This window comes from Oryctolagus cuniculus, chromosome 3 (genome assembly GCF_051225735.1).
Source record: "Oryctolagus cuniculus isolate XC-2025 breed Fujian yellow rabbit chromosome 3, ASM5122573v1, whole genome shotgun sequence".
In the NCBI taxonomy this organism is placed as follows: domain Eukaryota; kingdom Metazoa; phylum Chordata; class Mammalia; order Lagomorpha; family Leporidae; genus Oryctolagus; species Oryctolagus cuniculus.
In genome coordinates this window covers 69,057,490-69,283,494 of record NC_142869.1, presented here as the reverse complement: position 1 = coordinate 69,283,494, position 226,005 = coordinate 69,057,490, and the positions used below count along the sequence as shown (strand labels likewise).

The window sequence follows — 226,005 nt, the reverse complement described above, 5'->3', positions numbered from 1 at the left end:
GATGGCCCAAGTCCTTGGAACCCTGCATCCACGTTGGAGACGAGAAAGAAGCACCTGGCTCCTTGCTTCAGATCAGCACAGCTCTGGCCATTGTAGTCATTTGGGGAGTGAACCAGCGGAATGGAAGACCTCTCTCTCTCTCTCTCTGGCTCTACGTCTCTCTGTAACTCTTTCAAATAAATAAAATAATTCTTTTTAAAAAACCCAAAGTAAGAAGAAAAAACATAATGAAAACTACAGCAGAAATCAATTAGAGCAGAAATTACAAACAGAAAGTCAGTAGAGAATGAAAAAAAAAAGAGGACACAATCTATCAGAAATGAAACAGGAGCCATCACTTCAGATTCCATAGACATTAAAATTATAATAAAAGAATATTATGAACAACTTTATGCCCACAAAATGTAAAGCACAAAACTCTAAAATTCCTGGAAGAAAAAACCTTTGATAGGGAGATACTGGGGTACAGCAGTGACTTTTTAGATACAACACTAAAGGGATGATCCAGACATGAAATAACTGATGAGGCAGGCTTCATTAAAATTAAAAACTGCTTGTGACAATGTCAAAAAAATGAGAAGTTAAGACATAAAAAGGAAGACAAAATTTGCAAAAGAGAAATCTGATATAGGACTGTATATCCCAAATATACAAGGAAACTTAAAAACTCATTAAAACACTGTCTATCATTAGGATACTGCAAATTAAAACAATGAGATAGCACTACACATTGGTAAGAATGGCCCAAATCAAAATGCTGACACTACCCAATACCACTAGGACATGTAGCAAGAGGAACACTCATTCGTTGCTGGTACAAGTGTAAAATAGTGTACCCACTCTGCAAGATAGTCTGGCAGTCTCTTACAAAACTAAACATACTCTCACCATAGAATCTAATCACTCTGTTCCTTGGTATTTACTCAAATGAGTTGAAAAGTTATGTTCACACCAAAACCTGCACAATGTTTATTGCAGGTTTATTTGTGATTGCCAAAACTCGAAATCAACCAAGATGTCCCGACTCCACTTCCTTTTTTTTTTTTTTTTTTTTTTTTTTAACAGGCAGAGTGGACAGTGAGAGAGAGAGAGAGAGAGAGAGAAAGGTCTTTCTTTGCCGTTGGTTCACCCTCCAATGGCCGCCGCAGCCCGTGCGCTGCGGATGGCGCATCTTGCTGATCCGAAGCCAGGAGCCAGGTGCTTCTCCTGGTCTCCCATGCGGGTGCAGGGCCCAAGCACTTGGGCCATCCTCTGACTCCACTTCCAATTCCAGTCTCCCATTAATGTGTGCTCTGGGAGGCAGCAAGATGGGCTTTAAGTACTTGAGTCCCTGCCACCCATATGGGAGACCTGGATTGAGAACCTGACTCCCTTGGCTGGCGCCATGGCTCAATAGGCTAATCCTCCACCTGCGGCGCCGGCACACAGGGTTCTAGTCCCAGTCAGGGCGCCGGATTCTGTCCCGGTTGCCCCTCTTCCAGGCCAGCCCTCTGCTGTGGCCCAGGAGTGCAGTGGAGGATGGCCCAAGTGCTTGGGCCCTGCACCCCATGGGAGACTAGGAGAAGCACCTGGCTCCTGCCTTCGGATCAATGCGGTGCGCCAGCCGTGGCGGCCATTGGAGGGTGAACCAATGGCAAAGGAAGACTCACTGTCCACTCTGCCTGTCAAAAAATTAAAAGAAAAAAAGAGAGAGAGAGAGAGAACCTGGCTCCCAGTTTTCTTTCTCTCTTCTGACTTTTAAATAAATTTAAAAAAATTTTTTAAAGATCAACAAAGCTAAATTTGGATCTCTGTAAAGTCTAATAAAACTGACTAACCTCTGGTAAGAATCATTAAAATACAGTAAGAAGTCATAAATAATACTGAAAATGAAAAACATAGAATATGATATACCACAGGCATTTAAAAATAATAAAATTTAAAATTTAGATAAAATGAACAAATTTCTAGAAAACTTAAAATTTAACAAAACTGACCTCAGGAGAACTAATCAAAACCCGAAAATCTGAAAAACTGAAAGAAAAAAATGAATTAACATCCAGCATAACTGACATTCCAGAAAAAAAGAGTAAAAAGAGCAAAAAGGAAAGAAAAAAATAGATTCACACTTAGACATATACTCCAAAGACAAAGAGAAGATTTTCAAAGAGCAAGAGAAAATTTTACTTACCATCTATATGGGAACCACAATGTGACCCACAGATGACTTCTCATCAGAAAAGTGGATGCCATAAACCAGGAGAATGACATATTCAAAGTTCTGCAAGAAAAAAACTGTCAACCAAGAATTCTTTTTTTTTTTTTTTTGACAGGCAGAGTGGACAGTGAGAGAGAGAGAGAGAGAGAGACAGAGAGAAAGGTCTTCCTTTTCCATTGGTTCACCCTCCAATGGCTGCCGCAGCCAGCGCGCTGCGGCCGGCGCATCGCGCTGATCTGATGGCAGGAGCCAGGTACTTATGCTGGTCTCCCATGGGATGCAGGGCCCAAGCACTTGGGCCATCCTCCACTGCACTCCCTGGCCACAGCAGAGGGCTGGCCTGGAAGAGGGGCAACCAGGACAGAATCCAGCGCCCCGACCGGGACTAGAACCCTGTGTGCCGGCGCCGCAAGGTGGAGGATTAGCCTAGTGAGCCGCGGCGCCGGCCCCAACCAAGAATTCTATATCCAGGAAAACTACTCTTGGAAGCAGAAGGTAAATTAGTGACATCTTGGAACAAATAATCACGGTGTGTGTGTTGCTAACCAGCCCTCCTTGCAAGAATTACTAAAGAAAGTCCTTCTAGTATCTGAAAAGAAGTTAACAGTAAATGCTAACTCAAATTCATGTGAAGAAATAAACAGCACCAATAAAGGCAATTACATAAATAATATAAATTACATAAATAAATTTTGTATGCTTTATTTTCTCTTATCTTGATTGGAAACACAAGTGCAGGGAAGGGAATGCTGATTAGGACATCCACATCTCATACTGGAGTAACTAGGTACAAGCCCCCACTTCCTGCTCCAGTGCATCTTGGGAGCAGCTGATGTAGTTAGTTGGGTCCCTGCTATCCACATACAGGGGAGACCAGTTTGAATTTGGTTCCTGGTCTTCTGCCTAGCCTAGGCCTAGCCCTGGCTGCTGCAGGCATTTGGGGACTGAACACAGATGGTCAGTGGGTTTCTCCGCCTTTGAAATAAATAAATATGTGTAGGCATGTGGTGCAGATTAAGCTGCCATTTGAAATGACTGAATACCATATCACTGTGACAGTTTTGAGTCCTGGCTGTTCCACTTCCAATCCAGCTTACTGCTAATTCATCTTGGGAGGCTTCAGTTCAAGTTCTTGGGCCCCTGCCACCCATCTGGGAGAACTGGATGGAGTTCCAGGCTGTGCTGTTGCAGGCATTTGTGGAGTGAACCAGCAGAGAGTAGATCTCTCTCATTCTGCCTTTCAAGTACATAAAAAATAAATAGGGGTTGGAGTTGTGGCAAAGTGGGTTAATCTGTCTTCAATGCTGGCATCCCATATGAGCATGGGTTGGAGTCCTAACTGCTCCACTTCTTCTTCTTTTTAAAGATTTACTTATTTATTTGAAAGGCAGAGTTAAGAGAGACAGAGGCAGAGAGAGAGAGAGACAGACAGAGACAGAGACAGATAACAAGAGAGGTCTTCCATCCACTGGTTCACTCCCCAAATGGCCACAATGGCTGGAACTGAGCTGATCCAAAGCAGGAGCTTCCTCTGGGTCCCCGACGTGGGCACAGGGGCCTAATGCTTTAGGCCATCTTCCACTGCCCTCCCAGGCCACAGCAGAGAGCTGGACCAGAAGTGGAACAGCCAGGACCCAAACTGGTGCCCATAAGGGATGTCGGCACTGCAGGCAGTGGCTTTACCCACTATACCACAGTGCCGGCCCCTGCTTTACTTCTGATCCAGCTTCCTCCCTGCTAATGAGCCTGAAATAGCAGCAGCAGATGGTCCAAATATCTGGGCTCCTGCCACCCATGTGGGAGATGTGGATGGATTCCAGGCTCCTGGCTTCTGTCTGGCCCAGTCCCAGCTGTTGCAGCCAACTGGGGAGTGAACCAATGGATGAAAGATTGATATCTCTCTCTCACTAATTTTTAAAAATTATTTATTTATTTATTTGAAAGACAGAAAGAGGGAGAGGAGAGAGAGATAGAGAACAAGAGAGAGAAAACATTTCCATCTGATGGTTCACTCCCCAAATGGCCATAATGGCCAGAGCTAGGGTGATCCAAAGCCAAGAGCCAGAAGTCTCTTCTGGGTCTTCCATATGGGTGCAGGGGCCCAACGACTTGGGCATCTTCCACAGCTTTCCCAGGTGCATTAGGAGGGTGCTGGATCAGAAGTGGAGCAGCTAGTCTCAAACCAGTGTCCATATGGGATGTAGGTGCCAGGGGTGGTGGCTTTACCTGCTATACCACAGTGCTGGCCCTCATAACTCTTTAAAATAAATAAATAAATCTTTAAAACAAATAAATAATTTTAAACAATAAATATTTGAAATAAATATAATTGTAAAGAATAATACTTTTGAAACTGTACTATAAGGTTTTGGCTACAATAGCAAAAGGAAGGAAGGAAGGAAGGAAATGGACTTATTTTTACATATAAAAGTTTTTACATTTTACTGGAATATATTTTATTTGAATTAATATTAATCACAGGTATCTTATGAAAATTAAGATGTATAACTCCCACAGCAACTACTAAGAAAATAACTCCAAAACCAGTTTAAACAAAGGAATTAAAATGGTAGAAGCAGGGGTTAAGCTGCAGCCTGCAGAGCTGGCATCCCATGTTGGTGCTGATCTGAGACCCAGCTGCTCCACCTCTGATCCAGCTCCCTGTTAATACATCTGGGAAAGCAGCAGATGACCCAAAAGCTTGGGCCCCTGCAGCCATGTGGGAGTTCAGAAGCTCCTGGCTCCTGGCTTCAGCCTAGCACAATCCTGACTGTTACAGCCATCTGGGGAGTGAACCAGCATATGGAAGAGCTCTGTTTCTCTTCTCTCACTCCTCTCTCTCTAGCTCTCGCTCTCACTCTCTCTGTAACTCTACCTTTCAAATAAATAAATAAATAAATCTTTCAAAAAAATGCTAGATGACAGAACATATATTTTACAAAAAAAAAAAAAAAAAAGGCTGTAAAAGGAACCTAAGTATAAAGGAGGAAGAGATGAACAACAAGAGACAGAAAACCCAACAGTGAATTCAGCAGGGTTGCAAGACATAAAATCAATATATAAGAATCAATATCTCTATATACTAACAAAAAATGAAGTTAAAGCTATATGCTAATAAAAACATCATAAATAATGTATTTAGGAATAAATTTACTAAAGAAGTGCACATATTCACTGATAACTACAAACATGCCTGAGATTTTAAATGCTACAGCACAGAGTTTACAAGTTTGTAGATTGGAAGACTCAAGATTGTCAAGACAGCAATTCTCCCCAAGTTGATCTCAACACTTAACAAAATCCCTATCAAAAACTAGCTGGCATTTTTTAAGACACTGACAAGCTAATCCTTAAATTTATAGATATAGCCAAAACAATTGAAAAAGAACAAAGATAAAGGATTTACACTTTTCTATTTCAAAACTTAATGTAGGGGCCAGCGCTGTGGCTATCTGCTAAAGCCACAGCCTGCAGTGCAGGCATCCCATATGGGCACCGGTTAGAATCTCAGCTGCTCCAGCTCTCTGCTATGGCTTGGGAAAGCAGTAGAAGATGGCCCAAGTCCTTGGGCCCCTGCACCCACGTAGGATACCCAGAAGCTCCTGGCTCCTGGCTTCAGACCAACATAGCTCCAACCATTATAGCCAATTGCGAAATGAACCAAAAGATGGAAGACCTCTCTCTCTCTCTCTCTGCCTCTCCTTCTCTCTGCGTAACTCTGACTTTCAAGTAAATAAATAAATCTTTAAAAAGAAACTTAATGTGAAGCTATAGTAATCAAGAGAGTGTGGTACTGGCAAATGTGCAGAGGTGAGAGTCTAGAAATAAACCCTTACATGTATGCTCAATTAATTTTGATAAAAGCACCAAAGTGAAGGCTGGTGCTGTGGCATAGCAGGTAAAGCTGCCACCTGCAACACCAACACCAGCATTCCTTACAGGTGCCAGTTTGTGTCAACTGCTCCACTTCCAATCCAATCCACTCCCTGCTAATGGACCTGGGAAAGCAGCCGAAGAGGGACTTGGGCCCTCGTACCCAAGTGGGAGATCTAGATGAAGCTCCTGGCCCACTGTAGCCATCCGGGGGAGTCTTCCAGCAAATGGAAGATATCACTCTTTCTCTGCCTCTCCCTCTCTGTAACTCTGCCTTTCAGATAAATACATCTTAAAAAGAAAAAAAAAAAAGCACCACAGCAATTCACTGGAACAAAGAATAGTCTTTTCAAGAAATAGTGGGCCGGCACTGCGGCTCAATAGGCTAATCCTCCGCCTAGCGGCGCCAGCACACCAGGTTCTAGTCCCAGTCGGGGCGCCGGATTCTGTCCCGGTTGCCCCTCTTCCAGGCCAGCTCTCTGCTGTGGCCCGGGAGTGCAGTGGAGGATGGCCCAAGTGCTTGGGCCCTGCACCCTGTGGGAGACTAGGAGAAGCACCTGGCTCCTGCCTTCGGATCAGTGCGGTGTGCTGGCCGCAGTGCGCCGGCAGCAGTGACCATTGGAGGGTGAACCAATGGAAAAGGAAGACCTTTCTCTCTCTCTCTCTCTCTCTCACTGTCCACTCTGCCTGTTAAAAAAAAAAAAAAGTGGTGGGCATTTGGCTCAGTGGTCAAGATGTCAACTGGAATGCCCACATTCCATACTAGAAGACCTGGGTTCAAGTTCTGGCTCCACTTCCAATTCCAGCTTCCTGCTAATGTGTACATAGGAGGCAGCAGTGACAGCTCAGTAGCTGGGTCTCTGCCACCCAAGTAGGAGACCTGGATTGAGTTCTTGGCTCCTAGTCATTTGGGAAGTAAACCAACAGAAGGGGCAGGGGGATTTCTGAATAAATACATAACTCAAGGGGCTGGAGTGGGTTAGAGCCCTGGCCTATAGCACCAGCATCCCATAAAGGTACCAGTTTGAATCCCAGCTGCTCCACTTCCAGTCCAGCTTCCTTCTAATGTGAACTAGTGGATTGAAGACCTCTCTCTCTCTCTCTCTCTCCCTCTCTCTGTAACTCTTTCAAATAAATAAAAGAAATCTTAAATTAAAAAAAATATTGAAAGCTTTGGATATCTACATGCAAAAAATGAATTTTGCTCCTTAATACCACGTACAAAAATCAACTCAAATGGATCATAAATCTAAGAGCTAAAACAAAAACTTTTCAAGAAAATCTTCATGACCTTAATGTAATTAAAGATGATACCAAAAGCATGATGAATAAGACAAAAACTGAACTTAATAAAACTTTGAAACATTTATGCTTCTAAAGACACTATTAAGGGGCCAGCACTGTGGCACAGTCAGTTAATACTCTACCTGCAGCGCCGGCATCCCATATGGGCACTGGTTCTAGTCCTACCTGCTCTTCTTCCAATCCAGCTCTCTGCTATGGTCTGAGAACGCAGTGGAAGATGGCCCAAGTGCTGGGCCCCTGCACCTGGCTCCTGGCTTCCGATCCGTGCAGCTCTGGCCATTGTGGCCATTTGGGGAGTGAACCAATGGATGGAAGACCTCTCTCTCTTTCTCTACCCCTCACTGTCTGTAACTCTACCTCTCAAATAAATAAATAAAATCTTTTTTAAAAAGACACTATTAAGAAAACAGACTGGGAGAAAAAATTGTGAATCTGATGTAGGACCGACACCCGGCATGTATACAGAACTCTTAGAACTCAGTAGTAAGACAAGGTCCAACTAAAAAATAGGTAAAAGAACCACAAATATCTCTAAGCACGTGAAAAGATACTCGTTTTACCTACTTATACTTTTCTATAGGTTTCAAAGTTTTTAAAAGTAAATGGTGGTGGTGGGGAACAGACTCAATCATGCTCCTGCACACTAGAAATGACATTTTAAAAATGATATTTTTATGATAGCATTCAAATATATGATGTGCCTAGGAATGAATATATATACAATCTTTTTGTATAATTTTTGATAATTATGTTATTGAGACATTAAAATGACTTAAATAAATAGAGATATATCATGCTAATAGATTGGAAGTTTCACTATAGTGATATACATTCTCCTAAAATGGCTTACAAATTTATTGCAACTCTGATCAAAATTTTAGTGTGTTTGGTTTGTTTACTTTTATGGTGGAATTTAATAAGCTATTTCTAATTTGTATGTGGAATATCAAAGAATGAAGAAACTCTTGAAAAATAACAAGGTGAGGGCCGGCGCTGTGGCGTATCCGGTTAACGCCCTGGCCTGAATCGCCAGCATCCCATATGGGCGCCAGTTCTAGTCTTGGCTGCTCCTCTTCCAGTCCGGCTCTCTGCTGTGGCCTGGGATAGCAGTGGAGGATGGCCCAGGTCCTTGGGCCCCTACACCCACATGGGAGACCCGGAGGAGGCTCCTGGCTCCTAGCTCCTGATCGGCGCAGCTCCAGCCGTTGTGGCCATCTGGGGAGTGAACCAGCAGATGAAGGACCTCTCTCTCTGTCTCTACATCTCTCTGTAACTCTTTCAAATAAATGAAATAAATCTTTAAAAAACAAAAGAAAGAAAAATAACACGGTGAAAAGATTTGCTACATTATATATCAAAACATTTTTTGAAGTATAGATTATTGAAGAGAATATATATTGGCACAGGAAAAGACCAATATAACAAAATAAAGAGGCCAAAAGTAGGTCCATAAACATTACGTCAGTTAACACAACAAAGTATTCAAACCAACAGGGAAAGGAAGGTCTTTTCAATGAACAGTGCTGGCATTAATAGTCTAGCCATATAAAGAAGCAAAAACAATTACCTTGTACTATATGCCAAAGATAGATTCAAATGGGATGTAACCTAAAATATAAGAAGCAAAACTATTTTAAACATCTGACAGGAAAATGTTAATGATTTTTTTGTCCTAGGGAATAAATATTTTAAAAAATTAAGCTAACCAAAGGAGAAATACCAATGTATCTGAACAATTTTAAATGTTAATATGTCAAAAACATTGGGGAAGAGGGCATAAAATGGTAAAAGATTCTGCAACACAAAGTAGTATAGAATTCTCTGGAAAACAAATTTTTAAAATGGGCCAAGATTTTAGCACATTACTGCATTCACCAAAGATGAAACCAAAATTGTCAATAAATTATGAAAGGTTCAGTCTCATTTGATACTGTCCTGTGCTAATTAAAACCACAATGAGGGGGCCAGCACTGTGGCTCACTTGGTTAATCCTCTGCCTGTGGCCCCAGCATCCCATATGGGTGCTGGGTTCTAGTCCCAGTTCTCTTCTAGTCCAGCTCTCTGCTGTGGCCCGGCAGGGCAGTGGAGGATGGCCAAGGTCCTTGGGCGCCTGCACCCACATGGGAGACCACGAGGAAGCAAGCACCTGGCTCCTGGCTTCGGATTGGCGCAGTGCCGGCCGTAGCAGCCTTTTAGGGGGTGAACCAAAGGAAGGAAGACCTTTCTCTCTGTCTCTCTCTCTAACTCTGTTAAATTTAAAACACACACACACTCACAATGAGATATCATTACATACCTACCAGACTGATAGAAACTGAAAAGCCAACACATCCTGGGGGGATGTTAAGTCAGTGTAAGAATCTTTGTAGAACATTTTGACATGATCTAGTGAAGCTGAATATATAAATCCTTTGACTCTATGATTCCACTCTGATGCACTAACCTTTTAAAGATGCATACTCCAGAATATATGTTTAAAATATCCATAGCACTATTTGCAATATCTCCAAACTGGGAAAAAATCAAATGTTCATCAAGAATAAAATGGAAAATAAATAATATACAATAGAATCAACAAAGTATACCTACACATAATAATTGTATGGATAGATTTTACAAATAGAATGTCTAGCAAAAGAAGTTTCGAAAGTATACAATTTATTCTGATTCATATAATTTCAAAATCAGCAGCTAACTATAGTGTTTTTGGATTATAGAAATAGATATGCATTTATAGATAAATATATTTATTAAAAGTATAAAGAAAAGCAAATGAAGAGTAGGGATGGCATCAAAGTGTAGCAAGGGCATTGTGGGAAGACATATGGAAAACTTGTGGGGTGCTAAAAATGATCGAACTTGTGGGAACTGAAAATGATCTATATCTTGGCCAAGTGGCCTCACATGGATGTGTACTTTAAGATTATTTATCTAAAAATATTTGTGTGTGTGTGCCATGTGCATGTCTGTGTATACATGGAAACTTCCAAGGATTATTTCACAAAGTATGTGGAAAAATGGAATTAAAAGTTTATTTCAGGGCAAAAAATTTTGAAATTCATACATAATTTTCAAAGTATATGTTTTCTATGAGCTTTTTGAAGATTCCTTGTATATGTTTCATGTATATTCCATAATAAGAAAATGTACTAATGGCCAGTATATAAGAAATTCAACACCTCTAGTAGTTAGGAAAGGGAAAATTAAAATAATAGTGATCACCTGCCATGATTTGCCTAAAAATATAAAAGAATGATAATATCCATTTTTCCTTGGGTTGAAAAACAAATAGACATTCTCCTATGCTGACTGTAAGAAGGCAAATAAGTAAAGCATTTTTGAGGAACACTGTAGTAATAAGTATAAAAATTTAATACTCAGATCTTGTGACTTTCAATTCCAATTTTAAATACTATATCTATTCTAGTGAAACACTACTAGCACATACACTCAAAATATTCATTCAAAGATATTTACCGTCCACTACAGCACTGTTTGCAATAGTGAGAGGGAAAATGAGTAAGTGTCAAGGGAATATTAATGAAAAGTATCTTAACCCATACAATGAAATATTATGCAGCTATTAAAAAGAAGATAAATATTTATGATCCAACATGGAAAGATCCCAAAGACATATTGAGTGAACAACAGCAGTCACAGAATAACAAATACATAATATAATCATAGTTTTAAAAATATATACTCATATGTTTATATAGATTTATAAGAAAGAGACTATAAATTTATATTCTAACCTGTTAGCAGAGATAACCTCTGGGTAAGAAGTGGTAGAGGGCAAAAAAAAGAGTAAAGAGGGTATTTTCATATCTCTATACACATACATATTATATGAGCATTTTGTATTTTTAACAAGCAGTAACAGCAAACCAAGTGTATTGTTCCTTGTTCCATTCTAATGAGACCAATCTAACACACTTCGAAATAACTTGCTTTCAAGGTTAATTCCTTTGTACGTGGAGGGTCTTGAGAGAGCTTATAATTGTGGTTACAGGGCTGTCAGTCATCAGCTGATGAATGCTATGTAAGATACTAAGTGACTTGGTCCATCTCCAGGCTTGTCCCTTGAAAATATTTGCATACATTCTCATGTCCTGGCTCAATGGCAATAGCAATAATGTTTCCCCAAAGCACTTTGCTAAAGTAAATAAATTCTGATGGTACACATCAAATCACATCCATAGCAAAGTGTAGACATGGCTGTCAAGATGCATGTTTAGATCCAAATTACTAATAACACCCTTGGTGAGTGACTTTTGGAATAAGTAGTATGCATTTGGACTCTTAAGTAAGGACCTAGATCCCACTAAATAACCAGATAGCGGTTTTCTTCTCTTTCTTTTTCCTTCCCCTGACCACGCTAGCCCTTTCCCAACCAAACTGTCCATTTCTTATAAAGGTGGGAGACAGAACAAACCAAATCATGAGTTGCTTGAAACCAACAGTGAATCAGAACAAAAAACACTACCAGTATATTCACGAAGGAAAATCCAACCACATGGCATATATTTTGGTGTGCAGTTTATTTTTGTTTGGAATCATGTCCATATGAAGGAAAATTGCCAAAGTATCCTCTATTCTTTCGAAAGCTTGGCTTCTGCCTTGCAAAACTAAGCCAGTAATGCAGGAGACATCCCTATTTCCATATGCACACTGACAGGAGAGGAGCTGTCTAGGAAATGCTTTCTGACTGATGAACAGAGGAGGATCTACATACACGTTACAAATGGAAACACATCAGCACCCGCATAATCATTAGCCTGGTCCTCTGCTGTCCACTGGCATGCACGCATCATCTTTCCAAAGTATCACCTATTCAGCAGCATCAGCACTAGGTCTCGCTATGCCTTGTATCAGCAAATGCCTTCTTCTAGAATGGAAGACAAACTGGGAATTAAATACACCTGATATTGATGCTTTATTTTCATAAATCACCAATAAGAGAATGAATTTAATTTTAATACATTTATTCTCATGTGATTCTTAATAAAACACTTTCAAAACATTCTGTACATTTCAAGCCACTCAGAACTGCATTACATTTCTATAAATGTGATTTTTTGGGATGAGGTGCCAAGATGTCTCTGTACAAAGATGTACAATATGTACAGTCACTGTAAGTGCAAGCTGTGCAAAGCAGAGTCTAGAACACTAATTCATGCCAAGGCTTAGAAAAACATTCAACACATAAGACTAAAGCTTGAAACTGCGTTGTGGTTTTCTGCCCCTGGGCAATGGTTACTTTATAAACAAATATATGTATATGTCATATAGAAAGAGTAGTCTGACTGCTCAGCTCAGTCAGCACCATGCAGCTGACTGGATACATTACAGGGCTGCGCTCCTATGTCTCTCTTCAGGGCGCCATTTTGCCACACTCAATGGTCATCTCATCACTGAGCTGCCTTTGACTGAACCACAGCAACAGGAGACTTAAACTTGGGGAGATAAAGGCCAAACTTGTTTTCAATGCCAGCAAAAGTGGCTGTGGCGAGTCTGTATCCACCGATGTGATCAGGATTGGCAGGGGGAAGGTCTGCGATACGTGACTTAGGTGTTGGTTCCGAGCCAGAGGGTTTGCTGTTGACAGGAAAAAGTCAACAGTTAGTGTGCTTGAGACTGATGAGGTTGGTTTACAACTGAACGTTCTCAGTTTGACCCACGTGCCACAAAGAAGAATGTGTGTCTCAACCATTTCCATGTCATCTACACTGCATTAGGCGTGATTTATAGCTGCTCTGAAAATAACACATTCACATAATCTACTTAGATGAGAAATGGCCTCAATTTCAACGCTCCTATATCTACATAAGTAGATCCATAGAAATAATATCAGAAAAAAATATCCTTAGTATGAACAATCCTTGGGAAATCAGATTATGGATGATTTTTCTTTTATACTTTACTCTTTTCCAAACATTCTGCACTAAATATATATTGAGTTAATCATAAACATACATATTTTCAAACTTTCATATATTTTCATAAGTGTATACTTTCCTTTTAAATGTAGACTCTTATAGGTTACCACTCTAAAACTGTATAAAGAGAAATAGATTTAGCTCTTACAGAATGTAAAAGCACAGAAAAGCCTGATGCTTAACATCTCTCCACTGGAAGTGTAAGACTGATCTTACTCTCTTTGTCTAGGTCCCTTTACTCCTTGGTACAACAGCTAATTCCTTACCTGGCCTTTCAGCAGGAAAGGGGTACAAAGGTTACGAGGGAAGGGTTCTGAAATGCGATAGTTTTCTGCTTTAGCTGATAAACTTGCTTTGGGTATAACTTTCTCCACCCAGCAAAATCAACAAATAATCCCTCTTCTCCCCACCACATACTTCAAGTGCTAAGCTTCAGACAGAACAATGTTTTGGTCTATTCCCCTCTAATGGTTATCTCCATGGGACAAAACTTGTCTAAGAACCTACTGAGGTTTCCTGCAATAAGTTAGCTCTAAGAACAACTCTACCTATCTAACCATAAATTACTGTGAATAATGAAATATCAGAGTTGCAAAAGGGTTTGGGCCTTTCAAAGACAATTCACAAAAGTGTTACTAGTACACATTTACACTGCTTCTGGCAAAAAGGCTACATAATAAAATCCACATGATGAGGACCTAATTTCATGAAGCTCAGTATTTACTTACACTAAAAAAGACAATTTTTCCTGCAGTATTTTCATCCATTGCCTCTTTAAGATTTTCCCAAACAACTACTTAATACTATGTATGATTGGTCTTTGTTGAGGTCTTGTTCTCCTAATACTGAAGCTTCTTAAGCCTACTGTTTTAAATGCATTGGTCTTGAAGGGGTCTATCTTACTGGCTTTCTAAGAATTCTAAAAATGTTTTGATAGACCAAACATTTTGATGGTTTTGGTGATTTCTTTGTAGAAGAACTGAACAGCTGTACTTACAAGCCTCCAAAATCAATGTAAAACCACCGCTGGAGAAGTTCATAGGTGACCAAAGTAACACCAAACTGGGGAGAGGATCGAAACACTCGAGCTGAAAAAGAGGGGAGGGCATGGCACAGACTTAAAACCAGGGTGACCATGGCAAAGACAGGCACTGAGAAACAGGGGAGCAGGACACAAATGCTAGCCAGCCATTCCGCGTGGCCCCAGCCCCTACCTGCAGTCCCTTTCCAAAATGCCGAGGGCCCTTCTTCCCGGAGTATCTTCCTGAAACAGTCAATGACACCACTGTAGGTTGTCTGACCAGCGCGGGCAGCCACTTGCAGTCTTGTCTTGATGACATCCGCAGGGGTCACCAGAGAAGCAGCAGGCACCCCTTTCAGGAGAAAGCCACATTTAATTCATCCAAGTACTTTTAAAGGACAGAAAAACTACTAACATTGAACAACACAATCTGCAACTTTAACCACTTAAGGGGAACTCAGAGCCACTTAAACAGAAGTCTGGACACTAACAGAAAAAAAAAAAAAATCTAGAGGCCTGTTAGCTGCTTCAGATTGTTAGGGCCAAACTGCTTTAGTGTTTTTTTCTGAATTAAGACCATTACTCGTGCCGGCGCCGCGGCTCACTAGGCTAATCCTCTGCCTGCGGCACCGGCACACAGGGTTCTAGTCCTGGTCGGGGCGCCGGATTCTGTCCCGGTTGCCCCTCTTCCAGGCTAGCTCTCTGCTGTGGCCAGGGAGTGCAGTGGAGGATGGCCCAAGTGTTTTGGCCCTGTACCCCATGGGAGACCAGGAGAAGCACCTGGCTCCTGCCATCGGATCAGCGTGGTACGCCCGCTGCAGCGCACCAGCTGCGGCGGCCATTGGAGGGTGAACCAACGGCAAAGGAAGACCTTTCTCTCTCTCTCTCACTGTCCACTCTGCCTGTCAAAAAATAAAAAAATTTAAAAAAAAAGACCATTACTCTACACTGCTTGATACAAAAGACCTGTGAGAGGGAAAAAATGCAGCAATATTAATAGGACAATTTCCAAATGTTCCCTTTTGGTTTCCATTATTTTACCTCCTTTTTTGCTGTCCTAAGAAAGATTCAAGACTTTTCATGTATAATAAATAAGAGAATAATGTTAATTTAATGAGCTGCTAAATATATCTGACACCAAACTGGGTAAGTTGTACTGATTCTTGTCAGCCCTATTGTGAGAAGTGAGTATCAATACTCACAGCCATGCACCTGTTTGGAGGGCTAACTCAAGAGTGTGACTCATTTCACACACGCTTACATGACAGAAGTCATTACAACTGAAGCGAGAGGAGGCCAGGCAGCCAGGTAAGGAACTACAGGGGAGCTGCAGGATGGCCCTCCCATCTGTCCCCTTCCCATCCGTCCCAGAGCTGGAGTTCCCTGGGGTCAGGTGGAGACTGATCAGCAGTGGGACAGAGAAGATGGATTTTACAACCACACCTTTTACTTATAAGACAAAACAGGGAACTAAGGAGCACCATAACCTCCCTCGGTGGAAGAAATTCAATTTGGCTTTAATATCATTATATCATCACTAGGCAGATGGAGTTAGCGGGCCTTGTGGGGGGCTCTGTTAGATAGCAATGCAAATTCTGCACCCTCTTCAGATGAAACTAGGTAAATTGCCTGCCTTGGTAGGCAGGAGGCTGAATGTACTCAGTGCCTGCCAGCAAAGCTTTACTGGTAAAAATTAGAGAAATTCATCTCTCATTCTGAAAACTGACATCAAATGTCTGTGGGCGAGAAGTTGGTGCTGACTTGGAAAATATTTACTTGGTTCTGTCAACCAACAGCAAATGCTTGCCCATGATCAGACTGTCTTTCCTGGCTGCTCTTTGCTACTGACTGAAAAGCACAGGAGAAAGCCTATGGGGAAATGTTGGCCCCATTTAAATCCAGGAGACAGGTGAATACCAAAAAAGCAGCTGGACAAACTCATTCTCCTGGCTTTTGAACAGGCATCTGACTGAAATCACAAATGTCTGAAGACAAGGGACTTGCTGGATCCCAAGAGGGGCTCAAAGCTCCTACAGAAGTTTTTAAATCATCACAAGCCATTGCCTGTTACCACAGGCAAGAGCAACAACACGGTCCATCCCAACATTCTTGGAACCAAGGTCTTCCACCACACACCAAGCATATCACACTTTGGGACACACTCAGGCTGGCTGTTTAGCCAGGGACACCAGAAGAGAATGAGCCCAATAGTGACAGCCACACAGGTGGTCAAAGCCACACTGAGTTCTACAATGGCTTCTTGGTGGCTATATGGAGAGCAGATACACACCCTTTCCTTCTTCTATCATTTCTCTGTGTTGGTACCCCTTCTATTCCAAGTCAGCTCCTTCATCACTCAAGAGTAAGGCTACACCTGAGAGACCAGAAGGAAGCATCGTAGTACCCTCCTGCATTTGTTAGGCTCCTCTTTGAGATGGAATTCCTTTTATGCTTAATTAAGTATCTTAAAGTTTTCATCCATTCCAATGACATTTATTGAGCTCCTATTATTAGGGAAGGTGATCGTGGAAACTCCTGTCCACAAGAACCTCTCCGCTGACACACAGCACAGAACTTACACAAATAATCCTGAAGAAAAGGCAAAGTATTAAGGGTCAGAGTTCAGGGTGGTCTGTTAAGGGGTAACTGTTTTTCAGTTTAATGAAAGTGATGGCAGGAAGAACAGGAACAGCTTCATGAAGAAAACTCAATTTTGAGTCAAATCATGTAGATTCCTATATATAAAGTAAGGGCATGCTAGAGCTATGCATAGCTTGAGGTAGAACAAAACAACTGATTTGATGAAGAACTTTTTCACCTTAATGCTTAGCTTGGCTGCACCCAAGGTTTCAGGGGCACAGGAGGCTAAGAAACACATTAATGATGAAAGCCCAATTTAGATGGGCAGATCTAATTTGGCTCAGAGTTGCTAAGCTGCATTAAGCTGTTTATCCACATTATGCAAATGTAATTAACTCTCATCAGAATTATAGCACGTCCCACAAAGGAGAAAAAGCGATATTTAAATGAAGTCAGATACAAACAATAACCCTTCCAGAAATAAAAGGGAAAAGTATACAGAGATTCTGTATGGCTTAAAAAGGATGAGAAAAGGATTCTTTTGGTTCCAAACAATTCGGTAGTTACCTGCCATGGCTCCAGCTGCAAGGAGATTTAAGCCTCCCACATGTCCATTTTCATCAGCCAGAAGTAGTTTGCAATGAGCATAAACAGGGAAATAGATTGCAGAAAAGGGAATGTCTCGGAGGAAACACGCTTTGGCACCCTATCAAACAGGGAGGAAATAGTTTAAAACAGTGAGTAAACAAGGTCTGAATGCCTCCCCAGGACTGGAGGGCTATCAGTGACAAGGCTGAGGTGGCCCTCGACCAGCATTAGAAGGAATGTGGGCCGGTGCCGCGGCTCACTAGGCTAATCCTCTGCCTGCGGCACCGGCACACAGGGTTCTAGTCCTGGTCGGGGCGCCGGATTCTGTCCCGGTTGCCCCTCTTCCAGGCCAGCTCTCTGCTGTGGCCAGGGAGTGCAGTGGAGGATGGCCCAAGTCCTTGGGCCCTGCACGCCATGGGAGACCAGGATAAGTACCTGGCTCCTGCCATCGGATCAGCGTGGTGTGCCGGCTGCAGCGTGCCGGCCGCGGCGGCCATTGGAGGGTGAACCAATGGCAAAGAAAGACCTTTCTCTCTGTCTCTCTCTCATTGTCCACTCTGCCTGTTTAAAAAAAAAAAAAGGAATGTGGAAGGTAAATGGCGATGAGGGGAGTCTAGCACAGCACAGGGAACTACACATGGCTCAAAGCTGAAAAACAGGACTATTTTGATGAGTAGTAATTTTCTGGAATTTCTAGTATAGATTCAAATAAATTTATTAATTTATCTTTTCTTGTGGTAAGAACATATGTACTTAACCAATTTTTAAGTGTGTAGCATATTAACTTTAAGCACAGTGCTGCACAGCAGAGCTCCATAATTTAACACTGCATGATGAAACTTTATATCTACCGAACTATACATACATATATGTGTATATGTATTTTAAGGATAATAAAAATTCAGTTCTCAAATTTGAGGCTGACTGTTATTCATAGCTTTGGCAGCAGCTATGAATGGAAGGGTCTAGGCTTAGAATCCCAAGATTAATAGTTTAATTCTTAGGCAACTAGTAAAAATAGTTAGAAAAACTAACAAAGTGGGATGGGCATTGTGGCACAGCAAGTTAAGCTGCCACTTGGGATGTCCACATCCTGTATCCAGGGGCCTTGGATCAAACCCCGCCTCTGCTTCAATCTAGCTTCTTGATAATGTGCCTGGAAGGCAGCAGATGATGGCTCCAAGTAGTTGAGTTCCTGCTACCCACATGGGAGACTTGATTGGTGTTCCAGGCTACTGACTTCGGCCTGGCCCATCCCATTGTGGTGGAATGAACCAGTGGGTGAAAGGTCTCTCCCTCTCTGTCTCTGTCATTCTGCCCTTCAAATAAATAAATACTTAAAAAAAAAAAAACAAAAAAAAACTAACAATTTGCCAATTCATTTTACATCAGCTTATAGTCTTCACAGTGCCAGGTTAGAAGCTACTGGCAGTGCTGAAGGAAGATAACTATTATAGGGAAGAAAAAAAGAAACAGCAACTCTTTCCTCTTTATTTCCCATAACAGAGAATTGGGGGGATTCCAGACAAAACATCCTAGCAGAAGGTTTCCATGGGAGTAAAAAACACCCAAGAACAGCCTGTCCTGGTAATGAAGGTCACAACGAACACATCCCTCAGCTGTGTCAGTAACCCATGTAACTACCCAGGGCTTTACCTAGCTAGGCAAATTCTGCACCTTGGCACTTGTTTCCCTATTGGCTGTTTTGAAAAGACAATCTCAAACTTTTTTTTTTTTTTTTACTCTAAGGAGTCGCTAAAGGATAATACAGAGAGAAACAATATTCATAAATCCAGCTCTCCATGGGAATACCAAAAAGGATGGAAATTAGGGGTGGGCCAGGAAAGCAAAAGTGTGTACAAAATTCTCAGATTGTCTCAAGGTCTCCAGAGAGCCCTGTAGCTGTGTGATTCTAATCTAGAGAATTTCTAATTTCTAATTTGCAGCCACAAAAACAAATTTACACATTTCTGCATGATGGATCTATAAATAAATCAGATGCTGTGGAAACACAGTTGCCCACAGCGGCGAAATTTACCCATTCTCTCTTATACCAGGGGAAGGAATGGGAAGAAATACTCTTCCTTGTTTAAGAAAAATAATAGCTTCTGCTCCATTACATCTGATCTGTAATGATGGGAGTAAGTATACCTGCAGAGAAGAAATCTGGTGACTGGCATTTTGCTAAAGTACAGTATGCTATGTTGTTGTTGTTGTTGTTTTTAATGGAATTCATTATTGACAAATCCTACCACTTAACTTCTTAAAGACCTGAATCCTACCAAACTCTACTACTGTTTTACTGTGGTCAAATTATTAAGACAAAGAGAAGCTCCTACTGTGAAGATAACAATAGCAGAAATAACTCAGACTCAAAATAAACATAAAAGTATTTTGAAGTCCTTAACTGGTTCAAAGAGAACACCAGCGAAACTTCTCCCAAAGCCCCATCAAATGAAAGGCTGTGAGCCTGCAGCCAGCAGGTCTGCAGTGCTGGCCTCCCTGCTGGCAGCTTCATAAAAGCCTGAAGATGGCCACAGGAGAGCATCCTTGTGTATCCCACTGCCTCTAATAGAAGAGTCTCGATTTGTTCTTTTTGTTTGATTTTTCTACTCCACAAACTACCCTGCTGGACAAGATTGCTTTTCAACCTGGGGATGGGGCGTGAGGCGGGGAGGCTGATCTCTGCATTCTTTCACATTTATATTGAGTACATTACAACCCAGCTACTACCATACCTGAGGTATCTACCCACCTTATACAGACCAAAAAGTCCCAAGTCCCGGAGTACATTCAAGGCACTGACTCTGGGTCCCGTGGTGATCTCTCCGGCTACCTGCAGGCGAATCTTCACTATCTCCAGTGGGTTAGTAAAGATGACCTGAGAGCCTCCAGCCTGCAAGCAAGGGAGAAGAGACAGAGGTAATTCCCACATCCGAGATGGACTGCCCATGTAAATAAGCAAAAAGAAAAGCCTCCGCAGTTTACTACCTTTCATATTTTTAAAAGAGATTTTATTTATTTATTTGAGAGGCAGAATTATAGACAGAGGGAGAGACAGAGAGAAAGGTCTTCCATTGGCTGGTTCACTCCTAAATGGCTGCAATGGCCAGAGCTGGGCCAATTCAAAGCCAGGAGCTTCTTCTGGGTCTCCCATGTGGGTGCAGGGGCCCAAGTACTCGGGTCATCTTCCACTGCTTTCCCAGACCATTAGCAGAGAGTTGGATCAGAAGTGGAACAACTGGGATTTGAACCGGTGCCCATATGGGATGCCAACGACACAGGCAGAGGCTTAGCCTACTATGCCACAGTGCCAGCACCTAGTTTACTACCTTTTTACCTCTCTCTTTTTCTTGGGATGAGAGTGGGATGGGTTTGGCTGATGATGGGACATTCAAGGTGCTGGCCCCAAACTCTGTCTCAGGCCAGTCTACCTCTGGGTTTGTTTCTATTTGAAATGTCAAGATTGGTTATCAGACCAGTCTTTCCAGGACCACACCAGCCACGTTCAAAACAGCAAAAGTAAGAAACCCATTTGGCAAGCAAAAGTGAAGCCAGATGTGGCAGTGGGGTACTCCGCAATGAAAGGAAAGAGATGGTAACAGATTGGTATCTTTTACACACTGGAGCTCAAATTCAGATCCTCAACTATTTTTTCACTCTCTTGTTGCCTTGGATTGTAGAGCAATTAACATTACACAGACCCCATAAGGGTGCCTTACGGCAGACTCCTCAGGTTCAGATTCTGTGCAAAACTCTGAGACAGGGCCATAGCCACAATCATATAAAAGGAGAGCATTTAGAAAGACAAATTTCAGTATCATTTCAAGATAAAACCAGAAAACTCTTCAAGGCAGAGCTGAGAAATGGAACATCTAGTTACTAAGAGTATAGCACCCTTAGATCAAAGCCACTGTCTAGCGGTGAGTGACAGAGATTTAAATTTGGATAATGAGAGTGTATCTGCATCTGAAATCTGTTAACAGATTAGTAGAGGGGAAAAAAAAGAATGTTTAACAAAACCACTACCAACTCCTTTCCTTGGTTTTTGGAAGAAAGGAAAAAAAATATGTATGTAACCATGAATATAAAAATAAAGTACATAAAAATATCTTTTCCTTCCATGAAGTGAAAAAAATTCATTTGTACATCTTAATCTCTTTTGATTTTTTTTTTACTTTTTAAAAAATTTTATTTAAGTTATACAAGTTTCATGTATTTCATATATGCAGATTTAGGAACATAATGATACTTCCCACCCCATCCTCCCTCCCTACATCTTCATCTTAAACTGTAGTTGTTTACATGAACCATAACCATGTTGATATTATCATATTATAAAATAATTGCAATGCACATCACATGTGATATGAAATATGTGCCTCGTTCGAGCCTCCAACTCCTCCACATATGTAGGAGAGACTACAAGCCAGACTCAAGACAACCCGTGTGCAGCTGCAGTGCTGTTACCTTCATTCACTCACATTCCTGCTCATTTATCTAAAACCCACGGCCCCTCCAGATCCCCCTCCTGAGGGGCAGCGATACGGCTCAGCCCATTTTCCTAACTGCCCTTGGGCTGTAAACTCCCCAGCTACTCCTGTTCCAATCCTGACCCCTGACTCCTTTCAACGTCCGTCCGCACTTGCCAACACTGACACTGGATTCCTTTCCTCCTCAAGGGCAGCTTTATTGTTCTGGAGTCCCCGGGGCCCTAATCCCCTTTTTGTCCACCTAGCAGGGAGGTGCAGCAATTTGCCTTCTCTCCCTCTTGGTTTCCTATGACTCCCCAACTCGACACAATCCAGACCACTGACACACAGGTCCCCCAACGACTTACTGACCCAATTTTACATGTTGATTTGCCTGTATTTCTCTCTTTTAATCTATTGCACTGCAGGCAGAAGGAAGCATTTCAATGTTTCAATCTAAGCAAACAATACTTTCAAAAGGATTGCTGGGTGAAAAATTATGTTAAAATGATAATCCAAGTAATTGCTCCTGTAGCTAAAGACCAAACCAATTCAAAAAAGTTTACTACTTCCCTAAAATCTCTTGTTTAAATAATGATTGCAAAGACTATCTTTGAGAAAATACGCTTTATATTCTAAGCTAAAGCAGATTTAAAAAAAAAAAAAAAAGGAAGAAGAATAGCACTGCAAATTTTGATTATAATCCTCCAAACTTGCTACACCAGATACTGTCAGCCCCTGGGTGCCAAGTGTTAAATGCGGACATTACGTTTAAATAAATACAAAGTTCTTTCATGTTTTTAATCATTAGTGAATGGTAACACCCTACAGAGCAGGAATACGCCAAACTGCATACCCCTAGCATACCCCACAGTTCCCTCTTCCCCTGCCATCTCTCATGGAAATAATTGCCAGTTTATTGTGATCTGTGCTTCTTTAACATTTCTCCAATTTTCTTAATGAGTATACAAGGAACAAGTTTTCTACTATAAAGGTACAATTAAGAAAAGGAAATGACTACATTTTAAAACATCTACATACTGACTGTTATATGCTTTGAAGATTAGTTACCTAGCACACACACTAAATCCCAACAATGTATTGGACGTAAATATAAACTAAAGTGCTGTGCATTTATAAATTACATAATCTGACAAGTGAGCATGCAAATCATTAAACAATGACATTAGAGCAAGGCATACATGTATCCGTTTCACACCTACATACTCTACTGTGTTCAAGAGGGAAACTTCTAATAATTATATAGTTTGTATGTGCTTTAAAAATTAGTATATAGGGGCCGACACTGTGGCACAATGGGTTAACGCCCTGGCCTGAAGCATGGGCATCCCACATGGGCACCGGTTCGAGACCCGGCTGCTCCACTTCTGATCCAGCTCTCTGCTATAGCCTGGGAAAGCAGTGGAAGATGGCCCGGGTCCTTGGGCCCCTGCAACTGTGTGAGAGACCCAGAAGAAGTTCCTGGCTCCTGGCTTCAGATCGGCGCAGCTCTGGCCATGGCGGCCATTGCGGCCAATTGGGGAGTGAACCAGCAGATGGAAGACCTCTCTCTCTCTCTCTCTGCCTCTCATCTTTCTGTGACTTTCAAATAAATAAATGTATCTTTAAAAAAATTAGTATATAATCGTAAAACCTTATGATGGGCCTAGGAACATGTAGGCAAATACTATCCAAAAATTATTTGAAATACTATCCTTTATCTTATCTTTAGAAAAGATAAAGGTTGCTAGTTAATTTGTCTCAAACTTTGGGTGTTTATAACAGAGAAAAACACTTCATTAAATATTAAATACTAATATTAAATATTAAAATACTTTATTAAATATTGAGGTTAACCACTACCTACCCCATACACATTGGGCTGGTGTCAAGAGGAGGAGGGATACTATCTGAAATTAGTTCAGTTACACTGCTAAGAAATCTAGCAGCCTAGAAAGGAGGATTATGATGTTACCACACTCTGTGCCTGAGTGTCTCCCTTCTGAAAAACAATCACAGGGAAATGCCCAAGAAGAGAACAGTTAAGCAGCAACAATTGTATGCTTTTAATCAAGTAGTATGAGTAGGCAATAAAGTTATTCCAAAGGATATAAACAAAACATAAAATATAAATATTCATTGCATATTTAATCACAATATGTCAAAATTTACCCAAGTTTATCAAAATGGTTTAAAGATTAAAACATTGATTTTTCTCCTGTAAAGAGAAACTTGAGTAGCTGGGGAAAAGAACTTTCATAGTATACCTCAGGCACTTTTTTAAACGCACAGTCTTATCAATGTAGTACTACTCACCAACAAGAAATGAGAAGTAGAACAGGTCTAAGAAACAATGGCTTCCCTGTAGACCAGGTTCTCTCTCACACATTTTCTCCTGGGGTAAATTTGGTAATTTATAGACTTTAAACACATTTTCTAACTAGTTGGCACTAGGTTATCTGCTGATCTAAAACTTTAAAAAAGCTTAACTACCTACATATGAGGGTAGTTAATAAAGTGCATGGAAAAATAGAATCAAAAGATGTCTATTTTGGTTCCAAAAAAATCTTTTTTTTTTCATAGTTGGAGAAAACATTTTATTGTAATAAAATACATCACTGAACACTGGATATTTTAATTGCACATTTTAGTGGCATTAAATATTTTTGCATTACACAGCAACCATCATATTCCATCTACAGAATTTTTTTAATTATCCACAAGTAAAACTTTGAATGCATTAAAAGCTAATTCCATGTTTCCCTCCATTACAGACCCTGTGATCACTTCTCTACTCTCTTTCTTGAATGTATCTACTCTAGAAACTCTAAGTGGAGTCATACAATAATTGTACCTTACTACCAGTCACTTCTAGTAGTATTATATCTTCAAGTTTCATCCCTTGTTCTGGTATATGTAAAACTTATAAGATAATTCTTCAATTCCAAGTATATTTCATTGTATGTTGCTCTCATTTGAACATAACTTTGGTGTTAATCCCCCCGTGTGAGGCATTAAGGCGGGAAAATTAATCTGAGTGTGGTGTTTAGAGGTGGGACTTTTGGGATGGGATTAGGATTAGAGGAGATCATCATTATCTTTTTATGGAAAGTTGGGTTGCTTCTATCTTTGGTTATTGTGAATAATGTTGATTTGAGCGTGTGTGCACAAATATCTGTTCTTTTTAAAATCTTATTTAAGGTATACAAATTTCATGTATTTCATATACACAGATTCAGGAAAATAGTGATGCTGCCACCTTACCAAAAAAATTTTGAGATCCATGCCTATCTTCTTCATAACACACATCTTTCCTGAACTTTTGTTAAGACCTCTCATATGTGTAAACATGTTTAAAAACTAATCAAATACAGCTAGATCTGAAATAACAGATACTAAGATACATAAAACCTTAAATTAAGCCACAATGATGCACAGCTACAAACATCTAAAAAGACACTGCCTAACTTGACATCTTGTGACTTCTGCTGCTGATGCTTACATCTGATAACATGCCATTGCAGACCATACCACTGGTAAATATTTTCATTTATCAAGCCACCAAAATTAGCTTCTAACCCATCCAACTGATAAATTTCCCTATCAAATATGCTACTTATTTTTTTAAGAGAGACATAAGTACTAATATTAACACAGATAAATGCTTTTATTTCTTAGAATTAAGTTCTCATTTCTTGGTTCTAGAACTAGATTAAAAAGATACATACAAGGCAATAGATCTCAGGTTGAATGAGGGTTCCGCACACATAACAGAAATGGAAAGACATAAAAATTTCCATTTAATCTTACATAATTTATGTTTAATGAAAAACTAACCAACTAAAGCAAATGTCAGTAGAGAAAGAATGTACTACTAAGATGTCAACACACCCCCAAATGCCAGAGGCTGAGCAGTTGTATATAGGATTAGGACTGTTCAACCTTCTGCCCTCACAATCCCACCCCAAGGGCAAGGCCCAGAAAGACTTGGGGATGGGTCCTGCTTGTTGTAAGTCCATTGTTTATTTCTTTGATCTGTTTTCTCCTATAGTTTGGAACTATTTCTCTCCAGCCACAAAATGTGCAATATGAGCAACTCATTATAAAATCTTCCCTTACAGAGATTGATAAAAATCTTAACCTCAATTTGTTAAAGGCTCACCAGCAGATGTGTAAAATATGTGAATTTGAAATAACTAAACAAACTAATGAAAGTCACAGAATTATTTGTCATCAGGACTGCCTCAAAGGAGTAGGAACAATGACTCTTACACACCACCCCTCAAACACTTTTAGCTACTTTCATAAAGCAATGGGAAATGCAGTGGTTCTTTCTAAAACAGTCTAGGACAGTAATAGTTTAAAAGTAATGAACTGCACTACACTCATCATGGAGGGTAGCGATGCTATAGAACAATATATACTCCTAAACAGGGAGAGGGATGGTACTGTCTGAATGCTGATGTTCCCTCAAAATTCACAAGTTAGAACTTAATACCCAATTATGACAGTATTAAAGAGTGGTGCTTTGAGGGGAGGTGATAAGGATTCCGCTCTCTCAAATAGCATTAATGTCTTTACAAAAGAGGCTGAAGGAGCTGCCTTGTCCACATAAGGCATAGCAGCAAGACATCATGTTGGAAGCAAAGAAAAAGTCCTTACTAGATGTGAGTCTGCTAGTGCTGGCTGTTGTAATCATTCAGGGAACGAACCAGCAGATGGAAGATCTCTCTCTCTCTGTAACTTTCAAATAAATAAATAATCTTTTTAAAAATAAATTAAAAAATTGATGCAAAACAAGGAGTACTCTCTGAAAATATTATGTTAAGCTGAAGTCAGCCAGAAAAGAATGCATTTTGTATATTCTATATGAAATCTAAGAACAAACACAACTTTTGACAAAATCAGAAACATGACTGCCTAGGGGAAGGGTTAACTGTAAAAGAAGCAGGAATGACTTTTCTGGGGTGAAATGATCTTTATCTGATCTTGAGTGGTATGATAGTTGTAAAAACCCACTGAGCAGAACACCTAAAATCTGTTCCTTTCCTTAATGTTAATGATACCCACATGAAAAACCAAATACATATATATACTCATGTAATTTTGAACAGAAAAAAAGGAAGGCAAGAAGAGAGAGGAGAGAAAAGGGAGGGAAGGAGGGAGGGGGGAGAGAGAGGAAGAGAGAGAGGAAGATAGAGAGAGGGGGAGGGAGAAAGCAAAAGCATTACAGAGTGAAAAGGGATCATCCAGATTTACTGTGATGCAGGGAGAGGCCTTGACTTGATTCCTCAGAAGACAAGGAGTTAGTCCTAAAAATCATCAACTCAGGTTCACATGAAAATTCCAGCATACATTAGCTGTGTGATTTGGAGTGAACTAGCTTTTCTGAGCTTCTGTTTCTGATCTACCTTTTCCAAAGGGGGTGACTATAATGCATAATGAAGCATTCTGAAAACTCATAAAGGTGTTAATCTTTCCTACAACAGATATTATAACAAAACATTCAATTATATTTTTGTCTTATATGGACATACAACATACATGTTTATGATTTTATATATATATTTTTGAAGTTCCCTCATATATATTCAGGGGGACTGGAATTAAAATATGTTTATTTTGGTGCTAAAAACTTCTAAAAATCCATTCATGAGGAAGGTTTTTCAAAAGTTTGTGGAAACATAAATATTGAAAAAACTATACATGGATTTCAAAATTATTTTTTTAAAAGATTTTATTTTATTTATTTGAAAGACAGAGTTGCAGAGAGAGGCAGAGACAGAGAGAGAGAGGTCTTCCATCCACTGGTTCACTCCCTAGATGGCTACAACGGCCAGAGCTGCACCGATCTGAAGCCAGGAGCCAGGAGCTTCCTCTGGGTCTCCCACACAGGTGCAGGGGCCCAAGGAGTTGGGCCATCTTCCACTGCTTTCCCAGGCCATAGCAGAGAGGTGGATAGGAAGAGGAGCAGCTGGGACTAGAACTGGCGCCCACATGGGATGCCCACACTTCTGGCCAGGGCATTAACCCACTGTGCCTCAGCACCGGCCCTTCAAAATTCTTTTGCACCAAAGAAACAAAACAGCCTTTAATTCATTTTCCCATAAACTTTCATTGTTTTTCTTTTTTTAATTTGAGAGGCAGAGAGATGGACAGAATGACAGGGAGCTCCCATCCCATGGTTTATTCCTCAAATGGCTGCAAGCCAGGGCTGGGTCGAGCTAAAGTCAGGAGTCTGGAACTTAATCCAGGTTTCCCATGTGGATGGCAGGGATACCACTACTTGAACCATCACCTGCTACCTTCCAGGATCTACAATGGTAGGAAGATGGAATCAGAAGAGGAGCCAGGACTTGAACCAAGGCACTCCAATATTGGATGAGAGTATCTCAAGCAGAGGCTCAGCACCAGGCCTAATGCCCACTCCCACATTGCAGTTTTAATTCACATTTCCTTAATGACTAATGATGTTGAACACCTTTTCATGTGTTTGCAAACATGTGTATTTCTTCAAATCTTTTACCTATTTTGTAACTGGTGCTTGTCTTTTTATTATTTAGTTCTAAGTGTTCCTTACAGATGCTGGATATAAGTCCTACATCAGATTTGCGATTCTTTCTCCCAGTCTGTCTTCCTAATGGTGTCTTCTGAAGCATAAAAGTTTCAAATTTTTATTAAGTTCAATCTATCAATTTTCCTCTTGGGCATCACGCTTTTTATGTCACCTCAAAACCTCTCTGCTTACACTAAGGTCATAAAGATTTTCTCCTGCGTTTCTTGGAAAATTTTTATATTTTATATTTTAGCTCTTACATTTAGGGCTTTTTTTTAAGATTTATTTTATTTATTTGAAAGCCACAGTCCCATAGAGAGAGAGAAGAGACAGAGAGATCCTCCACCTGCTGGTTCCCTCCCCCAAATGACCACAACAGCCAGAGCTGGGCCAGGCCGAAGTCAGGAGCCAGGAGCTTCTTGTGGGTCTCCCACATGAGCAGCAGGGGCCCAAGGGTTTGGGTCATCTTCCACTGCTTTGCCAGGCACATCAGCCAGTAGCTAGATCTGAAGTGGAACAGCCGGGTCTGAAATCAATGCCTATAAAGGATGCTGACATTGTAGGTAGTTGTTTAACCTGTGCCACAATGCTGTCCCCTTACATTTAGGTTTTATGACCTACTTTGAATTAATTTTTGTATATGGTATTAAGTAAGGGGCTAAACTCACCTTTTGCATATGGCTTTTCAAAGGTTTCAGTACTATTTCTATTTTTAAATTTATTTTATTTGAGAGGGAGGGAGAGAGGAAGCCAGAATCAGGAGGCTAAACCAGAACTTGAACTCAGGCACTGCAATATGGAATGTGAGCACCCCAAGTGGCATCTTAACCTTTGAGGCAAATGCCCAGCCCCATCTTTCCATTAAAATTTTTGAAGAACTCATGTGTGTATATGTGTGTGTGTATATGAGTGTTTGTGTGCATGAGTGCATGGCTGTGCTTATATACAGAGAGAAAAGAAAGGGAAACTTTCTAATAGAAAAACAAAAATGTATGGCCTGGTAAGATTAGTTTTCATATGAAACAATGGAAAAAATTATTTGAAACCTATTATATCAACTAAAGTACAACAATCAGCATTCATAACAGACATCTACTGAGTAACTATATATACACACTTATATTCTTTTTTTTTTTTTCTTTTGACAGGCAGAGTGGACAGTGAGAGAGAGAGACAGAGAAAGGTCTTCCTTTTTCCGTTGGTTCACCCCTCACTGGCTGCTGCGGCTGGCGTGCTGCGGCCGGCGCACCACGCTGATCTGAAGCCAGGAGCCAGGTGCTTTTCCTGGTCTCCCATGCGGGTGCAGGGCCCGAGGACTTGGGCCATCCTCCACTGCCTTCCCAAGCCACAGCAGAGAGCTGGACTAGAAGAGGAGCAACTGGGACAGAATCCAGTGCCCCGACCGAGACCCAGGGTGCTGGTGCTGCAGGTGGAGGATTAGCTTATTGAGCCGCGGCACCAGCCCATATATTCTTTTTAAAAAAGATTTATTTATTTATTTGAAAGGCAGAAATAGAGAGAGAGAGAGAGAGAGGGAAGGAGAGAGAGAGATATATCTTCCATTCACTGGTGCACTCCCCAAGTGGCCGCAATGGCCAGGCCTAAACCAGGAGCCAGGACTTCCTCTGGGTCTCCCTTGTGAGTGCACAGGACCAAATACTTGGGCCATCTTCTGCTGCTTTCCCAGAAGTATTAGCAGGGGGCTAGATCAGAAGTGGAGCAGCCGGGACTCAAACCTGCACCCATATGGGATGCTGGCACTGCAGGCAGAGGGTTAACCTTTTATGCCACAATGCCGTTCCCCCAACCCCCACGCCCCACGCCCCACATATATTCTTATCCCATCTCCATCAAAAGAAGGGTCAAGCCATTAGTAACCTGAAGTTCAACTTACAATTAATACAGTAACAGTAACAATAACTTGGACTGGCACATTTGATTTACCATGAATGCTGCAGCAGTCTTTTTTGAGAAGGTTTTGATATAAACATTTTTAAAATCTTTGGTTAACATTCACAATGAAGATTTAAAATCTGAAAAGGGTGGGGAAGCATTTGGCACAGTGGTTAAGACACCGCTCGGTGTGCCCGCATCCCATTATCAGAATGCCTGGGTTCCACTCCTGGCTCTGGCTTCTGCTTCCTGCTTCCGGCTAGTGTGTATACCCTGGAAGGCATTAGGTAACAGCTCAAATAGTTGTGTTCCTGCCAGTCACATGCGGGACAGGGACTGGATTTCTGCTTTCTGGCTTCAACCTGACTCAAATTTAGGGAATGAACCAGGGAAGAGAGAGCTTTATCTGTTTGACTTTGTCTTTCTCTGACTTTCAAATAAACCAAATAAATTAAATTTTAAAAATGCACAATCTAGACCTGACATTGTAGTATAGTAGGTAAAGCTGCCACCCGCAGCAATGGCATCCCATTTGGGCGCCAAGTGAGTCTCAGTTGCTCCACTTTCCAACCAGCTCCCTGTTAATGGCTTGGGAGAAGCAGCAGCAGATGGCCCAAGTGTTTAGACTCCTGCCACCCAAGTGGGAGACCCAGATGAAGCTCTTGACCCCTGGCTTCGGCCAGGCATAGCCCTGACCATTTTGGTCACTTGGGGAGTGACCCAGTACATGGAAGATTTTCTCTCTCTCACTCACTCACTCTTGCTCTCTGTCTGTAACTCTTTCAAATAAATGAATAAATTCTTGAAAAATACATAAAAATTAACGTGTACAATCTGTTTATACTTCTATGCCCAAAGATTATATTCTAGTTCTAAGATGAGATATTCCACTGTGACTTCCTCTTTCCCTTTGAAAGTGATAATTGCTTACATTTCCAATCAGAAAGTCAGAGTCAACAAAACCCCGATGTGGTTTGAAAAACAGTGAGAGAGAGTGTTTGTATTGTATGCAAGCATAAAAGCATGTACACTTGTGCATTATATGAAAACTTTGGAAGGAAATATACCAAAATGTTAGCAATGAAAAAATAAGACTTTCATTTGGTAATATCTCTGCTCAAGGCAAAAGGCAAAAAAATAAATAAATAAGGTTCAAAATTGGCATGAACGAGAAAAGATCAAAAGCTAAGAGACAAGGCTATAAAACTCTTAAAAGAAAACAAAGGCATCAAATCTTCACATTCTTGGATTAGGCAAGGATTTCTTAGATATGATACCATAAACACAAAAAGAAAAGAAAAAAGAAACTGAACTTTATTAAATTAGATGTTCATTTCTTCAAAAGATATCAAGAAATTGCAAAATATCTGCATATATCCTGATGCACACTCAGAATATGAAAAGGATTCTTATAACTCAATAGTAAAAGAACAAACAACCCAATTTAAAAATGGGTGGATTCTGAAGATATAAATTTTTTCAAAAAAGATATATACAAACAGCTAATACATATATGCAGAGACACTCAACACTGCTAGTCATTAGCCCCCAATAAGACACCACTTCATACGCACTAGGATTGCTATCATAAAGAGATAGACAATAGCAAGTGTTACCAAAAATGTGGAGAAATCAGGACCCTCATATATTGCTAAAAGGATGTAAAAGGAAGCAGCAATTTTGGGAACCAGTGTGGCAGTTCCTCAAAATGCAGAGTTTCTACACTGACTTGCCAATTCTGCTCATTTCAAGAGAAATAAAAATGTATATCCATGTAAAACCTTATACACCAATATTCATGGCAGCATTATTTATAACAGCTAAAAGGTGGAACAACCCAAATGTTCATCAATTGATATACCCTGCATTCAGCAATGAAAAGGAATGAAGTATTGATATATGCTACAACATGCATGGAACTTGAAAACATGCTAAGCAAAAACAGCCAGGCACAAAAGAGTTTGAGGGTGAAGTGGGAAGACTGGGGAGTGATAGCTGAAGGGTACCAGGTTTCTTTCTGTAGTGATAAAATGTTCTAAAATTTATCATGGTGATGGTTGTACAACTTTGTGAATATTCTAAAAACCACTGAATTATACACATTAAATGGGGAAAATGTATGATATATGAATTATATTCTCAATAAAGCTATAATTTTTAAAGTTTATCAGACACATAGCAGTTATCCCATGAATAACAAAACAAATAAATGAAAGGATGAATGGTAACATATACCAGATATGAAAGAATTCAGTTTTAGAGATAAAGGTGGTTTGAATCTCAACTTTGCCAATTATTAAGTTCTGGATTTCACTGATGTTTTAGTTTCTTCAACTCTAGTTGGGAATAATAATGAGATAATCCCTATAAATGCCCTGCCTGGTAGGAAAAGCCCTTATTGCTCATTAGCAACCTAGAAGATTAGAATACATTAAAAGCAAAATCATGGTCAATGACAGTATATTTTAGTTAGGTTGGGTGGCAGGTACATGGATGCTCATTTTTTAATCAATATTTCTTTTTTAACAGGCAGAGTTAGACAGAGAGAGACAGAGACAGAGAGAAAGGTCTTCCTTCCATTGGTTCACCCCCCAGATGGCCACTACGGCTGATGCGCTGCGCTGACCCAAAGCCAGGAGCCAGGTGCTTCCTCCTGGTCTCTCATGCAGGTGCAGGGCCCAAGGACTTGGGCCATCCTCCACTGCACTCCCGGGCCACAGCAGAGAGCTGGACTGGAAGAGGAGCAACGGGGACAGAACCCGGCACCCCAACCGGGACTAGAACCCGGTGTGCTGGCGCCGCAGGTGGAGGATTAGCCTAATAAGCCACAGCGCCGGCCTAATCAATATTCTTTACATCTATACAATGTGTATCACTTTGCATATATCAAACATATATTTTTATACATATTATGTATGTATAAAAATAGACTATAAAATAAACAAGCAACAAAAATATGTAATGGCTGAGAACCAGAGATTTTTACTTCCTGGTCACTTCATGATATAGTCAATACACACCACCTTCCCCAAATGGCAGTAGAATTTCCATCCATTCTACAGGAACTCAAGTGCCAGCTCCTACCTAATCCTTCTGCTAGGACAAAGCCTGCAACTCAGTTTGAGCCATTTCTTCCTAATTAACCTGTGTTAGTTTACATCTTTAAAAGTGGGTAAACTTTCAAAGCACAGCAGTACTCTTCCCACTGGTGGCATTTCCAGCATGAACACCAACAAGGACCCTGCACAATGTATCATCACCACGAGCTGGGAGAGCCAGGATGGTGAGGAAGCTGAAGCTTAAGCCCACAGGCAGCCACTCCTCTCAGTTTTTCTAGTGGTTGTTTGCTGGTTATCATGCATGGAACAGAATACCCTGCATTGCACAGTGCCTGCTATTCTATAGAGAGACCCTTCATTGTTGTTAAAGACTTTATGCTCTGTTGAAATTTATAGACTTTTAGAAGTAGTGGACTACACTTCAAAGAATCATTTACATTGTAGTATGACTGAGTGCATCAGTAGAAATTCAGCAATTGCATATTTTATTTCCACCATAAATGAAGAGATTTAGAGCAAAAGGGAAAGCCGAAAATGTAAATGTTCAAGGTGAAGAACTGCAGACAACCTAATCATTCTGCCTACAGCCCAATCTATTTTTCGTGCTATCAGTTTCCAACTGGGGCTCGTGCTGTGGCGTAGAAGGTTAAGCCACCACCTGAAATGCAGGCATCCCATATGGGCACAAGTTCCACTCTCAGCTGCTCAGCTTGAGACCCAGCTCTTGGGAAATGCGGGGAAAGATGGTCCAAGTGCTTGGGCCCCTGCCACCCAGATGGGAGACCTGGATGAAACTCCTGGTCCAGGCCTGGCCATTGCAGCCATTTGGGGAGTGAACCAGAGGATGGAAGATCTCTGTATTTCCCTATCTCTCTCTGTAACTCTGTCTTTCTTTTATTTTTTTTAAAGATTTATTTATTTATTTGAAAGTCAGAGTTACACAGAGAAAGGAGAGGCAGAGAGAGAGAGAGAGAGGTCTTCCATCCACTGGTTCACTCCCCAGAAGGCCACAATGGCTGGAGCTGTGCCAATCTGAAGCTAGAAGACAGGAGCCAGGAGTTCTTCTGGGTCTTCCACATGGGTGCACGGGCCCAAGTACTTGGGCCATCTTCCACTGCTTTCCCAGGCCATAGCAGGGAGATGGATCAGAACTGGAGCAGCAGGGACTTGAACTGGTGTCCATATGGGATGCCAGCACTACAGGCGGTGGCTTTACCCACTATGCCACAGCACCAGCCCCAACTCTGCCTTTCAAATAAATAAATAATTTTTTTTTAAATTTAACTAGATAATCTATCAAAGTTTCCAAAATTAGTCATTATTTAGAAAGAGACTCAGAGTGTCAGCACAATCATCAAGGAACTCCATACTTCAATAGAAATTCTTATCATTCAAACCTGTAAACCATTCAAATGAGGTCTACACTCAGGAGGAACAAAAGAATCAAATATCTGATTATGGTTTAACCAATTAGTCACATGTTAGACATAGGGAAAGATCATTTTTGTGGCCAAAAACCTCTGGATTTGCAAATGGAAACAGGAATAACTAGCTATGTGGCACAGAAAGAGCATGACTTAGATTTTTGGCTAACGTATGTACATGATGAGTCAGGAAGTTCCTTTACCAAATGAAAACTAAAATCTCAGAAAAAGAATACGATTTGTGGGGCTGGTGCAGTGGCACAGCAGGTAAAGCCACTGCCTGCAGTGCTGGCATCCCATATGGGCGCTGGTTCAAGTCCTGGCTGTTCCACTTCCGATTCAGCTCTCTGCTATGGCCTGGGAAAACAGCAGAAGATGGCTCAAGTATTTGGGCCTTTGCACCCACGTGGGAAACCAGGAAGAAGCTCCTGGCTCCTGGCTTCAGATCAGCACGGCTCCAGCCGTTGCGATCATTTGGGGAGTGAACAAGCAGATGGAAAACCTCTCTCTGCCTCTGCTTCTCTGTAACTCTGCCTTTCAAATAAATAAAATAAATTTTAAAAAAGAATATGATTTGCAAAGTTTCTCTCTAGATAAGAAAAAACTTCAACATTAAACCAGGATAAAACAGGAGGAGAAATTATATTCTTTGTGATCCACCTAAAGGAAAGTCTCATTCTATCCATTGTTTGCCTTTTCATAAAAAAGAAAATTCAGCCAAAGAGCCTTCCTTCCTGAGAATACACTGGGATGTGCATGAAGGCATATGTGCAAATCTACATACCCATTCACACGCCCGTCCACCCTTTCCATAAGAACTTGGGTTTCAGAAAGGTGAGAACTCAGGTATGTGCCATGCTGACAAATCTCATCAAGAATCTGGTGCAGCTTCTCTCACTGGCCTCCGGGGCATATTCTCTAAATGAAAAGCTCTGAAGGTCATCGACCTCATTACCTCAGGTTCTACAAGCAACTGAGGAGGTTTGAACCAACACTGTCAGCCAGTTCAACTGGAATTTATTGATGTTTTCAGGAGCAAAAAAACCTAAATACGACTTAAATGGATCATGTGCTATCAGATGTGAGACAAATACCCACAAATAAAAGTAGCTGAGTTGCAAATTTGGATTTAAGAATTGATCTGAACGCAAGGTCATGCTTACACTTTAAAGACAGAAATCATTTGTACGTTAAGTAAATATAATCTGATTCTATAGCTTCAGAATTTTTGTCAATAACTGCAATATAGTTATAGCTGTTTGTCACACTCCCTGGCCCCTAAAAAAAGGAAATTAAAATTAAAATTAAAATTATCCCACAATGACATACCCAATCCCATACCTAAAACACAAGGGCCAAACTAATCAACTATCTCACACTTAACTTTAAAGTTTCGGTCTATATAAATGTATGGTAAGTCTACCTTCCACTATATTTTCTGTGATACTTAAGAATAAAAATTAGAATCATTTCAGGAACTTTTAAGAGTGAAAGTACTACTTCTTTTCTGTTTCAAACCAGTTTTGATCACACAATAAAATTTAAAAATCATTCTATATGAATGCTATGAAAACCTGCTTAGAATCCCTTGAGTTCAAGTGAAATGTCACATCCTACATAATGTGGGAAAAGGTTAAGGGAAAACGTAGTTGCCATAGGAAACACCTAGAATTAATACTTACACAACCTCCAGCAAGAACTTCTGCTGGAAGTGGAATGGAGCCATCTTTTCTGGTAAATTTGTCTCGCACAAAGTCGTTAACCTAATTAGGAAGATAATATCAGTTAACTCCAATCATTTCCTTCACTGGCAGACTGTTGCTTTTCCACATTAGGAAAATATTTGTTTCATGATAAATTTAAAAATTATGTTAATGTCTATATAAATTTAAAAATTTATAAATGCCTTTTAATAATGTGCCAGTTCCAGCAGAATTAATTTTAATTTTTGGCTTAATGGCAAACTAAACAAATGATATAATTTCAGTGAGAAAGAAACTTACAGTCAATTTAATGGCCTTTTCTGGAGCAACCCCTATTAGTTGTGGTATCAGGCCTAGGTAAAGGAGAAAAGTCATAAGCAATATAGATGTACTACGCATAAATACACAAGCCCAGTAAGGAAATGTTTGCTCCACATTATTTACCCATCAAACATTTTAGGGTTTACATTAAAATGGGAAAAAAATGATTATCCTAAAAATTCTCCATCTTTCTCTCCCCCCCTTTTCTATAGATAGATAGATTGATTGATTTATTTACTGGTCAAGGATAATGTCATCTTTTCTTGAAGCTATAGACTTTTTTTTTTAAGCACACTGCCTTTAAAGCCTAGTGATCCATTCCTCCCTAAAAGGAGGAGGATCTCCCCTACTCCAGGAATGGAAGCAAACTTCCGCCCTTGTTACAACCAACCACACACACACATAAACAGACATTTCAGAGAAGTTAATGCTGCATATGTGGGAAAGCTCTGAAGTGTGCTCTTACACATATCCCTGTCTTGCCACAAATGACACTACCATCATAATAGCATTCAGTGGCTTGGTTATTATAGAATGCCAACTCCCATAATTTTCTTTTCAGAGAAACCCAGAATTCAGTATTCATTTATTTAAAAGGAAGCCAAAACTGTAAAGAAAAATACAGTTTTCAGTATCATTTAATGAGTATCTTCCATAAGCAAAACACATGCCTATTGTATTCTTATTTACTAATATATATGTCAAACTCAAGACATTTAAAAAGAATCCCCTCAAAGGAAATTATTATTCTTAGAAAGTTAAATTCCCTAGGCTGGCTGTAAACTGGAAATGAAAAAATATATAAACAATTCAACATCTGCAGCTATTCATAGGGCCCAGCTTTCTAAAAGCACACAGCTTATCCAAATTGTTAGCACACATTTTTTGCATACATTTTTAAAGATGATAACAACAAACGTTTTATATTCTTTAAATCAACCAGCCAAGGGGCAGTTACATATGTGTTTGGGTACAAGCTCACTGCTGATATTAAGTCTACTTTGGGGACACTGCTGAATGATTTTCCATGAGTTGAGAGCCAACAAGTAATCATATATACAGGCTACTGTCAGTCAAACTGAATTATCAATGACAAACACAAATCCGTGTACACCTTTCATGGGTAGCAGACTGATTTAAAAGAATAAATCAGCAGATGGCAGTCTTAACTTTCTAACCCTCATGATTACCAGGCTCTATTACTTTTAATCTAACTCCCATACAGCCATGTCAGCATGTGTATTTGTTTTACAACTTGCCTCAATAAGGCTCATGGAATTTTAATAAAGTACTGATTTGTGTCATTTTATCATTGTTGCCTGCAAAGAAATTTACCTAATCTGTCAACAATTTTGTCAATCATGTGACAGAATAATGGACCAGTTCTAAGCAATATATGACAACTTCAATAATCACAGCGCTCATAAACAGGACTCCTACAGTCTTCTCCCTAATACAAAAGTCCCTCATTTCAATGATTGATTTTATCAGCTCATATCCTGAATAAAGCCAACAATGCCCTCCCCTACTGGCTATTACTGCACTCATTTAATTGATACGACATCTCTATCAAGTGAAATCTTCTGTAAACAACCACTAGGAAAGCTAAATTATGTACTATAATTATACATCTAGATTTTGTCGAATAGTGGACATTCTCTTTACAGTTTGAAAGTATACGAAGGAAAAGTGATCATTTTTCAAAAAAGATGGGAGTACCAAAGAAAAAAGAAAACCTAGTATTGTTCGATATTGTCTCCCCCATTAAACACAATCTATATATACAAGCCTTAATCAGTTTAAAATAAGCATATACATGGGCAGATCCACATTCTGGACAATGTGTATCTCTTCCCATTGTAGACAGGCTGTACAGCTAGAATGTACAGAACATAGGGCTTCGAATGTTTGAGGAAAAGTAATTGCATTTCATTCTTAGGAGCAGGGTATCTGACTCTACTTTGACCTCAGAATGATTTTCTTATCTAATTCTACATATACTGGGAAAAGCAAATATTCTCACGACCCTCTCCTTCAAATTTAAGTCTATCAGTTATATTTTTCATTTGAATACCATACATAATGCTAACCACAGGTGTTTTTTCCTCCTATCCATAAGCACCAAACTTTGTTCAGGCCCAGTCATTTTTTCCTAGGAAGAGATTCTAAGGCCAGCAGTTCAACAGGGCTCAGAATGAGCTAGGGATTAATGATCCTGTGTGTGCAAACAAACAAGTACAGTAAATTACATAAATGCCTTGGACCTGAGCATGTAGAGAGTATTTTCAAAGAATTCCAAGTGGCGCCCAGAGGGATTAAAAAATTAATCTCCCTCCAAAAGGAAGCCCGAAATTCTAATGTGAAAACACATACATGAAAGTCATTCCCTCTCCAAAGAGAACAAGTTACTACAAAGCCCACAGGGTTGGGGGGAGGAGGGGTGGGGCAGGGTAGAGAATTCTGCGGAGTTGCTGCCTCTGAGGCCAACAACACTGCTCGGTCTAGAGTTTGTGGTAACTTTTCCTGCAAGAGAAAAATCTGTCTGCTTTGACTCTGTCTCTGAGCTATGGGGAAGACAGGAAGAAAACTGAGACTTGGCGCCCAGTGGTTTTTTTTTTTCCTCCCTCCCTTCCTTCTTTTGCTTCCTTCCTTCCTTCACCCAATGACTCACTGGGAAAAACTTATAAATGGTCTCCTTAGATGAGACAAAAAATGTGACACTTCTTTCAGGTGAAACAAGTGTACAGAGGGTAAACTCACCTTTCGGTGGCAGCCTAGCTTCTATCTCACAAAGAGGTACATTTCTCCTCTCTAACTCTCTGAGAAAAGAGGCTCTGTCTTTCTTAGCTGTCACCCTGTACTTCACCTGCAGACATGTACTTTGGTTTGTAAGAGCATGGTGACCACAGACCCATATTCCGATAACAGAGGATTTGAATGCCAAGAAACATAAATTGCACAAAGAACTGAAGACCTTGTTTGCAGACTATTATTGCTGATCACCAGAAAGAACATGCGAAAGAGAAATGAGCAAAGAGAAAATAGAAACAGCCCTAGTCTGGCTGGGCATGATTTCCATAGTTAATGCGTGGAAAGTCTTCTACTGATGAGATAAAATCAGTAACCTCAGCAGCTGAGATTTCTTACTCACCCCGGTAGAGTCCAAAGAAGCCCTCGTAACGCAAGACTTTCTTAAAACAGTCAAAACTGTTTTTGTACATCAGCTCCCCCACAACAGAGCCAGTGCCACGCTGGTTTTGCATTCGGGTCTTTACCAGGTCTATCGGGTATACTGCAGTGGCTCCCACAGCTACAAGCAGAACAATTTTTAGGCTTAAAAAAGAATGTAATTAAATGGAAAGTTCATAAAGACAACAAATCTTATCGCAAAGGATGAAAAAATACATAAAACAGAGCATCAAATCTCACGAGACACTTTTTCTCTTCTAATACACAGCTGAGTCATCCAGGCTAAGTAACCACTGGGACGTATAAATACAACTGCTTCAGAAAACAACTGTTAAGAATGTTCTTTGGAGGCTGGCGCCGTGGCTCACTAGGCTAGTCCTCTGCCTTGTGGCGCCGGCACACCGGTTCTAGTCCCCGTCGGGACGCCGGATTCTGTCCCGGTTGCCCCTCTTCCAGGCCAGCTCTCTGCTGTGGCCAGGGAGTGCAGTGGAGGATGGTCCAAGTGCTTGGGCCCTGCACCCCATGGGAGACCAGGATAAGTACCTGGCTTCTGCCATCGGATAAGCGCGGTGTGCCAGCCGCAGCGTGCCGGCCGCAGCGGCCACTGGAGGGTGAACCAACGGCAAAGGAAGACCTTTCTCTCTGTCTCTCTCTCACTGTCCACTCTGCCTGTCAAAAAAAAAAAAGAATGCTCTTTGGGCCGGCGCCACGGCTCAATAGGCTAATCCTCTGCCTGCGGCGCCGGCACTAGTCCAGGTCAGGGCTCCGGATTCTGTCCCAGTTGCCCCTCTTCCAGGCCAGCTCTCTGCTGTGGCCAGGGAGTGCAGTGGAGGATGGCCCAAGTGCCTGGGCCCTGCACCCACATGGGAGACCAGGAGAAGCACCTGGCTCCTGGCTTCGGATCAGTGCAGTGCGCTGGCTGCAGCAGCCATTAGGGGGGTGAACCAACAGAAAAGGAGACCTTTCTCTCTGTCTCTCTCTCTCACACTGTCCACTCTGCCTGTCCAAAAAAAAAAAAATGTTCTTTGGTATCTTAGGTTTATAAATTAGAATGGATTATCAAGTCACAACCACCACTTGATCTTCCAAAATGACAATATTAAACTGCTATGTATTAACTTTTATGTTTTCCACTAAATGCCTAACTAAATATTATGCCAGTCACTTCTTAAAATGCCTATACAAGTAAATGTACACTAGTTTGCTGAAATCTTAAATTTTAGTTTAAAAAATCTTTTTGCTAAATTAATCTTGGTCACAACTATAACACTGGGAACAAATTTCAACATGATCCTATTCCTATGTATACAATTAGGTTAAAAAAATAAGCCCATACTTCTGGATGTCTCAGGGACTAAAAATTTTATTAGATAAGCTAACATATTATTTGACTGTTGAAAACCACAACATGCCCTGCAACTTCTAAAACTGAGACTGGAAACAATAGAAGTATCAGTCTCATCAGTTCAGGCTTGTTTTGAAAAATTGTAAGCATTATAATCACATCTGCTAGTCTTCTCAACAAAGCAACTTCAGATTTTACACATTTTTCTATGTAGAGTATTTAAGCAAAAACAATCTTTCAAATTTTGGCTGGGAACAGGCAGGGGAAGAGTCTAGCTATGCTGGACCAGTGAAAAGGGAGATGAAAAAAATCAAGTAGAAGAGCATAGGTGAATCACTCGGAGGCTGTTTTATTTCATGAGGTCCTAAGATTGGTGTCCCAAATCTTCATTTCTGTCCTTCCCCCATGCTCGACCCCGTAAACAGTCTTATTCTCCACTTTTTCATATGGGCTTTAATGGATATAATTAAGGGGAGTGCAGCACTGCATCTCAGACTTTGACATCATTGCAGAGGTTTTGTCCTGAAGACAGACTGGAGCCAGAGGGGCCACAGCCATGCTGTGACAAGTCTCTGATCACGGGTAACAATAAAGAACACCTCAGAAAACCTCGCAGTAGTGACCCGCAGGGACAATGCACTGCACCTTGGCTGATCTGTCCTGGTCTCGTGAGATAACAGCACACAGACATGTCACTCACCTCCAGCAACTGAGCCCAGAGTGAATCTGTAAGCAGACTCAGCAATCTGGAGCCAGATGGGCCTGCCTAACCCAGCAGATTGCTGCAGGGAAGAAGAAAACACGACAATCATTTTGAGAAAGCATACAGCAAAGGAAAAAGCTACAATTCGCCTATGTTCCTGGAAGGAAAGACAAAACCTAAAAGTGATATTGTTAATGAGGTATGATAGTCCTGTAGCTAAAAATGGAAGCAATATGTTTCCAAATAGATACCTCTATCGTTGGCATTCAAAAACCATATTCGGCCAAGTATGCTTCATTATCTACTACTATTTGAGAATACACTGTTATTCTACAGAAGTGAGTTTTTAGGAAAACAGACATTTCAGATATAAAACCATTTCTCCTTTGACTTAAACTTTGAAAATCTTTCTCAGCTGTCTTTATTTCCAAATCAGAGAATACTGATCATCTTTCTAGTAACCACTGTCCTAGCCATATCCATAATTCTAACATAAAATCTTTGATAAATGGTCAAATTAGACAAAAAGAAACATCCTACAGTGATTCAGAATGTTATTTCACAGGTATCCCAAACATAACAAAAGGACCCGAAATAATTTGTGTATACATGTGGGTCAGTTTTGTTCTTTGAAATTTTGATTTTGAAAATATCTCATGGGTGCCGGGTTCTAGTCCCGGTTGCTCCTCTTCCAGTCCAGCTCTCTGCTGTGGCTTGGGAGGGCAGTGGAAGATGGCCCAAGTGCTTGGGCCCCTGCACCCACATGGGAGACCAGGAAGAAACACCTGGCTCCTGGCTTCGGATTGGTGCAGTGCCAGCCGTGGCGGCTATTTGGGGAGTCAACCAACAGAAGGAAGACCTTTCTGTCTGTCTCTCTCTCTCTCTCACTGTCTATAACTCTATCTGTCAAGTTAAAAAAAAAAAAGAAGAAAAAAAATATCTCGGGACCAGCGACATGGTGTAGCAGGTAAAGCCACCGCCTGCAGTGCCAGCATCCCATATGGGTGTCAGCTGCTCCACTTCTGATTCAGCTCTCTGCTGTGGCCTGGGAAAGCAGTAGAAGATGGCCCAAGTCCTTGGGCCCCTGCACCCATGTGGAAGACCCGGAAGAAGCTCCTGTCTCCTGGCTTCAGATTGGCACAGCTCCAGCCGTTTTGGCCAACTGGGGAGTGAACTAGTAGATGGAAGACCTCTCTCTCTCTCTGCCTCTCCTCTCTCTATGTAACTCTGACTTTCAAATAAATAAAATAAATCTTAAAAAAAAAAAAAAAAGAAAATATTTGGGGACCAGCTGTGAGACATAGCTGGAAAAGCTGCTGCCTGTGATGCAGACGTCCCATATGGGCATGCATTTGAGTCCCAGCTGCTTCACTTCCTATCCAGCTCCCTGCTAATGTGCCTTTGAAAGCGGCAGAGGATGGCCCAAGTGCTTGGGTCCCTCCACCCACATGGGAAATCCAGAAGAAGCTCCAGGCTCCTGCCTTTGAAATGGCCCACTCGGGGCCGACGCCGCGGCTCACTAGGCTAATCCTCCGCCTAGCGGCGCCGGCACACAGGGTTCTAGTCCCGGTTGGGGCACCGGATTCTGTCCCGGTTGCCCCTCTTCCAGGCCAGCTCTCTGCTGTGGCCAGGGAGTGCAGTGGAGGATGGCCCAGGTGCTTGGGCCCTGCACCCCATGGGAGACCAGGAAAAGCACCTGGCTCCTGGCTCCTGCCATCGGATCAGCGCGGTGCGCCAGCCGCAGCGCGCCAGCCGCAGCGCGCCAGCCGCGGCGGCCATTGGAGGGTGAACCAACGGCAAAGGAAGACCTTTCTCTCTCTCTCTCTCACTGTCCACTCTGCCTGTCAAAAAAAATAAATAAATAAAAATAAAAAAAAATAAAAATAGAAATGGCCCACTCGGGTTATTGTGGTCACTTGAGGAGTGAACCAGCAAATAGAAGGTCTCCCTCTCCCTCTCCCTCCCTCCCTTCCTCCTTCTCTCCTATAACTATTACTTTCAAATAAAATAAATCTTTAAAAGAAAAAGAACAGGGGGCGCTGTTGCACAGCAGGTAAAGCCACAGCCTGCAGCAGCAGCATCCCACCTGGCCACAGGTTTGAGTCCTGGATGCTCCTCTTCTGATCCAGCTCTCTGGATCTGGGAGAGCAGCAGAAGATGGGACAAGTCCTTGGGCTCCAGCACCCACATGGGAGACATGGAGGAAGCTCCTGGATCCTGGCTTCGAATCAGCCCAGCTCCAGCCAATTCAGCCATCTGGGGAGTGAACCACAAGATGGAGGACCTCTCTCTTTCTTTCTCTCCCTTTCTCTCTCTCCCTTTCTCTCTCTCTGCTTCTCTGTAACTGCCTTTCAAATAAATTTTTAAAAAAAGAAAATATCTGCTAGACTACATAAGCAGTCTAAAATGAAGGAACAAAATACTTGCTTTTTAAAGGAAACTTAAAATTAGCTTTAAATAAGCTTTAAAAGAAGCATAACAGACAGCTCAGGTATTCTTTATCTACATTAACTCTATATACATAAATATAATATATTATAAAATTATACATAACACACAATTTTTTTTTTTGACAGGCAGAGTTAGACAGTGAGAGAGCGAGAGACAGAGAGAAAGGTCTTCCTTCCGTTGGTTTACCCCCTAATGGCCGCCACGGCCGGTGGCGCTGCGCCGACCCGAAGCCAGGAGCCAGGTGCTTCCTCCTGGTCTCCCATGAGAGTGCAGCGCCCACCCTCCACTGCCTTCCCGGGCCACAGCAGAGAGCTGGACTGGAAGAGGAGCAACCGGGACAGAATCCAGCGCCCCAAATGGGACTAGAACCTGGGTGCTGGCGCCGCAGGCAGAGGATTAGCCTAGTGAGCCAAGGTGCGGGCCCATAACACACATTCTAAATATATCCAAAAATGATAAAACAATGAGATAAAAAATTTTAACATAAGCTTTTTATTTAATCACTGCAAAAAATCATTTTGGTATTATACCGACTGAACATGCTTCAGTTTTTTTTTTTTTTTTTTTAAAGATTTATTTATTTGAAAGGCAGAGTTACAGTGAGGCAGAGGCAGAGAGAGAGACACAAAGATCCTCCATCTGCTGGTTCTCCCCAAATGGCCGCAACAGGAGGAGCTGGGCGGACCCAGGAGGTCAGGAGCTTCTTCCAGGTCTCCCATGCCGATGCAGGGGTCCAAGCATGTGGGCCTCCTTCTGCTTTCCCAGGCCATAGTAGAGAGCTGGATCAGAAGTGGAGCAGCCAGGTCTTGAACTGGTGCCCATGTGGGATGCCAGCACTGCAGGTGGCGGCGGCTTTACTCACTATGCCACAGCACTGGCCCCGCTTCGGTTCTTAAAATATTGAACAATCTGCTGGTACAGTGAGGCTCACCAGTTAACTCCTGTACTTTGCTTCAAAGACAACAACAGAAAACATAAACACAATCTGTTTCTTCAAGGTAATGATGATAATTAACATCATACTTTATGAATTCAACTTATGGCATTGCTATCAGCTGAACGCTGTGTCCCCTCAAAACCAGTCACCTGCTGAAACCTTTATCTGATCACCAATGTGATGGTATTAGCAGGAGGTTCTTTGGGAGATAATTAGGTCATGAGAGAAGAGCCCTCATGTTAGGATTAATGCTGTATAAAAAGACACCCAAGAAAGATGATCAGTCTATTCCTCTCTCTCCCTCTCCCTCTCTCCTACAGAGGATATAATGAGAACACTGTTATCTGCAAAACAAAAATAGCTCTTTAACAGGAACTGCATCGACTGGTGCCTTCACGTTGAACTTCTCAGCCCCAGAGCTAGGAGAAATGTGTTGTCTAAACTACCTAGTCTGGTAATTTGTTACAACAAACTTAAACAAAGACAGGCAATCGGGCTTAAATTTTAAAATCTTTTAAAATCAAGATAGCTGTTATGTTACTGATTAAACAGGTAGCATATGCTCTTAACTTCTTAAAACATGAACATTGGTTGAACTCTGTAATCAATACACAATCATTCTTAGGTGTTTAAAATTAACAGAAAAGTGATCTCTGTTAAATATAGGAGTGGGAATAAGAGAGGGAGGAGATATATGGCTCAGCACAGGCTCACTCAGACTTACCTCCAATGACAGAACTAGAAATGTGCCAGGGGATTTCAACTCAGTCTTATCAAGGAGGCATGTACCAATGCCAGCACACTTGGTAAAGTGATAAGTATAAGTACACAACCGAACAAAAAGATAGGGTAAGGGTCGAAGAGATTTTACAAATAAGACCAGTGTAAGCAAATAATGAAGGATAGAATTAAAAGGGAGAGAATGATCCTGCAGGGGAAGCAGGACACACAGCAGACTCATAGAATGGCAAACGCCCAAAACAGCACTCCAGCCTCAGAATCAACCCTTGGGGCATTCGGATCTGGCTAAAAGGCCCATGAGAGTCTCACAGGCATGGAAAGCCAAGACATGGTGGTGAAAACAATCTAAATGAAAGATCCTGGTGAACAAGACCCCAGCAGAAGGAACAGGCCATCAAGGAGGGAGGCGCCTTTCTCTGAAGGGAGGAAGGAACCTCCACTGTGATATGGCCTTGGCTAAACAAGTTCAGAGTTGGTGAACTCAAGGGGCTTCCATAGCCTAGACAGCTCATGGCAAGAGCCTCGGGTGACTGCTGATGTCATAAATAAGAGTGTCAATTGTTAAATCAACAACGGGAGTCACTGGGTACATGCTCCCCACGTAGGATCTCTGTCCATAATGTGTTTTACTATGAAACTTAAAAACAACACTACTAGTCAAACAATACCCTATACTTTGTGTAGTTGTGTGAGGGCAGCCGGTTGAAATCCTTGCTTAGTATATACCAAGTTGATCTTCAGTATATGAAGGTAATTGAAAATGAAACTTGATGAAGGGAGGGATGGGAGAGGGAGTGGGAGAGGGGAGGGCCGCGGGAGGGAGGGAGGTTGGGGGGGAAGCCACATACAAAAGTTGCACTTTGTAAATTCACATTTATTAAATAATAAAAAAAAGAACATAAAACTTTTTTCCCAAAACTGGAATTTCTCAATCACAAAATTGGATGAAAAGAAACCTCATTCTCATAGATTATGGATTATTTTCAATCACGTATTTTCTCAAAAGAATATGTTGAATTAAAACTCAGAATAAAAAGGCTTATCCCAAATAAATATCAAATAACCACTAATTCCCTTATTTATATAAAAGGTTTGTCCTTTTTTGTTCAACCACATACTTTTTTTTCTACTCTTCCTTAAATAATGTTGGTAAGTCCTACAAAATCCTATGAAAACTGAAGGATTATACTGTGCTTTAATTCTTAGCTAAAAACATGTTGAACTATAAATACCTAAAAGCCCTTTGACAGAAATGTCATCTCTACCTTTATTAAATAGTATGTATAAGAAAACGTACAATGTATATGGTTACCAAGATTACTTTAAGGCTAGTTATCATTGTATGTTATGGTTCACTTGTATTCAGGTATGCAAATTAATGTAATTAGTGCTATGGATTTCACATGATGAATATTCATAAGTGGAATGCTACTATGACTATCATCACTATTAATGACTGCAAGCTGAATATTTAGTATTTACGCTGAAAGAAACTACTCAGCACTAAGATCGCCTACCGTGAGCAAATGGGCCAGAGGAAAAGCCACTCTTTCTCTTAAGGTTATGATTATGAAAGTTGATATTTAACAAGGTTAATTAAGTGTTTCTCAAAGCAAAACATGAGTTGAGAATCTAAAATGTTTTTTAACCTGCTTCCTAAGCATATGTTTATTATAGGAAATGAATTAACACCTCATTTGAAGAGAAGTTCCTTTCGTTTTTTTTTTAAATGACCTCATCCAAAAATGAGAATTAGATAGAACAAGCTTATATCAGTAACAATTCAAGCAACCTGCCCAAACTAAGCTTCTTCGTGTAGCATACCAATCTAAAAAAGTGAACTGCCACTTTCAAATGACATACTCTTAAGAGGTAGAAAAAAAGACAAGAATAAAGTCTTTTATGTTGTGCACTGAAGGACAAAAGAGAAAAAAAAAAAAAGAAAACCACAAAGACCACATTCTGTATCAACTAAAATGTAAAAGTGGAATGGAAACTAAGGGTAAGGAAAATAAAACAAAATTCTTCTGTCTGCAAATCACACCTGTAACTTTAATACTCTCAGATTTGAATTCAATATTCTTGGCCCTACAAAGTCAGATTAAACTCACAGCTATCATAAACATAGGAGAAGGGAGAGAGGAAAAATGTTTTACTTAAACATAAACAATAAGTAGTTTTCTCTCTGTAAGAGGAAAGTTATGATATGCCAAGAACAATAAGTCTTTAAAATTTAATAACTTAAGTGAGGTAAATGACGAATGATAGCTAATATATAAACACAATTTTCTCCTTTTTGAGAACAGAGTCCCATTTTTGGTAAAAGTAACACAAGTGACATAAAAATTTTCATAAAATGAATTAGTAAATGGACTGTAATGCTTTCCTCTGTGTACTACTGAATCCAAAATCAAAAGAAGGTCCACGAGAATGCAAAATACACAAAAGAGACTAAGTTCTATGCTAAGGAATGCTATAGATGAGAGAGATATAAAAGTCATTCTAGGCCGGCACCGCGGCTCAATAGGCTAATCCTCCGCCTGCGGCGCCGGCACACTGGGTTCTGGTGCCAGGCGGGCGCCGGATTCTGTCCCGGTTGCCCCTCTTCCAGGCCAGCTCTCTGCTGTGGCCAGGGAGTGCAGTGAAGGATGGCCCAAGCGCTTGGGCCCTGCACCCGCATGGGAGACCAGGAAAAGCACCTGGCTCCTGCCTTCGGATCAGCGTGATGTGCCGGCCATAGCACACTGGCCGCAGCGGCCATTGGAGGGTGAACCAACGACAAAAGGAAGACTTTTCTCTCTGTCTCTCTCTCTCTCACTGTTCACTCTGCCTGTCAAAAAAAATAATAATAATAATAAAAAAGTCATTCTAGGGGCTGGCACTGTGGCATAGTGGGTAAAGCCATCGCCCACAGTGCTAGCATCCCATATGGGCGCCAGTTTGAGACCCAAATGCTCCACTTCTGATACAGCTTCCTGCTAATGGCCTGGGAAAAGCAATGGAAGAAGGCCCAAGTCCTTGAGTCCCTGCACCCACATGGGAGACTGGGAGGAAACTCCTGGCTCCTGGCTTCAGCCTGGCACAGTCTTGACCATTGTGGCCATTTGGGGAGTGAACCACTAAATGGAATATCTCTCTCTGTGTCTCTGCCTCTCATTCTCTGTAACTCTGCCTTTCAAATAAATAAATAAATCTTCGGAAAAAATCCTTCTAATATTTTAACAGAATATAACCTAGCTTATATTTCTAAAATTCTCTGATGAAGTGGCCTGTAGCTTTGATACAATTTTCTACAGAAACAAAACTCTGCTTTTTAAAGTACATATATTCCCCAGTAGGTCCATCATAGATCATTTACCCTCAGATAGTTAAAAAAATAATTGTGCAACATATGGTAAAGAAGGAGAGTAAGTCTGCTTACCATTCTCTTATAGCACCCAAGTTGGCCTTTCACTTGGCTTTACCCTCCAAACTGTTATGTACTCCAATATGTACACATTTTCTCCCTGCAACCCACCTCCCTTTACTTAACTCACATACTTCAAATTAAAATTTCCATTTTTCTCACTGCAGGTGGCTTCTATACTACTATAATATACTTATCAATTCTACCAGTGACAAGTATTTTACCTTGTTTCCAATTTCTTGTTATTACAAATAATGCTGCCACAAACATCCTTGTGCCTATCTTTTAGTGCACAGATGTACTCATTCTTGTTAGGGTCCACATCCAGAAGAGAATAACTAGGTATGCATCTCTAATTGTAGCTGTTACTGACAAATCATTTTCAAAGTTGTGATGCCATCAGTTTTTCTTTTTTTAAAAGATTTTTTTAATTTGAAAGGCAGAGTTACGGAAGCATAGGCACAGAGAGAGAAAGAGAGGTCTTCCATCCACTGGTTCACTCCCCAAATGGATGCAAGGGCAGGAGCTGGACTCATCCTAAGCCAGGAGCCTGGAGCTTCCTCCAGGTCTCCAATGTGGGTGCAGAGGCCCAAGGACGAGGCTTAGGTATTTTACCCATTTTTCAATTAGACTGTCTGCCTCTTGGTTCTGAATTTGTAGAACTTAATTACATATTGGACACAAATCTTGTGTCACTTACATGTATTACAAATATTCTTCTTTCCCTAGAGTGTAGTTTGTCTTTTCACCCTCTCTGGTATATTCTCATGAACAAAAATTCTAGAATTTAAGAAAGTTCACTGCATTAATCTTTCTTTGTAACAGTGTTTTTTACCCTCTTCATAAAATCTTTGTTTATCCCAGATCATAAATATCATCTCGTATCTATTTTCTTTCATAATCTTTAATATTTAGACCATCCCACTGGAATAGAATTTTGTGTATGTGTGGGGTAGGAGTTTTCTCTTAGATAAATGTCCATTATCAATTAATTTAAGAAAAAAACAAAACAATTTCAGCAGAACAAAAAAATTGAGTAAAATGTTTCAGGTAATAAATTAAAAAAAAAAATACAACAATGTAATTATCCCTCACTGTGGGGAGCAATCCGGACTAGACTAAGTTACTCGAATTAGGACTTATTCTATGCATCTGCTCTCCCACAATATGGCGCTGGGAGAGAAGTAAACAGCTTCCGCACAGCTGCCTCCAGTTCAACTAATAAACTGTAGGACTTGCTCCTGATTGGAGGAGAGCAGCATACTCGGCGTGTGGGCAGCCGAGTTGGGATTGGCGGAGGAGGACTATAAAGGAGGAGAGAGACGGCATGCATCAGGAACATCTATGGGGAACATCTAAGGGAACCCGTGCAGCCCCCGAGAAAGCCGGCCGGCGGTGTGCCGCTCCCCTGCGGAAGTGGGGAATGTGGCCAGGGGGAACTGCCCTTCCACGGAGGTGGAAGGGATAGTAGCCAACCCGGGAAGAACCAGCAGCAAACCCGGGGAGGGCCGAGCAGACGAAAGAACAGCGCAGGGTCCTGTGTCGTTCCTCCACGAAGAGGGGGAGCGACACCTCACTTCTTATCCCTTCCACTTAATGGGAGTAGATGAGAGTCATCTGGGATCATCTTGGAGTTTTCTCATATAGGATTCTCATATTCAATAATAGTAACAACCACAACAATAATAGCAGTTAACATGTATAGCACTCTTAGTAGGTAGCAAGCCTAATATATTATCTCATGTAATTCTTACACTAATCCTATCCAATGGATATTATTGTCATTATTCAACAAACGAGGAAACAGAATGGATGGATGTTACATATCAGTACCCAAGCTCTTAACTACTGCCTCCCTCATAACTTCTATTTCTGTACTCACAGATTCTGTATCATTTAACTTTTTTAAAAAAAATTATTTATTTAAAAGACAGAGTTAGAGCAAGAGAGGGGGAGAGACAGTGAGAGAGGAGAGAGATCTTCCATCCATTGGTTCACTCCTCAAATGGCTGCACTGGCTAAGGCTGGGCCAGGCTGAAGCCAGGAGACAGGAGCTTCATGCAGGTCTCTCATGTGGGTGCAAGGGCCCAGGGACTTGGGCCATCATCCTCTGCTGCTTTCCCAGGCACACTAGCAGGGAGCTGGACTGGAAGTGGAGCAGCCAGGACTTGAACCAATGCTCATATGGAATGCCGGTGCTGCAGACAGTAGCTTAATCAGCTATGTCACAGCACTGACCCTTATCATTCAACTTCTGCCAACAGAGGTGATAAGACATGTCCTTCTTCCTATTTTATATGTAAGTTTTAAGGATTCCTATAGGGAAACATTCCACACACTACATAATAATTATTTACAGTTAACCCTCTGTATTCATCAGTTCTGAATCTGCGAACACAATCAACTATAGACCAAAAACATCTGGGAGGGACCAGCATTGTGGCATGGCATGGCAAGTAAAGCTGCCACCTATGACACTGGGATTCCACAGGGGCATTGGTTCGAGTCCCAGAGGCTCCACTACCAATCCAGCTCCCTGCTAATGCATCTGGGAAAGCAGTGGAAGATGGCCCAAGTTCTTGAGTCCCTGTCACCTACGTGGGAGACCGGGAAGAAGCTTTTGTCTCCTGGTTTTGTTCTGGCCCAGCACTGGCCACTGTAACCATCTGGGGAGTGAACCAGTGGATATGAGATCTACTCCCCAACCTCCTGTAAATTCTGCCTTTCCAATAAATAAATAAACCTTAAAAAAATCTGGCAAAAAATTGTCCCCATACTGAATATGTTTACACACTTTTGTAATTTTTTTTTTTTTTTTTTTGACAGGCAGAGTGGACAGTGAGAGAGAGAGACAGAGAGAAAGATCTTCCTTTGCCTTTGGTTCACCCTCCAATGGCCGCCGCGGCTTGCGCGCTGCGGCTGGCGCACTGCACTGATCCGATGGCAGGAGCTAGGTACTTATCCTGGTCTCCCATGGGGTGCAGGGCCCAAGCACTTGGGCCATCCTCCACTGCACTCCCTGGCCACAGCAGAGAGCTGGCCTGGAAGAGGGGCAACCAGGACAGAATCCGGCACCCCGACCAGGACTAGAACCCGGGGTGCTGGCGCCTCAAGGTGGAGAATTAGCCTAGTGAGCCACGGCGCCGGCCCTGTTTACACACTTTTAACGTCATTATTACCTAAGCAATACAGTATAACAATGACTTCCACAGCATTTACTTTGTATTTGGTAGTTTAAGTAACCTAGCAATAATTTAAAGGATATGAAAGGGTGTAGGTAGGTTTTATGTAAATACTATACTATTTTATATAAAATACTGGAGTATCTATAGATTGTGGTACCCATCAAAGATCATGGAACTAATTCCCCCCAAATATCCAGGGACAACCATATTCCTAGTTTGGCAACATAGGAAAAATTACAAGAGAAATCAGGGTATCTTCTGGAAGTAACATGAGAATAGTATGGTTAGCATTACTGTAATTCTATGGAATAAAGAATTTTTTAAACTGAGTCACTAGAATTGCAGTCTACACGGCCATCCTAAAGTGCCTTACAAATTTGAAATATGTTAATTGAAGAAATCTTTTTCAAGATTGAAAAGTAAAGAAAATGTATTCTATTAGTTTGGTTGCTGTAAGTCCTAGGCTGAATTCCTTACAAACTTTCAAATGCTACAAAATAAAATTCATTGATTCATGCTATTGTACACAATGCAGGAGTCAAGAGCATTTTAGAAATATTTAGGGGAGGCTGCCCCATTCCACACACTTCAAAGGTAATTTCATGGGGTTATTTTCCTATCCAGATAGTATCTATAAAATCAGAAATGAGACCGTATTGACTCTACGGGATTCAGAGCTACTGTTTCAATCATCCTTAACATTATAATAAATAAAGACTAACATTACAGCAAAAATTAATAACAAGGTTCTCTTTCTGGTTCATTAATTACTTTTCCTTTTTTTCCTATTGTAATCTATAAGCACAATCCCAGTGAATGTCTTCTTCCATTTGAGGAATGTTTTGTATATTAAAAACTCCATAAATATCAGTTTAATGATACAAAGTAAACTTAATCTTTACATGTAACTGACAAATCACAGGAAAACAAATTCTAGAGGAAGGAGGTCAAACTCAGGTATGTTTGTTCTCTTACCTTAAACTAGAAAAGAACAATAACCAAGCTATCCCACAAAAATACTCTATGAGGAAGGAGGTAACAATAGTTCTTTCTTTTTAAATTCATTTTTAAGGAATACAAATTTCATAAGTATGACTTTAGAAATATACTTATTCTTTCTACCATACCTGCCCTCCCACCCACACTCCCACCCCTCCACTTCCTCCCTCTCCCCTTCCCAGTCACATTCTCCATTGAGATTCACTTTCAATTAACTTTGTACATAGAAGACTGAGTCTATACTAAGTAAATATTTCAACAATTTACACACACACACACACACACACACACACCAACACAAAAACTGTTTGAGAACTAGCTTTACAGTAACTCTCATAATACAACAGTAGTTCTTACAGATAATCTTTGAGCTATGTAAAGTCTTCCTCTGGGAAACAGTTTTCAGTTTTCCTAGAGTTCAGGAAGTTTAGCTGTATCATGTACGTACATTTTGGCATTTTTAAGAGTGATTATATTTATGAGACTACTCCTACCTGTCTCTGAAGTTCTGCCAGGTTGTAAGGTAAGGCCCCCTCAGCCAATGGGGCTATTCTCTCGATATCTGCCAAAGTCAAGCGCCTTCAGGCAAAAATATGGGAAAGAAAGAAGAGTTAGACACTGACAAATTCCTGACACCTGTCTTTCCTTAAAAAGGAAAACATAAACAACCAGAACTATGGTTTAAAATTATTTCCCTATTTTTCAGAAATCATTTTAGGGAGAAAAAAAATCTTTAGACCCTGTTTACATAAACAAAAAAAACCAAGAGACTCCAGAGAAACAACGTGGAGTAGACAAATTTAGTAAGATGCTAGTGATAAATATTAAAAGTGAATAACAGTAATTCTTGCTAGAAGTGAAGCATAGATGTTGATGGTACATACAGACTAAATGTATCCCCAAAGTAAATACTAGATGCCATCAAGGAAGGGCAACAGCAGGAGGGAGTCTTTTTTATACTACCTTCTTTTGAATCCTTTGAATTTTTAACCATGTGAAATGCACTACTGTTTCCCAAAAATCTGCTCACAAATTAGTGCATTCCGTGATCCTGCTAAAGGTCACTTTAAATCTATTTATAAGAAGTATTTTTGGCCGGCGCCGCAGCTCACTAGGCTAATCCTCCGCCTGCGGCACCGGTACCCGGGTTCCAGTCCCGGTTGGGGCGCCGGTTCTGCCCTGGTTGCTCCTTTTCCAATCCAGCTCTCTGCTGTGGCCCGGGAAGGCAGTGGAGGATGGCCCAAGTGCTTGGGCCCTGCATCCACATGGGAGACCAGGAGGAAGCGCCTGGCTCCTAGCTTCGGATCCGCACAGCGCACCGGCTGTAGCAGCCACTTGGGGGGTGAACCAACGGAAAAAGGAAGACCTTTCTCTCTGTCTCTCTCTCTCTCACTAACTCTGCCTGTCAGAAAAAAAAAAAAAAAGTACTTTTGTCAACCTTGTAGCAACAGCAATACTGGGACCCTGAGGCCAAGCCTGATGCCAAGAGCAGAGCTCTCTGTGTCCTAGGCCCATGGGCTTCTTTCCAACCCCTCAGTTTTCCTTTTCTGGGATAGATAAAGATACGAGCACCAGTTTAAGTCCCAGTCATTCCATTTCTGATCCAGCTCCCTACTAATGGCCTGGGAAAAGCAGTGGAGGATGGTCCAAGAGTCTGGGCCCCTGCCATCTATGTGGGAGACCCAGACAAAGCTCATGGCTCCTGGCTTCAGCCTGGCCCAGCTTTGGCTGTTGTGGCCATGTGGGTAGGAAACCAGCAGATGGAAGACACCACTTCCTCTCCCTTTAACTCTGACTTTCAAAGAAATAATAAATTTTTAAAATTAAATAAAAAATCTCCACCCATGAGCCATCACTACCACCTCTCAGGGTCTGCATCAGCAGAAAGCCAGTCAGGATTTGAACCCAATAAGGGATGTGGGCACCTCAATCAGCATCTTAACTGCTGGAATTCACACCTGCCCCTGAAATTACAAATTCAATGCCCTCCATGAGCTTTTTGATTGTTTAAACTTAGAAAATACAGTCATAAACATCTGAGCTTGTCTGTGATGATAGCTATGATGATAATGCCACAGGCATATACCAACACAATGTGGTATATACTGATCAGTAAGATGACTGTTTACAACAAACCAAAAAGATTGCAAGATATTTTTCCATGTACATCAGTCTATTTTATAAATTTAGGCAAATTTCTGTAAATCTTGAAATTTAGAAAGACAAATCAGTATTTTCCCTCCCTTTCCTTCCCTTCCCTCTCATTTTCTTCCTTTCCCCATTCTGCTTTCTCATGTCCCTCAATCTCTTTTTCTTTTTTTAAAGATTTACTTATTTATTTGAAAGTCAGAGTTACACAGAGAGAGAGAAGAAGGAGAGGCAGAGAGAGAGGTCTTCCATCCTCTGGTTCACTCCCCAGATGGTCGCAATGGCCGGAGCTGCACCAATCCAAAGCCAGGAGCCAGGAGATTCTTCCAAGTCTCCCATGCGGGTGCAGGGACACAAAGACTTAGGCCATCTTCTACTGCTTTCCCAGGCCATAGCAGAGAGCTGGATCAGAAGTGGAGCAACTGAGACTCGAATCAGCACCCATATGGGATGCTGGTGCTGAAGGCAGCGGCTTTACCCGCTACTTCATAGTGCCAGGCCCTCTCAATCTCTTATTCCTTTATTTTGCTTCTTCCTCTCTATCTGTTCCCCTTTCCTTTCCTTCTTCTCTTTTCTTCTCTCACCTCATTCTCTCTGCCTCTCTCTCTTGTTCCTTATATCTGCCTCTTAGAATTTATATTATGAATGAAATACTGCTAAAATGAACTGAAAGCATATCAGCGTTTTACATCTTAAAAGAACTGCCCTAGGGTGGCATTGTGGAGCAGAGGGTAAAATCACCACTTGGGATGCCTGCATCCCATATCAAGATTGCTGAGATCAAGTCTTGACTCTGTCTGATTCAGCTTCCTGCCAGTGTGTCTGAGAGGCAGCAGATAACGGCCCAAGTACTTGGGTTTTTGCCACTCACGTGGGAGACCTGAATGGAGTTCTTGGCTCCTGATTCAGTTTGGCCCAGCCCTGGCTGTTATGGCCATTTGGGGAGTGAACCAGTGGATGAAGATCTCTTCATGCACACACACCCCTTTTTCTCTCACCCCCATTTCCGACTCTCTTCCTATCACTCTGCCTTTTAAATAAACATTTAGGGGGGAAAAAAGGGAACTGTTTTATAAAAAATATCTTAAAGAATTACTGGAATAATTACCCTGAAGCATTATATAAGTCTGCAAGCTGATATAAGATATCAATTTCTAGTGGAGTAACTTGTCCATAGCGTATGGCACTCTGAGCAAATTCCTCTGGAAGGTAAGAAAAATATGTTAAGATATTAAAATTTTCTTAAGAGACAACAAATTTCTACTTTAACCAATTAGAATATAATCTGATGTGAGTGGAAGGGGAGAGGGAGCGGGAGATGGGAGGGTTGCAGGTGGGAGGGAAGTTATGGGGGGGAAAAGCCACTGTAATCCAAAAGCTGTACTTTGGAAATTTATATTTATTAAATAAAAGTTAAAAAAAAGAATATAATCTGAAAGATAAAGGGATGTTAGTTTTTATTTTAAAAATCTAAAAAAATTTAAATATTTAACTTCAATTATATGGTAATAACTGCATTTCTGAAAGCTGCTAAAAACATTATGATGCAACACCAAAAACAGATAAACAAACATCAAAGATAAATCAATATCTTCAGAGTCCCTTCTCTTATCTCATTTACCCTTCTGTCTCCAGAGTTACAACAAACTGGCTGCTCTTCAGTCATCCCAAACATCCTACTACAATTCACCACCAGGAGTCGACTTGCCCGTGTTTCTGTGGCAACTCCTTCCTAGCACAAACAAGCTGCTGCCACAGAGCCACTGACCTGTTTGACAGACTGGGCCAAGGTTCTTTTCAAAGCTGTCAAAGCTACTTTTCCATTCCTGACCTCAGCAGCCCATTAAATCCACCACCTGGATTTCTGGAGCCCACCTGAAACATAGCTACACATGGCAATATGCGGTCTAGATCTGGCTTTAGTGTGGTAAACTAGATCAACCTCATGTCTAGAAGAAAAGTGAAAATGCGGAGTATTTAAAAAACCTTACCCTTTGTGACTTCAACATCTTTCCTTGTACCAGCTAGAGTGCTGTATATCTTACGAACAAGCTCCATGTTGTTCAGTAAGGAGTTAAAGGCGTTGAAGTAGGAGAAGCTAACCTGGTGTGAGATACTGCCTCCAGCTGCCTGGAAAATGACAACATGAAAAGTTAAACAAAAAAAAAAAACTGCAGTTATGGAAACCGTACTTTTCTCAGAGAAAATCCAAGAGTCTTCATTATTAAAATGGTTAACAGCCAGTCGAAAAATACAAGGAAAATATCCTACTCAAACACTTAGCACATTTCATGCCCTCGGGGAAGTCTACAAAACTTTAGGTTTTAAGAAGGAAAGCAACATCTGGAAGTTGGACTTCATGGTTCATCTACCTATAAGGTCAGAAACAACAAATATAATTATAACAGATCAAAAACAATGGTTATTTAAACAGGATTTTCAAGATCCTCAACTATGGAACTCCCGTTAGTCCTGGGCAAATGAAACACGCATGTAAAATATAAGGAACATTTCTTAAAATGTGTTTCCCTCCCTTAATACACATACAAAAAAAAAAAAAAGTGATAACTTTAAATTTTAAGACTTCATTACATCAACATTTTCTAATTTTTTAAGGGCATTATTGCCATTTTTTTAGTTAAGGTATTTAACAATCTGTGCTGGACTCTAAATCTATATCATGAAAAGTACAGCTAACAGAAACTCTCCCTCCCCCAGAAACAGCACAGAACCTCTGGAGAGGATGTATTCCCATAAAGTTACGTCTCAAGGGGGAACAGTGCAAAAGAGGCTCTCTCATGCCTGGGGTTGGGGCCACATGGCCTTCATCACCTATGCTGGGAAAGGAGGTATTTTCTTCCACTCACCACTTGAACATAACTTCAAAAAAGAGTATTTTTTACAGTTATCAAAAGCTTAATTTCTAAGCCAGAAATCACAGCAACATATGACTGAAAAAGTTATCTACTAAAAATTCAAAGAAATGCTTATGGAAACACCATTGTACCAATCTTAATCCTAAAGCTCTAATATGAACAGTGTAGGTAATAATGGGCAAATACAGTCAACCCCACCATGCCTCACACACATGCCTGTAATCCAAACACAGATCATATTTTTATTAGCCTGAATTTGGATACCAGTGACCCAAAAGAAAGACTTAAGTTATTCATCTGCATTTCAGAATGGCTTTGGTAAACTGAGGCTATGATAGGTCTGCCTGACCCGGTTGGAAAAGATTAAGTGGATCCCTAAGGTTCACTGAGAGACCTCTTCCCTGTAAGATTTTCTTTCCTTCTTCCTTCTTCATTCCCCTCTTTCCCTCTTTTTCTTTCCTTTTTTTTTTTTTTTTTTTTTTTTTGTTTGGGGCATGAGGTGAGGGTAGAGGAATGGGGGATGGGTGTCAAGGAGGTGAAATGTGTAGGAGAAAGTGACATGCTCCATGTTCAAATTCACTGAAGAAAAAGAACAGAAGTTGATCTTTCTACCCCAGTCTAAATCAGGGATAATGATCCTCAGCTGAAACAACAAGCGCACTCCCTGGCTTTTCTCCATTCAAAACAAGCAGTAATCAAAAACTTACACATAAGCACAATGCATGAACAAGAAAATGGGTAAGTGAGGAAAGCTGCACCACTCTACGTGAGGAAGTGGATGACATGAGCTTGCTATTGGTCCAGGTGATTACTTTAGAGAGATCAGCAATTTGACAGAACAAAAAACTGTGTCTGGTGCATACAGACAATGCACAGGTGAAGGGGCAGAGAGAGGAGTGAGCCATAGAGGCTGATGGCCACACCTTTCCTCCATACCTTCTGCCATGGCCATGGTTATTAAAACAGTGCAGGTCCCTCCGGCAGACAGCACCCTGAAGGCAACAAAGGAAGAAGCCATCCTTATAGCAAGACCTTGAAAGCCTGGTGGGTGGAGAGAGGCCAAGATGAAGGCAGAAGTGTCAGGAGCAATACTGCCCAGTAGAAAAAGTAATTGCTCACCCTTGACTACAAACTCTCAGTTCCCTTGAACACTGTAAATGGAAAAAAACATTTTGGAAATGTATGAGAGCAAAATGGTGGCTGTGAATAAAGCTATGATCTGAATAAAAGACCACTCACCATCACCTCTATCGCTGCTATGTGCATACACCCACCCACACACACACTCACACATTTACCTTCTACCAAGCAAGAATGAAGTTTTGAATAGCTGAGATTCCCACGTGTACACAGAAGCAATCCAGGACCCAAAGTGTTTGGGGAAACAGAAAGCTAAAGAATTTGCTTTTTACTTACGGAAACTAAGTTCTCCTCCACAAAAGGAGTAAGCATGTGAGACCGAATGGTAACCATGATGTCACTGAAATCTAGACCAGTAATCATGCCACTTTTGTTTTTGTCTTTCAGTGCAAAAGCTTGTCTTGCATGTTCCAGTTGGAGCTCCTGAAGGGAAAAAGTGGAAAAAAGGCATTAAATTGGTTATAGTACATCCAAAGTATATGTTCTGGACAGTAAGGACAAACATCTTTCCCCCATATGTATTTGCCACAGAACTGAATAATATATAGCTCTGAATTACAAAAAAGTTTTTTACTTCTTTTAAGAAGACCATGTTTTCTTGAAAATGCTCCAAGTTAATCCTCAGGAAGAGGAATGAATCAGAGCATGGCAATAGAGGAAGGAGCAGGGAAGAGACAAGATTTTACTTGAAAAGTTTTCATCATTGAAAACAAAGAGTATAATGTTTTCAGTGCTTTATTTCAGCCTTGAAAACATACAGAAATTTATTCTCTCTGGTTGAAGGTTTTCTTGTCATCCAAGAATATTTCTTGAATTAAGAATGTAGATTCATTTTCACTGTTTCAATTTTAAATGTTGCAATCAAAATCTCTCCCTCTATAAATGAATTACAAATCACTTTTTCAAACAATTTTTAAAAATTAACACAGTAAGGGGAAGGTATGTAGTGCAGCAGTTAAATGACTGCTTAGGATGCCTGAATCCCACATGTGAGATGTGCCTGGGTTCCAGTCCTGGCTCTTGCTCCTTATTACAGCTTCCTAATAATGCACACCCTGGGAGGCAGCAGATCATGGCTCAAGTACTTGGGTCCCTGCCATCCATGTGGGAGACCCAGATGGAGTTCTGGTCTCCTAGCTTCAGCTTAGCCAAGTCCTGGCTGCTCCAGGCACTGGGGGAAGTGATCTAGCAGACAGAAGATCTCTGCCTTTCAAATAAAGATTTTTAAAAATGAACTCAGTGAGAAACTCTGACCAACTGGTAAGTGCAACACTTTGTAAGTCTAAATCAAAGCTATGAATAACAAACTTCAGGGGCCAGTGCTGTGGCACAGTAGGTTAATCCTCCGCCTACGGCACCAGCATCACATGTGGGTGCCAGTTCATGTCCAGCTGCTCCTCTTCTGATCCAGCTCTCTGCTAATAGTCTGGGAAAGCAGTGGAAGATGGCCCAAGTACTTGGGTCCCTGTACCCACATGGGACATCCGGAAGAAGTTTCTGGCTCCTGGCTTCGGATAGGCCCAGCTCTGGCCATTGCGCCTATTTGGGGAGTGAACTAGTGGATGAAAGACCTTTCTCATTGTATCTTCCTCTCTCTCTCTGTAATTCTACTTTTCAAATAAACAAATAAATCTTTTTTTAAAAAAACTACATAAGCAGCATTTAGCCATCATTCTGGCTTTGAGCACAGTTACTTATAAACCATAAAACAGTCCAGAATATCTCTAACATTTTAACTATTGGGTAAGCAAGCTTTGTAACATGTGATATCAATAAGAACAACAAAATGTGCCAGTTGTCCTCTGTGTGCTACAAAAAATCAAAACCAGAAAATTTCTTCTCTGGGGACTCATGACATAATCCAAATAAACCTGTTAATGCACCATAATATGGTGCTGTTGGATGTCATTTTCATACTATTTGCAACTCCAGAAATAATGGTCAATTTAAATATTTAAAAGCTTTTCAAAGATAAGATTAAATATTACACTTCTCACTACACTTATAAAAGCCTTCAAATCAACGTTGCTTTACCTTTCTGTGACATTTAAAATACCTTTTGCGTTTGGGGTGTTTGGTGTAGCCATTAAGACTCCACTTTGGCCTTGGGTTCGAGTTCCAGTTCTGCTCTCAATTCCAGCTTACTGCTAATGCATATCCTGAGAGGCAACAGGTGACAGCTTAAACGATTGAGTGAATGCCACCCACATGGGAAAACTGGATTGAATTTCAAGCTCCTGGCTTCAGCCTGTCCCAGCCCTGGCTTTTCAGGGCATTTGAGAAGCGAACAGTAGATAGAAGATGTCTGTCTGTCTCTCTTTTACTCTGCCTCTCAAACAAAAAAGAAAAACAAAATTTTAAAGAAAAAGGTGCTTTTGGTAGGAAGTTCACCCTTTTCATTTAATTTATTTTCCTTCATATTTGTGATATCTCAATGATAACTCAAAGGAATTAAAATTACCTTAGATGGAGCAGGCATTCAACCCAGGGATTAAGACATTTGCATCTTACATCAGAGTACCTGAATTCAATTCCCAGATATCACTCCTAATGCTGGCCTCCTGCTAGATCCGGGGACACAGTAGTAATGGCTCAAGCGATTAGGCAGCTGTAATCTACACAGAAGACCTGAATAGGGTTCACAGGTCCTGGCTTCTGCCTTGGCCCAATCCCAGGCATCATGGGCATTTGGGGATGAACCAATAGAAGGAATCTCTCTCTCTCTCTCTATCTCTCTCTCTCTGCTTCAGTCTCTCTCAACACTCTCTATCTCACAAATAATTTTTCAAAAATTGTAATTACCTTAGCAGGTGTTTGTTTTATACTTCATTATAACAGGCCTAACTGTTGCAGGCATCTGGGGTGTAACCCAGAGGATGGAAGATTTCTTTCTGTCTCTTTCTTGCCTTTCAAATAAAACAAAAATAAGTTTTTAAAAATTAAAATTAAAAAAATACTCAAACTGAAAAGCTTGGGAAAATTATACATTTGAGAGCTGATTCTCTAAAAAGAAAATGTCCTCCCAGGCAGTGTTTGTTTCCTCCAAAGAAGATTTTCTCTCAGTTTACCTTGCATCCACTGAAGAAAATTTATATCTATTGTACCCCAATATTTAACTGTTCTATGTAAGCTGAAAGCTTTATAAGTGAAGCTACGTTTTTGTTTCACTTCTCATTTTGAGTCCTTAAGCTAAAATTTTTAACATTTTTTTCTGAAGACTACAAATATATTTATTTTTTTAAAGATTATTTATTTATTTATTTGACAGGTAGAGTTGCAGACAGTGAAAGAGAGACAGAGTGGAAGGTCTTCCATCCGATGGTTCACCCCGCAAAATGGCCGCAAGAGCTGGAGCTGAGCCGATCCGAAGCCAGGAGCCAGGTGCCTCTTCCTGGTCTCCCATGCGGGTGCAAGGGCCCAAGCACTTGGGCCATCCTCCACCGCCCTCCTGGGCCACAGCAGAGAGCTGGACTGGAAGAGGAGCAACTGGGAGTAGAACCTGGCACGCATATGGGATGCCGGCACCAAAGGCAGAGGATTAACCTAGTGCACCACAGCGCCAGTGCCTACAAATATATTTAAATGTAGAGAAGTCCATCGGGAAGCTTCAACAATGGTCACCTGAAGGTCAATTTTGTTTTATCTATGTTCCCCAGTCTGCCACGTAAGGATCATTTAAAAGCTGAGCCCACACTCTATAATGATACTTGAGGTATGTGTCTTTGCAAGATAAAGAAAGTCCTTCAACTGTTGACATTACAGAAAACAGAAATCTGTCCTTTCCACAATACTCTTTCAATGACTGTTCTGCCTTATATTTAAAGTCCACACTTTCATCAGTAGTTAATATTTTTCATAAATTTGTAATTTATTTTCATTTTATTTGAAAGTTAGAAAGAAAAGATCACCCACCCACTGCTTCACTACCCAAACACCTTCAATAGCCATGCCTAGGCTGGACCAAAGCCAGCAGCCCAAAACTCCGCCTGGATCTTCTACATGGGTAGCAGGGATTCAAGTACTTGAGTCATCACCTGCTGCCTCCCAAGGTGCACATCAGCAGTAAGCTGGATCAGAAATGGAATAAATGGGACGTGAATGAGGCACTCCCATAGAGAAGCAGGTGTCCCATGTGGCAACTTAATTTCTGTGCCAAATGCCCAACCACTGAGTATTACTAATAAGACTAAATTGTACCCATGGTTGCCATTGGTTATTTCTGGGAGATTAGATATAAGATATATGAAATGGGGGGCCAGCGCTGTGGCATAGCGGGTAAAGCCGCTGCATGCAGCACCAGCATTCCATGTGGGCGCCAGTAAGAGTCCCGGCTGCTCCACTTCTGATCCAGCTCTCCGATATAGCCTGGGAAAGCAGTAGAAGATGGTCCAAGTCCTTGGGCCCCTGCACCCACGTGGGAAGACCCAGAGGAAGCTCTTGGCTCCCTGGCTTCAGATTGGTGAAGCTCCAGCTGTTGCAGCCAACTGGGGAGTGAACCAGTGAATGGAAGATCTGTCTCTCTCTCTCTGTGCCTCTTCTCTCTCTGTGTAACTCTCTCAAATAAATAAATCTTTAAATTTTTTTTATTTTTTATTTTTTTGACAGGCAGAGTGGACAGTGAGAGAGAGACAGAGAGAAAGGTCTTCCTTTGCCATTGGTTCACCCTCCAATGGCCGGCGCACCGCACTGATCCAATGGCAGGAGCCAGGTACTTATGCTGGTCTCCCATGGGGTGCAGGGCCCAAGCACTTGGGCCATCCTCCACTGCACTCCCTGGCCACAGCAGAGAGCTGGCCTGGAAGAGGGGCAACCGGGACAGAATCCGGCGCCCCGACCGGGACTAGAACCTAGTGTGCCGGCGCCGCAAGGCAGAGGATTAGCCTAGTGAGCCACGGCGCCGGCCTAAATTTTTTTAAAAGTACATTATGAAAGCAAAAATTTCTAATGCAATGAAAAAACTAAATAAATAGCTGTTATACTGTATTGTTTAGGGAATAAGGACAAGGAAAAAAAGTCTGCACGTGTTCAATACAAACAATTTTTTCAGCTACTTTCGATTTGCAGTTGGTTTAATCCAGATGATGAATGAATGCACAGATGCCAAACCCACAAATACAAAGGGCAATATTTATAAAACTTACTATATATAATGTTTTACAAAAATCATAATAATGCATGTGATTATTGATCTAATCAGAATCATGACATAATTATACTGGGGTGGAGAGGGCAAATAATGTCCAAGTCTGTGGTAGGGAAGGAGAGGTAAAAGAACTACTATTTAATGTTTCACAGTTAGAATTCAATCAAACATACCTAAAGAGGGGTGGGTATTGAGATATAGCAGTTAAATCACAAATTGAGGGTCTAGGTGGTGGCATATCAGGGTAAGCCACCACCTGCAGCACCAGCTTCCCATATGGTCACAGGTTCAAGTCCTGGCTGCACCATTAGCTCCCTGCTAATGTGCTTGTGAAGGCAGGGGAAGTTGATGCAAGTCCTTGGGCCCCTGCCACCCACATGGGAGGCATCGATGAAACTCCTGGCTTCAGCCTGGCCCAGCCCCAGCCATTGCAGCTATTTGTGGAGTGAACCAGTGGACAGAAGATCTCTCTCTCTCCCTCTCCATATATAACTCTGCCTTTCAGATACATAAAATAAATCATAAAAAAAATTTAAAATTTAAAATTTAAAGAAATTTAAAAAATCACAACTTAGGACATCTGCATCCTGTATCAAATTGCTTGGGTTCCAGTCCCCACTCTGTTTCTCAACCAGCTTCCTGTTGATGTGCACTTTGGGAAGCAGCAGGCAATGGTTTAAATACTTGGGTCTCTGCCACCCACAAGGGAGAACTGGACTGACTTCTGGGCTCTGACTTCTGCCTGGGCCAGCCTCAGCTATTAAGGACATCTGGGAGGTAAACCAGCATATAGAAACACTCTGTCTCTCTCCCCTGCTCTCTCTGTCACTCTGCCTTTGAAATAAATAAAACTTTAAAAAATACCTAAAGGTGGCCGGTGCCACGGTTCAATAGGCTAATCCTCCGCCTACGGCGCCAGCACCCCGGGTTCTAGTCCCGGTTGGGGCACCGGATTCTGTCCTGGTTGCTCCTCTTCCAGTCTAGCTCTCTGATGTGGCCCGGGAAGGATGGCCCAAATCCTTGGGCCCTGCACCCACATGGGAGACCAGGAGGAAGCACCTGGCTCCTGGCTTCGGATCAGTGCAACGCGCCAGCCGTAGCGGCCACTTGGGGGGTGAACCAACGGAAGGCAGACCTTTCTCTCTGTCTCTCTCTCACACTGTCTAACTCTGCCTGTCAAAAGTAAATAAATAAATAAATAATTTTAAAAAAATACCCAAAGGTGAGAAATTGAGAAGCAGACATCTCAACACAAATTTACTGTTTAAATAAATGGAGTAAACACAGAAAGAAATTGCTGTTAAGAGTTTAAAGAAGTTGCCTCTGAAGATTGGGAAGTGAAAAACAGAAATGAAATGCCATGGGACTTCTATTTTGTAATAAACTTCATAAGCCTAACAGGAGAGGCGACAAAGATAACTAGTATATATTTACACCTGTTTAAAAACTAAACTCACCTGGAGAAACTGTGTGAATTCTGTGTAGTTAAGATGCTTCTTCCGGTTATGACCAAAATGCAGTCGGATAAATTCACAGTCCCAGTTAAAAGGGATATGATGATGAATAATAGTCTGTCCAAAAATTTCCTTGACATTTTCTTAAAAGGGAAAACAAAAATAAATCAGTTATATCTGGAACAACTCGTTTAACACACTGCAATCTTCCTACAGAAAAAAAATTAAGAGAAGTTTTACATGTCAATATTATCTGCTTCTATTAACTGCAAATTTTTTGTGTACCCAGAAACCCATGCACAGGAACACAATTGATACAAAATATAATTTTACACTTAAGATTGTGAACCACTACCTATAAGGCCATGAAATTCTTAATTTCTCTTGATTTAATTTTAATTAGGAAGTGATTTATATCTTGCACTATAAATGGCTGCTACTTTACATTCTAGTATAAAATCAATAGTGTTTTCCAAGTTCCTCAAGGAGTCGAATTAAGCCCTTTATCAGAAGCATGAATACCTAAATTACAGTATAATACAATATTTGTCATACTAAGTATGGTTTGATTGAGGCTTGATTATTACATTCACACTAGCCTGAATATGTCTATTGAAGATAGGTATAAGAAATACTACCAAAAGCATATCATTAACTCAGCAGCAAGCACCTTATTAACAGCTTCTGATATTGTCAAAAATATGGTCTTGACACAAAGCTTCAAAATCCCCATAAAATCCATGATTATTAGACTAAACTATTAAAATATTTTAGGATAAGTGAAATTAGTGATTTATTTTTAAATAAAGAACCAAACCCAGTATACTAACTTTTAGATAGGCACCATCACGCTGTGTAATATACAACCAGAACCTTCTGGCAGCTTGTCATCATGCACTACCAAGGTCATCACTTCTTACACAGTTCTATGTTTACTAAAAGATGTCAATTCACAAATGACTGATACTTTAACAAGCATAGACTCTATAGACTAATTTAGAAGCTCATGCCAAAAAAAAAAAAATCATTAACAAAATTAAGAAAGCAGGAAGTCTGTTTCATTGATGTCTTAAGAATGAAATTATTCTCAAATTCAAGCCAATTTTATTAGTGAAAGGGTTTTAGAAGAATTAGTAAATATACATTTAATGTTTTATATTCTATGCTATTTTCACTTATATTTCTGCAAATTGAATGAGATATCAATCTCATATTGTAAATAGTTTAATGGATTCCCTTTAATTTTATATATACTTTTTCTTAATAAAAGCATTACTACTGGGGCAGAGGAGTCTAAGAATACAGAACTGGAAATTCTACCAGTCTGAACTCAGTGCTACAGCTCTAAACAGACTACAGCAATCAACAAAGTTAGAAGGCAGCATTGGATGTCACTGGGGAGATGGGATTCTCATCTTTTCTTTCAAAAGGAGTGCAGGATTCATTTCTTACCTAAGTAATAGCAGTATTTCAGTGTTCAAATTATGTCAAGTATTTTCACCTTACCTAAAAACAAATTAAATGCATGTTTTTTGTTTTTTGTTTTTTCTAAAAGCCAAGGATTCACTCAATAGCAGTAATACATGAGATCCTGGTTTCTAACCAATAAAAAAAGATTATCCTTAAACCTATAAGAAATTTCAAATTGTAAAATGTTAAAGTTTGTATAATAATTAAGATAGGTTGCAAAAGATCTAGGGTTAAAAATATTGTGGAAGAAAAAAAAATTTACAATCTAATTTAATTAACCAGCTGCTTCTACTCCCAAATTAATTTATTTATAATGTTTAACAGAAAAAGTGCCAGCGCCCCGGCTCACTAGGCTAATCCTCCACCTAGCGGCGCCGGCACACCGGGTTCTAGTCCCTGTCAGGGCGCCGGATTCTGTCCCGGTTGCCCCTCTTCCAGGCCAGCTCTCTGCTGTGGCCAGGGAGTGCAGTGGAGGATGGCCCAAGTCCTTGGGCCCTGCACCCCATGGGAGACCAGGATAAGTACCTGGCTCCTGCCATCGGACCAGCGTGGTGCGCTGGCCGCAGTGCACCGGCCACGGCAGCCATTGGAGGGTGAACTAACGGCAAAGGAAGACCTTTCTCTCTGTCTCTCTCTCTCACTGTCCACTCTGCCTGTCAAAAAATAAATAAAAAAATAAAAAAGAAAGAAAAAAAAAGTTGATGGAAAGCAGGAATCAGGATAATTTAAATTTCTACATGCATTTAATTAAAATTAATAATTAAAGGGACTAAGTTATTTAATAGCAACCTTTATTGTAAAGGGCACAACTCCTAAAACTCATTAGGTAAGAATTATACATATTGTTAACTAGATAATTTTTATATAATGGTGGAATGAAACTGAATCCTTTTTATAAAAACAGAAAATCTCAGAATCTCAAGTATGAAACTACATCAAATCAAGTCAAGATTCAAAGCTTTCAAATGAAGAAAATTTATAGAAACTTTTTTCTCTGAGGCCAACGCTGAGGCATAATGAGTTAAGCCATGGCTTGCAATGCCTGCATCCCATATGGCACCGGTTTTTGGTCCTGGCTACTCCTGTTCCAATCCAGCTCCCTGCTGTTGTGCCTGGGAAAGCAGCAGAAGATAGCCTAAGTCCCTGGGCCCCTGCACCTACGTGGGAGGCTCAGAAGAAACTCCTGGCTCCTGGCTTTGGCCTGGCCCAGCCCAGGCTGTTGTGGTCATTTGAGGAGTGAACCAGTAGATAGAAGATGTCTCCCTCTCTCCCTCTCTCTCTGTAACTCTCACTTTCAAAAAAAATAAAGAAATTTTTTCCTCTAATCACAAAAAGGATATTTTATAACTTAAAATGTACAATTCATACTTGGGAAAATACCTTTATAATAAAACTTTAGCTAGACATTCTATTCCTAGCATCTTTAAATGAGATTCCAGAATTTCTCTGAAACAATTAAAATCATGATTTTAATGCCTCACAGTAATCTCCCCAAATTCAGAAGTGTCATTTCCATGAGTATTTGTTTGGATATTTTCTACTTATCCCCAGTGGTCACTTGGCAGCTTTGTCCGTGATTTTATTATGATCATTATTATATACTGTGGCTTATTAACTAGCCCCCAGACACTTCTAATCATCTCAGTCATGTCATGGGATACAACTATAGCTACTGGCACTAATAAAATTTCAAATCTTCTTTGGCACCTCTGGAGATGTATCCTACTTCCCTTCTGTTATTTCCACTAGCAGCTTCCTGAGGCTAGTTCAGGAACATCACAGAAATAATTAATACAGCTATTGTTCTGAAATCCAATTCATAGCCACCACTTGTACTTTTACCAGGATAAGCTTATCCAAAAAAAAAATTATATAAAAGTTCCAGAACTGGAGAACAGACATATGTGTGAGGCAATTTCTCAAACAACTGATGTTCTTATCTTACTCAGATGTGTCAGGTCCTGCATGATATGAAAGGGAACATCATTAATGTCAGATGTATCCAATTCATCTAACTGGAACTGCACAGCAAGCCTCCCCCCGCACCTTCCCTCCCTGAGAGAATCCCGTCTTTCCAGTGGCAAACAAGGATCTTCAGCCCTAAAATAGAATTCCTGAAGAGTGCTATCTCACAGTGGCCATAATCCTGGCTTCAAAGAAAGGGATGTAATACTTAACATCTTATTGGCAGCATGATCATGATCCAGTGTTTTATACTAGGTTGGCATTTCTAAAAGAAACAGGAATCCATTCGCTTTCTGATTTGTAGAAAACAACAGGCCACTTTTTCACTTCCTGCAGAGCATGGGCTTATGAAAGGGATGGTTTATAATGCTACTGAAATGGGAATTGGGGCCAGATACAAAAGTAGCCTGTCATTATGTTCTCTTTGCTCAAAGAAGAGGAGCACACCGATTTGTCAGGAGGAAAGCTGATGGTGGAAACTGTGATTAAGTAAAAATGTTCACAGACGTATAACATTAGTCAGCTTAGCTGTATCAGTCGCTTATAATGCTTGGTCTAGATGAAACACTAATTGAAGCATATACATTCCATAAATATGTATTAACAGAGGATTTAATTTCCCCAGCAGCCCACACTATGTCTCCCCACGTCATCCACCCTCATCCCTCCCCTGGTTCTTATGGGAGCTTCCTAATTGGTCTTGTTCACCTTTCTGCAGTACAAAATTACCTCTGACCGGGGCTGGCACTCTTCTCCAAGACTGCCACCATGCCTGTTCCATGAATGAGCCTGGAAGGAGCTGCTGTACCAACGGTGTGGCCAGAGAACTCCTCCTGTAGGTATACAAGCCATCAGCCCTGTGACACAGCCCACCTACCATCAGCCCAACGACATCCTGATTCCAAGGATTCCAGCCCAGCAGGAGCCACTGCTTCCAACTTACAGGCTTGAGGCCAAATATTCTTATTGTCAAGGGGAAAAAAATCCTCAATAGCTGAGTTTCACCTGTATGGTTCTTAAAGTGAAGTCAGAGAGGCTTTTAGGACTCCCACCATCAACAGTGAATATCCTTGTTTGTAACTGAACAAAACCGATGGTGAAACTTGTGGAAGTGAAGTTTTTCAGTGAAAGAAAAATTGGAAGGAAAGAGAAGGAACAACTAGGAGGTCAAAAAAGAAAACAAACAACAACAACAACAAAAGACCAACAACAGGAACTTGTAAAAGTCCCAACCAACCTAGCATGTAGACTCAGTCCTAGACTTCTGGGTTCTATTCCCAGGAGGGTCACTGGTTTCTTGGACCTCTGTTTCTCTAGGGAAATGTATTTCTATTAGCCCTTTACCTACCTCCAGAAGGGATTACTGCACAGTCAATACAGCAATCAGGCTGCCAAACATATGTATGACAACATTCAATTTTCAGGAAAGATGAGTTCACATTTCAAGAGCATATCTACTCCTAAAGAAGGTAGATGTTCCAACAGTTTGCTATCAAATGCTATAAAAACTAATAATATTGGATCCTTTTTTTTTTTTTTTTTTGCCTGAAACTACACACTACTCCTGTATATTTTTTAAAAATGACTTTCTCTGGAAGACCTTTCTCTCTGTCTCTCTCTCTCTCACTGTCCACTCTGCCTGTCAAAAAAAAAAAAATAAATAAATAAATAAAATGACTTTCTCTGCAATGTCTGAGAGCAAAACAAAGAAAAGAATCTCATAAATTTATCCTCCTTTAATTAAGCACTCAGACAAAGCTCTATGTCTACCAAATTATAATAGGTGTTTATTACCATAGAATTTCATATTATTGCATCTCTATAGCTTTGTATCCATTGAAAAAGTACACATATATCTACATTTCTGTCTCCTGTCCCTTTAAATCAGGGGTTGGGAATGTCCAGCTGGTAGGTCATATAAGGCCTGCAAAATAATTTAGCCTAGCCCTGCCAAAGCAAATGCAACTGAAATTCAATAAGTCTATAGAAGATTAATTTTTAAGCTGATAATTTTGTATGGCCCAAATGATGTTATAAATAACCAAATGGCCCTTGGCAGGAAAAAGGCTCCCCACCCCTGCTAAATAATAGCAGTGGTTATGCCTAAACCAACCCAAGCCATTCTTTCCTTTAGGGAAGAAGAGCCTATTTTAGAGGTATAAATGAACACATTTTTATTTGCCATACAAGTTAATGGTCAAACAGAGTACTAAATCAAAAGGAATCCTTGACTTCTGAGGTTTCTACAGAGGATGAGGATGCACCCTTGCAAAAGTTCACTTTGAGTTCCCTTTCCTAGACAAACACTGGGGAACACAAGGTTTGTGAGTTTTTAAAACAGAGTTCAGAACATATAACCTGTTTTTTACTCATTTATTAGTTAAGAGATAAGGGGTTTTTTTGTTTGTTTGTTTAGAATGATTATATCTTTGTCAAAGCAACAGGCTTTTTGAAAAATTTGGGGTAAATGCATGGCAGCTATTGACAACACAAGGTAGTATAACTGCTTATCTAGGTTACCTCATCCAGTTATATCAAGCGGGGTATCCAGTACACTAGTGGACAATAGGGAAACCAAGGCAAGTTTACACTATGTATAGCACACACCAGTCATGCAATGGCCTCTACAAGGCTCATGCCACCTGGCAGTAACAGATACACAAGCCATTACGTGATTATTCACAGCATGCATTAGAAGTTTTATTAAAAGAACATCAAAAAGGAAATAATTAACTAATGGTTTAATTTACTCTTAAAAAACAAAACAAAACAAAAAAACTTCAGAACCCTTTTCTGAGCCTTCATCTTCTCCAATGGATTACCAAGGCCTCAATGTAAGTCCTCTCTCCAGAATGGAGGCATCTCTAACAACAAAAGCACCTTGTCCAGCACTCAAGTTAAATGTTCAATATTGCTGTTTATATAAAACTTGCAAAGATGCACAAGTTTAAGTTTATAATTTGATGTGTATACAAAGCATATCTAAAAAAACAAAAGCATAGATGAGAACAATATATATAAGTACAGAGATAACATTATCATTTTAGTCCATGAGAGTTACTGATGGCATCATAGGTTTGCACTGCACCTTGCATCCAATAATCTCTCCTAAGTTTTTCTCCTCAGTTATGCACAAGAGAAGACTATACTTTAAATAGCTCCAAAATAGAAAACATAAGGCCATTGACATGAAAAGGATTTAACTGTAGCTAGGATGGATCTAAAATTTCCTTCTACCTAAACATGTGTCTATAAATATATAAGCACAATTATTAAGTGGGTACAAACATAAAAACTGACCCTCATCACATATCTAAAATTCTGTGAAAATAAACAGCAAGTTAATTATTTCCTTATGCAGAAATTCTGTAGTTTTGGATACAGCCTGAAATAAGTGGGCCTTAGAAATCTTGTTAAATAGCATTTGTTGTAGGTAACAGTTTCAGTGCTTTTCCTCTTTTCTTAAAAATATAAACTATCTCTCATTTATGATTCCTTTAACTTTATTAAGAAATTTGTCTAAAAATAGATCCTCAAAACCAGGGAGGCAGGACAGAAAGAGGAAATGGTCATCGTCCTGAGCAAATAGGTTAGCACCATTGAGAAAGCCATCCAGCTGGCCAGGGATCCCAGGAACAACGTTGAAAGGGGGAAACAGGTTTTTCTTATTTCATAATAATCTTCTTGTCTGTAGATTATGAAGTGAAAGAATGAAAGCAAGATATTGCAGAGTTCATATGTTCTTCAGTTCAAACCAGGTACTATAAAAACTAAAATGGATTTGTTCTGTTTTAAATTCTATTTCATTGAAATCCTAACTCATATAATAGTTCAAGAGAAAAATAAAAGCTCTATAGAATGATAAAGCTGAGACCTAACAACTATAAACTTTCATTTGAATGAAATAAGGTACATAAAAACCAACTACTCAGCTACCTTCTACACTCATTGTCATCTACCAACCAACAATGGCATGAGTCCATATTGTTAGTCCGTAGAATGAAATGACTTGAGAGCCTTATCTTTTAAAATAGAAATTGCAAAAAGCAGTCAAATGGAGGAGACACAAAGAACCATGGTACCCAAAGTAGGTGAACAAAATAAATTAGAATTTGGTTTTGAGAAATCTAATTTTTAAACCACACATGATATAAAAACAAGTATATTGTCACTAACTCAGACATCCTTAGAAACTGTTTCACAAGCATTTCTACACCACATTTTGAAGTGAAACATGTGAGCAGATGTGATACCTATCGAAGACAGAAAATGCAGCATTATTAGTAGTACAGGGCTAATATTGAACAAAGAGACGTTATGGATTCAATGCTTTCAACTACGAATATAGGTATTTCTGAGGAAAGTCAACATTTTTCAGGAGGCAAAGTGGTGAGAGCTTGCTCTAAAGCAAGGAAAATGCCAAGATAAAAGCAGAAATCTAGAGTTCCAAATGGAAACAGTATTTATTTAGGAAAGTCCTCTCATACAGAAGACAATGGGTCAATGGGCAGAAGAAAGGAAATAGTAAGTGCCAAGCCATAAAATGTGCCCATCAAGGTTATAGCCAAAGGCACCACTCACTAATCCTTCCAATTTACTTATACTTTACCACCATTCTTATCATTACTGTGATACTTCTTACTTCAGGTTTAACTAAAGGACACCTTCTGATAACGCAAACACAACAGTGAATAAATCTTTAACACTAGGCTCAGGGAAAGCCTGATTTTCAGGATTTCTCAATAAATTTAAATGACAATTCATGCAATAAAAGGGACCCAAGTTCAGCTCTGCATGATGAAAAAGTTTTAAAGATCTGTTTCACAGCAATGTGAACAGACTTAACACTACTGTACTCTTAAAAATGATTACTGGGGAAGGCATTTGGTATAGTGGTTACGATAACATTTGGGATATCTATATCCAATATCAGAATGCCTGGGCTTGTGTCCCCGCTCCGCCCCTGATTCTAGCTTCCTGCTAAAGCTAGTGCTAATGATAATGGGAGGCAGCATGTGAGGGATGGAGCAGCTGAGCCCCTGCCATCTACTACATGGTTACAAATAAAAATCCCAGTTTCTACACTGGGAGATCTCAACAACATGTTAGAGTATACATCTGCCAAAGGATTTAAATCAATTTTCACATCCAACTCATATTCTAGCCTTGTTTCCTAAAGCCAAAATTCTAAAATACAGGCTCAGAGAATGCTAATTAATTTTGCCTAAACTCTCTTCTTCAGTCTCATTCTTGATATTAAAATGACACAGTAGCGATTTTGAAAAAATGCTACAGAGAAGCTCTGAACTTCCCATCCAAACTTCCCTTAAGGAATGAGAACATTGCTCCATGTTGTTCACAATCTACTTCATAAAAATTTTGCCTACACTGTCCCAAAACAAGAACAGTTTACACCAGCTATTTTAGGAATGAGAAAGTGTCAATGACTCAATGAACTGAATAAACAGTATTCCTATATTTCTTAATTTGTAATAGTTTAGTGCTTTTATGAAAGTCTAATGAAGAAAATAAAGCCATGTAAAAATACTTTTAGGAAATTAATACTTCATTTACTGACTAGAACAAACAAAATATATTCAGTTACCAGATTTAAATTGAAGACTGGACGAACATATTAATTTTATTTATCACTTATAATCTTATTTTCCCCTTACCAAATGTCACTTCTCCATTTCCACTCTTGTCAAACAATTGGAAAGCCACTATGAACATGGAATCTGGAGCACATAAGACAGATTCAAATGCCAAAAACTCTTGATAGGAGATCAACCTGTAATAAAATATAAAATATTGTTGACTGGAAAAGAAAAGGAAAACCTCAGGGATTAATTGACAAAATTTAGTTTCTCTTTACAAAGGTATTCCAGAGAAGGAAGAAAGAGAGGGAAAAGAAAGAGGAAGGATTAGAATATCACCCTCCTGTAAGCTCCTAATAAATTAATGGGCCTACAAACTTACTAATAGCTCCTAACATCACAAAAAGAAAGAGAATCAGACCAAAACCAGTTAAATTTGAATGTAAGGCTCCAGATGGGGGCTTCTCAGCCTCAGCACCACTGACATTTTGAGTTGGCGAATTCTTTCTTGGGAAGGGAGTCTCTTGTGCATTGTGCCATATTCAGTAGCACCTGGCCTCCACACACTAGATGCCAACAGCATCCCCCAGTTGTGACAAAATGTCTACAGACATTATCAAACGTCTCCTGGAAAGCAAAAGTACCTTCACTGAAGATCATTGATCCAAATGTAATCAATTTACAGAAAAATAGAAGGGACAAAAAAAATGTTCACCACCAGTATTGAAATGCAGACTGTGGGAAACTATAGGACAAATATTCTGTAGTTGCAAGAAAATAATTTTAAAGAAAGATAAAAAGAACTTTAAAAGACCTGAAGGATGGGGCAGGCATGTGGCAAAGCAGTTAAGTCACCACATGTCTTTGTCCACATCCCATATCTGAGTATCTTGTTTGAGTCCCAGTTACTCTGCTTCCAATTAAATGAAAAAATTAATACTCCTATTCTTCCAAAATGTGTTTACTGAAATAGAACCATGCTCATCAGCTACAACTGGCAATAGCCATCTAACAAGTGCCCTGAATCCTTCTAGATCTCCTCCAACCCATTCTTAAAATTGTAGCCAGAGGGATCTTTTTTATTTACTTATTTTAAAACAGCTTTATTGGGGCCAGCACCGTGGCTCACTTGGTTAATCCTCCGCCTGCGGCGCCAGCAGCCAGCATCCCATATGGGCACCGGGTTCTAGTCCCGGTTGCTCCTCTTCCAGTCCAGCTCTCTGCTGTGGCCCGGATCAGCGCTGGCTGTGGCGGCCATTTGGGTAGTGAACCAACAGGAGGAAGATCTTTCTCTCTCTCTCTCTCACTGTCTATATCTCTACCTGTCAAATTAAAAAAAAAAAAAAAAGAGCTTTATTGAGATGTTATTCACCCACTTAAAAAGTACAATTCTGTAATTCTAAGTATGGGCACAGAGTTGTACAATAATTACCACACTGAATTTTACAACACTATTACGACATCAAAAAGAAACAACATTAAATAAAAGTTGAAAAAAAAAAAAAAGAAAGACAGAAACTACAGAGGCTGGTGCTGTAGCGCAGTGGGTAAAGCTGCTGCCTCCACTGCCAGCATCCTATATGAGTGCCAGTTCAAGTGCCGGTTGTTTCACTTGCGATCCAGCTCTCTGCTATGGCCTGGGAAAGAAGTAGAAGATGGCCCAAGTGCTTGGGACCCTGCACCCACGTGGGAGACCCGGAGGAAGCTCCTGGCTCCTTGCTTTGGACTGGCCCAGCTCTGCCCATTGCAGCCAGTTGGGTAGTGAACCAGCGGATGGAAGACCTCTCTGTCTCTCCCTCTCTCTGTAACTCTGCCTCTCAAATAAATAATCTTTAAATAATAATAATAATTTCTAAAAATAAAAACATAAACTGCAATTATCATCACACAATTTTTCAGGAAGTAAATACAAATGAAACTACCACATACTCCTATCAGGTATCTTCATGACCTCATCAGTAAGGAGTAGTAAGTGGTGTTAAGCTCTGAACAAAACTACAGATCAATGGTATTGTGTCATTTGCAAGTGTTAAGTTTATATAATAAACACAATAGTGATGTGGGGTAGGAGGTAGACAAGCCTTTCACTTTCTACATATTTCAGAAATGTCTGAAATTTTTAGAACAACTAATAGTAGTATTCTGATTGTGAGGGTAATTTTAGGAATAAAAATAAAAATAGATTGGTTATAGATATAAATACATAGAGAAACACACATCTTATTTCTAAAATGGTCTCAGGAATTGGATATCAAAAATTTAACTGCTTGAAATATAAATCATGTAGCTTTAAAAAATATTTCATGCAGAGCAGGTGCTGTGGCATAGCAGGTAAAGTCACTACCTGCAATGCCAGCAGCTCATAGGGGCGCTGGTTCAAGTTGAGGTTGCTCCACTTCCTGTTAATGCACCTGGGAGAGCAGTAGAAGATGGCTTAAGTGCTTGGGCCCCTGCCATCTAGGTGGGAGACCCAGAAGCAGCTCCTGGCTCCTGGCTTCAGGTTGGCCCAGCTCCAACTGTTGCAGCCATTTGGGGAATGAACCAGTAAATAGAAGATTCTCTCTCTCTCTCTTTCCCTCTCTCCCTCTTTCCCTCTTTCCCTCTCTCCTTCTTTCCCTCTCTCCCTCTCCCTCTGTAACTTTGCCTTTCACATAAAATTTTAAAATCTTTTAAACAAATATTTCATAATCAACAGTAAAACTTTCTGCTATATTTTTGAGAAGAGCTCTGAGTTTTTCCTCAACTAGCAAAGGTCATAAACTGTCAGAGGACAGAATGACTTTGGCCCACAGATTCATTTTCTTTGACATGCAAAGTATAATCTCTATAGTTGTATTAGTTGCCAACATTAGGAAGTCATAAGCTTTATATAAAAATCCAGTTTCCTGATTTTTCTTGATAAATTGCCAGGTTGGGCAACACTAAATTCCTGGTTCCAACTAGCACCAGCTCCCTGAAGACAAGCAGAATTACTTTGTTTAGAGAGATCAGGGCTTAACACTTTTCTGTAGACCACTTGCTCCTATGGATTTGAGACTCTCAGTTTCAAAATAGTAGCCCTTTGTTAAAAATACAAAGTCTATGGAATTTATTAAATATCTACATTTTGTCTGTCAGCATATTAAAAAAGGCAAGTCACATATATTCCTGCATCTCTAGAGCCAGAAGGACCCTTAGAAAGTCCAAAGAAGTTATCTCCTCAAAGACATTCTATAAATCCACCCACATTTGGTGTTCTCCCATGACTGTATACTTGCTGCTCCTCACCTCAAACTGAAAAATTAGAAAGGGTACCTGGTGTCTACAGCAAGTAGACCATAATTATAAGAAGGTATCATTAGAATACACAGCAGTCCCTAAATACTGCTACACAGGGTGCTTTGTTTAAGGAAAAATCATTAAGAAAACACAGAAAAGCATTAACAACCTAAACATAAGTCACCTAAACTTAAACGAAAGAAATTCTGACACATGCTACCACATGGATGTGCCTTGAAAATATTATGACAAATTAAATACGCCAGAAAGATGCAAAAGAACAAAGATTGTATGATTCCACTTATATGAAGTACCTGAAAAAGTAAAATTTATCGAGGGACAAAGTAGAATATTAGTTGCCAGTGGCTGGCTGGAGAAGTAGAGGGGGAAAAACATAAGAAGTCATTGTTTAATTAAAGGAATGAAGTTTCAGCAAGAGACAATGAAAAAGTTCTAGAGATATAGATTGCAGACGGTTGACTGGGAACGTATTTAAGGCCACTAAACTGTATACTTAAAAACAGCTGTAATACTAAGCTTTTTGTTATGTATATTTTAAACACAAAAAAGTCCTCTGAGGTTACCTAGTTGTGTGCATTTTTCAAAAATCAGCTATGGGGGCCGGCGCCCTTGCGCACTAGGTTAATCCTCCGCCTGCGGCACCAGCATCCCATATGGGCACTGGGTTCTAGTCCTGGTTGCTCCTCAGTCCAGCTCTCTGCTGTGGCCTGGGATAACAGTGGAGGATGGCCCAAGTGCTTAGGCCCCTGCACCCACGTAGGAGACTAGGAAGAAGCACCTGGCTCCTGGCTTCAGATCGGCGCAGCTCCAGCCGTCACAGTCATTTGGAGAGTGAACCAACGGAAGGAAGACCTTTCTCTCTGTCTCTGTCTCTGTCTCTCACTGTCTGTAACTCTACCTGTCAAATAAATAAATAAAAATCTTTAAAAAAAATCAGCTATGGCTTCTTGGCCTTTTGGTTAAGATCAAGTGCAGTATCAAAAATCAGCAAATAAGGGCCGGCACTGTGGCATAGCGGGTAAAGCTGCTGCCTGCAGTGTCCACATCCCATATGGGTGCCAGTTCGAGTCCCAGCTTCTCCACTTCTGATCTAGCTCTCTGCTAAGGCCTGGAAAAGCAGTCAAAGATAGCCCCATTCCTTGGGCCCCAGCACCAGCATTGGAGACCCAAAGAAGCTCCTGGCTCCTGGTTCTTGGCTTTGGATTAGTGCAGCTCCAGCCATTGTGGCCATCTGGGGAGTGAACCAGTAGATGAAAGACCCCGCCCCTCTCTTTCTGATCTCTGTAACTCTGCTTTTCAAATAAATAATCTTTAAAAAATAAATAAAATAAAAAAAATAAAAAATCAGCAAATATAGCTTTTTTTAAGATTTATTTATTTATTTGAAAGTCAGAGTTAGAAAGAAAGAGAGGAGAGGCAGAGAGATAGAGAGGTCTTCCATCCAATGGTTCACTCCCCAATTGGCTGCAACGGCCGGAGCTGCGCTGATCCGAAGCCAGGAGCCAGGAACATCCTCTGGGTCTCCCATGCGAGTGTAGGGGCCCAAGAACTTGGGTCATCTATTGCTTTCCCAGGCCATAGCAGAGAGCTGGATCGGAAGTAGAGCAGCCAGGTCTCAAACTGGCGCCCATATGGAATGCCAGCACTTCAGGCCAGGGCATTAACCCGCTATGCCACAGCACCGGCCCCAGCAAATATACCTTTAAGTTCTGTGTTTTTCACCATCTAAAGAAAATTACTGCAAATACTGACCTCATTAATAATATGCAAGCTGAGATACTTAAGACATGTCAATGTCTGTAATTTACTTCAAAATGTATTTTTTTATTTTTTATTTATTTATTTTTTTTTTGACAGGCAGAGTGGACAGTGAGAGAGAGAGACAGAGAGAAAGGTCTTCCTTTTGCCGTTGGTTCACCCTCCAATGGCCGCCGAGGCCGGCGCGATGCGCCTGCCGCAGTGCACTGATCCGAAGGCAGGAGCCAGGTGCTTTTCTTGGTCTCCCATGTGGGTGCAGGGCCCAAGCACTTGGGCCATCCTCCACTGCACTCCCGGGCCACAGCAGAGAGCTGGCCTGGAAGAGGGGCAACCGGGACAGAATCCGGCGCCCTGACCGGGACTAGAACCGGGTGTGCCGGTGCCGCAAGGCGGAGGATTAGCCTATTGAGCCATGGCGCTGGCCTCAAAATGTATTTTTAAAAAGTAAGATGAACTAGTAGAGGGATGGAAGGATGGACAGCTATGTGAAAAAGCTAGCATAATCAAATATAAAAGTAAAATCTATGTGGTAGATACATAAGTAATCACTGTAAAATTCTTTCAACTGTCCTGAATGCTTGAAAATTTTCAAGATAAAATGCTGGGAGGAAATAGGCCACTTGAAAATTTCTCTGATACTTTCCTCATCTATTTTAAGCTCAAGGCATATGGGTGCCGGTTCAAGTCCCAGCTGTTCCACTTCTAATCCAGTTCCCTGCTAATGTGTCTGTGAAAGCAGCAGCAAGAAACAGTCTGCTTATCTGCTAACAGAGAAACATGCGGCAGAATAATTTTTAAAACTTATTGTTCTTCATCCTGCCATAGATTCTTCTATTGCTAGAAGAACCCAAACAATAGTGTAATTGAACATACGCAAACAAGCTATTAACTGCTGAATGCAGAAACCACTGATGAGTTCATACCTTAATAAACAGTTTGTTTTCTTTAATGGAGATTAAGGGGCACTTTCACTTTTTGCCATGTATATCCATGCTATCTTATTGTTTACAAAGAATATGCATTCATGTTATAACTTTGAAATAATATATTTTATGAATTTTTGGTGTGTATTTTAAAATTTTTCTACAAAGTCCCTTTTAACAAATTTTTACATTTATTTATTTTCATTTTAATTGAAAGGCATAAAGACAGAGAGACAGAGAGCTTCCATCCACTGGTTAATGTCCCAAATACCTGCAACAGACAGGGCTGGACCAGGCCAAGGCCAGGAGAATGGAACTCAATCTGAGTTTCCCACATATATGACAGATACCCAATTACATGAGCCATCATCTGCTGCCTCCCAGGGTGTGCATTAGCAGGAAGTTGGATTAGAAGCAGAGTAACTGGGACTCAAACCAGGCTTTTGGATATGGGATAGAGGTGTCCCAAGCAGCGACTCAACCACTGGAGCCATACATCTGACCCTATAAATTCCTTTTTAATTTACCGAATGGGAGCTAGTAAAATGTCAAAACATTAACAGACTAATTTTGCAATTTTTATAACAACAAAACTTCTGCATAAAAGGTTCTTCTGTATGCATATGTAACAAAAAAGAAAATACTTTCAAAAAAGTAAAAGAGAAGAAAAGCTACTTTCCTACATTATTGGGAAATAGAGCTTCAAGATGAAATTCTGACTAGGAATAAACAAACTATCGTTCTACAAGTCAGTTTCAAACAAGCGTCTAAATATTTTAGATCAGATCACATAATAATAGTGTCTGAAATCTGCATTTAATACACAAAGTCACTTTGCTTTTCATTATACAAGAACTTCAATGTTTAAACCACAGTCTCACAAACAATACTTGGCTAATGGCTTTTACTTTTAGACAAGCCATCATGCTATCTACACGATGTAATGCTGCTTTCCCATGGCTCTACACAGCATGCACATATATCAAAACACACCCAAGGGAAAGAAGATGCAGAAGGAGAAAAAAGGAACAGTATTCAGGCTAGAAAACTTGGGAACTGGGGGCACAGTACAAAAGAGCATGGAATTCACAAATCCCAAAACCACTTTTCCCACACATGTAACAAAATTATTGACATTTCTTATACTAATTCTACTCATTCAGACTTGGTGTTAGATGATTAGAAGTACTGTTAATGTGTCTCCATTTCAGGGACCGGTGCCATGGCACAATGGGTTAATCCTCCACCTGTGGCGCCGGCATCCCATATGGGCGCTAGTTCTAGTCCTAGCTGCTCCACTTCCAATCCAGCTCTCTGCTATGGCCTAGGAAAACAGTAGAAGATGGCCCAAATGCTTGGGTCCCTGCATCCCCACGGGAGACAAGGAGGAAGCTCCTGGTTCCTGGCTTCGGATCAGCACAGCTCCAGCTGTTGTGGCCATTTTGGGAGTGAACAAATGGAGGGAGGACCTTTCTCTCTGTCTCTCCCTCTCACTGTCTATATCTCTACCTCTCAAATAAAAAATTAAAAAAAAAAAATGTGTCTCCATTTCAAAGGATATTCCTCCAAGACTCATTATCAAAAAATGACCTTAGACCAAGGAACACATTTTGGAGTTGGGCAAAAATATACTAAATGAACTATTTTAAGCTTTCATCATCGCCCTAAGTAAAAGGGTGTGAAACAGATAAAAGGAAAAAAAGAGAATATAATTTTGTCAAGAAAAATGAAAGGCTAAAAATTAAGAATTAATTTTGTGTTACTGGGCATGTCAATCAACCTCTCTGAATCTTATTTTCCTCAACTGTTAAATGAGGAAGGGTTGACATCTTGAAATAAGTCAAACATTAGCAAATCCTTTATTCTGTTGAATTAAAATTATAGAAAAATCTTTTATGATGGAACTTAGCCTTTCTGAAGTCTTAGATCTTTATGAAAATCTATGCCCTCACCTTAGAAAAATGCTGACACAAATTCAAACATTCTCATTATATGATATTTAAGAATCCCTGAAGATCATCCATGAAGAGTAGCCTAAGAATCCTTGTGTTTCTAGAAAATTCTACGTCTCTCTGCTTTAGAAACAATCTATGCTTCATATACTCATTTATATTTTTGTGACCTAACCCTGTCAATCAGATTTCCTGCTTAATCCCAATCTGACTCATTTCAAAAACAAAGGGAAAAAATGCAGGTTAAGATTTTTTTAAAGATTTATTTTATTTATTTGAAAGAGTTACAGAGAGAGGTAGAGACAGAGAGAGAGAGGTCTTTCATCCGATGGTTCACTCCCCAAATGGCTGCAACGGCTGGAAGCTGCGCCAATCCGAAGCCAGGAGCCAGGAGCTTATTCCGGGTCTCCCTCGTGGGTACAGAGGCCCAAGGACTTGGGTCATCCTCTACTGCTATCCCAGGCCACAAAGAGACCTGGATCAGAAGAGGAGCAGCCGGGTCTGGAACCAGCACCCATATGGGATGCAGGTGCTACAGGCCAGGGCTTTAACCTGCTGTGCCACAGTACTGGCCCCCAAGATTTTTTTAAAAAAATTAGGCATCGGTATTGTGGCTTAAGGGTAAAGCTGCTGCCTGCAATGCCAGCATCCCATATGGGAGCTGTTTTTTTTTTTTTGACAGGCAGAGTGGACAGTGAGAGAGAGAGAGACAGAGAGAAAGGTCTTCCCCTGCCGTTGGTTCACCCTCCAATGGCCGCCACGGCCGGCGCACCACACTGATCCGATGGCAGGAGCCAGGAGCCAGGAGCCAGGTGCTTTTCCTGGTCTCCCATGGGGTGCAGGGCCCAAGCACCTGGGCCATCCTCCACTGCACTCCCTGGCCACAGCAGAGAGCTGGCCTGGAAGAGGGGCAACCGGGACAGAATCCGGCGCCCCAACCGGGACTAGAACCCAGTGTGCCGGCGCCGCCAGGCGGAGGATTAGCCTAGTGAGCCACGGCGCCGGCCATGGGAGCTGGTTTGAGTCCAACTTCGGATCCACTTCGGATCCAATTTCCTGCTAATGCACCTGAGAAAAGTAGCAAAAGACAGTCTAAGTGTTTGGGTCCCTGCAATACCATGTGGGAGACCAGGAAGACTCTCCCAGCTCTAGGCTTTGCCCTGGCCCAGCCCCCAGACTTCGTGGCTTTCTAGGGAGTGAAGCAGCAGATGCAAGATCTCTCTCTTCTCTCCCTCTCTGTAACTCTGACTTACAAATAATAAATAAATCTTTAAAAAAATAAGTTTTTTAAATTTGAAATAGAACAAACTTATCTTGTAAAAAGTAAAATAGGTATTTTTTTTTTTTTTTTGACAGGCAGAGTGGACAGTGAGAGAGAGAGACAGAGAGAGAAAGGTCTTCCTTTGCCGCTGGTTCACCCTCCAATGGCCGCCGCTGCAGCCGGCGCACCGCGCTGATCCTGGCAGGAGCCAGGAGCCAGGTGCTTTTCCTGGTCTCCCATGGGGTGCAGGGCCCAAGCACCTGGGCCATCCTCCACTGCACTCCCTGGCCATAGCAGAGAGCTGGCCTGGAAGAGGGGCAACCGGGACAGAATCCGGCGCCCCAACCGGGACTAGAACCCGGTGTGCCGGCGCCGCAAGGTGGAGGATTAGCCTATTGAGCCACGGCGCTGGCTGTAAAATAGGTATTTTAAAAATAAACACTATTAAACATTATTAGATTTTATAATACTATAGAAAACTCTTTACTGATCTACTCTACTCTGATGACCGAAACCTTGATTGCACTTGACCACATGAAAATGTCCTACTTTAATGAAACAATCCAGCTCTGAGGAGAACTACATGAAACTTCAAAGAAGATGCACTGAGATGAACTAGGGAAGAACGTCACAAAAGGAAGTATCTGGAAGGCTGGCGCTGTGGCTCAATAGGCTAATCCTCCGCCTTGCAGCGCTGGCACACCAGGTTCTAGTCCCAGTTGGGGCGCCGGATTCTGTCCCGGTTGCCCCTCTTCCAGGCCAGCTCTCTGCTATGGCCCAGGAGTGCAGTGGAGGATGGCCCAAGTGCTTGGGCCCTGCACCCCATGGGAGACCAGGAAAAGCACCTGGCTCTTGGCTTCAGATCAGCGCGATGCACCGGCCGCAGCGCGCCAGCTGTGGCGGCCTTTGGAGGGTGAACCAATGGCAAAAGGAAGACCTTTCTGTCTCTCTCTCACTGTCCACTCTGCCTGTCAAAAATAAAAAATAAAATAAAATAAAGGAAGTATCTGGAAAGATACAGATATTCTGAAGGGTCTCAGATCAAATTAATAACAACAAATACTCTGAAAATGGCTAAGAGCTAAATGTGTATTTACCTTTAATAATTTTAAAGAAAAAAATCCTGATTAAATATAATTCATTTTCATATACCTTTCTGTCTAATCACTTGAGAGACCCTATGACTGATAAGCCACTACTGATGATTTCACTTTTTTTTTTTTTTTGACAGGCAGAGTTAGACAGTGAGAGAGAGAAAGAGAGAAAGGTCTTCCTTTTTCCGTTGGTTCACGCCCCCAGATGGCCATTATGGCTGACGTGCTGTGGCGGTGCCACACCGATCCAAAGCCAGGAGTCAGGTGCTTCCTCCTGGTCGCCCATGCGGGTGCAGGGCCCAAACACTTTGGGCCATCCTCCACTGCCTTCCCAGGCCACAGCAGAGAGCTGGACTGGAAGAGGAGCAACCAGGACAGAATCCAGGGCCCCCAACTAGGACTAGAACCCGGGATGCTGGCACCACAGGCAGAGGATTAGCCTAGTGAGCCATGGCTCAGGCCCTGATTTCACATTTTTTTAGAGAGCAAACACAAAATGTCTTACAATTTCTCCAACACTTGCCATTTGTTGATTTATTTATTTATTTGAGAGAGAGAGAGAGAGAAGGGGAGAGACAGGGAAAGAGTGAGAGAAAGAGAAGGAGAGAGATAGCTTCTGTCCGCTGGTTCATGCCTCAAATGGCTGCAATGGCTGAGGCTGGGCCAGGCTGAAGCCAGGAGCCAGGAGCTTTCTCTAGGTCTCCCACAGGAGTGCAGGGGCCCAAGGACTTGGGCCATCTTCCGCTGCTTCCTGAGATGCATTAGCAGGGAAACTGACCAGAAGTGGAGGAGCTGGGACTCAAACCAGCACCCATATGAAATGCCAACCCTGCAGGTAGAGGTTTAACCTTCTAAACCACTGCACGTCCTCAACATTTGCCATTTATAGGTGATATAAAATCTTTCCAAGGTATAAAATACTCATTCAACAATCATCTGTTGAACACATAGCAAATATCAAAATGAATATAGCAGGACCAGCACTGTGGTATAGCAGGTAAAGCCACCACCTGCAGTGCCAGCATCCCATATGGGTGCTGGTTTGAGTCCCAGCTGCTCCACTTCCAATCCAGCTCTGCTATGGCCTGGGAAAGCAGTAGAAGATGGCCCAAGTTCTTGGGCCCCCACACCTAGATGGGAGACCCCAGAAGAAGCTTCTGGCTCATGGCTTTGAACTGGCTCAGTGATTGGATTGGGGAGTGAACCAGTAGATGAACAATTCTCTCTCTCTGTAACTCTTTCAATTAAATAAATAAATCTTTTTTAAAAAATGAATATAGCACTGCCGGTGCCGCGGCTCACTGGGCTAACCTCCGCCTTGTAGCACTGGCACACCGGGTTCTAGTCCCTGTCGGGGCACCAGATTCTGTCCCGGTTGCCCCTCTTCCAGGTCAGCTCACTGCTGTGGCCCGGGAGTGCAGTGGAGGATGGCCCAAGTTCTTGGGCCCCGCACCCCATGGGAGACCAGGATAAGTACCTGGCTCCTGCCTTCGGATCAGTGCAGTACGCCAGCTGCAGCGCACCGGCCGCGGTGGCCATTGGAGGGTGAACCAACGGCAAAAGGAAGACCTTTCTGTCTCTCTCTCACTATCTACTCTGCCTGTCAAAAAAATAAAAAATAATAAAAATAAAAATGAATATAGCACTAATCCTGGCCTCAAAGAATTTAGATACCAACCTTTCTATTTTAACCACTGCAATAGCCACCTAACTGGATCTCTCTACATGCCACTCTTCTCCCACTCCAATGTGGGATCAATTTTTCTAGAATTGATCACACTTGTGGTAATTTTAAAGTCTCCCGGGGTGGGCATTTGGCATAGAAGTTAAGATGCCACTTGAGTGTTCCATTCCCATGCCATAATGTCTGTGTTGGAGTCTTAGCTCCATTCTTTTCTTTTGTTTTTTTTTTTTTTTTTTTTTTTGGACAGGCAGAGTGGACAGTGAGAGAGAGAGACAGAGAGAAAGGTCTTCCTTTGCCGTTGGTTCACCCTCCATTGGCCGCCGCGGCCAGCGGCCGGTGCATCGTGCTAATCGTGCTAATCTGAAGCCAGGAGCCAGGTGCTTATCCTGGTCTCCCATATGGGTGCAGGGCCCAAGCACTTGGGCCATCCTCAACTGCACTCCCAGGCCATAGCAGAGAGCGGCCCTGGAAGGGGGCAACCGGGACAGAATCCGGCGCCCCGACCAGGACTAGAACCCGGTGTGCTGGCACCACAGGCGGAGGATTAGCCCATTGAGCCGTGCCGCCGGCCTAGCTCCATTCTTGATTCCAGCATCCTGTAATGTGCATCCTTGGAGGCAGCAGATAATAGCTCAAATAGCTAGGTTGCTGCCGCCCACATGGGAGACCTGGATTGGTTTCCCAGCTCTGGGCTTCAGCCTGGTCCAGTCCTGGCTGTTGCTGGCATTTGAGGAAAGAATCTGTGGATGAACAATCTCTGTCCCTATGTCTGTCTGCCTGTCTCTCTCCCTACCTTTCTTTTTTTCTTCCCCCCACTTTTCAATTAAATATTATTTTATTTACTTAAAGATTTACTTGTTTTTTGAGAGGCAGAGTTACAGACAGAGAGAGGGAGAGACAGAAAGAGAGGTCTTCCATCTGCTGGTTCACTCCCCAAAAGCCAGTAATAGCTGGAGCTGGACTGATCCAAAGCCAAGAGCCAGGAGCTTCTTCTAGATCTCCCACATGGATGCAGGGGCCCAAGCACTTGGGCCATCTTCCACTGCTTTCCCAGGTCATTAGCAGGGAGCTGGATCAGAAGTGGAGCAGCTGGGACTCAAACCGGCACTCATATGGGATGCTGGCACCACAGGCAGAGGCTTAACCTATTATGCCACAGGGCCTGCCCCAATAAATTTGAAATTAAAAAGAATAAAAACTTTTTACTGTCTAGTTTTCAAAGCTTTTCACTCTAGGTCTCTTCTGTTAGGAAAAAGAACCTGAGCCCAAGACGTGAGAATATAGTTGAAACCATGAGAGCAAACCAAAATTTTCTGTATATAATTCATGTATGCAAATATAGCAATTGTTCCATAGTTTAGCCAAATTTGACTTTAATAAAAATAATGGTGGCTTTTTCTCCTTGAGCTGAGTAAACTGATACTCTGAAGATACACCTTGTTATTTCTGTGACCACACATCCATACACTACCAGGCTAAAAATATCTCCAAGACTGAGAGTCACAAGCCCATAGGATGCAAGTCTAGCACCCAAAATCCCCAACTCCAGTCCAACTACATTTTTCTCAGCACCAAAGAACGATCACAGCCACCCAAAACCACTTGCAATAAAACTTTCCCACCCACCACTCCCCAAAACACACACTCATGCCCCTTGATTTTTGAAGCCTCTACTGTTCCCTTTCCTGGAATTCTCTCCTTATCTGTGCAACTACCAGCAAATTCCTTTTAGTCCTGTCAAATATCACCTCTTCAATGATGCACTTTAGACCACTCAACATAGAGCTAACCATGCTTTCCTGGGTTCCTTTTGGACTTTTCATAAATGTCTACTATAGCAGCTTACCTCACAAGAACCGTATCATTTTGTTTGTTTGGTCATCTTCTTTGCCACAGGACTATGAGTTTCTTCTCAATGTCAGAAACCTCATTCTATTTACGTTTATATTTTTAAGGTTCTACAGTACTTGGCAAATGGTTTTACAATTAATGTTTGCCAAATAAATATGTAGACTAAACTCTTCCCTGGTAACATAATATAATCTACTTTAAAAATATTTTTTTTCAGAGAGAGAGCACGCACCTTTTTTTTTTTTTTTTTTGACAGGCAGAGTGGACAGAGTGGACAGTAAGAGAGAGAGAGACAGAGAGAAAGGTCTTCCTTTACCATTGGTGCACCCTCCAATGGCCGCTGTGGCCAGCGCGCTGCAGCCGGCGCACCGCGCTGATCCGATGGCAGGAGCCAGGTACTTCTCCTGGTCTCCCATGGGGTGCAGGGCCCAAGCACTTGGGCCATCTTCCACTGCACTCCCTGGCCACAGCAGAGAGCTGGCCTGGAAGAGGGGCAACCGGGACAGAATCCGGTGCCCCGACCGGGACTAGAACCCGGTGTGCCGGCGCCGCAAGGCGGAGGATTAGCCTAGTGAGCTGCGGCGCCAGCCGCACCTATCTTTTTTTTAATCCCTAAATGATTGCAACAGCCCAGGGGCCAAAGCCAAGCATCTGGAACTCACTCCAAGTCTCCCATATGAGTGGCAGGAACTCAAATACTTGAGCCATCACCACTGCTTCCAGGGTGCGCATTAGCAGGAAGCTAGAATTAAGAGCTGGGAATCAAAAACAGCCACTGTAGTATGGGATGTGGGTGTCTTAGCTGCTAGGCCAAATACTTGCCCCTTATTTTCTTTGCTATCTTTGAGTGGTTTACTCATTGATGTATCTTAGCACAAGGAACAATGCCTGAAACATAACAGATACTCAATGTAAAATGTAGCTTTTCCCATCACAATTTTTTTAAAAAGAAATAAATTCCAGTACCCTTGCAAATGGCAGTAAATAACAGTTTCTATAAACTTTGAAGAAAGAATACATAGTTTACTAATTAAAAATTCTAGATACTCATAGGTAAACTCATAACTTTTTAATTTTTAATATTCCAGAACACTGGTTTCAGAAAAGGCATAAAAGTTCTTACCCATCCTTGGTTTGATCAGCTACTCCTGCCAAGAGCTGTACAATCTTTGGATTGCTATTTGGGTCATTATACAGTCCAAGATAGCGTTGTACAAAGTCTTCTGGGGTCATGTAATGTTCTCCATCAACCTCAGTACTGGCATACTAAAAAACAAAACAAAAAAAAAGGGATACTGGGCAATTAAAATTATTCAACACTATATTTTTTTGTGAAAAGGTACATTAAAGATTAAAATAAAAATAAGAATAATAAATGCAGAATTTTTCTCTATATAGTAAGAAATTAAACATCCAGAGTCTGATTTAAAAACACTGCAGAGTACTAATATATATATTCTAACGGAATGAACTTTGGAAACATTATGCTAAGTAAGAGAAGCTAGACACAAAAGGCCACATGTTGTTTGATCCCATTTACATGAAATGTCCTCAACAGTGAAATCCACAGAATCAGATAACTGTGGTTACCAGGAGCTGGAAGAGAGTTATGGAAGTTAACTGCTTAATGGGTAAGGAGTTTCTCTTTGGGGATGATGAAAATGTTCTGGAATTAGATAGTGGTGATGGTCACACAACATTGTACACACACACACACACACACACACACACACACCTTCTTGAATTTTATATTTTAAAATGGAGAATTTTATGTCATCTGAATTATATTTCAATTAAAAATATACTAATAGGAGCCAGCATCGTGGCATAGCAGGTTAAGCCACTGCTGCCTGTAATGCCAGCATCCCATACAGGCACTGGTTCAAGTCTCAGCTGCTTTACTTGCAATTCAGCTCCCTGCTAAAGACCTGGGAAAGCAGCTGAAAATGGCCCAAGTGCTTGTGTCCCTGTCATCCACATGGAAAACCTGCAAGAAGCTCCTTGTTCCTGGCTTCAGCCTGGCACAGCCCCGTTGTTATGACCATCTGGGAAGTGAACCAGCAGATGGGAGATCTCTCTGTCCCTCCCCCTCTCTGTAACTCTGACTTTGAAATAAATAAATAAATCTTTAAGTGTGCGTGTGTGTGTGTGTGTGTGTAAGGGAAAGGATATAAGAAAAAACAGGAAAAGTGAAAGGGTAACCAGGATCTGAAAATGTGAAAACAGCCTCTGTGGATTCCTAGAGCTTCCTGTCTTCAAGAATAAATGCAGCTGGCGCCACAGCTCACTAGGCTAATCCTCCACCTAGCGGCTCCGGCACACCGGGTTCTAGTCCCAGTCGGGGCGCCGGATTCTGTCCCGGTGGCCCCTCTTCCAGGCTGTGGCCAGGGAGTGCAGTGGAGGATGGCCCAAGTGCTTGGGCTCTGCACCCCATGGAAGACCAGGATAAGTACCTGGCTCCTGCCATCGGATCAGCGCGGTGCGCCAGCCACAGCGTGCCGGCCACGGAGGCCATTGGAGGGTGAACCAACTTCAAAGGAAGACCTTTCTCTCTGTCTCTCTCTCTCACTGTCCACTCTGCCTGTCAAAAAATAAATAAATAAATTTTAAAAAAAAGAATAAATGCAAGTTGGGGGAAAAGACATGGCATAACCTGCTGAATCTTAGAAGTGAAATGAATATCTTTTTCTCTCCTTCTCTATCTCTGCCTTTCAAATTTAAAAAAAGTGGTGGGGAGCAGCCTGTGATGTAGAAGGCTGGGTCTCTAGCCAGCAGTGCCAGTATCCCTGATGGCTGCAGGTTCAAGTCCCAGTTGTTCCACTTCCAATCTAGCTCCATGCTGGTGTACCTGGGAAGGTAGCAGAGGATGGCCCAAGTAGTTGGGCCCCTGAACCCATGTGTGAGACCTGGAAGAAGAGCCTGGCTCCTGGTTTTGGCCTGCCCAGCCCCAGCCATTGTAGGCATCTGGGTAGTAAACCAGCAGATGGAAGATCGATCTCTCTCTCTTTCTCTCTCCTCTACTTCTGCACTTCAAATAAATTCAAAGAGAGAGAGAGAAATGAAATGAGTAAAAAAGCCACAACAAATAAGATCTTCCATCATAGGTATTTGTTAAAAGTTCTAATGGCTGGAAAAATATTCTTTTATGTCGATAATGTTTTTAATAATTATAATACTGGTCTATCAGAGAAATGTATTATTTTAAGGGTTTTATTTTATATGGTATGACCAAACATGAACAAACAAAAGCCCTCCTCTTTGGAATACAGCAAATCAATTTAGTTACTCAGTCAACCAACAAAGCAGTAACATGAGAAAATTTCTCAGAACTGAAGACTGCAAGAGCTCACTAAACACTAAGCACACACACACACACACACACAAAATCCATAGCAGGCCCATCATCACAAAATTGCAGAACATAGGAACCAAACTCTGCAAAGTCTTAAGAGAGAGAAACCATGTCACATACAAAGGATCATGAACCAGGGGCATCGTGTTCCTCAACAACAACCTTGAAATCTTGAAGACAATGCAGTAGGCCTTCAATATTCTGAAAAATGACTGCAAAACTGGAACTTCACACTGAACAGAGCCAAACTTTTGATCAAATGTGAGGTCTGGTTAAAAGTACTTTGAAGGGCCGGTACTGTGGTGTAGCTGGTAAAGTTGCCTCCTGCAGTGCCGATATCCCGTATGGGCACCGGTTCGAGTCTCGGCTGCTCCACTTCTGATCCAGCTCTCTGCTATGGCCTGTGAAAGCAGTAGAAGATGAACGAAGTCCTTGAGTCCCTGCATCCGTGTGGGAGACCTGGAAGAAGCTCCTGGCTCCTGACTTTGGATTGGTAGAGCTCTGGCTGTTGCAGCCAATTGGGGAGTGAATCAGCGGATGGAAGACCCTCTCTCTCTCTGTCTCTCCTTCTCTCTCTGTGTAACTCTTACTTTCAAATAAATAAATAAATCTTTAAAAAATAAAAAGTACTTTGAAATATCACTGTTCTCAACACTTTTTTCATTCTTCATGGACTGTTTCTCAGGAAACTATAGGAGAATTTGTTTTAAAAAAGAGGGTTAACCAAGTAAAAAGAAAACGTGGGATCCAAGAAACAGGTGACCCAACCCAGGGAAGTAGCCCAGGGAAATCCCAGGACAACTGTGCTCCCCTCCTCCATAGAACCTGGTCCTGCCCAGGGCACACACAGGGCTCCAAGAAGCAAAGCCAGTAGGGAAAAGTAATGCCAGATTATCCAGGCCATCTGGCTATGTGGAAAATAACATTAAGGGGAGTTTAAGTCTTTGCTCAAATATCACCTACACATTGAGACCTATCCTTATGACAATATTTAATGTTACAACTCATACCTATATCTGTATTCTCAAACATGTCTATGCTACCCTGCTTTTTTCCTTAGCACCTATTGCCTTCTTATTTATTAGGTTTATTGTCTATTTCCCAACTACAATGTGTCACAAAGGAAAGAATCTTTGTGGAGTTTGTTTACTGATGTATTCTAAGCAATAAGAACAATGCTCGACATAAGCAAGTACTCAGTAAATATTTGTTAAGTTAATGAGTTAGTAATAGATGGATAACAGGTACACGAATAACTAAGCAAGTGAAAATTTTGGAAGATTTTATTCTGTGAAAAAGTACTTTTGCTTCCAAAAGTAGAAAATGTTATCATAATAAAGTCTTGGTTCAAGATAAATAGGACTACAATCAAAATAATTAAGGTACCAAATATTAATTTAATAAAAATTATAAATATACTGAAATAAATGGAGGGCGGTGTAAGGAAACTAAGTCCTCAGGTACTGCCATAGTAAAAAAAAAAAGTCTCAAAATAGTATTATAGAAATATGCAGGGAACTATACCACAACCTCTAACTAGGAAAGCTATAAGTGGTTGCTTTTGGGATGACAGATGGTGAAGAATAATTGTGTAAAGGACTGTTGGTTTGCTTTTGGGTTAAGTATTTCAAATGCCTGCATACATGGTTCTGACTAAACCAAGCCACCTGCCCTGTTAACAAGGTAATAATTAAATCAGAAATATTTCCTTAGTCCTATTCTGAAAAATTAGCAGAGGCTACCACTGCAATTGCTCCATCAGCCTGTGTAAGAAGTAGCTCACAGTGGATTTGTTTTCTAGTTGCTGCTACCAAAAACAGTGCTAGCTGTTGTGGGCACTCAGGGAGTGAACTAGAAGATGGGAAATATATCTATCTCAGATAAATAAAATATAAAGAAAAATAAATACTCTTTTCTTTTTGAGGAGGGGGAAGGGACAGTTGGGAGAGAGCAATGATAATAAAGAGAGAATATACAAAAGAAATGCAGTAGAAGGTGTAGCTGAGAAGGCAGTATAAGACCAGATGGAAGAAGAAAACCTTGAGTGCTACACTGAATAGTCTGAACTTTATTTTGTGAGCCTTAGGATACCATTAAATATTTTAGAGGAAGACAGTCATGAACTGACCTGGTGGCATTGTAAAAGAAAAGAGAAGTAGAGAACAGAGGAACTCTCTAGGGGTCAGGGAGACCAAGTGGTGGTGATTGACAAGGTCTGGATGAAAGAGGCTGAGGACTGAACAAGCAACACAAGTGAAAAAGGAGAAAACAAGTTACTTCACTTGTACAAAAGCATATACAGTGAAAAGTCTTCCTGCTACCTTTTTCCCCTGCTTAATTCCCCACCCCACGGGTAAACAATTTCTTACATGAGAGTATTCAAAAAGTTTGTGGAAATGGAATTAAAAGACAGCTTATTTTGGTGCAGAACGTTTCTAAAATCCATATATATGAGGGGTCTTCAAAAAGTTCATAGAAAGTGCCTATATGGTAAATTCAATTTTTTGCACCAAAATAAACTTACTTTGTATTCTGTTTTTCCCCCAGACTTTATGAAGTACCCACATTAAATGTTCTGGAGATAGCTATGCATAAACAAGCAAATTATATACAATGAGGTGCCTACTGATGACATTTCAGTCACAGCAGACCATATATACAACAGTGGTCCCGTGAGATTATATTGCCTAGTGGTATCTCCGGCATGCTAGTTTGTGTAAGTACACTTTGTTATTTTGAAATTGCCTGATGATGCACTTCTTAGAATTTATGCTCGTGGTAAAGTGATGCATGGCTATATACACATGCTAATTTCTCATCACGTTTCCTTTTATACAGACACACTGGCATACTATTTGTACTGTTCTGCACATCTTGCTTTTTTCAATTCAATCTTCTTGAAAAGCAATTTTGCTATATGAGGGCACTTCAAAACATCTGTGGAAAATGAAATTAAAAAAAAAAAAATTGGGGGCAGGTCTGTGGTCTAGCAGTTAAAATGCCCACATCTCATCCTGGAGTGCCTGGCTTCAATATTGGCTCTGCTTCTGATTCCAGTTTCCTGTTAACACAGACCCTGGGAAAAGTGATTATGACTTGACTGGGTTCCTGCCATCAATGTGGAAGACTCGGACTGAGTTCCCAGCTTTCAGCATCTGCCCCACCCCAAAGCCACTGCAGGCACTGGGGACTGATCCAACAGAGGGGAACATGGGAGCATGCATTCTCTCTCTCTCTCTCTCTCTCTTTTTTTCCCCCTCTCTGGGTCTCTCAAGTGCAGATATATATAAAAATAAGTTGGGGCACGCATTTTGCCTAGTGGTTAAGACACCAGTTAGGATGTCTGTGTCCCACACTGGAGTGCCTGGGTTAACTCCTGGTTCTAGGTCCTGATGCCAGCTCCCTGCCAACGCAGAGCATGGCAAGCAGGAATAATGCCCAAATAGTTGGGCTCCTGCCACCAATGTGGGGGACCAAGATTGAGTTTCTGACTATTGGCCTGGTCCTTGCAGGCATTTGGGGAGTGAACAAGCAGATGAGAACACTCTCTATGTCCACCTCTGCCTGTCAAATCAATAGATATAAAAGCTTTTTAAAAAAGATGTTTATCTTAGTGCAAAATGTTGAAATCTATGCAGTTTACCATAACATGCATTTTCCATGAACTTTTTGAAGACCTCTTCATGTACTGGATGTACACATATAATTGTTTATAGCAAAACATCAAAATACTCACATCCTTTGACAAGGAATCCTGAGCCTGACTCCATTGAAAAATTAAAAAAGGAAAAACTGAGGCCAGCACTGCCAGCCGCTGCCTTAGCTACATCTTCAACATGGGCTTCCCATATGGACTCTAGTTTGAGTCCCAGCGGCTCCACTTCTGATCCAGCTCCCTGCTAGTGTACCTAGGAGAGCAGCAGCAGATGGCTCGAGTGGTTGGGCACCTGCACCCACACGGGAGACCCAGAAGAAGCCTGTGGCCCCTATCTTCAGGCTGGCCCAGACCTATACTCAATGTTTACTGAATAAATGAATGCAAGACCTAGCCAATGAGGCCATTTGAGCAGTGAACCAGCAGACAGATGATCTTTTCTGTCTCCTCTCTCTCTGTAGCTCTGCCTTACAAGCACTTAAAATTTTTTGAATAGGAAAAACAAAATACAAAATGCAAATATGAAAATATTAAGGCCGGCGCCACAGCTCACTATGCTAATCCTCCGCCTTGCAGTGCCGGGACACCGGGTTCTAGTCCCGATCAGGGCTCCGGATTCTGTCCCGGTTGCCCCTCTTCCAGGTCAGCTCTCTGCTGTGGCCAGGGAGTGCAGTGAAGGATGGCCCAAGTGCTTGGGCCCTGCACCCAATGGGAGACCAGGAGAAGTACCTGACTCCTGCCATCGGATCAGCGCGGTGCGCCGGCCACGGCGGCCATTGGAGGGTGAACCAATGGCAAAAGGAAGACCTTTCTCTCTGTCTCTCTCTCTCACTGTCCACTCTGCCTGTCCAAAAAAAAAAAAAAAAAAAAAAAATTAGAGACGGAATCCTGATGATCTTATTTTTGCTTCACAATTGTTTGAGTGTTCCTTTCTGTCTTTAACTAGCAGGTGACAAAACAACAAAGAGAATATGAAAACATTTCACAGGTACCATTAACAAAGTTTGCAAGTGATCATCCATTTCTTTTTGCCAGAGGGGTTCATTCTCTAAAACCTGACTACTACTGTGTACTCAGAATAGACACAAAAATATACTATATATATGGAATCATTTGGATTTTACAACATTTGTGACTTTTAAAACTATCAGGAAACAGAGCAGCCTTCGCAGCACAAACCACCAAGGACACAGCAGCCAACAAGGAAAACAAATGCTTTTGTTGACATGTGCTGAAACAGGCTTTGCCAGTATCCGGGGTTATAAATGATGCCAGAAAACCAATTACCCTGAGGTATTTTGTCAGTGTTTTCCCCAGTTCTCTCAGTCTATTTTAACTTGATTTTAATGTAAAGATAGAGTGTATGGCTCAGAGGGATAAAGCATCAGTCTTCTCATCCACCAGGAGTCAGTACTTGACTTCTAAAGAGACAGTTAACTAATTACCTCATTAAATTAGAGACAATTACTTGGCAATGTCAGTTAGCTTGTTGCCTGAGCAGACAGAACCAAAGAGGGAATGTAGAACTGAAACTAGAATCTGCCCACAATTACTCAAAACACTAAAACAGTTTAGGTATTAAGCTGAGAGAAAAGTTAGTACCTAAAAATTGGTGACACATTTAAGCCAAAAATATTTTTTCAGGGATTGATTTATTTACTTGAAAGGCCCAGTGACAAAGAGGAACAGACATACCTTATATCTGCCAGTTCACTTATGAAATGCTAGCAATAGCCAGGGCTGGGCCAGGCCAAAACGAGGAGTCAGGAACTTCATTTGGGTCTCCCACTTGAGTGGAAAGAATCCAAGTACTTTTCCATCATCTGCTGCCTCCCAGGCACATTAACAGGATGCTGGATCAGAAGCAAAGCAGCAAGCCGGCGCCGTGGCTCAATAGGCTAATCCTCCACCTTGCGGCGCCGGCACACCGGGTTCTAGACCCGGTTGGGGCGCCGGATTCTGTCCCGGTTGCCCCTCTTCCAGGCCAGCTCTCTGCTATGGCCAGGGAGTGCTATGGCCCAGGTGCTTGGGCCCTGCACCCCATGGGAGACCAGGAAAAGCACCTGGATCCTGGCTCCTGCCATCGGATCAGCGCGGTGCGCCGGCTGCAGCGGCGGCCATTGGAGGGTGAACCAACGGCAAAGGAAGACCTTTCTCTCTCTGTCTCTCTCTCTCACTGTCCACTCTGCCTGTCAAAAAAAAAAAAAAAAAAAAAAAGAAGCAAAGCAGCTTGGACTCAAACCAGCTCTCTAAGATGGAATGCAGGCATCCCAAGCAGCAGCTTAACCCACTGAACCATAACACCTACTCCAAAACATACTTTTTAAAATAATTTTTGGGGAGTGGGCATTTAGAACAATAGTTACGATGTCTGCGTCATGGCCAGCACTGTGGTGTCCTCTAACCATGGTGTCAGCATCCCATATGGGTTCCAGTTCATGTCCCAGCTGTTCCTCTTCCAATCCAGCTCTCTGCTAATGGCCTGGGAAGGCAGTGGAAGATGGCCCAAGTGCTTGGGCCCCGGTAACCCTGTGGGAGATCCAGAAGAAGCTCCTGGCTCCTGGCTTAGGATCGGCTAGCTCCGGCTGTTGGGAGTGAACCAAGAGAGGAAGACCTCTCTCTCTCTGTCCTCTCTGTCCATAACTCTGCCTCTCAAATAAATAAATCTTAAAAAAAAAAAAAAGATATTTGCATCCCCTATCAAAGTGCCTGGGGTTCAAGTACCAAGCTCCACTTCCAATTTGAGCTTCCTGCTAATGTGGGAGATAACAGGTAATGACCTGTTAGTACCTGTCAGTACCTCAAGTACTTGGCTTCCTGCCATCTGTGTAGGAGATCCAGATTGAGTTCTGGGCTCCTGGCTTTGTTGTGGCTCAGCCCTAGCTGTTGGATGCAATTTGGGGAGCAAAACAAGGGAAGAAAAACCTCTCTTTGCCTTTCGAATAAATAAAAATAAATTTTAAATACTTGAGAATGACTCACTTAAACAACTTAATTACTTTTAGTGCTTCTTCTTTTAATTGAAGGGATAACAGATTTTTTTTTACTTTTTTTAATTTTTTTTTATTTTTTTGACAGGCAGAGTGGACAGTGAGAGAGAGAGACAGAGAGAAAGGTCTTCCTTTTGCCATTGGTTCACCCTCCAATGGCCGCCGCGGCTGGTGCGCTGCAGCTGGCGTACCGCGCTGATCCGATGGCAGGAGCCAGGTACTTCTCCTGGTCTCCCATTGGGTGCAGGGCCCAAGCACTTGGGCCATCCTTCACTGCACTCCCTGGCCACAGCAGAGAGCTGGCCTGGAAGAGGGGCAACCGGGACAGAATCCGGTGCCCCGACCAGGACTAGAACCTAGTGTGCCTGCGCCGCAAGGTGGAGGATTAGCCTAGTGAGCCGTGGTGCCAGCCGGGATAACAGATTTCTTAACAGTAAACATGGCCTAGGTAACACATAAGGCTAGATGTAAGAAAATACTAAGTGGCCTTACTGTGGTTTCTTCTTTCTGCTAATCTAAATGACTTGAGTAGTTACAGCAAAAATGATAAAAAGCAATGTAAGGCTGGCGCTGAGGCTCACTAGGCTAATCCTCTGCCTGCGGCACTGGCACCCCAGGTTCTAGTCCTGGTTGGGGCGCCGGATTCTGTCCTGGTTGCTCCTCTTCCAGTCCAGCTCTCTGCTGTGGCCCGAGAAGGCAGTGGAGGATGACCCAAGTGCTTGGGCCCTGCACCCGCATGGGAGACCAGGAGGAAGCACCTGGCTCCTGGCTTTCGGATCAGCGCAGTGTGCCGGCCGTTGCAGCCATTTGGGTGGTAAACCAACAGAAGAAAGACCTTTCTCTCTGTCTCTCTCTCTCTCACTGTCTAACTCTGCCTGTCAAAAAAAAAAAAAAAGCAATTTAAAACTAAGCTTTGAGTCTCCCAGTGATGCTAAAGATTTAATATATAAGATCACTTGACAGTTTAACATTTTCATTTTATTCCTATCATTTCAAAAGCTGACCTAAAATGACTTTAAATGAAATTAATCAAAATTTATATTCATACTCTGAATAACTTTAGAGTTAATCATTTGCCATTTCAAAGATGTCTCTCAAGCAGTTGTAAATCCTTCTTGGGCAAGAAGTCAAGGACACATGAAAGGCACTGAAAAGAAGTAGTTGACAGTATCGGAACGAAAATAAGTGATCTATTTCCTTGATTAAACTTTTTCCAAATACAACTCAACTATTTGAAAATGCAAAAGCGCATACACCTTTAATATTTCCACAATATTTAATTTACATTGAGTATAGTTCACATGTGTTTGAAAAAACCTTGGCATTCTGAAACTTGAGAAATAAAATAGACTTTGAGAGATTAGAATCCTTAAACATTTGATCAAAATCACTGTCTATAAAAGACGACAAGATTTCGTATACAGACATGAATTGTAATTACACTGAACTATCTCTAGCTCCAAACAAGATCACACCATCTAGAAATGTCTTGCGATCAAGCAGTAGATTAACATGTCAAGACCTCACTTGACTGGAATAAACTGGATAGAAGGTACTCCTTTGCAATTTGCCAAATTTAACCTGAAGTGACCTTTAAAATACATGCAACCTACATTACAGTTAACTATATTAACTATACATTACAAAGAACTTACAACTGTAAATTTCCTCTAAGGAAAAAAGTTAACGTAAAATTCAGTTATTTTAATTAGTAAAAATCCAAATAATCTACATGATACAAATGATCTCTTTAAATGGTTTAAGTTCACAAAAGCAGATATTTTGATGTTTCATAGTTCTACAAGACATTTCAGAGACTATAATAAAGGAAAATTCTGATGCAAATAAAAAACTAGTTACTTTTTACAAATCATACAGCACTATCACAACCAAGGATTTTCTTTCAAGTATATACATCAAAACTGAGGCACTATGTCTGAAAACACTGTGTTTTAAGCCAAAAATCTGCTGAAATCTACTCTTCCAGATCAGTTAGCATACATTTTAAAACTGTTCCTGGTACTAGGGGTGCAGAGATCAGTGTGACACAGTTCCTGCCATCAAGCAGCTCAGAGATGATGGCATGATAGACACTGAAACTAAGTAAGTCAGAAGACTTGGGTTCAAAACTCCTGAGCAATTAATTCATTGAGAAATTTTAGGTAAAATACTCTGCTCCTCTGAGCCACTTCTCAAAAAAAAAAACAAACCAAACAAACAAAAAAACAAAAACAAAAAAAACACAGGGGGAGGGCGTTACAAAATAGCTATCCTATTGAAAAGGGGGAAAAATAGATCCTGAAGACGGAAGTAAATGGAAATGATAAACATATATACATATGCATATTGAAACAGTTACTGTAAAACAGAAAAGCCCAAGATCCCAGTTTCTCTCCTTGCTTACTGAATTCTCCTGTTTTTGCCCTAACATGAAGCACTTATTGTTCTAATATTTCACGTCTCTCCAAACCAAAGTTTCATTAGGGTTGGCATCCAGAATTGGTCATGACTGGTCTCGGCAGCTTCGTCTCTGCCTATCCAACATGTGGCTGTAATATGAGTCCAAACAAACTGTTCCTCCATGACTTTGTTCCAACTGAGATGAACTGACATTTTTGGACCTTAATGTCTTTCAATTTCAGTAACTCAAATGATAAAGCCACATAGTTCAGTAACTACAGATATCACCAAGAACATTTCCCATACAAGAAAAATGAACTCTGTGAAAAACAGAAGAGGACAATATGTACCAAGGCAAGAGTGAGCATAAGAAGCTAATGCTTTTGCTGTCCTTCACTGTTACTGCGCTTTCTTCCAATGGAAGCCAAATTTAGTCAGGAATGCATGCCCTTTCACTACACAAGCACTCTGGACAAGGAGCAAAGACCACACAGACCCGACACACAAACCTGGGTACAGCAGCCCAGTGTGAAATTCACTTTATTTAAGAATGGTGGCACCACTGAAATCAAAGAGTATTCTATCATAAATAGCAATTTAACGACAGAAAAAAATGCTAAACACATAGGACCACATCTTTTAGTTTTAGCAACTTTACTATGCCATATTATTTTTAATAGGGATTTTAATTACCAATGTAAAAATGTTCTGATAATACTAAAACCAACTACATATGCATCATGGAAAAGCAGTTTTGTTTTGTTGTTGTTGAAACATTTATTTATTTATTTATTTGAAAGGCAGAGTTACACAGAGAGATAGAGAGAGAGAAAGAGATCTTCCACCTGCAGGTTCACTCCCCAAATGGTCCCAATGGCCACGACTGGGCCAGGTCTCTCACGTGGGTGCAGGGATTCACACACTTGGGCTGTCCTCCAGTGACTTCCCAGGCACATTAGCAGGGAGCTGGATCGGAAGCAGAGCAACCATCTCAAACTGGCACCCATAAGGGATGCTAGCGTCTCAGGTGGCAGCTTTACCCTCTACACCACAACACCAGCCCATGGAAAAGCAGTTTTACACATTTAATTTTAATTAGCACCTAAAGTTGCATACTTCTCACACTAGAAACAGAATTTGTTTGATTATGCAAAGAAAATTCTTCAGAATCCTGACTTTCTAACTCAATGACTTTCATGAAATGCTACATACTTATTTTTCTTTTGGCTTCAAACATGTATTTTCATTGCCTATTACAGTAAGTCCTACTCTCAGCTACTGAATGATCCAATTCCTAACAGAGTGAGAAGGAATAAGACTCTTACCTCTGATATCAACCAAAGCTACTGTATTTATAAGCTAGGTCTACCAAAACAACTTTCCCCTCAAAAATGGCCAAAATCCTTGGAAATAAAATAATGACCCAATGGGGCTGGCGCCGTGGCATACGAGGTTAATCCTCCAGCTGCAGCGCCGGCATCCATTATGGGCACCGGTTCTAGTCCTGGCTGCTCCTCTTCCGATCCAGCTCTCTGCTATGGCCTGGGAAAGCAGTGGAAGATGGCCCAAGTGCTTTGGGCCCCTGCACCCACGTGGGAGACCCAGAAGAAGCTCCTGGCTCCTGGCTTCGGATCAGCACAGCTCCAGCCTTTGTGGCCATTTGGGGAGTGAACCAGCGGATGGAAGACCTTCCTCTCTGTCTCTCCCTCTCACTGTCTGTAACTCTACATCTCAAATAAATAAATAAATAAAATCTTTAAAAAAAAATAATGACCCCAGAGAACCCAATAACTTGAATTAGAATCCTTCCCAGGTTAAATCAAGTTGAATAATTAATTTGGATTATTCTTCAAATACATACTTCAATCTCTTGGTCTAAGTAGCCATGGAAACATACAATGAACATAAATATTTATCAGCCTGAGCTAAATCATGTCTCTCTGACAATCAAGGTACAGCTCCCAGGGGGAGAGAAGGTCTTAATGTTTGTATTTTTGCTATAGAGAAATAAGGACTTTTATCGTGGTAGGATGCAGAAAGTATTAAGGATCCAAGAGACAGAATAATCAAATGTAATTTGAACCTAGCTTGGATTCTGTTTTTAATAAGGTTACTTTTGGGGCCAGCGCCATGGGTCACTTGGTTAATCCTCTGCCTGCAGTGCCGGCATCCCATATGGGCACCGGTTCTAGTTCCATTTGCTCCTCTTCCAGTCCAGCTCTCTGCTATGGCCTGGGAAGGCAGTGGAAGATGGCCCAAGTCTTTGGGCCCCTGCACCCAGGTGGGAGACCCGGAATAAGCTCCTGGCTCCTGGCTTCTGATTGGCTCAACTCCCATCCTTGTGGCCATTTGGGGAGTGAACCAGCAAATAAAAGACCTCTCTCTCTTTGTGTCTCTACCTCTCTCTATAACTCTTTCAAATAATTAAAAACAAATTTAAAAAAAAATAATATTAAGCCATCAGGGCAATTTCAACACTGAATAGAAATGAATGATATTAAGGAATTTTTAAAGATGTGATAATAGTATCATGGCTTGGTTGGTTTTTCAGAGTTCTTATCTATAGAGATACATACAGAAGTATGTATAGATGCACCAATATGATGTCTGGGACCTGCTTCAAAGTCAGCCAGGGCAACTGAATGAAGGTAGCACAAAGGAAACTAAAAATAAGAGTTGAAAAGCACATGATCTCTTGTGATATCAATTAAGCTCCTGATCCCAATCATAGCTAGAGCCAATATATTCAGGGCCCAAGCAAGTTTACTGAATTTCTGTCACTTAATACTGAAATAATCTTGCCTAACACATCTTCAAAATGTGTTTCTTTCATTTCTAGAAGCCCAGCATTGGCCATAGCAATGGGTTCCCTGGAAGATGCTTTCAGAAATTTCTACAATGCTAAGAGACAGATAGACAGAACAGGGAGACAGTGACTTTAAAAAATGAAAAAAAGAAAAAGCTACATGTATAAAGAATGAATCACAAGTCTATCTTTCAGGGCTCTGCCTTGGTATTTCAGAGCCTATCGTTGGACTGCTACTCCTTTTTTGTCCAGACTGAGCAACTGAAGGTTCAGGAGAAAACTGCCAATATCTTTTGCAGGCTGTCAGGTCTCCCAGCCTTGGACAATGGCTATAACTCTTTTCAGAATCTTACAGACTCCAGAGAAATTATCTCTTATGTTGCTATTTCTGAATATAGGCATTTATGAAGATCTTCAGATGCACATTTCAAAAAATGTAATTGATTTTGTAGAAGATTATAAATACATATTAACATCTTAGTCACTTTACTAGATCCAGCACAGGTATCTGAGAAAGACAAAAGGCTCAGATCCTATTCAGGAAAAAAAGTTTTAATCTCAACTCAGAAGAGAAGGAAAGGAACAGGAACGAAGCTTTATTTGTTGCTCTCTGTTTGTCAGGCATGGCGTACGTGTTATTTCATGTCATCCTTTAACATCCCTATGTACTAGATTTAGACAGATGAGGAAAAAGGCTCCAAAAGTAATGGAAACACCTGAGGCCACAAAGCAAAGGGGCCAAATGAAGGTTCAAACCCAGGCTAAACAGCAAAGTCCACGGAATCTGCAGCTGCATTCTGCTGCCTCCTAGATGAAAAGACTTTCATGCAGCTCAAGGTGTTCTAAGAATCCTACAGACAGGAAGGAAGTAGAAGAAACAGCACCTACCCAATGCATTCAGTCACCCATGAAAACACACAGAAATAGAGAAGATACAGTTCACATATCAATATGATCTATGTAAACTATAAGTTCAGTTACACCTCTTCTCAATCCAAAATCTCCATGGCCTAAACACAGGCTCTCCTCATGTGGCCCTTTTCCTTCTATCTCTCACTAGCCAATCACTCCTCTTTCAGGATGCTTCAGGCACGCTGGCCTCCTTCCTGCTTGCTGGACACACCAAAGCCTTTTCTATATCTAATTCTTTGCACAAATGAGCCCTCTGGAACTCTCTCCGCCACCTTACCCTTACTGACCTTTCAGTTCTCAACTCTGCGTCACCTCTTCAGGGGCCTTCACTGGACATCTTCTGGAATAATAATGCTTTTAAAAATGATGGCCCTTTCCATCATTAAGGTTATTTCCTTACTGAATTTATTACAATCTATACTGATCTTTTGTTGTTATTGTCATTGTTGAATTTGTGGGCTCTTAATTGTCTGTCTCATCCCTAGAATGTGAGGCTCTATCTCTGTCTTACCCCCAGTCTCTCTGCATTTTTTTTTTTTTTTTTGACAGGCAGATTTAGACAGTGAAAGAGACAGAGAGAAAGGTCTTCCTTCCATTGTTTCACTCCCCAAATGGCCGCTACGGCCAGTGCACTGCGCTAATACGGAGCCAGGAGCCAGGTGCCTCCCCCTGGTCTCCCATGTGGGTGAAGGGCCCAAGCACATGGGCCATCCTCCACTGCACTCCCGGGCCACAGCAGAGAGCTGGACTGGAAGAGGGGCAACCGGGACAGAATCTGGCGCCCCAACCAGGACTAGAACCCGGAGTGCCGGCACCACAGGCAGATGATTAGCCAAGTAAGCCGCGGCGCCGGCTGTCTGCATTTTTCTATCTTATCGCTGTAAAGATAGAACCTAGCACAGGCAATTAAAGATGTACTGAGTGACAGCAGAACATAACATGGCATTTCATAACACTAATTTTCTTATCTTTTCAATTGTTCTTCAACCCCAACCCTTCTGACTGATACAAGCCCAATATCTCATTATGGTCCTAGTTTGCCCTTAACATCTAACCTATTTTTTATGGGAATTTGTAGTTTATAGCAAATACTTTCTAAACAAAAGATCGTCTTCAATGCCTTATTCTGAAAAACTCTAATCAGCACGAATAAAAAAGCTAGAGTTCCTTTTCCATGTGTCCCATGCTGGGTTTATTCAACTCATGTTATTCTGGGAAGCTCTCTTTCAGCTTCAGGTTCTGAATTGCTAACTTCTTACTTTTAAATTATTCATTTGCTCAAAGTTTAATACATTGAGGCTTTTTTCTTTTTTCAGGAATTATATTTTATTTATTTGAAAGGCAGAGTTACAGAGAGAGGGAACAGCAGGGACTCAAACCACCACTCATATGGGATGCTTAGCTTGCTGCGCCACAATGCCAGTCCCTATGCTGCAGCGTTTAAAATTATTCCTGTTTATTCTTCCCCCAACCTAATATCTATACTTCCTTATCTACACCTCATATGTGTAAATATATATATAACATATATGAAGTGATTTTTTAAATCAACATAAAATTAATTTTACTCACATCAGATAATAGATATTATGTTAGATGGGACTTATGAAAAAAGGTTACATAAAATAGTAATAATAAAAACAGTGTAGTTAATTGTAATTAAAATCATTGTAGGCAGGGGCTGACATTGTGGCATAGTGGGTTTAAGCTACTGTCTAAAGTGCCGGAATCACATATGGGCACAATTCAAGTCCCAGCTGCTCTACTTCCCATCCAGCTCCCTGCTAATGCACCTGGGAAAGCAGTGGAAGATGTCCCAAGTTCTTCGGCCCCTGCACCTGGGGACCCAGAAGAAGCTCCTGGCTCCCAGCTTTGGCCTGACCCAGCCCTAGCCATGGCAGCCATTTAGGGAGTGAACAAGCAAATGGAAGATCTGTCTGTCTCTCCCCCTCTCTTGTAACTCTGCCTTTCAAATAAATAAATAAATCTTTAAAAATAAGTAAATATTTAAAAAAATCCTTGCTGGATTGGCACTCGGTGCAGCAGGTAAAGCTGCTGCCTGCAGTGCAGGCATCCCATATGGGCACCAGTTCGAGTCCTGGCTGCTCTACTTCCGATCCAGCTCTCTGTTATGGCCTGGGAAAGCAGCAGAAGATGACCCAAATCCTTGGGCTCCTGCACCTGCATGGGAGACCTGAAAGAAGCTGCAGGCTCTGGGCTTCAGATTGGCCCAGCTGCAGCCATTTGGGGAGTGAACCAGCAGATGGAAGACCTCTCTCTCTCTGTCTCTAACTCTGCCTTTCAAATAAATAAATAAGTCTTAAAAAATTTTTGCATGTAGCTATATTTATTAATTAAATCTAAAGTCAGAGCCACACTTTTTAAAAATGAAATGAAATGAAAGTAATCTAAAAGAAATCCATCTTTCTACAAACCAGAAACTTAATTAGAGGCTGGCACATATCAGTTTGAAGTAACTTTGGTTTATACATTAGAATCATGCTATACATACTTCTTTGCATCTTTATTTTCTCACTTAATAAATAGATGGAAGTCCCTCTAAATCAGCTGAGCTAGGTCTAACACATTCTTTTTAGTATCTGCATTCACGTGGTATGGGTTATTACATACTTTTTCCATCACTCTACTCTGACAGCATTATTCCGTGCCCCTCCCTTTTTCGAAGAAAACTGAAAAACTGCAATTAACAACCCTGAACATTAATATTCTTACCAGTCTTTTTATTTCTCTGAGATACATATCCCAAAAGTAAGATTGTTCATTCAAATGGTATTTTGTTTGTATTTTAAACTATTGCCAGATTGCTTTCTGAAGAGTCTTTCCACAAAAACAGAAGAGCACCCTTTACCCCCATACTCAGCCTCAGTGGATGTTCTCACCCTTTAAAATTCAATGATCGCTTTTAACTCTAATACTGTGGTACATATCCCTCATTTTTTAAAAATGCCACCCCGCCGGCGCCGCGGCTCACTAGGCTAATCCTCCGCCTAGCGGCACCGGCACACCGGGTTCTAGTCCCGGTCGGGGCGCCGGATTCTGTCCCGGTTGCCCCTCTTCCAGGCCAGCCCTCTGCTGTGGCCAGGGAGTGCAGTGGAGGATGGCCCAGGTGCTTGGGCCCTGCACCCCATGGGAGACCAGGAAAAGCACCTGGCTCCTGGCTCCTGCCATCGGATCAGCGCGCTGCGCCGGCCGCAGCGCGCCGGCCGCGGCGGCCATTGGAGGGTGAACCAACGGCAAAGGAAGACCTTTCTCTCTGTCTCTCTCTCTCACTGTCCACTCTGCCTGTCAAAATAAAAAAAAAAAAAATGCCACCCCAACATACATTCCAAAAAAGAGGAAGGGTCTCCTGGTAACAGGCCTGCCTAATTCCCTTCTCAGCCCAGTCACTTGTCAAAAATAAGTAAATACACAGTATATAAACAAATATTTACTAAATAAAAAGGTATTATTTTTTAATTTAAAATTAGGGGTGTACTTTTCCACAGTAGTTAAGTCTGCACTTGGAATACCTGCAGCCTATATTGGAGTCCCTAGTTTGACTTCTGGCTCCTCAGCTTCCGATCCAGCTTTCTGCTAATGCACATGCCAGGAGGTAGCAGGTGATGCCTCAAGTACTTGGCTCCCTGTCACTTATGTGGAAACCAGGTTTGACTTTAGGTCTGGCTCAGTCCTGGCTACATCTGGGGAGTGAACCAGCAAATAGAAAGGAGATCTGTGTCTGTCTCTCTGCCTTTTAAATAAAACTAAAATGATAAGCACTCATTTATTTATTTGAAAAGCAAAACTACAAAGAGAGAGGGAATGACAGAGGAAGAGATTGCCCATCCACTGATTTACTCTCCAAATGGCCACAATAGCCAGGGCAGGGCCAAGACAAAGTCAGGACCCAAGAACTCTATCCTAGTCTCCCACATGTGTGGTAGGGGCCCAAGTCCTTGGGTTGTCTTCTACTACCTTCCCAGGCACATTAGCAGGTTGCTGGATCAGAAACCAAGAAGCTGGAACTCAAATCTGCACTTCAATATGAGATGCCAGTATTGTAAGCAGCGCTATAACCCACTGTGCCACAATATCAGGAAGGAAGGAAGGAAGGAAGGAAGGAAGGAAGGAAGGAAGGGAGGGAGGGAGGGAGGGAGGGAGGGAAGAAAAACAGAAAGCAAGACAGAAAGCCAGAAAGAAGAAAAGAAAAGAAAAGAAAAGAAAAGAAAAGAAAAGAAAAGAAAAGAAAAGAAAAGAAAAGAAAAGAAAAGAAGAGAAAAGAAAAGAAGAGAAAAGAAAACTGGCTATTATAAAAACTCTAAAAGAATCATTGATTGCTTTACATTAGCAGCATCTTCTTGTACTTATTCTCTAATCTAAAATAAACGGGGCCAGTGCTGTGGCATAGTGAGTAAAACCTCTGCCTGCAGTGCTGGCATCCCACAAGGATGACAGTTTGAGTCCCAGCTGCTCTACTTCTGATCCAGCTCTCTGCTATGGCCTGAGAAGATGACTTAAGTCCTTGGGTCCCTGCACCTGTGTGGGAGACACGGAAGAAGCTCCTAGCTCCTGGCTTCAGATTGGCCCAGCTCCAGCTTTTGCGGCCACTTGGAGAATGAACCAGCCAATGGAAGACCTCTCTCTCTCTCTCTCTCTCTCTGCCTCTGCCTCTGCCTCCCTGTAACTCTGCCCTTCAAATAAATAATAAATCTTTAAAAGATAAAATAAAATAAAATAAAGGGGTGCATCTTGTGGTACAGTTGGTTAAGCCACCACTTGGAACAGTACACTCCATATCTCAGTGCCTGCGTTTAGGTTCCACCTACACTTCCAATCCAGCTTCTTGATAATGAGACTAGAAGGCAGATGATGGCCAAGTACTAGGGCTCCTGCTACCCATGTGGGATACCTGGATGGAGTTGCTGGCTCCTGGCTTCAGCCGAACTCAGCCTCAGCTATTGTTGGCATTTGGGGAGTGAAACAATAGATGGAAGATATATATCTCTCTCTCCCTTTCTCCATCCCTCCCTCTCTCTCTCTCTTTCACTCTCTTTCAAATAAGTAAAAAAATATTTTTAAAAATTAAATAAAACATTGAAAATTAAATAAAACAAGACAGAAAAAATACATTTTTGTAACTTTATATGGGACATGGTCTTATTCATTACATTGCTAATAATGAAAAAAGAACATGATAAAAATAATATTTTAGTTCTTGCATTTAAGTAATGTTTTGGACTGGCATATATCATAGCTTCCAGATGTGCTGCTTTTGCCATACATACAATATGCTGAAAATGAATGATAGAGAATCTATCAACTAAAACAAAATATTAAAAAGATCTTAAAGGGGCCAGCACTGTGGCGCAGCAGGTTAAGCCACCACCTGCAGCGCCAGCATCCTAAATGGGCACTAGTTTGTGTCCTGGTTGCTCCACTTCTGATCTAGCTTCCTGCTAATGCGTCTAAGAAAGCAGCATTAGATGGCCTAAATGTTTGGACCCCTGCTCCCACTGGATAAAGCTCCCTAGTTTCAGCCTGGCTGTTGCAGCCATTAACCAGAGGATGGAAGATCAATCAATCTCTGTCTCCCTAACTCTGTCTTTCAAATAAGTTAAAAAAAATTAAATCATTCATTTAAAAAGTTTTTATTAACCTACTTTGTCACAAAGCACAGACAAGATGGACTCCTTATTTTGAAATCTGTCGGGGCCAGCACTGTCATATAGTGGGTAAAGCCACCGCCAGCAGTGCCAGCATCCCATAGGGGCGCCATTTCAAATCCCAGCTGCTCCACTTCTGATCCAGCTCTCCGCTATGGCAGTGGAAGATGGCCCAAGTCCTTGGGCCCCTGCACAAATGTGGGAAGACCCAGAAGAAGCTCCTGGCTCCTGGCTTCAGATCAGCCCAGCTCTGGCCATTGCAGCCATCTAGGGGTTGAACCAGTAGATGGAAGACCTCTCTCTCTGCCTCTCCTCTCTCTGTGTAACTCTGACTTTCAAATAAATAAATAAATCTTAAAATTAAAAAAAAAAAGACATTTGTCAGGCTCTGACCAACGGCCTGTGACCTTCCTGTTTTCCTTACCTTACCTCCCTCTTCACATATTCTTTTTTTTTTTCTTTTTAAGATTTACTTTATTTCTTTGAAAGACAGAGTTACCAAGAGAGACAGAGGAAGAGACAGATCTCCCATCCACGGGTTCACTCCCCAAATAGTCAATGGCTAGGGCTGGGCCAGACTGAAACCAGGAGCCATGAGCTTCTTCCAAGTCTCCCACATGGGAGCAGGGGCTCAAGGACTTGGATTATCTGCTGCTGCTTTCCCAGGCTATTAGCAGGGAGCTAGATAGGAAGTGGAGCAGCCAGGACTCAAACTGGTCCCCATTGGGACACCAGGATCTCAGATGACACTTTACCCGCTATGACACAACGCCAGCCCCTCTACTGTCTCTTTTTGCTACTGTGTACTTCTGATTCAATGAAGTGGGGGTCAATGAAAATGTGTGGATGAGAGAGTTAAAAGAACAATGAGATAATTCAAGAAATGATAGTTGTACTGCTATAATGCAAAAGCTGTATCTATAAAATGTATATTTATTAAATAAAAGCTTTTCAAAAAAAGAAATGATAGTTGTAATAGTAGCAATAGTAAAATCTTAGCTTCACAACTGGTTGTAAAATTATAGTAAAGTCTGGCACATAAAAATTCATTTGTTGTGCTCTAATTTCATGAATCTGCGAAGGTAGGAAAAATAATCTCATTGAAAATGAGTTTTAAAAAACAGAAAATATAGCTCATCAAAATCTGAAAAAGCAACAAGAAACACAGTAAATAAAACTCTTCCCCTATACTCAAAATAAAAATGCTTTGCTCTTATAAGGCTCTTCTCAGGAACACTCATAATCCCACTAAGCATGGATAAACTCTACTTTCAAATAGGAATAATTTCTTCTTTTACAAACAAATGAGCCATATTGAATATTTGTGACTCTAAAAAATATTTATTAATTTATTACTTGACTAGTATAGAGACAGAGAAAGACAGAGGTCGCCCATTCATCTCCCATTCATTGTTTCACTCTCCAAATGCTGGAAATAGCTGCGCTGGTCAAGAGGGAAACCAAGATGCAGGAACTCAATTTGGGTCTCACATACAGGTGGCAGGGACCCAAGTACTTCAACTATCACCTGCTGCCTCCCAGTGTGCACATTAGCAGGAAGCTAGAATTGGGAACAGAGCTGGGACCCGAATCCAGGCACTTCATATGGAATGTGAGTTTCCCAAGTGGTGTCTTAATCACTATTGTGCCAAACATCCACCCCCATACTGATTATTTGTAAATGTAGCAGATTAATGTCACAATTCTAAATTTTATAAAGGAGAGTTTTCAAATGAGCCTGAACTCAAATGACCCCCATAGTCCAATAAAATCAAATCATACTAAAACAGCAGTAACAGAATAATCTGTATTTTACCTTTTGAATATACCCTTATGAAACTACTACATTCTCATGGGACTATTCTCCTTAGTTCCTCTCTTCTTCCTTCCTACATCAATTGAGGATACTCCTTAGAAATCAGTCTTTGATCCTCTGCTCTGTTTATTTTATATTCAATCCCCCCAAACACAAGGATTTATCTACCATCTGTATGAGCATATATCTGTCCAAACCTGACTTTAACTTAGTAGAACACATTACTTGGCAAACAAACAACCTCAACACCTTCCAAAATTCCCAAAATACATACCTTATCAATTAATACCTATTCTAAAAATACCAGGTTCACTACTCCGTCCTTTACTTCCATATTTAATACCAAACTCAACAGATTCGTCTCTTACCAAGTCCCTTCTCTGCCACTACCCTAGCCACCAACCACCCCCTGTCATTATCTCTCACATATATAATTTCAATAGCCTCTTGGCTGATCGCCTTACCTACTTCCAGTCTCTACACTTAGTATCTAACCACAAAAAGAGCTGCCAGAATTCACTTCAACTTGTCCATTCAGAAACCTATAGTGCCTTCCTACTGGTTCAAACTCCTGAGCCAACTGTTCTAGTCAGTTACAGAATGAGAACATTTTTAAATCTTATCCCTAAGTAACCAGGTTTTTTTTTCCTTTAACTTCTTAAAACATAGCTTCTATCAACTCCCACTCTGTCATTCAAAACCTCCACATTTCAAGATCTTACAAACAGGGTTAAGAATATAGGTGGGGGCTGGTGCTGTGGCACAGTGGGTTAAAGCCCCGGCCTGCAGTGCCAGCATCCCATATGGGCGCTGGTTCAAGTCCTGGCTGCTCCACTTCCCATCCCAGCTCTCTGCTATGGCCTGGGAAAGCAGTAGAAGATGGCCCAAGCCCTTGGACCCCTGCACCCCCTTGGGAGACCCAGAAGAAGCTCCTGGCTCCTGGCTCCTGGCTCCTGGCTTCGGATCAGCTCAGCTCAGCCAACTGGGGAGTGAACCAGCGGATGGAAGACCCCTCTTTATCTCTCTCTCTCTGGCTCTGGCTCTACCTCTCTTTGTGACTCTGTCTTTCAAATAAATAAAATAAAACTTTTAAAAAATATATAGGTTCTGGAATTTGACTGGAACCTGATCTCCATGAAACAGTATTAACAAAATCATTTAACCTTATCTGTATGACAGGAATACTAAGCCTACCTCATAATGTTGCTATGAAAATGAACATAATATCCTTAAAACACAAAGCCAATTTCCAGCAACTCTAAAAGATCAATAAATATTAGCCACTGTCATTATCACATAGTCACTCTGATCTAAGCAAGTCAATCTGATTGCTCTACCACTATGCTAAGAATTTGTCTACACTCTTCTTGACTACTTCAGCCACAGACTTTCACAGCTGAAACGGGCCACAGAGAGGAGCCAGTCCTATTACATGTCCATCATAATCCAAGTCTTGTCTAACATGGAAATAAACGTAAGTGCATGGCACACAACAAAACAGTCTTTAGTAAGTACTGACACGGTAAATACATTAAGTGCTAAACATACAGTCAAAATATATTTCTTGTCTTCAATTATTATATTTAAAATATTAAGAAATCATATGCATCTGTAATAAAACTGCTTCTATATGGTATCCTATTTCTTCAAGTAACTGTAGTTTAAAGTATTCAAGCCAGGAATAAAAATTATTACTTGGTAACTCTTCTCAAGTTGATCCAACTAGCTATATTGTATCTTTCTAGCTGCTTTTTTCTTTCTTAAGTATCTATGTTCTATTTTATTTTATTAATAATGGTTGGGTCAATGCTTTAAACTTAGTGCTAAATATACAGTTACAACATCCACAAACTTTTAAATATAAACAAGAGCATCATCAAAATAATGCATAAAAAGATGACAATTTACAAACCATTAAACGAAAAACTAAGATTTAAAAGCTGTCAAAGAGCCAGGCACAGTCCCTGCCTTTCTCCTTGTCCCTCCAGCCACTACCAGAACCTCCCTCCCAGTTCCCCCCAAAAAATGAAAAACAAATCCATAAACAATATCAGATTTGTTGCCCAAATAACTTCTCAAGCTGAAAAGACCTCACTTCCATTCCCTTGCATCCCACTGAGTCTCACATGAGGATGAAACCAGGAAGACCAGATAATGAGCCTAAGGGCACAACATCCACATAGCCGCAGGGCCGGAGACTGAACAATGTTCCTGACACCTTACATCACACCACATCTCAACTGATTTCTTCTATGCCTAACTGACCTGAGAAATAAAATATTACAGAACTCCTCACAAAGCAATTGAATATAGTTATATGGCATGATTAACACTGGCATATTTTTTATTATTCTCAAGAATATTTGTGAGGAAAAAAGGTTTCAAGCCATAAATGCAGCATTTCTATTGCAATTACATCTGCTCTGGAAAAGATACTTTCCTCCTTGGATTTTATAAAATTTAATTCTTTTTCATGAACTATACATATGTATATGTTCACCTGTGCAGCTTCCTCCTCAACAATAACTTAAACAAACCACATGTCTCAGATAAAATGTAATGTATTCTGGCTCATCAGCATATTTTAGAATCTGTTCCTAATATAGAACCATAGACTTTTGAAATTGAAAGGAACCTTGGAGGTCATCTCTCATTTTACAGAGGAAAATAATACCCTGCAGGGACCTGCCCAAGGTCAAACTATCTACATAAGAACTCAAGTTTGGAAGAGAAAGTTCTCAAAAAAAGATTTCTGAGAAAAACACAATATTTAGTGAAAGATCTCTGCTTCTATCCTTTTACATCTACTTCTTGAGTACAACTTTCTTTACAGAGAAGTCCTGAAATGTAAGAAAAGAAAGTAATACAAAAACTAAAACTTTTTTCTAAGCCAAGTACCTTACTCTAAAAGCTTAGCCAAAGGTAGATTCTTGAAGAATCTGAGACTAACATGTTTGTATCATTATTCCGGGAGCAAAAACAAGCAGAGAAGGAAAAGACACAAAATAGTAACATTATAATATTATTATCTCTTTAAATAATTACATGAAGGATTGTTCATAAGCATGAAAACTTCATAAACATTCAACCTTTGAGGAAGAAACAATTTTAGCCATCAGACCTATAAATTGTACCAGAATGCCAATAAATTTTGAAATTTTATCTTAGCTTCAGTGCTTCAGCTGTAAATTCTTTTACTTAAGTCACATAAAAAAATCAGTAATTTATCAGTCTTCAATAAAAATTTTTTCATCAAATCTCAATAAGAGAATTATAAGCTACACTGTCTAGCCAAGTTTTTAAGAATCCATGAAAATAGCACATTCCTCAAAGTTAAAGACTGAAAAGGATAAAAGCCTTCTTCAGTTTTTTTCAATGAAAAGTACACTCTAGAAGCCAATTTACCTGTAGGAATATGTTTCTTAACTCCTGAGGGTCACCTCGCTTGGTTGTCTGCACCTGTAAGGAAAAAAAAAAAAAAGCCAGTTAATGCTTCACTAGAGACTACACGACCTCTTCAGATTAGAGTTCACATCACTAACAATCAATGCTCTTATCTTTTATAAAGGCATTTAGTTTAAAACAAACCAAAAGCCCTAATTGCTGATAAGAACTGTCAAACTGGAGATCTGTGACCAGATGGTGAAAAAAACAGGTGTGAACAGCCTAAGATACAACCAATTACCGACCATGCTTTCTCTGGACTGGAAAGGGAAGGCAATGAGTATCAATCTTTTACTTCACTCCACATCTACTAGCAACAGAGTAGTAACCACCCACTTTCAAATCAAGAGGCCAGAAAGAGTGGAGCAACAGGAAAGTTAAAACACCCAAATTAATCGCTTGGCCTAGCAGCCTTTCTTCCCGATGGAAGGCAATCCTAGCATATAATTATCTCCGCGCCCCTCTCCTTCCCCATTCAACCTCAAATATGAGAGCTGCCACAAATACAAATACTTTTGACATCCTGCACCTACAACGCAAGTGTCAATCATTGCCCTCGGCCCAATGGAGGCCCCTAATTACTCAATCCTCGCCCCCTCCCCCACCGCAGCACACTGATGCCCTAGGTATCCGCGGCTTTACTTGCTACTTCCTCCCCCTCCTTTTTCCATGCCCTACAACCCTGACTCCCAATCCCACGCACCTAGGGCAGGACACTACTCTTCCTTCACCGACCCATGGTCCTCCCAAGCCTCTCCAACTCACAATCCCTCCTCCTGCCCCTCCCCCAGCTGGGCATCCTCTCCCTCCGGTCCAAGACCAGCACAGCTCCCCCACCCGCGAGCTGGAGCTCCAGGACGCATTAAGAACTAGGCAAATAAGGAAATGAGAAGAGGCGAAGGGCTGCAGGCGAGGCCCTCGGAATTTCTCCTATGCAATAAAGACAGCAGCAGAGAGTTGGAGTCACCTTGACCGCCATGCTGTGCTCGGAAGCCGGGGACGAGCGAGTGAGCGAGCAGGGCCGAGCTGTCAGGGCGCGCGCGCGCCGCCTCCCCGGCCGCGCCCGCCCTCCCGCTCGCCGGCGCCGCGCGCGTCCCTATGCAAATGAGCAGGGGACGCGCGGCGAGAAGGAGAGGGCCCCGCGCCCCGGCCCGGTTCCCGGCCCGCTATGCAGCCTGGCGGAGGAGGGGGCAGCCTCCCACCGGGAAGACCAGGGCTCGAGTCTCGGGATTCCGACGCGCCGCTAGGTTGCTGCAGCTGAGTCGACGCCAGGAAAGCCCCGGGTTTCCTAGGGCCTCTTTGGGGTGTGGCTTTGGGCTCAGCGTGGTGCCGAGGTCGTCTTCCCCCAAGGCTTAAAGGAACGCTTGGGGCTCATAGTGAACGCGATCTCGAGGGATCAAAGAGAGCACGACTAATAACAGTAATGAGTTAATGACAACTAATGACAAGATTGGGAACCACTCGCTGGGAAAAACCTAAGTAAACATAACAGAAATAGGACCTAGGGGTTGGCATGGAACGAATACTCCTATTAGTAGACTTACTCCACTTCCTAATCACCCCGATCTTCTGTGCAACGAGAAGAGGTACAAATACACATGGAGAACACTTGCCCCTACGTCAAAAGAAAGTAATACTCTCTTGGATCTGCTGCCCTACCTTAGTAATGCTAGCTCTACCTTGAACCAAAACAATGTCTCTAAAACCGAGTCTTGCTATTACGACTATATTAGGCCACAAACTGATTCACTCAAAGGTTTACTGGGCATCCATTTTATGTACGATACAGTCTTGCCTGTAAAGAATGCAAAGATAAACAACACAGTGCTCCCTTGATATCTGGAGGGGACTGTTTCCAGAAACCGCTGAGAATTTTGCATGCTCCAGTCCTTTATGTCAAATAGGGGTAGTATTTGCACATAACCTATGTGCACCCTCTCATTTACCTTTAAATCATCTCTAGATCACCTATAATACCCAATGCAATGTTAATGCTATGGAAATATGTGTTACACTGTATTGTGTAGAGAAAATGACAACAAAAAGTCTGTACATGTTCAGGACAGATACGGTTTTTTTTTTCTAATATTTTTCCACTGAGGTCCATTGAATCTTTGGATGTGAAACGGAGGATATGGAGAACCAATTGTAATACCGACCCGCTAGACATTTACAGAGGGTCAGTGCTTCCCCACAGCCCTAACCACGGTGTAGTTTTGTTTGTTTTTAAACCAAGAAATCTCCTGGGGTTGGGTTGGAGGGTGGGGAGATTGATCTTAATCTCACTTAGCTCTCTAATCCTTCCCAAAGTTGAATCTCACAGGAGGCTTCCCATTTAGCCAGTCTCACTAATCATATTTGGGTTAAGCATCCAGGTTACAAGAAATGAGGAAGGAGGAGTGGCAAATTGAAATTGCTGATGAGTAATGCTTTATTATGAATGCTCCCAAGGTGAACTTTTCTTCTACCGTTGTTTTAACTACCACTACTACCTACCTCTCTTACATCCCCTTCTTTAGTCAAAGTATTTTGAATAAGGAAATAGTTTATCCTACTAGCACCTCATGTGCCTGATAACCTATGGTAAGAATGTGAGATTTATGTTACTTTATAAGAAAAGGATGCTTGTTTAGTAGCACAAAGTCTGTCAGTTTGAATAAGGGAGTGAAAGGAATTTATTTAAAATGAAGCAAGTATTTTCAAAGGAAACACTATTGAACAAATCCATATTTTTAGAGTGAAAATTTTGGGTTGAGCTGGCCATTCCTGTAAAGGAACATAACATTAAACAGAGCCTACCACAATAGTTAGGTAATAAGTACCATGCCACAGTGAAAATGTTGATTCAAAATAGCTTACTTTTTACCAATTCAAGCACTTTACTGATACTAATCTAGTTGCAATGGAGATTTAAAATAATTTAAAATTAAATAAAGCTCCCATAAGATAGAACAGCTCATTATCCTAAATAAATTTGAATTTTACTATTTTCATCTATCCAAATAACAATAAAATGTTGTACTGTTATCTAATATAAATGTCCTAACTTATTAAAAGTATGTATCATAGGAAACACAAGAAGTCCTGATAGGAATACAAAAGCATATGGAGTTTCTAAAGAAGTTAAAGAGGATGCAAATAAATGGAAAGATAGTCTATGCCCATGGATCAGAAGAATTAATACTGCCCATACTATATAAAACAATATAAAGATTATAAGCAATCCATATTAAAATCCCCAAATCATTCTTCACAGAAATACAAAAAAAATCTAAAATTCATATGGAACCATAAAAGACTCTAAAAAACCCAAGAATTTCTGAGAAGAAGACAAAAAGGGACATCACACTTTGTGATTTAAAATTATGTTACAAGGCTATGGTAATCAAAACAATATGGGCTGGCGCTGTGGCTCACTAGGCGGAGGCCTGTGGCACCGGCACCGCGGGTTCTAGTCCCAGTTGGGGCGCCATTTCTGGCCCGGTTGCTCCTCTTCCAGTCCAGCTCTCTGCTGGGCCTGGGAAGGCAGTGGAGGATGGCCCAAGTGCTTGGGCTCTGCACCTGTATGGGAGACCAGGAGGAAGCACCTGACTCCTGGCTTTGGATCGGCGCAGCACATCAGCCGTAGCGGCCATTTGTGGGGTGAACCAATGGAAGAAAGACCTTTCTCTCTGTCTCTCTCTCTCACTGTCTAACTCTGCCTGTCAAAAAAAAAAAAAGAAATATATATATATATATATATACATATATATATATGGTCCTGGCCTAAAAACATACACATAGACCAATGTCACAAAATGGAGAGCCAAGAAATAAGTTCAAACATGTGCTTGTATGGCCAACAAATTTTCAATAAGACCACCAAAAAGACAATGGGGGAAACGATGGTCTCTTCATTAAATGGTGCTGGGAAAACTGAATTTCCACATGAAAAAGAATGAAATTGGGCTCTTACACCATAAACACAAATTGACTTAAAGTGAGTCAGAAATCTAAATGTAACACCTGAAACCATAAAATTCCCAGATGATTAACACAGGGGAAAAGCCCCTTGACATTAGCCTTGGCAACAGTTTTTGACTATTGCACCAAAAGCACAGGCTACAAAAGCAAAAATAAATAAATAAGTAAATAAATAGGACTACATCAAACTAAAAAGCTTCTATATAGTAAAGGAAGTAATCAACAAAATTAAAAGCCTGTCTAGGGTAGGGAAAAATATTTGCAAACCACATATCAGATCAGGAGTTAATATCAAAGATTTATAAAGAAGTCATACAAGTCAACAGCAAAAAAATACAATAACCCAATTAAGAAATACGCAGGGGCTAATGTTGTGGCACAACAGGTTAAGCCACCAACTGCAGTGCCAGCTTCCCATATAGGATTGCCAGTTCCAGTCCTATCTGCTGCTTCTGATCCAGCTCCCTGTTAACCCACCTAGGAAGCCAGCAAAAGACAGTCAAAATACTTGGTCCCCTGCCACCTACATGGGAGACTCAGATGGAGTTCTGGGTTCCTGGCTTAGGTTTTGCCTCGCCCTTGACATCATGGCCATTTGAGGAGTTAACTAGAAGATGGAAAAATCTCTGTTTCTCTCTCTCTCTCTCTCTTTCTCTCTCTGCTTCTCAAAAAATAAATCTTTTTAAAAAATACATAATAAAAACAGGCAAAAGGCTTAAACATATTTCTCCCAAAATGCCATAGAAATGGACAACTGTAGTGTGCTCTTCAGAGGAAACACTGGGTAACACTGACTTGTGGCTTCTTCCCTGACTCTAATTCAAGCCAGTGCAAGTAGCAAGTCATGGAATAACAGATAACCATGTTTTTGCCTATATTATCCCTACCACCATTTGAAAAGCAGTCCCAGAAATAGTATTTGCTCACTCTCCTGTTACTGTGCTCTTGCGTCACCCTGAGTGGATGGGCTTGCCTGGCTGGTTCTCAGGGTGAAGACGGGGAAATAATAGGTAATCAGCAGTTATAATTTCTCCAATCATCCCCAACCATTCAATACAACTTATCTGTGACCTAGTTTTGTGTTGATGACTTGGAAAACAATTAAGCCAGAGTAATGGGGAATGTAGCTTTCTTCAGTGATAAACCCCTCACTGAGATCCATGTGGCAGTAGCAGCAGCATCATTGCATCAAAGACAGTAAGTTCAGGGTTCTACCAGACAGCAGCAGCTAAGTTAAGTAACCCGAGGCATAAACAGTGGTAATAAGGGGGGAATGGATCACAGAGAAACAGCTGCTCAATGGATGAGACAAATCCCTCTTTGCACAAATGTACTAGAAATCTTTACATGGAATGTACGGTATTTCACTTTATAGAATTGTTTATGGCTCTAAAGTTCTAACCCATCTCTGAGACATAGTTTATCTGTAAGAAGGAAATACGAAGAAAAAATAATCATCTAAATCTATTAAAGTAACAATGTATATACTAAGATGCCTAACTGAATAGTAAATTTATGCAATAGAGATTTAGACCCAAAAAATCAGTTCAAGTAGTTCGGTACACAGGCTACACGGATCAATTCACCACTTCTGGAATTTAGCATTTCTCTGTGTTACGTCCAGAGAATGTCTTACTACCATATTTTTCCTCCTGTGTTCACACCTCAGTCCTAACACTTATCTTGATGCCTGGTGTTAGCTATATTGCTATTACTTAAATGTTTCTTGATCCTTTCCTAGCTGGTTACTCTACCAGTAGCCATAAAACCCCTTGTACTTCCTAAGTGAAGACTATTAACATTGTCCTTGTCGCTTGAATCAGAAATCTGGGTCTCCGACTCTTCCTTGCCCCTCACACCCACGTGGCCACACAGTCCTGCGTTTTCCATTCCCTTCAGTGCTTTTAAAATCTCTTGATTTTAATAGTCTTCATTATGCATCCTAATTGCTCTCCTGGTCTCCAGTTTTCTTTGCCTCCTGTCACTGCCCTCAAATCTATTCTTCACAGTGCTGTCAAGTGTTTGATGTAAAACAGAAATTGAGTTCTGTCATTTCCCCATCTTTCTCTGGCTTTCTACTGACTTCAATATAAAATCCAAACTCCTTCATGTGGTAAGATGGGAGCACACTGATCTGGCTTATTATAGCTTATATCTTCCTACTTTTATACTTGCTCCTTTTTTTAAAGATTTTATTCATTTTTTATTTGAAAGTCAGAGTTACACAGAGAGAGGAGAGGCAGAGAGAGAGAGAGGTCTTCCATCCTATGGTTCACTCCCCAAATGGCTGCAATGGCTGGAGCTGCACCAATCCGAAGCCAGGAGCTTCTTTTGGGTCTCCCACATGGGTACAGGGGCCCAAGGACTTGGGCCATCTTCTACTGCTTTCCCAAGTCATAGAAGAGAGCTGGGTCAGAAATGGAGCAGCGAGGACTAGAACCGCCACCCATATGGGATGATGGCACTTCAAACCAGGGCGTTAACCTACTGTACCACAGCACTGGCCCCTGTACTTGCTCCTTTAGTGAAAAGGATTTTGAACTTTTTGCCATATCCTTTGCTGGGAACATTTTACTCTACATCTACTCCATTGTCTATTGTTTCAGAATCAACCTAAGAAGCTCCTCCTCCTGAAAACTGTCCCTGGGGTCCTTTCCCCATCTGGGGGAGGCCCCCCCTTTGAGCTCTCACTGTGCCATATGCACAGTGTATATCATACTGCATTATAATTACCTCTTTGGTTATCATCTTTAAAAAAAAAAGATTTATTTATTTATTTGAAAGGCAGAGTTACAGAGAGGCAGAGGCAGAGAGAGAGAGAGAAAGAGAGAGGGGTCTTCCATCTGCTGTTCACTCCCCAGTTGGCCACATGGCCAGAGCTGCACCAATCTGAAGCCAGGAGCCAGGAGCCTTTTCCAGGTCTCCCATGTGGGTGCAGGGGCCCATGAACCCGGGCCACTTCTATTGCTTTTCCAGGCCATAGAAGAGAGCTGTATTGGAAGTGGAGCAGCTGGGTCTCAAACCGGCGCCCATATGGGATGCTGGCACCCAGGCAGTGGCTTTACCCACTATGCCACAGCGCCTGCTCCCTGTCGTCTTTTCTACTTGTGGCTTTCAAACCTTACAGACCCAGACCTATCTGGAAAAAAAAAATTTTTTTTTACTACCACAGTACACATAGAAATCAAAATTTCACAGAGCAATACTAACTCTTACTATATACAATATAGTAAGAGTAAATACTCTGGTATTTACTATTCTGTATTATTCTATTTCTTTCTTTCTTTTTTCTTCCCTAATTCTGGTTTTAACATATTAAACTGATACCATGGCCCATTACTGGGTCATGACATATTTTAAAATACTACAATAGACTGTGAACTCATAGATTCTAGACCACAGTACATGCTCAAATACAAGAATTGGAAAAAACATTTTTTAAATAAAATAAATAAAAAAATAAAAAAACTCTGAATCTCCAGGAATTAGCACAAGGCCAGCCACATAGCAGTGGTCAGTAAAAATGTTTCACAAACAGCACATCTTCATGAATCATCCCCCCACCTCTGTCACTTCCACTTTTTTTTTTTTTTTTTTTTTTTTTTGACAGGCAGAGTGGACAGTGAGAGAGAGAGAGACAGAGAGAAAGGTCTTCCTTTTGCCGTTGGTTCACCCTCCAATGGCCGCCGCGGGCAGCGCGCTGCGGCCAGCGCACCGCGCTGATCCGATGGCAGGAGCCAGGAGCCAGGTGCTTTTCCTGGTCTCCCATGGGGTGCAGGGCCCAAGCACCTGGGCCATCCTCCACTGCACTCCCTGGCCACAGCAGAGGGCTGGCCTGGAAGAGGGGCAACCGGGACAGAATCCAGCGCCCCAACCGGGACTAGAACCCGGTGTGCCGGCGCCGCTAGGCGGAGGATTAGCCTAGTGAGCCGCGGCGCCGGCTGTCACTTCCACTTTTAAAAATAAAGATTTCTGTGTGGTGCCACGGCTCACTAGGCTAATCCTCCACCTGTGGCGCTGGCACCCCTGGTTCTAGTCCCAGTTGGGGAGCCAGTTCTATCCTGGTTGCTCCTCTTCCAGTCCAGCTCTCTGCTGTGGCCTGGGAGTGCAGTGGAGGATGGCCCAGGTCCTTGGGCCCTGAACCTGTATGGGAGACCAGGAGGAAGCACCTGGCTCCTGGCTTCCATATCGGGGGTGAACCAATGAAAGGAGGACCTTTCTCTCTGTCTCTCTCTCTCACTGTCTAACTCTGCCTGTCAAGAAAAAAAGAAAAAAGAAAAAAAAGAAAAAGAAAGAAATCATCCTTTAAATGGCCCAAATATCACATAAGCTAAGCACATTCATAAAATACTGATGAACAACCAATAATAACGAATAATTATAAAGATTTACTGTGTGACAGATACTATTTTAAGCACTTTTTATGAAGTTTTCCTCTAAATAACCCTGAGTTAGCGTTATTTAATAGTATTATCTCCATCTCAAAGATGAGAAAACTGAGACTGAGAAATTAAGCAGATTAAGCAATTTTACTAAAGTTCTACAACTAGTGAATGGTAATTAAAGGGTCAGGAAAGGATTGTAATAAAAATGTTGTGAAAAACAGCTCAGGAAGTAGTGTAATATATGAAAAAAAGGAGGAAAAATATTTAAACACAGAGAGCTAATCTAGGAATTCCGTTAACTTCTATGAGAGTTCAGGGAAATAAAAATTTAAAATTATAGGGAAAAAATAATGTAAGAGTATTTTCTTATTTAAAAGATGAATTTCAGGGCAGGTTTTTGGCACAGCAGTTAAGACACCACTTGGGATGCCTACATCCTGTATCAGGGTGCCTGGGTTCCAGTCCTGGCTCTGTTCTAATCCCAGCTTCGCACTAGTGTACACCATGAGAAGCAGCAGATGTTGTTGGCTCAACTACTTGGGTCCTTTTCACCCACTTGACAGACCCAGGTTGAGGTCATGCCTCATGGCTTCAGCCTGGCTTGACCATAGATGTAGGCATTTGGGAAGTGAACCAGCATATGGAAATCTGTCTCTCTCCCCTTAAAATTAAAAATTGTAAAAAGCTGAATTTTCAGTTTTAAAGTGTCCTCTATGAGGGGCTAAAGCTGTGACATAGTGGGTAAAGCCATCGTCTACATTGCCGGCATCCCATATGGACGCTGGTTCAAGTCTTAGCTGCTCCACTTCCAATCCAGCTCCCTGCTGACACTCCCAAGTTTTGGGGCCAGCACTGTGGCGTAGCGGGTGAAGCCCCTGCCTGCAGTACCAGCATCCCATATGGGTGCCGGTTCTAGTCCTGGCTGTTGCACTTCTGATCCAGTTCTCTACTATGGCCTGGGAAATCAGTAGAAGGTGACCCAGGTCCTTGGGCCCTTACACCCCCATGGGAGACCCGGAGGAAGCCCCTGGCTTCGGATCAGCACAGCTCCGACCATTGTGGCCATCTGGGGAGTGAACCAGCAGATGGAAGATCTCTCTCTCTCTCTCTCTCTCTCTCTCTTTGCCTCTGCCTCTCTGTAACTCTGCCTTTTAAATAAATAAATCTTAAAAAAAAAAAAAACTTCCAAGTTTTAAACCTGCTCAGGATAGAATCTGAATAACTTAAAAAAGACCAAAAACTTACAGAATGTGCCTGGAGGGAAAGGTTATCCAACACAGTATTGAGGGAGCAATGACCACAGAAAACATCTTATGGTTAGTAATCTGGTCACATGAATATGAGAACTGTACATAGTAATTATATAATGTCAAGTGAATGAATCAGAACTTGAAAATGTATGTATGTGGTAAGCACAATTGTATGAGTAATTCAAATATATTAGACTAAGTCTGGAGCAGAATTTTCTTCAAAATCACAATTTTGCACAGAGGCCAGACAATCATACATCTCACCAGACCTACTATTACACTTCTTTTTGTTATTTGTTTAAGATATAATGTAAATTTATAGCATGATTGTTTTTCACAAACCACATTTGGATGATGGTTACTTGGTTATCCGATGGATTCATGGCTATCCTCTTTGGACCTATAAATTGTAGGGTTTTTTAAGGGGGGGTTGTTTTTCAAGGATTAACACCATAGTATTTCAAAGAATCAAGCTAAACAGAGTGTGATCCCTCTGTTCCTCCCTTTTCCATTAAAAATTGAGTATTATGCTTGACTTTTCCCATTATGTGCAATCATTCCAGTTTGCAGGGAGCCCATACATATAATTGTTAATATTGGCGATATTTCAGAGAACATGTCTTTGAGCCCTCCAGTGAAGATTCCTTTGGCCCACCTGATGTGAAATCATCTACTGTAGCCTATTCTATCTGTAACTCCAATTTCTATAGCATTGTTGGTAATATTTGTATGACGACTCTAATTTATGAAGTCTTCCTCTCACACTGGAGTATTTTAAGGCACTGGAGAGTGAAGTAAGAATCTCCTGGAACTACTTGTGGTATATTTATTTCATGCCTAGAAATGCCCTCTTACCTCCAGACTGGTACTAAATAAAAAGTTTATGGTTATCATTTTTCAAAAATTTCAGCCTCATATGACTCCAATGGGAAAAAAGGGGGTCTTTGAAACATGCATGGAAAATGTATATTATCTTTTAATTCCATTTCCCACGAACATTTTGAAGTACTTTTGTATCTATGAACAAGATAGCATAAAAATAAAATGCCATCAAAGAATAACCCTTTCAAATCACAGCTATTGTTCTTATATGTCACATAATGATTTAGGTAAGTATTTGTCTACCTTTAATAAATAAAGTGTGCTAATGTAAAACAGATAATAAGGCAATTTACATTTGTGGTTCGATATAGGCTTCTATACAATTAAATCTTATAGTAGTAAATAAAATTGCCATTTGATATATAAACATAGAATCTAATTTATATCCTTTAATTGAAAGCAAAGCAAAACTTAATATAGTTAAATCATATTGATACTATTCGAATGAATTGCACATCTGTCATCTCCCTGCTGCAGTCCTTCTGTGCTTTTTACTCAAAAGAACAATGTGGACTTCAAAATATGAGAACAAAAGAACTTTAAAGTCCACTTACAAAGGAAAAAATAGCAAAAGTCTTTACCAAATGAAAGAAACATGCAATTTAGCTCAGCAGGACTTCTACATGTCCAAGGACAATGTACAAGAGCAGCCACAGTTTTTCAAGAAAATTTCTACCTGGTCTTGTGATTATGGGTTAACAAAGCTTACCTAAAACAAAGTGTTACAATGTTTTACAGGAATTATCTGTTAATTTTTTAAAAATTTATTTTTATTTATGTGAGAGGCAGAAGGACAGAAAGAGACAAAGCCAGACAGACTCAACACACACACACACACAAGAGCTCCCATCTGCTGGTCACTCCCTATATGCACACAACAGCCAGTGCTGAGTCAGGCTGAAGCAAGGAGCCCAGAACTCTTATGTAGTTCTCTCATGGAGGTGGCAGGCACTCAGCCACTTAAGCTATCACTCTCCACCTGTACCAGTGAGCAATAGCAGGAAGCTGGAATCAAGAATGAAGCCAATCGCCGGCGCCGTGGCTTACTAGGCTAATCCTGCGGCACCGGCACTCCGGGTTCTAGTACCGGTTGGGGCGCCGGTTCTGTCCCGGGTGCTTCTCTTCCAATCCAGCTCTCTGCTGTGGCCCAGGAGGGCAGTGGAGGATGGCCCAAGTGCTTGGGCCCCTGCACCCGCATAGGAAACCAAGAGGAAGCACCTGGCTCCTGGCTTCGGATCAGTGCAGCTCGCTGGCCATAGCGGCCATTTGGGGGGTGAACCAATGGAAGGAAGACTTCTCTCTCTCTCTCACTGTCTAACTCTGCCTGTCAAAAAAAAAAAAAAAAAAAAAAAAGGAAAAAAGAAAAAGAATGAAGCCAAGACTTGAACTCAGACATTCTGATATGTGGGCTTCCCAACAGGTATCTTACCTGCTAGCCAAGTGCCCACTCCTCTTTGATAATTTTTTTTAGGGGTCAACTCTGGCACATTAGGCTGAGCCTCTGCCTGCAATGCTGGCATCCCATATGGGTGCCAGTTTGAGTCCTGGCTACTCCTCTTCCAATCCAGCTCTCTGCTATGGCCTGGGAAAGCAGTGGAAGATGGTCCAAGTGCTTGGGCTCCTGCACCATGTGGGAGACCTGGAAGAAGTTCCTGGCTCCAGGCTTCGGATTGGCCCAGCTCTGGCTATTTCAGCTGTTTGGGGAATGAACCAGCAGATGGAAGACTTTTCTCTCTGTCTCTCCCTCTCTCTCTAACTGTACCTCTCAAATAAATAAATAAATAAATCTTAAAACAAAACAAGCAAAAAAGGGTAGAAAAGGTGGTGATTCACAATTATCCCCAGGTGAACAGATCAGAAAAGGGTGCAATTCTCCCCTGACCAGCCGTTCTATCTTGGTGAGTGAACACAGCAGGCCCTGGATACAACAGGCCTTGATGAAGCCTTATTTCTGGACAGAAATAAGGGAAGAATATGCAATTCTCACTTGGGGTGAAGTATGGAGCTGCTGCATGGAACATCATGGATTTATTCCTGTTTTTTGGGGGGAAAATTTAGGGAGGAAAGGAAAAATATTATATCCACAATACCTGTAAACCTCACCCTTACTCCAAAAATGTATTCCAAATATAAATCTGGCATGGGGAAATGGTAGCTGATGTTTAATATGAATGTTTGGATGGTTAATTGATTTAAGGATAGAGAAGGAGGTGGAGAGAAGGGTAAGCTCCTGATGGGGAAAGCTGGCATTCCTTAGAGCTACACTGGAAAGCTAGAACATAATTTGAGTTAAACTTGGGGGAATCTAAGATTATTCATAAATCTGGGCTTGCCTGGAAGAACACTCCCATGAAAATCTTATACATTATACCAGCATAAAATTTGTTCTGGCAAAAGAGGACCTCCTGGAAATTGTATTGCTTACACACCCTAAGCCAAAGCTATTATCTAGTGACATTCAGAGTTGAATTAGTAAGAGAAAGACCTGTCATACACATGTTGGCAGTAATGAGCTAAACATACTCAAGAATGTTTTAATGCAGAGAAACTGAGCAGTTTCTGATCTCAAGAACCAAGCGGAAAATTCTAGGTATCACAAACAAGTCATTAAGCAAACATTTAATAGGTGTCAATCATGTGCCAAACATAGTGACTCCCTGAGTATTTCATGAAGGAAATTAACCCTTTCTTCAACAAGAAAATGGAGAAATATTAGAAAAACACAGGGCCAATTTGAGAGATTTGGACCTTAGTATTAGCTCTATTAACTCAGTAATATAAAGTAAAAATGTGAGATTAAGTCAGGGACCTTCAGAGGTACACAGGAATCTACTGGGGTAGAAAGGATTAAAACTAAGTATTCAACATCTTTAGTTTAAAAATATAAAAAGTTAACAATATTACTATTTAATACATAAATTAACAGTAGTATAAATATGTATATATACTTATAAGGAGATATGACCCAAAGTTTGCTCTAGAATTCCTGATTCTAAGTGTCTGGTTTCTCTTACACTATATTTTAAAATAAAGCCATATCTCTAGTAACACTGTCTTCCTCATATACAATACATTTTATTTTGCAGAGATGAAAAAACAAGGCTTTTATACTTTAAATGCATACTAACTCTACAGACTCACCCTTCTTACCTTATGAAGCAGGTTCTCTTTGTATTATATGGTGCCAGAAGGCCTGACCCTTCTTTCCTCTTAGCTCATCAAGAGACTGGCAAAGAGATTCTCTGAAAGCCCTGGGTTGATGAGATTAATGCCATTAAACTTACCCCCAGAAAATTTTCAGAATCCTTTTACTTTACACTGTATTGAACAATGACTCGTTGGTTTATCTCAGTGACAACTTTATATATTCCCTCAGAATACTGATTCTACCATAAAACTGAATTTTATTTTATATTATGACTCTTCTAAGGAACAGGTTTATAAACTACGCACTGAACTAATATAACATTATGAAGTTTGCATAAAAACTTGTTAATTCAGGCTTCCACTTCAAGGGAGGTTAAAAGTCTTGCTGTTCATAATCATGTGTGTAAATAGGTTATAAATGAGTTGGCTAAAAAACAATCAATTAAAATGATAGATTTTTGAGGCAGGCACCGTGGCGCACTAGGTTAATCTGCCTTCGGTGCCGGCATCCTATATGGGCACCGGTTCTAGTACAGGTTGCTCCTCTTCCAGTCCAGCTCTCTGCTATGGCCTGGGAAAGCAGTAGAGGATGGCCCAGGCACTTGGGCCCCTGCACCCGCATGGGAGACCAGGAAGAAGCACCTGGCTCCTAGCTTCAGATTGGTGCAGCTCTGGCAGATGCAGCCATCTGGGGAGTGAACCAACGGAGGGAAGACCTCTCTGTTTCTCTCTCACTGTCTGTAACTCTACCTGTCAAATAAATAAATAAATAAAATCTTTAAAAAAAGATATTACAATTTTAAAAAATGATAGATTTTACAACACTGTGAATATACTTAACACAAACTGTACATATATTTTTATTTATTTGAAAGGCAGAGAGCAAGAGTGAGAGACAGCCTGTAAGAGATCTTCTAACTGCTGTTCACTCTCTAAATGCCTACACCAGTCAGGGTTGGGGCAGGTTGTGGGGAGCAATCCGGACTGGACTAAGTTACTGGAATTAAGACTTATTCTATGCATCTGCTCTCCCACAATATGGCGCTGGGAGAGAAGAAAACAGCTTCTACACAGCTGCCTCCAGTTCAACCAATAAACAGCAGGACCTGCTCCTGATTGGAGGAGAGCAGCGTACTCGGCGTGTGGGCAGCCGAGTTGGGATTGGCGGAGGAGGACTATAAAGGAGGAGAGAGACGGCATGCACCAGGAACATCTAAGGGGAACATCTAAGGGGAACACCTGTGCAGCCCCCGAGAGAGCCGGCCGGCGGTGTGCCGCTCCCCCATGGAAGTGGGGAATGTGGCAGGGGGAACCGCCCTTCCACGGAGGTGGAAGGGACAGTAGCCAACCCGGGAAGAACCAGCAGCAAACCCGGGGAGGGCCGAGCAGACGAAAGAACAGCGCAGGGTCCTGTGTCGTTCCTCCATGAAGAGGGGGAGCGACATAATGGTGCCGTGACTCGGATATGAAGCCTAGGCAGGGCTTAGTGTCGTTCCTCCACGAAGAGGGGGAGCGACATAATGGTACCGTGACTCGGATAGCAAACTTAGGAGGGAAGAAACGGGAAGAACTGGGAAAATATCGGAGAGAGAAACTAGCAAACAGCCTAGGGAAAATATCGGAGAGAGAGACTAGCAAACAGCCTAGGGAAAAGCCGGACGAAAAAGGTGCCGGAAGAAGTTATTGAAAGCCTAGGCATAGACTCAGATACGGACTACGGGGGGAAGCTGGGAGAAATCTCTAAGGTCGAAAGCGAAAGTGAAAGCTAGAACAAACAGACTCGGATGCGGACTGTGGGGAGAGGCCAGGAGAAATGAGGGAGGAGTATTGTTGGAGGAAAGCTTGGGGAAACATACCGGGTAGAGAAAAATGTTAGGGAAATTGAAGCCGCGGGGGGCAGGCCGAGGCGGAGACGAAAGCCACTTTGGGATTCTCAAGTTAGCCTGGGAATAAGGGGCGAAAAGTTGAATTCGCCAGGTTAGCCTGGGGAACTTAGATTGAATGCTAGTAGCGGAGACGTGAGCTGGGGCTGTGTGACTCGTGGAGGCTGCCGCGCGCAGACAGAGCGTGCGGGGCTCAAGTAGATAGGGAACGCTGGGCTAGTGCGAAGCCGCGCAGATGAGAGAGGCGCGGGCTGAAGCAGCTCAGAGCCGGAAAGCCGCCGAGAAGCAGCCTCGGGGCGGGCGCCGGAAAGCCGCAGGGATAAGAGAAACAGAAGTTTAGAAGTAAAATGAGAGAAATAGGAATGCTGGAAGATAGAAGTAAAATGGGAGAAATAGGAATGCCCGGAGATAGAGAAATAGAGAAATAGAAAGGCCTCCCCACAATACCGCAATTAGAAGGCTTGGATTCGGTCTGCCCGATAAGTGAGGCGATGAGCACCTGCGGGCGGCTAGCAGCTTATGCGCCGCAGGTCACCGAAGACAGGCACGAATTAACATCAGTAAGGCCTCCCCACAACACAGCAATTAGGAGGCTTGGATTCGGTCTGCCTGATTAAGGCGGTAAGCACCAGCAGGCGGCTCGACCAGAGTGTGAGCCGCAGGTCACCGAACACAGGCACGCATCAGCGCCTAAAAACCTCCTCACAACATGGCGAAGAGAGGACCCGGATTCGGTTTGCCTGATTGATAGGACTTGTAAGAACCTGTGGCAACTCTAGCAAGTAGAGCAGAGTGTGTGCCGCGGGACACCAAAGACAGGCGCGTATCAACGCCAAAAAATAAAAAGAAAGGGGGATCTGTGGGGAGCAATCCGGACTGGACTAAGTTACTGGAATTAAGACTTATTCTATGCATCTGCTCTCCCACAATATGGCGCTGGGAGAGAAGAAAACAGCTTCTACACAGCTGCCTCCAGTTCAACCAATAAACAGCAGGACCTGCTCCTGATTGGAGGAGAGCAGCGTACTCGGCGTGTGGGCAGCCGAGTTGGGATTGGCGGAGGAGGACTATAAAGGAGGAGAGAGACGGCATGCACCAGGAACATCTAAGGGGAACATCTAAGGGGAACACCTGTGCAGCCCCCGAGAGAGCCGGCCGGCGGTGTGCCGCTCCCCCATGGAAGTGGGGAATGTGGCAGGGGGAACCGCCCTTCCACGGAGGTGGAAGGGACAGTAGCCAACCCGGGAAGAACCAGCAGCAAACCCGGGGAGGGCCGAGCAGACGAAAGAACAGCGCAGGGTCCTGTGTCGTTCCTCCATGAAGAGGGGGGAGCGACACAGGTGAAAGCCAGGATCCTGGAACTCAAATTGGAGTTCTCATGTGGGTTACTACAGTTTTCTGGATGACTTTATATCTTTTTTTGTTTTCTAGCTGGATGGAGATTTCTGGATAATTGTTCTGTAACCTGAAACTCATAATTCTACCCTCATTATAACAACATTATAAGTTAAACAAATAAGTTACCTAGCTGTTATTTGTCTGTGGAGAGATATATATTTTGAAATAAAGACATACTAAATACCTGCATTTTTCTTTTAGAGCTTATTTTTCCTACATCTACGTTCTGATAACTGTATTTTTTTATAGCAGGTAAAAAAATTTTCTGGAGGGTTCAAGAGAGCATGATAATGGGGCTGGCACTGTGGCTTAGTGGGTAAAGCAGCCTCCTGCCATGCTGGCATCCCATATGGGCACTAGTTCAAGTCCCGTCTGCTCCACTTCCCATCCAGCTCTCTGCTATGGCCTGAGAAAGCAGCAGAAGATGGCCCAAGTCCTTGGGCCCCTGCACCTGAATGGAAGACCCAGAGGAAGCTCCTGGCTCCTGGCTTCGGATCTGCACAGCTCTGGCCCTTGTGGCCAACTGGGGAGTAAACAAGTGCATGGAAGACCTCTTTCTCTCTGCCTCTCTTTCTCTTTCTGTGTAACTCTTTCAATTAAACAATAAATCTTTTTTTAAAGATTTACTTATTTATTTGAAAGTCAGAGTTACAGAGAGACAGGAGAGGCAGAAAGAGAGAGAGAGAGAGAGAGGTCTTCCATCTGCTGGTTTACTCCCCAGTTTGCCTCAACAGCCGGAGCTGTACCGATCTGAAGCCAGGAGCCAGGAGCTTCCTCCAGGTCTCCCAGGTGGGTTCAGGGGCCCAAGTACTTGGGCTATCTTCTACTGCTTTCTTGGGCCATAGCAGAGAGCTGGACAGGAAGTGGAGCAGCCGGGTCTCGAACTGGCGCCCCTATGGGATGGTGGCGCTTCAGGCCAGGGCGTTAATGCACTGCCCCACAGCAACGGTCTCAAATAAATAAATCTAGAAGGAGGAGGGGGAGGGGGAGGAGAAGAAGAAGAGAGGGGTCGGCATTGTGGCGCAGCTCCGGCTGTTCTGGCTAATTTGGGGAGTGAACCAATGGATGGAAGACCTCTCTCTGTCTCTACCTCTCTCTGTAACTCTGTCCTTCAAATAAACTAAATTTTTTTTTTTTTTTAAAGAGAGAGGGTGATAAAACGTACCAGTTTAGATGTGCAAGGTGCCTGGCGCGTAACAAATCTTCCCAGGCAGATGAATCAATTAATTCACAGGCTTTTATTGGGGTTCCGCTCCTGGGCGAGGTTTCTGGATCCCAACAGAGCAACAGAGCAGGGGCCAGGGAAGTTCATGTCAGAGATTGGGAGAGCTCCTTTTATAGATTCAGGGCATGGGGGTTAAAAGGTTGAGGCGGGTCTGATCCTCACTGGTTGACCTTTAGGCACCTGCAGGGACCTTGACAAGGACTTTTCTTCCCCAAAAGTATAAGTAGGGACTTTCCATTCCCGGAAGTATAGGCCTTCCCTCCTTGCGGATCCCAAAGCTACCAAGATGCACTTAAGGCTGCACCATCCATAATGTTGCTAGGTCATTCCTCATAGTATAACATGGCCCTTTTCTCTGGTGAGAATCCCTTTACCAGACCTCTCATATGACAATAAATGTTGAAAGCAATATCGGCCGGCGCTGCGGCTCACTAGGCTAATCCTCCACCTTGCGGTGCCGGCACACCGGGTTCTAGTCCCGGTCGGGGCGCCGGATTCTATCCCGGTTGCCCCTCTTCCAGGCCAGCTCTCTGCTGTGGCCAGGGAGTGCAGTGAAGGATGGCCCAAGTGCTTGGGCCCTGCACCCCATGGGAGACCAGGAAAAGCACCTGGCTCCTGGCTCCTGCCATCGGATCAGCGCGGTGCGCCGGCCGCAGCGCGCTGGCCGCGGCGGCCATTGGAGGGTGAACCAACGGCAAAAGGAAGACCTTTCTCTCTGTCTCTCTCTCACTGTCCACTCTGCCTGTCAAAAAAAAAAACAACAAAAAAAAACCCAAAGCAATATCATCTTATTCTTACAAAAAAGTTTACAGTTTACAAAGCTATTTCATAAGTATTATTCCATCTACCCTTCACAACAACTCAGTGTTGTGAGTGGAAAGATACTATTATCCTACTTAATAGATGAAACAAGACTAAACAACTATGAAGTAGTAGAACTGTCAGGGAACTGATTTTCCACAAGACTATGTTGCCTCTTCCATATATATTGTGAAAGCAAATTCCTTTTGTAGAAATTTACAAATTACCTGGTTGTAATGGTCACTTTCTTAAATACCCTGTAGAGCAGGGTAAAATATGAGAATTAATTAAGGGGGAAAACCCTATAAAAAAAAAGGGAATGCTTTTTTTTCCTCTTTGGTAATTTTACTTGCCTTTCTGAAAGTCATTATTTTATATTTTAGGTAAACTCTACATAAACATGTTTTCTGTGACATTTAAAAATTATATGTGAATATAAAACTAACTATGCAGGTAGATGACATTAAATATCACACAATATATCAGTAGGTTTCATCATATTTCTTCCTTTTAAGTAAACAAAATGTCACAGGACTAATCTTTTTATTTGTAACAGTTAAGACATGAATTCTTGAGCTACAGATAAGGTGATATTGGAAGAAAATGAAGAGTCTTGCGTCTTGCCATTTTGAAACAAATGATTTAAAAAGATTCTTTTTTAACTTAGTGTTTTTAGTATCATCGATTTTTTTTCAGTTTTCTGTATTAACATTATAACTAATTTCTTGCATATCATTAAGGCTTCAAGAAAAAGTGGGCATTTCGAATACCTTTTTTGAGCTTTATCTTCAGGAGGGTCATCTCTACGTAGTCAAACGAATCAGTACTGGACTGAATTGCTTGGAGAACTGAGCTCTTTCATGGGGGTGTATACTAAGGTAAATGTGAGCGATTTGTCTTTTCTGGGCTTTGGGTTCCTCATCTGTAAAATGACAGTGGGCATTAGTTCCAGACAATCATCCTCAGTGTCCATTTTAGTTCTAGTATGTATCATCTAAGACCTCTTGACAAATATTTGTTGTGACAAGATATTCTGGTATATAAATACTGTGGGAATATTTGTGGATGCTTAAAACGTGACTTATCGTATCCAAGGGCTTCAACAGCTGCTAAATACTAATAGGGCCTATCACCAAAATCAAGTAGCATTTGACATTGTTCAAGTCAGCAGCACTGGAGACCTGGAAGGCTAGGTCAGGCCACAGGAGATATTATTAGGTAATGATTTCAGTGCTGAATGGTTGCCTGGTAACCTTAAGAATGAAAGCAGAGTGCCTACACATTACACTGTATAGCGTTAAAAACATGAAAGGAAAAACTGTGAAGTATTTGGGGGTGGGGGTTGGGCATTGTGGTATAGTTAAGTTTCTGCCTGTAGCACAGGCATCCCAAAAGGGCATCGGTTGGAGTCCAGCGGCTCTTCTTCCCGTCCAGCTCTCTGCAAATCTGCCTGGGAAAGCAGCGGAAGATGGCCCAAGTGGGCCCCTGCACCCACGTGGGAGACCCCAAGAAGCTTGTGGCTTCCCACAAGCCCAGCTTCAGCTCTTGCGGCCATTTTGGGAGCGAACCAGCGGAAATAATATCTTTCGGTCTCTTCCTCTCTCTCTTAACTGTTTCTCAAATGAATAAATCATTCTTTAAAAAGTATTCCCGGAAAAAGCAGAAACAAGGAAAATAGGAAGTGAAAATTCTATTTCAGAAAACTCAACCCCTACATTTCACATAGGTAAAAACTAAGCGCTACCGATGTGGCTATAAAATTTTCAGTCTCCAAAACATCACTTGTGCGGAGAGGGAAGGGTGTGGTGTCCGTATTACTGAAATCAACTCCAAAGAAACTCTCTTCCAGCTGGCATGCTTCTCAACAGAGAAGGTTCCAGCCGCGGCCTCCTCCTTCACCTCAGGCCTTCAACGCGGCTGACGGCACTGGCGGTGGCTAGGCAACAGGCCGCGCATTCTTCGGCGCGTTAGCCCCCGCCTCTTAAGGCGCTTCCGCCTCTGGGCGCCTCCACGCTCTTCCTTTCATTGGCTAGCGTCACGCTGAGGATGGGCGGGGGAAATGCGTCAGGCAGTGAGGTCACTTCCGGCCCGGGAGCGCGCGGGTTGATTCGTCCTCCCTCAGCCGCCGTTGCTCGCAGCTCGGAAATGGCGGGTAAGTTCCCGGGAAAAGTTTACCAAGGGGAGGAGGTGGACAGACTGGGGGAAGAACGCCGAGACCACGGTGACAGTGCCCGCCTGGAACTTTGGGGCTCTAGCCTGGGTTCCAGAAGGCCTGCTTTGGCCGAGAGGCGCGGAATTCTCCGCGGAGCTTGTTGTCGGCCGCGGTCCGCGCCCCCGCCCCCAACTGCTCGCGCTGCTGCGCCGTTTGCGAACGCCCTGGCGCCCGCCGAGGACCGAAGAAGCCGTGGAAAGTGCCACGGCTGTGGCTAGTAAAGTGCCGGGTGTCCCGGGGCTTGTTTCTTTTCCCTTTGCTTTTGCCCACTGCTGCCTTGCACACGTCTGGTCTTGGGCTCGCCAGCTGATTTTAGCGCTCAGCTCCTCCTCTCTCGGGCTCTGCCCATTCCCCACTGCAGCCCACTTCTGAGCTAGCGCACTGCTGCTTCTCGGGCCTTGAGTCACTTCTTCATGTCTCCTTAGTCCCTCACGCTTTAATATTCCCGGCATCGTATGTAGATGTCATTGAGAGAGGCACTGTGCCTTCATCTAAACTTCTCTTTTAGCGTAGGACTGTTAACACCGTAGTCTAATTCTCCTCTCTTGCACTTTGCTCTCCTTATGGAGTCCCCTCAGCTTATAATGTTTCATAGCTTATAACTGCCCGTTGTACGTGGATGACGGCTGTTTTGGTGTGAGTATAGTCCTTTTTTCCCAGTTACATAGCTTTTGAAGTCACGGGCGGTTTCTGTTTCATTTATCATTTTTCCCTAGTGCCCTGGTAGTTGTCTCGCTACAGGTTCATGGATATTGGTTAGACAAGATATAGTGAGAACTCTCCAGATGTTTAAGGAAGATTGGTTCCACAAGACTGTAAGATCTTAGGGCACACTGGTAGCACAGAAAAATGGGGTAATATGTACTGTATAGGGTGTACATAATTTAAGGATTACATCTAAATTTGAATCTCAGCTCCACCACTTAGTAGTTCGATGATTTCAACCAAATCTCTTTCTAAGCCTGCGATTTTGAATATGAAGCAAGGTGATACGATACCTACTTATAAAGTTGTGAAAATTAAGCTAATACATGATTTCATATGTTACATTTTGTTGCTTTGGTTATACAGAAATGTTAGTGGGTAGAGTAATTTCAGTTTTATAGATTGGGGCCATAGAAGTTAAGCAATGTGCTCTGTTTCACAGAGCTAGTAAATAATGGTGGAGTCTGGATTTGAATCCAGGAATTCTGACTCCATTAATCTGTATTGTCTTAAGTCTTTCCCATTTTTTGTGATGTGTGTTTAACCATTTTGAAAGTTCCTGGCATGTTATTGTACCCCTGTTTTGTGCTCATCACTTATATTTCCTGAATTTTCGGATGATTTTTATTTTCATTTTGTCAAAAGAGTTATTGTCATCTTTGCCTGAAAGTTTCTCTTGATAATAGTTTTTAGGCCGGCGCCGCGGCTCACTAGGCTAATCCTCCGCCTAGCGGCGCCGGCACACCGGGTTCTAGTCCCGGTTGGGGCCCCGGATTCTGTCCCGGTTGCCCCTCTTCCAGGCCAGCTCTCTGCTGTGGCCAGGGAGTGCAGTGGAGGATGGCCCAGGTGCTTGGGCCCTGCACCCCATGGGAGACCAGGAAGAAGCACCTGGCTCCTGGCTCCTGCCATCGGATCAGCGCGGTGCGCCAGCCGCAGCGCGCCGGCCATTGGAGGGTGAACCAACGGCAAAGGAAGACCTTCCTCTCCTCTCGGTCTCTCTCTCTCACTGTCCACTCTGCCTGTCAAAAAAAAAAAAAAAAAAAAAAAGATAATAGTTTTTGCCCTCTTTGTTTATTTTTGTGTGTATTGTTGGGTAACTACTTTGTAGTAAAACCATTTGGTCATTCCTGTGGCCCAGTTATGGCTATGCACACAAAGTAAAAAAAGTTTAATAAAGAAGAAGGATTTTATTTCCTTCCTTTCCTTGTCCCTATTCCTTTTCTGTTATTCCAGGGATAACCTTGGTTACCAGTAATTTGTATATCCTTCTCGAAGTAATCCATGTGTTATGCTACTTTTTTAGTAGTTGATCTGGAGCCCTGTGGGTAGAATTTTTCTAGTTATAGGTGTGAAGTACTATCTTAATTATCTTGACATTCTTACTTTGTTTCTTATATTTGATAATGAAGTAGGGATGTCCTTTAGTATTATATTTCTTTTTGAAAAGGCTACTTATTTAGATATAAAATCTAACAAGTAATTCGTATAAGTTTTTTTTTTTTTAAGATTTATTTGTTTATTATTTGAAAGACAGAGTTAGAGAGAGAGGTCTTCCATTTTTTGGTTCCCTCCCCAAATGGCCGGAGCTGCATGGATCCGAAGCCAGGAGCTTCCTCTGGATCTCCAACATGGGTGCAGGGGCCCAAGGACCTGGGCCATCCTCCAAGTGCTTTCCCAGTCCACAGCAGAGAGCTGGATTGGAAGTGGAGCAGCCGGGACTTGAACCAGCATCTAGGCGGAGGCGGCTTTACCCGTTACACCACAGTGCTTGCCCCATGTATAAGGTTGTTTTTTTTTTTTTTTTTTTTTTTGGACAGGCAGAGTTAGACAGTGAGAGAGAGAGAGAGAGAGAGAGACACAAAGGTCTTCCTTTTTCCATTGGTTCCCTCCCCCAAGTGGCTGTTACAGCCAGCGTGCTGTGCTGATCCGAAGCCAGGAGCCAGGTGCTTCTCCTGGTCTGCCATGCAGGTGCAGGGCCCAAGGACCTGGGCCATCCTCCACTGCCTTCTCAGGCCACAGCAGAGAGCTGGCCTGGAAGAGGAGCAACCGGGACAGAATCCAGTGCCCCAACCGGGACTAGAACCCAGGATGCCGCAGGCGGAGGATTAGCCAAGTGAGCCGGGGCGCTGGTCTTTTTTTTAGAGATTGATTTATTTGTTTTAAAGAGTTACACAGATAGAGAAGGAAAGGCAGAGAGAGAGTGAGAGGGAGATCTTCCATCCGCTGATTGGCTCCCCAACTGGCCTCAGTAGCTGGAGCTGCATCAATCCGAAGCCTGGAGCTGGGAGCTTCTTTGGGTCTCCCACGTAGGTGCAGGGACCCAAGGACTTGGTCCATCTTCTGCTTTCCCAGGCCATAGCAGAGAGTTGGATTGGAAGTGGAGCAGCCAGGACTGGAACCAGCGCCCATATGGGATGCCAGCACTGGAGGCAGCAGCTTTACCTGTTAAGCCACAGCACCGGCCCCTGTATAAGTATTAAGTGTTCAAAAGTGTCAGTAATATGTCATGCCAATTTTTAGGCTTATTCATGTAAAGTGTGCCTAGTTCATTAGCCTGTGTTTCCAAAGTGATTTTCTTTTTTATAATACTGGGGGGTACACTTATTGAGGAATATGTACAGAATAACCTATACTTTTGTGAGCTGTTAACATCTTATCCTTTTTCTACTTATAATAAGAACCCTATTGGTATGTTGACTATGTAAATCACTTCCAAGTACATCTTTTAAAAAAACTTTTTTTTTTTTTTAAGGATTTGGTGCTATGGAGAAATTTTTGGTAGAATACAAGAGCGCAGTGGAGAAGAAACTGGCAGAGTACAAATGTAATACCAATACAGCAATTGAACTAAAATTAGGTATGTGTGCCATTTCTAAGTGATATTATGTGCATATGTATATATAGTGTGTATGCCTTTTTAAATTTGAACTAGAGTTATGTAAGAGCAATTCATGTAAATATATGGTTTTCATTTAATGAGCACATTCACGTTTTATTCAGTCTTGGTTTATGTCATGAGTTAATGTTTGAGAGATGGCGGAGTTTTACATATACGAAGGACAATATGGCCTAAAGTAACAGATATATGTGGTCTTTTCTTTTTTTAAGATTTATTTTATTTATTTGAAAGACAGAGTTACAGAGAGAGGTAGAGACAGAGAGAGGTCTTCCATCTGCTCATTCACTCCCCAGACGGCTGCAGAGGGCCGGAGCTGCGCTGATCCGAAATTGGGAGCCAGGAGTTTCTTCTGGGTCTCTCACATGGGTGCAGGGACCCAAGGACTTGGATCATCTTCCACTGCTATACTAGACCATAGCAGAGAGCTGGATTGGAAGAGGAGCAGCCGGGACTAGAACTGGCGCCCATATGGGATGCCGGCACTTCAGGCAAGGGCTTTAACCCGCTGCGTCACAGCGCCAGTGCCATGTGGTCTTAACAACTTAATATTTGCCTATTTGGTCTATAAAAGTAATAGACAAGTATTAGTGAAGGTGTGGGGAAAAACTGTATTTTTTGGAATATTTGATGTGAATGTAAAATGATATAATTACTTTGAAATGATTTGACATTTTCTTTAAAAGTTAAATGGACTGGGGCTCTGGTACAGTAGGTTAAGCGGCTGCCTGCAGTGCTGGCATCCCATATTGGTGCTGGTTCAAGTCCTAGCTGCTCCACTTCCAATCCAGCTCTCTGCTAATGCTCCTGGGAAAGCAGCAGAGAATTTCCCACATCCTTGGACCGCTGCCACCCACATGGGAGACCCGAAAAAGCTCCTGGTTCCTGGCTTTAGCCTGGCGCAGTCCCAGCTGTTGCAGCTATTTGAGGAGTGAACCAGCAAATGGAAGATTTCTCTCTGTGTTTCCTTTTCTCTGTCTCTAACTCTGCCTTTCAAAGAAAGTAATCTTTTTTTTTTTTTTTTAAGATTTATTTTATTTGAATGACAGAGTTACAGAGAGAGATAGAGACATAGAGGTCTTCCATTAGCTGGTTCACTCCTCAGATGGCCAAAATGGCCGGAGCTGTGCCAATCTGAAGCCAGGAGCTTCTTCTGGGTCTCCCACTTGGGTGTAGGGGCCCAAGGACTTGGGCCATCTTCTTCTGCTATCCCAGGCCATAGCAGAGAGCTGGATCAGAAGAGGAGTAGCCTGGGGCTAGAACCGGTGCCCATATGGGATGCTGGTGCTTCAGGCCAGGGCTTTAACCTACTGTGCCACAGCGCCAGCCTCCAAAAAAATAAATCTTTAAAAAGTAAACATAAATTAACTCTATTACCTAGCAGTTCTGCTCCTAAGTATGTATCTACCCAAGAGGAATGAAAATATATATCCACAATAATATTCATACATGAATTTTCATACATAGGAACATTATTCACAATAGCCAAAAAATGCAAGCAACTTTATATGAACTTTTGCTGGTAAAAGGATAAACAAAATGTGGTCTATATATGATGGAATACTGTTTAACAATAATAAGGAATGAAGTTTTGATACGTGTTATAAACATCTCTCAAAAATATTATTCTAAGTGGAATAAGCCAGACAAATTCTGTTTATCCTATAAGTCTATTTGTATGAAATGTTCAGAAAAGACAAGTCCGTAGAGACAAAGCAGATTAGTAGTTGACTGGGACTGGAGGTAGGAACAGAGAGTAAGTGTAAATGTGTATCAGGTTTCTGTTTGGGGTGATGGAAATGTTTTAAATTAGATTGTAATACAACTCTAAATTTACTAAAATTGTACATGTAAAATAAGTGAAAAAAGAATATAATATAGACTCATGAATCCTGATTCCATTTCTTTCTATAGTTTCTTCATCTATAAAGTGGATTAAGGGGTGGATGTTGTAGTGTAGCAGGTTGAGCTGTAGCTTTGGGTGCCTATACTCTTTTTTTTTTTTTTTTTTTCATTTTTATTTATTTATTTATTTTTTTTTGACAGGCAGAGTGGACAGTGAGAGAGAGAGACAGAGAGAAAGGTCTTTCTTTGCTGTTGGTTCACCCTCCAATGGCCGCCGCGGCCAGCGCGCTGCGGCCGGCGCACCGCGCTGATCCGATGGCAGGAGCCAGGAGCCAGGTGCTTTTCCTGGTCTCCCATGGGGTGCAGGGCCCAAGCACCTGGGCCATCCTCCACTGCACTCCCTGGCCACAGCAGAGAGCTGGCCTGGAAGAGGGGCAACCGGGACAGGATCTGGCGCCCCAACCGGGACTAGAACCCGGTGTGCCGGCGCCGCAAGGCGGAGGATTAACCTAGTGAGCCGCGGCGCCGGCCTATTTTTATTTTTTGACAGGCAGAGTTAGACAGTGAGAGAGAGACAGAGAGAAAGGTCTTCCTTTGCCGTTGGTTCACCCTCCAATGGCCACCGTGGCCGGCGCACTGCAGCCGGCGCATTGCAGCTGGCGCATTGCAGCTGGCGCTCTGCGCTGATCTGAAGCCAGGAGCTAAATGACAAAAGAGCCTACTTAACAGGCTCCCTTGCGGGTGCAGGGCCCAAGGACTTGGGCCATCCTCCACTGCCTTCCCGGGCCACAGCAGAGAGCTGGCCTGGAAGAGGAGCAACCGGGACAGAATGCGGCGCCCCAACTGGGACTAGAACCCGGGATGCCGGCGCCACAGGTGGAGGATTAGCCTATTGAGCTGTGGTGCCGGCCTTGGGTGCCTATATTCTTTATTAGAGTGCCAATTTGAGTCCTGGCTACTCTGCTTCTTATCCAGGTTCCTACTTTTGCATCCCGGGAGGCAGCAGAAGATGACTTAAGTGCTTGGGACTCTGCCACCTATTTGGGAGATTTGGGTAGAGTTCTGGGCTCCTGAGTTTGGCCTGAATCCCAGACTCAGTTGTTTTAGGTTTTGGGGAGTCACAGGATGGAAGATATATCCATCTCTCTCCCTTTCTCCCACCCTCCCTCCCTCCCTCCCTCTCCCACCCCCTCTCCTCCCCCCCCTTCTTTTTCTCAATCTCAAGTCAATGAAAATAAACATTTAAAAAAATATGGGGCTGAGCTGTGGTGTAAACATCCGCCTGCAACACTGGCATCCTGTATATGCACTGTTTCGAATCTTGGCAGCTCCACTTCCAATCCAGCTCCCTGCTGATGGCCTGGGAAAGCTGTAGAAGATGGCACAAGTGCTTGGGCCCCTGCACCCATGTGGGAGACCCAGAAGAAGCTCCTGGCTCCTGGCTTTGGATCCACCTAGCTCTGTTGATTGTGGCCATTTGGGGAGTGAACTAGCATATGGAAGACCTGTCTCTTTCTCTGCCTCTGCAACTCTGCCTTTCCAATAAATAAATACATTTAAAAAAAAAGAAAATAGTGGGCTAGGCCTCTGCCTCCAGTGCCACCATCCCTGTGTGCCGGTTATAGTCCCAGCTCCTCCTCTTCCTTCTTCCTTCTTCCTTCTTCCTTCTTCCTTCTTCCTCCTTCCTTCCTTCCTTCCTTCCTCCCTCCCTCCCTCCCTCCCTCCCTCCCTCCCTCCCTCCTTCCTTCCTTCCTTCCTTCCTTCCTTCCTTCAAGATTTATTTACTTATTTGAAAGTCACAGTTACATAGGGAGAGGAGGAGAGGCAGAGAGAGAGAGAGGTCTTCCATCCGCTGGTTCATTCCCCAATTGGCCACAATGGCTAGGAGCTGCACTGATCCAAAGCCAGGATCCAGGATCCTCTTCTGGGTTTCCCACATGGGTGTAGGGGCCCAGGGACTTGGGCCATCTTCTACTGATTTCCCAGGCCATAGCAGAGAGCTGGATGGGAAGTGGAGCAGCCGGGACTAGAACCGGCGCCCATATGGGATGCCAGTGCTTCAGGCCAGGCCGTTAACCTGCTGTGCCACAATGCCAGCCCCCCCCCCCCTTTTTAAGATTTATTTATTTACTTGAAAATCAAAGTTACACAGAGAGAGGAGGGGCAGAGAGAGAGAGAGCGAGAGCAAGCTCTTCTATCTGCTGGTTCACTCCCTGAATGACTGCAACGGCCAGAGCTGCGCTGATCCGAAGCCAGGATCCAGGAGCTTCTTCTGGGTCTCCCATGCGGGTGCAGGGGCCCAAGGAGTTAGGCCGTCTTTTACTGATTTCCCAGGCCATAGCAGAGAGCTAGATCGGAAGTGGAGCAGCTGGGACTCGAACTGGTGCCCATATGGGATGCTGGCATTGTAGGCGGCAGTTTTACCTGCTGCGCCACAGTGCCGGCCCCTTAACTGCCTTTCAAATAAATAAAATGAATCTTAAAAAATAAAAACTTCATGGACCCTTTATATTTTAAGAAAAAATGTCTTTTGACTGTGGTGATTTTGTTGTAAAAGTTAAAAGTTTTTAACCAGATGAATTTTTTTCTAGAAGTTTTTTTTATTTATTTGAAAGTCAGAGTTACTGAGAGAGGAGGAGAGTTCTTCCATCTGCCGGTTCACTCCCCAGATGGCTGGAATAGGCTGAAGCCAGGAACTTCATCTGGTTCTTCCACATGGGTGGCAGGGCCCAAACACTTGGGCCATCTTCTGCTGCTTTTCCCAGGCCAACCAGGGAGCTGGATTGGAAGTGAGCAGCCAGGACACTGGGATGCCAGCATTGTGGTTTTACCCACTATGCTGTAGTGCTGACTCTGAGGATTTTTTTAAAATTAAAAATACATTATTTTTAGTTTGAAAGGCAGGGAAACAGAGAAAGAACTTCATCTGCTGGTTCACTTCCCAAAAGTTTGTGGTTACCCAGGACTGGGCCAGGCTGAAGCTAGGAACCCAGAACTCAATGTAGGTGGTATTGACCCAGGTACTTGAGCCATTAGCTGCTGCCTCCCAACATATGCATGAGCAGGAAACTGTAATTGAAGACAGAGCTAGAACTCAAGCCCAGGGGCTCCAATTTTGAATGTGAGCATCCCAAACACTGTGTTAACTGCTGCGGCACATGTCTGCCCACTTTTTACCCATTTAAAAATGTACAGTTAGATGACATTCATTCCCAGTGTGGAGTTGTCGCCACTATTTCCAACTTTTTTCTCATCAGCCCAAATAGAAATTCTTGTACCCATTAGTCAGTAACTTCCCATTTGTCTCACTTTCTAGCCCTTGGTTACTTCCAGGTTAGAATCAAGGCTTGTGTTTAGTTACCGTGTTTCTCTTGTGTTCTTGAGATTGGAAAGGTTAGCAGTCTGTTCTTGACTTTAATGACCTTGATACTTTTTCGGAGTTCAAGCCAGTTATTTTGTAGAATATTCCTCAATTTCAATTTGTCTGATGTTTAGTTATGGTTTATTTTAGGTTATATGACTTTGATAGGGATATCACAGATCTCATTGTACCCTAACAATTTTTCATCTACCTTCCAATTCCTTTAATTATTTATTTTATTCAATGATTTATCACCTTTTACTATCAGTTTTTGGTGCTCAAATTGTTCCTAATTTAGCCAATAGGGGACCGATTCAAGCTGGCTTCTGTTTCTATTTTTTTTTTTTTTTTTTTTACAGGCAGAGTGGACAGTGAGAGAGACAGACAGAGAGAAAGGTCTTCCTTTGCTGTTGGTTCACCCTCCAATGGCCGCTGTGGCCGGCACGCTGTGGCCGGTGCACCGCGCTGATCCGAAGGCAGGAGCCAGGTGCTTCTCCTGGTCTCCCATGGGGTGTAGGGCCCAAGCACTTGGGTCATCCTCCACTGCACTCCCTGGCCACAGCAGAGAGCTGGCCTGGAAGAGGGGCAACCGGGACAGGATCCGGTGTCCTGTTTGGGACTAGAACCAGGTGTGCCGGCACTGCTAGGTGGAGGATTAGCCTGTTGAGCCGCGGCGCCGGCCTAGTTGCATCCTTCTTTTTTTTTTTTTTTTTTTTTTGACAGGCAGAGTGGACAGTGAGAGAGAGAGACAGACAGAGAGAAAGGTCTTCCTTTTGCCGTTGGTTCACCCTCCAATGGCCGCCGCGGCCAGCGCGCTGCGGCCGGCGCACCGCGCTGATCCGATGGCAGGAGCCAGGAGCCAGGTGCTTTTCCTGGTCTCCCATGGGGTGCAGGGCCCAAGCACCTGGGCCATCCTCCACTGCACTCCCTGGCCACAGCAGAGGGCTGGCCTGGAAGAGAGGCAACCGGGACAGAATCCGGCGCCCCGACCGGGACTAGAACCCGGTGTGCCGGCCCTGCTAGGCGGAGGATTAGCCTAGTGAGCCGTGGCGCCGGCCCTACATCCTTCTAATTCTGTTATTATGGCTCAATTCCAAATATTTTCTCTATTTAAAATTATTTATTTATTTATTTGAGGGGTAGAATTACAGATAGAGGGAGAGACAGAGAGATCTTCCATCCTCTGGTTCACTCCCCAAGTGGTCACAACAGCTGGAGCTGGGCCGATCAGGAGCTTCTCCCAGTTGCAGGGGCCCAAACACTTCACCCATCTTTACTACTTTCCCAGGCCATTGCAGAGAGCTGGATTGAAAAAGGAGCAGCTGGGATACAAATTGGTGCCCATACAGGTTGCTAGATTCAGTAGCTTAGACTGCTATATCACAGTGCTGGCTCCTTCTCTTCTTTGATGTGTGCATTAAACAGAAAAATGTCGCTTACTTTCGAAATATTTGAGACGTTCCTAGCTATTTTACTACCGATTTCTAACTTAATTCCACCAAGGTCAGACAACATACTCTTGCTATATCAGTTCTTTTAAATTTATTGAGATTTGTTTTATAGTCTAGTATATATTGTTGTATAAATGCCAATTGGCTCTTTTTTTTAAAGAATTATTTATTTATTTGAAAAGCAGAGAGGCAGAGGCAGAGAGAGAAATCTTCAATCCGCTGGTTTGCACTCCAAATGGCTGCAATATCCAGAGTTGGGCCAATCTGAAGCCAGGAGCCTGGAGCCTTTTCCAGGTTTCCCATGCAGGTACAGGGCCCCAAGGACTTGGGCCATCTTCTGCTGCTTTCCCAGGCCATAGCAGAGCTAGATTACAAATGGAGAGCAGCCAGAACTCCAGCTGGCACCCAGATGGGGTACTGGCACTGCAGGCAGCAGCATTACCCACTACACCACAGTGCCAGCCCCAATTAGCTTATTATTTGTCTTTATCTTACTGATTTTCTGTCAGAACAATTGAGAGAGGACTTTTGAAAATTTCAGTTGTAACTGTGGATTTGTCTATTTAAGTCTGTTTTTTTAAAAGATTTATTTATTAATTAGAAAGGCAGAGTTAACAGCGACAGACAGCGAGATATTCCATCTGCTGGTTCACTCCCCAGATGGCCACAATGGCCAGGGCTGGGCCAGACTGAAGAAGGGAGCCAGGAGCGTCATCTGGGTCTCCCACATGGGTAGCAGTGGTCCAAGCACTTGGGCCATCTTCCAATACTTTCCCAGGTGCATTAGGAGGTAGGTGAATTTAAAGTAGGGCTCAAATTAGTGCCGTATGAGATGCCAGCACTGAGGGGTTGCTTTAGCTGCTGCACCACAGTGTCAGCCCCGTTTTATGTCTTATTTTTGCTTTATGTGTTTGCAGCCCTGATAATAGATACATGCAGACTTAGACATTTTGTGTCTTCTTGGTGAATTGACTGTTTACTCATTATGAACTTTTCATCTTTATCTCTGGTAATAAAAACAGCTCTTTATCTCCGTCCCTTCTTTACCTCGTCTTGCCTCATCTTGAAGTCTATTGTGTCAAATGTCTGTACAGCAGTTATAAGTTTTTAAACACAAGAGAAACAACAGCATGTTTATATGCTGATACCCATCATCTATCAGAGAAGGGGAGAATTATACAGGAGAGAAAAGAGAATATTTGTGTGAGTGATAACCCTAAGGATATAAGAGGGGAAATGATCTTACTCATCAGTAGAGAAATTAACCTTAGGAGCTTGGAGGATTTCTACCATGACAAGAGGAAGGGGAGAATATATGAGAATGGGTGCAGTAAAGAGGATGGAGGAGTGGCAGTCTGAGTAGGTTTTTTTTCGAATGTTCCTGTGCCCTAAGTGAGACAAGAAGCAAGATCACCTGGAGAGAGTATGATTGTAGAAGCTGTTAGAGGTTTGAAGAAATAGTCATCTGGGCGACTGGACACTGTGATTGTCAGGTAGCACTAAGGTTCCACCTCAGTTTAGTATTTATGAGTGTAAAGTGAAATCACCCACATCTAGATGCAAGGGTGCAGCAAAAAGTGGGCATATGAGCAGTTTTAACTAGGATTGGGGTTTTCCAGGCTGCTATGACAAAATTTATGGCAGAGGAGCTGAAGATGTTTATGAGGGAGTGAGACTATTGATGAGCTATTGAATCCTACGTTGAAAAGGGCAGAAAGTAAGGCTATGAATGAAGTTAGAGTGGAATGGTGAAACTGTATTCAAATCAGTTTTTTGTTAAGTCATATAAAGGGTTGAAGAATTTGTTAGAAGTGGGGTATCAGGAAGTGAATTAGGAAGTTAAGAGGTGATGCTAAGTTTGTACAGTGTTTGAAATACAGATTAAGAGGATATGGTTGCAAATAAAATCTTTTTTAAAAAGAAGGTATGGTTGTCGATAATGAGAGGGGCTTAAAGCATGTCATGGGACTAAGTGGCTAAGATAGAGTAAAGATAGCATTCTTGGAGGAGGAATCAAGGAACTGAGAGGCTGGATAGGAAGATGAACTTTCATTAATCTTGAAGTTTCCAAGATTTAAGTTAGATGTAATGTTGGGAAGAGTGACAGTGAGCCAGGAGTTGAATTCCTCACAGCAAGAGGGAGGGATATGAAACATGAACTTTAAAGCCATGCTAATTTTTCTTAGAGTTTGGAAGGATATTGGTCTGAATCTAGCAATGAGGAGTAAGGAGGATGCCTTGTACTAGCAGTATGAAAGTATGGGAGAGAAAGGAGTCTCTGCTTGAGAAGCTTTCAGAAAAATAGTGTCCTTAGGGAGAGCCAGGTATGCCAGTAAACTGTTAGAGCAAGAAGGTAGAGGACAGCATTCAGGAAAGAGGTTAGACAGGTGGAGAATTTTGATGATGATTGACTAGTAAGTTTAACGGTGATCACAGTGAATTGGTGTAGTGCTTAAAATAGCATTAGATAAGTAGCTTTATATGACTGTGTGGGAATGAGAATTCTAGTAATAAGAGATAGTTTATGAACTTGGGAGTTAATGGGAATAGAGAGTGATGGAATTAATTATGGTATCTCTAACATCTTATAATGTTACAAGCTGGTGGTGCTGATCTAAATGTTGCCAGCACACTTTGGCCACTCCTGTGTTTTAATATAATTGGAGTGCCCATTGTGGTACAGCAGGTTATGCTGCCACTTGGGACACCCATGTCATGTATCAGAGTGCAGGTTCAAGTTCTAGCTACTCTGCTTTTGATCTGGCTTCTTGCTAATAATGCATCCTGAAAGGCAGTAGATGATGGCCCAGTTGCTTGGGACACCCACCCGCATGGGAGACCTGAGTGGAGTTCCTGGCTCCTGGCTTCAGTTTGGCCCGATCCTGGCTGTTGTGGGCATTTGGGAAGTGAACTAGTGGATGGATGATCTCTCTTATCTCTCTGTCTCTGATTGACTCTCAGCTCTGCCTTTCAAGTAGCTAAAAATACATAAAAATGAAAACATTCAAAAAATTAAAATTATTTTTCAATTTAGTACGATCAAGAAAATATGTATTGGCCAAAACAAAATAAGATTTTAATTACAGTTAGCTTGAAGGATAAATGGGACCATCTGTGATTCTGAGCATTCATATTTACATTATGAGCACCTGTCACTAGGTTGTACATATGTTAAATCCTTAAGTATTAAACTTTGAAATATTGATTAATGTGCCTTGGTGATTTCTTAATTTTGCTTTTGGCTCATAAAATGTATAGACTATGTCTGCTATTATGCATTTTGTCTCTAAAATCTACAGAAATAAGAAGTGATTCTGAGAACTAGGAAGTACAGGAACTATATATAGGAGTGGAAGTAACAGGATGTAGATTCAAAAGGAAGATTGTCAGTTCTGTGTTCTGTATAGCAATAAGTTGCCATTTAGTAGTCCAGGTCCCGAGCCTGTTTTTCTCTCATGATGACAGACAGAAGTTGGACCAAATACTTGGCCCTTTCCTATTCATGTGGGAGACCAGGATGGAGTCCCTGGCTCCTGACTTCTGCCTGGCCTAGCCCTGGCTGTTGTAGTCATTTGGAGAGTAAACCAGCAGATAGAAGATCTCTTGTCTTTTCCTGTCTGTTGTTCTGCCTTTCAAATAAATAAATAAATCTTTAAAACTTAAAAAAAATAATTTAAACTAAGGTCTAATTGCAGATCACATACTACATTACTACATTCAGATGTATTTTTTTGTTTTTTTTTAAGGACTTATTTTGGGGCTGGCGCTGTGGTGTAGCAGGTAAAGCCCCCACTTGCAGTGCCAGCATCCCACATGGTGCTGGTTCGAGTCCTGGCTGCTCCACTTCTGATCCAGCTCTCTGTGGTGGCCTGGAAAAACGGTAGAAGATGGCCCATCTTCTGCACCTGTGTGGGAGACTTGGAAGAAGTCTCCTGATTTCACTTTGTCCCAGCCAAAGTCATTGTAGCCATTTGGGGAATAAACTGGCAAATGGAAAATTTCTCTTTCTGTAACTGTTTCAAATAAAGAAATATTAAAAAACAACAACAAAAAAGATTTTATTTATCCAAAAGGCAGAGTTAGAGGAGAGGGAGAGACAGAGAGAGAAATCTCATGTTTCTTTAATTAATTTTAATCCAGAACAATGCCTCTGCATATGTGTAATTTTTTCTTCTTTCCCCCAAGCCATTTATTTATTATAATTATTTGTTTGAAAGGCAGTGAAAGAAAAAGAGACAGAGATCTCTGATCTACTGGTTTACTTCCCAGTAGATCTGGACTAGGTTGGAGCCAAGAACCAGAAGCTCAGTCTGGGTTACCCACGAGGGTATCAGGGACCCAACCACTTGACTATCTCCTTCTGCTTTTCAGGGTTCACATTGTAGAAAGCTGAGTTGGAAATGGAGGTGGGACTTGAATCCAGGCATTCTGACATGGAATGTGAATGTTCCAAGTGGCATCTTAACGACTGTGCCAAATGTCCCTACTCTCACTGATTTATTTGGAAGACCAAACTTATTACACAGAATTGTTAGATAAATCAACATTGTGAGTTTGTCTGTTTCCATTTTTGGTGTTACTTAACTTGTTCCTCTGTGTTCTGTATTTCCTGTAAATTGGAAAGTAGAACATTCATTAATTTAGAGCAAGCCTTTTGATGAGGAAATGTTATAGGCGATGCCATATACTTCATATTACTTTGAATCAAGAGGCATATAATGTTGGTATATTCCACGTGTGATGTAAAGTTAGATTACTTGTCAAGGTGGTGACTGCCACATCCCTACATCTTCACTGTAGGGAAGTTAGTATTACTATGTATTAGTGTGTACTAAGTTAGTATTCTGCACTTAGTGAATAGCTTCTATGAGGACAGTATTAGAAATTTTGCATCTACAACTTACCTTTTCATTCATCAGTTACTTCAGGGTTTTTAAGTTTCTCTTCATACTATAAACTCTTTCCAGTAGCATCAGTATTCACAGCAAATATGAATAAAATTAATAGAAGGTTACCAAACTTCATCTTGGATTAGCAAGAATTAAAATTGATGATATCTTTGGGTATGGAGTATTCTTAAGAATATAGGAGGCATGGCTGGCACCATGGCTCACTTGGCTAATCCTCCACCTGCGGCACTGGCACCCCGGGTTCTAGTCCCGGTTGGGGTGCTGGATTCTGTCCTGGTTGCTCCTCTTCCAGTCTAGCTCTCTGCTGTGGCCCAGGAAGGCAGTGGAGGATGGCCCAAGTGCTTGGGCCCTGCACCCGCATGGGAGACCAGAAGGAAGCACCTGGCTCCTGGCTTCAGATTGGTGCAGTGCGCCAGCTGTAGTTGCCATTTGGGGGGTGAACCAACGGAAAAAGGAAGACCTTTCTCTCTGTCTCTCTCTCTCACTGTCTAACTCTGCCTGTCAAAAAACAAAGAAACAAAAAAAATGGATATAGGAGACAAAGGAGTTTCTGTAGCTGCTGGTGGGTATATTTTTAGAGGGTATTTAGGCAGTATTTATAAAAGTATTTTGCCACTCTTATTTCTTTATTTCCATGTGTTTCCACTATGTATATACTTATAAAGGTCCAGCTCTGTGCACACAGACACAAACACACACACATGTATGTCATTGAAACATTATTTTAAAATTTATTATTTGAGAGGCAGATAGATGGACACAGATGGACAGAGAGAAATACCATTTGCTGGTTCACTCTCCAAATGCTCACAGTGACCAGAGCTAGGCTGAGGGCAAAGCTGGGACTCAGGAATGTAACTCAGGTCTCCTGCATGGATGGCAGGGACCCAACTACTTGTGCCATCACCCCTGCCTCCAAGGGTCTGCATTAGCAAAGAACTGGAGTCAGAAGCTGGAGCCAGGAATTGAACAAGGGTATTGTAGGATAGGACATGGGCATCTTAACTACTAAGCCAAGTGCCCGCCTCAAGGAACATTATTTTTAATAGCAAAAGAACTGTTAGCAACATAAATGTCATCTAGCAGCCAAAAAGAAAGGTGCAATGTTATGGGCTTCATCAAACTGAAATTATTCTTGTTCTCAGAATGTTTCTTTTAGCATTCTGGTTTCATTTCCTAGATGTTGTGGCTTTTCTTACAATGTCTTGTTTTTATTTTTGTTTTTCTTTTTACTCTGTTATATATATAAATATATAGAAAATTAAAGATGAAATCAGGTACCTCTGTCATACCTATGCTTCTAATTCTTATTAGAGTTTAGAAACAAGCATTCAGAGTAAATATTTAAATTTTTACTAATCTCACAAGAATCAAGTATAAGTCACACAATAGAGAAGTAGCATCTTAGTAAGTAAGAAAATTTTTGGCTGTATATCAGTGATAGTAAAATTCTTAAAATGGAAAAACCTGTCACTTTTAATATCTTTGTATTTTTTATTCTTTTAAACAGTTCGTTTTCCTGAAGATCTTGAGAATGACATTAGAACTTTCTTTCCTGAATATACCCATCAGCTTTTTGGGGATGAGTAAGTAACTAAGTAAAATGTTTGCCAAATTGATATGGCCTCCTTAAAAATAACCTTTGATTTTTTTCTTTAAGATTTATAAATCAGATTTCTTTTTAAACTAGTAATTTTCATGTGGTTTATCTTAAAATGTATATTAGAATGGTATTTTTTAAAAAGATTTTATATATTTACTTGAAAGGCAAAGTGATGGGGAGGGGAAGATAGATGTCTTTCCATCCACTGATTTACTCCTCAGTTGCAATAGCCGGGACTGGGCCAGGCCAAAGCCTGGAATTTCATTTATGACTCATACATGAGTGACAGGGACCTGAGTACTTAAATCATAATCTGCTGCCTCTTGGGGTGCATTGGCAGGGATCTGGATTGGAAGTAGAGGTGTGACTCAGTCCTAGGCACTCTGATATGGGATACAGGCATCCCAAGTGGCTGCTTAACTTGCTGTGCCATAATACTCAGTATTATTAGTATTATTAGTATTTTTTTTTTACATTAAGATGCTAGTCTCTGGAAAACTCCCATTTGGTGCCATAAATGCGTTATATCATTTAATTCTTGCCATAGTATTAACAATAGTATTATTATTTGCTGCTTTGTATGTTGGTGGAATTGGGTAATTGCCGAAGGACATATGAATGACTAGAGTTTGGACAGACAATCTGACTGTAGAGCTCATACTCATAACAACTGCCTTGTTTTACACTGTTTGCTATCTTACTTTTAGTACATCATATACTCCCTTAAAATTTGAAACGAAAGTTATTATTTTGTGATTAAATAAGCTATGTCATGCTATCGCTGTGGCATAATGGGTAAAATCACGTTTTGCAGTACCAGCATCCCATATGGGTGCTGGTTTGAGTCCTGGCTGCTCCACTTCCGATCCATCTCCCTGCTAATGCACCTGGGAAAGCAACAGAAGTTGTCCCAAGTGCTTGGGCCCCTGTACCCCAAAAGAAGCTCCTGGCTCCTGGCTTTGGGTCAGCCCAGCACCAGCTGTTGCAGCCATTTAGAGGAATGAACCAGCAGATGGAAAAGATCTCTCTCTACCTCTCTGTAATCTGCATTTTAATAAATAAATAAATAAATCTTTACATATCTCTCTCATATATATATATCTTTTACATATGTATAAAATAAGCTGTGTCCTAGGAAATTGAGCATGGTTCTTTGATTTCCTGTACCTTCACTATATTGTTAGAACATTACATTCCCATTTTCTTAAGTTGTTTAATTTTCCAAAAAATGTCTTATTTTCAAAAAGTTACTTGTATAAAGAACTCTATATTCTTTGCCTGAATTTTCCAGTTAACATTTAATCACCATTGTTTTAGTCATTCTCTCTTCTATTACAAATACAATGTCAAACCATTTGAGAGTTAGATTGCGAATAGATCTTGATCCATTACTCCTAAATCCTTCATTATGTGTCTTCTAAAAACAACAGCAAAAAAATAACATGGTAGAATGATCAAACTCAAGAAATTTACTACTGGGGGTTAGTGTTATGGATTGCCACTACTGCATCCCATGTCAGAGTTCCAGTTGAGTATAGATTCATTTTGTAGAAGGCTTATTTCAGATTGGTTTGATTAGCTTCTTTGTGATTAGGTTCAGATAATACATTTTTTTTTTTTTAGTTTTTATTTTTTCAAGATTTATTATTTTATTTATTTGAAAGACAGAGTTACAGAGAGACAGAGAAAGAGAGGTATTCCATCCACTGGTTCACTCCCCAAATGGCCACAACGACTGAAGCTGAGCTGATCCGAAGCTAGTAGTCAGGAACTTCTTCTGAGTCTCTCACATGGGTGCAGGTGCTCAAGGACTTGGCCCATCCTCAGCTGCTTTCCTAGGCGCGTTAGTAAGGAGCTGGATCAGAAGTGGAACAGCTGGGACTCAAACCAGTACCCATATGGGATGCAGTGTTGCAGGCCTGGGCTTTAACCCTCTGTGCCATAGCGCTGGCCCTAGATAATGCGTATTTTTGTGATAGCACTATAGGAGTTAGCACTTCTGTGTCCTCCCTGTATCACATTAAGAAGTCCCTGTCACCAGTTTGTCACCTTGTTTATTATGTTAACTTAGATTACTTAGTTTTGAGTAGTCTTGCAGGCTTTTCTACTATAATGTTAACATTTTTCTCTTTGCAATTTATAACTAAGCTGTGGGGAGGTTCTTTGAGACTGAATGATACCATTTCCCATCAAACTTTCAGTCAGTAGTGTTAGTACCCATTATTGATTTTTGTCTGAATCAGTTTTTTTCTAAAGATAATCATAAAATGGTGATTTTCTGACTATTATACCTTCTACATTTATTAATTGGCATTCTACTTTAAGGTAGTAAGTACATCTGTTCTTCCCCTTAGAGGAGACTCAAGAATTCTATCCCTCTTTTATTTTTTTTTATGGAAAGTGAGAAGAAAAGCAAGATGTATTTTTTAATAATTTTTTTTTATTTGAAATGCATAATGACACAGAGAGATATCTCCCAGCCACTGGTTCACTCTCCAAATGGCTGCAATGGGCTGGGGCTGGGGCAGGCCAAAGCCAGGAGCCAGGAACTCCATCTGAGTCTCCCACGCGGGTGGCAATGGCCCAAGTACTTGAGCCATCTTCTGCTGTAGATAGCATGATTTTTCACCCCAAAATAATTCAGTGTAAGTTTCAGGTAAGGATTATTTGTAAAACATAACCATGCCATTATCATACCCACAAAATTATTAAGTATTTAATGTCTATAATCAAATATGTAGTCATGTTTAGATTTACATTTTCTAGTTTTTTTTTAATCCAGATAAAGTAAGGTCCTTATTGTAGTCAACATGTTTCTTAAATCTAAAAAATTTTAAATCCTTCTATAATCTTTTTCTCCCTGATCCCTGCTCCTATAGAAACCCCTAGTCTATTGTATCATTTATTTTATTTAAGGAATACAGACTTAATGCATTTCATAAGTACAACTTTAGGAATATAGTAATTCTTCCCATCATACCCACCCTCCCACCCACCAGCCCACCCCTCCTCCACCTCTCTCTCCCATTCCCAGTCCCATTCTCCACTAAGATCCATTTTGATTAACTTTATACATAGAAGACCAACTCTATACTAGCTAGAATTCAACAATTTGCATGAGAAAACCAAAAAAAAAACCCAAACAAAATAACTCTATTCCTCAACAGTCTGATACAAGAGCTGTTCAAAAGTCATTGCATCTTGAAGTTAATTTCACTTTTTTTTTTTTTTTAGAAACTTAATTAAGTTTAATGAAGCACCCAAGAATAATACATCTTTGGGAGTATTTAGACATAGTTATGCTACAACTCTTTGAGGATAGAGGTCTTACATGGGAAGTTAGTGCACTGTGACTCTTGTTTATATATATATATTTTTTTTTTTTTTGACAGGCAGAGTGTATATATATATATATTTTTTTTTTTGACAGGCAGAGTGGACAGTGAGAGAGAGACAGAGAGAAAGGTCTTCCTTTTTGCCATTGGTTCACCCTCCAATGGCCGCCGCGGCTGGCGCACTGCAGCCAGCGCATCGCGCTGATCTGAAGCCAGGAGCCAGGTGCTTCTCCTGGTCTCCCATGGGGTGCAGGGCCCAAGGGCTTGGGTCATCCTCCACTACACTCCCGGGCAATAGCAGAGAGCTGGTCTGGAAGAGGGGCAACCGGGACAGAATCTGGCGCCCCGACCAGGACTAGAACCCGGTGTGCTGGCGCCGCAGGCGAAGGATTAGCCTATTGAGCCTTGGCGCCGGCCGCTAATATTTTTTTAAAGATTTATTTATTTGGCCGGCGCCACGGCTCAATAGGCTAATCTTCTGCCTGCGGTGCTGGCACACCGGGTTCTAGTCCTGGTTGGGGTGCTGGATTCTGTCCCGGTTGCGCCTCTTCCAATCCAGCTCTCTGCAGTGGCCCAGGAGTGCAGTGGAGGATGGCCCAAGTGCTTGGGCCCTGCACCCGCATGGGAGACCAGGAGAAGCACCTGGCTCCTGGCTTCAGATCAGCGTGGTGCGCCGGCTGCAGCGGCCTTTGGGGGGTGAACCAATGGAAAAAGAAGATCTTTCTCTCTGTCTCTTTCTTTCACTGTTCACTCTGCCTGTCAAAAAAAAAAAAAAAAGATTTATTTATTTGAAAGGCAGAGGTGTACAGAGAGGCAGAGACAGAGGGAGAGGTCTTCCATCCACTGGTTCACTCCCCAGTTGACTAGAGTGGTCAGAGCTGTGCTGATCCAAAGCCAGGGGCCAGTAGCTTCCTCCAAGTCTTCCCACACAGGAAGGACTTGGGCCATCTGCTACTGCTTTCCCAGGCCATACCAGAGAGCTGGATGGGAAGTGGAGCAGCCGGGATTCGAGTTGGTGCACATATGGGATGCTGGCACTGCAGGCAACGGGTTTATCTGCTAACCAACAGCACCAGCCCCGACTCTTGTTAATTTAACAATTAACACTCTTAGTATGACATCAGTGATCATCTGTGGCTCTTAACATGAGCTGCCTAGGCTGTGGAAACCTTTTGACTTTACAAACTCTGTTATTATTTAGACAAGTCCATAAGCAAAGTGAAAGTTCTCTCCTCCCCTCAGAAAAAAAAAAAATACCTACTTTGATGACCGCTTGTTTCCACTGGGGTCTTACCCACAGAGATCCTTCATATAGGACATTTTTGCCTTAGTGTCTTGGCTTTCCTTGTCTAAAACGCTCTCATGCGCTTTTCAGCCAGACTAGAATGCCTTAAACGTTGATTCTGAGGTCAGAGTGCTATTTAAAGCGATTGTCATTCTATGAGTCTGTTAGCAGACTGCCTCCCATGTTGGAGCATTCACTCCTTTGAATTCTGTTATTACCAGATCCTTAATCCTATCCATATGATCACTTTAACACTTAAGATGGTATTTTTATCACCTAGCTTAAGAGGATTTGGGGCCCCATGGCAAGTTTTAAAACTGTACCCTTAGAAGTAATATATGCAGAATGGTATAGTTTTACAGTTACAAACTTCATATACTTCCTAATTACAACTTTAGGAACTTGATGATTCTTCCCACCATGCCCACCCCCCACCCATACTCTTAACACCTCTTCCTTCTCCCTCTCTTATTCCCACTCTTATTTTTTACTGAGATCTATTTTCAGTTGACTTTATACACATATGTTTAACTCTATACTAAGTAAAGAGTTCAACAAATTCTATGGGGAAAAAAAACTGTTCATCATTAGTCAAAGGGCTGGCTATTCAAAGTCATTTCATCTTGAAGTGTTAATTTCACTTATATAGATTACCTTTTAGGTACTCTCTTAATTATCACAGATCAAGGAGAACATACAGTATTTGTCCTTTTGAGATTGGCTTATTTCACTATGATGTTTTCCAGATTCATCCATTTTGTTGCAAATAACAGGATTTCATTCTTTTTCTAACCACTGTGTGCTATTCCATGGTGTATAGATCCCATAATTTGTTTATCCAGTCTTCAGTTGACTGGCATTTGGGTTGATTCCACATCTTAGCTATTGTGAATTGAGCTGTAGTAAACATGGGGGTACAGATAACTCTTTCATATGCTGATTTCATTTCCCTTGGGTAAATTCCCAAAATCGGATGGCTGGGTCATATGGTAGATCTATATTCAGATTTCTGAGTTATCTCCGTATTGTCTTCTGCAGTGGCTGTGCTAGTATACATGCCTACCAACAGTTGGTTAGGATGCCTTTTTCTCCACATCCTTCCCAGCTTCTGTTGTTTGTTGATTTCTATATGAAAGCCAGTCTAGCTGGCGCCGCGGCTCACTAGGCTAATCCTCCGCCCTGTGGCGCCGGCACACTGGGTTCTAGTCCCGGTCAGGGCGCCAGATTCTGTCCCGGTTGCCCCTCTTCCAGGCTGGCTCTCTGCTGTGGCCCGGGAGTGCAGTGGAGGATGGCCCAAGTGCTTGGGCCCCGCACCCCATGGGAGACCAGGAGAAGTACCTGGCTCCTGCCATCGGATCAGCAGCGCGCCGGCCGCGGCAGCCATTGGAGGGTGAACCAACGGCAAAAGGAAGACCTTTCTCTCTGTCTCTCTCTCTCACTGTCCACTCTGCCTGTCAAAAAAAAAAAAAAAAAAAAAAAAAAAGAAAGAAAGCAAGCCAGTCTAATGGGGGTTAGGTAAAACCAAATTGTGGTTTTGATTGATATTTCCCTGATGGCTAGTGATCCTGAGCATTTTTTCTATTGCCTTTTGGGTTTCCTCTTTTGAAAAATGCCTGTTTAAGTCCTTTGCCCGTTTCTTACCTGGGTTGTTTGTTTTGTTGTTGAGTTTCTTGTGCTCTTTATATATCCTAGTTGTAAATCCTTTATCAGTTGCATAGCTTGCAAATGATTTCTCCCATTCTGTCAGTTGCCTCTTCACTTTGCTGAGCCCTTCTTTTGCAGAGCAGAAGCTTCTCAATATGATATAATTCCGTTTGTCAATTTTGGGTTATATTGCCTATGCCTTTAGGGTCTTTTCCAAGAAAGAACTCTCTCCCTGTGCAATGTCTTGCAGGGCTTCCCCAATGTTGTTTAATAATTTGATGGTATTGGGTCATAGATTTAGTACTTTAATCCATTTTGAGTGGATTTTTGTGTAAGGTATAAGGTAGGGATCTTATTTCTACTGCATGTGGAGATCCAATTTTCCTCATACCATTTGTTGAAGATAGTGTCCTTGTTCCTGCTCCAGGGATTAATTTTAGCTTCTTTGTCAAATACAAGTTGATTATATATGCTTGGATTGATTTCTGGTGTTTCTATTCTGTTCCATTGGTCTGTCCATCTGTTTTGTACCAATACTAGGCTGTTTTGATTATAACTGCCCTGTAGTATGTCTTAAAATCTGGTATTGTGATGTCTTGGCCTAGTTTTTGTTGAATAAGGTTACTTTAGCTCTTTGGGGTTTCCATATGAATTTCAGCATTGTTTTTTCTGTATCTGAGAAGAATTTTCTTGGATTTTGATTGGTATGACATTGAATCTGTAAATTGCTTTTAGTAGTATGAACATTTTGATGATATAGTTTCTTCCATTTCATGAACATGGAAGATTTTTTCATTTTTTTGGTGTGTGTTTTCTTTTTCTTTTTTTAATGTTTCGTAATTCTCATCTTAGAGATCTTTGAAATCCTTGGTTAAATGTAATCCAAAGTATTTGATATTTTTTGTAGCTATTGTGAATGGGATTGATCTTAGAAGTTGTTTCTCATCTGTAGCATTGTCTATGTTTGCAAAAGGTATTGAGTTTTGTGTGTTGATTTTATATCCTGCCACTTCACTAAACTCTTCTATGAGTTCCAATAGACTCTAAATGGAGTCTTTTGGATCCCCTATATCAAGGATCATGTCATTTGTAAATAGGGTTGGTTTAACTTCCTCATTCCCAATTTGTATCCCTTTGATTTCTTTTTCTTACCTAATGGCGTTGGCTCAAACATCCAGGACTGTATTTTTTTTTTTTTTAAACAGGCAGAATTAGACAGTGAGAGAGACAAAGAGAAAGGCCTTCCTTCCGTTGGTTCATCCCCCAAATGGCCACTACGGCGGGGGCACTGTGCTGATCCAAAGCCAGGAGCCAGGTGCTTCCTCCTGTGCAGTGGGCCATCCTCCACTGCCTTCCTGGGCCACAGCAGAGAGCTGGACTGGAAAAGGAGCAGTGGGGGCGAATCCAGCACCCCAACCGGGACTAGAACCCGGAGAGCCAGTGCCGCAGGCGGAGGATTAGCCTAGTGAGCCGTGGCGCCAGCCTCCAGGACTGTATTGAACAGCACTGGTGAGAGTGGGCATCCTTGTCTTGTTCCAGATCTCAGTGGGAATGCTTCCAACTTTTCTCTGTTCAATAGGATGCTGGCTGTGGGTTTGTGATATATTGCCTTGATTGTGTTGAGACATGTTCCTTCTATACCCAATTTGCTTAAAGTTTTCATCATGAAAGGCTGTTGTATTTTATCAGATACTTTCTCTATATTGAGCTAATCGTATGGTTTTTGTTCTTCAGTTTTTAATGTGATGTGTCATGTTGATTGATTTGTGAATGTTGAATCATCCCTGCACACCAGGGAGAAATCTCACTTGGTCTGGGTGAATGATCTTTCTGATGTGTTGTTGGACTCAATTGGTTAGTATTTTGTTGAGGATTTTTACATCTGTGTTCATCAGGGAAATTGACCTGTGGTACTTTCTCTGTTACATCTTTTTCAGGCTTAGGAATTAAGGTGATTCTGGAGTCATAGAAGGAGTTTGGGAAGATTCTCTCCCTTTCAGTTACTTTGAATAGCTTGAGAAAAATTGGATTAGTTCTTTAAATGTCTGATGGAATTCAGCAGTGAAGTCATCTAGTCCTGGGCTTCTCTTTGATGGAATGGTCTTTATTACTGATTCAATTTCCTTTTTGGTTATTGGTCTGTTTAGGTTTTCAGTGTCTTCATGGCTCAATTTAGGTAGGTTGTATGTGTCCCAGAATCTATCCATTTCTTCTAGGTTTCCCTATTAGTTGGCATACAGCTCTTTGTAGTAATTTATGATGATTCTTTTCATTTTTGTGGTGTCTGTTTACATTTCCTTTTTAAATCTCTAATTTTCTTGATTTGGCTGTTCTCTCTCTTCTTTTTTTTTTTTTTTCCCCAGGTTGGTTGGGCCAGTGGTGTGTCAGTGTTGTTTATTTTTTTTAAAAACCAACTTTTTTTTTTTTTTTTTTTTTTTTTTTGACAGGCAGAGTGGACAGTGAGAGAGAGAAAGGTCTTCCTTTGCCGTTGGTTCACCCTCCAATGGTCACTGCTGCTGGCGCGCTGCAGCCGGCGCACTGCTGATCCGATGGCAGGAGCCAGGTACTTATCCTGGTCTCCTATGGGGTGCAGGGCCCAAGTACCTGGGCCATCCTCCACTGCACTCCCTGGCCACAGCAGAGAGCTGGCCTGGAAGAGGGGCAACCGGGACAGAATCTGGCGCCCTGACCGGGACTAACTAGAACCCGGTGTGCTGGCGCCTCAAGGTGGAGGATTAGCCTAGTGAGCCGCGGCGCCGGCTAAAAACCAACTTTTCATTTCACTGATCTTTTGTGTTTTATTTTTGCTTCAATTTTGTTTATTCTCTAATGTTAATTATTTCTTTTTTTAAGATATTAATTTATTTGAAAGGCAGAGTTACACAGAGAGAGGAGAGGCAGAGAGAGAGAAAAAGGGGTCTTCCATCCGCTGGTTCACTCCCCAATTGAACGCAATGGTTGGAGATGCACTGATCTGAAGCCAGGAGCCAGGAGCTTCTTCTGGGTCTCCCATGTGGGTGCAGGGCCCAAGGAGTTGGGCCATCTTCTGCTGCTTTCCCAGGCCATAGCAGAGAGCTGGATTGGAAGTAGAGCAGCCGGGTCTTGAACTGCAGTCCATATGGGATGTTGGCGTTTCAGGCCAGGGCATTAACCCACTGCGCCACAGCACTGGCCCCAAATGTTAATTGTTTCTTTTCTTCTACTAGTTTTGGGTTTGATTTCCTGTTGTTTCTCTAGGTCATTGATATGCATTGATAGCAAATTTCTTTGGTGCCTTTCCAATTTCTTGTTGCATGTACCTACTGTTATAAACTTTCCTCTTTAACACTGCTTTTGCTGTATCCCATAAAGTTTGATATGTTGTATTGTAATCTTCATTCATTTCCAGAAATATTTTGGTGTCTCTTTTGCTTTCTTTAATGATCCACTGTTCATTCAGGAGCATGTTGTTCAGTCTCCATGTTTACATGTTTTAGAGTTGTTTTTTAAGATTTATTAATTTATTTGAAAGGCAGAGCTACAGAGAGAGAGAATAGAGAGATCTTCCATCTGCTGGTTCACTCCCCAAATGGCCACATGGGCCGGAGCTGAACCTGTCTGAAACCAGGAGCCAGCAGCTTCTTCCTGTACGTGGGCCATCTTCTGCTTTCCCAGGGCATAGCCAAGAGCTGGATCGGAAGTGGAGCAGCCAGGACTGGAACCAGCGCCCATATGGGATGCTGGCACTGTAGGCAGCAGCTTTATCCAGTACACCACAGTACTGTTAGATTCTTGAGTTGTTGATTTCCAGTTTCATTCCATTGTGGTCTGAGAAGATTCATGGTGTGATTTCAACTTTTTTGAATTTGCTGAGACTTGCTTATGTCCTAGTCTGTGGTCTATCCTATGAGAAAGTTTCATGCACTGTTGAGAAAAATGTTTATTCTGTGACTGTAGGATGAAAGTTCTCTAGATTTTCATTAGGTGCATTTGGTCTATAGTGTCTGTTAACTATGTTGCTTCATTGTTAATTTTCTGTCTGCTTATCTGTCCATTGCTGAAAGTGGAATATTGAAATCCCTCATTACTATTGTATTTGAGTCTATGTCTCCCTTTAGATCCACTAACATTTCTTTTAAATAACCAGATGCCCAGCAATTAGGTGCATATACATTTATAATAGTCATATCTTCCTATTGAATTGTTCCCTTAATCATTACATAGTGCCCTTCTGTGTCTCTTTTAATATTTTTGTGTAAAGTCTATTTTGTCTGATATTAGAGTGGCTACACCAGCTCTTTTTTGGTTTCTGTTAGTGTGGAATATCTTTTTTCATCCTTTTACTTTCAGTCTGCGTGTATCTTTGTTGGTGATATGTGTTTTTTATAGGCAGCAAATAGATGGGTTTTGTTTTTCAGTCCATTCATCTATTCTGTGTCTTTTAACTGGAGAGTTGAGGCCATTTACATTCAAGGTGAGTATTGATAAGTAATGACTTGCCCTGCCATTTTCCTATAATTATTCCTATTGTTTTCTTTGGATTTCCTTTGTACTTTTTTTATTTTTATTTTTTTGACAGGCAGAGTGGACAGTGAGAGAGAGAGACAGAGAGAAAGGTCTTCCTTTTGCCATTGGTTCACCCTCCAATGGCCGCCGCGGCCGGCGCACCACGCTGATCCAATGGCAGGAGCCAGGAGCCAGGTGCTTTTCCTGGTCTCCCATGGGGTGCAGGGCCCAAGCACTTGGGCCATCCTCCACTGCACTCCACAGCAGAGAGCTGGCCTGGAAGAGGGGCAACCAGGACAGAATCCGACGCCGTGACCGGGACTAGAACCCGGTGTGCCGGCGCCTCAAGGTGGAGGATTAGCCTAGTGAGCCGCGGCGCCGGCCCCCTTTGTACTTTTACTGGGAGATTTTTTGCCTTCACTTTTTTCATAGTGATGACCACGCTTCTGTGTTTCTGTGTGTAGCATATTCTTAAGCATCTTTTGCAGGGCTGGATGGGTGGTGACAAATTTTTAATTTCTGTTTGTTTGGGGAGTTCTTTATTTCACCTTCATTCATAAATTGAGAGCTTTGCAGGATGTAATGTTCTGGGTTGACAGTTTTTTTCTCTTAAGACTTAGAATGTATCTTGCCATTCTCTCCTAGGCTATAGGGTTTCTGTTGAAAAGTTACCTGTGAGACTAATTGGAGATCCTCTGAAAGTAATCTGGTGTTTCTCTCATGCACATTTGAGAATCTTTTCTATGTTTTTCTGTGGAGAGTTTGACTACAGTGTATCATGGTGAAGATCTTTTCTTGTCATGTCTGTTAGGAATTCTATGTGCTTCCCTGTCTTTCTCCAAATTAAAGAAGTTTTCTGTAATTACTTCACTAAAAACGCCTTCTAATCCATTCTCTTTTTTCACTCCTTCAGGAATTCCTCATACATGTATGTTAAGGAGTCATTTTATAGTATCCCATAAATTTCCGACACTGTTTTTTAGTTTTCTAATTTCCTTTTTTTTTTTTCAGTTTGTAAAATTTCCAGAGATTTGTCTTCTAACTCAGATATTCTTTGTTCTGCCTCACTGAATCTGTTGTAAAATCTTTCCACCATATTTTTTTTTTTTAAGTTTTATTTATTTGAAAAGCAAAGTTACAAACAGAGGCAGAAAGAAAAAAGTCTTCCATCCAGTGATTCACTCTCCAGATGTCTACAGCAACTGGAGCTGGGCCAATCCGAAGCCGGGAGCCAAGAGCTTCTTCTAGATCTCCCACATGGGTACAAGGGTGCAAGCATTTGGGCCATCTTATGCTTTCCCAGGCCATAACAGAGAACTACATTGGAAGTAGAGCAGCCGGGATTCAAACTGGCACCCATATGGGATGTTGGTGGTGCAGGTGGCGGCTTTTCCTGCTACGACACAGCTCCAGCCCCTCCCCCATATTTTTTTATTTGTTCTATTGAATTCTTCATTTTCAATATTTTGTTTTGATATCTATAAAATCTCAATTCCGTGGGGTGAAATTTTTCATTTGTATCATATGTGCATTTCTTTAGTTTGTGAATTTACTTCTGATTACTTCTAAGTATTCCTACAACCAATTTTTTGAATTCCATTTCTGCAAACTCTGTCGTCTTTTTTTTTTTTTTTTTTTTTTTTTACAGGCAGAGTGGACAGTGAGAGAGCAAGACAGAGAGAAAGGTCTTCCTTTGCCGTTGGTTCACCCTCCAATGGTTGCCGCGGCCGGCGCAACACGCTGATCCGATGGCAGGAGCCAGGTACTTATCCTGGTCTCCCATGGGGTGCAGGGCCCAAATACTTGGGCCATCCTCCACTGCACTCCCTGGCCATAGCAGAGAGCTGGCTTGGAAGAGGGGCAACCGGGACAGAATCTGGCGCCCTGACCCGGACTAGAACCCAGTGTGCTGGTGCCACAAGGCGGAGGATTAGCCTAGTGAGCCGCGGCATTGGCCAAACTCTGTCTTCTTTCACATTCTAGTTTAAAGGGTTGTGTTGCTCTGAGAGTGTCCTGTTGTCTTCCTTATTCTTGTTTCTTGAATTGCTGCTTTTATTATTAGGCAATTGTGGTGATACTTGGTGGTTTTCTTTCCCCCCCCTGTGATTGCTTTTTGATCTTTGAATTGCCTCTCTGTTGTTTAGTGAAGTGTCCACTCTTTCAGTGAATACCCAGAAGCATGTGCTGGGTGTGGTCAGGGAGTTCTTTTCAGTGCCTCAGGGTAAGGTGACACTCAACTTGGGCATGGTAAATTTTTTTTTTTTTAATCATAAGGGTTTGTTCTGCTCTGTTGGCATATTCTCATGCTCATCTCCTCTCCTCAAAGGCACTAACTGGGCACTAGCCCCAGTGGGTAAATTTTTCATTTGCAGTGCCACAAGAATCACACAAAGGATGCATACTGTCCACCATGTGAACATGGATCCTGCGGGAATGACTCTCACCAGGAACAGGCAGCCTGAGGATGTGCAGCCACCCACAGTGGTTACCCGAAGTCTCAGTCACACCCTGTACCCTTCCACGCAGCCAGATTGTTTTCACAGTCCCAGCATACTCCCAGAGTCACCAGGTGGCGCAGCTGTTGCATATGTCTAAAATGTTGCTCACCCTCTCTGCTAGTTACAGGACGTCGATGCCTAGTGGTCAGGGAGAGAGAAACATGCCCCCCCTTTTTTCCCTCTAGGTTGGTAGGTACACTGTCCCCCACAGGGCTCCAAGCCAGACGCCCCCCAGGCTCTTCCCATAGCTTTATCACCAGTGGCTTGGGCTGCTGCAGTCTGGTCTCACCTTACTCCAAAGCTGGTGCTGAAGCTCTTGATGATGGGGTCCTGAGTTGTGCGCATCCACACCTTCCACGCAGGTCCACAGTGTCCCTCTAATTTGTGTGGAGTTTGCTGTTTTCTCCTCAACTCTTCCCTGAGACTGCACTCTATCCACTTTTTATTTAACTGTCTTCTCCTATACTAGAGCAGTAAGCTCCCTCCCTATTCCACCATCTTGACTCTCCCTGCAAGATGTATTTTATAGGCAAAGGGAAAACACACACTGAAGAAGGAGTATGATAAGGGTTTCATGAAGAATGATGCCTCAATTCTTTTTAAGATTTATTTTATTTATTTGAAAGAGTTACAGAGAGGTAGAGAGGGAGAGAAATGTCTTCCATCCACAGGTTCACTCCCCAGATGGTCCCAACGGTCGGAGCTGAGCTGATCCAAAGCCAGGAGCCAGTAGCTTCCTCCATGTCTCTCACGTGGGTGTAGGGACCCAAGCAGTTGGGACATCCTCCACTGTTTTCCAAGGCTCATTATTGGGGAGCTGAATTGGAAGCAGAGCAGCTGGGCTCGAACTGGCACCCACATGGGATACCAGTGCTGCAGGCTGGGGCTTGAAGCTGCTGCGCCACAGTGCTGACCTCTCAAAAATTCTTTACTTCATTGGGTTATGATGTTTAAGTTATTCTGGATTTGACAAGTGGCCACCTTTCATTATTCTTGTTACTTATTTGTGAAGCAGAGAGACAAATGAAGAGAGAGAGAGAGACAGAGAGATTGTCTACACCTCCCTCATTGCCTGAGAGTGGACAGGGCCTACGCTGGGAATTCAATCTATTTCTCCCACATGGCTAGAAGGAACCCAGTTGCTGGAGTGAGGAGCTAGGGATGGAAATTTAAACCAGGCACTCAAGTATGGGATGTGGATCTCGCTCTTCTTTTTTTTTTCTTTTTATTTGAATGAGTTATAAAAAGAGATCTTCCATCTCCTGGTTCACTCCCCAGATGGCTGCAACAACTAAGGCTGAACCAGGCCAAAGCCAGGGGCCTCATCCAGGTCTCTCCCAAACACTTAAGCCATCTTCCACTTCGTTTCCCAGACCACTAACCTGGAGCTGGATCGGAAGTGGAGAAGCTGGGACGTGGACCAGTGCCCATATGGGATGTTGGCATCCCACGTGGCAGCTTTACCCATTATGCCACAATGCTGTATCTTAACCAGTGTCTTAACCACTAGGCAGAATACCCTCTCTTGTCTACTTTTTGAAACACTTGAGTCCTTTTGATGTGTCCTTATCATTTTGAGGACACTTTACTTCCTGCTACACTAAGATGTTCCAAGTTTATCTTGTACTGTCATTCGTTTTTGTAAAGATGTATTTATTTATTTGAAAGGCAGAGTGATACAGGGGGGGGGGAGGGAAGAATAGAGAGAGAGAGGGAGAGAGGAGAGAGAGGGAGAGAGAGGAGAGAGAGGGCTTCTATTTGGTTTTTCCCCAAATCCCTACAAAAGCCAGAACTGGGCTAGGAGCCTGGAGCTCCATCCAAGTCTCCTGCATGGGTGGCAGGAATCCAAGTATGTGAGCCATCATCTGCTGCCTTCCTGGGTACATTAGGAGGAAGCTAGATAAGAAGCTAAGGAACCAAGATTTGAACCAGCATTCTGAATTGGGTTTTGGGCATCTCAAGCAGTGACTTAACCTGTTGTGCCATAATGCCCACACCTTGTAGTTCCAGAGTTAGTCATTTTTGCAGGGAATCCTGGTTTGTTGTAGTCTGCGAAAGTATTCAGACACAGTTGACATTTAAAATATTTGCCTTCATTTTTTTTTTCTTATGCGTTATTTTAATATCATTTTAATTTAATGTGTTTTTGAAGTTGATAAATGTCTCTTCATGGAAAAAATTCTGAGAATTTCTCATTTTTTAAAAGTTTCATTTATTTTTACTTACTTAAAAGGCAGAGAGACAGAGACAGAGTTAGAGAGCTCTTCCATCTACTGATTGATTCTCCAAATGTCCCCAACAGCCAGAACTTGGCCAGGCTGAAGTCAGGAACTCAGCCCAGGTCTCACATGTCGGTAGCAGGGACCCACATGTTTGAATCATCACCCACTGCCTCTCAGGATGTGAATTAGCAGGAAGCTGGAATCAGCAGTAGTGCTGGGACTGGAACCCAGGCACTCTGATATGTTATGTGAGTAACTCAAACAGCATCCTAACTACTGTACCAAAGAGTGGCTCTAGGGACCAGTACTGTGATGTAGCGGGTAAATCCCGCTGCCTGCAGTACCGTTATCTCATATGGGCGCCAGTTCAAGTCCTGGCTGCTCCACTTGTGATCCAGCTCTCTTCTGTGGCCTGGGAAAGCAGTAGAAGATGACCCAAATCCTTGCGCCCCTGCACCCATGTGGGAGACCTGGAAGAAGCTCCAGGCTCCTGGCTTCAGATGAGGTCAGCTCCAGCTGTTGGAGCTAATTGTGGAGTGAACCAGTGGATGGAAGACCTCCCTCCCTCATTCTCCCTGTCCCCTTTCTCTCTCTCTCTCTCTCTCTCTCTCTGCTTCTCTGTAACTCTTTCAGTTAAATAAATAAATCTTTAAAAGTTGCCGTAAATTTTTCATTCACGTATGAGGATACTTCATAAAAATTCCCAGGGACTGGGCATTCAACTTAGCAGGTAAGGTGCCTCCCTTAGAGGTGAGTGTTCAGTGCACCAACTGATGCTGCTCAGGATACCTGTATCCCACATGAGAATGCCAGGTTTCAAGTTCCACCTCTGCTTCTGTTTCCAGTTTTCCGCTTAAGCATAATAAGGAAGGCAGTAGGCTCCGGCTCAAGTGATTGTGTTCCTGCTACCCACTGGATTGACTTTATGGCTCTCAGGCATTTGGGTAGTGAACTAGTAGACGAGATAGATTCTCCTCTCTGCTGTTGCTCAAATATATAAGAAATTTCTTGGAAAAATGTAATTAAGAGTATGAACTTATTTTGCCACAAAAAGTTTTTGGTGCAAAAATTTTTATTCATGAAGTGGGAAGTCAGTGTTATGCAAAAACTATGTATGGATTTTGAAATTGTGTTAACACCAGAATAAACTCATACATTTAATTTGTTTCTCTGAATTCTAAAGTATCCTTATTACTTCATTAGGCTTTTTTTTATTTTTAAATGTTAATAGTTAAATTTTGTTCTATAGAGATTTATGCCAAAATTTCCGCCTCCCCATATATTTTTTTAAGGATTTATTTATTTGAAAGGCAGAGTTACAGAGAACCAGAGAGAGATCTTCCTTCTGCTGTTTCACTCCCCAAATGGCTGCAACTCCTGGAGCTGGGCTGATCTGAAGCCAGGAGCCAGGAGCCTCCTCTGGGTCTCCCATGCAGGTGCAGGGGCCCAAGGGTTTGGGCCACCTTCTACTGCTTTCTCAGGCCACAGTAGAGAGCTGGATCTGAAGAGGCGCAGCCGGGACCCAAACTGGTGCCCATATGAGATGAGGCACTGCAGGCAGTGGCTTTACCTGCTACACCACATCACCCACTCCAGCTTTCCATGTTTGAAACATTGTAAATGTTGTAAAAATGAAAATGTTTTTTCTTTGGAATTTTATCTAAGAGGATAGTTACCCTTCTTTTTACTACAAAAAAAAAAAAAATCTTTTTCTATGGTAATATTGTAGTGCATAAGATCTGTTTTTACAGATGCTGTGTCCAAACAGCATTTTGCACATTCACTTGTCTGTTTTGCATGATGTCATTGAGAGAGGTGTACTTGCACACCTTTTCTAAGATAGACAGGTGATGGTTGCATAATTGCCATAACCCTGTACCTTATGACCCAAGCATGAAATTGATCTTGATCCTGGTATCATTGAACACCTTTCTTTTGCATGTAATTTTCAGAGTCCTTGGAAGGGGTGTGCTTACATTTTGTCTCACAAATCTAGATGGAAATCTGGAAATGACATTGTATCTTTTAAAAGTGGAAAGATAAAAAGCAACTTTATTGAGATATAATTGAGTACCATACAACTCACTTGTTTAAAATTTATGGTTTGGGGTCAGCGCGGTGGCTCACTTGGTTAATCCTCCGCCTGTGGCACCAGTATCCCATATGGGTACTGGGTTCTAGTCCCGGTTGCTCCTCTTCCAGTCCAGCTCTCTGCTGTGGCCCAGGAAGGCAGTGGAGGATGGCCCGAGTGCTTGGGCCCCTGCACCTGCATGGGAGACCAAGAAGAAGCACCTGGCTCCTGGCTTCGGATCAGTGCAGCGCTGGCTGTTGCAGCCATTTGGGAACCAATGGAAGGAAGACCTTTCTCTCTGTCTCTCTCTTTCTCTCTCACTGTCTGTAACTTTACCTGTCAAATAAAAAATTAATAAATAAAATTTATGGTTTAGGGGCAAGCGCTGTGGCACAGTGGGTTAACACCCTGTCCTGAAGCGCCAGCATCCCATATGGGAGCTGTTTCAAGTCCCGGCTGCTCTTCTTCTGATCCATCTCTCTTGTATGGCCTGGGAAAGCAGTAGGAGATGGTTCAAGTCCTTGGGCCTTGCACCCATGTGGGAGACCTGGAGGAGCTCCTGGCTCCTGGCTTCAGATCGGCACAGCACTGGCCGTTGCTGCTAATTGGGGAGTGAACCATCAGATGGAACACCTTTTTCTCTCTCTCTCTCTCTGCCTCTCCTCTCTGTTTTATTCTTTCAAATAAATAAATCTTTAAAAAAAAAGTTTATGGTTCAGTAGTGTTTGTTATATTCCAAATTTGTGCAGTCATTTACCACAGTCAATTTTAAATTTTAGTACATGTACTTCATTCCTATTCCAAACTCCATAATTAATTAGCAGTTATTCCTCTTCCCTCTGTCTGACTCTTTCTAGTCTTAGGCAGTCACTAATTGATTTTCTGTCTCTCTAGATTGACCTGTTTTGAATATTTGGGATTCACTTTTTAGAAGATTCTTGGAGCTAGAAAAGGAAATAGCAAGACATAGATGTAATGGTAGATGGCAGGGAGCAGGATTGGAAAAAATTAGTAGGAGCTCCAGAGTTTTCTTAGTTCTTAGAGGAGTTTAACTGTAGTTAGCTAGATATTATCATTGCTTTCAGCAGCTTTGGATCTTGGTGACAGACTGGTCTGATAAGTTGGAGGGATTAGTTTAAAACTAGGTCTTCGCTGCTTCTCTGCCAAGAGCATAGTTAGTTTACTACTACATGTCTCATTTGAAATGCCTTCTAGTAACAGTAATTGTAGCAGCATCTGTAGCAGTGGTGATAATGTTTAACATTTACTGAGTATTTATACAATGTGCTAGTGGATACTGTAAGTGATTTAGGTAAATTAACTTACTCATGTAGACCAAACATTTTTTTCAATTGTTTTCAGGGTAGGTATTGTGGCACAGTGGGTTAGGCTGCCACTTTGGATTCTTGCATCCTATATTAGAGTGCCTGGTTCGAGTCCTGGCTCCTCTGCTTCCAATCCAGCTTCCTGCTAATGTATCTTAAGAAGTAGCAGATGATAGCTCAAGTATTTGTGTCCCTGCCATTCAGGAAGGAGATCCAGATGGAGTTCTGGGCTCTTGGCTTATAGGCATTTGGGATTGAATCAGCTGATGGAAGATCGATCTCTTTTCTCTCACTCTGCCTTTCAAATAAATGAAAATAAAACATTTTTATTTTTTAAATGTTTATTTAATTATTTGAAAGAGTTACAGAGAGAAAGTGAGAGTCAGAAAGAGAGAGATCTTCCATCCACTGGTTTACTTCCCAGATGGCCACAACGGCTGGGGCTGGGCCAGGCCAACTTTGAGAATCAGGAGCTTCTTCTAGGTCTCCCATGTGGGTGACAGGGACCAACCACTTGAGCTATATTCCACTGCTTTCCCAGGCCATTAGCAGGGAGCTGGATCAGAAGAGGAACAGCCAGGACATGAACCAGTAGCCATATGGGATGCCAGCATTACAGGTGGCTTAACCTGCTACACCACATACTGGGACCAAAATAAAACATTTTTTTTTAAAGATTTAGTTTATTTATTTGAAAGACAGAGTTACAGAGAGAGGTAGAGACAGGGAGAGAGGTCTTCCATCCGCTGGTTCACTCCCCAGGTGGCTGCAATGGCAGAGCTGCATTGATCCAAAGCCAGGAGCCAGGAGCTTCTTCTGGGTCTGCTGCTTGGGTGTAGAGGCCCAAGGACTTGGGCCTTCCTCCACTGCTATCCCAGGCCATAGCAGAGAGCTGGATTGGAAGAGGAGCAGCTGGGACTAGAACTGGTGCCCATATAGGATGCCAGTGCTTCAGGCCAGGGCTTTAACCCGCTGCACCACAGCCCCGGCCCCCAAAATAAAACATTTTTTAAAAATTTATTTGTTTTCATTTTATTTGAAAGGCAGAGAAAGACAGAGTCTTCCATCATTTAGTTCACTCCTCAGATGCCCTCAGGGCTGGGCAGGCTGAAGCCTGGAGTCCAGAACTCAAGCCAGGCCTCCCATGTGGGTGGCAGGGACACAAGTACTTAAGCCAACATCTACTGCCTCCCAGGGTTTGCATCAGTATGAAGCTGGATCAGAAACAGAATTGGGACTCGTACCAAGCAATCTGATAGGGGATAGAGACGTCCCAAGTGGCATCTTAGCCAATGAACCAAGTATCTGACCCTAAAACATTTAAGTTAGGCACCCTTGTTCTGTATATTTTAGTGCTTGCTTTGACAGCACATACACTTAAAGATTGGAATGATACAGAGAAGATTAGCATGGCCCCTGTGCAAGGAAGACACACAGATTTTTTTTTTTTTTTTAAGATTTTGTTTATAGTAGGAGAGACAGAGAGAAAGGTCTTTGATCTTTTGGTTCGCTTCCCAAGTGGCCACAGTGGCTGGAGCTGGACCTATCAGGAGCTTCTTCCTGGTGTCCTAAGCAGGTGCAGGGGCACACGAAGTGGCCCATCTTCCAGTGCTATCCCAGGCCATAAACAGAGAGCTGGATCAGCATACGAACCTGCACCCATATGGAATGCCGGCACCACAGGTGAAGGCTCAGCCTGCTATGCCACAGTACCAGCCCCATACAAATTCTATATTATGGATGAAAACTGAAGTCCAGTTTTCTTGCAAATTTTTTTCCTTTTTCTAAAAAAATTGTTTAAAATCTTGAAACTACTTATGAAGTTAAATCTGTTTAGATGCAGGCTAATGCTTTTTAATGACTTTGTAGAAATTCATTTTGATTATTGTTTTTGTTTGTTTCAGTGAAACTGCTTTTGGTTACAAGGGACTGAAGATCTTATTATACTATATTGCTGGTAGCCTGTCAACAATGTTCCGTGTTGAATATGCATCTAAAGTAGATGAGAACTTTGACTGTGTGGAGGTAAGGACAGAATACACTTATTTTTAATTATGTTTTCCAGTTGAGTTTAGACAGGCTTTAAAATTTAAAGGTCTGAGGGAAGACAGAATCTGATATATAGCAGTTTTTTTTTTTTTTAAATGTCACTGTTTCTTACATCCTGCATTAGGGTTAGCATGCATTTTATTTATTTATTTAATTTTTATTTTTATTTGAAAGTCAGAGTTACACAGAGAAGGAGAGGCAGTGAGAGAGAGAGAGAGAGGGAGAGAGAGCTTCCATTCCCTGGTTCACTCCCCAATTGGCTGCAACGGCCAGAGTTGAGCCAACCCGAAGCCAGGAGCCAGGAGCTTCCTCTGGGTCTTTCCATGTGGGTGTAGGAGCCCAAGAACTCGGGTCATCCTCCACTGCTTTCCCAGGCCATAGCAAAGAGCTGGATTGGAAGTGGAGCAGCCAGGACCTGAACCGGCGCCCATATGGGATGCCGGCACTGCAGGCAGAGGCTTTACCAGCTACACCACAGTGCTGGCCCCCAGTTTTTTAAAAAAACGATTTATGGTCGGCGCCGTGGCTCACTAGGCTAATCCTCTGCCTTGCGGTGCCGGCACACCGGGTTCTAGTCCCGGTCGGGGCGCCGGATTCTGTCCCGGTTGCCCCTCTTCCAGGCCAGCTCTCTGCTGTGGCCCAGGAGTGCAGTGGAGGATGGCCCAGGTGCTGGGGCCCTGCACCCCGTGGGAGACCGGGGTAGGTGCCTGGCTCCTGCCATCGGATCAGCGCGGTGTGCCGGCCGCAGCGCGGCGGCCATTGGAGGGTGGACCAGCGGCAGGGGAAGACCTTTCTCTCTGTCTCTCTTTCTCACTGTCCACTCTGCCTGTCCAAAAAAAAAAAAAAAAGATTTATTTATTTATTTGGCAAAGTTAGAGGGAGAGACAGAGAGAAGTTTTCCATCCGTTGGTTCACTCCCCAAATGGCCACAAAGTCCGGGGCTGGGCCAGGCCAAACTAGGAGCCAGGAAGCTCTCGGGGTCTACCATGTAGGTGTAGAGGCCCAAGCACTTGGGCCATCTTTTGCTGTTTTCCCAGAGCATTAGCAGGGAGCTAGATTGGAAGAGGAACAGCCAGGACTCAAACCAACGCCCATATGGATTGCTGGCATCATGGGTGGCAGCTTAACCCACTGTGCCACAGTGCTGGCCCCTGTATAGCAGGTTTTTTTTTTTTTTTTTTTTTTTTAAGATTTATTTATTTATTTAAAAGGCAAAGTTACAGAGAGGCAGAGAGAGAAAGAGGTCTTCCATTCGCTGGTTCACTCCCTAATTGGCCGCAACAGCCGGAGCTGTGCCTTTCTGAAGCCAGGAACCAGGAGCTTCTTTAGGGTCTCCCACTCAGGTGCAGGGGCCCAAGGACCTGGACCATCTTCCAGTGCCTTCCCAGGCCAGAGGAGAGAGCTGGATCGGAAGCAGAGCAGCAGGGACTCAAACCGGCGCCCGTATGGGATGCTGGCTCTGCAGGCTGTGGCTTTACCTGCTATACCACAGCGCCAGCCCCTATATAGCACTTTTAAAATCACATATTTGGAGCTGGTGTCATGGTGTAGTGGGTAAAGATGTTCCCATCCTCTGTGGGCATTGGTTCAGGTCCTGACTATTTCAGTTCCAATCCCGTTCCCTGCTAATGGCTTGGGAGGGCAATGGAAGATGGCCTGAGTGCTTAGGCCCTTGCACCGTCGTGGGAGACCCTGAAGAAGCTCCTGGATCCTGACTTCAGCCTAGCCCAGCCCTGGCTGTTGTGGTCAATGGGGAGTGAACCAGCAGATGTAAAACCTGTCTTTCTGTTTCTCTCTCTCTCTCTCTCTCTCTCTCTCTCTCTCTCTCTCTGTCTGCCTTTTAAATAAAATAAATCCTTTTAAAAAAATCATATATATTCAGGGGTTGGCTGTGTGTCATAGCAGATAAAGCCACTGCCTGCAATGCTGGCATTCCATGTGGGTGCCAGTTTATGTCTTGGCTGCTCCGTCTCCAGTCCAACTCCCTGATGGCCTGGGAGAGGCAGAGGAAGATGGCCCAAGTATTTGGGACCTGGCACCCCACCCACATGGGAGACCTGGAAGAAGCTCCTGGCTTTAGCCTGGCCTAGCCCTGGCCACTTCGGCCATCTGGGGAGTGAAACAGCAGATAGAAGATATCTCTGTCTCTCTGTGTTTCTCTTTTCCCTCTCCCTCCCTCTAGCCCCGTCTTTCTCTGTAACTCTTTCAAAAAAGAACTCACATTTAGTCTTTAGTTGTCACGGTGTTTGCCTCCCTACCATTTCAGTTAACCCTGTAATCGTGATCTTTAGTTTGTTGTTTCCCGGGTGGACCTTCTTCCTAAAAATATTCACTATTTTAAATATTTGACAAATAGGAATTTAGGGAACACCTCCCAGCTGTTTGTTCACTCCCTCAGTGCCCAGAATGCCCCTGGGCTGGGCTAGAGCCAAAACTCAGGAGCTAGAAATCAACTTAGTCTCCCAGGTGGATAGCAGGAACCCAATCACTGGAGCCATCACTGCTGCCTCCTAGGGTCCTCATTATCAGAAATCTGAAGTCAGGAGCTAGAGCCAAGTAGTGTACTCAGGCACTCCGATACAAGACATGGATGTTTTAATACTGCCTCTTAACTACTATGCCCTTCTCTATAATAGCACTTTTCTTATCAGAGTTGCATTTATCAGTTGAAAAAAAAATTCATATTTATTTATTTTTAAAGATTTGTTTTTATTTATTTGAAAGAATCACAGAGGAAAAAACACACAGAGATCTTTCATCCAATAATTCATTCCACAAATGGCCACAATAGCCAGTGCTGTGCCAGGCTGAAGCTAGGAGCACAAAGCTTCTTCTGGGACTCCCACATGGGTTGCAGGAGTCCTAGTACTTGGGTCATTTTCCACTGCTTTCACAGGTGCATTAGCAGGGAGCCAGATCAGAAGTGGAGGGGTCTGATTTTGAACTGGCACCCGTTTGGGATGCCAGCATCACAGGCTTTGGCTTAACCCTCTATGCCACAATGCCAGCCTCTATTTATTTTGTATTTTAAAAGTTTGTTATTTCAAAAGCAGAGTAACAGAGCTGGAGAGAAGTCGAAAGATTGTCCATCCACTGATTCACTCCCCAAATGTCTGTAACAGCCACAGACCCCAAGTAGAAGCTAGGAGCCAGGAACTCCATCCTGATCTCTAATATGAGTGGCGGAAGCGTAAGTATTTTGCCATTTGCTGCCTTCCTGGTCGCTTCAGCAGGAAGCTGGCTTGGAGGCGGAGAAGCAGGGACTTGAGCCAGCACTCCAAGATGCAGTGCAGGCATCGCAATCTATGGTTTAATCAGCAGCACAACGCTAGCCTCACAGGTTTTCATTTATTCTCATTTTCTATTTGAAAGTGAGTAAAAGAGACAAGATAGACATCTTCCATCTGCCAGCTTACTCCCCAAATGTACCCAGCAGCCAGGACTAGGTCAGGCTGAAGCCAGAGCCCAGAACTCCATGCAAATGTCCCACACGGGTAGCAGGGACTCAAGCACTTTAATACCATCTGCTGCCTCCCAGGACTTGCATAGCAGAAGCTGGATTGGAAGTGGAGTAGCTAGGGCTCAATTTAGGCACTCCAGTATAGGATGCAGGAGTCCCAAGCAGAGTCTCAACTGCAGATGCCATCCCCAACCGCAGCTTCTGTGGGTTTTTTACTGTGATTGTGGAAATCACTTATTTTCCCAGATGTCAAAGGTGAAGAGAAAGATCTACATTTTCTACTTTTTATTTATGTAGAGTCTATTTAAATTTCTCTTGGTGCGTTTCTGATCCCACAAACATTGTTAATATATTCATTTGTGAACATTGATAATTATGCTGTGCACATTATAAAACTAATTGAAACAATTGTTTCAAAAGGGGTTGAAGGCAGAGAGAGTGATTAAAATGTGTATCTGTGGTAGACTAAATAATGACACCACCCACCCCTCAGCATTAGGACAACTATGTCCTAATCTCTGGAGCCTGTGAATGTGACCTCATACGGCAGAAACCCACTTTGCAGATGTGATCAAGTTAAGGATCTTGAAATTATCCTGGAATATGTGGGTGGACCCTGAATGTAATCACATGTCGCCTAATGAAAGGGGTGCAGAAGGAGACAGGGTTTGATGACAGGAGAGTAGAAGGCAGTCTGACACAGGGGCAGAGTGATGTGGCCACAAGCCAAAGAATGCTTAACCGTTAGAGGCCGGATTCTCTTCTAGCATCTCCAGAGAAAGTACAGCACCTTGATTTTTGCCCAGTGATACCAATTTCAGACATTGCTTCCAGATTGTGAAAGAACAATGTCAGTTGTTTTAAGGTACCACATTTGTGGTAATTTGTTAAAACAGCCACAAGAAATTAATACAGTTGTTGTAATAGGAAGTGCATTACTGCTCTAACAAGTAACTAAGAATGTAGAAGTTACTTTTGAAATGGGTAGAGGCTGGAAGAATTTATAGGTGAATGATAGAAAAACAGAAATGTTGAATAGACTCTTGGTAGAAATAATGGAAGTTAAAGGTATTTCTGGTTAAGGCTCAGAACACAGGAACACAGTAAAGAAAACCTGTATTTTCTTAGAGAATATGTATATTGTCATAAACATAATTCTGGTAGAAAGATGAACTTGAAAGGTGCCTCTGCTGAGGGCTCAAGAAGGGAAGGAGGAACATGTGTTTGGAAACCAGAAGCAAGGAGATCCTTGCTACAGTGTGGTGCACAGCATAGTTGAACTGCATCCTTCAACTGTGTGGAAAGGAGAGCTTGTAAACAATGAGCTGTGAGCTGTTGAATATTTATTTAGCTGAGGAAATTTCTTTTTTTTTTTTTTTCTCTTTTTTCTTTTTTCTTTTTTTTTTGACAGGCACAGTGGACAGTGAGAAAGAGAGACAGAGAGAAAGGTCTTCCTTTGCCGTTGGTTCACCCTCCAATGGCCGCCGCGGCCGGCGCGCTGCGGCCGGCGCACCGCGCTGATCCGATGGCAGGAGCCAGGAGCCAGGTGCTTTTCCTGGTCTCCCATGGGGTGCAGGGCCCAAGCACCTGGGCCATCCTCCACTGCACTCCCTGGCCACAGCAGAGAGCTGGCCTGGAAGAGGGGCAACCGGGACAGAATCCGGCGCCCCGACCGGGACTAGAACCCGGTGTGCCGGCGCCGCTAGGCAGAGGATTAGCCTAGTGAGCCGTGGCGCTGGCCTTGAGGAAATTTCTAAGCACAGAACTGAAGGTGTGATCTGGATTCTGGGTGCTTGTAGTAAAATGTAAGAGGAAACAGATGAATTGAAGAAGAAACAATTAAGTAGAGAGGATCTAGGACTGGTGATTTGGGAAATTCTCAGCCTGTGTAGTTTACAGAAGGCATTAAAATTAAGACATTCTCTGTTAGGGGAGTGTGCTCTGTAGAGAAAGCTAAGGGTATAAGCAAGGTTATCTTTTGTGAGTGCTGCAGAGATTAGGCATGTGATTCATTCATCTCAGTCATCTCTGCAAAAAGCCAGGAATCAAGTTCTAACAAAGATCTCTGGAGGATCCTCTTGGTATGAACTCTCATGACCGGTGATGCATAGGTGTTTGATAATCAAAACTTCAGGGGCTGGCGCCGTGGCTCACTTGGCTAATCCTCTGCTCCCCATCTATACCTGATTTCGATCGTTTGGATGATAAGATTTGGGACTTTTCAGCTTATGAGATCTAGATGAGATTTTGGATTTGACTTGATATTGTAATGGTTGAGATCTTTGGGGGTGCTGGGATGGAGTCAATGTATTTTTTTTTTCTTTAAAGATTTATTTGTTTGAAACACAGAGTTACAGAGAGAGACACAGAGAGAGAGATCCCTTCTATCCGCTGGTTCACTCCCCAAATGGCCGTAATGGCCGGGGCTGAGCCGATCCAAAGCCAGGAGCCAGGAGCTTCTTCTGGATCTCCCATGCAGGTGTTCTTGGGCCATCTTCTGCTGCTTTTCCCAGGCCATTAGCAGAGAGCTGTATTGGAAGTGGAGCAGCCGGGTCTCAAACCAGAGCCCATATAGGATGCTGGCACTACAGGCACAGTTTTACGCACTATGCTACGGCGCCGGCCCTGAGTCAATAGATTTTACATGTGAGATAGACATGAAATTTTGAGAACCTTGAGAAAATTAAATATTTTTTTTTATGATTAATTAATTTATTTAAAGGCAGAGTTACAGAGAGGCAGAGGCAGACAGAGAGGTCTTCCACCTGCTGTTTCACTCCCCAGATGGCTGTTAACAGCCGGGGCTATGCTGATCTGAAACAAGGAGCCAGGAGCTTCTTCTGGGTCTCCCATGTGGGTGCAGCGGCCCACGTGCTTGGGCCATCTTCTGCTGCTTTCCCAGGCCATAGCAGAGAGCTGGATTGGAAGTGGAGAAGCCAGGATTTGAACCCGCGCCCATATGGGCTGCTGGCACTGCAGGCGGCAGCTTTACCCATTATGCCACAGCACCGGCCCTGAAAATTAAATGTTATAAACTCATTCTTTTTCTGGGCATTCCTTATTTAAAGGCATTGTAAATTTATCAAGAATTACTTTACAGAATTGACGTTTTCAAAAGTAAATACTATTTTGTTAGTTATACTGATAAAATAATCTCTTATTCTTTGCACTTAACAAATCCAGCAAGTTTTATTAAACCATATCTGCCATATTGTTGATAATGCTACCCACACACTAGGCAGAAAATTAAAATAGGAAAATAAGCTTCTTATTACTACATACTGGATGTCATAGCTTTTCTGTAATAGTATCAGTTTCTGGGGTCGGCATTTGGCAGTTTTTTAGTCACCACACCCCATATTGGAGGTACCTGCGTATAAGTCCCAGCTCTGTCTGATTCTAGCTTCTAGCTAATGTATACTGTGGGAGGCCACAGGTGATGCCCTGAGTACTTGAGTCTCTGCTACCCATGTGTGAGACCTGGATTGATTCCAGACTCCTGGCTTCAGCCTGGCCCAGTCTTGGCTATTGCAGACATTTGGGAAGTTAACCAGCGGATGGAAAATCAATCTCCTTTTTCTGCCCTTCAAATAAAAATGAAAATAAATAAACATATCAATCCCTAAAGCACTAATAATGAAACCAAATTTATAAAGAATTTAAACAGACTTTAATGTCTGATTTTACATCAACTCTGTGCCCCCCACCCACCTTTTTTGATTAAAAACTCTTATTCCTTGAACTGACTTACTTCATCCTTATTATTTACATTTTTATTTTGTTTTATTGTAAAGTCATACAACTAGTTAAATAAGATTGTTCGAGGAGAGGATCACTTAATGATACTATGCATAATATGTAGTGGTATCCTGATTAAAAGACATTAAAACTATTTATGGCCTGTTCTAAATGCATTTAGACTCTTGATCTTGTTACTTTTTATTTCTGGTTTTTTGAAAAAGGCATATTAAAATAAAACATTTTATGTTTTATGCTATTAGCTCCCAATTTACTGGTTGTAATTGTGAGGGGCTTTCCTCTAGCAGACAGTCCCCTTAAAGATACAAATTCCATATTGGTGAGCTTCATGGAATCGTGTATAAAACAAATTTTAGTAGAAAAGAGGTCTGAAATAGTCTGTTTACATTTTTAAAAATTAAACACATTAGTGTACACATTTATGGGCTGCAGTGTGATATGTTTTTACATGTATACAATGTTTAATGAGCATACCAAGATAATTGGTATGTCAGTCATTTCATTTATCATTAGTCTCACATACATTATTCAGTTTTAATGCTATAAATATTATGAATATTACTTGGGATATTTTGTTTACTTGTTTTGTTCCACTTCCCAGCCATATTTGACATGACCCTGCTTGCCAGATAAATATATAACTGTATTTACTATTTGTTTTACTCAATAGTTTAGGTACCTAGGAAGTTTTCTAAATTTTACCAATATGATTGTAATATTGTAGTTGTAATTTGTATTTGAAAAGATTTAAACTAGCATTGAACACATTCATTAAAATGGAGTATTTCCATATTCAAAAATTTTTTTAAACTTTTATTTAGTAAATATAAATTTCCAAAGTACAGTTTATGGATTACAATGGCTTTCCCTCCCCCATGACTTCCCTCCCACTCGCACCCCTCCCATCTCCCGCTCCCTCTCCCATTCCACTCACATCAAGATTCATTTTCAATTATCTTTATATACAGAAGATCAATTTAGTATATATTAAGTAAAGATTTTATCAGTTTGCACACAGAAACACAGAGTGTAAAATACTGTTTCAGTACTAGTTATAGCATTACTTCACATTGGACAACACATTAAGGACAGATCCCACATGAGGAGTAAGTACACAGTGATCCTGTTGTTGACTTAACAATTTGACACTCTTGTTTATGGCGTCAGTAATCTCCCTAGGCTCTAGTCATGAGTTGCCAAGGCTATGGAAGCCTTTTGAGTTCACTGACCTCAATCTTATTCAGACAGGGTCTTAGTCAAAGTGGAGGTTCTCTCCTCCCTTCAGAGAAAGGTACCTCCTTCTTTGATGGCCCCATTCTTTCCACTGGGATCTCACTTGCAGAGATCTTTCATTTAGGTCGTGCCCACCCCCACCCCCCCACCCCGAGTGTCTTGGCTTTCCATGCCTAAAATACTCTCATGGGCTCTTCAGCCACATCTGAATGCCTTAAGTGCTGATTCTGAGGCCAGAGTGCTATTTAGGATATCTGCCATTCTGTGAGTCTCCTGTGTATCCCGCTTCCCATGTTGGATTGTTCTCTCCCTTTTTGATTCTATCAGTTAGTATTAGCAGACACTAGTATTGTTTGTGTGATCCCTTTGACTCTTAGACCTATCAGTGTGATCAATTGTGAACTGAAATTATCACTTGGACTAGTGAGATGGCATTGGTACATGCCACCTTGATGGGATTGAATTGGAATCCCCTGGCACGTTTCTAACTCCACCATTTGGGGCAAGTCAGCTTGAGCATGTCCCAAATTGTACATCTCCTCCCTCTCTTATTCCCACTCTTATATTTAACAGGGATCACTTTTCAGTTAAAATTTAAATACCTAAGAATAATTGTGTGTTAATTACAGAGTTCAACCAATAGTACTAGAACAAAAAAAATACAAAAATGGATAAAGTACATTGTACATCAACAGTCAGGACAAGAGCTGATCAAGTCACTGTTTCTCATAGTGTCCATTTCACTTCAACAGGTTTCCTCTTTGGTGCTCAGTTAGTTGTCACCGATCAGGGAGAACATAAGATATTTGTCCCTTTGGGACTGGCTTAATTCACTCAGCATAATATTTTCCAGATTCCTCCATCTTGTTGCAAATGACCGGATTTCATTGTTTTTGACTGCTGTATAGTATTCTATAGAGTACATGTCCCATAATTTCTTTATCCAGTCTACTGTTGATGGGCATTTGGGTTGGTTCCAGGTCTTAGCTATTGTGAATTGAGCTGCAATAAACAAAATAATTTGTATTTGAAAAGATTTAACCTTAAACTAGCATTGAACACATTTATTAAAATGGAGTATTTCAATATTCAAATTTTTCTTACTAGTTTAATTCTCCAGAGTCAACCCAGCTAGATATTCATAATAAAAATGCAGGTGCTAGTTTTCCTTGTGTTTTAACTCACTGTTTGAGGGGCTGGTTTGTTTTTTTTTTTTTTTTTTTTTTTAAGTTGCATTTGATAGTGGTGAATTGATTTTTTTCCCAAAGAAACTATTGACTCAGTTATTGATAAATCTTTCATATACTACATGCAGTGAAAATAGCTATATATTTGCATTGACTTCTAATTCTACCAGTTTTGAGAACCAGGTTTTTCCATTTACAAATACTTTGTTTAGGAGTAAGAAATCAATATTTTATAATGTATTTGCAGGGTTACTTATTTGCTTCATGGTCAAAGATCGTTTATATTAAATGTTCAAGGAGAGATTTTTCTTCCCCTTGTAAAGAAGAATGGATAGTGGATGTGGGGTAATGTGCTGTCTTTTCTATCTTCCGGGACAGTGAAGAAACATCCTACTGGTTTCCGACTAAGGGAGGAGCAGCTAGCCATGTAATAATCTGAGGCGAAAGTTTACTAAGCAGAGGGACCAGCAAATACAAAGGCCCTGAAAATATAACAGCCTTGGCATTTATACAGTACAGAAAGAAACAGTTTTGGCAGTTTTGTAGTATATAAATATCCCTGTTGTTAAATTATTGTAGTGATGGAGTGAAGAGTAGGAGATGGTTGAAAGTGGTGGCAAAGCTAAATTGTTTAGAGTCTTTGAGGCTACAGTAGGATATTTCTAAGAGATAAGAGTATTGATAGCCTTTAAAGGTTTTAAGTAAGGAGTCATACGATGTGTTTTACATTTTTAAAAGATGATTTTGGGGGACTGTTGCTGTGACATGGTGACAGAAGCTGCTGCCTGCAGTGCCAGCATCCCAAGTGGGCGCTGGTTCGAGCCCCAGCTGCTCCACTTCCAATCCAGCTCTCTGCTATGGCCTGGGAAAGCAGTAGAGGATGGCTCAGGTCCTTGGGCCCCGGCACCCATGTTAGGGATCCAGGGGGAGGCTCCTGGCTCCTGGCTTTGGATCCGCCTGGCTCTGGCCGTTGCAGCAATTTGGAGACTGACTCAGTGGATGGAAGACTTCTCTCTCTCTCTCTCTCTGCCTGCCTCTGCCTCTCTGTAATTCTGCCTTTCAAAAACAAATAGATCTTAAAAAAAGACTTTGGCTGCTATGCAGAGAATACACTGTAGGGGGCAAGAGTAAATGAAGCAAGACTGTAACATTACAGTATTAGAGGAGACACTGCATTTAGCTGTCAGGTTATATTTTGAAGGTAGAGCCAGTAGGGATTAACATTGAATTAGATGTAATGGATGAGCAAGAGGAACACAGAGTACCCCATTGCCTAAACAGTAGTGATACTATTAACAGATACAGGGAGCACTGGAAAAGTAGGTGTAAGTGGGAAAAAATCAAGAATTTTATGTTGAATGTTTTGGGTTTGAGACTGTTATATGTCTTATTTGAGTTTTGGCAGGTCGTACTATGTATCATTATTTTTGAGTAGGAAAAATATACCACTTTAGGTGGTCAGTAGCCATAGCAAATGTGCTTAAAAATTAACTTATTAGAATTTTGCCATTACATTAATCTTTCATCACCTTTTTTCTTTTGCAAGCTGAGTTCTGCAATTATATCTAAAATTATTTAGTAACAATTAAGATGCCTGTGAAATCTCCCCACTAGCCATCATCTTTAAAGGCAAAATCATAATTCTGAGTTTTACAATACAATAAATTGTATTATTTGGACACTGATGGTTGGTTCATCTTATAGTTGTTTCTTTTTTTTATTTTTTATTATTTTTTTATTTTTTGACAGGCAGAGTGGACAGTGACAGAGAGACAGACAGAGAGAAAGGTCTTCTTTTACCGTTGGTCCACCCTCCAATGGCCACCACCGCTGGCGCGCTGTGGCCGGCGCACCATGTTGATCCGATGGCAGGAGCTGGGTGCTTCTCCTGGTCTCCCATGAGGTGCAGGGCCCAAGCATTTGGGCCATCCTCCACTGCACTCCCTGGCCACAGCAGAGAGCTGGCCTGGAAGAGGGGCAACTGGGACAGAATCCGGCGCCCCGACCGGGACTAGAACCTGGTGTGCTGGCGCCGCAAGGTGGAGGATTAGCCTATTGAGCCGCGGCGCCGGCCTTATAGTTGTTTCTGACTTTTGCTTTTATTAGTACCTCCTGTGTCCTCTTGGGGTATTTCACTGCTTTTTAGTGAAAGAGCATGTAACTAAGCTTGATCAGTCTCGCTGATTGCTAGTATTTCTGTGAAAAGTTTGATAGAGGAAGTTGAAATATATGAACAGGTTATTATCTATGCGTTTCAGTCAGGTTATCCTTTGTCCCATTGATATGGATTGAATTTGAGAGCTAATGAGAGCAGTTTTGAAATTTTTTTCTGTAGTCTTTTGTCTTATAGAAAAATCCTACATACTTATAAAAATTAATCTTTTTTGTTTTTGACAGGCAGATTTAGGCAGTGAGAGAGAGAGAGACAGAGAGAAAGGTCTTCCTTCCATTGGTTCATCCCCCAAATGGCTGCTACAGCCGGCACGCTGCACTGATCCAAAGCCAGGAGCCAGGTGCTTCCTTCTGGTCTCCCATGCAGGTGCAGGGCCCAAGCACTTGGGCCATCCTCCACTGCCTTCCCGGGCCACAGCAGAGAGCTGGACTGGAAGAGGAGCAACTGGGACAGGACTGGCGCCCCAGCCGGGACTAGAACCCGTGGTGCCGGCACCACAGGCGGAAGATTGGCCAAGTGAGCTGCGGCGCTGGCCATAAAAATAAATCTTGAGGGGTTAAGCTTTTGGTGCAGCAATTAAGACACATGCATACTATACTGGAGTGTCTGTGTTTGAGTCCCTGTTCTGTATCTATTCTAGCTTCCTGCTAATGTGCACCATGGAAGGCAGCAGGTGATGGCTCAAGTACTTACATCCCTGCCACCCACATGAGAGACCTAGATTGAGTTCCAGCCTGCTGGCTTCAGTGTAGCCCAGCCTAGCCCAGCCCAGCCCTGGCTACTGCAGGCATCTGGGGAGTGAACTGGAGGATGGATGAACAACATGAACCACCTACTTAACATGCCTTTAGTTGGAAGCTCAAAGATAACTTGCTATAGACATATGTAGACAAATGGTTCTGCTTAACATAAGACATTAGGTTATCGGGTCTTCAAATTGTATCAGTTCATATAGAAGTATGAACATAACAGATTACAAGTTATTCTCAGGCACACTGCTTTATGCAGTGATGAGGAAAACGTAGATTTCTTCCTAAGAACATCTTTATGTATAGAACATTGAATTTGAAATGATCATAGAGGATACACAGTTTAAAAACATATCATCATGACCTGCCTACCATAAGACCTAACTAGAATAGTTATTTATATTCTTGGCTTCTTTTAAATAAATTGCCAGATGTTGGGAAAATACTTACAGGGAATGTTTTTATTAATTATATACATTAAGTACATTAAGTCACATTCTGGATTCTTGGTCTATTCTGCTTAATTTATTACCCTTTTTACATTTTTACATAACTTTTTAAAGATTTATTTTACTTGAAAGTCAGAGTTACACAGAGAAGGAGAGGCAGAGAGAGAGAGGTCTTCCATCTGCTGGTTCACTTCCCAATTGGCCGCAATGGCTAGAGCTGCCGATTCGAAGCCCAGAGCCAGGAGCTTCTTCCGGGTCTCCCACGCAGGTGCAGGGACCCAGGGGCTTGGGCCATCTTAAACTACTTTCCCAGGCCATAGCAGAGAGCTAGATCAGAAGTGGAGCAGCCGGGATTTGAACTGGTACCCTCATGGGCTGCTGGCACTGCAGGCGGTGGCTTTACCCCCTACGCCACAGCGCTGGCCACAAATAATTTTAATTGAAGTTTAGAATAATGTTCTTGAAATTTTTCAGTAATCTTCAGAAATACGGTCTGAACTTACAGACCAAAACATTGGAGTTAAGAGCTTTGTTTCAGTTCATCTTTAACTCAACATTCAACTAAATATGATGGATTTTTTTTCCTCTAGTGATAATTGCCTTTTTTGACCAATATGAATGAATATTTTAAATTTAACTGAACTAAAGTACTTTAGAAAATACAAATTTCTAAGACATGGTGGTTATAGGATTTATTTTTAAAAGCAATCATTTAGTAGAGAAATAAAAGCACTTTTCCTTTAGTGAAGCAAAGTTCTGAATTCTAAAATTGAAAGAGATATTTGGTTGAAGTTGTATGTCTTGTGTAAGTTTATTAGATACACATATGAATATGTGTATATTAATAATTCTTTGCTGTATGCTTAGCCCCCTCCTGTAAAAGTTCTTAAAGGAATGTGTAAAAACATGTTTAGAATAAAATATTTGAAGATATTTATTATAATTAATAGGTATCCTTTGAAGACTGAAAATTAAACATGAACTCTCTTTAATTTTATTGAGCCCAAACTTTTGGATTGCTCCACTCTCCTCTCGAACTGCCACTTGAACTTGAAACTTAGAGTTTCTGAGAAATCTTTGAAGAAGATTTGGTGCAAGATATTTGAGTACAAGATTTTCTGATCATGCTTTGCAGTGTCTTATTTAGAAGACAGAACAGAGAGAAAGTTTTAAAATATATTCTGTGAATATATTTTAAAATAAAGTTTAAGATATATTCTGTGAATACTTGAAGTGATTTTTTAACTGATAGATTACAAACCTCTTTAGTCAAAGTAGTTTTTATTGATTTTTTAAACACCTGAACTAAAAGTGTATTATACTACTTTGCCCATCATGATTGTGGACTTCAGTTGCTACACAATTAAATTCCTTATATAGTTGTTGAAATTGTACTGGCTCTGTAAAATATGCTGAAGATTGTCTTTCAACGTTATGTAGGAAAAATATTTATTAAATACATACTTATAAAATAAGCAAAGATGGTCTATCAAATGTGGTTTATTTGATCTTTAGGGTGAGTGGATTACACATTGGTACACATTGGAAATAAACTTTCAGGCAAAATCTTGAAGAACTGTATTTTAAATAACAGCCCTTACTTTTACAGCTATCAACAAATTATATATAAATGTTGGTGGTACCAGAGCATTGAAAATAAAACTTGTTTGTGATAAACTTCATCCTTGGTTCTCTATCCCAAAATGTAACTGAATGATAATAAAGTGCTATTCATCTGCAGGTGCATTGCTTCTACTTAGTTAAAAGACGGTTGAAAGGACAGGAATTAGTAGCATGTTGTATTAGCCTTTTGTAGTGTATTTTGTCCTAAGCATCTTAATTTCCCTGTTTTGAATGCTAAGTAGCAAGGGTCTTGGTTTAGAAGTAATACCCATCATGCATGTAAACGGTATGAAAGAGCTGCTTAGTAAGTTAACACAAAGTGTTCTTGTGTCAGTCCTTGTGGAAATAGATACAATACAAACATTACAGCTGAACTCACGGCAAACTCCATTAAGTAAAAACCTGGCCTCATTGTTCAGGAAAAAGTTTGAATAGAATGCAAGCTCATTTTGTTGAATGTAATGTCAGGCTTTTAGGGACTGTATTGAGGGATAAGGTTTTGTTAAGTTGAGACCAATTCATTAAGTTTTATTGCCTGGTGAGAAGCAGTAATACTTTATTGTAAGACTTCATCAAATATTCATGGTTAAAGAGAAGTAGTAAATGTATTCAATCAAGTGGTCTTTTGGGGTTTTGAAAAGGATTATGAAGTCTGCTCAGCTGATAGTTTTAACATTCATCAAGGTTGTTTAACAAGGGTAATTTTAATCTCTGAGTTTAATTTTGTTGCCCAGTCTTTTTTTTACTGCCACAAATTCAGGTCTGTAAAAATTGTGTCAGATTATAGGGATGAGTGGATACTATATCCATTTATATAATTTGTGTATTTCCTAAATTGGTATATATTTTTAAAATTATCGTCTTAGTTGTGAATTTGGCATGAGAGTTGTGACCTACTTTTTCATTATGAGATTGCTATTCATTTGGTCAGGCTGTAGCCTTAACCTCACTGTTGTTGGTGATCTTTTCATGTCTTGGATAATATGATCTCTTTGATACATATAAAATAAGCAACCAGTTCCAGTTATGAATGGATATAGTCAGCATTTTTTCTATATGGTGTCGGAAATTTCAGTAGCATTGCCTTTGTTTTTGCCCTTGGTATTAGATTACCTGCCTCTTGTAATTTATGCTTATGTTATAATTAAGCTCATCTTAAATTTGTGTGACAGTAGTTTGTACATAGGAAACTCATTCTTTTCCAGTTCATTACATGTTTACTACTTTGTCAACTGAAGTTTTAAAATGTTTGTTGGTTTTGTCCTTTTCAAAGAAATTAAGCTAAAAGTCAAATTTGCTGTTAATTTTTTTTTGGGGGGGTCCCTTATCTTCCATTTCTTAGGCGGATGATGTTGAGGGCAAAATTAGACAAATCATTCCACCTGGATTTTGCACAAACACGAATGATTTTCTTTCTTTGCTGGAAAAAGAAGTTGATTTCAAGCCATTTGGAACCTTACTTCATACATACTCAGTTCTCAGTCCCACAGGAGGAGAAAACTTCACATTTCAGATATATAAGGTAAAGATAAAGTATTTCTGGGGTAAAGTTACTCATTTGTCTGCAACTTATATGCAGTTTTGTTATTTTTATTGGTTTTTCTAATTTCAGGAAACAAGCTTTTATCATCATTAAAAACATCTATTTTGTGTGTGTATCTGTGTGTCTGTATGTACACATTTAATCTGAGACTTCTAAACATTTTCCCACAGGATAGTTTTGTGTCTTGCAGACTTACACTTACCTCTGTGATGAGTTTCACCTGACTTTTCCTGGCTTTTTCCCTAGGCTGACATGACATGTACAGGCTTTCGAGAATATCATGAAAGGCTTCAGACCTTTTTGATGTGGTTTATTGAAACTGCTAGCTTTATTGACGTGGATGATGAAAGATGGCACTACTTTCTAGTGTAAGTACAGTTCTAAAGCAACAGTAGACCTTATTACCTCCACAAAGCCAGCTTTTTAATTGTGGCAGCCCAATTATTGGGACAGTATAATGATATTTTTCCCAGGAAAGAAAAACCATTGTTTATGAGGCTTGAGTTTTCCTTCATTATGCTTTCGGAGACCTTGAGAATAGAACTGAATTAAATGCTGTTGTCCGTTAGGGCCCTGAATGTAGGCTTAAACAGTAAAATGAGCTTTGCCTGTGTTTTCTTTTACTTGCCACCTATTCATCTTTATAATAGGCAAGTGCACTGAAGTGATGTAAAGAGGTCTGATTTATCCAAGTTGCTGCACACCAATTAAGTGAATTGTACATTCAGGACATAGCAGGTGTACCCATTGGGCCCTCACAGAGTAGCTTGCTGACACTGAAAATTCAGTCAGAGAATGGAAAAGAAAATGGACACTGCATGGGAGCGCGACTGTAATTGACCTGCTTGGCTTTCTGTTTTATCTGCAGATTTGAGAAGTATAATAAGGATGGAGCTACGCTCTTTGCGACCGTAGGCTACATGACAGTCTATAATTACTATGTGTACCCAGACAAAACCCGGCCACGTGTAAGGTAATTGGCAGTATAACACGTGCCTTGTCTTTTATTTCAGAAGAAGGAACTGCTGAAGTTTCCAATACTTGTTAAAATAGTGTTGATTTGTTTAAAAAATCACCATTATTCATTGGCTATGTACTGATTTATTTCATTGTTCCCTTTGAAACTGTGGAAAAGTAAACCTATTTTGAGTGTCTCAATAATTTTTGTGTTTCTTGAAGGTTGAATTAAAAAAATCACAGACTTTAAAGTGCTCATAATACTACAGTGATTTGCAATTTTTAAACTGGGTATGTTGTGATATTTTAATTTTAAAATAATTTCTTTACCATAGTCAGATGCTGATATTGACTCCATTTCAAGGTCAAGGCCACGGTGCTCAACTTCTTGAAACAGTTCATAGATACTACATTGCGTCTCCTTCAGTTCTTGATATTACAGGTATGTAAAACTTGTTTTGTTACTGAAAGAATGAGACTTTCTAAACAATATCTTCTTTACTGACTTTGTTTTTATCAGAAGTAACTATTCAGTTTTAAAGAGCAACATTCTCCTACAGCTCTTTAAGACCTGTCTAAAAATGACTTAAAATTACATTTTAGATCATATGCCTTTGTGAATAGATTGTTTTTGTGAAGTGTTTAATTGAACAGAATTTTTTAAAGGTTTATTTATTTATTTGAAAGGCAGAATTAGAGAGGGAGAGAGAGAAATCTTCCATCTGCTGGTTCACTCCCCAGATGGTCACAGTGGCTGATCTGAAGCCAGGAGCCAGGAGCTTCATTTGGGTCTCTCCTGTGGGTGCAGGAGCCTAAGCACTCAGGCCATCTGCTGCTGCTTTCCATGGTATATTAACAAGGAGCTGGATGGGAAGTGGAGTGGCAGCTTTACCCAATAAACCACAGTGCCAGTCTCAAGTGAACAAATGTTGGTCAGGCATAAATCCATTGCAGATATGGTATAACTTACTTTTTCAGTCTATTTTGACAGTTACATCTTCCATTATGGATTAGTTATAGAAGTAGTTTTATGAATAGAATGTTGAGAAGAAGGAAGGAGACTGCTCTTTAGAAAAAAGCGGCATCTTTTTTTTTTTTTTGGACAGGCAGAGTGGACAGTGAGAGAGAGACAGAGAGAAAGGTCTTCCTTTGCCGTTGGTTCACCCTCCAATGGCCGCCGCGGCCGGCGCACCGTGCTGATCCGATGGCAGGAGCCAGGTACTTATCCTGGTCTCCCATGGGGTACAGGGCCCAAGCACTTGGGCCATCCTCCACTGCACTCCCTGGCCACAGCAGAGAGCTGGCCTGGAAGAGGGGCAACCGGGACAGAATCCGGTGCCCCGACCGGGACTAGAACCCGGTGTGCCGGCGCCGCAAGGCGGAGGATTAGCCTAGTGAGCCGCGGCGCCGGCCCAAGCATCTTTAAGAAGTAGAATTACAGATAATATTACATGGCAACCACTGAATTACTGTATAAGTCCTCAGCCCTACTCAAAATGTTCCAAAATCTGAAACATCTTGAGGACTACTTCACACTTTAAAAGTTACAGATTTTTCAGGGGCCAGCCTTGTGGCACAGCATGTAAGGCCACTGCCTGCAGTGCCAGCATCCCATATGGGCACTGGTTCAAGTCCTGGTTGCTCTACTTCTGATCCAGCTCTCTGCTATGCTCTGGGAAAGCAGTAGAAGATAGGCCAAATCCTTGGGCCCCTGCACCCACGTGGGAGACCCGGAAGAAGCTCCTGGCTTTGGATCGACCCAGCTCTAGCCATTGCGGCCAAGTGAACCAGCAAATAGAAGACCTCTCTCTCTCTCTCTCTCTCTGCCTCTCCCTCTGCCTCTGCCTCTGCTTCTGCCTCTCTGTAACTCTGCCTTTCATATAAATAAATCTGAAAAAAAAAAAAAAAAAAAAAGTTTCAGATTTTTCAAACTAAGGATGCTTAGCTGGTAAAGCCAATGCAAATATTCCAAGATCCAAAAAACTCTGAAACCTGAAACACTTATGGTCCTAAGCATTTTGGATCAGCAATACTCAGCCTGTACAGATATTCTCATCTAAATTAGGTAGCAAAACTTGCAAATTCTTTGAGTTTGAATACATCTTTTATTTTTTAAATTGCAGTATTTAACATGTACCAAAATGCCAGCTTGTTTTAAAAAATGCTGGTTTTGAATTTTATTTAATCAGTTTGTTGTTTAAAGGCCTATACATATAACACACACAAACCAAACTCAAAATAACCAAATTCTCAACTAGCAAATATAAAAAGACTGGTGGCAGATTTTCAGTTTCCTTATTTTTCTTTCAGTATAGTGGTTTTGCTTGACCACTGTAAATAAAGTTTGTCCAAAATAGTGAACTGACCCTGTAGGATAGCTAAATAAACTAGAGGAAAGCATGCTGTTTTTAATAGTGAGCTCCACACTTACAGAATTGAATTATCTTTTTATCTGACTTTTCTACTACGTTAAATGAGCTAAAAATAAAAAAAAGCTTGAACAATATAAAGAAGTAATTATGAAACTTAGTTTATATCAGGAATTATAAATTGCTTAAATGATACCTCCACTAGCTTAGTAACTTGCAAAACTATAGAAACAATATAAACTATACCATTTTTTTAGGCTTATCTGAACATTGTTTAGTCTCCACTCACAGAGCTTGGACTTGGTGCTACACGAAGGGGCATTTTTGGGGATTTTAATCTGGAGTTCACATAAGTAGTCTTTGTCTACTCTAGTGGGTAATGTGCCAGCAGGGGTTGTTTCTCTGAAGCCTCTTAACCACTTTTCTTCTGTCTACTCCAACCAATAAAGTCCTTCATACTTAGCACCAATTAGCAGATAAAGAATTTTATTTCTTAAATCTCAGTGAAGAGTCATCAATAATGGTAGCCTTTGTTCATTGCTATTATTCATTAGAAACTGAAGTCTCTTTAAAGAAAAAAGGCTAAACATGCAAAAGGACTTCTGAATTTGACAACTAGTTTCAGCCTTTATTTTCAGCATTAACATTTCTCAGCATTATAAAATATTAAAAATGCCTTATCAGCTTTCTCATTAAGATACTTCTTTGGATTTCCATACCCAGTCTTTAAAATATAAAACCTTGCAGTTTCCCAGTCTAGTCATGTTGGTTGCCTTTGTCTCTGTTTGTTTGTTATCTTGTATACTTTTAACTTTGCACAACTTTAACAGGCTCTGGATCTCCCTTTGCAATCCAAGAAATTATGTATATTGAGATGGCCTTTTGCTTATTTGACAAATAGCCAGATAGAGTAATAATTAAACTTAACATTGGTGGCCTAAGTTGTATTTTACTTCCAATGGATAGGTGTTTGTGGTGTATTTGCCACCCATTTTTCTTTTTTTAGCACTCAATTTTAGGTAGAATACAGGAAGACAGTTCATTACATTATGTACTATCTTCTTTGTGAGGATTTCAGCCTCTTAAGATACCATATTTAAATACATCTCAGTGTGTAACTTTGTAAGTAGAATCAATGACTAGTTTGCCTCCATGTGGAAAATATCCTCACCTGTCCACTCAAGAGTTGGAATCAGACTCAGAAAGTACAGTGAAAGTGAAACTTTATTACCAGTGTTGCAAGATCAGGTATCTGTTGAGCATGCACACCTGCAATTTATATCCTAGCACTCAAGTCCCTCCCCTGGTTCCTCATTGGCTGAGTACTGTGAAGTATACAATCTTCCCAGATGTCACCTAAGTTACATAGTAAGCTTCCTCCTTCCTTCTCTGTGAGTTGGCTACTCCATAACATCCTATTTTGCTTAGTGAGTTTTGCTACAAATTTTTCATTCTGTGTTTAAAATGAACCATTTTCTTACATTCCAGAATTCTGAAATGCTGCATTTGGCAATAGAAATTAATCCTGGGCTAGCATATATGGGTGTGTAGCTAGAAAGACAGACAGACAGAATGTGTATGTGTCTATGTGTGTAGATAAAATATATATCAGTATTTACCAGTGGTATATAAACTACTCAGTATCTTTGTCTTTTAAATTTCCCTTATTCTGGAACTTGAACTGGCGCCCTTACGGGATGCCAGCATTGGAGGTAGCAGCTTAACCCATTACACCACAATGCCCAGCTCCAGGCCATATTTCTTTCTTTTTTTTTTTTTTCTTTTTTTTTTTTTTTTTTAAGATTTATTTATTCATTTGAAAGTCAGAGTTACAGAGAGAGAGGAGAGGCAGAGAGAGAGAGACATCTTCCATCTGCTGGTCAGGACTTGAAGCTGGGCATTGAACCCATATACAGGTTTCTTAGTAAACAGGTAAACACTCACTTGTTTTTTATCTTCTGTTCTGTACTCTTGCTGAGCTTGTTCATTAGTTGTAGTTTTTTGGCTAGGGTTTTCTTTGTACGGAACCATGTTGTCTACAAATAAAGATATTTTTACTTCTTCCTTTGTAGTCATATGCATTTTATTTTGTTTCCTTGCTTGATTGCATTGTTGAGGTCCTCCAATACAATGCTGACTAGAAATGGTGAGAGCATATACCGTGTCTTGCTCCCAATCTTATAGTGAAAGCAGGTAGTCTTTAACTATTTAGATTGTGTTAACTGTTGGGTTTTTTTTTGGTAGATGACCATTATCAAATTGAGAAAATTCACTTTTACTCCTTTGATGTGGTGTTGGATTTTGTTAGATGCTGTTTTCTGCATCTATTGGATGATCATGTAGTTTTTCTCATTCTTTTAATGTGCTATATTATATTAATTGGGTTTTTTGAATGTTTAATCAGCATTGCATTTCTTTTTTTTCTTTTTCTTTTTTTTTTTTTTTGAAAAATTTTTTTAACTTTTATTTAATGAATATAAATTTCCAAAGTACGACTTATGGATTACAATGGCTTCCCCCCCATACCATCCCTCCCACCCACAACCCTCCCCTTTCCCACTCCCTGTCCTCTTCCATTCACATCAAGATTCATTTTCGATTATCTTAATATACAGAAGATCAGCTTAGTATACATTAAGTAAGGATTTCAACAGTTTGCTCCCACACAGAAACATAAAGTGAAAAATAATAGATGATTTTTTTTTAAATGATGATGAAATCAGATCAGACCTATTGTCATGTTTAATCCCAGTGAGAGTCAAGTTGGGAATTGATAATTTCTTTTTTTTTTTTTTTTTACAGAAGATCAGTTTAGTATGCATTAAGTAAAGATTTCAATAGTTTGCACCCCCATAGAAACACAAAGTGAAATATATTGTTTGAGTACTCATTATAGCATTAAACTTCAATGCACAGCACATTAAGGACAGAGATCCTACATGAGGAGTAAGTGCACAGTGACTCCTGTTGTTGACTTTACCAATTGACACTCCTGTCTATGGCATCAGTAATCTCCCTATGCTCCAGTCATGAGTTTCCAAGGCTATGGAAGCCCTCTGAGTTCTCCGATTCTTATCTTGTTTAGACAAGGTCATAGTCAAAGTGGAGGTTCTCTCCTCCCTTCAGAGAAAGGTACCTCCTTCTTTGAAGACCTGTTCTTTCCACTGGGATCTCACTCACAGAGATCTTTTGCCAGAGTGTCTTGGCTTTCCATGCCTGAAATACTCTCATGGGCTTTTCAGTCAGATCCGCATGCCTTTAGGGCTGATTCTGAGGCCAGAATGCTATTTAGGACATCTGCCATTCTATGAGTCTGCTGAGTATCTCACTTCCCATGTTGGATCGCTCTCCCCTTTATTTATTCTATCGGTTAGTGTTAGCAGGTACTAGACTTGTTTATGTGCTCCCTTTGACTCTTAGTCCTTTCATTATGATCAATTGTGAACTGAAATTGATCACTTGGAATAGTGAGATGGCATTGGTACATGCCACCTTGATGGGATTGAATTGGAATCCCCTGGTATGTTTCTAACTCTACGATTTGGGGCAAGTCAGCTTGAGCATGTCCCAAATTATACATCTCTTCCCTCTCTTATTCCCACTCTTATGTTTAACAGGGATCACATTTCAGTTAATTTTCAACACTTAAGAATAACTGTGTATTAATTACAGAATTAAACCAGTAATATTAAGTAGAACAGACAAAAAAACTAAGAGGGATAATGTATTAAGTTGTTCATTAACAGTCAGGGCTATGCTGATCAAGTCACCGTTTCCCATAGTGTCCATTTCACTTCAACAGGTTTCCTTTTTGGTGTTCAGTCAGTTGTCACCGACCAGGGAGAACATATGGTATTTGTCCCTTTGGGACTGGCTTATTTCACTCAGCATGATGTGTTCCAGATTCCTCCATTTTGTTGCAAATGACTGGATTTCGTTGTTTCTTACTGCGGTATAGTATTCTAAAGAGTACATATCGCATAATTTCTTTATCCAGTCTACCGTTGATGGGCATTTAGGTTGGTTCCAGGTCTTAGCTATTGTGAATTGAGCTGCAATAAACATTAGGGTGCAGACCTCTTTTTTGTTTGTCAATTTAAATTCCTTTGGGTAAATTCCAAGGAGTGGGATGGCTGGGTCGAACGGTAGGGCTATATTCAGGTTTCTGAGGAATCTCCAGACTGACTTCCATAGTGGCTTAACCAGCTTGCATTCCCACCAACAGTGGGTTAGTGTCCCTTTTTCCCCACATCCTCGCCAGCATCTGTTGTTGGTAGATTTCTGCATGTGAGCCATTCTAACCGGGGTGAGGTGAAACCTCATTGTGGTTTTGATTTGCATTTCCCTGATTGCTAATGACCTTGAACATTTTTTCATGTGCCTATTGGCCATTTGGATTTCCTCTTTTGAAAAATGTCTATTGAGGTCCTTGGCCCATCTCTTAATTGGGTTGTTGGATTTGTTTTTGTGGAGCTTCTTGATCTCTTTGTAGATTCTGGTTATTAACCCTTTATCTGTTGCATAGTTTGCAAATATTTTTTCCCATTCTGTCGGTTGTCTCTTCACTCTCCTGACTTTCTTTTGCAGTACAGAAACTTCTCAATTTTATGCAATCCCAATAGTTGGTTTTGGCTTTGACTGCCTGTGCCTCCCGGGTCTTTTCCAGAAACTCTTTGCCTGTGCCAATATCTTGAAGGGTTTCTCCAATGTTCTCTAGTAACTTGATGGTGTCAGGTCGTAGATTTAGGTCTTTAATCCATGTTGAGTGGATTTTTGTGTAAGGTGTAAGGTAGGGGTCTTGCTTCATGCTTCTGCACGTGGAAATCCAATTTTCCCAGCACCATTTATTGAATAGACTGTCCTTGCTCCAGGAATTAGTTTTAGATCCTTGATCAAATATAAGTTGGCTGTAGATGTTTGGGTTGATTTCTGGTGTTTCAATTCTGTTCCATTGGTCTATCCATCTGTTTCTGTACCAGTACCATGCTGTTTGGATTACAACTGCCCTGTAGTATGTCCTGAAATCTGGTATTGTGATGCCTCTGGCTTTGTTTTTGTTGTACAAGATTGCTTTAGCTATTCGAGGTCTCTTGTGCCTCCATATAAATTTCAGCACCATTTTTTCCAGATCTGAGAAGAAGGTCTTCTGTATCTTGGTTGGTATTGCATTGAATGTATAAATTGCTTTTGGGAGAATGGACATTTTGATGATATTGATTCTTCTAATCCATGAGCATGGAAGATTTTTCCATTTCTTGGTATCCTCTTCTATTTCTTTCTTTAAGGTTTTGTAATTTTCATCGTAGAGATCTTTAACGTCCTTGGTTAAGTTTATTTCAAGGTATTTGATTGTTTTTGTAGCTATTGTGAATGGGATTGATCTTAGAAGTTCTTCCTCAGCCATGGCATTATCTGTGTATACAAAGGCTGTTGATTTTTGTGCATTGATTTTATACCCTGCTACTTTGCCAAACTCTTCTATGAGTTCCAATAGTCTCTTAGTAGAGTTCTTTGGGTCCCCTAAATAAAGAATCATGTCATCTGCAAAGAGGGATAGTTTGAGTTCTTCCTTTCCAATTTGTATCCCTTTAATTTCTTTTTCTTGCCTAATAGCTCTGGCTAGAACCTCCAGAACTATATTGAATAGCAGTGGTGAGAGTGGGCATCCCTGTCTGGTACCAGATCTCAGTGGAAATGCTTCCAACTTTTCCCCATTCAATAGGATGTTGGCTGTGGGTTTTTCATAGATTGCTTTGATTGTATTGAGGAATGTTCCTTCCAAACCCAGTTTGCTTAGAGTTTTCATCATGAACGGGTGTTGCATTTTATCAAATGCTTTCTCTGCATCTATTGAGATAATCATATGGTTTTTCTTCTGCAGTCTGTTAATGTGGTGTATCACATTGATTGTTTTGTGCACATTAAACCATCCCTGCATACCAGGGATAAATCCCACTTGGTCTGGGTGGATGATCTTTCTGATGTGTTGTTGCATTCTATTGGCGAGAATTTTATTGAGGATTTTTGCATCTATGTTCATCAGGGATATTGGTCTGTAATTTTCTTTCAATGCTGCATCTTTTTCCGGCTTTTTAAAGATTTATTTATTTGAGAGGCAGAGAGAGAGAGAGGTCTTCCATCTGCTGGTTCATTCCCCAAATGGCCGCAATGGCCGGAGCTGGGTGATCTGGAGCCAGGAGCTTCTTCCAGGTTTCCCATGTGGGTGCAGGGGTCCAAACACTTGGGCCATCTTCTGCTGCTTTTCCAGCCCATAGCAGAGAGCTGTATCGGAAGTGGAGCAGCCAGGATTCAAACTGGTGCCCATATGGGATGCTGGCACTGCAGGCGGCAGTCTTGCCCATTATGCCACAGCACTGGCCCCTAGCATTGCTTTTCTGATACATATACCATGTGGTCCTTTTAAGTGATTTATCTTATATATTGCTAATTTGGTTTACAAATAATTTGTTGAGGACATTTGCACCTGCATTTAGGAGGGACACTGATTTTTACCAAATCAGTATTTTTTGTGTTAGGCCCTTGATATCAGGGTAATTCTGGCCTCATAGAATAAATTGGGAAATCTTCCCTCCTGTATTTACTGAATAATTTATGAAATATTGTCAATATTTCCTCTATAAATGTTTGGTAGAATTTACCAGTAAAGCTTACTGATCATGCACTTTTCTTTTTACAAAGACTTTTAGTTAGCAATACAATGTCATTACTTGCTATCGGTCAATTCAGATACTCTTACTTCATGAATCATTTTTGTATCTTTCTAGAATCCATCCATTTCATCCATGTTGTTTAATTTGACATAAAAGTTCATGGTGTTTATAATTCTTCCAGTTTGTGAAAAGTTGGTAATACTGTCCCATATAAATATCAGTTAAGTAAAGTTGGATGAAAGTGGCATTCAGGTCTTCTGTATTATTACTGATTTTCTATCTAATTCTACCCATTATTGAGAAAGTAGACTGAAATTTCTGTTTTTTGTTAAATTGTTTGTTTAATTCTGCCAGTTTGGGACTCTGTTGTTAGTTACATATGTGTTTATAATTGTAATATCTTCCAGATGCATTAACTTTTTGTCATTTAAAAAAATGTGCCCCCTTTTTCCTCCTACAGTATTTCTGTTTTAAACTTTTTGTGCAGTATTAATATAACCATTTCAGTTCTCATATTGTTTGCATGTTTTATCTCTTTTTTTTTTTTTTTTTTTTTTTTGACAGGCAGAGTGGACAGTGAGAGAAAGAGAGACAGAGAGAAAGGTCTTCCTTTACCATTGGTTCACCCTCCAATGGCCGCCGTGGTCGGCGCGCTGCGGCTGGCGCACCGCACTGATCCGATGGCAGGAGCCAGGTGCTTCTCCTGGTCCTCCCATGGCCTGGAGGAGGGGCAACCGGGACAGAATCCGGCGCCCCGACCGGGACTAGAACCCGGTGTGCTGGCACCGCAAGGCGGAGGATTAGCCTATTGAGCCGCGGTGCCGGCCTTATCATTTTCCATCCTTATACTTTCAACCTATTGGTCTTTGAATCTGAATATTTCTCTTGTAGATGACATGTAGTTGGGTCTTTTGAATCCAGTCTGATAATCTCTGCCTTTTGATTGCAGTGTTTCAAACTTTTACATTGAATGTAATTATGTGTGCCTGGAATTATGCCTGCCACTATGTTACTTGTTTTAAATGTTTCACATTTCTTTTTGTTCCTGTTTCTCTGTAACTGTCTTCTTTTGTGTTAAATTATATTTCTAGTGAATGAATTATTTTAATCTCTTTTCAAAAATTTTGTTTAGTTATTTTCCTGGTAGTTACTCTGAGCAGTGCCACATGCATCTTGTAATAGTTTACTTCAGATTAATACTGAATTCCAATAAAATAAAGGAACTGCTTCAATATACTTATTCTCTCTCCCCTCCTGTTTTTGGTTATATCTGTTACATCTTCAAGTAATCCAAATACTGTTTTTATAATTGTTTTATATAATCAAGAGGAGAAAAAATAGAAATATTAGCTTTTATGGTTGTTTTTATAATTATTAGTATTTTTAATTTCTTCTTGTGTTTGAGGTACCATATTCTCTTAGCCTAAATAATTTTTTTTTTTAAAGATCTATTAGTTATTTGAATGCTGGTTCACTCCCCAGATGGCCACAACAGTTGGGGCTAGGCCAGCCAGAGGCCAGGAGCCTGGAACTCCATTCAAGTCTCCCATGTAGGTGGCAGGAACCCAAGTTTTTGGACCGTCTTTTGCTGCTTTCCCAGGAGCATTAGCAGGGAGCTGGATTGGAAGCAGAGCAGCTGGGACTAGAACCTACACTTCAATATGGGATGCCAGCATTGCAGGCATCAACTTAATCTACCACATCACAATGCCAGCCGTTGACATCTTGGTTTCTGATGAGACATTTTTATTTTGCTTCTTTAAAGTTTTTTTTGTTTTGTTTTGTCTCTGGCTTTTCATATTTTGCCTTGGCATGTTTAGGTACAGATTGCTTTTTGTTTTTCCTAGTTGAAATTTGTTGAGCTTCCTGAATATTTAGATTGTTTTCATCAAATTTGTAAGTTTTTTACCATTGTCTCTCCATATATTCTTTCTGGGTTTCCCATTAAAGTTATATTGATAGGCTTGAGCAGTTTAATTTAGAGGAGTGTGAGAATCTATTAATTTTTATTTTTGCAAAATGAGGGAGTATGAATTAGAGAGCTAGTAAAGAGATTATTGTAATAGTTAAAACATACTGGTAGAATCAGATATAGGAATCAGAATGTCCTTCAAGTTTCTGGGTGGCTTATAAAACTGCGGATGGTTCAACTAAATTAAAAAGAGAAAGGACTGGGACCCCCCATATCAGCATACCAGCGTAGCATGTAAAGCTGCTGCCAATGATGCTGGCATCCCGTATGGGTGCTGAGTTGAGTCCCCTGCTGCTCTATTTGCAATGTAGCACTCTGCTGATGTGCCTGGAAAAGCAGTGGAGGATGGCTCAACTGCTTCGGCCCCTGCACCCATGTCGGAGACCCGGAGGAAGCTCTTGACTTCTGGCTTCAGATAGGCCCAGCTCCAGCTGTTGCAGCCAGTTGGGAGTGAATCAGCAGATGGAAGACCTCTCTTCCTCTCTCCATATAACCTTGCCTTTCAAATAAATAACTCTTTTTTAAGACATGGGAAAGATTGAAGGATGGGCTTGTATGACAAATTACATTACAATCTTAGGTTTATTTGGTAATTGTATAGGAGTATGTTTTAGTTACTTTGTTTTACTAATGATTTCTTTATTGTTAATAGATTATAATTTTACACCAAACTGAAAACTGTGACTTTCAGTTCTCCTACTATAAAGCCGATGTCAAATAATACTTAATAACTGCTTGCACATGATGTTAATAACTAAATGCCACACAGAGCCATAAAGAAAGGTATTCAGTACATATGATTTGAATGAATATGTGTCTGAGAATCATAAGTTATTATCCCATCTCAAACTTTTGTTAAGCAGCTTTATTGACATATAATTAACATACCATAACAGTTTTCATTTGAAATGTACAGTTAATTTTGCAACCTTCATAATCTAGCTTTGGAATGTTGTATTCCCCACAAAGGAAACCTCATACCCATTCGTACTCCTTGAATCCCAACTCTGCACTCCTACTCTTACCCCTTAAAGCAACTAGTCTCTTTCATCTAAGGTAGTGTTTTCAAGGTTCACTCTTGTAGCTTGTATCAGTACTTTACTACTTTTCATTGCCAAATAATATACCATTTAATGGATATATCACATTTTACTTATCCACTCAATGTCTGTTCTTATGGCAGTGCCATACTATCTTGAGTACGGTAGCTTTGAAGTAACTCTTGAAATCTGGAAATAGAGTCCTCCAACTTGTTATTTTTAAGATTGATTGATTTATTTGAAAGGCAGAATTACAGAGAGAAAAGGAAAGACAGATCATCTATTCACTGGTTCATTCCCCAAATGGCTGGAAGCCAGGAGCTTCTTCCTGGTCTTCCATGTGGCAACAGTCCATGTCCTTGGGTCATCTTCTGTTGCTTTCCCAGGCACATCAGCAGGGAGCTGGATCAGAAGTGGAGCAGCTGGGCTTTGGAAATGGTGCCCATGCAGGTGGCATCTTAATCTGCTACGCCACAATACCAGCCCCAAAAAGGGTTTGCTTTTATAAAGGGAAGACATTTTTTTTAATTGTGTAACAAATATAGAAGACTCTAAAGGTTATCGAATTAAAGAAAGGGAGGTAAAATTGAGCTTTGAAACTCTTAGCCATCAAAAATATTCTTGCATTTGGAATTGTTTATCCAAACTTGAATCTCATTTATAGAGATACTTTTTTTTTTAATAAAGCTAAGATGCATGTGATAATATACCAGTCAAAAAGTTTAAATTTGAAATGAGTTCTTATTTCACAAACAATAAAATGTTTTTACAAAAGCATCACACATGTGATTTTACTTGGCAAAGGTAATAGTTCTTTTATAAGGAATAATCTTTTCATGTTGTAAATTTTGTTTGTAGTTTTAAGAATACTTGCATTTCTAGCCTACCAAATACGTTGAAATTACAGATGATAAAGGAATCATGTTATGTAAAGAATGTGTTATTCTGCTTTATTTCTTCAGCGGAAGATCCATCCAAAAGCTATGTGAAATTAAGAGATTTTGTGCTTGTGAAGCTTTGCCAAGATTTGCCCTGTTTTTCCCGAGAAAAGTTAATGCAAGGATTCAATGAAGAAATGGCGATAGAGGCACAACAAAAATTCAAAATAAATAAGGTATTTTTATTTTGTAGGAAAAAAGATGTAAAGTTAATTTTTTTTTTATTAAAGTATATAGCTTAACTACAACATAGTATGGACATTAAGAGTACATGTGTGGGAAGTAGCAGTAGTTAAGAGTATAGGTTCTTGGGGCTGGCACTGTGATGCAGCCAGGTTAAAAGCCTTGGCCTGCAATCCCAGCATCCCATGTGGGTGCCAGTTCAGTCCCAGCTGATCCACTTCCGATCCAGCTCTCTGCTAAGGCCTGGGAAAGCAGTAGAAGATGGCCCAAGTCCTTGGGCCCCTACACCCACATGGGAGACCTAGAAAAAAAACTCCTGGCTCCTGGCTTTGGATCAGTGCAGCTCCAGCCATTGTGGCCATCTGGGGAGTGAACTAGTGGATGGAAGACCTCTCTCTCTCCCTCTCCCTCTCCCTCTCCCTCTCCCTCTCCCTCTCTCTCCCTTCCTTTACACCCCCCCCCCCCCCCGCCGGGCCTTTGAAATAAATAACTAAATCTTTAAAAAAATACCTAGCTCCACTCTTAACTGCAGCTTCCTGCTAATGCAGATCCTAGAAGGCAGTGGTGATGGCTCAAATGATTGGATTCTTGCCCATCCACATGGCAGCCCTAGAGATGTTCTTGGCTTCTGGCTTTGTTCCCAGCTAGCAAGTGTTGTAAGCATTTGAGGAAGCTTGCCCTTCCATGCTTCCTGCCTTCTTCCCTTTATCTATCTAAGATAATCTGTCATCTCTATCTCTGCCTCTCACCTAAACAAAATTTAAGAAAAAATTTATACGGAAATATATGTGTAGGTTATCACATGCAAATACTATGCCACTTCCATTTTTTTTTTTTTTTTTAAAGGAATTCAAGCTCCTAAATAGGTCCACAGAGCCCATCATAATCTGTATCCTGCCTGCTCTGCTAGCTCCAGTTTCCTACCTGCTCTGGCATTACTGAACTGCTTGCATTTCCCCATTGTGCCATATCTTTCTGTGTCCCTTTACATACACTGTTCCTTTTATCCAGGTACCCACTTCTCCTATTGCCTGGCCAAATGGTACTCACTTTAATTTTTTTCAGGCTTGACTCAGGTATCCCCTCCAGAAAGTACAAATATTGTTTTTCCTAACCTACCCATAGCATACCTCCCTGCTCAAATAAAATTAAAAGTTAAACAGCACAAACAGAAATTTTTCGGCTTCAGTGAAACCAGAATTTTTATTCTCCTGATATTCTTTAAACCATTTGTGGTGTCCTCTGTCTGCCCTTTACCTGTTACTACAGGATTCTGACCTTTGCTCTGTTATCATGGTATATGTTTTCCTCAGGTGATGTTAACTAACCTTATGGTTTTAACACTTACTGATACTGCTTAAGCTCTCGCCCTCAGGCTAGAATTTTCATCCTATTAGTATGTTCTGTTGCCTTCTGAATCTACTCCATGGCTGTGAAAACTGTCATTTTATAGCTTCCTCCTGGTCATCTTTTTCTTTTTACTAGAATCTTTGTCCCCTTATTATTTGTACTGTCACAGTTCATGCCGTCATTTTGCAGGGAGGGGGCACTGGTTTAGTAGCTTAACTTCTTTTGTTTAATTTTTTTCAATTAATTAATTCATTTATTTATTTGAAAGTCAGTTAGAGAGCTCTTCTATCTTTTGGTTCACTCCCCAGATGGCCACAATTGGGCCATTGCCAGCAGCCAGAGGCTTCATCTGGGTCTCTCATGTAGGTAGCAGGGACCCAAATACTTGGGCTATCTTCCTCTGCTTTTCCCAGGCCATCAGTCAGGAACTGGATTGAAAGTGGAGTAGCCAGGACATAGCTGGCGTCCATATGGGATGCCTGTTGTCACAGGTGGTAGCCTTACCTCCTATGCCACAGTGCCAGCCCCTAGTTTATTGACTTAATTGGTTTCTTTGCCCTTCTTTTGCTAATGTTTCCATATAGCTAAAATAATGGTTTTCTTAGAATTCACATTTGTGTTCATTGCCTAGTCTCCCATATCAAGACTATCATCCACTGGGGTGAAGTTTAGCTCTTTACCCCAGTAAATAAGGCTTCATCCTCACTGTCTTCCTTCCTGCTTCTTGGTTATTTTTTACTTTAGGAATGTCAGGCTTTTCTGTACATGGGCATATATGTACTCAGGCATACATACATACCAACACAGTGCCCTCACCTCTTTCCAGAATGGCATACTCATTTTCAAGATTCACCTGAGGTTTTATTCCCCTAGCATTTCCCACATTCATTAGGTGCACTACTGCAAGAACTCATCAGCACTTCTGTGATTAAATTAAGCATGCCTTGTTCATTTGTTTCACTCAGTACACTGCTAGCTCCTTTACTGTTTTTCCTCTAGTATTTAATACAATTCTTTGTCCATGGCAGACATTAAACATATCATGTATTCTTTTGGAAATGTCACTGTGTTTTTTTTTTTTAATTTGAAAATGTTCACATTTTTCTTTATTTAACAGCAACATGCTAGACGGGTTTATGAAATTCTTCGCCTCCTTGTAACTGACATGAGTGATGCTGAACAATATAGAAGCTATAGATTGGATATTAAAAGAAGACTAATTAGCCCATATAAGGTATGACTTTCAAACTCTTATTAACCATTGTATTGTCATTGTTTAAAACATAAGAAGGGGCCAGTGTTGTGGTGTAGCATGTAAAGAGAAATGGAAGACCTCTCTCTGCCTCTGCCTCTCTGTAACTCTGTCATTCAAATAAATAAGTAAATCTTAAAAAAAAAATAAACATCAGAAAAGCTAGCAATTGCAGTGTATGGGAGAGTTCAAATCATTTTGCTAAATTCGATAAAACAAAATATCCTTGTTATAAAAATTCTCATTTTCGAAACCCTTCAAGATATTGGCACAGGCAAAGAGTTTCTGGAAAAGACCCGGGAGGCACAGGCAGTCAAAGCCAAAATTAACTATTGGGATTGCATCAAATTGAGAAGTTTCTGTACTGCAAAAGAAACAGTCAGGAGAGTGAAGAGACAACCGACAGAATGGGAAAAAATATTTGCAAACTATGCAACAGATAAAGGGTTAATAACCAGAATCTACAAAGAGATCAAGAAACTCCACAAAAACAAAACCAACAACCCACTTAAGAGATGGGCCAAGGACCTCAATAGACATTTTTCAAAAGAGGAAATCCAAATGGCCAACAGGCACATGAAAAAATGTTCAAGGTCATTAGCAATCAGAGAAATGCAAATCAAAACCACAATGAGGTTCCACCTCACCCCGGTTAGAATGGCTCACATTCAGAAATCTACCAACAACAGATGCTGGCGAGGATGTGGGGAAAAAGGGACACTAACCCACTGTTGGTGGGAATGCAAACTGGTCAAGCCACTATGGAAATCAGTCTGGAGATTCCTCAGAAACCTGAAGATAACCCTACCGTTCGACCCAGCCATCCCACTCCTTGGAATTTACCCAAAGGAATTTAAATTGGCAAACAAAAAAGCGGTCTGCAGCCTAATGTTTATTGCAGCTCAATTCACAATAGCTAAGACCTGGAACCAACCTAAATGCCCATCAACGGTAGACTGGATAAAGAAATTATGGGATATGTACTCTTTAGAATACTATACTGCAGTAAGAAACAACGAAATCCAGTCATTTGCAACAAAATGGAGGAATCTGGAACACATCATGCTGAGTGAAATAAGCCAGTCCCAAAGGGACAAATACCATATGTTCTCCCTGATCGGTGACAACTGACTGAACACCAAGAGGGAAACCTGTTGGAGTGAGGTGGACACTATGGGAAACGGTGGCTTGATCAGCATAGCCCTGACTGTTAATGAACAACTTAATACATTATCCCTCTTAGTAGTTTTTTTGTCTGTTCTACTTAATATGACTGATTTAATTCTGTAATTAATACACAGTTATTCTTAAGTGTTGAAATTTAACTGAAATGTGATCCCTGTTAAACATAAGAGTAGGAATAAGAGAGGGAAGAGATATATAATTTGGGACATGCTCAAGCTGACTTGCCCCAAATGGTAGAGTTAGAAACATACCAGGGGACTCCAATTTAATCCCATCAAGGTGGCATGTACCAATGCCATCTCACTAGTCCAAGTGATCAATTTCAGTTCGCAATTGATCATAATGAAAGGACTAAGAGTCAAAGGGAGCACATAAGCAAGTCTAGTACCTGCTAACACTAACCGATAGAATAAATAAAGGGGAGAGTGATCCAACATGGGAAGTGAGATACTCAGCAGACTCATAGAATGGCAGATGCCCTAAATAGCACTCTGGCCTCAGAATCAGCCCTAAAGGCATTCAGATCTGGCTGAAAAGCCCATGAGAGTATTTCAGGCATGGAAAGCCAAGACACTCTGGCAAAAGATCTCTGTGAGTGAGATCTCAGTGAAAAGAACAGGTCTTCAAAGAAGGAGGTACCTTTCTCTGAAGGGAGGAGAGAACCTCCACTTTGACTATGACCTTGTCTAAACAAGATAAGAGTCGGAGAACTCAAGGGGCTTCCATAGCCTTGGAAACTCATGACTGGAGCATAGGGAGATTACTGATGCCATAGACAGGAGTGTCAATTGGTAAAGTCAACAACAGGAGTCACTGTGCACTTACTCCTCATGTAGGATCTCTGTCATTAATGTGCTGTGCATTGAGATTTAATGCTATAACGAGTACTCAAATAATATATTTCACTTTGTGTTTCTATGGGGGTGCAAACTGTCGAAATCTTTACTTAATGCATACTAAACTGATCCTCTGTAAAAAAAAAAAAAAAAAAAGAAAAGAATAGAAACTATCAACTCCCAACTTGACTCTCACTGGGATTAAACATGACAATAGGTCTGATCTGATTTCATCATCATTAAAAAAAATCATCTATTATTTTTCACTTTATGTTTCTGTGTGGGAGCAAACTGTTGAAATCCTTACTTAATGTATACTAAGCTGATCTTCTGTATATTAAGATAATCGAAAATGAATCTTGATGTGAATGGAAGGGGAGAGGGAGTGGGAAAGGGGAGGGTTGTGGGTGGGAGGGACGGTATGGGGGGGAAGCCATAGTAATCCATTATTCGTACTTTGGAAACGTATATTCATTAAATAAAAGTTAAAAAAAAAAAAAAAATTCTCATTTTCCAATGTAAGCTATAAAATTTTTCATTCACTTTAAAAGTCATCCCAATCATGGTTAGTTTTTTTTTTTTTTTTATGTGTGTCTTTTTAAAAATCTGAATGAATACCCAGACTCTTCCCTCGTTAGTTTTCTTGTTTATTTTTTCCAAGCTTTGTATCTTCCCATTTGTCACATTCTCTTTTGCTTTTATTCTTAAAAATAGCCTTGGTTGCCATTTATAACCTCTGTACCTTACTACAGCTGAAAATATAACTCAGTTTTGTTTACCTCTTTAAAAAAAAAGATTTATTTATTTATTTATTTGAAAAGCAGAGTTAGAGAGGAGAAACAGAGAGATTTCCATCCATTGAGTCACTCCCCAAAATGGCTATAACGGCCAGAGCTGGGCTGATCTGAAGCTAGGAACCAGGAGTTTCTTAGGGGTTTCCCATCTGGGTCCAGGGGCTCAAGTACTTGAGCCATCTTCCAGCACTTTCTCAGATACATTAGCAGGGAGCTGGATTAGAAATATATAACAGCCAGGACTTGAACTGGTACTCATACGGGATGCAGCAGTACAGTCAGTGGCTTTACCTACTAGACCATAGTAGGCGGCTCTGCTTTTTTCAAACATTCTTTCTTGTCTTTTCCCCTACTTCTACCATAGTTTTCTCCTTTTAATGCAGAAATTCTCCCTCCTAGATAAGATTTGGTCTTAACATTTTGCTACTGTTTGAGTAGATGTTGTTCATACTAATTTGTGTAAGAATTTTCTATATAGTTATAACTGAATAATGAGATATTAGGGAGAACATTTATTAATGTATTTTACAAGTTGAGTACCTGAACATGTGGTTATAACATTTATATATATTATACCTGTAGACATGCATAACCCAATTGCTGAAAATATAAATGACAGAATCTGCCTTAAAATTCAAGCAAGTAAATTAACTGACTAATGAATAATTGTGATTATTATATATAACTATTATAATGGTCCTCTCAGAGATTGTCTAGGGGCTGGCTGGTGACACAGTGGGTTAAGCCACTGGTTGGGATGCCTGCTTCCCCATATTGGAGTGCTGCTTCAAATCCTGGCTGCTCCTCTTTCTAATGCACCTGAGAGGCAGTAAATGATAGCTTAAATTCTTGGGCCCCTGTCACTCATTTGAAAGACCCAGATGGAATTCAAGGCTTCTGGCTCAGCTTGGCCCAACCCTGACTGTTGCGGGCATTTGGAGAACGAACCAAATGCCCTTCCCCTCCCCCCTCCCTCCCTTCCTTCCTTCCGCAGAGTTACAGAGAGGGAGAATGAGAGAAAGAGAGAGAGGGAAGTCTTCCATCTACTGGTTCATTCCCCAAGTGGCCTCAACAGCTGGAGCTGTGTCGATCTGAAGCCAGGAGCCTCTTCTGGGTCTTTGTAGGTGCAGGGACCCAAGAGCTTGGACCATCTGCTGCTTTCCCAGGCCATAGCAGAAAGCTGGATCAGAAGTGGAGTGGCTAGGACTCGAACAAGCACCCACATAGGATGCTGGCACTGCAGGTGGCGGTTTTTACATTCTACACCACAGCGCCAGCCCCAGATCTCTTTGTTTTTCTCCCTCTGTATCTCTCACTGTCACTGTACTTTGCAAGTAGAAGAAAAAAATAAATATATTTTTAAAATTGCCCAAAATGGGGCCAGTACTATGGTACAGCATGTTAAGCTGCCGCCTGCACTGCCATCATCCCATCTGGGCCCTGGTTTGGGTCCTAGCTGCTCCACTTCTGATCCAGTTCCCTGCTAATGTGCCTGGGAAAGCAGCAGAAGATGGTTCAAATCCTTGGGCCCCTACCACCCATGTGGGAGACCTGGAAGAAGCTCCTGGCTCCTGACTTTGGTCTGGCCCCATCCCTAGCTGTTGTGGCCATCTAGGAAGTGAACCAGCAGATGGAAGATCCATAAATAACTATGCCTTTCAAATAAATATTGAAAAAAATTGTTCAAAGTAACAATCTTGGAAGTTAAAAATTCTGAGATATCAGAAAATAGGTAGAAATAGTATTTCTGATGGTAGAAAATAAGAAGAGAACCAACCGTTACACATTATTGAGTACATGATCTGACAACTACTAAATCATTCCATGAACATTTGTTATAGTTTAAGACATTTCTATTTGTGATATTTTAATATAATCATTTTATATTTAGTCTTATATAAAGTGCTAACCAGAGGATTGCATATTTCTGGTTTTTTTCAATAAAGAATGGAATTAAAAATATTTCTCAGCATTAGGTTATCATAACCTTACTTTTACATATAATACAATTTTGTACAGTAAACTGATTCTTTCAACAGGCTATTTTATCCTATTTTTGTTTCTAAAATTTTATTACAACATTATTTTGCAGATTTGTGTACCACTGTGTTTTTATAAACATTTTTCATATATTTTTATATATTTTATTTATTTGAAATAAAATAAAATGAGGAGAGAGGTACACACACGCACACATGCACAGAGAGAGAGAGAGAGAGATTCTATTTACTGGTTTGCTCCCTAAATGAATGCAATGGCTGGGGCTGGACAAGTCCAAAGCTGGGACCCTGGGTCTCCACTGGATCTCCCATGTGGGTTGCGGGGGCCAAGCACATGGGCTGTCTTCCTCAGCCTTCCCAAAATACATCAGAAAGGAGCTGCATAGGAGTGGAGCAACTGGGACTTGAATTCTCTCTCTGATGTGGGATGCCCATGTCACAGGCAGTGGCTTGATTCACTGTGCCACAATGCTAGCCCCCTCTTCAAATCCTTTTAATGATTAATGTTTAAAAATTTAAATGAGTGGAATCCTTTATGCATTGTTGTGTTTCCTTAATTTTATTCCTCTAAATCTTTTATATAATTTTGCATTGTAAAATGATATCTAAATTAATTAAAAACAAGTTTAACTTTAAAAAAATGGTATTTCTGAAGGCTTCCCCTCCCCCCCTTTTTTTGTTAAGCATTTATTTATTTGAAAGTCAGAAAGTTACACAGAGAGGAGAGGCAAAGAGAGAGAGAGGGCTTCCATCCACTGGTTCACTTCCCAGTTGGTTGCAGTGGCTGTAGCTGTGCGGATCCGAAGCCAGGAGCCAGGAACTTCCTCCACATCTCCCATGTGGGTGCAGGGGCCCAAGGACTTGGGCCATCCTCTACCGCTTTCCCAGGCAACCACAGAGCTGGATGGGAAGTGGAGCAGCCGGGTCTTGAACTGGCTCCCATATGGGATGCTGGCACTGCAGGCGGCGGCTTAACCTCTATGCCACAGCACCAGGCTTTTCCAATATTTAATTTGTTAGCTGGAAAATTTACTTAAGAAATATAAACATAAAGAACAGGTGACAGTATTCAAGATTAGAACTTTCAGTAGCATGAGATAATTTATATATTTCAGATATTTATGTGATTTCTTATACAGATGTAGCAAATGAGAGATATTCCTAAATTAAAAAAAAAGAGAACAAGATAGAAGCATTTGTATGCATTTTTCTGTTTTTAATTTGAAAGGCAGAGACAGAGAGCTCTCATCCAGAGTTCTTCCTGGGGGAAGCCAGGAGTCTGGAACTCTTATCTGGGTCTTTCACAGCCAGGACTCCAGTTGGGAGTCACCAGTATGAGCTTGGTATGCTAGTTTATGCCCCAGATATCTTGAGCAGCTAGAGCTGGGCCAGGCCAAAGCCAGGAGCCAGGACTCAATCCAAGTCTCTCATGTGGGTAGCAGGGACCCAAGTACTTAAACAATCCCTCTGCTGTCTCCCATTGTGTGCATTAGCAGGAAGCCAGAATGTGGAATGGAGCTCAGAGTCCAACTCTCAGGTACTCTGATATGGGATGTGAGCATCCCTAGTGGTATCTTAATCACTATGCCAAATACCCACCCTAAAGAAATGTAGTGTTTTTGTTTTGGTATGGTTTTTTAGATTGAAAAGTAGAGAAATAGAGATCTTACATGTGCTGCTTCACTTCCCAAATGGCTATAATGGCCTGGACTAGGCCAGGATGAAGCCAGGAGCCTGGAACTCTTATCTGGGTCTTTCATAGCCAGGACTCCAACTGAGGTCACCAGCATCGGCTTAACTGACCCTGAAATGGGTTTTATTTTTTAAATTATTTATTTATTCATCTGAAAGGCAGAGAGGGAAGCTCCCATTTACTTGCTCATTACCCAAATACCTGCAGAAGCCAGCATTGTGCTGAGCTAAAGTGGGGAGGCAGAAACTCAAGCCAGGTCTCCAGTGTGGGTGGCAGGAATCCAGTTGCTTGCTTGGGTCATTACCTCTGCTTCCTTGGATCTCCATTACCAGGCAACTAAAATCAGGAGCCCAAGCCAGGAATCAAACTCAGATACTCCGGTGTGGGACACTGGTGTCTTAACTACTGGGGCCAGTGTTGCAGTGCAGCAGGTTAAGCTGCCCTATGCAATACCAGCATTCCATATGGGCAGCTGTTCAAGTCTTGACTTGCCCCACTTTTGATTCAGCTCCCTGCTAATGTTCCTAGAAAACCAGCAGAAGATGACCCAAGTCCTGGGGGCCCTACACCCATGTAGGAGATCCAGATGGAGTTCCAGGCTCCTGGCTTCAGCCTGGCTCATCCCTGATTGATAACAGCCATTTGGGGTGTGAACCAGTGGATGGAAGATTGATCTCTATGTAACTTCACCTTTCAGATAAATAAATTAATTAAAAAAAAAGTCTGTCCTCAAAAAGTTGTATCAAAATTATGTCTAAGTGCTTGCAAAAGATGTATCATTCTTGGGTGCTTTGTTAAATTAAGTTTCTAAAAAAAAAAAGTGAAATTCAAGATGCAATGACTTTGAACATCCCTTGTCTTGACTGTTGAGGAACAGGATTTTTTGGTTTTGTTTTGTTTTTTTGTGCAAATTGTTGAACTCTTTATGTAGTATAGAGTTGGTCTTCTGTGTATAAAGTTAATCGAAAATGGATCTTAGTGGAGAATGGGACCGGGAATGGGAGCAGGAAGAGGAGGAGGGGTAGGAGTGTTGGGTGGGAAGAATCACTATATTCCTAAAGTTGCACTCATGAAGTGCATTAAGTTTGTATTTCTTTAAAAAAAAAAAAAAAAAAAGCTTTCTTTGGGGAGAAACAAAATAAAAATAAATAAATAAATAGGCTAACCAACCACCAGTTTAAGTATACTTAGCTTAATATAGTTTCTCTCCCTCTAAGAATCTGTTTGGCTATAAATTGACAGTACCTTTCCCTTCCTTTAAACACTGATAATTTATTTGTTTAAGTGCTAAAAAAAGAAGGCAAAACAGCCTTTGTTAACTAGAATCATTTAAAAAGAGACTCTATATGTAGTACAGAATTAATCTTCAGGTGTTCAAAAATGGTAAGTCTGAAAAAGGTGGCTAAAAAGAAATTGATACAACTGCTTGGTTTTTAGCATTGAAACCTTTGTTTCACAGGCATATATTAATTAATAATTGGTTTATAGGTAGAGAATCTATAATTCTTGTTACAATGTCATTGGATTTGGAATCAGGAAACCCAGTGTTGGGGTCTGGTTCTGGCAGGACAAGTTACTAACATCTGGGAATTTGGCTTCCTTTCCACAACATGGGAATGCTTCCCTACTGAGGAAGTGAACTCACTAGGGAGGCTTTTCATTTCCATAGTGTGTATGTCTTCAAAGAAGTCTTGTAAAACGTCTTGGAAAGTCTTGGGAATTTATATGCCTCAACACCATTTTTATTTCAATAAATTCTTACAAAAGAACCTGTCTACACTGTACTTCACAAAAGGGAATGTTCAACAGTTAGAAGTTAAGGAGATCTTAGGAATGATGTCATTTTTAAAAATATATTTATAAGCCTTTTTGGAATCTGAAAACTAGCCAAGAAGTTTTATTTTCTGGAAATGAATTCATATTCAGGTCAGATTTAATATAAATAAAGTGACTTCAATACCATTTTAAATTTGCATTAATTGCATAGTGTCAACAGCACTACTGTATGAAACAGAAGTTTTTGTTTGTATTGGGAAAAGAATTATTTTCAAGACTAAAGAAAGTCTCCAGCCATTCTAATATGAAAGTTCTCTTCCAGGGTGCACTTGTGCTCCCAGGTGTTAATGCTGAATAGAGGTCTTCTGCAAATGAGCTTAAGTTCTTTTTTTAAAATAAATGTTTTAAAAAGTTAATTTATAATACATCACATGTGGACAAAACAGAATATGTAGTTTAGGGACTATAAAAAGTTAATGAAACAATTACAATTTATACACAGGATCAATTTTTCTTTGTAGTGTCAGCTTATTTCAATATAAGCTTACTTCTAGTACTTTACTGTACCTTGCTTTAGAAATGTTTAATTTTAAGCTTTTTAAATGATGATCATGACAGATTTGCCTGGTTTTCTAAAATTATTAGGGCCCCTAGTAAGATGCATTTGTTAATTTTTATGATAGTTTAAGGTATTTTTTTAAGATTTTTCTTTTTTACTTGTCTCTTGAAAGGCATTTTAACACAAAAACTAATATTTGGACTCCCCACTGGACTGTCAGGGTTTGAATCCTGGTTTCTCAGCTTGCTAGCTAGCTCTGTGAGCTTGGGCGAGTTACTTAATTCCTGTCTCCTTTTTGTTCTCCATCTAATACCTATCTCAGCACTATTAGGATTATATGAGTTAACGTATGTGACTTCTAATATCTGTGAAGTCGGCTCTTTATTATATGCTCCAGTAAAACAGAATTGATATTTTAATCTAGAGCAGATTATCTTTTTTTTTAAAAAGATTTATTTATTTACTTGAAAGGCAGAGTTACAGAGAGAGAGAGAGAGAGAGAGAGAGGTCTTCCATCCATTGGTTCACTCCCCATTTGGTCACAGTGGCCGGAGCTGCGCTGATCCGAAGCTAGGAGCCAGGAGCTTCTTCCAGGTCTCCCACGTTGGGCTGTCTTCCACTGCTTTCCTAGGCCATAGGAGAGAGCTGGATAGGAAGTGGAGCAGCCAGGACTCGAACCAGCACCCATATGGGATGCCAGCACTGCAGGCGGCAGCTTTACCCACTACACCACAGCGCAGGCCCCATAGAGCAGATTATCTTAAAGCATGACAATTTCATGTATTGCAGTGTTGCCACTACCAGGAATCTTGTTGTTTGTTTTTCATCATTCTTCCTCCTGTCACCCAGTACTTTATCCTGTAGATCTGCCCTGCACTCTCCATGTCTGCTGCTACTAAGAGTTTTATCACCCCTGGCTTGAACTACAGCAGTAGCTGCTACCTCAGTTGTCCAGTCCTCTTACGAGTATCACTGACACAGTATGTTCTAACATGGTGTCCTGCATAAAGTTGTTACCAGCTCCGTTTTGCACATGCCTCAGCACAGCAGTATACTTCTCAGAATCATGGGGAGAGCTTCATAATACATTTGGTGCAGCAGTTAAAACTTAAGCTGATTAGGGCACTCATGTACCATATTGGGGTACTTGGGTACAGTGGCCACTTCCATTCCTGGCTCTGGCTTTCTGCTAATGGAGACTGGGCGAGGGTAGGGGAGCAGGCAGTGAAGGCTCAAGGTTCCTGCTGCCTATGTGGGGGAGACCTGGATTGAGTTTCCAGTTCTCTCCTTGGCCTTGAACCCAGCCCAGCTCGTGCAGGCATTTGGGGAGTGAAATCATTGGAGCATCTTCCCCTTCTGTCTGTTTTTTAAAAATAACATATATCTGGAACTTAGTACTGAGATTCACTGAATGCTAATTGACATATTTTAAAATCTGACCGATTTTCATTTATCTAAAACTTTTCCACAGTTTTCCAATAGTTCCAAAATGTTAAAGTTAGTATGTGGTCCATAAATACGTCTCTGGGTAGGACAAACTAGAAATGAGCATAGTGGCAAGAAAAAAGGCCAGATTTGAATTAAAAATGAACATAATCAATCAGTGTTAGAATAGTGAAGTAAAAAATAATGGCACTTAATATTGGTTACCTTTCTTCAGTTAATGTGTTTTATTCATTAAAATAGTTTGAGTGTCTATACAGGACAGAATTCTTGACTATGCTTTGGAGGGGGCTACTAGTTACTGTGTCGGCGTCACTTAAAACAATTTTAAGTGATTTTAAAGGGTTGCAATTCATGGTTAACATTATGTTTAGGCTTCCTTAAGAAATGTATAGGACAACTTTGACTACATTTCCGTTGTTCTTATTTTTAACACTGGAGACTTAAAATGTAAGGTTATAAATATGTATAACTGCTTTCTTTGTCTAACAAATAAATTGTGTTTGTTGCTTAGAAAAAGCAGAGAGATCTTGCTAAGATGAGAAAATGTCTCAGACCAGAAGAACTGACAAACCAGATGAACCAAATAGAAATAAGCATGCAACATGAACAGCTGGAAGAAAGCTTTCAGGAACTAGTGGAAGATTACCGGCGTGTTATTGAACGACTTGCTCAAGAGTAAAGATTATACTACTATGTACAGGAAGCTTGCAAATTTCTGTACATTGTGCTGTGAAAAATCTGATGATGACTTTAATTTTAAAATCTAGTAACATTTACTTACATTAAAAGTTGTCTATCTTTAGTTGAATATTTTCTTTTGGAGAGATTGTATATTTTAAAATACTGTCTAGAGTTTATGAGCATATATTACATTTAAGAAAAAAGATATAGCTTCTGAAATATCACTGCAGTTGCTTACCTTCTTAAACAGTATAATAAATGCTTAGTTGTGATACGTTAATGTGTGTTAAGATTCTTAAATACTTAGGATAAACTTTGTCTTGTTCAAAATCTTAGATTTTATGCTTTTAATATCATGCCTCCCATAATTTGTTTCTGAGATTTTTATATGACACCTTTACAATACATTAAGAAAACTCATCCTAGTAATTTATTTTTCCTATATTTTTCTAAATAGGAAATGTTCCTGGTATAGGTTTGTTTTGTGTTAAATAAACTCCTGTAATGGCTTGTTGGGGGTAGGTAGGTAAGAGAGAAAAAGGAAACGAGCTACAGCCTAAAACCTAAATGTTTGATATCATATATTAACTGAAGATAATTTAGAAGTTAGCATAAACATTTTATTAATAATGAGAGGATAGCAGCTTGTAAAATTTAGTTTACCACACTTTTATTGAAATACATCCTTTATAAAATGAGATGCATGTTAGGATTTGCCATAGTTACCAAGATACTGAGTACAACAGGAAATAAAGTAATAATAAATTATAAGTTGCTTGATACGGAATCGCTAAAAGTAAAAGCTTAAAAAGTGTGTATAATGTGTGCCAATGTTATATAACAGCAAAAACAGGATTAAGTTGAGTTTTATTTTTAAAAGTCTGGTTTGTTTGATGATGAGGGCAAAATTTCAACTTGGACAAGCACTATCTTGTCCTTAGATCAAACTTTCCGTTAGTCAGACCTGCCAAAATAGAAGAATTAAAGTAACTGGCAGCCTCTGGACAAAATAGCCATGGCCTGCAGCATGATAATGACACAAGCCATCCCCTTAGAATGCAGAAGCTTAAAACTCCAGACTGCCTCATTTCAAAATTCTGTACATAGAAAAAAAGTTGTTGGTATCTGAGAGATTCTGTATATAAATGCACATAATTTGCTCCAGATTGAAAAACTAGTTCAGTAAAAACGCTTTCTGCAACTGAATGAAAGCAATTTGTTCTCCATCTGACTTAGCTAGTAAATTTTGAATTAATAATTCACAACTGATACTTTGTGGATGAGCTCTGAGGGGCTAGTGTTGTGGCATAGCAGGTTAAGCCACTACCTGTGATGCAGGCATCCCATATGGGTGCCAGTTAGAGTCCCGACTGCTCCACTTCCTATCTAGCTCCATGCTAATGTGCCTGGAAAAGCACTGGAGGATGGCCTAGCTGCTTGGGCCCCTGCACCCATGTGACTTCAACCTGGTCCAGCCACAGCTGTTCTGGCTATTTGGAAGTGACCCATAGATGGAAGATCTTTCTCTGTCTCCCCATCTCTCTAACTCCGCCTTTCAAACAAATAATAGCTCTGAAGAAAAAAGTCAATACAACTTAAACAAATACCTTTAAAGAATTTTTTTTTTTTTGCGTAGAAATACATATCAGTGGGTATCAATTTCCCTTTTGTAGCAATGTTCCTATGTTAGGTTCATAAATAAAGATCTGATTTAGCATTAACATTTGAGCCTTGAAAGGCTGTACCTTTAGAGTTAGAATTGTAAATGTCTGCTATTTAGGTCTGCATCTGCAGGTTAATTAACTTTCAGGGTAGATGTGTATAAAAACCAACACAGCTACCCTCTATGTCTTAGTGCTCACATGTCCTATCCCTTCCCATACCCCGTCTTAGCCTTCACTCATTTGTCATCCACATTTACATCTCTTTTGTTGCCACCTTTAACTTTGGCTTTCACTGCCCTTCCCTCTGTTACCTTTACTTTACTTTTTCCATCATCTATTAGTTGTATCTTCTGTACATGTAATATCATATTTCCTTCTAAGCATTTTTTTAAGATCTAGGGCAGTTATTTATTTATTTTTAAGGAATAGAAATTTCATAAATACAACTTTAGGAATATAGTTATTCTTCCCACCATACCCACACTCCCATCCCTCCTCCTCCTTCCTCTCCCCTTCTCCATTGAGATCATTTTCAATTAACTTTGTACACAGAAGACCAACTCTATACTAAGGAAAGATTTCAACAATTTGCACAGACGTGCACACAAACAACTGAGAACTAGTTTTACAGTTAACTCTCATAATACAACTCATTGAGGACAAAGGTTAGTTTTTGCACAGTGTTAGTGCACAGTGACTCCTGTTAAATTAACAACACTTTTAGGTATGATGTCAGTGACCACCCAAGGCTCTTGACATAAGCTACTTAGACTGTGGAAGCCTTTTGAATCCACAAACTCCATCAGTATTTAGATAAGGCCATAAGCAAAGTGGAAATTCTCCCTTTAGAGAAAAGTACATTCTTTGATGGCCACTTCTTTCTGCTGGGGTCTCTGTTTTGCCACAGTGTCTTGGCTTTCCATGTCTGAAATGCTGTCACAGGCTTTTAAGCTGGATCAGGAAGTCTTCAAGGCTGATTCTGAGGTCAGACGTTTACTTAAAGTGATTGTCATTCTATGAGTCTGTTGTGTGGACTGCTTCCCATATTGGAACATTCTCTCCTTTTTAATTCTATTTATTACTGTGATCAGACTCTTGCTCCTATTTATATGATCACTTTTAACACTTAATATGATCACTTTAAATGACTCTGGCTCCTTTGATACACAGCCTGTTAGCTCTGTATAGCACTGCACTCATTTTGTGTGTGTGTGAGATTCTTTGAGAACTGTATAAATGAATAAATATATAAAAAAGAAAAATATATATCACTTTAACACCTAAGATGGCATTTTTACCACCCAGCACAATGGGATTTAGAGTCCCATGACAAGTTTGTAAGCTGTACCCTTAGAGTTAAGTCCATAGGCATCAGTTTTTTTCATTTATAAAGTTGAGGCTGTACTAAATAATTTCTGGGTTCCTTCCCTCTGCTCTAAGATTTGTACTTACCTTTTTATAAAAAAGGCCTTTTCTCCGTAGCTCTATGCTTCTGTACTCAGATGTGGGCGTAGATGTGGTAACATCTAAAATAGAATATTTCTGTAAACCACACAAAGTCATCATTTATGCATGATGCAGCTTGTGTGAGAGAAAAAAGCACTGTATCCCTGACTGCCTCCAAATTAGAGGGGCCTGTTCATTACACCTGAGCCTGCTTGTTCTGAAGATTTTTCTGATCCTCTGATCCACTGTAATCCTTATTGACTAGAGAAGAACTGGCAGCACAGCCCCCAAAGCTATTTGTAAGAATGATTGCAATCATAGACCCTGAAGGTCAACTGATTTAATTGCTTAAATTCATTTTCAAATTCATTTTCTTAGTATTTAAAAGCCAGTTTAACAACATTAAATACTAAATAAGTATAGTTAATAAGTAGCTATACTTTTCCATTCTAAATGAAATTTGCATGTTTCTGCATTTAAAAAGATTTTGAGTAGATGTATTTATTTATTTTTGAAAGATTGTTACAGAGAGGGAGAGACAGATCTTCATTCACTGGTTCACTCACCAGACGGCTACAATGGCCAGTGCTGTGTCAGGCCAAAGCCAGGTGCTTTATTTGAGTTTTGACATGGATGGCAAGTGGCCCAAACACTTGGGCTATCTTCCACTGTTTTTCTCAGGCTACTAACAGGGAGCTGCATGGGAAGTGGAGCAGCCAGGACACAAACTAACACCCATATGGGATGCCAGCATTGCAGGCAGCAGCTACACCACAATGCTGGCCCTGAACATTGTGTTTTTAACAAACACTTCTAGTGTTTAAAATGTTTTTCATAGATCTACAATATTTCCTATTGATGTACCTATTTTTTTAAGAGAACAGATTTCATTTATTTCATAGATACAGTTTTGTTTTGTTTTGTTTTGTTTTTTGACAGAGTAGACAGAGACAGAAAGGTCTTCCTTTTTGCCCTTGGTTCACCCTCCAATGGCTGCCGCGGCCGGCACACTGCGGCCAGCGCACCGCGCTGATCTGAAAGCAGGAGCCAGGTGCTTCTCCTGGTCTCCCATGGGGTGCAGGGCCCAAGCACTTGGGCCATCCTCCACTGCACTCCCTGGCCACAGCAGAGAGCTGGCCTGGAAGAGGGGCAACCGGGACAGAATCCGGGGCCCCAACCGGGACAAGAACCCGGTGTGCCGGCGCTGCAAGGCGGAGGATTAGCCTATTGAGCCGCAGCGCCGGCTTGTACCTAGTTTTATATGGACCTAGTTTTTTTTCTTTTACTATTATATATATATATATATATATACACACACACACACTATAAAATGCATCCTTAGGAAATGATTTAATAGATTTTATTGTGTATAAATACATACTTATATGTAGATAACACTTAAAAATTTAGATGCATATATTTATAATATATTAAGTCATTTCCTTAGGATGAATTCCTGGGAAATGCAGTTACTGAGTCAGAGGGTAGGAATACCTCTGGCTCAGTCACATAAATGTGTTCTGTTCGGAATGGCTGGTAAAATACTACTTCATGTGAATGTATATGCTGATTTTAATAGCAGTTTAGTGGTATTGGATGTTGACTTTATTGTTGGTATAAAATCTCATTTAATATTTTCCATACTTTTTGTGAAAAACGTCTGATACAAATTATCCATTTGATTTGTTGGAAAATTTATCTGACAACATGCCCTCTGAATTTACAGCTGGACAGCAAGTTAAGTGATTTGCTGAAGATCACACTATGAGTTAGTGACAAAGCCAAGACTACACTGGAGTCCTGATTTCTACTCATCTCATTTTCCCTCAAGCAGGCCAGCCAAGACTCAGTCTTGATAGCCCCACCAGGCTCCTCCTTTTTTTTTTTTTTTTAATTAATTAATTAATTTATTTATTTATTTATTTATTTTTGACAGGCAGAGTGGACAGTGAGAGAGAGAGACAGAGAGAAAGGTCTTCCTTTGCCGTTGGTTCACCCTCCAATGGCCGCCGCGGCCAGCGCGCTGCGGCCGGCGCACCGCGCTGATCCGATGGCAGGAGCCAGGAGCCAGGTGCTTTTCCTGGTCTCCCATGGGGTGCAGGGCCCAAGCACCTGGGCCATCCTCCACTGCACTCCCTGGCCACAGCAGAGGGCTGGCCTGGAAGAGGGGCAACCAGGACAGAATCCGGCGCCCCGACCGGGACTAGAACTCGGTGTGCTGGCGCCGCAAGGCGGAGGATTAGCCTAGTGAGCCGTGGCGCCGGCCTGAAGATCACACTATGAGTTAGTGACAAAGCCAAGACTACACTGGAGTCCTGATTTCTACTCATCTCATTTTCCCTCAAGCAGGCCAGCCAAGACTCAGTCTTGATAGCCCCACCAGGCTCCTTCTAAGAGCAGCTTTATTCTCAGGCACCTTCTGAAAGGTGCTTCATTTGTATGACATTTGCCCTAATTACCAAGTAACCCAATTGGCCTCTTGTTCATTATCTTTAGCTGCATGTATTAAGAAATGGCTGTTGGGGATGGTGTTGTGGCCTGTGATGCCAGCATCCCATATGAGCCCCAGTTCTAGTCCCAGCTGCTCTACTTCCAATCCAGCTCCCTGCTAAAGCACCTGGGAAAACCGCAGAGGTGGCCCAAGTGCTTGAGTCTCTGCCACCCACGTGATATCTGGAAAGAGTGGCAGCTCCTGGCTTTTGCCTGGCCCAGCCTCGGCCATTGCAGCCATTTGGGGAGTGAACCAGTTGATGGAAGATCTCTTTCTCTCCCTTTCAAATAAATAAGTTTTTTTTTATTAGTGAATATATAGGTCTGGCTTGTGGCACAAAAGGGTTAAGCTTGCCACCTTGGGACACCTGGTTCTTTACTGGAGTGCTGGTTGGAGTTCTGGATCCTTCTCTTTAGATCCAGCTTCCTGGTGCACCCTGGGAGGTAACAGATGATGCCTCAAGTACTTGGGTCCCTGCTGCTCACACAGAAGACCTGGATAGTTTCTGGCTCCTGGCTTTGGCCTGACCCAGCCCTGGCTGTTGCAGGCTTGTTGGAGGTTGAACTTGCAGATGTAAGATCTCTCCATAGCACTTTCTCTCTGCCTTTCAAGTAAAAGAAATACATGTTTAAAGAGAGATGGATATTTGATAGCAATTACTGAAATTTTGCTGCCCCTCTTGTAGTGTGGCTGGGAGTTACTCATTTCCATTCAACATTTAATCTACTTTTCTGTGTTCCTATATTCCTTTATATTTCCATTACATATATTTCATTTTTGTATTAGGTGCAATGGAATTACACAGTGCATTTAATTTACACATTGATTTGCATGGAGTTGTGCTGATGTCTAAATGAGTTTTAAATAGGAAAGATGTACATATGAAAAAGCAAAAGGCATACAGTGAAAACCTTGCCCCAGTCCTCCAGAAACCACCACTGTTACTAATACCTTGTGTATCTTTCAGAGATGTTAGAGGCCCAAGTGAGAATATATATATTTCAACAGTGCCTTTGGCTTCTACCCATGTTTGCCATCAGTCCCACCACTACCACCCATTGTCAAGACTTAACACGCCTCCAGACTCCACTACATGTCCTCTAGGGGGCAAAATCAACCCTTGGTTGAGAACCTCTGCTCCATAGGATTGAATATCCATCCCCTTTAAGCACTGA

General features: G+C 41.4%; 2 protein-coding genes and 1 non-coding gene across 15 annotated transcripts; 2 read left to right on the top strand and 1 right to left on the bottom strand.

The window, feature by feature from the left end:
* Nucleotides 1-12,343: 12,343 nt before the first annotated feature.
* Nucleotides 12,344-117,668, bottom strand: SLC25A12 (solute carrier family 25 member 12). 6 transcript variants are annotated; one of them, XM_070070697.2, is made up of 19 exons: nt 117,488-117,597; nt 116,482-116,535; nt 90,606-90,748; nt 75,759-75,874; nt 70,813-70,916; nt 66,652-66,791; nt 60,328-60,474; nt 58,027-58,165; nt 57,144-57,237; nt 54,382-54,466; nt 42,166-42,247; nt 40,083-40,241; nt 36,911-36,963; nt 36,590-36,670; nt 20,259-20,399; nt 17,483-17,621; nt 14,529-14,687; nt 14,312-14,402; nt 12,344-12,973 (listed from the first exon to the last, which is right to left on the bottom strand). In XM_070070697.2, the coding sequence occupies exons 5-19, from the start codon at nt 70,862-70,864 to the stop codon at nt 12,787-12,789; spliced, it is 1,749 nt and encodes a 582-aa protein (XP_069926798.1). In that variant the 5' UTR covers nt 70,865-70,916; nt 75,759-75,874; nt 90,606-90,748; nt 116,482-116,535; nt 117,488-117,597; the 3' UTR covers nt 12,344-12,786. The 6 variants fall into 6 exon arrangements, with proteins under 6 accessions (XP_069926798.1, XP_069926799.1, XP_069926800.1 ...); XM_070070698.2 differs by having other exon boundaries at nt 117,224-117,508; XM_070070699.2 differs by having other exon boundaries at nt 117,358-117,508.
* Nucleotides 117,669-137,559: 19,891 nt separating this feature from the next.
* HAT1 (histone acetyltransferase 1) lies at nt 137,560-219,509 on the top strand. 8 transcript variants are annotated; one of them, XM_089328151.1, is made up of 12 exons: nt 137,560-137,606; nt 141,124-141,228; nt 152,296-152,472; nt 154,345-154,420; nt 175,207-175,327; nt 191,327-191,506; nt 191,774-191,895; nt 192,396-192,500; nt 192,820-192,926; nt 205,499-205,650; nt 208,125-208,241; nt 219,060-219,509. In XM_089328151.1, exons 5-12 carry the CDS (start codon nt 175,274-175,276, stop codon nt 219,225-219,227), a joined length of 1,005 nt encoding a protein of 334 aa, XP_089184277.1. In that variant the 5' UTR covers nt 137,560-137,606; nt 141,124-141,228; nt 152,296-152,472; nt 154,345-154,420; nt 175,207-175,273; the 3' UTR covers nt 219,228-219,509. The 8 variants fall into 8 exon arrangements, with proteins under 8 accessions (XP_089184277.1, XP_089184279.1, XP_002712332.5 ...); XM_089328153.1 differs by lacking the exon at nt 219,060-219,509 and adding an exon at nt 208,522-209,842; XM_002712286.6 differs by lacking the exon at nt 152,296-152,472.
* On the top strand, nt 174,655-174,756 carry LOC127491881 (U6 spliceosomal RNA). Its single transcript, XR_007920813.3, has one exon. It is a non-coding gene; the product is annotated as a U6 spliceosomal RNA (small nuclear RNA).
* Nucleotides 219,510-226,005: the final 6,496 nt, after the last annotated feature.

What these genes read in the sequence shown, in the direction of transcription:
- SLC25A12 (XM_070070693.2), bottom strand. An exon ending in AAAAGGCCATTAAATTGACT is followed by an intron (nt 36,671 to 36,910) that starts GTAAGTTTCTTT and finishes CTTCCTAATTAG; the next exon opens with GTTAACGACTTTGTGCGAGA. An exon ending in ATTTTGGAAAGGGACTGCAG is followed by an intron (nt 14,403 to 14,528) that starts GTAGGGGCTGGG and finishes CCTCTTTTTCAG; the next exon opens with CTCGAGTGTTTCGATCCTCT.
- HAT1 (XM_002712286.6), top strand. An exon ending in AGCAATTGAACTAAAATTAG is followed by an intron (nt 141,229 to 154,344) that starts GTATGTGTGCCA and finishes TCTTTTAAACAG; the next exon opens with TTCGTTTTCCTGAAGATCTT. An exon ending in AAAACCCGGCCACGTGTAAG is followed by an intron (nt 192,501 to 192,819) that starts GTAATTGGCAGT and finishes TCTTTACCATAG; the next exon opens with TCAGATGCTGATATTGACTC.